Source organism: Natator depressus, chromosome 1 (genome assembly GCF_965152275.1).
Source record: "Natator depressus isolate rNatDep1 chromosome 1, rNatDep2.hap1, whole genome shotgun sequence".
Classification (NCBI taxonomy): Eukaryota; Metazoa; Chordata; order Testudines; family Cheloniidae; genus Natator; species Natator depressus.
Genome location: NC_134234.1, coordinates 44,763,936 through 45,052,293, shown reverse-complemented (window position 1 = coordinate 45,052,293; position 288,358 = coordinate 44,763,936). Strand labels below are relative to the sequence as shown.

Genomic DNA, 288,358 nt, shown 5'->3' with positions numbered 1-288,358 from the left:
CAATGACGTAACAGATTTCCTTAAGGAAATAAGCAATTGTTTGAGGGTTGAGGGTGTGCATTGAACAAGTTTCTCCTCTTTTGTCATTGAAACTCGTACCATCTTTCTGACCTTGGAGTGACCTCTCACAGACAATTGCTTGAGTCTGCATTCTGGTCAGCAGGTCTCCAACTGAGTCTTTCCAATATGATGACATGCACCTCATTGTAGTTCTGGCTATTGTAGCATTTGCATCTGAATGCAGAAGGTTTTCCTTCCCTCATCCAATCTCCTCCCCTCACAGTCACCTGAGGTCGTTCTCTGCTTATTTTGGTCTATAACCACTTTGTGACCTGGACACCATGGTGCACTGTAATACTTTGCAATAAAGGTGGCTACTGTTAAAATTACATCACTTGTGGCAAAGGATTCAACACCCACCTCCACACTCTGTCATCCTCCAGTGCTGCCCCCCACAACTCAAAGCCCACATCCCCCCCTTTTGCTGAATTATTTAAAACACAATTGGGCCAGTGGAGGAGGCAATGGGCATCCCCCAGATCTCTGCCCCCTCTCAATGTGACCTGCTCCCTCCTCACCTGCAGATTCCAGCCCTGTGGAAGGGTCTCTGTAATGTCTCATAGCTGAACTGCACCCTTCCCGCAACACCACCATCACCTTCTGCGTGACAAGCAAGATCCCCACATAAAACCTACACCTCTCCCCAGGCTTCAAAGCCTGAACTCCAGCCCAAGCCAGGAACGTCTACATGGCTATTTTTAGCACCACGGTGTGTGCCCCGGGAGCCCAAATCTGTAGACCTGGGCTTTGACACTCACGGCCATGGGGTAGATTCTTCCATGTAGACATACCCTAATAGGCCTTGTTTTAGGTGTGTCCCCTTAGCTGTATCTTACAACTATCTTAAACAAAGGATGTATTCCTACATCAGTGCGACTGAGGTTTTAAACCATCATAAGGTTTCATCCATCTAGTAACAAGTACTTTATGTTGCTGGGAGGCACCACATTTGATTCCAGAGTGTCTAATGGGCCTCTCTGGCAAGGAGAGAAATCAATGTTGTAGCACTAGTCTGTTCTTTCACAGCATCTCGGTGCGGATCAATCACTTCTCTGTCAGCGAGGCTACCTCCGCTTCTTTCCCTGTCCAGATGGCAAGGTGCAGTGCTTACAAGTTGTCACGTATTAGCTAGAGTATTATCTACATCTTTATGGACAACTATCCAACTCATACATTTTCCTTTTTCTGTTTTTTAGGGGTTGTTTTAAATGTTTCTCAGAAAAATAAATCATTCTCCATAGTCTCTATGGTTATTGTTAAAAATAATAAGTATTAATAATCACAATCATTTGGTATTGCATTGTGCTAGGAGCTATATGGACAAATACTGAGACACACTCCCTGCCCCACAGAACTTACTGTACATTATAAAGATGACCCAGTAAATAGGTCTGTCCCAAAGAGTAGATAAAGAATCCATGTCCCACAGAGCACTTCTGCAATCACCTTCTTTTCAGCCTCCCCCTGGCAGGACCCATCTCTTTTCTTAAGTTTGTGTAAATTTCCCCTCCCTACTCCCACTAGCGTGTTATACTTGGTTGTCAAATCAAAGTGAATCCCAGCCTGATAAGAGTAGATAACACGGTAATCAGGTTTTCTGCCCCTTTAGTAGAATGTTTGATTAAAATAATCTGCTCTTAATCTACACCATCATAGCACCTAATCACATCAGACACACTATCAGAGGCTCGTTCACCTGCACATCTACCAATGTGATATATGCCATCATGTGCCAGCAATGCTCCTCTGCCATGTACATTGGTCAAACTGGACAGTCTCTACGTAAAAGAATAAATGGACACAAATCAGATGTCAAGAATTATAACATCAAAAACCAGTTGGAGAACACTTCAATCTCTCTGGTCACTCGATTACAGACCTAAAAGTTGCAATTCTTCAACAAAAAAACTTCAAAAACAGACTCCAATGAGAGGCTGCTGAATTGGAATTAATTTGCAAACTGGATACAATTAATTTAGGCTTGAATAGAGACTGGGAGTGGATGGGTCATTACACGAAGTAAAACTATTTCCCCATGTTTATCCCCCCCCCTCCACCCCCCACTATTCCTCAGATGTTCTTGTCAACTGCTGGAAAGGGCCCACCTTGATTATCACTACAAAAGGTTCCACCGCCCACCCCGCTCTCTTGCTGGTAATAACTCACCTTAAGTAATCACTTTCTTGTTACAGTGTGTATGGTAACACCCATTGTTTCATTTTCTCTGTGTATATAGATCTCCCCACTGTATTTTCCACTGAATGCATCCGATGAAGTGAGCTGTAGCTCACGAAAGCTTATGCTCAAATAAATTTGTTAGTCTCTAAGGTGCCACAAGTCCTCCTTTTCTTTTTGCGAATACAGACTAACACGGCTGCTACTCTGAAATCTGCTCTTAGAATGTCATTGGCTAGGTTTCTTGACATACTCATTTGGCTATAATACAACAACTGCTGCTTCTCTTGTGCACTGCTGTCCTTACGGGCTGGAATCCTCAGGAGCAGGTCAGCCTGCCAGTTCTGCCAGAGACATATGTTACAAACACTTCCTTGAAAAGTGGGAGCCATCTGTTGAAAATATTTCTGCCTGGTAAAATATTCTAATTGTGTCTATAAGAAACAGGCAAAGTCAAACCTGTCCTGGTGCATGAAACAGCCTTATTTATGGCCAGAAATGTCGCATGGCCTTTGTGGGGTGTGAATGTAATGTTTCTGAAAAGTGCCTGATTGACGGGTCTGAGTATTTGAGCCAGAACAGGTCCAGCACACACTGCCCTGTCAATGTGCCTCAACACTGACCCTGAGGGATCAAGGGGTGAGGTTCAGACTCCAGGCTTATTCAAGTCTTTGACCCTTCTGCTGAGGCTGCCGGCAGGATTACCAATCCGTGCCAGTAATGGGGATGGAGACACTTGCCCAAAGAGAATTAGACTGAGGCTACTCAACTGTCATCAGATAGCAACACTTTCAGTCACTACTGACTTGAGCTGGATTTGAATTAGTAATGCCTACAGGGTAAGAGTTTGTATCACAGCATCAGTCAGCTAAGCTCTCCAGTCCCCTCAATTTGATTTTGTTCATTTCACTCTTGTAAGGCAGCAGTCACTGGGGTAGAGTGTCTATGGGTATGTCTACATTGCAAACAAAACATGTGCTCTTAACTTGGATTAGCTAACCCACTTTGGCTAACTGGGGTGAAAACAGCTGTGAAGACATGGCAACTCCGCTTTTAACTTGAGTTAGCACTCAAGTTCAACCCTAGGCTCCCCTATCAGCTTTAACTTGAGCCGCTAGCCTGAGTTAAAAGCCATGTTGCCGTCTTCGTTGCTATTTTAACCTAGCTTAGCTAACCAGAATTAAGAACACACTTTTTTTTTTTTGCAGGGTAAACATACCCTAAATGCAAAAGCAGAAAATTAAAGAATAATTTAAAATGTCAGAAGGGAGCATCTCCATGTTCTGCTTCACAGTTATCTTTTACAGAGAGGGCATGGATTGGGTTTCATCTGTGAATATGAGGATGCAGAAACTTCTTCCTCTGAGAGAAATTGTCTCACCATTGTGGGACAAACAATGCAAAAGGTTTGTCTTGCATTCTTTTCATGAACACTGTTAGTCCTGGGCTCACTTCAACCCTTCATAGGGTTCCACAGACTACAGCCCTCTTCTGAGAACACCCTGCTTCTGATGCTTCATCCATTCAGCCTGGTTCTTGACAGCTGTAATGTCCCCAATCTCCCAGTGTATATTGTATGGGGAGATGGCTTCTGACATAGCTTTGTCCATTTAGATTAATACCAGGGCTTTGAACCGGACCTGGAAATTAATGGAGAGCCAGTGGAGGGCATGGAACATTGCTGAAGATCGGTGTGTACCTGTCTATCCTGCCAAGAGATGATGTGACCATCTCTCTGCACACCAGGTAGACTAAATTGCAATAGTACAACTGAGAAGTGATGAAGGCATCTACCATTGTTGCCTTTTTGCTTTTGATTAATTAATTTAGTCTGACCAGCACTTGGTAGACAGAACTTATTTGGTGTGTGATTAATAAAAGGAAAGAGGATGGGAGGTTAGAGAATCTAATCACATAAAGCTCTCTTCTCAGGGGATGTCTGGCTAAAAGATCTTAGACAATGTCAGGCCAAGACAATGAATGAGAATTCTGTCAGTGTGTCATAAAACATTGGGTCCGTTGCTCATGTTACTCCTCCTCATGTCACCTGTAGTTGGACATACTGCAGTAACCAACATGACAATGCAGGGCAATATTGCAAGTGGTCACACTGAAACTGAAGGGTTTTTTTCCCACAGACCCCTCAGATGTAGGAGGAAGTTTCTTTTAGTTACCTAGCTACTTCTGAAACCAGAGATTTTGCCTTTAGCTGTTCTGAAAAACCTTGCAGCACCTAGGACAGAGATACGCAGAAAAAAACCAAAAGGAGTACTTGTGGCACCTTAGAGACTAACCAATTTATTTGAGCATAAGCTTTCGTGAGCTACAGCTCACTTCATCGGATGCATTCAGTGGAAAATACTGATGCATCCGATGAAGTGAGCTGTAGCTCACGAAAGCTCATGCTCAGATAAATTGGTTAGTCTCTAAGGTGCCACAAGTACTCCTTTTCTTTTTGCGAATACAGACTAACACGGCTGTTACTCTGAAACCTGTCAGAAAAAAAACAGCTAGAGAGAGGGGTTAAAAGATCATGAAAATAACCTCTCCAAATTTGCATAACAATGGCGGTGACAGTATTATAATGCTTTAGCTTGCATAAAACAATAGTTCATTTTAGCATTAAGGTTTTAAATAAGTAATAATTAATGATAATTTATAGTGAAAAATCCAAAATGGCCAGCAATGATTCTCTATTAGAAAACATCACAATGAAGGACTCAGACTAAGTTGACCAATAGTAGATAAGAAATAGGGGTCAAATAGAGTTCAACAGGCATGACTCAGTTTCCCCTCCAAAATGCCTGAAGGGTGGAGCTAGAAGGAGGGCTTATGCTAATAGCTAGAAAGAGGATCTAGACAGGATTAGGGTCCAGGCTGATAAATTCAAATTGATTGGCTGAGCCGGTATAATTAGGCAGGGAGGATCTATGCTAATTTCTGAGCATGGAAAAGCAACCAATCAGAGAAGGCCAGACACTGAATATAAGGCTGACAGCTAGCTGGTTGATGTGTGGGTGTGGAACCAAGCAGAGAAGATCAACCAGCAAGGAGACGAGAAGTAGCTACCTGAAGCAGCAGCCGCCACTGCACACAGCCACAGCCGCCACCACCCCCACCCCCACCGCCACCAAAGTTTCCAGAAGACAACAGCCACGGAAGCAGCAGACAGCACTGTGAGGCAGCGGTTGGAGGCAGCAGCTGCGGTGAGACAGCCTGGTCGACAGTCGCTCTTTTGTGTCCCGACAGAGCAGAAGGACCAAAAGACGGTTCAGAGGGAGTGTGAAGGAGTATGCCTGATTTTGTGTCTATTTTAAAAGACTGCCTGGGTGTGCTTGTAAATAAAGCGGGATGCCTGCTTCTCAGTGAGATCCACCCCACCCCATTCTGTGACGGTTTGAGCACCGCTCACAGAATGGTAATGTTAAATTGTACCATCTTTTCCATGTACAAATGTGTCCTCTTTTCAGAGAGAGGGAGAGGCTCCATCTGCTGTAATAAGAGCAGTATTATGTATCAGCATTGTAGTAGGGCTTGTATCCATATGTATGCAGGGTCTCTCTGTGCCTTAAGTATCACATTGTAACCGTTATATGATCTTTGTATGCTATGAGTTTTGTGTAGTTTGTGTCATTATTTTACTGCACTGCTTTAATGTATAATTTGTAAACAAGAGTTAATAATGTTCTAGTATATCTTATGTATTATAATGTATTCCCTCTTGCTTTATTGAATGCATTGTAACTGCTTCTTTCCTTTAAATAAATACTACTTTGTTTTTTGAAGAATTACTGCTTGAATATCAATCCTTTGAGCGGAGGGCTGCATCTGTGCCCTTCCATGGGTTAGTAGGATTAGCCTGCTCTGGGGAGTCCTCTGAGTTGGACACAAACCCCATGGTAAAACCCTGGCAATTCCTCTAGGGTGGGCCACCATCTTATTGCCCATTTGAGCAGAATAAATTGATGATCAATTTATAATTGTAGGCAAGCCAGTATTGGGGTGCCTTAGGTCCAAATTCTGGGGTAACACTTCTCTGGTCCCAGTACCCTAGTGTCTGAGTGCCCAGCACAGTAGTATCCTGCACTCCTGTGAGATAGGGAAGTATTATTATCCCATATTTTTACAGATGAGAAACTAAGGCACAGAGTAATGTGCCCACACAAAATCTATGACAGAGCTGGGAACTGAACCCAGATATCTTGGGTCCCAGAGCGCATCTTCTGATCCTCACAGCAGAGCAGTATTGCCCCCCCACCCAAGCATTTTCCTTGTTTTATTCCTCCTAAAAGACACCCAAACATGTGGAGATACGAACTGCCTGAGGTGAAAAATCCAAACTTGCCTGAATCACCCACAGTGTCTTAGCTCCCACAAGGGAATTCAAGTTCAGGTTCTCCCCCTCGCTCCCTGTGATCACTGGGGCTGGGGACACGTGACAGGGAGGGAGAACCATGCATTGTTTTCAGTCCCCTTTGGCAGTCCACATTCCACCCTCTTCAGCTAAAGGGATATGGAGGCCACAGGTGAGAGAAAATAAGGGGACCTCAGGAAAGGTCCCTTCCAAAAAGATTCACTTACTGTTTAAGACATCAAACCATCAGAAGCCTTTATTTATGACAGGCCCCACCTGTCTTTTTTATGGGATGGGCTTGTCGCTACAAGTCTCACCAGAACTCTCTCTCCCAGCTGTACATCTGATAAGCACTTTTGGTATCCTCTGAGCCTGTGCCCAGTAAAGTTAATTGCAACAGATGTGAAACAGCTGTCGTAGGGAATATGGCAACAGCCTTCATTCCTCTTTTAGGTGGCAACTCAACCGTTATTGATAAGGAATTGTCTGTCTTCTCCGTATGTTAGAGAGACTGTTGTAGCTGGTCTACAGTTAGATCTACCAACTCAGCTGGCTCCTATGGTGTGTGTGTGTGTGTGTGTATTGGGCCATAGGCCAGAAGCAGATTCAAAGAAATAAATGTAATCGTCCTAAGTAAACAGGAAGAAGATTAAGTGACATATCCTCAGCGGGTGTCAGTATCAATTCACTGTTGCTGCTTCTGCTGCATGGTTCTATGTCCAGAAGACTTCTTTCCACAATGCTGTCAAACAAGTGCCTGTATTGAGCAGTATATTTTAAAAATGCATTAAATAAAATATTTCAAGTCCCTCTTTTGTGCCACTTACTCATTCCTCGGGAGAGAGGGAGGGATTGCTGTGAGTTAGCTGAAAATATAACTGTACAGGCTGTCAACAACTCCACTGTTCCAGAATATACCAATCCCTAACATACTGAATCTCCATCAATGACACACTACACACTGTGCCAGCCGGTGTCATTTCATCAGCCAGAAGAACACGCTAAATCGTGTGACTTACTCATCTGCTACAACTTTTACAAACAGATTTCACACTGGTAGCTGAACCATCAAATGGGACTGCTGGAGAAGAAGGATGGCCTTCTGGTTCAGGCACTGAATGGGGACTCAGGGGATCTGGGTCCTGTTCCTGGCTCTGCCACAGAATTCCTTGGGTGGCCGTGGGCAAGTCACTTAATGTCTCTGTGTTTCTGTTCCTCACAGTAAAATTAGGATAATAAGCCACCATCTCTCTTGTCCCTTGTGTATTTAGACCAGGGATGGGCAAACTTTTTGGCCCGAGGGCCACATCGGGGTTGCAAAATGGTATGGAGGGTCGGGTAGGGAAGGCTGTGCCTCCCCAAACAGCCTGACCTCCACTCCCATCTGCCCCCTCCCACTTCCCGCCCCCTGACTGCCCCCTCAGAACCTCTAACCCATCTAACCCCCCCTGCTCCTTGTCTCCTGACCACCCCCTCCCAGGACCCCCTGCCCCTAACCGTCCACCCAGGACCCCACCCCCTATCCAACCCCCCCTGCTCCCTGTCCCCTGACTGCCCTGAGCCCTATCCACACCCCCACCCCGTGACAGGCTCCCCGACCCATCCAACCCTCCCCTTGCCCCTGACCGTCCCCTCCCAGGACCCCTGTCCCTAACTGCCCCCCCAGGACCCCACCCCCTATCCAACACCCCCGCTCCCTGTCTCCCCCCTCTTGGGACCCCCCAACCCCGCAGGCAGGTGCAAGCCATGCTGCCAGCATGGCTGTGGGGGAGGGAGAACAGTGGGGGAGGGGCCGGGGGTGAGCCTCCCCAGCCGGGAGCTCAGGGACCAGGCAGGACAGTCCCACAGGTCGGATGTGGGCCGCGGGCTGTAGTTTGCCCACTTCTGATTTAGACTGTCAGCTCTTCAGGCCAGGTCTCTTGTCATGTAAGTACGGTGCCTTTTGCAATGAGGCCATGGTCTCAGTTAAGGCTTCTAGGTGCTACTGTAATACAAATAATAAATAAGCAGCATACTTGGAGAATAAAATATTACTCAAGGTGCAGAAGAGCAGCAGAATCTTGTCCTGCGATTCTGTGACAAACCAAATGCCATTCTAAGGAAGTATTTCCTATAATTGCATGGCAGAATTACACTTGGGTTGATGAGCACGATTCAGTCATGAAATGTCCCTGGGCTAGTTTCCTTGATTCTTCTAAGGATGTTTCTAAGGAAATGGCTGGTAAAATTCACCTTCCCCTGTTCCAGAAATGGCACACACCTTGGACTCAGAATGTGTGTCGGGGAGGGAGGGGTAGAGCCGTGACTGAGGGAGAAGGCCAAAGCCATACATTATGAGCTCACTCCCACTCCGTGGGAGCAGGAGCAAAGCCCACATGCAGGTCCGTTTGCTTTACCATCACTGAATGGTCAAAGGGGAACATCACTATGTGGACATTTTTCAGGGCTCTTGTCTCCGGCTACCACAAGGTAAGCTCTCCCGGTGCTGGGTGTGGGGTTCTGTCACCTCAGGTTTTGGCTAGCATTGTGATGACCGAGGTGTTTATTCCCAGAAGGAGATTAAGAGACTGATGAGAGGGTCAGCTATCCATGATCAAAATGCTTTCACTGAGGGAAGAATTAATAACCTCTGCTGCTTTTATATTTCTGTAAGACTCGGTCAACTCCCGCGACATGATTGATGGTGTGAGTAAATCATTGGTGGCGCCGGTGCGGGGGCAGCTGCCTGTTAATGAAATGAAAAGACAAGAAGGAAGGTGTCTTGCCAGGGCTCATGACTCCCCTATCAGCACTGGAAAGTACGAGTGAGTGGCTTGTTTAGGGTGGTATATTTGCTGACAAAAGTCTATGCAAACAAGAGCCCTTGCGAGAACCTAAAGGGAACAGCTGCTCTGTATCTGGTAAAGGTAAGTGCAGTTTGCAGAGCAAACTCACTCTAATTTGGGCAAATACTGCTACAAGCTGTACCTGGAAAAGAAAACATGTTTACCGGGATGTTAACATGACTGGTATCGAGTATAGAGAAATGCCTGCCTCTGAGACCAGCTCCCTGAGGCAGCACTTCCGGCGTTGCTATTGAACGGAAATGGTGATTCTTGCTGGAAAAGAACCCCAGCACCCAGGAGTTGGAGGTGCTCGGCACGTGGCAGAATCCAGCTTTATGGGCCTGATCCTGCAATGAGTTCGGTGCCTAGCTTTTTCAAAAGTGACTTTGGAAGCCAAACGTGGGGCCCCTTAAATGGGCCTGATTCTCAGGGATGGGTGCTCAGCGCTTTCTGAAAATCGGGGCCCTCAAGTGTGTTTCAAACTGGGCACGAAAACATTGAGACGCCTCAGATCACTAGTCACTCTTGAAAATTGAGTCCCAAGTGGCATCAGAGAGGTGCTCAGGTGCTTGACATCAATTTTGGCAGAGAGCACCCAGCACCCCACAGGATCTGACCCACAGTGAGCAGCCAGCTATGTAGGTCCCTGGTTTTCCTTGCTGGAAGGCAGAATGAAAACATTGCAAAGCCTGGTGAGACAGCGCCACCATGTGGAGGCTAGTGAGGAGCCTGCCAGTTGCATTGCATTTATCAAAGCAGACAGAAAGCGGACGAAGCATGAGAGAGCTTGGCTGAGCTGTTTGAAAACTCTCAGGCTGATAAATGAAGTAACATAACAACAGAAACAGCAACTTGCTTTCTTCGCGCCTCTGGATTTCTCAGCGCACTCAACCTTTTCTGTGGGACTGGGACAGTCTTTATCTTTGTCTCTCATACAGCACTGAGCACAGTCTGCTAAACAAATCATATTCGTGTCTCGGCTTGCCCTCTTTTACTGGGCCAAATCCCTCCCAGCAAGCTACACCCCACGAAATAGAATGATCAGAGAAAAATGATCATGATTGCTGGAAGACGGTGTGCTCCTCTCTTTCCCCCCTCCTCACAGCTTTTGGTAGAGTGGTCACCCTGCTGCAGGGGTCTGAGTCCCCTCAGCACCGCAGCGGTCAGGAGGGCTGATGAGGTCCAGCCCTGTATCCTCCTCTCCTTTGCTTCTGGCAGAGCAAAGGAACTCTGCAGCCAGGTGGAGGGCCGTGTCATTATTCAGCAATGATGGGATTTTAATGTCATCTGTAGGATCAGGTTCATTTGAGTATTGTCTATTATCTATTCTACTTGGTAGAAATAACCAAAGGGAACTCAGCTCAACCTGGGGCATACAATTTGGAAACGAAGGCTGGATCTGCTGTACAGGTCTGAGAACAATGAATGCTCTGATTGTTTTTACTTTGTCTTTATTTTTTAAATACAACATCAAAATAACAATACATCCCACAGTGTTATTAAGGCATAATGATGGTTGCTCCCTTTCTCTCTCCCCACCTCCAGCACATGGCATCAAAGCTCTTGGAGGTTAGAGATTTTGTGCTGTCATCAATTTACTTACCAGGCATCGGTAGAGTGGAAAATGCCCCGAAAATCTTATTCCTCGATAGTGTTGCCATATGAATTGTTAGAAACATTGATGGCATTTTGTGATTGATGTAAACCAGGGACAATTACACCTCTTATTGTTTGCTTGTTTCTTTAATTGTTTCATATTGTTTCCCCAGGCAAAGTAAACATCTAAAACCTACAGGGCCAGGTCAAAAGGCTCCTGTTTTTACAAAGTAGAAGGAGGATGTGTCTTACAGTGTTAAACTAAAGCTGCAGTGTGGTCTTACTCCAAAAGCAAGCGAGCACCATTTCACCTGAAGACTCCTGTTTGTGAAGGAGGAACAGCGGACGGTGCTGACCACCTGGGCAGAGTGCAAAACTTCCACGCGTATTTAACTAACTGACTCTTTCTTTCTGCAGATGCCAGCTAAGGCCACTCATGCGGAAGAGTAATAACATCAGCTTTTTTAACTCCTATGGCTCAGGGAAGTGAGGGAGGGAGGGAGCAGAGTAGCCCTCTCATGAGTAGCCCTCTCCGGAACAGGGACAGATGTCTAAGGAATGTCAAAACTGTCCATCTGAAAGCAGTTCATGTGCTCAGCCTCTGTCTCCCCTCGTGGGCAGGTGGAGGTGGAGTCGGCTTACAGAGCTGTGAAAAACAGTTGCTTCTAAAATTTAGGCTGAAGCTGCAGCTCAGCTAATTTGTCACCTGGGCTGCCAATTTTTCACAAATAATGAACCTGAATGAGCTCAGCTCTTAGTCCAGACATTCTGGCCCCCAACACAGCTACAGGTGTTTAATTCCCAGGGATTGGAAATCTAGGGTCAAATCATCCCCTCTGCTCTGCAAACAGAGGGGACTCAGCTCTGGTGGCTCTGGCATGGGGGTGGATGGAAGAGGCAGGCGTCCCATCTCTGCAACATCTTGTCTTTTGCCCTTCACAAATGCACCATGAGCTGGTTGCTCTGCAGGTTTTCAGGGGAGGGTTTCCCTAGCACATCTCCCTCCCTTGACGTGTGGCCGTCCAGCCCTGTGAATGCTCCTTAAGAGTGTTCAGTGATGTTCCACATGGGGACCCTCTCCAAGGGCCTGACCCAAAGCAGATTGAAGTCCATGGAAAGATGCCTATTGACTTCAGTGGGCAGTGGATCAGGCTATGAGAAGGAGTTTCCTAAATCTAGAGTGCTTGGCCAATGTCAGCAGCAGCTCTTGCAGGAATTGTGCTGACAAGGATGGAGGGGGAATGCAGAGCAGACAGCTGTCTGTGAGAGGAGAGGTCCTTTCTGTCTCTTCCATACTCAGCTCCAAGCCCTCTTACATAAGGGGGCAGTTGTAAGGAAATTCCAGGAGATGAACCTTGTGGAGTTTTCTAGTCCCTCTAAATCCCTCCCATATGGGTCTCCCCAGGAGAGTATAATTTTACCTCTCAATGGGAAAGGTTTAGCCAAAAGAACTGGCATTCTGCCATACCTCAAATGCATCAAGAGCATGGATGAAACCAGAATTACCTCATGATAAATTGAGCTGGGCGTAATCTTGGCTATCTCCAAACTTGTTGTAGTAAGACTCCGGGGGCAAGAGGTGTGTTGATATTTCAAATCAATACTAGACTCTCAGGGACTCTTTTTTTTTTTTAAATGGTTTACAGAAAGGCTGGGCAAATACTATTAGCCAGCTCTGTGCTCATTAATAATTAAGCCGGACAATGTTGAGCGGCTTTCAATTGATTTTTAAAGGAAAAAATAGCAGAAAGTTTCATTAATGCAAGATACATAATTTTGGAGGGTTGACACTGGGATATGTAGCTCAAATCTTCACACATTGGTAGAGAACAGGAATCATGGTCAATTGATGGCTGCTCGGCAACCTACATGAGAGGAGTTGATGTTCACTTCCTATTAGGTACGTGTTCCCCGTCACTAATAAACCCCTCCACAACTGGCACTCTCATTGACCATGGTGGTAGAGAGGCTAAAGACAGAACAGGGATGGAGACTGAATTAACTACCCTCCCACGCAGAGGCAGAGAGCTGGGCCCTCCAAATGACTGCTCAGGCTCAGTGGGTAGGATGGTGGGGGAAGGTTGAAGGGCTGCTGTGTTGGTTGTGCCTATTGAGGAGTGAATAGAGAATGTCACTCCCAAGGCTCTTGATCTAGCCCCTTGTTGAAGCTCTAGAAATAAATATTAAAATTATTTATTCATATGTAGCTATGTTCAGAGATTCATAATGCTTTAAAACACTCACTCCCCTTTATAACATCTGTGTCATTGTCACCATTTCAGGGCCCAGACCTGCTCCCACTGAGCTCAGAAATCCCACTGACTTCAATGGGAGCAGGAGCAGGCCCTTACAGCCTGGGGTAACGAGAGGTTAAGTGACGTCTCCAAGGCCACAAAGAGAATGGGTTTCAGGAAGAGCTAAAATGAACTTGTAACCTCTCACGGGGATCATCCTGCATTTCCCACTGACAATAAATATCTGTTCCTTAGTGGGGCATTTCAGTGCTTCCCAGTTAACCTGTTCCCTTTTTTAAAAATAAACCTCATTGCTAATCATAAGAACATAAGAACAACCATACTGGGTCAGACCAAAGGTCCATCTAGCCTAGTATCCTGTCTTCTGACAATGGCCAATGCTAGGTGCCCTAGAGGGAATGAACAGACCAGGGCAATCATTAAGTGATCCATCCCCTGTCACCCATTCCCAGCTTCTGGCAAACAGAGGCTAGGGACACCATCCCTGTACATCCTGGCTAATAGCCATTGATGGACCTATCCCCCATGAACTTAGCTAGCTCTTTTTTGAACCCTGTTATAGTCTTGGCCTACACAAAAGCCTCTGGCAAGGAGTTCCACAGTTTGACTATGTGTTGTGTGAAGAAATACTTCCTTTTGTTTGTTTTAAATCTGCTGCCTATTAATTTCATTTGGTGACCCCTAGTTCATGTGTGCTGAGAAGGAGTAAATAACACTTCCTTATTCACTTTCTCCATTTTTCCATTTTCATCACATTTTTAAATGTTCATTCAAGTGTAATCCAAATGTTGAACCTTTTTTTGAATGTTTTGGACGTTTTGTATCTGGCGCAGAAGTGACATCTGCTGGTCGATTTTATTGTTTGTATGCAAAACCTGGCGCAGAAGTGACATCTGCTGGTCGATTTTATTGTTTGTATGCAAAACCTGGTGCAGAAGTGACTTCTGCTGGTTGATTTTATTATTTGTATGCAAAACTATTCAGATGTTCTACAGGAAAAAATAAATGGAGACTTCAAACCACTGCAAGACCTGAGGGTTTATCTGCCTTTCGTGAGATTCTGTAGAGAAAAGCACAGCAATTTAATTTCCTTAGTAGTAGTCAAAAATTCTGAAACACCTTGTAAAATCACCCCAAACCAATGGTTTCAAAAATACAGCATTTGTCTGCAGAGTCAAACCCTGCAACAGTTATCTTCTGTTTCCTTTTATGTTTCTATGGCTCCCAAATAAAACTGTGCCACAAAACACTAACAGAGTTTACTTCTCGTTTAATTATTCTTAGGTAATTGTCATTAAATTAGTAAATGTAAGTGTCTGTAATCATTAAGAGAATTTATTAACTCTGTCAAGATTCTTTTTCTAGCCTTTGACAGTGGCCAAGGTGCTGAGTCAAGACACAGTGATGTAAATGTAGAGTTGCTTCTTTGAGCTGAATGGAGCTTAGAACTCCAGATTTACATTGCTGTAACTAATGTCAGACTCTGGCTCTGTTTGCTTTACCAGAACATTCACATCCAAGCCAAAGCAATCCAACAAATGAAATGAGAACTGAAAGCTTTCATCAGCATACACCTGCGGATCTTAGTTGCAGTTTTTCTGTGTTTTTTTAAATTATTACTAAAATTATTTCTCTAAGAGGCTTTATTGCCTTTTGCAGAACATATGATGATGCCTAATGAAAGCCTAGCACTAGGTTACAAATCTTAACTGGCTTTATAGAACAGAATATAAATGGATCCAAGCAATAATAAGCAAGAAGGAAATGTTTGGGTTCTTTGTAAGAGGAAGGCTTTTGCTGTTGTGGACTACTGTATTCCTATAATCAGGCTTTGCAGAATACGGCTTGGATAAATCCTCAACGAACTCACTCTCTTCGTTTTTTTTTTAATTGCTCTTTGAAATGGGTAACATTTGCACTGCCACAGAGACGGGTAGGGATGTGGACGATTAGAGGGATGCAGAGTGGACTATTGCCCTTCTTTCCAAGGAAAGATCTAGAACTAGTTTTTATATATTAATTTGAAGATCATGAAGATATAGGGAGAGAACGCTGCAGTAAGTGTAACTGTCACAGGAAATAGTGCATCATTTCCTGGGAGAGAACGCTGCAGTAAGTGTAACTGTCACAGGAAACAGTGCATCATTTCCTGTGCAACTTGTAGTGGGGAACATTTTGAGTGAACATGTGGATGCAGATACCCAAGCAGAGACCTGCTGGAAGTCCCACAATATTAGGTATTTTACTTAAAGCCCCAGCTCCTGGAATCCTGTTGGTACATGAGAACTTCAGCCTTCTCTTTTTTTTTAAAGTAAGGGCATGTCTACACGACAGACTTAAGTCGACCTATGTTAGGTCAACTTACAGTCAGCACAGCCTACATTACTAGCCCTCATGGTTACAGAAAAAAAGCTTGAAAATGTGAACCCTAAAGGCTCAAGACCAGAAGACAAATAAAAAGAAAACATTTTGAAACCTTCTGAATTTTAAGCCAATCTCATGATTTTGGTGGGGTCTGACTTGTTTGGGAACACTTAGGGTTGGTGATACACGGTGTCAATCGGAAGAGCAGCACTGCATGTCTTCAGTGGAGCTATGCCAGTTTACATCAGCCGAGGAGCTGAACATCTGTGTGGCAGTTTCCATCACTTCCCTCCCCAGCAGTTTATTTTGCCTTTACAATTTCCATTATAAATGTTCTTACAGCTGAATATTCCCTGGTGAATAATAGGGCCTCCAAATACAACTCAGAACCTCTGCCTACTTGCTTGTCCTTAACAGTAAACTATTAGTACTGTAAACTTAACATGTACCAGGCACGGTGTATTTCAAATGTAATACACACACAGTGTGTTGGTTTTCTTCCATCTGAGCTGTAGAGCCAGGCAAAAATTTTACACCAAAAATGTGTTTTCCTAGGCACTGAAATGATGTGAATTTGGGTCAGAATGGGCTACTAGTTTTGAATATGGGGAATATGGAAATAGGTGGGTGGTTTTGAAAAAGCTGAAACCGTTCATTTCAGTCATGCCGAAACAACATGGTTTGACTTTTCCTTTTGAAACAGCGGTACGGTTTGAAATGTAGCTATTTTTTTAAAAAAAGGGGCCGAGAATACCAGAAAATGACCCAAAGTTAAATGAAAAGCTGAAAAAGTTCCGCTTGGGTTCAAACCCACCTGCAACTTATTTTCAGGTTTTTCAGTTTGGCCCCTGAAACTGAAAAAATCAAGTATTCGTTCCATTCTACTGAGCTGTTAGAGTGCTTGGGGTTGCAAAATATAAAGCAAGTTCCTTGCAGGTATGTAACTAGAGAAAGCATGTGGTAGTATCATCATTTGCGCAAACTGTTTATCCTGCAAGAGAGGATAGTTGAGTGACTTTACCATCTGGTTTTGAATACTTAGACTTTTTGAAATCCCATCCAGTTTACTGCGTGAGGGTCTTGTGGGTAAGACCTTAAGCAGTGAGTTGCCTTCCTTGGACGTTAAAGATCCTATAGGGCTTTTTAGAACAGGAGTTAACCCAGATCTTCTCGAGCAAAACTTTCCCTCTCCCAGTTGTTCAGTCATGGCCAATGGGCCTGTCTGGTTGACCCTCTCCATCTCAGAAGTGGCTGTAATTTAGTAGCACTGTATGTATATTGCTTTTAAAGCTTTTTGGAATTAAATGAGTAAATAAATGATTGCTATATTACAATAGAAGACCAATTATCTGAAAGCCTTTGGGGGACGCCACAACCATAAGGTAACTGGGGGATGTGACCTAATTTTAGGTTTGGGTGTAGTGATGTTCGGGTGATCAAGGTTGCTCTATATTTGATTTGTGCTTTCCTTCTAAGTATACTGTTTTCTCATAAGGGAGGCAATATTAGTGCTTTGAATATCATTACATTCTGAAGAGAAGATGTCTTTCTACTGAGTGTTAGGGGACTTGCAAATAGAAAAGTAACATTTGATGTCAACCTTAGCTCTTGATGTTTTTTAAAAATAAACTACACCTAGTGTGATTTAGAAGCCACAAGATGGAGCTAACAGTCAAAGGAAATAGCAAGGAGTTACAGTCATTGATAATTAGAAGTATTATTTTACATCAGACTATTTCCCAAGATCTCTTACGGGATCTTTTACAGCATAAATGCTTTCCTGTTAGAGAATTACACCCCCATGTTTTGCGATTGCTTAAAATCTAAAATTGGATTTGGGTGGGGAGTAGTTGTGGTGAAGAAGAGATTAATTAAAGAACTCTGTGGCATGGCAGAATATGCTGCCGAGCAACGTGGAAAGCTTCCTCAAGACAGTAGGTCAGGGATGGCTAAACTGCAGCTTTTGAGCCACATGCAGCCCCTGCAGTGTAGCAGTCTGGCTCCTGAGGTGAAGGCCCATGCTGCTTGTGCAGGGTGCACTGCTTTAGGGCCTGATCGCAAGCAAGTAGGGATGCAGAAGAAGCTTCCCCACCTTGTGTAGCTGTGCAAGGGCCTCCCACAATAGGAGACCGTGTCTTCTGGACAGTGCAGCAACTACTTGCTTCAGCTGCCTGAGGGAGCTAGACACTAACAAGGTGGAAGGAAGATCACCAAGCGAGGTTGGTGTGCAGGAGAACCCATCTGTGCCAGCCTGGTGCAACATGCGCCCCCATGTGCACAAGGCAGGCCTGACAGTTGGGTCTCATCAGGACAATCTCCCCAAGGGGCAATGCAGCTCCACATAGCCCCTTATGCATGGCTCTGCCATAAGTCCCATGGTCTAGCCCTTGACATATGGCATAGAATGGTTTGTTGTACCAGCGAGCTCTGTCTCCGCACTGCCAGGCACAGGAAAGGGGGAGGTATACACATCGCCAGATGCCATATACACTGTATTTGTGATGTCAGGGTACCTGTTGCCCCCTAACAAGTAAAGCCAAGCGTTCTGAGTGCTGGAGATATGCTCCAGCATCAACACTGCAACACAAACCAAGCGGCCTTCTTAAGGGATGGGCGATGGCCTCCATTGCCCACAGCCAATCAAAGTGGTGTCAAGTTCAGATCCCCAAATCCGGAGTGGCGGAGATGGGTGCTGCGAGGTATCCAGTGCAGTAATGCAACCGATCCCAGAGAAGCCAGCGGGAGCCCCAGGGAGAGTTTTCTTTTCTTTGTGAAGGGCAGGGCACCCTGGAATGGGTTCGCTCTGAGAGAGGGGCCTGAGCCTTGGAAAGTGTCACAGTTCCAGCGGTGTCCGATGAGCTCTGACTGGTCCTTGAAAATCTGGGGGAGATGGTGTAAATCTCATGCTGGGCCATACCCATATCCTCAGCAGCATAAGCAGCACGTGACACTTGCATTTGGGGAGGCTGGGCTGGAGAACAAAAGCTCCTTAGAAGTCGGAAGAGCCACCAGCGCCTGGATCAGGGTCCTGCCCCCATTCGGCTTCCTTCCCTGAGGCCTCACCCACTCTCCACCCTCACTCTGCCCCTCCGCCCGCTGCTTGCTCCTCTCTGCCTTTTTCCCCAACCCCCAACCCCCGCCTACTGCTCACTCCTCTCTGCCTCCTTCCTGGAACAGTGGGGACCAGGGGGCCATGGACCCATCACTTTTTTCTGCCTTAGGCGAGCGACGGGGGGCAGGGGGTGGAGAGGAGTGAGCGGCAGGCACGGGGGGGCCTTGGGGAGGAGATGGAGAGGAGCGGGCAGTGCATGAGGTGAGGCCTTGGGGGAAGAGGCAGTGTGGGGGTGGAAAGAGGGGGAGTGAGAGCAGGGTCTTGGGGGAAGAGGATGAGTGGGGTTGAGGTGGAGTGTGGGTAGGGCCATGGTCCAGGCACCAGTGTGCCCCCCAACTTCGAAGGAACTTTACTTCTTGTGCTCCAGTGCACCTACCGAGGGGAGACCAGTGCCACACCCTCGGCATTTCCCCCCTGCATGGCTGGCCTTTTTTGGGCAGGTTTAGCCTCCCCTAGCCTCTTATATGTGCCGCCATGCTCAGCAGGTCTCCAAGGTGAACAGCCTCTGGTAGTTAGAACAATGTAGGTAAGGAAAGTCAGCAAGCTGGATCCATAACTTTGGGATAAGGATTGTCTCTAAGGGCTGGGGCATGAATCAGGGCTGGACGAGGTGCCACCCACTCCTGGGGGTGGGGGGTAGCAAATCTGGATGCTAACTGGGCCTTTCCTGTGCATCACCCCAGTAGGGCCGACCTGTCTGAATAGCTATGGTGCAACCTCACAACTGAACAGTTCAGTCACCTGCTTCCATTTGTGCCTGTTGTGACCACAAATGAATAAGTACAGACACTGGAGATGGGCCCAGTACTAAGCGATAATAATATCTTTGCCTCTACAAGCAGAGGGTGGAAGACCTAGATGAGAGGCACTCAAACTTGGAGCTAAGGTTGTCAAAGGGTCTGAACTGGTTTCCTGGGGAGAGTGCCAAAATGTCTGGCTACTCCCTGGAGAGTTCTATCATTTACACACATGCATTCAGCAGGACAGCCGCCATTTTATCAAATTTTGGAAAAGAGAGCCAGCTTCCCAACATTTGAGAACCGTCTGCCTAGAACGGCTGAGCAAGACAAAAGTCCACCTCAGTCAGCACGATGTGATTGTGGTAGAGGCTCCAAGAGACAGCAACAGGGACTATTTCAAAGCAGAGCCTCATATTGTAATCCCTGTGATGACCTCATGTCCAAAACATGTGGCTGCTCCTGCAGAAAGTTTTAAAAGCTGTGATGTTTCAAGCGCTTATGTCTCAGGGAGCAATGGTGCAGCAAATGTTACTGATCCAAACAGACGCTTTCATATGAGTCCAATACTGGTGAGTGTCATTGCAAAGAGGCCTATGATGCAGGCATGTACCTCAGAAAGAAACAAGCCAGCTGAGCCAGTACAGTAGCCAGTCCGCATGCTGCCCCCCAGAGCATCCAGATTCAGGACATGAGCTCCATCCCTCACTTTTGGCACCAGAGCAAGCTGGGTTTTGCTGCAGTCATGGTACATGTGATCAAGTGCCGGCACTCACAATTTTCATCGAAAATGGATTCCCACATAAGCCAAAGACTGGTTCAGTTTTCCTGCGCCTGACCACAGCATACAATACGGTTTGGCACACAGGCCTTTAGGTGAAATTGTCTAGAACTGTGCCAAGTTGGTTAGTATGTGCAATGGCTCTGTTTTTGAGAAAGCACCATTTCTGTGTGCATATTGGTGATAGAACAAGTGCTTGGAGGCACCAGAAGAATGGCCTCCCGCAAGGATCAGTATTGCCTAAAATATTATTCAACTGATATTCGAATTACCTACCATATACCACGTCTCACAGATTTGTTTATACAGCCAACATATGCCTTGGCACTCAGTCACACTCCTCTGACATACTTGACAGTGTTTCGGAATGTAGATATGGCGGACGATTACTGTCATGGATAGCTCCTGATACCAAGTGTGAGACTGTGTCAAGTGTCTTCCACTTACATCATGCACAAGTGAGCAGACAGCTGAATATAGTTCTCAATGGTCAGTGAATAAAGCATGATTCACATCCAGTCTATCTAGGCATCAAGTTGGATAGAACTCTCAAATATCGTGACCATCTTACAAAGACAATGATTAAGGTCAAAATGCACAAGAACCTGCCCAGAAAACTGGCTTGAATGACATGGGGCACCAAAACACAAACATTATGCACTTCAGCCTTGGCAATCTGTTATTCGGTGGCAGAGTACTGCACTTCAGTCTGGTCTTGCTCGTCTCACATAAAGATGATCAACGTACAAATTAATTCCACCATGCATATTATTTCAGGCACACTTAAATTTACTCCTCTACTAAGGTTACTGGTTCTTTGCAATATTGCTCCAACCAGTGTTTGCAGAGAGGAATGTGTAGCAAAGCTCTTGAAGAAATTGCTTGATATGCCACACCTATCTTTAATTAAAGACTTGTTTAGTCCACCACATGGTCATCTGCCCTCATGGCACCCATTGTGGATAAGTTTACCGGGTGAGGGGTTTATGGTAGAGGATGCGTGGCAAGCTTCATGGTTCACAGAGAAAGTGACAAATAATTATCTTGTCTCGGACCCCACTCAACATCAACCTGGGTTTGATTTACTGCAAAGGCAATGGAGCCTTCAGAATCGGTTTCATACCAGATGCAGACTTTGTGCTGCAGCAGCATTCTGGTAATGTTTTAGAGACAGTTCACTATGTCATTGTGGGTAGCCACAAACCATGACACACATGACACACTGAGGACTGCAAAATGACAACTTCCTGGAGGTCTTCATGCCTTGAACATCATTGATAAGAACGCTGTGGCTTGGCTTGGCTTGACCAGATTGCATATGCCAAATAAATAACTTCTGGGCTAGCAGGGCTGGAAGGTTTATGGAAGCAGCTCTCTCAGCCCCTGAAAGAGAAGGGGCATCTTGGGTTGCTCTTTAATAAGAGGAACTCCAGTAACTGACTTGTGAAGCTTTGTCAAAGTGTTCTGGTGGAGCGGCATCCACCCTTACTCAGCTGGAAGGAGGAGTGCTCTGATACAGCAGGGGGTTGGACTAGATGACCTCCTGGGGTCCCTTCCAATCCTGATATTCTGTGATTCTATGATTCTATGATACTATGATACAGAGGGTTTGTTTGGTGGGGTTAGCAGAGTGGAAGGAGTGATCTTGAACAGCTGGAGCAGACAGGTCAGAGAAGGATTTTGCATTTGAGGGCAGAATTTGGCTGTTAAAATTACTGGTGTAGATTAAAATTAAAAGAAATCTAGATACTGGAGGACGCTGGAGCCAGGGTGAGCTGCTCTGTTCATCAGAAGGCTGGTTACCAGTTTTATCCTAGGGAACAATTATGGCTGCCATAGTGTGGTAGTGCAGGGTGCAGGAAGCCCCTTCACATCAATGAGAGGTAACCCTAACTTGGCTGTCACCGCTGGTGAGCACAAGGCGGCCAAGGGAGGCCACCCACGGCTGCCTGCTGTGCTCCTAGCTCTAGAAGTGAAAAGTGACTGGGCCAGTGAGGATCGGGCATTAGCTCTGGAACCTCTGCACAGACAAAAACTGATAGGAGAGCTCTGGGTGGTGGGGATTTACTACCTTCCTGAGCACGCAGAAAGCCCTGCTGCTCACTGCACTGCCCTGCCCCTCACCCATCACCTATTTGGCATAATGCTTTCCAAGGTCACTGTGCTTCCTAATACAACTGCTGCTTCTCCCCGTCCCCAAAGTGGCTTTGCTTTGTAAGAGGCACGTTTTAGCAGCTTACCTCACTGGGCCTCAGTTCTCTTCTCTCTAAAATGAGAGTGTGATGCTGGCAGACCAGTTGCCAGCTCATGCCAGTGTCCCCACATCTCAACTGAACATTGACGGATACGTAGCTAGAACCAGTCCGGCTCCCCTTTGTGTTAGTATTGGTAAAATAGGCATTTGTTATAAGAATGTGTTTAGTGGTTAGACATTATTGAATGCTTGTGAGTTGTTGCATGCACTAATCTCACTCATAACATCTGTATCCCATATTGGAGGGTAATATTTGAGCAGTTGTATTGTGAGCCTCTGTGACTGCAGATCACCAGACAAGAGAGAGACATTGACTAGCGTAAAGTGCTGGTCTCCAGCAGAAGATGTTATGTCCTGCCCACAAGGAAGTCCCATTGTCAGCCAGAGGTGATGCATGGGGCAGCACATGGAGGGTCAAGTGCCCCGCCCCAGATGGCCTGCCGGGGGCAGGGAGGGAAAGAGGCTCTATCCTTCTCTCCCCATGCCTCCCCCCCGGCACGTTTGCCGCTCTCCCAGGCAGCTGGACGGGGAGCGGGATGGAGTCACTTCTGCCTGAGAGAGCCTAGCTGAGAGGCAGCAGTGGCCCCCTCTCTGCCCGGGCTCAGCTGCCGGGGACAGGGGCCGAGCGAGCCAGAAACATGCTGGGGGAGAGGGGGCTCCAGCACACCCGGCCCCTGTCCCCGGCAGCGGGGTTGGCAGTGGGCTGCCCCGCACCCAGGCCCTGATGCTGGGGACGGGGGCCAAGTGAGCTGGAGCCCCCCCCTTTCCCCCTCCTCCGAATGCTCGGCCCCTGTCCCCAGCAGTCAAGCCCAGGCAGGGAGTGGACCGCCACTGCCTCCCAGCCAGGCTCTCAGGCAGAAGTGGCTCCCTCCTGCTCCCCGCTTGGCTGCCTGGGAGAGTTGCGAATGGGCCACGGGGAAGGCACAGGGAGGGAAGGACAGGTAACGTGGAGCGGGGAGAGCCCGGCAGCACAGGGTGGGGGATGTCACTGGACAGAAGAGACATGTGGGGTGGTCACGTGTCTCCCCTTTAGATTGTGACCCCCCTCCATTATGGGGAGGTATGAGCTGTCAGACGGACTAGCATGGAACATTAAAGAGGACCAAAGACTTTGTTTACTCTCCTCCCCACACATGAAGATGAATCATACAAGTGAATTCCTCCCATCAGTTGAGTTTGCAGCTCAGAGAAGAAGCGGGAGGGAATAAAAACCCCTGTCAAGGAGGAATGGGATCTCTATGCTGCTTGGACTCTGAGGGGCAGCATTTTCCAGACATAAGCAAGAAAACCCCAGTGCTTAGCCTGAGTTCGCCCTAAAGGACAGCTAGAGATTCTATTACCTTTTGAAACTTAAGATTGGAACCTCATTTGTGTGTTCTCCTGCTTTAACCTTGACAATAACTCTCTTGTTTCCTTTTCCTATATAATAAATCTTTAGATAGTTTACTATTGGATTGGCTCCAAGCATTGTCTTTGGTGTGAGATCTAAAGTGCAACTGACCTGGGGTAAGTGACTGGTCCTTTGGGACTAGGTGTAACCAGAATATTGCTGTGATCCTTTGTGTAAGGGATAAAGGTAAGCTTGCCTGGGTGGCAAGACAAATCGGTGTACTAGAGGGAACTGTCGGTGACTCCATGTTTAGGCTGATGTAGTACATCAGGAGTTTAAACACTTGGTTGGTGAAATCTAAGTATAGAACTCACAACCAATTTGGGGTTGTTGCCCTGCTTCTTTACAGTCTGCCTAGAAGTTGGCAGTCGCGCTCTTGAGCCACTGCATGACAGCTTGACGCAGGGTAGTTCTTTCTCCTGCCATATTGGGAGGGTTAGTTAATATTTGCACAGCATGGAAAAGATGAAAAGCACCATGGCACATAAAAGCTAAGTGTTATGATTTGAAACAAGCTTGCCCATACAAGGCCAGTATTTTACCAGAGCACTGAATGAACAGCTTGTGTTCTTACTGGCTGAGGGTCATTTTTCCCATTCTGTAAATAATGGTGCAGCAATCTAATTTGCTGACACAAATTTCCATTTGTTATAATTATCTTTTTAATTTGCTTTTGCTTTTCATTTTTTTCTCCTGCCCCAATCTTCTTCCTTATCTGATTGCATCAATTTTTTATAATCTCCTGCTTATTGCTCCCACTACTCAGCCCATCACTGCTGAACCATCCTGGTGTCTCATGACCCCTTTTCTCTGCTTGGAGTGAAGGATTTTAACGAAAGTGTTTCCCAGCTGTTCCTTAAATAGTTTCCACTTTTCTGCACTGCACTTGCTAACCTATTTTAGGATTCAGAGCCTTAGGGCATTTGGCATCCCCCACAGTTCGTTTTCACAAAAAGACAAAAGCAGTTGTGGCATTGCCTCTCGTTTTTCGGGGCTATTTCAACCCAAATGACAATGAGATCATTGTATTTTTGATGGCTTAATCCTACTTGCTTCATTGTGCTGGGGTTAATGTCTTGGGCCTGTGACTATTCAGTGAACTACAAAATCCAGATCTTGTGTTTCTTCTAAAATATGTTCTTCACCTGAGTTTTTGCACAGTCACCAAGTAAGCCTTTCATGGAGAATCTGGGTGTTGTAGAAAATAATGCTGGTGACCCATCTTTGCTCTGAATGGGTAGCGGATCGAGGCCCCAACATAGCATTTGTCCAGACTTTTCCTGTGCCTTTTGGAGTGGACGTAAAATCAAATCCTGACTGCATATGGTCATTAAAAATGCCATTAGCAATTTTGGCAAGGACTCTTGAGTTCCAGTGCAGAGATCATTATATTCTGTGAACAATCTGAATACCAATCTCCTGTTGGTTCATGTACTAATAACACACTGAAGACTTCACCAAGATGCACACATCTGCGGAGAATAAATCAAAATCTAGCTGTGTTCGGAGTTAAGGCAGAGTGTGACTTGCAGGAATTTTGTGTGTGCATTGTGATTATATGGTGAAAGTGCCAGGTGTTTATAGTGGAAGGGAAGATTCCCCCCGTCTCTCCCCCGTGTGTTTGGACAGTATGGTGTGTGGGTGGTAAACGTATGAATGAAAGTTTCTGCGGTTGGTGATTTCCTTGATTGTTAATGACTGCGTTGGCAGGATTTGCATTTGAGCAACTTTATCTGTAATTAAACAACCTTTTTTCCTTAGGTACAATTAATATGCAGCCAATTTCTTATATTCCTCTGTTGCTCTTCTCCTCTCCCCAGTAGTCTTAGAGTATATCTACACTACAGCAGCACAGCTATGATGCTGCAGCTGTGCTGTCCTAGCACCGTGTGTAGACACTTTCTACAGTGACTGAATGGGGTTTTCCATCCATGTAGTTAACCATCTCTTCAGGCAGCAGAAGAATTCTTCCACTGACCTAACTCCATCTACACTGGGGCAGGGGTGCTGGAACAATTTGTATAGTGGGGGTGCTGAAAGCCATGGAACCAAACTGTAAACCCTGGATATAATGGAAACCACTTCAAGCCAGGGGGTGCAGCAGCACCCGCAGCACCCTAGTACCAGCACCTATGCACCGGCAGTTAGGTCAGCCTCACCGTGTTGCACCGGGTGCCAAATTTTTCATAGCACAGAGCCGCATATTTAGGTCAATCTCATTTTTAAGTGTAGACCAGGTCTTAATTACCTAAAAGCCAGAACCTTTGTATTCACACCAACTTCTAATGCCTGCTTTCACCAGGGCCTGCTGTCAGTTCACAGCCTGAGATTTTGAAAGCTGCTGAATGGATTTGGACTCCCATTTCATCTTAAAATTAAATGGGAATTGGGAATCTATCTAAGTTACTTAACGTCTTGAAGGTACTAGATTGGCATAGTGTCTGAGCACGTCACAGTCTCTAATGTGTTCATCCTCACAGTGCCCTGTGAGGTAGGGAAGGGCTGTTATCTCCACTTCACAGATGGGGAATTTATGCACAGAGACACTAAGGGCCAGATTTTTAAACACAATTAAGGAGTTAGGTGCTGAGGCATTTTTGAAAATCCCACTAGACAGCTATCTGTGTCTTTAGGAGCCTAAATATGTTTAACAGTCTAGCCCTAACACACACAGGAAGTCTGTGGCAGAACAGGGAACCAAACCCAGGTTTCTGGAGTTCCAGGTTAGTGCTCCACTCACTGGATTATCCTTCTCCTCTAATTCCTTCCATTCCAATCCTGTAGCTGGCTTTGAAAATCCCACCTAGAATGGTTATTGTACACAAAGCATATGCTAAAAAATATTGTTTTATATCCCCTTTTATCGGTTTCCATAAAATATGTGAACCCATTTCCAGGCATCTCTGAGTGCCTTAGTGTTACGTCATCATCCCAGTGTGCATAAACGCCACATGCCCACTCTAATTTCTCTTGACTAAATTAACCATTATCTCAACAATAACTTTACTCTTTGCCCCTAAAAGATCAATTTGTTCTGTTGGATCAACCCTTAAATAAATGATGATCCATACATGTGTGGCATCCAGGAGAACATTTGTAACACCCAAAAGAGAGGCAATGTGGTCTAGACTGATCATAGTGTCTGAAGCCAGGAAAGCCTTCATTCTATGCCCAGCCCTCCTGCTGACTAACGCTGGGATCTTGAACACACCAACAAGGCCTCTCTTTTCAAACCTGGGTGTCAAAAGTTTGGCATCTAATTCCATCATTAGGCACCTAAATAAGTGACCTAACTTTCAAAGATGGGAGCTGCCAGTGCTCAGCACCAGAGGCAATCAGGCCTCCTACTTAAGTGTCTAAATATGGGAAGTGCAAAACTTTAAAATGGGGATAATACTTTTCCATACCCATCTCACACATGAGTGGTGAGGGTTAGAGAACATCTGTACAGCAATTTGAAGAAATGAAAGGCTAAGAAGCAATAGCGTTCTCCAAAGCAAACATCCTTTTCTGTCCTTCATAAGCACGTACTTGTTGACAAAAACCCCAAAAGAATTCTCTTGTGTAATGCAGATTTGTGGCATTGGCATTTGCACTAAAATGAAAGGCTTTGTGTGACAACAGGCCTACAGCAGGAAGATCAGCTGAAGAGAAAGAGGCCAACGTGAGCTATCAGGAAGGGTGTGAGGGACTAGAAAGCTCCAGGGTGTCACTCCTGTGCAAGAGCTTGTGGCTGGACTCTCTCATCCAAGACAGATGTGACTGGCCGTGGGACTTGGTCACCAAGTGCGCGGCCCTTCTGCCTCTCCTCATTTCTGACCGAGAGGACAGAGCTGTTGATTGTGTGTAGAGCACGTGGCTCCACTTTGGTCAGACCAGCTGCTGTGAGAGGAAACGGAGGTTCAGAAAGTCAGAGCATGTGGTGAGCTCAGGTAGATGAGAGAACAGGCACCATAGTATCCAGCATGACCTCTTCCTGACAGGTCTCTACTATACCATAACTCAGGCCATGCAGGACAAGACTGGGAAGGTAGTAGCTACGTAATAAATGACCCAGCATAGCTGTCTCCCTCCTGTCCAGGCTCAACAAGTCACAGAAAGAAAGGGCAACTATTTTAAATCTTTCCTAAACAAAATACACACTGACCCAAAAACAGTTATGCTCACTGTGCTTGGCACAGCTCCCTGAAAGTTCACCTGGCAAGAAGTATTTCTTATTCTGTATTAACTGCAAAATGGATTCCAGGGCTTTTTCCATTAGTCTACTAAGTGTAACCCTTCTGCCAGGTGGAGCTGTCAGCAACCAGGGCCTGGTTCAATATATAGGGGTTCCTTTTCAACAATACAACACAGAACCAGCTCAAGCCCCCACCCAGTAACCTGGGAAAATTACACGCCACCCCTGGATGCCTCTAAGAGGCAATACTTCCCCACTCACAAGCACAGAGTGTGAGTGTAGAAAAGAAACTTTTAATGAAAGGAGAGAAGTCACCCGACATTAATTAGGGAAAATGCTACAAGCAGGATTCATAATCATAAAACTGTGAGCAGGACACCCACCCCAGAGTATGTGGGGCTGTGTCTTCTGCCTCATGTTCTTGAGTTCTACAGCCAAAACTTCCTTTTCTGTGGCCCTCTCTGCTCCCTCACAGTGGTTGTCCTGTGTCAGTGAGGAACCAGGGTTCAGAGGTGCATCTGTGTGAGTTCACCTCCCACCCGAGGAAGAAGACACCTTGCGTGCGCCTCCATCTGAGTACTTGCTCTGGCTAGCCGCCCTGCCAGCCGCGGTTTCTCTCCATTGATCGCCCCGCTAGCCATGGTTCCTCTCCACAGGCCGCCCTGCCAGCTGCTCATTCCGCTCCTGAAGCTGACTGCTCGCCACTCCCACTGGCCGACTGTCAGTTACCATCTGCTTCCACCTTCCTCTCTGCTGTGACCGCTGTAGGTCAGCCTCTTAGTGATTTTTCAACTTTTAGCAGACTGGGCAGAAACGCTGACTCACCACAAGTGATTGCAGCTCTTATTTAAGCACTTAAAATAAAAAAAGGCTCCTAATAGAGCCTATTTAGCTCTATCTTTGAACAGTGTGGAGGAACAGATTAAACCAGACTAGGGACCCTTAGGGAGAGTCTATATCCCCTGACTAGGATATCTGTTCCCTCCCCTCTTACTTTCACAGGGATCTGGCATTCGAGCCCCTGCCTTAATGAGGTCCTTTCAGCTGAGAGTGACCCCCTCATTTGGGACAGGTTAAATACAGTTCTGCTCCCCTTTATTCATACAATAAAGACAGCAACATTGATAACAACATTTCACTACCCCTGCATTCAGTACTAAAGTGATTTGGAACCCCACACCTGCCAAAGTTGATCACTTGGAGCCATACTGCTCTATCTGCTGGATATCTACTCAGAATAGGTGTGTTCATGTAAATACAGTTTGCTCCTGAAGTCTCTCCTCCCTCCCACCTAGCTGTCAGGGGTGAGAGTTCATTCAGACCCTGCTTACATCTACCCTGCCTCTCCCCATGGTATATCAGCACCTAGGTGGTATTTCTGAGCATACAGGTCTCCAGTCACCTAATTGAAAAGTGACAGTTTGATCACTAGCCATTTAGGAACCTAACGTGAGAGTTTCCACCCACTGTTATATTTGATGATGAGGTTGGAGTCCAGGTGCCATTGCCTATTCCCAGAAATGTGATGGGCTGCATGATGAGTCCCTCTGAGCTAGGGTTTTGTCTCAGAATCAATGCCTCGAGATCCCAAATCCCCACATCCCGCCTGGCTGGTGAAGGAATCTTGTGATGAGCCATTACAATAGGAAAGACACCTGAAATTTTCTATTCTCTCTTGCTTGATCTCCCATGCTGGCCTGCCTCTCCTGCTGATGTCAGGTCCCAGTCTACATGCTGCATATGTAAGCATCCATTTACTCTGGTGTGAATGCCAATGCCACAAAGCTGCATCCATTGTGAAAACCCTCTTTTGTGTCAGCAGTGGTTTGTTTAGCCCAGAATAGAGAGAAATAGTGGACTCTTCCTCTGCTAGCTGAGGTGGTGGAGACTGCCCCTTTAATTTATTAGAAAGTGGCCTCTGCCATTTTTAATGTCAGAGAGCCAAATTCTGCTCTCAGCTACATTGGTGTAACCACATTGATTTAAATGGGCTTACTCCAAATTTACTGGTGTACTTGCGAGCAGCTTCTGGGCCAAAGTTCTAACATTTGTGACTCAAAGAAACATGTATGCACTTGAGTGCTGTTTATGGTTGAGACGGGGTCCCCAGGGTGCAGCCTGGGACTGTGAGACCACTGTGCCCCCTTAACTCCCTCCAGCATGGACTGTCTCTCACAGTGCCTTGCTAGTGACCAGCAGCTAACCCCTCCAGGAGCTGTTATCACTCAGTACAACCACATGTGGAGCCCCACAGCCAGCTAGGTTGCATGAATGCTCCCAGAGCCACTCATGAATCACACAGAGAAAGGCACCAGTCAAATCCCCCCAGCTTCCAGCACTGTACCTCAGGAATATACTGTCTTGCACTGCTCAAGACTGGCAGTGCAAATGTATTAATTGGTTCACTATTTCATCAATGGAAAGTGGACATACACTAGCCTTTGCAAACCTGAGCAGATTTGCCACACACTTCATACAAACTCACTGGTAAAGATAAACAGTAAAAGAAGTTTATTGACTACGAAAGATAGTTTTCAAATTATATTAAGTGATAGGCAAAAAGTCAGAGTTAGTTACCAAAAGAAATAAAATATAAGCACGCAGTCTAAACTCTCAACCCTATTAGACTGGGCAGCAACTAGACAAGCAGTTTTTCTCACCCCATTGGATATTGCAGTCCTTAATATACAGATTTCACCCTTGAAATTTGGGCCAGTCCCCTCAGTTGGAGTCTTCAGAGTGTCCTTGTTGCTTGCAGCATAGGTGGGTGAAGGGGAAAGGTGCAGCATGTGGCCACTGTGTCTGTTTTATACCCTCAGTCCGTGTGCTTGGGGAGCACAAGTCCAGGTATGCCTGGTGGGCATTGCTGAGTCCCCAGGCATGGCTGAGCAATTCCCCCGGTGTGGCCTCATGCAGGTGAGTCATTGAATTGTAGCTCCCTTGCTGGACACTGGCTGTTGATGGGTTGTTTGATGCCCCGCCCGGGCGTTGATTACTTTCCTTGCTGTTGCCTCTGGGGAGCTAATATCTGGCTGATTCCCCAACTTACAGCATGTTTTAGTGACCACCATACAACACAATTCTCATAACTTCACATGCATTAATGATACACATACATGGATAGAGAAATGACTTTCAGCAGATCATACCCTTTCCCCTGACACCTTACAAAGGCCTGCTTTATATGTAAGATCACAATTATATACAGATGAGGAATATGAGAGGGTTACAGGGTGCTCCCCCAAGGTATGTTACAACGGTCCATAACAATCCCAGACTGTGAAGCTCATCTGTGCCGGAGAGAGAGTTTTCTCAGGGACTGGCCCAAGACTGTAGAATGAGCTCCCCCAGGAACTAAGGCCCATCACTAATATCACCACTTTCTGCCCTGGGTGCAAGGAGCATTTCTTTGACCTGTCTTCTCTACCATAAACACATAGTAACGTGAGTGTGTGTATATACAGATATGTATATAACGTAAACAATCCTCAACATTCTCCTGCATGCACCTCTCCCCCGGGGACAGGCTGAGAAAAGAAACACATGACAAATACCTAGTCATGTTGCTTAATGCACTGCTGGAATGTGCTCATCGGTGATGAGCCGTGCTGAGAGTGGTATAAAAACTTAAACAGATTAGCACTGTTGTGACTTACATTTATCTTATTTTCTGAAAGGAGAAGGGGTATTGAGTAATTAAGGAGCATATGTAAACCAATAATTAGTCATATTAAGTGATCTCTGCAGGCCTCAGTCTCCAGCGTCCAACGCTAGAGGATAAAAGCCTCCTGGGAAACAAAAGTTCAATGTCCTTCTGCAGCAGGCAGACAAAACCTTGTGAAGTTATTTTAGAAAACTGAATAGCATCATACAAATATGTTTCCTTTATCTGAAAGTCAGGTCATAGCAGCCTGAACTACCAGAGGCTAGAATGGAAACAACATAAAAATAAATCCTTCCAAAATTTGCAATCATTACCACTTTTGGCATACTTAAATATAAACACCATCTGTGTTTATCATGAAATATGGTCGTAACTGGGACCTATTCTTCCAGTTATACAAATGTTTATGAAGTGTTACAGTAAGGGGCACATGGAATCCTTCCTCTGAAGCTGAACTGAGCTTAATTTATTTGCAAAACTGCCAGATGCTTATGTAGATGTGGCATGGTTTTGCCAGGAAAGGAATTACAAGGGATGAAAAACAAAGCCACTGATCTTGCTTTAATGGAAGCAAACCCAAAGATAAAAGGTACAGACTGAATTACTTCCCAAAATGAATTGCTCTGAAAAATGTACTTTCTGGTTTTTAAAATAAAAGTTACTCTTTTAAAATACAGCTGGAGGAAGAGACATGCCAGCAAAGTACCCAAATGCATTCTGCCCCTTTACATCCCTGGCTAGAAGGAAAAAGAGTTGGAGTCCTATTGTTCTTCTGCCTACATAGGTGTGGGTGGCAAGAACCCTGCATATTTGGATAGGGGGAGTGCAGGAGACTGTCATCTCCACTCCCCACAATTGATCCCAAGCCTTCTGCTTCCCCTGGGGAGGGGCTCTGGGAGTTTTGGTTTGTGCAGTACAGCAGGGAGTGGGCCAGAGGTGAGAGTACTTGCAGGCAGCTTTTTTTCTGTGAAATTATAAACCAACCTACACCATCACTCTAGACACCTGCAGGACTTTTGTGGGTAAGGGCATGTCTACACTATGAAATTAGGTCAATTTTATAGAAGTTGATCTTTAGCAACCGATTTTATACAGTCGATCGTGCGTGTCCCCACTAAGTGCATTATGTCTGCGGAGTGCGTCCTCAATACCGTGGCTAGCATCGACTCATAGAGTGGTGCACTGTGGGTAGCTATCCCACAATCCCGGCTGCCCATTGGAATTCTGGGTTAAGCTCCCAACGCCTGATGGGGCAAAAACCTTGTTGCAGATGGTTTTGGGTACATGTCGTCAGTGTCCCCTCCCTTCCTCCCTCCCTCAGTGCTGATTTTGGCAACTTTGAGTAGTCATACCCACTTTTCCTCTCTGCAGTCTGAACCACCACCCCTTCCCCAGCAGGGCAGCTTTTACACTAGATGTACTGTCAGGTTTCAGGAAATGGCTTGGGGAACCAAGAGTTTGTATATGGCTCTCCAGACAACGATATATGCATATGGCCCTGACTTCCATGGAACCCAAGGCCTACACTGATGTTGGGGAGACATATTTTTTTAAGGTGCAGAACCACTTGCTTCTTCCACACAGGAACAAGCCCCCATCCCCCTTCATTTCCAGAAAGAAAAAAAACAGAAGAAAACTGTGAGTGGAAACTCACACCATTTGCTGTCTGGTCTGTGGGACCAGCCCATCTAGTCTAGGAGATGATAGGGCCCTAGGTTTTCTTAACCTGAATCTATAGATCTAAGGCTCAGATCCACAAAGGTATTTCAGCTTCCAACTTCCATTGATTTCAGTGGAAGTTAGGAGCCTAAATACCTTTGTGGGTCTGGGCCTATATGCCTGTGTTTCCCCCATAGAATACAGAGTCCAGACAGTCTGTTTCCTTGTTCAAATTTAGATCTCACTGCATGCCAAGCAGTTGTAATCTACTGCATGGTTTTCTTCTTCAACAGAAAGAGCTGTTTAAATATTTTCATAAAATGTGAAGTATTTTTAGATTATAACAGTAATTAAAATGTAGCGATCTCTTTGACAGCCAGAGGTGAAAAGATGAAGAAATCCTAAATATATTACACCACCTAGACCTAACACCCTGGGACGGATTCTGATCTCAGTTGCAATGGTGTCAGTCTGGAGTTATTCCAATGACAACTGGCATTGCTGAGAGCAGAATTCAGCCCAATATCTTCCTGTAGCATACAAGGGAATTAAGCAGCCCTGTTTTGCAATAGAAATTTATTGAAACATATGAGGACATTTTAATTTAAAAAAAGCAAGTATAAGAGCCACAAAATTAAAGCTATTTCCCCAATTCAGATCAAGATTTTTATGCTTGGTAGAATCACAGAAGTTAGTGCTTCAAGAAATCTGTTAGATTATCCAATCCACCCACTACAAATGCAGGATTGTCCCATCCAGTACACTTTCTAGAGTTTTGTTCAATCCAGTTTTAAAACTTGTAGACAATTGGCACTGGAAGCCAATCTAAAATATCTCACTGATTAAAGGATTTTTCCAATATTCAGCCTAAATTTTCCTTTTATTAATTGTATACCATTCACCCCAGTTACACCTCCCATGTAGTATTCTAAGCAATATTTCTCTAGCTGTAGAGTTTACCCTCTTCAGATATTTGTAGACTGTTTTTCATATCTGCCCACATATTTCATTATCTTTTAGACAAGCTGTACTTACTTAGCTTTTTAAATTTTTCCTTATAAGTCAATCCCTCCAGCTATCTGATAATTTTGTTGATTTTTTTGGAACTTCCTCCAAGTTACATATCACTATTCTTCTAGTGGTGTTGTCAGACTTCCAGGAGCAGCTGCACCAGAGCTATGTAGGGCTTGATCTTGCAGGGTGCTGAGCAGTCTAACCCCAATCCAGTGCACGTGCTTAACTTTAAGGACATAATCAGTCCTATTTACTTCAATGGGACTTCTCAGGCACTTAGAGTTAAGCATGTAATCAAGTGCTTTGCTGGATCAGGCCCAGAATGTCAAGTACTTCACAGGATCAAGTGCATAGAAAAGAACTACTACTTCCCTCATCCATGACAAGATGTGTCTGCATATGCAACCCAAAATTGCATTGGCTTATTTTGCTGACATATTACATTGCAAATTCATGTCCAATTTGCAATCCACTCTCACCTCTAGGGCTCTCTCAGCATCCTTGCTTCCTAGGTTTCTCCTTTCCATTATGTTTGTTTGGATTACTTTCCCTCAAGAATTAGCTTGCCTTTTCCCAGTCTGAATCTCATTTTGTCATTTTCCACCCTGTTCAGAGCACCTACAAAAGAAACACTTAGTGCTAATGGGGGCTTGAGTGAGACTGGAGGTCTTTGCACAAGGACAAATTTCTCCCTAATTAATTAAAGGGGAAAAGATTCTCTCTGATTAATCCAAGAATTTTTGTGGGTGATCAGCAAACCAGATACTCTTAAACCTTTTGGTTGAGCAATTATACCAGAGGTCTCAAACACGCGGCCTGCAGGGTTATTTTCTGTGGCCTGCCAGCTCCCCACAGCCCCTCCATTTTCTGTGGGCCGGCCTGGCACGCACTGGGGGCAGGGCAGGCTCCCCGCCTGCCTGCCCTGCCCCCGCGCCGCTCCGGGAAGTGGCACAGGGGTCTGTGTGTTGCCCTGGCTGCGCCTCCAGGTACCTCCCCTGAAGCTCCCGTTGGCCGCGGTTCTCCGTTCCCAGCCAATGGGAGCTGTGGGGGGCGGTGCCTGGAGGCGCAGCCAGGGCAACACACATACCCCTGTGCCCCCCCCACCCAGGTTCTGGCTGTTTCCCGGAGCAACGCAGGGGCAGGGCAGGCAGGCAGGCAGGCAGGGAGCCTTCCCTGCCCCTGGTGCGTGCTGGGCCGGACCTGCCCCCGTAACCCCTCCTGCAGCCGAACACCCTGCCACACCCCGCACCCCTCCTGCACCCCCGGGGGCAGGGAAGGGGCGGAGTTGGGGTGGTGATTTCAGGAAAGGGGTTGGAATGGGGGCAGGGAAGGGGTGGGAAGAGGTGGGGCAGGGGCAGGGCCTCATGGAAGGGGTGGAGTGGGGGCGGGGCTGGGGCAGCGGTGATGCAGCCCTTGGGCCAATGTACTAGTCCTCTTGTGGCCCTCGTGGTCATTTGAGTTTGAGACCCCTGAATTATACTAAGATAATCAGTGAGTTATGAAAATACTTACATTTAAACTTTTTTATGAACTTTGTTCTCATTTATAGTCTGGCAACCTCCACTAAAGTCAAGGAGAGCTGCAAAAGGTGAGCACCTCTGAAAATGAGATCACTTTTAGTTGGGGGCTTAAATGTGGATTCAAGAGCCTAACTCTATGCACCTAGGTATAAACATTTTGATCTTGTTGCCAAATGAGACATGAAATGAGCTGAAGAGCTAACCGTCTCCAATTCCATTCTTCACACTGCACGGATAAGGCAGAGGGATGCTGGAAGCTGTTTGAAAGGTCAGGAGCTGAAAAGGCAAAGGCTGTGGCGAGATGGTGGGGGGAGAACAATAATAGTTTATTGAAGGCCCAAGAGAAAATACTGGCAGCTGTTGTGTTTGCCATATTTTTACCGAGAAAATTCTCAAGTCGCAATTCATTTATAGCGAGATCTGCACAGAAAGCAGGCAGGTGCTGGAAGTGTAAGGATAAGAGAGACAGAGAATGTCCCAAAGTTAGTTAATGGTAAGTCTATGTGGAGTTTTACAAATAAATTGGGTAGTTTTGAACTTGATCCTGAAATCCATGGGTGGTGTATGAAGAGGGGAGTGATGGGGTTGTTTTTCTTGCTATGATCATGGGATAGGCTGGGCTTTCAAGAGCAGTGCTTGCCTAGATTCTTTCCTGTGATCCTCCTTATGGGGCTGAAGTAGGAAGGGTAATGTGAGTATCATGCGATCCAGCATGTGTCCAAGGACAGGCTTGCTGGAGGATATTTAAGAAGCAACCAATTCTCACTATGGAATAGAGTTGACAGGAGTTGCAGTGTTCCTGGCTAGCCAAGGAACAGGGTCTGGGGAAGGACTAGTAGTGGTTAGTCCCTGCTGGGAAGGAGCGAGAGAGAGTCCTGTACTAGGAGATTGCTGAGCTGGGGGCATGGGGGTGTTTGCCAGGTGCTTCCCTGTGGAGAAGAAGGTAGGGATGGAGCCTGAAAAGGGCTTAGCGAAGGAGGCCTAAGAGGAGAAAGCTGTGTAATAAGTAGCCTGAGGAAGAACAAAGGAGGGTGAGTTTTTGTGTAAAGGTTACAGCTTTAGGCTCCCTGAGCTAAAGCCTGGAGTAGGGGGAGGGCACTACCAGGAGGGATGAGTTGTTACCCCTGCCAGAAGCAGAAGCAGGACTAGTGAGTTGAAGAGCCCAGAGAAGAAATGAGCCCAAAGGGGCTAAAATAATGTTTTGTTCAGGTACGCTCTTGTTTTGGCTGAAGGCCCCAACATGTCCTATAAGCCTTGGGAAGATCCAGCCAGCGACAGGAAAACTGAGGTGTGATGGTCTCCAGATGTACTACACGTGTCAGTAAGTGAGCATTAGTAGGAGAATGCAGACAGTGGAATTTGGAAAATATATACAGCCTTTCTTCATAGGTGCGGACACCATACCATACACCATATATATTAAGACCTTGCCACTTGAGGTTTTCTCTAGGAAAAATGCTGGAGAAACGACTACAAGGTAATCTTCTGGATTTTAATATTATTTATTATTGTATTACAAAGAAAATGAAATCTGACAGAGGTCCAACAATCAGTGTCTAAGGAGCTGCATTCATTTTACACTCTACTCATTGTTACTAATTTCACAGTAGAGTTGATTTAACCCAGTTCTTAAAACAAACTGGTGTTAAGACCTTTTGTGAGATGCTGGCTTTGTCTCAAAGCCATCCGCTACATATTTCTTCTAAACCATTTATGTAAGGCCAGGACAGCTCAGGATCTGTATCTAGTTCCTAGCAACTGCCAAAATGTTCTGCAGGATGTGCAACGTGTGACTTTACAACAGCTTTTTATATCAAAGGAAAAGCCGGAGGCTAAAACATTTGAGACGGTGGAGCCTCTGTCTCAGAAAAACTGCAATAAATCCATTCTGTACATAAACTGTGTCCGTGTGTTAAGACTGGAAAACTGATTTGTGTGAGGCAGAAAAGTTGTCTGTGAATCCAGATAGCACAGACTGATATTTCATTGTGTTACAGAAAACACTACTTGTTCCATTAAAATGCTTTTTCTGACTTGGTTCCTAGTGAATAATATCTACCCTTGCTGTACCATTACTACTCCCCACAACTAGTGGGGCATTGGACAGGTGCCTCTTGTTAAAACTTTGTCCCAAATGGAAGGTGGTGATGGTGCGGGATGAGTTCCCTGTCTCTGATGGAATTGCCCCATTTCAGGGCTTGACTAAATCATCCGTTCCATAGATCACTTGCCCCCAGCACTCACTCCAATTTTAAAATAACAAAAAATCAAACCCTCTGAAATGCACCTGATGGCAACTACCAAGTGTCTGGGGTATTATGTTTTTTCCTGAGATCAGTATATATCTATGTATCCCTTACCTAGGTCTTTATATGCCACTGTGAGGCTGGGAGACCAGTTGCCAGCTGATCCCGAGATCTCACTGAACATTGACAAATACACAGCTGGAAACCAGTCTGGCTTCGCTGTATGTTAGTGTTGGTAAGATAAATATTAGAGTTGTAAGAATGTGCTTGGTGTCTAAACCTTATGAACAGTGTAGGATGCTGCATGTATTGATTTCACTTATAACATCTGTAGCCCATGGTGTAAAGTTATATTGAGTGTTTGCACTGTAAACCTCTGTAATTGTGTAACTTACCAAACAGGAAAAGAAGCATTAATTAAGGTAAAGTGCTCATCCTTCACACAGGATGTCCCACTGAGGGCAAATGAGACATCATGTAGCATCAGAGAACCCAGACCTTGTTCACTGCATTCCAGGAAGGGGAGACCTGGGCATGAACTCATCCCATCAGCTTGGATTCTGGGGTGAAGCCAATAAAAATCCCTGACAAGCAGCAACTGGGATCTTTATGCTGTCTGGACTCTGAGGGGCAAAGATTCCTAAACATAATCAAGAGATCTTCATGTTGCTTGGCACGGGTCAGCCCTAAAAGGACATATAGAGCTCCTTATTTTACTTTTTATATCTAAGACTGTAACTCATTTGTGTGTGTATGTTTCCTGTTTTAACCTTGTAAATAACTCATTCTTTAGTTAATAAATCTTTAGTTAGTTTATTACAGGATTGGCTACAGGCATTGTCTTTAGTTTGAGATCTGAGTACAAATGACCTGGGGTAAGTGACAGGTCCTTTGGAACTGGGAGTAACCTGAATATTGTTGTGATTTTTGGTGTAAAATGACCATCTGTCACATAGTCTAGCTTCCCTGACTGGCAAGATAGACTGGAATGCCCAAGGGGACTGTCTGTGTCTCTATGGTAAGACTGTTATAGTGCTTTAGGAGTTCACACTTGTTACTGGGTTGGTGAAATATAATTATAGATCACACAACCCGTTTGGGATGTCTGCCCTGCTTTTTGACAGTCTGCCCTGAGGCTGGCATGCACAATGTCTGGAGTGGTTCATGACCGTAGCAGCCACATTACATGTATAACTTGGAATAGTGAATATGTTTGGGGAATCTCTTAATATACAGTTTGAAGAGAATCACTGTCAACATCTGCTAAATAAGTTATTTGTTGTGAGACATTTGCTTACTTATAGTAACAAGTACCTCACTTTTCACAAGGGAAAACTAAGGCTAAGGAACTTGCTAAAGGTCACAGAGGGAATTGGTGTCAGTATTACGATTAGAATTGTGGAGTGCCTGACTTCTAGCCTTGTGTAGTAACCACTAGATAACACTTCTTCTGTTTTCCCCAGTTGGTCATTGACTTCTGCTTCAGTGGTATTTTGTCTGTTGTGATGTGCTCTGGGTTTGAAGTCACTCTATAGTATCACTTCTTATGCACCAGTCACGCAAATGGGGAAAACCATGAGAAGAACATTGGTCTCCATGAGAGAGCACTGTGTGTGTGTCTTCTCTGGAACATGCTGCACTAACGCTGTCTTACAAAATGGCAGCTGTCTCTGCACACAGACCAGCCCTAAAGAAATGTAAAGGTACAATACAAAGAAAACAAAGCCATAATACAGCCACTAACTTCATATTTACATAGTGGGCTGTACAAGACGACCATAATAGTGGCAAGAGCATTTTGAGCCAAGTCCCTTGTCATGCATGGCAATCGTGTTATCCCAAATATGAAAAAGCATCCAAATAACACTGATTCTTTGTGGGGAGGGGGGATTGGTCTTAAAACCAACCAGAATGAGGCTCTTCTGAGTGCATAACTTGATATAGCAAAGAGTGTTGTCCCTACACAACATTTTGTGCTCTTGAACCAATATAAAGAGGACCTAATCCTCCAGGTATCTGCAGGTGAGACTCTCTTAACTAGAACACCATGCATGGAGGCCCTGCAGGATTGGACCCGCACACAGAGGGCAAATTGCCAATTTCATAATGTTTCTCCATTTGGTTAGGGAAATAAACGATAAAATATTCTTACTAACAAACAGGAGTAAACATAGCTCTTCATAAGCAGTCTGGTTTCCATGGTGATCAAATCAACTGCATTTGCTTGCACAGACTGTGCTGTGTGCAGCCACCTCTCTCAGGCATGGCAGAACAGAACCACCTTGACATCTGGGGACCAATTCAAGCACTTCTCACCCTGGAAACAGAAGTGAGTAATGCCATTTCAAGGAGCATTGTGGGAGCTTGCAGCAGGATAAGGAGGAGGGAAACAATTTGGGTTGCTGTTGCCAGAAAACAAGTCAGATCAGATTCTCTTCTCACCCTGGATTTATGGCCATGCAACTCCACTGACTTCTGTGGTGTTACTCCAGATCTCTACCTGTGAAATGGAAATCAGAATCTGACCACAATGTATTACTCATAGTTTGATCATTTTTATTACATTTGGCATCTGGACAGCTGCTGATCTAGACTCTGGCCCCTCTGTGAGCCCTCTCTGCCCTGCTGGTGCCACTGAGAGGTTGTTAAATTGCCCTGCCCACCAGCTGAGGGTTCCTCTCAATCCCTGATCCCATCCCCTTGCAGCCCTCCCAGCGTAGGGTGCATGGCAGGAAGAAGGGGGGGCATTTACAGGAGCATTGCTGTTCTCCAGGGATTAAGTCCTCCTCCCATAGGTCCTGTGCTGAGCACAACAAAGGGAAACGGTCCTCTGCTTCAGGAATCCTGCCACTCAAGTTGGGCTTTGTCAAGGCACAGTCGTATAACTACAATGGTGCAAGTGGTGCAGGCACACTAGGGCCCACAAGGTTATGGGGCCTAGCCAGAGCAGAATTTTGAGGTAGCACCTAGGAGACCAGAGATACCAGGGTGGGAGGAGCGAAGGCTGCCACCCCCTGTCTGGAGCTATAAGGGGATTGCCCACTCAACCGGTACAGTAGATAGGATCCACCTGTGTACCCCCGGCCTGGAGATGTAATCAGATTGTACATATGGATAACCCCCCAGGGGATAGAATGCAGGCAACAGGTGATCAGGGCAGGGGGCTGTCTGTGATGGTGCTGCAGGGGGTTGCTAGTTGTGGAGGGAACTCAGATCTACCTGCAGACGTGTATCCCCATTCGTGGCACCACCAGCCCGGCGGAAGTTGAGCTGTGCTGCAGTGAAGAGGGGGAGAGTGGCTGGGATTGGGGGGGCCCTCCAGCTAGGATGAGCCTGGGTATGAGCAGCCAGCAAGGAAGCGTGGAGAAAAGGGAGGAGGGTGGAATGCAGCACCAGGGGATGCGTGGGATATGGGGGAAGGCCCGAGAGATGGGAAATGCAGTCTCCCCTCAGAGACAGAGTGCAGGGTGAAAGTACTGGCCCCTTTGCTTGGGGCAAGAGAATGGAGGGGGTTAGACTGGGGGTTATGGAAGGGGGTTGGAATGGAGCAGGGGGAAAAGGGAAGATTGGAGCAGAGCTGGAGGGGATTCGGGTAGGGCATGTGGGAGCCTGAAACAGGACTGAGGGGATGGATGAGGGAAGTGGGAGAAGGAGTGAAGCTAAAAGGGCCTGGAGGGGTGATTGGATCAGAGAGCTATATCAGAACTTGAGGAGAGCAAAGGGTTCCACAGAAGGGAAGCTAGGGCTGGACTGGGGCTATGGGGGAGCAATGGGTCTGGATTTCAGAATCAGACTCTTAACCTATTCTTGCACCAGGGCCTTGTTACACCACTATCAAGGCAGGCTGGAGGGGACATGCTCAGAGCACATCTGGGGCCCTCTAAAGCAGAGCAGTAGGTACCTGTGTTTAGGTGCTTGCCGCTAATAGTAATGTATGCATCAACTGGCTGGAAGGCTGTAGAGGCCCCTATAAATATAGCTCATGCTCTTTTGAGAGCTTATCAACACCTTGCGCAAAGCAGGAAAGTATGATCCCTATTTACCTCTGGCAAATTGTGCTCATGCAGGGAGCCCTTGCTAAACAAGGAATTGAACGCATCTCTCCTGAGTGCCAGGCTGGAGGCCTAGCCACTAGATAATCCCTGCAATGCTGTGTAAGCGGAGTCAGAATGGGCTCTACCCTGACATCTGGTGGTGAGCTGGGAAAGAAGACTTCAGGGGTGATCTTATTTGCGTGGGCTTACCCACCCTGCCTAGCATGATGGGACTGCTTGCCCAAATGGTCACTTTGGCTGCTGTGTGATCCCCAGTCTCTTTGTTATTGGGGCAGGAGTAGTAAAGTGTTGTTATTCTGATTATGTGGATCAAGGACAGTAGAACTGTACTTGGCATTTTGTGATGGAGGGACTTGCCCTCAACTAAGTAGCACTCACTAGGCAAGGGACATGGGTTCCAAAAGCCAGTGAATGGAGAGAGGTTGGGGGATAGGTATTTGGTAGTGTGAGTCCCTCTGAGGGCATTAGACACCACCATGATGCCGCCGCCGCCGCCGCCGCCTCCTCTCTCCATAGTGTAATAACAGAGCTAATTTTGATTCTATTTGGGGTCTTGTTACATGCTGCAGAGCAGAAATCACTGATGCCTAGGTCTAAGCGTTATACCTACTCTGGGCTAGTGGTGAACCAGCACTGAGGCTCCCCTACTAACAGCTGAAATCACTAAAGAGCTAAAGTTACTAAGAGCTGAAATCACTGAGAGCTGTGTTAAGTGTGGGGGGCTGAAGACATATTGGTGAGTGGTTAGCAGGATGGCTGGTGGTGAAGAGTGGCTCATGGTGAAGACTGCAGCAGAACCCCACGGAGAGGTGGGGCAATCGGCCATTGATACGAGCAGTGGTGCATGTAAGGTGCCCCATACCTCCTCCCCTGTCCCCCTTCCACCCAGGCTGGGAGGTAAACTCTGCAAATGAACTTTTGAACTCTGGAGGGCCTGCACTGACCCGGGACAGAAACTGTGGTAGGGGTGACTTTTGGGTTGCTGGACTCAAGAACCAAAGGGAAAGGACACAATCTGCTTGGGGGTGGGTCTTCTGGTTCATGGTTTGTGTTTATGAACCCTAGTTGTGGTGTTTTCCCAATTTAATGCTAGTTGTTTATCTCATGTTATTAAATAATTTTGCTATACTGAGACTCTGTGCTTGCGAGAGGGGAAGTATTGCCTCTTTGAGGCGCTCAGGGGTGTGTGTGTAATTTTTCCAGGTCACTGGGTGGGGGCTCGAGCCAGTTTTGCATTGTATTGTTGAAAGGGAACCCCTTTGTACTGAACCTGGCCCTTGCTGCTGTCAACTCGACCTGGCAGAAGGGTTCCAGCTGAATGGGATTTCATCAAGAGGCTCCTTGTCCTCTCACTTCCCCTCATTGCCCTTAATCTTGGTCCTTTGACAGACCTCACTAAAATATCTGCTGAACACCTTTCGGGCCCAGACTCATGACAGTGCTTCTGTTACAGGAGGGAAGGGTTATTGGAGTGGAAAACAGGCTTGTCAAAACATCTGACATGAGGAAAAAATATCCCATGCAATGATTTGACAGGAGAAAGATTGCTCAGTGGTGGAAGCTCCTCAAGCTTAACTGGGTAGGAAGAACCTGCCCTGTTCGGAGTCAGATACCTTCCTCTGACTCTGAATTCACCTCCCTAAGTCAGTTATGCTTATGCACTCTCAGAGGTCGCTATCCTCTACTACTGCTCAGGTCTCTTCGTACGGTTTCATAATCACTCAGGAGGGAACTGGGCTTGTCAGAAGAAAAGAAATGGCATTACTTACTGCACCAGCACTCAGCTCAGTCTAAATGTGCTCAGGCTTCTGGTAACCTCTAGTTCACACTGGGCATGCTCAGAGATTTAGCATTGCATTGACAGTCCATTCTCATATCAACAGTGCCATTATCTAATCTGTGTAGACACTCCATTACTAGTAATTTCATACCTCTCCTCAGTTTTGTGGGAGTATTTTGTAGTTCCATAATGTTTGGGCATTTTAAAGTAGTTGTTACTTCAGTTTTTCAGTTATTTAGTTGCCCCAAGAGTTCCACCGCAGTCTATTGCTGCTTGGTAACCATCCCTCTGAGGGGTGAGCGGACATCCTTCCTTTGCATCCTTGCTCCATTGCCAGTTCCTCTTTACGGGCAGAAAGCTGCCCTAGTGGGTACTGCGTACAAAGTACTGAGGAGAAAAGCCTATGTTAATATTGGCTAAAGGCACAAGAAATGCACAGAAGGTATTAGAGCAAAAACCAAGAGCTCTGGCATTTTGATCTGTGGACCAGACCATTGTGCCATACTAGAACCCCTGCAAGACTCATCTCTGTCAAGAAAGGTCGGTTTGTTTCCCTTATATAGAACACCTGTGACATACACCACAGGTCAAATATTACATTTCATAGACATTCTTGCTGGACTTACTGCTGAACAGACCAACATAAAACTGACTTGAAGGTCACTGACTATTTAAATAGTCCTTCCTTGTTGTGAGTCAGGATATAATTTATTACTATACAAGAAAAAGAGCTGTAGCAGAAACATCAGTAAATAACTTCAGATTTTCCACCCAGTGGCTTCATTCTTGTTCTCAATCTTAACTGCTCCTGTCCTAAATGTAATCACACATAATTTGGTTTTAAAGCAATAGAAATCTACTGTAATGCATACAGGTTACTGGTCTTATTGTCATGCAGAAAATTCATTCACTCTGCCAACAATTCCATACTCGAGCTCATGACTCATAGCTTTGCGTAAAGGATTCTACAGTAAAACTTGTGAAACAGTTAAATGTTTATCAAGGATTTACTGTAAAAGATTTCTCAATGCTATTAGTCCGTATAAGGACTCTTTCCTCCATGGAGGCAAAAAGTTGATTGTGCCTTTGAATGGGGGTGTTACCTGGAGACTCAGAGTTATGTGCTTATTTTGTACAGACTGTGGACCAGATTCTGCTCTGTTGCACCATTAACTTCAAGTTGAGAATCTAGCCCACTACCTGTAGCTGTTAAATTCAGTCCCAACAATGCATACCTGAAGACAACAGCACTATTTCAATGGAAGGAATGAACCCCACCATTCATGGTACATAGCTCATGAGCTATACCAAATCAATCTGCCACCCCACCAAAAAAACAAAAAAACACCTGTAGATTTTTTTTTTAATTGCTTCTATCGGCAACTCTGGCCTTCCAGTACTAAATGAGTAATAAGTTGCATGATATAACCAAGAAAATGTGGGAAATCTAGCACCACATCTCTTATCTTATCAACATCTGGGATGAGCTGGCGGGAACTGGTGAGCCTCTAAAGCAGTGGTTCCCAAACTTGGGATGCCGCTTGTGCAGGGAAAGCCCCTGGCGGGCCGGGCCGGTTTGTTTACCTGCTGCGTCCGCAGGTTCGGCCGATCGCGGCTCCCGCTGGCTGTGGTTAGCAGATTTACTTGTAGAAATACTAATTTTACAAGTGCAACAATCATTTTTTTCTCAGCCCTGGCCTCCCGCCTGTCAGTAACCGATTTTGATAAAATTTGAAATGGAGCCAGTTTTTTCTTTTATAGAGGCCGCTCGTACTGTGAGGCCCTAACCTGTAGCTTCGTTAGTTTATACCTTAATCTATCACTGGGTTTGTCTACATTTAAAATGCTACAGCGGTGCCACTGCCATAACACCGCTGTTGTACTTCAGTATAGACACTACCTACACTGACAAGAGGGGTTCTCCCATGGGCGTAGGTAATCCGCCTCCCTGCGAGGCAGTAGGTAGGTCGATGGAAGAATTCCTCCATCACCCTAGTGCTGTCTTCACAGGGACTTAGGTAATTTTAACAAAGCTGCTCAGGGAGGTGGATTTTTCACACCCTTAACCAACATAGTTAAACTGACCTAATTTTCTGATGTATACCAGGCCTCAAACTCTATTAGGAGCATGCTCCCAGATGAGTTGGGGTATTGTTATGCTGGAAGGTGTTAATGGGTGCCATCAACCTGTTGTGTGATCTCTGCAATTGTCTATAGGTGCTTGAGGCTATAGGTGTGTTAAAGAACCACCAGAGGGTCTATGTATCCCAAAATGAAGATAGTTCTGGCCGCTGATACCTAGAACGTTTCCTGAACTTTTGGAATTTCTCAGATAGATACAGTGTTCAAAAGTTCTCATCATACAGGCAGACACACTAGGGTTGCCAACTTTCTAACGGCAAAAAACCGAACACCCTTGCCCTGCCCCCTGCCCAGAGGCCCCACCCCTTCTCTGAGGCCCCGCCCCACTCACTCCATCCCCCCTCCCTGTGTCACTCATTCTCCCCCACCCTCACTCACTTTCACTGGGCTGGTGCAGGGGATTGGGGTGTGGGAGGGAGGGAGGGAAGCTCCAGTTGGGGGTGCAGGGGTGCAGACTCCAGGGTGGGGCCAGAAATGAGGGGTTCATGGTACAGGAGAGGGCTCCAGTCTGGGTCAGGGGTGTGGGAGGGAGGGAGGGCTCTGGCTGGAGGTGCAGGCTCTGGGATAGGGATGCGGGGTTTGGGGTACAGGAGGGGGCTCTGGGCTGGAGCTGAGGGGTTCAGAGTGTGGGAGTGGGCTCAGGGCTGGGGCAGGGAATTGGGGTGCAGGAGTGGGCTAAGGGTTGGGAGTTTGGGTGTGAAGGTGGCTCAGGGCTGGGGCACGGGGTTGGGGTGTGGGCTCTGGGAGGGAGTTAGTGTGTGGAAGGGGGTTCCAGCCAGGGCTTGGAGTGCAGGATGGGGTTCAGGGTAGCCGGGCAGCGCTTACCTCAGGTGGCTTCCAGTTGGCAGCACAGTGGGGCTAAGATAGACTCCCTGCCTGCCCTTGCTCTGCGCGCTCCTGGAAGTGGCCACCATGTCTGGCTTGTAGGTGCAAGGGCAGCCAAGCGGCTCCACACCCACAGGCATTGCCCCCACAGCTCCCATTGGCCATGGTTCCTGGCCAATGGGAGCTGTGGAGCTGGTGCTCCAGCACATGGAGCTTTCCTGATTGCCCTTGCACCTAGAAGCCATAGGGACATGCTGGCCACTTCCGGGAGCTGCACAGAGCCAGGGCAGGCAGGGAGCCTGCCTTAGCCCTGCTGTACTGCTGCCGAATGGACTTTTAATGGCCTGGTCAGCAATGCTGATCGGAGCTGCTAGGGTCCCTTTTCGACTAGGCATCCCAGTCGAAAACTGGACGCCTGGCAACCCTAAGACACACAGAGACATGCTGTGAAGCTGAGTGTAAGGCCTTTGCAAGCTTGGCCAAAAAGAAAGTTTAAATGTTCACCTGTAAGAACCCCCCCATCCCTCTTTGCAAACAAAAGGTCTCAAGAATCTTTTATAATAGAAGGTGGGGGAGGGTTTGCTACCAGCCCTCGTTACCTGTTCCCCAGAGGGCAGATCTAAATTCTATCAATGCTGCCTGGGACTTTTTTTCCCCCAAATATGCAAAAAATTTGCAACCAAGATGTGAAGTTGTCCATGGATTTGTTACTATCTTAGGCCCTGACCCTGCAATCACTTGCACACATGCTTAACTGCATGGGTGTGTACATTCCGATTGATGTCAAAGGGACTACTCTCATAGTTAAAGTCAAGCATGTGCATGAGTATTTGCTAGATTGGGGGCCTCATCTCTTACTACTGTTGGCAGCCATAAAAGACCCCCAGTTTCATATTTACACAGTCAACGCTCCCACTAATGCTAATGGGAGTCTTGAATGAATAAAGAGTACAGGATCAAACCTCGGGAATTTTGGCTGCAGAAAGAATGATGAAATGGGCCTTGTCATAAATATAAAGGGAAGGGTAACCACCTTTCTGTCCACAGTGTTATGAAATCCCTCCTGGACAGAGGCAAAACCCTTTCACCTGTAAAGGGTTAAGAAGCTAAGATAACCTCGCTGGCACCTGACCAAAATGACCAATGAGGAGACAAGATACTTTCAAAGCTGGAGGGGGCAGGGGAACAAAGGGTCTCTCTGTCTGTGTGATGCTTTTGCCAGGAAAAGATCAGGAATGCAGCTCAGAACTCCTGTAAAAAGTTAGTAAGTAATCTAGCTAGAAATGCATTACATTTCCTTTTGTTTAATGGCTGGTAAAATAGCTGTGCTGAATGGAATGTATATTCCTGTTTTTGTGTCTTTTTGTAACTTAAGGTTTTGCCTAGGGGGATTCTCGATGTTTTGAATCTGATTACCTTGTAAGGTATTTACCATCCTGATTTTACAGAGGTGATTCTTTTACCTTTTCTTTAATTAAAATTCTTCTTTTAAGAACCTGATTGTTTTTTCATTGTTCTTAAGATCCAAGGGTTTGGGTCTGTGTTCACCTGTACAAATTGGTGAGGATTTTTGTCAAGCCTTCCCCAGGAAAGGGGGTGTAGGGTTTGGGGGGATATTTGGAGGGAAGATGTCTCCAAGTGGGCTCTTTCCCTGTTCTTTGTTTAACGCGCTTGGTGGTGGCAGCATAGGGTTCCAGGACAAGGCAAAGTTTGTACCTTGAGGAAGTTTTTAACCTAACCTGGTAAGAATAAGCTTAGGGGGTCTTTCATGCAGGTCCCCACATCTGTACCCTAGAGTTCAGAGTGGGGAAGGAACCTTGACAGGCCTTATTTTGGTATTTGTATTAAAAGCAATTAACATCACTGCAGAGATGCAACCCTCTTACCATTATATAGCTACCCCCAAAGGTTCAAAAATCATGTCAGGTCTTAAAAATCACAAGATTAGCTTAATAATCGAGAGACTTTAAATTAAACTTTGGGTTTTTATTTGTTTCTGGTTTTTGAGCCTTTCACTTTTTCAAGCTTCTCTTTGTAACTGTAAGGGCTAGAAACTACATTTTAAATGAAAGCTGAGACTTTTCATGAGACTTGAAATAGCATTGTAGGTTGGCAACACTCCTAGAATGTTCATCACTAGCCAGACTTCCCTTTGTGAGAGGTCTCTGTTAGTTTAGGAGCCCTGTGTTTTCTTGAGCAGTCAGCAATGGCTACACAAATATACCTTTATTACCACCACAGGAGCTATATTGTTCAATTTTTGTCAGCCAAAAAAAAAATCTTATCTTGATCTCCTTGCTTCTTATGGTGAGTAGCAGAGAGGAGTTTACATAAATCTCTATCTTTTCTCTTTCCTTCCAGGAAATCTTTCATTAAGGAGTTTGCTGCTGTTAATCATCTTTTTACTATAAAAACCTATCTGTTCAAACCCCAGGAGGTCTCCTCACCTCCAGCAATTGTTAAGCACTACGTAAGTAAACTATTCCTTCAATTCTTTGTAGCGTCAGTAACTTGCCAACTTGAGTGCATGCTTTTATTATATTTATAAAATTCACCTCACTACAGGAAGTGCTCTCTCCAAAAGCTGCTAACAATTACTACAATCTTCCTTTCATTCTATCCTTGTTTGGAAGCAGAATGTGGTATTCAAAACACTGTATCAAACCCAGAATCTGCCACTTTGCTAGGGATCTGCAGCAAGCTCTGAGCTTTATTTTTTAAAAAAGCAACACATGAGAGTGCTTGGAAAATGCAACTGTGTTTTTATAAACTGCTTTTCACCTTTGAGGATCTCTAAAAATAGTAAGTAACTAAACATCACCAAGGAATATGTTCTTTTCATAATGAGAGGTTCTGTATCACTGCTGTCTTCAGTTTAGTGGGCTGGGCCGGGCAAGGCTACTATTACCATGGGCTGTGACTGGGGCCAGCAGGAAATAGAGAGGTCTATTACTAGAGCTCCTGCGTGGTATCTCTTTGTTACAGGAGGTGCAGGAAGAGGCATTAATATTGTGTGTAGTCCATCTTGGTTTTAGTTTATTTTTTCCACAATGATCTCAGAACCGATCACTTGAAGTAACTGTGATTAGCTCCCCGCATATTTAGCCAAAGTCATTTATATTAAAGATTAAGAAAACCCCAACGTTGCCTAACAACGGGATGCATTGACAGTTTACCTGGAGCATTACAGCCGTATATAAAAGAGCAGATTGTAGCCAATCTCCTCTTTAACATGGTTTGTGGCCTATGGAAACCTCCATCCTTGTGTGGATTGCCTCATCTTGATCAGAGTGGCTTTCTTCTTGGAACAAGCTAGAGAACGAATAAGCCAGGTAATGAGTCAATGTGATTTTTTTTTTTCAAACCCATGTAGCCAGATTTGAGATGGAGAGAGCAGCCTGCTAGCAGCTCAGAGTTCTCTTATTGCTTGGGTAGCTAGAACTCCTTTGTTGGGTTATCCCCATTTTACAGCTGGGGAAGTGACTTGCCTAAGGTCAGCCTGCAGGCCAGAGCTGAGAATATAACCTCTGTCTCCCAAGTGTAGTGTTTTATCCACTAGAACACAATCTCAGAGACTTTTGCTAGAAAAATCTGGGCAAACATGCCTCCAACTCAGCTCCCCAAAGGAGGTATTTATAAGTGCAGGCAGAACCCGAACAGCTCAAGGATAGACTGCACCCTCCTACCATGCTACGCCACCCTGAATGGGCCCAACATATATAACAGTCTCACCTATTCTCTCTCCTACGTGCCTACTCTGACATAGGATGGTGGCTCAGAGGCATTTACCAAGGTGCCTCTTTTTACCTCAGGACAGGGCTCCACAGGCCTGAGACTAGAAACTCTTGCAGATATTTGGTCAATTCTCTCCTTACTTCCCTTCTGTTGACTCAACGTGGAGAAGTTATTGTACTGAAAATGCTGATCTTCTGATCCAAGCACCATGTAAGATATAAGTTCCCTTTCCACTGCTTCATGACATCAGAGGGAAACACAGGTGGCAGTCAGGGACGGCTGATTGCAAAAGCTAAATAATTTAATTTTGCTTTCTGCCTTGCTTATATTTAACACTGTCACATCTGAACAATTAATAAATACAATTAATCATTACCACCCCATTTCTCCAAGCTGGTTCTGAGATTTCTGAAACAATTGTGTGTATGAGGAGGGGGAGCAATTCATTATGTCCAGAACACAACTTCTGGGAATTTCAGCTATATTAAGCAAAACCTACCTTTGCTCAATCAAATTAGCCTAATTACATACATATGTATTGTCTGCTGTTCTATTATACCTAGTAAAAATCAAAAAGAGCTTGCGTTTCACTGTGAAACCAGCAGCTTTTGCATAAGAAATGTGCACAACTTGACATCAGACAAAGCTTGATACTCAATTATTCATTACAAATGTTGATAAGACTTGCTTATCCGTAGACTACCAGATTTAAAAAAAAAATCTTCAAGGGACATGCTTGAATTTGCACAGGCCTCTGCTTTATTTCTGTAGCCTTTCAGCTCAGGTGTGCTGTGCTGAGAATATTGACAACATGAGATTGTCAAGCTACAGTCAAATTCTTATGCATGTCCTTTCCTGTTTAAATGTTACTATGACTTCAGAGATCATCCTGCATCTGAATCATTTTGCTGCTGCGTGAAAATACATCAACACAAGAATCTGATGCTTAATATACGCCCATTAATGGGAAAGCAAACGTTACACTCATTGCTACGTGTTCAAAGGGCAACAGCAACAAAATAACGCATTCTGGTTTGGTAGATGTGGGAGCTCTCCAGAAGCTCTCAAGGCCTCTCTTAAAAGGCTGCAGCCTGTTCTCTCCTATGCCATGGCTTTTCATCACGTCCTCTGCTCTCCCTTCACGGTGCTAATGCTGCAGGGGGTGCTAGCATTGAGCAGGTGCTGTAGCTGGTCCTTGCTCTTGAGATAAAAGGGAAGGCTTCTTGCGTATCTAGCAGGCAACAGCCACCATCTGGCCCATCAGATGCACTATCTTTCTAGATTCGTATGAGAACAGCACTTTGATAGATACCTGAGTTATCTCTCGGCCAAATCCTACAAGGTGCTGAGCTCCCTTAACTTGGGAGAACAAAACAGTTCCTGGAAGGCACTCAGTGATTTGCAGAAGCTGACCTAATTAAAATAATTCTTGTGGGTTTGAAACTTTTTCTACAAGCACCAGCTGAGAAATGATTTTTTTAGAGAGAGAGATCTGGGCTCTGATATAAAGTGTCCGACCTGCACCTCTGATACTGTGCTGAGAGAAAATCATTTGATCTACAAAGACTGAGCCAGATGCTCCCAATGCAGAGAGGTTCAAAGGAATGGAAATTGCACCTGAAAGGGTACAGGTTCTACAAAGGAGGAAGAGAAGTGAACATGTTGCAAGCTTCTGTCCTGCCCATTGACTGGAAACTCCCTCCTCACTCCCGGAGTTGGAGTGCTGAAGAGCTGAGAGATACCTGTTAGGTATAACAGGAGCTGAGGCATGCTGCATGCTTCCTTTGGGGGCCTGTATATTTCCAAGCAGGAAGTTAATACTAACCCTTGCTTCTCAGGCCTGGCCTGCACTACAAAGTTAGGTCAACGTAAGCCACCTTGCGTCAACCGAGTAGTGCATATATCTACGCTTAAGCTTGTTTCCCACCGATGTGAACTCTCTATTATGTAACAGCACCTCCCCAAGCGGTGTCCAGCCACGGTTGATGTTGAGGTCGACACAGAGTGAATGTAGACGCTGCTTTACCTATATCAACCTTAACAGTCCTCCACCAGCTGTCCCACACGGACCACTCTGGTCAGAATAGTGAACTCCACTGCCCAAGGTCATGGAGACTGGAAGCCTCCTGCCCTTAAAAACTCAGCAAATTTTTGAAATGCCTTTTCCTGATTCTCCAGCATGGTGAGCCCACCCAGCAGCTCTCCATTGTTGTGTGCAACCACCCAGCAGACCATGCCAGCTACATGCTCCAGACGCGCTCTGGCTTGGAGTAGACAGGAGATATTGGATCTCCTGGGCCTGTGGGGAGAAGAGACTGCGCAGGCACAACTATGGAACAGCCATAGACGCCTGGACATCTAAGAGCAGATTGCTCAGGGAATGCAGGAGAAGGGGTACGATAGGGACCAGCAGCAGTGCCACGTGAAAGCCAAGGAATTGCGTCGGGCATATTAGGAGGCCAGGAAGGCCAACAGTCAATCCAATGCCAAGCCGCCAGGATGTCTGTTGAATCCTCCTGAGAGATCTTGATGAAACTTCCATGGAGATAATCTGCAATCTTCTCCTGAACATTTCTAGGGATGGCAGCCTTATTTCTTCCTCCACGATAGGACATTTCCCACACCAGTCAGTGATAATTTCGGCAGGCCCCACAGGCTAGCAGCATGCAGGCCTGAGTGGCTTCAGGACATCAGCACCAGCTGTGCTCTATGTGGCTTTGTTACCCTCAGGAGTGGGCTATCAGCTAAAATCACCACCGCCTGTGGAAAATGGTGCCAGAATTCAGTGCCATTGCTCTCTACTCAGAGATTCATGCAACCAAGCACTTTCCATCCTCATTTCCCTCACCCTCGCCGGGCCACACTCACAATGGCTGGTGCTGTGCACAAGCAATTCCAAGCAGAAAAGTCAATAAGCCTGTCTTGTTTAAAACTTTAGGGGAGCAAGGAAAGGGAGTTCTGAATCTTAACTTTCACTTTCCACTGTGACTGTACTGACAATGGTACCTCTGTGGGTTTTATCTGCAGCTGCTGCCATTGAAGACTTGAGCGGTTCCCCATCCACAACCGAGGGATGCAGATGCCAGAGGAAGAGAAAGAAGAGGACTCAGGATGATATGTTCATTCAGATCCTGCAAGGCAGTGCTGTATCAGACCATGAGCTAAGGGCCTGGAGCATGAAGAGGAGCCTGTAGAGAGGGAAAGAGCAGACAGGAGAAAGTCCCAGCAGGAAAAAGAGAGAGGGAGATGCACCAGGACATAATGGGGTTTCTCTGGCAGCAAACACAGATACTGCAGACTCTTGTGGACCTACAGGTTCAACAATCCCAAATTCACCTTCCCTTGCAGTCCACAGAGAACTCCAGTATAGCACTCACCTCCTCAACTTTCCATGTGGCACCAGGGGCTATATCCTTATCCCTACCCGTCCATAATGTGGGACATTAAAGACAAACACAGCTTCGCCTACATACACATCAACCGTGGCTCTCACAGGGCAATGTATCTAAAATGGATATGAATGTTCCTTCCTCTTCTTTACACTCTGTTCCACTCAGTTTGCTTTTAAGTTCCACAGAATTTTTTGATGTGTTTTTGTTAGTCAATAACACTGTTGTTTGGAAAATAATAGCTCCCACCCTGCATAATCCCTGGCGGTAGCGAAAGCGCCCACTTACTTGATATTGTACTCTGTGACACAACTCGTAGGATCAGTGACAAACACAGTATAATAATCATAAATGTACAGCAAGCACCACAGTGTTACTAGGTGCATTGTCAGTGTTATATTCATAGATGTGCACCAACACAGGCCCCCAAACTGCAGGACCAGGCAGAGCACAATACATTACAATGCATTACTGTGGCTTGCTGTTAAAGGCTCTTTCAAAGTCTCCCTGAGCTATGTAGTTCCATATTGAACTCTTCTGATAGCCCCCGTGTCTCATTGTTCAAACTCAGCAGACAAGCATTCCAGCGGAAACTTTTATGCCCTTGCTTCTCAGATATTATGCAAGACATGGCAGGCAGCTATAACCTTTGGGATATTTATCTCACTGAGGTCTAATTTTGTGAGAAAACAATGCCAACATCCCTTCAGCTTCCTGAGCCAGGGGACTAAGGGGAAGGCTAGATCCCCCAGGATCACTGTTGGCATTTCAACATCACAAACAGTAATCCACTGGTTGTGAAAGTCCCTGCTTGTAGATTTCTGAACAGTCCTGTGTTCTTAAAGGTGCAAATGACATGCACCTTCCCTGACCACTCAACACTGATGTTGATGAAGCATCTCCAGGGATCCACAAGCACCAGTGGCCGATTACCACACTGGCCCATGGGGCCTGTGCCCAGGGACCCCAGCCAATTTGGGGCCCTTGGAAAAATCTCCCCTTGCTGCAGCCCCAAGGCTGGAAGAGCTCTCGCTCCCTGCTGCAGCCTCAGGGTCGTGGCAGGGGCACAGAGCTTCTCCAGTCTCAGGGCCACAGCAGGGGAGTGGGCGGAAGAGGGGCGGGGCCACGTGGGAAGGGGTAGAATGGGGTGGGGCCACAGGCGGAAGGCATGGGGTGGAGCCACAGTTCCCATGCCGGGGCATCCCCACTTGCTCCAGCCCAGGGCCCCAGGAGTCCTTAATCCACCTCTGACCAGTGCTTGCAGTACCATAGAAAAGTAGCCCTTTTTGTTGATGTACTCTGTGGCAAGGTGGTCTGGTGCCAAAATAGAGATATGTGTGCTGTCTATTGCTCCACCACAGTTTGGGAACCCCACTGCTGCAAATCCATCCACTGTGTTGTGCCCATTGCTGAGTCAATCCTGCATAGCAGGAGACCATTAATGGCCCTGCACAATTGCATGACGACAGCACCCACAGTGGATTTTCCAACTCCACAATGATTTCCCACTGGCAGAAATCCAGCATTGAACATTTCCACAGTGAAATCACCACTTGCTTTTCCACTCTCAGTGCAGCTCTCATTCAGGTGTCCCTGCACTGGAGGGTTTGGTGAACACAGCACGCAGATCCAGGGATGTGGCCTTGCACATCCGAAACTTCTGCAGGAACTGCTCATCCTACCAAGCAGTGGCATTGGAACAGTTTGTATAGTGTGGGGTGCTGAAAGCCATTGAACCAAACTGTAAAGCCTCTATATGATGGAGTACTTGTGGCACCTTAGAGACTAACCAATTTATTTGAGCATAAGCTTTCGTGAGCTACAGCTCACTTCATCAGCAGCTCACGAAAGCTTATGCTCAAATAAATTGGTTAGTCTCTAAGGTGCCACAAGTACTCCTTTTCTTTTTGCGAATACAGACTAACACGGCTGTTACTCTGAAACCTCTATATGATGGAAACCACTTCAAGCTGTGGATGCTGCCACACCCCCCCAGCACCACTAGTTCCAGCAACCCAATCCCAAGCCTGCATTATGATGTGATCCCACCAGTCAGTGCTCATTTCTCATGCCCAGCAGTGTCACACTACCATTTGCAGCTGCTCTGTGAATGCCACCAACAACCTTGAATTGTTCTCGCTATGTCCCATAGCAATCTGCCCTCCAGGAAATCATCGTGTTCCCTGCAGCTCTTCTTGTGGCTCTGCAAATACCGGAGAATTGTGGGTCCTGTGCTTGCAATGCTCATAACAATAGAGCAGCGCTGGAACGCTCCTTGCATCTGTCAGGGGTGGTGGACAGCAACAAGTCCCATGTGGGTTCATGGGCTTTTCAAAAGAGGCATGAAAATTATGGGATAGAGATGGCATTAGGGGGTGGATAAAGCTGCATGATAGAACTTGACCCCTGCATGACTCGTTTTTGCCCTACCATGCATTGCCAAAAGATAGTGTGCTGGTAGGGTGACCAGATGTCCCGATTTTATAGGGACAGTCCCCGATTTTGGGGTCTTTTTCTTATATAGGCTCCTATTACCCCCCCATCCCCTGTCCCGATTTTTCACATTTGCTGTCTGGTCACCCTATGTGGTGGACAGTGATGAGTTGCACAGTGGCATACCTACCCATGATGTTTCCCACTGTGCACCTATGCAAGCACTCTCAGTGAGTACGCACAGCACCAATGCAAAGAGCTAAGTATGCACAACCACAAGCAATGCACTAACTGTGGTGGCTGGACGCCAATGTAACCTGCATCGGTAAAAGTTTGTAGTGCACATTGCCTCAGAGAGACTAGTGAGCAGCCTCAGTGAGGGAGCAGATGGCACTGCAGTCTGATTATTGTGTGAGCCAGGCTGATTTGATGAGGGTATGCAGAGAGAGAAGCTCTCTAGGCAGCTGCCCCAGTGTTTATAGTGTTGGAAACTGATGTCTCAACATCCTCAGGCTCCAAACTGTTGCAAGGTTACATCTTCTCTATTTGTCTGCAAAAACCTTTCCTTCCCTTGCACCAACAACAGCGAATTGCTATACAGCAATTTCAAATCCTAGGAAGATGAGGGGGTTTTCAGCAACATAACACACCTGTTATTGCTGTTAGTGCCTGATGATCTCTCCCTTATTGTGTGCTTTTGCCTAGTTATCTCCCAGCATTGAAGTCATCCCATTGTGCTTAGCAAGTATTAATTTTAAAATGAACCAATATCTGTTCTGAAGTATACCAAACAAGCAGGCTCCTGTCAAGCTACCCATAGGCCAACAGCATTCTCCTTAAAATGTTTCTACAGCGTTTTCAGTTACCTTTGGGCCCAATCATGCAATCCTTACTCAAGCAAAAATCCCAGTGACTTGCCCTCAGTGGGAGTCTTTGCCTGAATGAGGGGTATCAGTTTGAATCAGATTTTGTTTTCTTGACAGAAAGTGGCCTAGTGAGCGTTTGAATCACTTTATTTCCCACTATGGGAGGGGAGAATTTAGTCCCCCCTTCCCAGAGCTGTGCTGATTACCTGTACTTGATGGTATTGGCTCACAACCACGGCAGGGCGGGGAGGAGAGAAACCATTTCACACTCCATTTGAAACATGGGGAAAGGAATCAATTTTAATAACGGGAAAAGCTGCAATTAGCCTGTGAGGGAAATATTTCTGCTTCTAAGAATAAATTACCATTTATCAACAATGAGGACTAAAACTATTAAACAAACAGCATGGGACAGTTTCCTGGTAAAATATGTATATAATTTTAATGGAAGTTCTGGGCACAGATCTAGAGCATGATATGGCTTTCAGGGTCCCAATCCTGCAAACTGCTGCATGCAGACAGACCCTTCTGTCCATTAAGAGGTCACCAAAGTCGGTGGGGCTCTACCTCAGAGTGTCTGCCCCACAGAACAGCTTGCAGGTTTGGGTCTTTGTATCTGAGGCGTTCTCATATGAATTGCCACTTGCTGTCAAGAAATCAAACTCTGAATGGCAAACAAACAAATAGGTTTTTTTAAAAATCACAAATGAACCATCTATTGAGCTGTATAACATGCAAATTTCACTCTGAAGCTTTGCAGATGTCCAAGGAAATGTGTGCTTCATTTCTGACTGCACCCTGATTGGCCTTTTATGAATGTAATAAGAGAATATAATGGATTTATTCCAAATACCCACTGGCATAACAAGTCAGAATCTGGGTTTAGATATCTGATCCAGTTTTTTCTTGGACAACAGCATCGTATAGTGGGAAGCCACGTAAATGAATTACCCAGAAACCTTTTCCAATCAAAAAACTGTTTTGTTTTTGTTTTTTTTAAATACTGGGTGGGTGGTGATGGTGGCGTTAGCACAGAATTGTAAATAGTTTATCAGAAAAACAGGATGAGGTAGTATTTTGTGAACTCTGTTCTACCCCGCATCAGGTTTATCAGTGTGTCATTCTGAACTGCTACCTCCAGAAAATGTTACTTTTTAGAAGTACGTCAGCAGCACGGTTGAATCACTATCTTTGTATAGTCATTCCCCAAAGTATTGTTCTCTAGAAGTGACAAATGTGGAAATGACTTCAAACCCATGGGAGTAGTAGTAGTAACTGGATGTGAACCTGGTCCTGCCCTTACACTGGTGTAAATCAGAAGTAACACCGGGACTTGATTCCAAATATGCTTGCACTAACTTTAAATAAGGAGTGACTCCATCAAAAGTCAATGGAGTTACACATGTAAAACTGGCTTAAATTACAAAAGAATTAGATCCAGGTATTTTAGTACTGATGCCTTTCTATTTAGGTTCTAATATGCTATTTAGATTAATAATATTCTAGTACTGATGCTTTTCTAATAAGGTTCTGGCCTTATTTATGGTCCTTGTCTTGAGATTGTTACTGCAATAAAATGCATTTTGAACTCAATAGGAGTTTTGTGTGAATAAAGACAGAAGGACTAGTTTCCCACTGCCTTGCGCCTCTTGGGCATGCATCATTACTATTCTGAATTTTTAGCAATTTGCACAGGTGTGAATGATGACACACGATGCAAGGCAGTGGAGAACCAAGCGCTGGATAAGGATTGGATCCCTACATAAATGGAACTTTTTCTCAAAAAAGCTCCTGGCATATATTTAGGATACTGGAAGCCTTGAACTGAAATACTTAGAACAAGCTTATGACAACTGGTATTTTAAAATTCGGAGTCTTAAAAAGCATAATGGGATGATTTCAATACTGGGAGATAACTAAGCAAAATAGCTCAACAGGGGAGAGATCATAATGTAATAACAGTCATAATAGTGTGTGATGCTGCACAAAGTGCTGTTGCTGAAAATCCACTCATCTTATCCTTTGAAATTGCCTTGGTTTGGCTTAGTCATAGTGGTGGGAGGGAATGAGAGACAACTGTGTCTTCTTCCAATATAAGTCAATGGGCTTATTGATGAAGTGGGTTTTAGCCCATGAAAGCTTATGCCCAAATAAATTTGTTAGCCTATAAGGTGCCACAAGAAGCAACTTGTTTAGTTAAACTTTGTGAGGTGGTGGGTGGGGAAAGAATTTCACAAATCAAATGTAGTATACAACAGTGGGGTTCAGTTGTGTTTCCGAAACTAAAGTCAAAGGTCTTAAACAACAACAAAACTATTACTACAGCCTTTTCCTCTGAACTATATCTATCGTTGTAGTTTGTCTTTCATTGCACTAAAACTATTTACAAACACACAACAGTAGACACTTATAGTCTACTAGCAATAGATGCTTATAATATACCTTAATAAGGGACGTCCATTTTGGGGAAGTCTTTCATATGCACGTCATCAAGTGGCATTTATTTTTGTCAGGTTTTTTAGAGGGCCTTTCCATAGCTGCTAATTAACCAAAGGTATATGTGCCCAATTTGCAATCCTAGTTCAGGATTTCAATGAAGTGTCTGGGGGAGGCAGACTGCCATAGGGCCTGCTCCTGCTTCTTTTCAACTCAATTGAAGCTATTTCATCGCTTCAGTGGGAGCAGGAATAGATATCTAGCAAGTACTGAGGCCAAAGCCAGCCTTGATTTTTTTAATGTTCTCTGAATGCCCCTGTGACAGGTATGACAATTTCCTGGACAAACTTATTGAATTAAGCTTATTAGGAGTTCATTGTATTAAAAATGCAGATGTTTATGTACTATTGTATATAATGTCTCTGGGAGGTGGGAGCGAGGGGGTGGAGACGTGACTAAAGTAAACCCTGGGACGTGTTATGAGCTTCAGCAGGTTATTTGAAACAACGTGCCAGACAACAATGAATGTAGTTAAGTGGCAAGGAGCCTGGGGGCATCTTAAAGACTAACTGATTTATTTGGGCATAAGCTTTTGGGGGTAAAAAACCCACTTCTTCAGTCACTCCATGCATCTGAAGAAGTGGGTTTTTTACCCCCAAAAGCATATGCCTAAATAAATCTGTTAGTCTTTAAGGTGCCACCAGACTCCTTGTTGTTTTTGTGGATACAGACTAACACAGCTACCCCTCTGATACTGTAGTTAAGTAGGTTTCCTGGAAACAATCTTGGGGGAAGGTGTATGCAAACATACCCCCTCTATTATGCAAGAGCTCTGCTTTTTGAAGCCTCACCCTGAGGAGCGAACCATTGTCTGTTGGTTGCCTGTTACATGAGGACAAGATCAGAAGCCCAAACTGTGTAAAGGGGTGACTCACAGATGTGCTTGTTCTCACACAAGGCAGTGACCACACAAAACCCCCTTGATGGGTTTTGAAGGACAGACTCCTACCAGGATCCTTGCTGGAGTTGGAGTGATTTCAGGTAAGCTTATTAGCATGCATGGTTCTTGTTTTAATATGGTTTCTCTATAATGTTTGTGTCTTACGAATAAATGTGCTTGCTTAGGAAAAGCTGTGCAGTACCTTTATAACTGTAGGCAGTTACTGTTCACAGCCTCTGAGGGGGAAAAAAAGCAAAGCAGGTCTGCTTAGGCAGTCTGACTTGCTGGGGAATTCACACAGTGTAGACAGGGAACTGGGCAGCCTGAAAATACCCCAGTCAGAAGGGGACGGAAATGCATGTCTCTGCCTAAGAGAGCTGATGACTGGAGAACCAGAAGCCTGGGAGAGGGTGCCTGTGGTAGACCATAGAAGAGGAACAGTGGTGCAGTTGCTAAAGGGGTTGTGAGGAGTATATGTTGGATGAATTCAGCCCTGAGTAAAGGCTGCAGGATTTGGGCCCTGTGGGATTTTAAAAATGGCATTTCTTTGCAGAGCATCTCCTCTTATTTGGTGCTGCAGTCTATACACTACCCCAGATCTACATGTGCAATTCCCACTGATGTCAATAGGATTTCCATCTATAAATCAAAGCTAGTGTTGGGGGCGGAGGGGAAGGAAGCATATCGTTAAAATTGTGATAAGTCTGATGCCACAGCAGTGGCTGATATAGACAGAGAATTATGGATTTCATTGTAGCACCTGCAGAGGATAGGTTGTGAAAGTAAAATATTAGTAAAAATAGCAAGGAGAAGATGGGGGTGGGTGGGAGGGGGAGAAAAATAAAACCACCACCTGCATAACAATCTTTGGCCCCAGACACTGCTAGCTACAACTTCTATTGAAGCCTACCAGGAGTTAGGCCTGAGTGAGCATTTTATATAAATGGCTGGGAGAGCAAAGCTGTAGCTTGCCAAAATGGTGGCTTGCTTTAGCAGCATGTGCCATTAACTAAGACCATATTTCTTGTTATAGTGCCTCTTAAAAACAGTTATTACAACCATTCTGATATAGCATAGTTTACACTAGATAAGCTGTCACATAAATTCACTGCCTTGCCTTTGCATACCTATGAAAAAAGCCTTGAGAAAAACAAGTCATTCCTTTAAATGTAACCACTTCTCTATAAATAGAATGTATGTCAATCAATTCTGTTCAGTAGATCTACTGCTATACTACTCAAAGAGCAATATGACAGCAATGCCTCCCACTTGTGACCTTCACAGAACCTCCAAAACCAGCACTTTGGCCCACAGTGTCTTTCAAGGAAACATTCATCCCTGCTGAAAATACATGGAAGCCAATGGATCTACACAAAGGATTACTTTAGGGCAGACGATATACACCAGTGATCTCCTAGTGCAAGGTATGTGGTAATGCTTGTATAATATAATGCATATTGAGAACAGCACAGTATAACAAAAATGCCAAGAGGACTTGTTGCCACTCTACAGATGCTGGCAAAATAACTCATATCCTTGCACACACTCAGGTACCAACCTGTCGGCCATAAAGGAGGGAAGGTCTGCTAAGCGTTCTGTTAAAACAGGACTATTGCAACTGAAGAGTTTGATCATTTCACCTTTAATAATACTTTCTCCATATGTAAAGCTAGTCAGCCAAGGATCTCACAGCATTTGACAAAAGGTGTTACATTATCATCCCCATTTTACAGATAGGAGGCACAGACACAGCAACATAGCCTAGGTTAAACGGCAAGTCACTGTCCAAAACAGGACTAGAAACCACAGCTCCTGGCTCAATCCCTTTCTCTAACCACTAGCAAAATCCAGTTTGTTACAGCACAGTAGTTCTTACAAAACTAAACAAAAAATTGCATACTTCCACCCACCTGCACATCAGTGGCATGAGTACAAAAATAAATATTTTTTTTAAATTTACACTTTATAAAAAAAAAGTCCATTTAGTTGCACATGACTCAGTGTTGGTTTACTTGACTTTGGAAGTTAGTGCCTGTTTGAAACGTCTCTTTAGATCTTGCATGTTAGGAGACTTGGGTCGAGGGATGATGGACGATCTCCTTTTGTCTCCACAGCTGCTGTGGTGTAGTTTGCTAACTTCCCTGCAAAGATACTGAAAAACATCACAGACCCCGTGGTAGTTTTCACTAGTGGAGATTTCTAAAAACACACTGCCCAGTTCATTAGCCAGCTGCATCCCCTCATTAGTCTGTACCTGCCTCGCATGGAGGAGATCCCCTTTGTTTCCCACAATAAGGATGGGTATTTTAGAGTCTGGATGGACTTTGCGTATGTGCTGATACAGAGGACGAATAGACTGATAGCTACTGTAGTCTGTGATAGAATAGACCAAGAGAAAGCCCTCTGCCCACTTCACACATCTGGAAAGAGAGTCCAACACCTGTACAAAGCCTTCTTGCACCTGTAAAGGAATGATTGGAAGTTAGATAATGGAAAGATGAAGCTTAAATTGTACTATTTCCAAACAGATTAATAAAGCAACAAGACATCTGACCACACTGTACAACGTAAATGAACTTTATTCCTATTTATTAGGAGACAGGTCTGGCTATTTAAGGAATGGTTCAATTTTTGAGTCTTTACTAACTGAAAGAGCTTAACAGCTTAATGCAGGTTTAAAGAACACAATTGTGAAAACTAATGTTTCATCTTGAATCATTTTAAGATAAGTCAAATGATTTAGTCGCTGTACATTTAGCTTAGTCCTAGATAATATAAATCACTATAGCACACAACATTTTCGAGCAAGCTACTCTAGCATATTCAATAAATCTGCAGGGAAAAGTCTGGTTTTAATCATGTTCTACTAGCAGCCTGAGTACATCATCATGCACATTCTAGTAGGTCTTAAATTTAGTATTTTAAATAAAATTTAATTAAAAAAAGTCTGTTAATAAACTTTCAACATAAATAAGTTTGATATAAAATTGTATTCCAAACAGCCATTACAGATTATTTTGTACAGGCTTAAATCCATTCTATTTATGGAAATGTTGGCTAATGTACCTTTAATCACAGCTATTAGTCATAAAATAACTGTAGGCAGTGATGCATGAATGATACTAATAGTAGGAAAGAAAGACTGCATTTCTGATTTTCAGTGGAGTTTGGATCAAGTCCTCCATTACTAGTTCAGAAGCATTTCTGTACCTGAATACATCCTGGTGTGTCTTGGATCTGTATGGAAACTTGATCTCCTTCTACATGAACAAGTCTTGAATATAAGTTTCCTGAGAAATAAATAAAGGTAATGAAAACTGTTGCTTTGGGGCAGGGGGAATAAATTCTAAAGCAACATGGTAGCTAGTATGTAGATTCTGCAAACAGACATTTAAAAAAAAAAATCCTCACCTGTATTGGGTTCATAGTCTCCAATAAACCTCTTAGTTAGGAATCGAACAATCATAGCTGAAAAGAACCAGATGCTTTTATTAATAGCTGCATGGCAAAACACACTACAATCATGCTCCAGCTCCTCTTGCACTCCCAGGCGTGTACATCTACAGGTTTATCAGTGGAGATTAATGCATAAAGAGCTTTAAAAAAATTGTCATATTTGGATTGAAGGGGTGTACAGCTAGATCAAAGCCAGTCAAAGGAACAGGAATTGGACAATAGGCTTGGCCTGCCTGGCTACTGGAAAAACTCTGTGGCTGTGAAGGAATTCTCCAGCTCAGGCAGGAAGCATCCCTGACTTCGGCACTTCTCTCCGGACCAAGGGCCACGTCCACAAACAACCCAGAGAGACTCAGCCAACATCCCTCTGTTTTCAGGGATATTCCTTCCCTCAACCCCTCGGGATCTCTACGTGCGATGGAGCCCGGCTGTCTCTCGCTCCCCAGCCCCAGCTACGGCCCTCGACCGCGGCTCCCAGCCCCCCACCCCACGGCAGTGGCTCGCCCAGCGGAACTCACCGCTTTTGCCCACGCTGCCGGCCCCCAGCACCGCCAGTTTGATGTCCCGGCGCTGGAAGAAGTCCGAGGGGCACTCCAGGATGGGCGCGAGCAGGAAGTTAGTGGACATGGTCGGCGGGCGCATGGAAAGGGAGGGGTCGATCCGGGCTGGGAACAGCAGCGTGTGCCCCACAAACACCGGCGCCGCGGAGGGAGCCCCGCGGGCGGCAGGAGGGCAGCCGCGGCAGGAGGCAGAGGAGGACGAGGCGCTGCCAGCGGCTGCAGATGTTGCAGCTGCCCGAGCTGCCGCTGAAGCCCGAGCTTTTAAAGGGATCCCCGGCGACCGCTAGGAGCCGCCTCCTCCCCTCGCCGCCCAGCCCCGGCGCTGGGGAGGCTGAGCCCGGCGGCCGTCGCTGCGTACGCACAGGGCGGGGTGTGCGCACACAGCGCCCACGGCAGCCGCGGCCCTGCGCGCCTTCGGGCTCGGGCGGCGGCTGCCGCGGGGCCGCTGGTCACGGGGCTGGTGGTGACCCCTTGGCCCCGCCGGGGGAAGCGCGCCAGCGACAGGTGAACCCGCTAGAGCCCCGGTCCTGCAAACTCTCCTGGCAGCTTCACCGCCCGCCGCCCCCTGGCTGCCGGGGGCTGCTCCTGGGCGAGTGTGCAGGCGGGGGGTGTGAATGTACCTTTGCTTATGCTGCTAAAAAGACACCAGCGGGCGCTCAGAGCCCTCGGCGTGGAAGGCTGGAAATGACCTGGCAGGTCCTCAAGTCCAGGGCCGGATTAACTTTTTGTGGGCCTGGCGTCAAACATATTTGTGGGCCCGCAATTGGGGAAGTAGGGCATGTGATGGGGGGCGGTCTGCAGAGCGAGGGGCTGGTTGGGGGCAATGAGGTGAGGTGCAGCGCAGCGGGAGTGGCCCCCCTCAGCCCAGCACAAGGGCACTGTTTACAAACCCACAACTGTGAGACGCACAGTGGCCCACCTAGCCCATTACTGCCAGCCTGCCCCTTCCACACTGCCCCATGCCCTGCCCTTATGCCCAGCACCCCCTCACCCAGAGACTTCCCCCACAGATCCCTATGCCCAAGGCCCCCGGACCCGCTATGCCCAGCACCCCATGCCCAGAGACCCCTCCTGCTGACCTCCCACCACAACTGCACAGCACCCTGCACACCATACCCCCTGCCCCGCTCCCCCACCCACAGATCTCCTACTGTCCAGCACCCCCTTCACGGTCCCACCATCACAGCTGTACAGCGCCCCATATTCCTGAGGGAATTCTGCATCAAATTCTGTGCATAATATCTTAAATTATGCAATTTTTTTAACACAATAAATAAATGTGGAAGCTCCACCATGGTGGTGGGGAGCACAGGCCACTAGCTGCGTGGAGGTAGGAGAATACCCTGCAGCCTCCCCTGCCCCCTTGGGACAGGGACTTGGCAGTTAGGCTGAACCTGACACAGCACAAGGGCTATGCGTGCCACAGAAACACCTTGGGGCCCTGCTCCTTTTGCACCAGGCACACCAGATGTGGGCAGGAAGGCTCAGCCTGGCAGCAGGATCCAAGTGCAGAGAGACTTAGTGTGGGAGGATCCAGATGGGGGTCAGAGGGTTCTGTGTGGGGCAGTCTGGGTGCAGGCATCTCAGTGGGGGATCTGGATGCACAGGGAGGTTCCAGGTGCAGGGGCAATGGGAGTCTGCAGGGAGGACCAAGTGAAAGTGGTTGGAGCTCAGTGGGGGGTGGTCTGGGTACAGGGGAGGTGGGGCTCAGTAAGGAGGGTGTCTGGGGGTGGCTCATCAGAGTGGTACAGATGCAGGGGAGGTGGGGCTTGTCAGGGTGAGGGTTTGATGGGCCTGCTTAACAGGGGAGCCCCAGCTGCTGCCAAGGGGATCCACATGCTGGGCCCCCGCTTCCCCTATCTCCTTCTCTTCCCCATCCCATGCCCCTTCTCCACCGCTCCATCTCCTCCCTAGGCTTGGGGGGCAGGGGGAAAACCGCCCCCCAGCATGAGCCTGCAGAGCAGGCTGGGGCCAGGTCGCTCCATTTCCTGCCACCTGGTGATTGCAGGGCAGGCCTGACCCTGCACTCAGAGGGCGACGGGAAGTGGAGCGACCCGGCCCCAGCCCGCACCACTCTGCTTCTCTAACTCCCAGCCTTGGGACTGGGGGGCAGGGGGGAACCGCCCCCCAGCACTCACTGGCGGAATGGAGCGGTGAGTGCAGGGCACGCCCAACCCCTGCTGCAGTCGCCCAGGACATTGCTCAGAGGAAGGGGTGGAGTGGGGGCGGGCCTGGGGCGGAACAGGGGTGGGAAGAGGCGGGGCAGGGGCTTTGGGGAAGAGGCTGGGCGGGGGCGGAGCAGGGGTGCGGGCAGCTTTCCTGGCTGGCTCAGCCAGCCAGGGGATCAATCTGGCCAGGGCCCCTGCTGATTCTGGGCCTAGCGCCATGGCGCTCAAGTCCAGCCCCCTGCGCTGTGGCAGGACCAAGTAAACCTAGAGATCATCCCTGACGGGTGTTTGTCCAACCTGTTCTTAAAAAAGCTCAGATGCTGGGGACTCCATAACCTCCATTGGAAGCCTATTGCAGAGCTTAACTACACTATTAATTATTTTTCCTAATATCCACCCTAAATCTCTCTTGCTGCGGACTAAGCCAATTCCATCTTGTCCTGCCTTCAGGGGCTATGAAGAATAATTGATCACCTCCTCTAACAGCCCTGAACTTATTTGAAGGCTATCAGGTCCCCCTATCTCCTTTTCTCAAGACTAAACATGCCCATTTTTTAAACCTTTCCTGGTGGGTCAGGTTTTCTAAACCAATCATTTTTGTTGCTCTTCTGTGGACACTCCCTAAAGTGTGGCACCTGGAACTGGACACCATATTCCACCTGAGGCCTCACCAGTGCCAGGTAGAGCTAGACAATTACCTCCCATGCACCTTACCTACCACACTCCACATTCCCACGAGAATCGGGACAAGCGATGCAGGAAGTGCGGCTATGCCAACAAGACACTACCCCACGTCTTGTGTAGCTGCAAGCCCCATTCCAGAGCCTGGCAGCTGTGACACAACGCCATCCAAGATCGCCTGGGCAGAGCCATCCTGCCACCTGTGGGGAAGACAGCCATGAACTCCGCCATCCCGGGAACCAGCAGCCAACTGTGACCGGACATCATCATCACCAACGAGGACCAGAAGAAGATCATCATGGTGGACATCACAGTGCCCTTCGAAAACAGGACTCTGGCTTTCCACGATGCCCGATCTTGAAAACTGGAGAAATATGCCCCTCTGGCCGACACCCTGAGAGTTAGGGGCTATGAGCTCCAAACTCACGCGGTGATCATCGGAGTCCTGGGTGCATGGGACCCCGGTAATGAGCGAGTGCTGAGAGAATGTGGCGTTGGTCAACGCTACACTTGGCTAATGTGGCAACTCATGGTGTCAGACACCATCAGGTGGTCGAGGGACATCTACATAGAACACATTGTGACAGGTTGGATCACAGAAACCCCCTTGGGGCTGCCAGCTGATGTGCCGAGACTACTTCTGCCCCTGCTTTCCCTGCCCTCCTAGCTTGGGACTTCAGTGTCCTGCCTGGTTTGAGCCAGACCCGCTAGCCTGCTGCAAACTCAGACCCAGGTCTGAACCACGTCCCCTAACAGCTGTAGGCTTAATTGAAAGCAGCTTAAGAAGCGTTCCTGTCTTTAACACTCAGATGCTCAACTCCCAGTGGGGTCCAAACCCCAAATAAATCAGTTTTACCCTGTATAAAGCTTATACAGGGTAAATTCATAAATTGTTTGCCCTCTATAACACTGATAGAGATGTATGCACAGCTGTTTGCCCCCCCCCCCCAAGTATTAATACATACTCTGGGTTAATTAATAGTTAAAAAGTGATTTTATTAAATACAGAAAGTAGGATTTAAGTGGTTCCAAGTAGTAACAGACAGAACAAAGTGAATTACCAAGCAAAATAAAATAGAACATGCAAGTCTATGTCTAATACAGTAAGAAAACTGAATGCAAATAAAAACCTCACCCTCAGAGGAATTCCAGTAAGCTTCCTTTTACAGACTAGTCTCCTTCTAGTCTGGGTCCAGCAATCACTCACAACCCCTATAGTTACTGTCCTTTGTTCCAGTTTCTTTCAGGTATCCTTGGGAGTGGAGAGGCTATCTCTTGAGCCAGCTGAAGACAAAATGGAGGGGTCTCCCACGGGCTTAAATAGACTTTCTCATGTGGGTGGAGACCCCCTCCTCTCTCCTATGCAAAGTCCAGCTCCAAGATGGAGTTTTGGAGTCACCTGGGCAAGTCACATGTCCATGCATGACTCAGTTTTTACAGGCAGAAGCCATTGTTCACATGCTACCTTGAACGTCTTCATGTAGACTTCTTGTGTGGATTGGAGCCTTTCAAGATCCATTGTCTGTTAAATGCTTCTTGATTGGGCACTTAACTTGCAAATTCCTTTCCAAAGAAGCTGACTAAATGCCTTACTAAGGCTATTTAAAATCAAACATGTATACAGCCAATATTCATAACTTCGAATACAATAATGACACATGCATACAAATAGGATGAATAAATTCAGTAGACCATAACCTTTACAGAGATATGTTACATGGCATATGTAGCATAAAACATATTCCAGTTATGTCATATATACATTCATAAGCATATTTCCATATAGCCTTATGGGGTGCACCGTCACACACATCACTGGCCATTGGCAATACTAGGAGGGATGACCTGGGGTGCTGATGAGAAGCACAGTCAGGAAAGCAACTCAAATACTTTCCTGATGGACTGTCTTTTTTCTCTAAATGGACAACTTATCCTAAATTCTCAATTTCTGAGGCACAATCTTCACTCATTGATATATTTTGCTTTCCACCACCAACTCTGTGTATAACTTTTTTCATGAGTAATGTACCCGAATGCATGGAAGCTAGATATCTAAACTGTATTATTAAATTCATTCACCCAAATTTGGGTTATTGCTGATTATGCACTATGTGTATCTTATGACTTTAAAAACAAACTTTTTTATTTGTGGGTAATCTAAGCACTATAACCAGATGTACAGACACTCTTTTCTCAACCTATGTATTATGTAATTTTTTTAACATTAGCTTTAATAGCAATTTTAAATCTGTTTCTCTGGAGTCAGAGTCCTGCAGCTGACTGGCTGGCAAATTAGCCTCACCCACTGCACCTGGGAACAGACCTACACCTTAACTGGCTGATCCTCATAAAAGGAGGAGCAGACTATAGAAGAGGGGCTGTAATACCTGCTGGAGCAAATTCTGGGAAGAGCAGCTCTAAGAAACAGAAGGGAAAGTGGGGAAAGTCCTGTTATCACAAAAAAGGCTCTGAGGTAAGAGCTTGTGGGTTGATGAGCTTGTGGGGTGAGGGACAGACTTGGGAGAAAGGGATTTAACCTATACAGACTGTGATGAGGTTGTGAAGTGTTGATTCTGGTTTCTGTTATGAAGGTTTGAAATAAAACCCACAGCAATTAATCTGATTGGAAACTACCTTCCCTGGATTCTGTGAGAGGGCCCTGGGGTGGAGCTGGCTCTGTAGGCACTAGTCTGGGTCTAGCTCAGAATGATTTTAGCCTTTTTCACAACTGTATCACACTGTTGACCTCTATTCTGTGAGATCCACTATAACCCTCTGAACCTTTTCAGCAGTATTACCACCAAGCCAGTCATTCCCCATTTTGTTTTGTGCACTTGATTTTTTTGCTTCCTAAGTGAAGCACTTTATATTTGTCCTTATTGAATTTAATTTTATTGAATTCAGACCAAGTCTCCAATTTGTCAAGGTCATGTTGAATTCTAATCCTGTCCTCCGAAGTGCTTGCAACTCCTCCCAGCTTTGTGTCCTCTGCAAATTTTATAAGCACGCTCTTGACTCCATTATCCAAGTTACTATTGAAAATACTGAATAGTACTGACCCCTGGGGGATCCCAATAGATACACCCTCCCAGTTTAACAGTGAACCACTGATGATTACTCTCTTTGAATGCAGTTATGCACCCACCTTCTTGTAATTGTATGTATACCAGGGGTTCTCAACCTCTTTTTTTTTTTTTCCCTGAGGGGCCCCCCTCAACATGCTGTAAAAATGCCAGGGTGCAGGGCTGGAGGGGGGAACCCCTGGGTATTGGCATAGTTTGACTTCTATTCTGGGGGGGCTCAGGCCAGCTCCACCCAGCAGGGTCCAGGGAGGAAGTGCCATCTCCACCCCTGGCTCACCTCAGCAGGCCACCCAGCCTGTCTGGGGATGTGTGCTGGTGGCTACTTTCCAAGGGCTCTGCCAGCCCTGGCCTGGGTCCCCACCTGGGCAGCTCTGATCAGCTGCATGAGCAGTCAGAGAGGGCTGGGAGCTGAGGAGCAATTGCAACCCTGGCCATGAGCAGCAGATGGGGGAATACCATGGCTGCCCACTCCATGGCACCACCAGCCAGAGGAGCAGCTGCCCCTCGCTTCCTGACTCCGGCTTCCTGCTTAGGGTGGGGGCTGAGGGAGAGAAGGAGGTGGGAGAAGCGTGGAGCTGCCCCACTCTGGGTAAGGCACTACAGTTTGGGGGGCAACCCCCTTGTGCCCCCTCAGTTCTGCCCGTGGACTAGGGATTCTGCTGGGGCTTCAGCGCTGCCACTCCTGGCTTCAGCAAGCAGTGGGGAGGGGGAGCTCAGGGTTTCAGCCCTGTGCTGCTGGGTGGGGGGGGAGAAGAGGGGCGCTCGGGGTTTCAGCCCTGTGCCACTCCCAGCTTCAGCCCCACAGTGGGATGCTGGAGTTTGGGGTTTCAGCGTTGGGGCCTTGTGGCTCTCCTGAAAGGGCTCACAGACCCCCCCCAACCCCTCCCCTGGTTGAGAACTGCCAATCTAGACCGTATTTCCCTAGTTTGCTTATAAGAATGTAATGTAGGACAGTGTCAAAAGCCTTAATCTATTGTGATACATGTTTTATTTTAGTAATTGGGAGTAAATCATATACTTTATTTTTTCATATAAAGTTATAAACATAATTCATTTTGCTTTTCATTTATCATTGAGAAATACTCTTGTTTTCATACCCAGATATGTCATTCAATAACCAATATTGGAAATCCAGGCTCACATTAATTAAAGTTCATCTGGGAGGAATCTGAAAGTGCTTGGGGGGGGGAAAAAGCCAGGGGTTTAAAATAGACTTTTAAAAAGTGAGGCAAATATTAAAAATGAAATGCTTCTATTACTAGAAATAGATAACACAATTACTGTAGCACTCAAGTCCCAATCCTGCAAGCAATTGTGCACATCCTCATTTTTATTCATGTGAGGAGTTGCACTGGCTTCAATGAAATTACTTGTGCATGTTCTTATCTGCCAGCAGGTAAGAGTTTGCTGATCTGGGCCTTAAAGAATTCATAAAAGGGTGTGTGTGTGTATATATAATATATATAATTTTACCATTAAGGGATATGACACAAACCAGCAAAAGCTGACATGTAGAACTAAAATGCTAAAGGTTCTCTGTCAGAACATGACTTTTTAAAGTAGTAAATCGAAAAAATCAAGTTTGTGTCTTTGTTAACCACCTATAGGTTGTGTTTGATGCAACTATTGCAATACAAGAGAGGGATCAAAGTAAAACTTATCAACCCCCCTAGTTTCATTTGTGACAGTGACAAAGTTCAGGGCAACTGCATCTGTACTCCCCCTCTATGATCCACTGTCAGACTCCTGGCTCCCCAGCTGTCGGGTCTCCTGGGTGGAGACATGTTTCTCTTCCTCCTGACCAGAGTATTCCAGGTTGCACAGCTCCCTGCCTACACTGATATCCCAAGAAAATGAGTGCCTAAACAGGCCAGCATCTGTGCTTTGCTTTCTCTTTAGAGACCATAAACAGTGTAATTACCCATGGTTAAGGAACTACACAGCTCTTTCTAAGCAAGCACCTTTATTCTTAAGGTGAAAGCAGGGGAGCTGGAAAAATTTATATAATGGGCGTGAGGAGAGCCACTGAACCTAACTGTTAACCCTGTATATGATGGAAACCACTTCAAGCCAGCGGGTGGCAGCACCCCTAGTTCCAGCACCTATGGATGAAAGCATTAAAGAGAGAACCTATTAAACAATAAAGATTCTATAAGCTTACCAGAGATCACCCTGACTCCAGTAAAGGCTCTGGCTGGTGAATGGCCCTTCAAACACCACACAAAGGGTTTCCTGTGGTCACAAGTTCATAACTGTCTTGGCTCAGAACAAGCCCCTCCTCCTGCATGACTCTGAGAGTCCCTTCATTAGACAGTTTGGGTTTGTTTTTTTTCTGTCCTGCCTGCTGGTCACTTGTTACAATAGGTCCCCCTCTCAGGGTGAAGCTTTAAAAGGCTGAGTTCTTGCATAACCGGAGTAAGTGTGTTTGCAAATGCACCCCCAAGATTTCCTGGGAAACCTACTGTGATGAAAGGTGGATTTTCTGTAATGTCTTTGATTTGTATGTGTGCTTAAGCTTCCTGCTCTACTTAGCCATTTTCCAATCACTGAGTAACAATGCAAAATCTGCTTTTAGGGAACAACAAGAGACATGAGTTGGATCACATAGCTGTCTGGGGTGGAATGAATGGATCATTAAAGGACTGGCTGAAACTGACCCATATTAATGGAGAATCTGCAAAGACAATGGGAACCCCAGTAACCAAGACGTTCATACCTGGCAACCAACAATAGCTGAGAGAGGCAGGGAAGCAGAGCAAGGGCTCCAGCTCAAGAACAAAGGAGAAAGGTGTCAGGTGGCTGGAGAAAGGGTTGGCTTTTGGAAGAGACAGCAGCTCTCGCATGGGAGTGACAGAGATGAAGAGCCAGAGCCAGAAATAGATTCCATAGCAACTTGGCTGGCTAATTGCACTGGCTTGGCCAGAATAAAATACTGTATGTCTTAGCCTTTGTCTCTGTTTACCTAAAGACTTCCTGATGCTGTGTCCCAGTTGACACACACATCCTACTCTACTTTGAAAAGGCACCTTGGTGTCACTGAAAATACTTGCTGAGGAGCATTTTTGGTCCTTGAAGATTGTAGAAGTCTCTGACCAGGAGCCTACCTTAGCTGGACTTGCTGGGAAGAGGTCACTGTGTGAAGTAGGAGGGCTAGAGTTGAGAGGCTCAGGGCTTGTCTACACTACCAGCCGGATTGACGGCCAGCCATCGATCCAGTGGGGGTTGATTTATCGTGTCTAGTATAGATGCGATAAATCAACCGCCCATCACGCTAGCGTTGACTCCAGTATTTCACCTCAATGAGAAGCGCAAGGGGAATTGATGGGAGAGTGTTTCCTGTTGACACCCTGCAGTGAAGACACTGCAGTAAGTAGATCTAAGTACGTCAACTTCAGCTCTGTGAATAATGTAGCTGAAGTTGCGTAACTAGGATCGATTTCTCCCCCCACCCCGTAGTGTAGACCAGCCCTCAGTCTCCATATTGAGACCAAATGGCCTATCCTTAAGAGAGAGTGAAACCACTTGGGAAGGAGGGATGCCACACAAAGCTCTTCCTCTAAGGGACTATTTTAAAGCTGGAGCATAGTACAGATCCTGTGGATCTGTGACACCTTCTTAACTTGAAAAGTTCATTGTCTTGACCCACTGCTTCAAATAGTCCTTTGAAGCTCATGACACTTCCCATGGTTTTAGACGTTAAATACGATCCCACAATAATACATAGACATTTGCATTGTTAGTACAGTGAACTCCGAAAATTCAAGGTTTGTCTAAGTATCAAGTATAGGTCAGGAAATTGCCAGATCTGTCACAACCATATAGCCTTGTCACACAGTGTAAATCTTTCTTCTCTGTTCAAATGTCAGGTCAAGGCAAACAGATGAAATGCTATCTCAAGGCAAAGTATTTATGAATACTAATATTATAAAATTGGAGATTAGTCTAAGAGCCAGTTGGGATGTATACGTTCCCGGAGTTCAGGAGTGAGATGCAAGGTTTTGTTTCATGCTCCTCTGTCTCCATTATTATTTTATCTTTAGCCTTCCACTCATAGCCATATAAGTATATACTGTATTGCATATGTATGTATTAAAAAAAACAAGCTATGTAATAAACATTGACTCATTCCTTGATACTTTTGAATGAGATACCTTATGGAAGTATATTGAACTATAGTGCTTTGTTGAAATCACATTATAGAAACACCACACTGCATAACCAATTTACATTTTGTTGCAGAATGAGAGGAAAAAAAATTGTCTATTTCTCTCTTGCCAATACCATATCTTTGAGTTCTCTTCCCCTTGCTGGCTGTAGAAAATATGCCCATCTGTTTTGTAGAAAAGGGGACTGGAGGAATGACAAGAAGGTCTATAAAGACAGGCAAAGTGATACCCAACAAGACTCCCGCATTGAATGGCACTTTTATAGAAGTTGAGAGAGAAGCCTATTAACTCATCTAATCCTTCGCTCTGCCAGGGCAGGATTATTCTCTACATACTATATGTTCTCATCCTTTACCTGGGCTAGTTTTAAATGTCTTAAGTAATAGGGCTTTTATTGCTTTGCTTGGGAGACTTTCACAGTCTGTTCCACTGTTGGGAAGGTTATCTTTATTCAGGACTAATTTTCCCTTTCTTAACATCCCGTTACTCCTAGTTATTCCTCTTTGAAGTCAATAACTTTACTTGAATGGGTAATGACTTTGTGTGCAACTAAGGGTTTGCAAAAAGTCAGACCCTGACTAAGCCAGGCTAATGACCCACAATGTGGTGTGGAAAGTCAATTGGCGATAAAGCTAATACATATAAAAATTCAGTCACCCCATTACATCAGAAAATGCAGATGCTCTCAGTTAATTTTGCACTATTTAGATTATAAATTTCTTGGGGTGAGAGGAGGGTAGCACTGTAGCATTCTGTCTTGTACAATGCCAAGCATACTGTTGCCACTTAACAAAAATATAATAGACCTAGAGGTTGCAGTGATGACAATGTTACAAATGCAGTGGCAGTCAGACAAGATTAAGATTGCAGTTCTTGAACAAAGGGTTGTTTGACTCCCAGCAGTGAGTAGACAAACTGCCTTTTAATCTAACTAAAATATGCCAGGTACCCAATTGGATGGATCCCGAATAGAAGTAATTTTAAATTTAAACTAGTATGGGAAGTCTGATCAGTGTCAACTGAGTTGCATGGAGATTCTCGGAGAATGCCAGAGCATGAAGGGTGCATGAATTCATGTTTGCTCTCTGCCCTTTCTCTCCATCAGAGAGGTCACATGCACAGATGTGGAGGAGGCTTCAGAGGGGCCATGGCCACAGTCCTCAGGAATGGTGGGGAAACTTAATACCATTCAACCAGTGGAAAGTTGTCCCACAATCAATTACCAAAGCAGTGGAAGATTCCCCCTGTGTAGGAGAATGCTCAGGCACTGTAGGGTCAGGGCTGGGCAGCATTGCTGTTGTTGCACCCAGGAGCTGTTCTCTAACTACTACCCAAGGGATGCATGGTACCCCAAAGGGGCAGGGTGGGGAAGGGAGTTGGCAGATCCCTGGCTAGGTGTCCATGCACCAGCCAGCAGAATGTGTCTGCTGCACACTGATGAGGATTCTGCACCCCTTCAAGAGTATCTGTTTGTGTTCCTCCTGTACCCTGACAGCTCTGGGAGGCTTTGTGTGGCTATCAGGTTGCCTCCATTGTTCCACACTGCCCCCCAGTGCAGAGCCATTTCCTCAAGGCAGTGGTGGTCAATTATTTTTGGTCAAGGTCCAAATTTATTGGTCAAGGTCCCGATGCCAGAGAAAAATAACAATGATAAGTAAATAAGACTTCAGGGTCCATTCAAAAGCATCTGGCGGTTCAGATTTGGCCTGTGGTCCACCCATGATTACTGCTGCCTCAAGGTATAATCCAGTCCACTGTAATTAACATTGCACAAATTGGCACAAAGTTAAATTAGGCTGCCTAAGAAATACAATAGGGAATTGGGTACTTCAACTATTCAGCTATTTCCAAAGCAGCAGAATGATGGTCTCTCATTTTAATTTGAAATGTCATCAAAGCTTTACCGTCACCCAAGCAGACCTTTTTCTTTTGTACCAAGATTTCTGTTCTATTGCTAAAGCTTTTTAGGTTTTTTTCCAGTAATTCATGTCGTCGTCCACTTCTGTTGTCATATTCCATCTTGTCTTTGGCCTTGTAGCATTTGTTTGCACTATTTTTCTATAACCTTTTTGAAGTGTGCTATTTAAGGGTGCTCATTCAAAGTGCCCCTTGACAGAACATTATCAAAACGTGTCCATTCCATGCCTGATAAATAGGAGAGTTAACAAATTGCAGCCCCAGGACTTCGCGTCCCCTCACTTTATACCAAGCAGGGGTGTTTGTATTGCTGTGTTGAGCTAGTCATCCTGTCTCCGTTTCTATCTACAGAGGCAATCTGTGAAAGAGAAGTATCGCTGATCTCTTAGATAGCTTTACCTAGCCTGAACTGGAAACACCATGAGCTCTAAATGCCTGTCATGGCTGTTAAATGATACAGCAATAGTTCCCGAACTGTGGATTGTGGCCCACTGGAGGTCCATAGAAAGACAGCTGATTAGATTGCATGGACTTTTGTTTCCAGGTTCGGAGGTTTAAGAAGCTGAAAGTGAGGCTGTTGAACTCTTTTTATTATGGACTGCTGTCACTTAAGAATAGGGGAAACAGAAGTCCCCTCAGTGACTGGAGTCCTTGGGACTGGAGCTGCCAGCCACCTGCAGAAGAGGAATGGAATGTAGTTGTAGCTGTGTCAGTCCCAGTCCCCTTGCCTCTCAAGAGGAATGAGGCAGTCTGGCAGCATATACAAGGGAGCAGTATATCCAGGAAGGAGAGAGAGGAAACAAGAAGCAGGGGAGCATGTGCAAGAGGGATACAATTATTGCAAGATTAAGGCTTGAGTGACAACAGACTTAGCCATTGCAAGTATTTGCAAGCTGTGTCAGGATGAGCAAGGTTGCTGCACTCCAGCACAAGGGTAAGCACAGGCTGGGGCGGGGGGGAGGCAAGGTTAAACCTTAGACATAGTCATCTTCACTGAGCAAAAACATGTGTTAACTCCGTTACGTGTCTTCTCCCTTCTCAATATCATGAGGTACAAAAGGAGCAGAATATGGGGGAATAGTCAAATCAGAGAGCAGAATATGGGGGAATAGTCAAATCAGTGAGCGGTTATGGGTTTAAATGCTATTCTCAGATTGCAAATGAGGTTTTTAGTTCGGCATGCCCATCATTGGCTGTGTACGGGGAGACTTGGGCAAACCAGTGAAGTGCCGGGTAACAGCTGTACTCCTACTATTAGCCTGCACTAACTTTATGGCCACGCTGCAGCACTCTGCAAAATCAGGTTGTCCTCCACTGTCCTGCTTATCACTTTAGTTCATATATTTCTTTAACTTCGTGTTATAGTGGATTCCTACAGGCAAAAAGCCATCTTTCCTTTTGCCCATATTTTAGGTTCACACAACTACACCATTACCTGACTTCAGCTCCCATTGGTCACAAACATACCTTCATTATAGAGAAGAAAATTCCATACACATAACAAGACTGACATGAACAGAGACACAAGATTGCATACTTCCTGAAGTATGTTGCTGCTTTTAATGGACTCCACTTAAAGCACAACAGCATGCTCAAGGTATTTTTGTATATAGAAAAAGAAAGCTCTCGTGCAAACCTTAGCCTCTTTTGACTTAGCAGAAATGGTCCGTTTACAATCGTAGCTTTTAAGGCTCCGCATCTACATAGATCTGAGTATATTCTGGGGGTTCTGGGTCTGAATTTTAAGGGCTACCTTTCATGTTCAGTTCAGAATCTATCAAAACAATCTATTACTGTAACAATTGTAAGTGAAGATAATTGTCAGTATTTATTTTTCTTCCTTTCAAAATTTATTCTTCCTTGTGTTCCACCTCTGGAGTGACTACAAAACCCTGCCAATTGGCCTTCTCCCTAGTCATGGGCCAATATCATCTTAAATCTACTGCTGTCCTGACTCTTAATTTTTAAATGTACTTAATAGTATTGTCAAAATGATTTAAGCAAGTTGTGTTCTCTTCACATTGTTTAGTGAACACTGTACTATTTTGTACCAAATGAACAGGTGCAATATGCTGCTTAAGAATTGTGTCCCTTATGCTAAAATGAAAACAATAACCTGATATCCCTTATCAATTTTCAGAGGGCAATGATTCCCAAACTGTGGTACCACTATTCCAGATGCTTGGTTTCCCTTCCTTGTCTCCATCTATTAAACTGCTTAAATGGAAAAGTAAACTAGGAAAGTATTTCACATACTATTTAGCAGTTGTGGCTTTTTTTTTTAAATGTAATCACTGCAGTTGCCTTGGGACTATTTGGTCCCCAAAAGGAGATGATGGAAATGTGCAAATGGGAAGGGAGACATGTGATCTGCACTTCTTTTTTCTTTAGAAAAGAAGGGCTTTACCCCACCTTACTGATTTGTATTTTATTTTGTCTGTTTCATTTATCGAAGGACATGATGCTTATGGGACCTATCGGAGGCGAGCTGGAGCTGGCACTGGTCTGGAAAGCTAGTTACTACTAGCACCACAGGTACAATAAGCCGGTTCTGTTGCAATACTAGGATATCTCACAAGACTGAAGGACACACGGTGGAAAAGGATGATCAACTTGATCATACATAGAAATTTGGCACATGTAGAAAACAGTCTTCTGACCACTGCAGCTTGGGTAATAGCCAAACTTCCTGGGTTGGGGATGTTCAGATCCATAGGTTTGATTCGTCCTATTAGTTAGGGACCAGCACTATCACAGAGAAAACTACATAGTCATATGATTGACAGATATACTTTGTAGGTTAATATTTGGCTAACAAGTTGTCCATTATACTGCTAAAGCTATGTAACCTACTAGCAAAAGCTTAAAGGTATGTGTACATTTTGTTCGTTCTTTCACAATTAGGGACAGGGGTTCTCAAACTTCATTGCACTGTGATCCCCTTCTGACAATAAAAATTAGTACATGACCCCAGAATGGGGGACTGAAGCCTAAAACCAGAACCAGAGGTGGGGATAAAGCTGAAGCCCAAGGGCTTCAGCCCCAGGCAGCAGGCCTGTAACCTGAGTCCCAACATGCAGGGCTGAAATCCTCAGGCTTTGGCCCTAGGCTACAGCACGTCTAAGCCAGCCCTGGTGACCCCATTAAAATGGGGTCTGGACCCAGTTTGAGAACTGCTGCACTAGGTCTATCACTGTATTTTGAGCCAAGTGACTTGTACTCAGTGGATGGAGACATGTGGCAGAGGAAAAGAAGAATGATAGAGAGGAAAGGGTGCATGGATAGGAAGAATAGGTAAGAGGGCAGATGGGTTGGGGGCAATGGTGGATGAGCAGTAGAAATGGAGGAGCAAGGATAGAAGAAGAATGGTGGATAGAAATGAGAATTTGAACAAAGCGAAACAAAGGCAGAAGCTGAGCTGGTGGAGGTTAGAGGAAGAGTACTGTATGAATAGGGGAAGCAAGGCTGTGAAGGGTGTGGGTAAAGGCACTGACAAGATATGGAAGGATGCAAGCAGGTGAAATTTGGGTGTGGGAACAAAAGGATTGAAGGTGAGCTGTTCCAGAGGCCAATTCAATTCTTCAGAAACTTCATGTTTCTCTAACATTTTGCCTGTTAGGCACTGCTTCAGAGTGGGGATGATATGGCACTAGTTGTATAATTGTGATTCCTCTGTGCAACTCCTACAGTGCAAATCATGAAGATGGTGTGGAAGAAAGCAGGGCCATCACCATTTACCCCACAAGGAAATATGCTACTGCCCCTGGAGGGGTCAGGGTATATTGCCTGAACTAGAGAGCTTCAGGATAGAATTCCTCCAGCACTTCCCTTGAAGCAGTATAGATTTAATGTCAGTGCTGATCCCACAAGAAGCAGATGGCTAAAGGTGCTATTTTTAGTTGTATTTAAGGTGTCTACTACAGTAGCACAGCTGTGGCACTGCAGGTGTAGTACTATAGGGTAGATGCTTCCTACATCAATGCTATCAAAATAATTAATCCACTTCTCTAACTACAAAGAATTCTTCCATCAACCCAATTGTCTAAACACAAGTGGTTAGTGTGACCAACTGATCTAACTACCTCACCCAGCATGAAATCTTTCACTGCCAAATGATATAGCTAGATCAATGTAATTTAGGTGTAGACCAGACCTTAAGAGTACAAGTATTTGACTCAAAGGAAGCTTTAGTAATGGGTGAATTAGGCTGCAAGTAGTAGAACTGTGTTATCACACTTGTAAGGTATGTAAGAGCACAAGGAAAAGGGGGAGTATAAGGTAGCTGATTTTAGGTATCAAAATTGAAAGCTGGCTTGCAGGTGAAAATTGGAGGCTGGTTATTTTGGAAGATTTTTTTTTTGGTGCAAGGCCTATTTCCTATACAAACTTCATTTCAATTTCACTAGCTCCTGGGGACCTTATGTATATAGGAATCTTCAGTGCTGTGGATCTGACAAGCATAGAAAGGAAATTCTATTCCTATGCCTTAGTATATCTGAATACCATATACTATCTTCCTTGAGAACATTCTGAAGGCCACTAAAGCAAGGACTCTGGAACACCTAAGTTTGAGCAAAGACCTCACAGAACTTAAGGCTTACAGGAGGCATCTGCTCTTGGAGAGCATCTCACCTTTTGTGTATGCATACAGCTTTGTTTTACAAACCTTGTCCTGAGAATTAATGTTGAAACACTTAGCAGTTTACACACAACAACAGATTAAGATGTCCATAACAGTCAGCTAACTACACCTAAACTGGCTTCTATCTAGTAAGACTCATACAGCTGAGAGTCATTAAGATAACAATCAAATAAGACCTGAAGCTGTTTTTCAGAATTAAACTAAAGATTGTAGTATGATATTAAATACTACTTGCTGTTTGACAGTGCCTAATAAGGCAACATGAGAGTGCCATCAAAGGTGAATAATCCTTGGTAAGGATAGTGGTCACTAATTCAGACTAACAGGCCCCTGATTCTCTTCCCCTGCCACTTTGTATTTTTAGTAAAAGTGAGGGACATGTCATAGGCTTCCAGGAATTTGTGTGCTTGCAACCCAACTTATTAAAAATACCTGTGACAATCTTAATCACTGGCATACACAAAGCATAGTGGTTAAGGTACACCTGTTTAACAGTACAACTGATATACAGAATTTTTCCTTCATTACCCAAAACTGATCTATAATCCAAAAAGTGTAATTTAACGAAGGAAGATCAATCATCCAAAGCATATGTTCTGGAAGCAATCAACCATCACTCACATTTTGTCTTAAAGAGACAGCTTTATTTTTAAGTTTCCCTATGCCATGAATTCATAGGGAATTGGCTCCAGCAGCTCTGGCTCTTTGCCATTGGTTCTCACAAAGTGTGCTTCCCTGGGTGGAGCAGGCTGTAAGCAAAAAAAGCAATAACCATTAATATGACAAACTCAAAGTAAACCTGACTTACATTTTTTAGAATGTTTAGTTTGCAGTTACATTAGCAATGTGTAAACCAATTCTATCATGTGTAATGTAAAGTTTCTTTTCATATGATTCTATTAAGCTAAATGTATTTCCAATCTGACTGCTTTAACGAAAATATTTTCAGTGCTACTGAGTAGTTATAGAAGGGGCTCCCCCCCTTGTAGTGAGAGGGAGTAGTCAAGTCAACAGAATTCTTTTGTCAACCTACTGGGCATTAAGTCACCTTAACTACATCACTCAAGGGGTTATGGATTTTTCATACCTCAGAGCAGTGGTCCAACACTGTGCCCGTAGGCACCATGGTGCCTGCTGGGGCATTTGTGTGCCCACCTACTGACGAGAGCGCTTCCACCAGACAACCTGCCACCGGAATGCCGCTGCTTCTTGGCGGCATTTCGGCAGCTGGTCGTCTAGTGCCCACCGCACTCTTCTGGGAACATGAATATGCTATTGCAACAGAGAGGTTGGGGACCACTGCCTCAGAGCAATGCAGCTGGGTTAACCTAACTTTTTCCAGTACAGATCTACCTTAAACAAATATTCAGTGTTTATCTACTCTTTTTCCCACTTAGGCCTGTCTAGTATAGGCACAAACCATTAGTAGTTTGTCCCCCTCCTTCACTAGTGTCTGAGGAACATCAACGCTTATTTACATGGTCAAGCAGTTTGAGTCTTAAATGTCATAGGTGTATGATTAGTTCAGTTAAACAATACCTGGCGTTTCAGTTCAAACCAAGTGCCTTTTTCCTTTGCTTCCTTTTTCTTCCTTTCATTTTCTGTCACACGCTGCAGGAAGCTGTCTCTGCTCTTAGAATGCTTAATATGCTCAATACGCACATTAATTCTCTTGGCGAGAATCTTGCCCCTGAGGGAAGAAGCCTATTTTGAATTTATTGTAATTATAAAAATGTGTAAGACAAATACTGAAGCTCATTTTAAAAAGTCCCAGAAGCATGACTACATAGCATTTTTCTTAAAAGGGCTGTTGCTCAAAACACACGGAACTGTAGTCAGATTTTTATCAGTTTCTACAACAGGGTGTCGAGTAGCAGCCATGTTAGTCTGTATCCACAAAAACAGGAGTACTTGTCGCACCTTAGACTAACTTATTTGAGCATAAGCTTTCGTGGGCTACAGCCCACTTCATTGGATGCGTAGAATGGAACATAGATACACACACACACACACACACACACAATATGAAAAGGTGGAGGAAGAGGCTAAGATGAGCTATTTTCAGGAAGGAAAAAAAATTTTGTAGTGATCAAGATGGCCCAATTAGACAGTTGACAAGGTGTGAGGATACTTAACATGAAGAAATAACTCAACCATATTCTAATACCTCAAGACTAATACTCTTGAAGACTAATGATTCTCTCCTCTGTAATACAGGGACAAACAGTTGTATCATCTACCACTGTTGTAGTTCAATCCACACAGTCAGTAGGTCCAGGGATAAGTAAGCGCTGTACCTTATTTTACTGACTCTGCTATATTATGCCCAGTTGAGTAAAATTAAGACAACATAATGACCTTTAAAACAAATTTAGTATAAATATGCTAGCTTGCTGAACTCTTCATAATCTTTAACAGTCCAGTGTTTCCCCTGACAGGATCCAAGCCAAACAATCATTGTTTGCTTGGGTTTTAAAAGGACTTATTTTACCCCAACTGAATGACCAAGACGACAAGAAATGTCTACTTGGCAAAGTGAAAGAGGGGGTGTCACTACAGTTTACTTTCAAAATCAAGTTTCACCCAGAGGAAAGTTTAAAAAACACTTACTTAACCTGTTTGTTTACAATAATGCCAACAGCATGCTGAGTAATGTTAAATACCCTTCCAGTCTTGCCATGGTAACACTTGTGGGGCATACCTTGTTGAACAGTACCCATGCCCTGTTAAAAACATACAAGAGTAAGACCATTAAAATAAAGTGAAGCCATTCTACTCTCAGCTTTAATGTGGAGAATAGAGTATAAATCTGATTCTTAATGTTATGGATATCTTGGAAGATGTTTACAGGTTTGCTTTGAGCTACTGAAATCATCACAAGATATCTGAAATCTATTAAACTTCTCTGACAATCCTGGCTTGCTTTCAGTGCCGGTGAAATGATTTGCTCATTTTGTTATTACCAAAGCAATCGCACGAGACAGTCATCATCAAGCTCCAGAATGTCAAGAAGCTTAGACTTTGCACCCTTAGCTTTCTAAAAAGGCAAATCTTCTCAAAAGTTTGTATACTGGAAGATAAAAGTAGAATTCTTCTATGGAGAAATTCAATATCCAATGCAAAAGATAATTTAAATTAACACTACAGTTGACTTTTGGAGCACAAGTTCAGAACTGAAATAGTCACACTGCACCTATTATAGATGCAATCAAGTACATCCCTTAGTTTATTTCCCAGATTTTAAAACATTCACTGCTTCCATCTCTGTGCATATACTTTTAATATATAGACTCCCGAAGCAACTCTACCTGTATCTAGGATTGTAGGTAGGAGCTAAAATGGATCTGCTTTGCACCATACCCTAGAAGTAAAATTTTGGCTCTGTTAGGCCAATAGAGAGATGCAGACTGAGTTATTACTGCTATTTGTATATCAGTAACATCCAGGGGAGCCTGCAAACATGAACCTGGGTCCATTGTGTCAGGCGCTGTACAAAAGAGTAAAGTCTTCTCCTGAAGATGTCCAGCTTCCAGACATCAATTCCCAGTGAACATGCAGGATGGAAGAGACAGCTGTTACAGCAACCAAAACAGTCCCTTAATTAATGTTTACATTCTCAGCCATGTTTTTAAAATATATACTACATTACTGTTTTGGCACTGAATTTGTTTTATTTTGTTTTAAGACTATCTTATTTCATCTTTGAATTATGTTATGCTATTAGATACCTTGATGTCCACAATATCACCCTTCTTGTAGATTCGCATATAGGTGGCCAGAGGGACAACTCCTGGGGGGAGGAAAATACAAAGTTGTTTCATAAGAGAATCATTTTTACTAAAAGTGGTATTTCTCAAACTCATCTGAAAAAGCTTAGGTGACTAGAAATGGAAAAGTCAGCCATCTTGTCACATTTAAAAAAATGCACTTTAAGACACTACAGCTAATTCAAGTTTGGTTTTAACCTGATCAGTGTAGAAGTTACAAGATATTACACAGTAAGATTCCCGCCCCACCCCCATTGTTAGCTGGGTAATTGGTGTTGCCATTGCCTTTTGGTAAGAGCAGTTTGAACTTGTTGATTTAATTATATAGTTTTAAGCCAGTACTCCCAATACATATAACTTTCTCACTTCCCCCTTCAAAGTAATTCTTATCCTATCTTTACTAAAAATGACAAGTATTGTAACCTATTTTCAAGCAGTCAAAAGATAAGGTAATCAAAATTTGAAGTACAAGATAAAAAGGCAGCTACCCCATGGGGGAAAAAAAGTTTATCCGATAAAAGCAGTGGCTATGACAGTATTTTGTTCTGCATTTTTAGTTGTCTCCTTAAGAACGTTCTTAGTACAATGTTGATGAGAAATGGTTAACGCAATGCTTGAATGTCTTTTTAAAATTGGCTAAACTCATTATTGCTATGAATGCAGATATCCCTAACACAAGCTGTACTTACCATGTTTGCGAAATGGCCTCGAGAACATATAACGTGTCCCTCTCCTTTTCCCCTTTGTGTTTGTCATTTTGGCAAACAGCTATTAAAAAAAGAGACAACTCAGATTATCCTCATGTATTTGGCCCCCCCCCCCCAGTGCTATTCAGGTCTTGCAGCATGCTTAGATCTAGTGTTGTTCATAGAATATCAGGGTTGGAAGGGACCTCAGGAGGTCATCTAGTCCAACTCCCTGCTCAAAGCAGGACCGATCGCCAACTAAATCATCCCACTGTTTTCAGACTATACTCCAAATTACTGAAACCCCTGACAAAATCCTGCGTGTTGCTTAATACTTCCAATAGAGCTTTATAAAAGTTACTAGGGGGAAAAAAGTGACAGCTTTGTCTAGATGAACTAGATATTTTAAACTAAGCACAACGGTTGCAGAGGGAGGTATATTCGCTATCCGATCATTTAGAGACACTTCACCAGTGCAGACAGGCAGCTTGCCCTGGCGTCACATTCACAGTTGAATGAAGTGGACGTACAGGTACGTGGCCCCTTGGCAGACCTACTAGGACACAGGCGGGAGACCTGCGCGCCCCCTGCACGAGAACGGGGCGGCTGAACAGCGGCCGCTGGAGGAGGCAGGGCTCGCTCCCTGGCCCCAGCCCGCCCTCCAGCCCAGCCCCGCAGGCAGCTCCCCCACCCCAACCCGTGCAGCCACCCCCCGACCCCCTTTCAGGCCTGTGCAGCGGCCTCCCCTGTCCCCCGCCAACTCGCCCCTGGGCCTGTGCAGCCGCCTCCCTTCTCTGTCCCGGCTCGGGCTGGCACGTGCAGCGGCCTCCCGGGCCCATGCAGCCACCCTCCCCGCCCTGCTGCCGCCTCCCAGGCCCAGCCCGGCCCCCATCCGCTGCCCTCCCCGCCACCCAGCGGTACCGCAGCCGCGGAGTTCCCTACCCGGTGTTATCGCAGCGTGACAAGAGCACTACCTCTCACACATACCTACAAAATGGCGGCTCAGGCCGAAAGGAAGAAGGCGGCGCCTCCCGGGCTCTCTTAATGGGGGACCTCAGGGGCTGCCCGCGCATTGCCTGACTATAAAGCAATCGAGGGAGGGGGATAGGGGCAGGACAACAATAGCGGCTAGGAATTCACTGTGTGACATACTGGCCCTGCAGCGCCCGATGGGGGGCTGCGCCATCCATTACAAACAGGCACATGTATGGACAGCCCGGGAAGTGGGCTTAGGAGGGCCACGTGACGTGGCGGAGCGGGTGGGGGTGCTAGTCTTAGTCCATCGTCTGTCTCGGGGGCGGGGCGAGCTTGTTCTGTCGCTGCTGGACTCTGGGCGTTCTAGCGCCCGTGGGAGAAAACAGCGGCCTGGTGTCGCCCTGTGTGGACTGTTCGTTATTAGTCTGTGGGTTGAAAGTCAGGGCAGGCGCTGCGCTCTGTGCACCGTGTCAGGGTGGCTCCAGTGAAGCCTGCGAGTTCTGTCAGCCCGCGGAAAAGCCTCGATGTAAATAATCAATTTTAATCAACTTTTCCGTTCATATTTCGGATCTTTAAAGTGTATTCTCATTAGTTGATATAACCATGAAAATGTATTGATTTACAACTCAATAGCGCCTTTACATGGGGTCTGGTATGTCGTTTTGTTAGCTAGAAGGGTACACTTGATGCATTTAAGTAATCGTAGAGCTTAATAGTTTGTTGTTAATTGTATTTTTTTAGTATGTTAGAGAATGGTAAAGGATATTGTTTATTTACTAGATAATTAACTTTTTGCTCAGGAGTTGTGTCAAGCTGCGTTAGGGTGGTAACTGAATTTAATTAAATACACAAAACAGCATGTAAAACTCATGTTCATTTTAAAAAAAAGCAACCTTAAATGTTTTGGATAAAGGTCTCTTATCAAGACATGTTTAATATTTACAGGTAAAAGATTTATTAAACAGAGGGATTAACTGTAGTCAGAAGGATTATTTCAGGTTAGCCTGGGAAAATTTTCAAATATGCCAAAGTGAAAGTGACTGGCATTTAAGTTTGCACTTGCCTATGGGCTTGTCTATGCTACTGCAGTGCTTCTTGCTTCAGTGTAGACATTCACTACAGCAATGGGAGGAGTTCTCCCATCAGAGCTAATCTGCCTCTCCAAGAGGTAATAGGTAGGTCAGAAGAAGAATTTTGTCAACCTAATGCTATCTACACCAGAAGTGAGATCAAGTTTAACTATGTTGTGTATTTTTCAACTTCTGAGCAACATAGCTGGGTTGACTTAACTTGTGAATGTAGATCCTGGCCTAAATCTTGCAAATGAGACAGTCTGCTAAACTATTAAGCTGTCCTTCAAACTTTAAAAACTAGTAGATTTCATCCTCTCTGTCCGTGTTTTTATCATAGACTGGAAGAGTAAGGGTATGTCTACACTATGAAATTAGGTTGATCTTATAGAAGTCAATTTTTAGAAATCGATTTTATACAGTCTATTGTGTATGTCCCCACTAAGCGCATTAAGTTGGTGGAGTGCGTCCTCAATACCATGGCTAGCATCAACTCAGAGCGTTGCACTGTGGGAAGCTATCCCACAGTTCCCCCCAGTCTCTACTGCCCATTGGAATTTTGGGTTAAGCTCCCAATGCCTGATGGGGCAAAAACATTACCATGGGTGGTTTTGGCAGTCTCCCCTGTTGGCAGTCTCCCCTCCCTTCCTCCCTCCGTGAAAGCAACTGCAGACTATCATTTTGTGCCTTTTTTCCTGGCTTACCTGTGCAGATGCCATAGCATGGAGCCTGCTCAGCTCACCGCTGCTGTTGCGAGCATTGTAAACACCTCATGCATTATACTGCAGTATGTGCAGTACCTGGCTAAAAGACGACAGCACGAGGAAGATTGTGAGGAAAACGTGGACACAGATGTTCCTGAAAGCATAGGATGGGGCAACTGGGTCATCATGGTGGCAGTGGGGCTGGTTGATATAGTGGAACGCTGATTCTGGGACCCGCAAACAAGCACAGACTGGTGGGACCACATAGTCTTGCAGGTATGGGATGATTTCCAGTGGCTGTGAAACTTTTGTATGTGTAAAGCTACTTTCCTGGAACTCTGTGAGTTGCTTTCCCCTGCCCTGAAGCACAGGAATATGAAGATGAGTTGCCCTGACAGTTGAGAAGCGAGTGGTGGTAGCCCTGTGGAACTTTGCAACACCTGACTGCTACCGGTCAGTCGGGAATCAATTTGGAGTGGGCAAATCTACTGTGGCGATTGCTGTGTTTCAAGTAGCCAATGCAATCATTGATGTTCTGTATCAAGGGTAGTGACTCTGGGAAGTGTGCAGGTCATAGTGGATGGCTTTGCTGCAATGGGTTTCCTTAACTGTGGTGGGGTGATAGATGGAACACACATCCCTATCTTGGCACTGGACCACCTTGCCAACCAGTACATAAACCGCAAGGGGTACTTCTCAATGGTGGTGCTGCAAGCACTGGTGGATCACAGGGGATGTTTCACCACCATCAACGTGGGATGGCTGGGAAAGGTGCATGATGCTCACATCTTTAGGAACTCTGGGCTGTTTGAGCAGCTGCAAGAAGGGACTTACTTCCCCGACTAGAAAATTACCGTTGGGGATGTTGAAATGCCAGTAGTTATCCTTGGGGACCCAGCCTACCCCTTGCTCCCATGACTCATGAAGCCTTACACAGGCACCCTGGACAGCAGTAAGGAGCAGTTGAACTATAGGCTGAGCAAGTGCAGAAGGGTGATAGAATGTGCCTTGGATGTTTAAAAGCTCGCTTGCGCTGTTTGCTGACTAGGTTAGACTTCAGCACAACCAATATTCCCATTGTTGTTACTGCTTGCTATGTGCTCCATAATGAGAGAGAATAAAGGGGAAGATGTTTTTGGCATTCAGCTATGCCCTATCAGTGGAGGAGGACTGCATGAGCTCAGAAAACGTGTCATCGTGAGTGCTTTTTTTTTTTTTTTTTTTTTTTGCCTTATCTGCAATAACCTCGGACAGAGAGGATAGGGGGAGTATAGAAACATTTGCACCTGCAGGGGGATAAAAAGGAATAAAATTTAAGATGATACATTTGAGAACAAAAGGGAAACTTTCAGTGAATCAAGCAATTCACAGCGGACAGCACATGTGCTTTAGGTACAAGATCACATTTTGTCTTTTATATTGAGCGCCTGCTGGTATGGTGACATCACACACAGCTGGGCAACAGAATTCAGTGTTGTTTTTTTTTTTTAATTGAAACAGAAAAAAATTTTATTGTGACAATTACAAGAATTATCAAGAACCAAATCAAAGTATGCAACAAAACAACGCAAACAGAAGGTATAACACAGCAGCTTTCAGGAGGGAGAAGTGTTCAGGCTAGCCTGGGCCCAGAGCGGGGGGCTTGGTCTTCCACCCTCCTGACCTGGTGGCCTAGAGCGGGGGGGCTTCCTCGACACTCGTGGTCTTCCACCCCCTCAAGTTACCTAGTGCCGCGCCCAGTGTCACCGATTATCCCCCCCCGAGAGTGCCCGGCAAGATGGGCACGGCTGTGGGGTGGGCAGTTTGGGGCTGGGGGGGTAGACACCCACGTATTATAGGGCCCTCCTAGCAAAGGGTTAGACGGAGGGAACCGGATGGGGTCACCGAGCAGAGAACCCCGGACAGCGCCCACCGTTCTTCAAAGGTGTCAAGGGAGTCGGTGGTCGCCGCCCAAAGAAACTCCGCCCGGATACGTGAATGTACTGAGGATAGGAAAAAGGCCCTACAATCGCAGGACGTTTCATGAGCCAACCTCCTCTCTCTGGTTTTATAAATGGCTGTTTTTGCCAAAGCTAGGAGGAGGTTAACCAGGAGATCCCGCGACTTTGTGGGGCCATGGATGGGGAGTGTATAGATAAAGAGGTGGGGAGAAAAATGAAGCCAAAAGCGCAACAGAATATTTGTGAGGAGCCGAAAAAGGGGCTGTAATCTGGTACACTCTAAATAGACGTGTGCCAGGGTTTCCCTCACATTACAAAAAGGGCAAGTATCCGGGATGGAAGTAAACCGTGTCAAAAACACGCCCGTGCTCACAGCTCCGTGAAGGAGCCGCCAACTGATGTCTCCGACGGGCCTCGGGACCAAGGTGGAATACGAGCTGGCCCATCGAGGTTGCTCACCCTCCAAAGGTGGCAGGAGGTCCCGCCACTTTGTGTCGGGGCGGGACACCAGGGTGTGGGCGTGAAGGGTGTGAAGCGTGAGTGTATACAAATATTTCCGTGATGCAAGTTGAAAACTGACCGGTTGCAGTTCATGCAGCCGGCTCGCAGTGAAAGGGTGAGGGGTTTGTCGGGATCGGCAGGGTACGGGCCCAATGGAAAGGTCCGGCGGGCCCGGGGTAGAGGATGGGCGTGGTGCGCCCTCGCGCAAGGCTCGGTTGACATAAGCCCGAGCTGCAGGGGTCAAGGCGGCCTTCACCTCCTGAAGTACGCGCCGGGGAGTACGGGGGCTGGAGAGCCCCATGCGCCGAGCGAGCATCAGGGGATCCAGCCAGTCTCTCCGGTCATAGTCCAGGAGGTCTCCGACCTTCGTGACTTCTGCCAAGACCAACCTCTGGCGCACCGAGCGGGACTCCGCCACCTGCACACGGAGTTGGGGGTTGTGTAGCAGGGGCTCCGTGAGGAGATCTGCTCCCGCGGTGGCCGCCACGGACCTGGTCGTTAGAAACAGTTTCCAGGTCCGGAGGAGGTCCTGGTAGAAGACCGGCAGCCCGGAGAGGTCTCGCGGAAAACCTCTCGAACAAAGGTAAAAGAGCTGCCGGTCGTATCGGAGCCCCTGGAAGCGGCGCAGGAAGGCGTGCGCCAGTATGCTCCACGTCGAACTACCTGCACTGTAAAGGAGCCTCTGCAGGGCCTGGAGGCGGAAAACGTGGACCTGAGTGTATAGACACTTCAGGCCCTGTCCTCCTTCCTTCAGGGGTAAATGAAGAACTCCAACAGGGGCCCAGTGCATTCCCGACCAACAGAATTCAGTTTCCAAGCAGCCATGGTGAGCCAAAGGGTACGCTGGTTTGGCTTCTAACGCCTTAATAACAGGTGGGAATGTTTTCAAACTGCAGCGTCCTTCTTTCCCATAGTAAGCAATGCTGGTTGGGTTTGCCATTTAAAAGGAGAGGCTGTGGTTTTCGGGTGGATGTGCAGCACACGCCTCCCACCCCCAGTCTGCATGGCTATTTGGGATAATCCCTTCACCCCTCCCCCTGCCACGTGGCTATGGTATGATCCCTTTTAGCCAAGCACAAACAGCCCAGCATGAATGGGGTCCTTTTACTGTTCCCTTGCAAAAATTCCCCTATTTCAAGCAGATGACTGAATGATATCACTCCCCTGAGGCTAACACAGAAAGATAAAGATCAAATGTTGCTTGAATGCAACCAAAACCCAGGACCATTTGCTGCTATGCTTTGTGCTGCAATGATTCCAGACTACTTGCTAGGCGTTGTAAAGTGGGGAATGAAATAAGGCAGCCCTCACCAGAAACCTTCTGCAAAGGCTTTTGCAGTAGAGCTTCATGGAGATGTCCCTGGCGGATTCCCGCTCCATCCCCAGACACATTAACAGACTTTTCCAGTAGCTGTACTGGCTGTGAATGCATCCCAAGTCTTCAGGGCAAGTCATAAAATATCAGGGTTGGAAGGGACCTTAGGAGGTCATCTCGTCCAACCCCCTGCTCAAAGCAGGGCCAGTTTCCAGTGTTTGCCCCAGATCCCTAAATGGGCCCCTCAAGGATTGAACACTCAACCCTGGGTTTAGCAGGCCAATGCTGAAACCACTGTGCTGTCCCTCCCCCCGAACATTAAACTCTGTTGCTTTTAAACCCTGTACTGTAGTTACAAATATGCACTCACTAGAGGTGCCTTCTCTGCCTTCAGGGTCGGGGATCCCGCCTTGGGAGGGTATTGGCTCCAGGGTGATGAAAAGGTCCTGGCTGCCGGGGAGAACGGCTTCACTGCTTGCCTGCTGTGCATTCTCCTCCTCCTCATCCACAAAATCCTCCTCCATGTTGCAGGAGACTCCCCCCTTGCAGGTGTCCATGGACAGTGGTGGGGTAGTGATAGGGTCCCCCCCAGAATGCCATGCAGCTGATCATAGAAGTGGCATGTGTGGGGCTCTGACCTAGAGTGACCGTTTGCCTCCTTTATCTTTTGGTAGGCTTGCCTGAGCTCCTTGACTTTCATGTGGCACTGCTGTGTGTCCCTGGTGTAGCCTCTCTCCACCATGCCCTGTGAGATTGACATATATTAGCATTTCTTCTTTTTGATCAGAGTTCTGCCTGCACAGATTCTTCTCCCCATACAGCAGTCAGATCCAGTGTCTCCCGTTTGTTCCATGCTGGAGCTTGTTTGCAATTCTGGAGGGGACTGCATGGTCACCTGTGCTGCTGAGCTTGCCACGCTGACCAAACAGGAAATTAAATTCAGAAGTTCCTGGGGCTTTTCCTGTGTACAAATTTAACTTTAGGCAGGAAAGCGTTCTTTCTTCAGTGTCTCCTGAAGTGCTTTTCTGATTTAAACAGCTTCAACAAGTAGCAGTAGCAATCTCCCCAAAAGTTTGTCCGAAGCTATAAAAAGGAGGTTTCATTATATTTAGCATATCTTCTATGTTTCTCTTTAGTCCAGTGTTGAATACTTTGGCTCATAGGTAGACTCCGTGGCTTGAGCACCCATGGGGGGGGGGAAATAGTGGGTGCTTGGCATCTACTGGCAGCCCTGTTGATCAGTTCTTCCTCCTCCCTCCTAGCGCCTCCTACCCGCCAGTAATCAGCTGTTCAGTGGCGTGTAGGAGGCATGGGTGGGGAGGGGGAGGAAGAAGCATAGCAAGGGCAGGGTGCTCAGGGGAGGGGATGGAGCAGGTATGGGAAGAGGCAGGGCTGGGCTTTGGGGGAAGGGGTGGAGTGGGGGTGAGGCTGGGAGTGAAGCAGGGGTCAAGCACCCCCAGGGAAATCAGAAAGTTGGTGTGTCTGCTTTGGCTATGATAGTTCCATCTACAGGCTGTCCTTGATTTTACGATGTTTGACTTACAACATTTCTGAATTGACACACTGATTTGACTTATGACAGTTGGTTTACACTTTACAATGCTTGGTCCCACAATGGAGTGGATTGCGGTTCTGAGTTACGACTTACAATGCAATTTTCAGGAACCAATTGTGTTGTAAGTCTGAGGACTGCCTGTATTTTATCAGATCAGGCCAGTCAACTGCTGAATTCCATTGTACATCTTGAGGAAGAATTAGTCTGGATCCTCCTGCTCTCTTCAGTGAAGCTGAAGCAAAGTGATTGTTATGGCAGCATTTTGCAATTTCAACATTTTCCTTTATCCCTGGGGTTGCACTTAAGTCTTTGGTTAAAACATTCATCAAATGAGTACTTACCCATATGTTGTAAGTTTCAGGTTCCCCTTCATCTCTTTGTTGCACTGTTCACATTTGGCGTATGTTCCTATTTTTACCAATAGATATAGGAGTTTCTTGAAAACATTCCCAAATAAGGTCTTTCTTACAACCTGTAGCCTGGCTCCCCCCCAGCCACAATTCCCAGGTGTTGAAATCAGCATTAGTGACTACACTCTGAAAAGTGTTCTCTTCTTCCCACAGTGTCCTGCTTTGACATCAGTGTCGCTCCTTTCTGGTTGCACACTCCTTCTCCCTTGTTACATAACTGTCATTGCTAGTCTCAGAAAAACAAAAGAACTAACAGTCCAAGACTTCTGGTCATGTCACCCACATGACTTTTTTTCCACTGCAGTAGTTTGTTTGGAGACAGAGGGAGGCAGCTGAGGAATTAGTGGATTTCTGTTTGAATCTCTGTTTGTGTTTATATACACACACAAGGAGACAGAGCAAGGCCATTTACTTTAAGTTCCTGGAAGCAAGGGCTGGTAGATACTGTGCAGATCAGTGTTTTTCTATGATCTGGGAGAGTAAGTTTCCATGGTGGGTGGAGCCAAAAATATTCATAATTTGAGGACTGAGCCAATCAAAGCTCAGGTAGGGAGAAGTTATAAAATAGGAGTATGAGACCTCCCAGGTGGTTCAGTGGGTGATCCTGATGAGATGTGATGCTGTTTCCTGGAGTCCGAGGCCAGGTCCCAATGCCTATGATGACATTGCCAGTCTGTTGCTTCCAGTAGCTAGGGTAACCACCTTTGTTAGATGGAAGTAAGGGAAAACCACATGAAAAATAAGGGACAATGCTTTATTTTAAGGGAAACACCATTTCCCTTAGCATATCATGTATTTCCTCTCCAGTGTACATTTCTACTGCCCTCAAGTATTAAATGGAAGTTTGATACTTATGTTTAAATGCTCTTATCAGTCTTAATACATGTCAATACATCTTAAAATGACGGACAGGTGGTCCCTCTGAGGGACAAATCAATAAAATAAGGGATGGGTGGCCTCTCTATCAGTAGCACAACCCTTGGGTCCTCCACAGGATCAAGCCCTTAATACAGTAAAATGTCCTATTCTGCCATATTTATAAACCTTGACAAATTCTGAATTCCTTACCCTTCCAAGTGAAACAAAACTAGGAGTGTCCGTAATAAGGGAAGGAAAGGAGGGGATTGGAGTGAGGCCAATTATCAATGGGGGGCTGTGCCTCCCCAAACAGCCTGGCATGCCCGCCCACACTCTATCCCCAGGCCCACTCGGAGTCTTGCAGTTCCCAGTGCTCTGCCCTGGCTGATTGCAATAAAAAATATTCAGAAGTCCAACAGTAAAAATGTAATTGATAAATACAACAAAATAATATACTAGTTACATTTTGATCACAACATTTTGACGTTCATAAGTAATGCCCTGGGCGGCCGCCTGGCGCACCGGGGCTCGGAGCAATGCGCCCATGCTGCCTGGGCGCCCAGCACTCTGGGAGTGGTCACCTGGTGTATTGGGGGTGCTGTGACTGCACCGCTGGGGATGCTGCAACTGTGCCGCCCGGGGCTGGGGGCCAAGGTGGGGCTGCTCTGGGCTCCTGCGGTGAAGGGGGGTTAGGTGGGAGGGCAGGGGAGCAGCTTCAGGCACAAGGGGAGGAGCTAGGGGTTAGCCTCCCCAACGGCTGGGTCACCGGCCACCCATGCCCCTACTCATTTTTATTGCCCTTTTCTGAACCTTTTCCAATTCCAATATATATTTTTTTGAGATGGGGTGACCACATCTGCACACAGTGCTCAAGATGTGGCATGCCATAGATTTATACAGAGGCAATAGAATATTTTCTGTCTTATTATCTATCCCTTTTTAATTATTCCCAACATTCTTTTTTGACTGTCGCTGCACATTGAGTGGATGTTTTCAGAGAACTATCCACAATGACTCCAAGATCTCTTTAAGTGGTAACAGCTAATTTAGACCCCATCATTTTATATGCATAGTTGGGATTGTTTTCTAATGTGCATTACTTTGCATTTATTGACAGTGAATTTTATCTGCCATTTTGTAGACCAGTCACCCAGTTTGTGAGATCCCTTTGTAGCTCTTTTCAGTCTGCTTTGGGCTTAACTATCTTAAGTAGTTTTGTATCATCAGTAAAATTTGCCACCTCACTGTTTACCCCTTTTTCCAAATTATTTATGAATACGTTGAAGAATACTGGTCCCAGTACAGACCTATGCGGGACACCACTATTTACCTCTCTCCATTCTGTAAATGGACTGTGACATTTACACCCCTAGGGTCAGGGCAGCACAGCCTAGCAGCCAGAGTCCATAGAGCCACCCTTAGGTGCAGGGCAGCATGGCCTAGCAGCCAAAGCCTATGGGGGTGGGGCACCTACCAAAGGGTGTGGCAGCCCCAGTACAGGGGCTCAGGGCCTCCCAACTCCAGCAGGTCCCAAATCAGGGCCCTAGTAGTGGCATAGCAACTAGCTACTGACTCAGCAGGGGGGTCCTACCAGAACACGCTGAGGTTTCCCAGGTGGGACATACCACTTGGTCACCCTCCCTGCGTCACTTTCTACCACAGTCTGTGTTGGGGTCTCCCTTGAGACTTCAGATTCTCCATGGTCAGCTGGGCCAGTCACCTCCTATGGCTCCTCCAGTCACCAGAGTTCAAGCAGGCCCAGGAAGGTTTAGATCCCTGGCATAGTCAGGGGCTGTAGCTAGCCCTCTGCAGGCACTTCCCAGACAGGTCCTTCCCCTACAGCCTCTAGCCCAGAATGAGCTGGGCTTCCTCCTTTTATACTGCTAGAGCATCTGGAGCATGCCTAGTCCCGCCGGGGACGTGGGACTTCTGCTGCCAATAATATGGGCTTAACCCTGTCTGGGCTAGTGCGGCGTAAGCAGACTCTGTCACACTGACCATTTATTCCTACCCTTTGTTTTCAGTCTTTTAATCAGTTACCAATCCATGAGAGGACCTTCCCTCTTATCCTATGACAGCTTATTTTGCTTACTTTGCAATCACAGAATCAAGCTTGCGTGGGGAGCAAGATAGATCCAAATGTCCAAGGGGGCTGTCTGTGACTCCATGGTAAGATCGTTCTAGAGCTTTAGCAGTTCACACTTGTTACTGGTTTGGTAAAATCTAATTATAGATCATACAGCCCGTTTGGGGTTTCTCCCTTGCTTTTTGACAGTCTGCCCTGAGATTGGCACTCTTGTTTGTAAACCACTCCAAACAGCGTGACACCCACTTTCAGGCTTCTAGCTCCCTAGCAGTTTCTCGGGTGGAGACCCATGTGTCTCTCCCTCCTGGCCAGGGTATCTCCAGGCTAAACAGTTCTAACAACAGAGTGATTGCCGACAGTTGTAAGTTACCAAACACCACTTCCTATAAAATCCTATTTTAGTCTGAAGGAAAAAGCACTACAGAGAAAACATTTAAAACAACAAAAGAATCTACACGCATGCTAATAAGCATACCAGAGATCACTCAGCCCTAACATGGGCTCTGGTAGGAGCAGTCCTTCATAACCCCACCCTGTAGGTCTGCTTGTGGTTTCAGGATCATCAGCTTCCTCTCAGAACAAGCACACACATGGCATGTTTAGTCCACCCTTTATATAGTTCAGGGGCCTTTGATCTGGAATTTCCAGGAGCAGGTAATTAGGAGACAATGGGTCTCTTCCCAGGATATAACTTCAAAAGGCCTCCCAAGTATCTCCTAGTTGCTCTTGCTGAAGTTGAATGTCTTGCTCACCTTGCACCAGAGGTTAATCAGAATTCTGTTGTGTTCCTCTAGATGCAGGACGACTTCTTAGTGCTGGCCATATTAATACATGTGAGGGTTAACTGTGATTCTAGTTGAGCAGTCTCTATGGACATGAAGGGGTAAATGCTAAGCAGCCGCATTTGAACCAGGAAGTTGCTTCTAGTTCCTGGGAAGCGAGTGGGAAGTTTTGGGATGGAAGGACTGGGAACCAAATCCCAGGAAATTGTGATACAATATTGCTGCACTTGCCAGTCCTGAATCTGGCAACCCAAACTTGAGCTGCGGCCATGTTGCAAAATGCCTGGGCTTTCACCTGCATCATATAAGAACGTAAACATAAGAATGGCCATACTGGGTCAGACCAATGGTCCATGTAGCCCAATATCCTGTCTTCCAACAGTGGCTAATGTCAGGTGCTTCAGAGGGAATGAACAGAACAGGCAATCATTGAATGATCCATCCCCTATTATCCACTCCCAGCTTCTTGGCAGTCAGAGGCTAGGGACACCCAGAGCATGGGGTTAGATCCTTGACCATCTTGGCTAACAACCGTTGATAGACCTATCCTCTTTGAATTTATCTAGTTCTTTTTTGAACCCCGTTATACTTTTGGCCTTCACAACATCCCCTGGCAATGAGTTCCACAGGTTGACTGTGCATTGTTTAAAAAAGTACTTCCTTTTGTTTGTTTTAAACCTGCTACCTATTAATTTCACGGGGTAACCCCTGGTTCTTGTGTTATGTGAAGGAATAAATAACACTCCCTTATTCACTCTCTCCACATCGTTCACGATTTTATATACCTCTATCATATCCCCTTTTAGTCGTCTCTTTTCCAAGCTGAAAAGTCCCAGTCTTTTTAAACTCTCTTCATATGGACACTGTTCCATATCCTTAATTATTTTTGTTGCCCTTTTCTGTACCTTTTCCAATTATGATGTATCTTTTTTGAGATGGGATGACCTGAACTGCACACAGGATTCAAGATGTGAGTGTACCATGGATTTATATAGCGGCATTATGGTATTTTCTGTTTTATCTATCCGTTTCCTAATGGTTCCTAACATTCTGTTAGCTTTTTTCAGAGAACTATCCACAATGACTCCAATATCTCTTTCCTGAGTGGTAACAGCTAATTAGGCCCCATTATTTTGTATGTGTAGTTGTGATTATGTTTTCCAGTGTGCATTACTCTGCAGTCACAGTGGCTCTGACCCACACCCTACCAGGGTTTGCAGACCTGAGTCCAGAGGGAGTCCTGACCAAATCAAATTAACTTCTGTGTGGACAGCTGGGAGGGCTTGGACTTAAACCTGAATCAGAGCCTGGGCTTAATGTGCTATGCAGACATACGCTTGCAGTCCAGAGTCTCACCTTCCAAAATGAAGGGTGACTTTTGGTCTCTGAAGCTATACCCAGTATTGACAACTTGAATTATTAAAAGATCATAAACCAGATTTCAAAATATCATAAGATTGGCTTTACACTACTTATATCTAAAAATACATTGAGTTCTTTTTATTTGTCTTCTAGTTTTTTTTAAACTTTAGGGTGTGCTCAGACTACGTTTTCAAGCTTTGGACTGCAACAATGTGATCTAGAAACTTATTTTTAAAAATGAATGAAAGATTAAATTCTCAAATAATAATCACTTGTATCTAGTAACTGGGGCCTTAAGTAAAATATCAGTTATCAGAAGACGTGCGATAAAACAGTGAGAATTGGCCGCACTGTGACATGCCACTTCTTTTCACTACGAGAGAGAGAGAAGTAATAATGGTGGATTAAAAAGAAGTAAAAGTGAAAATTAATAAAGGACAGTGATCTGTCCCTTGATCCCTGTGCGCCTCAGTTTTTCTGTCTGTGAAATGGGGATGATAATGCTCGCTTACCTCACTGGCAGTTGTAATTGATTAATTCATCAGTGCTTACAAAGTGCTGTGAAATCCTTTAATGGAAGGCATTCTAAGTAATGTAAATGTTAATACTATGACATTTCTGTCCCAAATCCTGAAGTCCTTACACCACATTCTCATTAACAGTGTTGCCAATCGCAAGCCTTTAGAAATCAAGAGTCCGGTCACTAGAAACCATGAGATTGGCTTAAAAATCATGTGATTTTTTTTTTAAATAATATGTGGGTTCTTTTTATTTGTTTTCTAGTGTCATTGCCTTCAGGGTTCACATTTTCAAGCTTTTCTCAGCAACCAGGAGGGCTAGAAGCATATTTGTTTTTTTAATTAAAGTGGAGATTCTCAAATAATTCTAAGAATTAAACTGGAGGCTTGAAGAAAAGCAACAGACATTGAGACTGGCAAGAAAATCATGAGAGCTGGCATCACGACTTAGGTCTAAATAAGGACTCAATAAAACCTAAGCAAGAATTTCAAGATTTGCCCCTTCTCTCACACATGAGCCCTGAGTGTCAGCAACACTGTTCTCAGTGAATTTACTCCTTAGTGGTAAGTTCATAGTTATTATCAGACATGTATGTGGCTTTTTAAAAAAACAAAATTATAAGTATAACCAGATAGGGCTATTAAACTAGCTGGCTATCTGCAAGCTCATTGGGGAGGCTACTAATTTTCCAGGGTAGAAATCTTTCAAGAGTGATTCAAAATGATTTTACTTTTTTGTTGACAACAAAGACAGCAGTGTTTAAGAACTGATTGCCACTGCACATGAACAATAGCTTTACAGTCAGCAAAAGAACAAAATGTGGCTAACAGTGACATAGGTTTCAATCACAGCAAAAGTAATAAACCAAACATTAGCACCATGTGAGACATATCAGAAATCAATGGTAAGCATTTTTTAATTACTTTACTTGTGTAAGCAGAGTCATGATGAGCTCTACCCTGACATCTGGTGGTGAGTCGTGGTGGGTTATGGAAAAGCACTTTAGGGGCTGATCTCATTTGCATAGGCACACCCACCCTGCCTAGATGGTCACTTTGGCTTCTGTAGGAGCCCCAGTTACTGTTATTGGGGCAGGAAGAATAAACTGTTATCCTGATTATGTGAATTAAGGACAGTGGAACTGTACTTGGCCTTTTGTTATGATGGAGGGACTCACCATCAACTAAGCAGTACTCGCTAGGTAAGGGACATGGGTTCCAAAACCCAGTGAATTGAGGACAGGTGTTAATACTTGGTGGTATGGGTCCCTGATGAGGGCCCTACGTGCCAATTGCACTCTCTCCATGGTGGAATATCAGAGCTAGTTTTGATTCCACTACGAGTCTAGTTACAGGTTGCTGAGCTGAATTCACTTTGGGCCCATGGTGTACCAGCACTGAGGCTCCTCTACTACAAGCTGAAATCACTAAAGAGCTGAAATTATTGACTGTTGTGTTAAGTAGTGGGGGGCCTGAAGATATATTGTGGAGCAGTTCGTGGGACGGCTGGTGGAGTGGAGCCCCACGGAGTGGTTGGGCAGTCGGCTTTGGACCATGTAAGGTGCCCGTTAACCCACACCCATTTCCACCCAGGTTGGGAGGTAAAACTCTGCAGATAAACTTTTGAAATCTGGGGCTGCACTGACTAGGGACAGAGACTTTTGGGACTTTGGGTGACTTTTAGGTTGCTGGACTCAAGAACGAAAGGGAAAGGACACGGCCCAATTTGCTTGGGGTGGGTTTTGGCTCATGGGTTGTGTTATGATGATGGCCCATTTAGACAGTTGACAACTGGGCCATCTTGATTATCACTACAAAAGTTTTTTTTTCTCCTGCTCATTTGAAACTGAGTAGCCTCTTACAGTTTGTATGGCAACTTCCACCTTCTGTGTGTGTGTGTGTGTGTATGTATATGTATATGTATATATATATATATATATATATATATATATTCATTCTTATTATAGGTTCCATTTTGTGCATGCAGTGAAGTGGGCTGTAGCCCACAAAAGCTTATGCTTTAATAAATTCGTTTGTCTCTAAGGTTCCACAAGTACTCCTGTTCTTTTTGCAGACACAGACTAACACGGCTGCTACTCTGAAACCTATCTTTTCATCATGATATACATTCTTATATGCATACATTGACTCCCTCAAGAAATATGATCTCCTTCGCATCCAGCTCTCCATCTTCTTTAAGCTGTCTAAAGACAAAAAGCAGTAATGATTTAAAAATCTATTGTTGTTAACTCCAAATTCCTATTTTCATTTTTTATTGGACATATTTTCTCTTTAGTCTTTTGTCTGCTGCTGATATATTTGACAAAAAATTGTTAGCTGAAATACTCTTTGCAGTTCAATATTCAGTAACCTTTTTCTCCCCAATTTTTTTTTTTTTGATATTGGGATATCAAAAGTTTTATTCTTTACCAGTTGCATACATGACAAGATGCACAGCATCACTTATGCTCTAAAAGTAAAACGATCAACGTATTCCCCTATGCCTTCTCTACAACTGAACAGCAAGTTCAAATATTAACATGCCAACCATTATGTCCTGGTTCTCTTCCCCTCTGAGTCACAAATCACCAGTTTGCTTCTTTGGTTTCTATGCTCTCCAGTTCTTACTGCAGATCCTTCCCCTTGTAGTGTATGTGGCAATGCATTTTGGAATCTGGTCATCCAAGAAGACTTCACTTTCTTAGATGCTATGCAGAGCTGAAATTTGCACTTCCAAACCATATATCTTCTCCATTATGTCCACCAGCTTGCACTTCATGCACCAGGATTTTCTTTTTTTTTCCCCCTTCTCCAGAAAGGAAAATATACCACTTCCAAGGCAGGTAACAGAGGGTGTTCCTTTCATATCTGCTGTGTGGCGTAGAGCCATACCTAAATTAAAAGAACCACACTCTCTCTACAAGCTTCATCTGAAACTCCCCAGTTTGCCTGCTCAGATCACTTGGCAACTGACTTATATACTTAGGCCTGGTCTACAGTACGCGGTTATTTCGGAATTAGCCGAGTTACCTCGAAATAAAACTGGTTCCGTCCACACAACCAAACCAGTTTTTTCGATTTAAAGGGCTCTTTACTCCGATTTCTGTATGCCACCTTGGCAAGTAGAGTAGTGCTAAAATCGAGATCGCAGTTCCAGGTTACAGGTACTGTGGACGCAATTTGACAAATGCTCCCTTGTGACCGCTCTGGACAACACTCTGAACTCTGATGCACTAGCCAGGTAGGCAGTAAAAGCTCTGGGAACTTTTGAATTTCCTGTTTGATCACCATCAGCCCAGGTGACCAACAGCACAGTCCACCATAAAAGGCGACCATGCAGAGTCCACCATCTCAAGAGACCACGCAGTCCCGGATTCGCAGACGAGCTCCAGCATGGTCTGAATGGGAGGTACTGGATCTCATTGCATGTTGGGGAGATGAATCTGTTATGGCAGAACTACGTTCCAAAAGAAGGAACGCAAATACGTACAGTGCAGTACCATACAAAAACCAAGGCGCTCAGGCAAGCGTACCAAAAAGCCAGGGAGGCGAACGGGAGCTCTGGGTCACAGCCCCATACATGCCGCTTCTACCGGGAGCTGCATGCAATTATGGGGGGTGACAACACCACTACCCCACCACTGTCCGTGGACACCTGCAAGGGGGGAGTAGCACAGAGCGAGGAGGATGAGTTTTTGGAGGACGAAGAGGAGGAGGAGGACAGCGCACAGGCGGCAAGTGGGGAATCTGTTTCCCCGCCTAGCCAGGAACTATTCTTAATGCTGGAGCCAATAGTCTCCCCCTACTCCCAAACCATGCTTCTAGACCATGACCCTGGAGAAGGCACTTCTGGTGAGTGAGAGCTTGATCGGAGCCACGTGGTGGGGGGGAAGCCCAGCCGCGCTGGGCTGTTTGCGTTTAGTTTAAAGGGCTCATCCCTGCTCAGGGCCTCATCGGAGCCCCGTGGTGGGGGTGTGTGAAGCGATCATCCCCGAGAGCCCGCAGGCTGCCTGCAAGCTGAATTCTGTTGCCTGGCCACATGTGGCAGGCATGTCAGTATAAAAGGCAAAATGAGACCTTGTGCAGAAAGAACATGTGCTGTGTACTATGAATTGCCTGTTTCACTGAGAAACAGTATCGCCTCTGTTCTCTAAAATGTATCTTTTAAAATACTACCCCCCCCCTTTTTCTCCTCCCACAGCAGGTGCAAATGTTTCAACGCTGCCCCTATCTACTCTGTCCCAGAGGCTGGTCCAGATAAGACAGAAAAAACGAACTTGGGACAACATGTTTGCCGAGCTCATGCAGTCCTCCCGCACTGATAGGGCCCAGTTGAATGCGTGGAGGCAAACAATTGTGGAGTTGCGTAAAGCGTTACATGAATACAAAGAGAGGAGGGATGTGCACGATGAGAGCAGGCACGATGCTATGGTCAGGCTCATGGGGGAGCTCCGCTGTATGGTGGATCTAATGCAGGAAAGGCAGCACGATCACAGACTGCTGCTGCAGCCCATGAATAACCACCCTCTCTCCTCCCCAAATTCCATAGCCTCCTCACCCAGACGCCCAAGAACGGGGCGGGGGGAGGAGGGAAGGCTACGGGGCCCCACACAGTCAACCCCTGAGGACTGCACAAGCAGCAGAAAGCTGGCATATCCTAAATTTTCATTTGCTTCCTGGACTTGTCCTTCCCTCCTCCTCCACCCCCATAACCCAATACCGCCCCCCCGCCGTCTAGCTTCTGATTTCTCTAATGTTTTGTGCAACAAATAATAACGGTTTTTAAATAATTGTGACATATATAATGAAAAGAAATATATAGGGGGCGAGTAACTTTAAGAGAAACAAATACAACTCTCACACCGTACCCTGGCCAGTCATGAAACTGGCTTTCAAAGCTTCTCAGATGTGCAGTGCACCCTGCTGCGCTCTTCTAATCACCCTATTGTCTGGCTGTGTGAAACCGTCCGCCAGGCGAGTTGCCTCAACCTCCCACCCCGCCATAAATGTCTCCCCCTTACTCTCACAGATATTGTGCTGCACATAACAAGCAGCAATTTTATTATTTTATTATTTATTATTTTATTACAATTGGAATATTGGTTGTGCTGAGATCTAACCGAGTCAGTAAACTGCGCCAGCGCACTTTTAAACGTCCAAATGCACATTCTACCACCATTCTGCACTTGCTCAGCCTATAGTTGAACTGCTCCTTACTACTGTCCAGGCTGCCTGTGTACGGCTTCATGAGCCATGGCATTAAGGGGTAGGCTGGGTCCCCGAGGATAACTATAGGCATTTCAACATCCCCAACAGTAATTTTCTGGTCTGGGAAGTAAGTTCCTTCCTGCAGCTGCTCAAACAGACCAGAGTTCCTGAAGATGCGAGCGTCATGCACCTTTCCCAGCCATCCCACGTTGATGTCGGTAAACGTCCCTTGTGATCCACCAGCGCTTGCAGCACCATGGAAAAGTACCCCTTGCGGTTTATGTACTGGCTGCCCCGGTGTTCCGGGGCCAAGATAGGGATACTCGTTCCATCTATCGCCCCGCCGCAGTTAGAAAACCCCAGCACATTAAAGCTATCCACAATGGTCTGCACGTTTCCCAAAGTCACTACCCTTGATAGCAGCTGGTCAATGATTGCGTTGGCTATTTGCAGCACAGCAGCCCCCACCGTAGATTTGCCCACTCCAAACTGATTCCCGACTGACTGGTAGCTGTTGGGTGTTACAAGCTTCCACAGGGCTATGGCCACTCGCTTCTCAACTGTGAGGGCTGCTCTCATGTTGGTGTCTTTGCGTTTCAGGGCAGGGGACAGCAAGTCACAAAGTTCCATGAAAGTGGCCCTATGCATACGAAAGTTTCTCAGCCACTGGGAATCATCCCATACCCACAACACTATGCGGTCCCACCAGTCTGTGCTTGTTTCCCGGGCCCAGAATCGGCATTCCACGGCATGAACCTGGCCCAACAGCACCATGATCTCCCAGTTGTCACATGCCATGCCGTCTGTGTCCATGTCCTCATCCGTATAGTAATCATGCTGTCGTCACTTCCTCGCCCGGTTTTACAGGTACTGCACATACTGCTGGATAATGCGTGAGGTATTTACAATGGTCAAAACTGCAGCAGAGATCTGATCGGGCTCCATGGCTATGGTGCCTGCACGGGTAATCCTGGAAAAAGGGCTCAAAACGTAGGATAGCAGAGTGGCAGTGGAAGCTGTGCTGTTCGGTTCATGATAACCGAACAACGGCTGAAAAATGGTTGTCTTCTGTGGCTTTCACAGAGGTGGGAGCCCAGGACAGACAACATGGAGAAGCTCGGAAGCGTGGCAATAGCGGGAGAGCAGAGTTGGCGATGGAAGCTGTGCTGCTCGGTTCACGATGGCTGAGCAGAGTTGGCAGCAGAAGCGTTCGATGAGGAAGAGAGAGAGTAGATAGCAGAGATTACATAGGAAGATGAGAGGAAATGAGAGGTGGATTCATAGTAGCAGGAGAGGAGCGGTGCACCGTCTGCTGAAAGCAGTAGGGCGTCTGCACGCCAAAAAGGTGCAAAACGATTGTCTTCCTTAGCTTTCTGACAACACACACCTAGAAACACCCGCAAGAATGTTTTTGCCCCACCATGCACTGGGAGCTTAACCCAGAATTCCAATGGGCGGCGGGGACTGCGGGAACTGTGGGATAGCTACCAACAGTGCACCGCTCCAACTTTCGATGCTAGCTTTGGTACTGTGGATGCAATCCGCCGAATTCACGCGCTTTAGTGGGGACACAGAAGACCGAATGTATAAAATAGAATAATTTCGTACTGTAGACGTACCCTAAATCTCAGTGTTCAGATCCACCCCTTCGCTAACAAAGAGGGATTAATCACTTAGACTTGAAACACTGGGTTAAAGCCACGCCTTCCTCACAGAGACATGAACAAGCAGACGTTGCCTGGCCTATTTAGTGGCTCAAACCCCCAGCCACAGGCGCTGCCTTTTGTTTTTCCCGGTGGATGCTCCACCCCAAGGCCCAGCTCCCACTCCGTCTCTTTCCCTGGAGCCCTGCCCTCATTCTGCCTCTTCCTGCCTCCGCTCTGGCCCCTCCCCTCAGGGCCCCCCCAACCAGCCCAATGCTCCACCCTCTCCCGCAAGGCCCCACCGCTTGCTCCTCTGCATCCCCTCCCCGAAGACCCCTCTGCCCACCCCCAGCACCTCCTGCCAGCCATTTTCTGATCAGTGTCCAGCCCGGGGCCCACAGAACAGCTGATCAGTGGCCAGCCCTGGAACTTGGAACCACTGTGGCTGTGGGTTTTAAGCACCCCCTATTTTTTTATTGTGGGTGTTTGAGCCCTGGACCACCCACAGAGTTGGCGCCTATGCCCACCACATGGAAACATGAACAAGAAGATCTCTTTGCCTGGCTTGTATAGTGGCTCAAACCCCCAGCCACATGGAAACAAACAAACAAACAAACAGACAGACCAAACACACGCTATCACTTTATTTGTAAGCACTGCATCTGCTTCTGTACTCTCTGAAATGGTCCTGTTCACTTAATAAGCGTCAATGGGGTTATGTGGTTGTAACTGAAAGTATAATTTGACTCATTATCTCTTCATTATGGTATTGCAGAAAAGCATCATGTTTGATGCAGCAGTTGTCAGATCTCAAACAAATTAGTGCCTGAGAATGTATAGTTAAAATAATTAGGAAAATATATGTGAGTGTAACCCTTGTGCCAGGTGGAGTCAGCAGCAACCAGGGCCCGATTCAATATGTAGGAGTTCCTTTTCAACAATACAACACAGAACCGGTCCAAGCCCCCACACCGTAACCTGGGAAAATTACACACTGCCCCTGGGCACCTCTGAGAGGCAATACTTCCCCACTTGCAAGCAGTCTGAGTGTAGAAAAGAAACTTTTAATGAAAGGAGAGAAGTCACCCGCTATTAATTAGGGAAAATGCCACAAGCAGGAGTCATAATCATAAAACTATGAGCAGGTCACCCACCCCAGAGTGCGTGGGGCAGTGCCTTCTGCCTCATGTTCTTGAGTTCTACAACCAAAAATTCCTTTACTGTTCCCCCCTCTGCTCCCTCATCACACCCAACTCACAGTGGCTGTCCTTGGTCAGTGAGGACCCAGGGTTCAGAGGTGCATCTGTGTGAGTTCACCTCCCATCCGGTGAAGAAGGCACCTTGCTTGCTCTGCCATCTGAGCAGTTTCTCTGGTTGGCCACCCCGCCAGCCGTGGTTCCTCTCTGCTGGCCACTCCGCCAGCTGCTGTTCCTCGCCACCCGGCTGCCCCGCCAGCTGACGGCTTGCCACTTTCGCCAGCCGGCTATCCGTCAGTTACCTTTGGCTGCCACCTGCCTCTCTGCTGTAACCTCTGCAGATCAGCCTCTTAGTGATTTTTAAGCTCTCAGCAGGCTGGCTAGAAACACTGCCCCACTACAAGTGATTTCAGCTGTTATTGAGTACTTGAAATAACATAAGACTCCTAATGAAGCCTATTTAGCTCTATCTTTTGAAAAGTGGGGAGGAACAGGTTAAAGCAGACCACCTTTAGGGACAGTCCACACCTCCTAACTGGGACACCTATCCCTACCTCTCTTACTTTCACAGGGCATTCAAGCCCCTGGCTTAACAAGGTTCTTTCAGCTGAGGGTGACCCCCTCATTTGGGATAGGTTAAGCACAGTTCTACTCCCCTTTATTCATACAATAAAGACAACATTGATGATAACATTTCACTACCCTACATTCAGTACTAAAGTGATTTGTAACCGAACACCAGCCAAAGTTGATCACTTTGAGCAACAGAGCTCTATCTGCTGGATATCTTGGCAGAATAGGTGTGTTCATGTAAATACAATTTGCTTCTGAAGTCTCTTTCCCCCCCCAACTAGCTGTCATAGGAGAGTTCATTCAGACCCTGCTTACATGAGGACAACCTGCTTCAGGCCTTGCACATGACCCACCACAAATCACCATCGAGGGTCCGACTTTGGAGACAGTTGAGCACTTTAGCTACCTCGGTAGCCAACTTTCTCAAAATGCAAAAATCGACAGTGAGATCCAGCACAGGATCCAGTGTGCAAGTGCTTCCTTTGGGAAATTGCTCTGATGCATTTTCACAGATCGTGACCTATGGCAGGACACCAAGATACAGGTCTAAAAGACAGTTGTTTTTCCTAAACGCCTCTATGGATGTGAAACCTGGGTGACCTATTGACAGCACCTCAAAAGTTTGGAGAGGTATCACCAACAATGCCTCCGGAAGCTCCTTTGCACCAAGTGGTAAAATCACATCACTAACACCAGCATCCTTGCTGTAGCCAATGTCACCGGCATTGAAGCAATGATCCTCATGCACCAGCCTTGCTGGGCCAGACATTGTGTGCAGATGCCAGACTCTTGCGTCCCAAAACAGGTCCTCTACTCTCAGCTCACCCCGGTCAGAGATCCTGTGGTGGAAAGAGGAAATGCTCCAAAGACACAATGAAAGTGTATCTTAAGTAAACTGATGTGGACATCACAAACTGGGAAGAGCAAGCCACCAACCGACCCCAGTGGTGCCATATCCTCCATAGGGCAGTAGCCTGCTTCAAGAAGAAGTGCCTTGCCCTCGAAGCTGAAAAGAGAGGAGGAAGGAAAAAGAAATAACTTTCTCCCAGCAGGTCGCTGGCCTACCACAAAATGTCCGTATCTACTGTGGGCGGATTTGGGGTTCCAGGATGGGACTCCTGAGTCATCTCAGGACCCATATGTAAATCCGTGGTAGAGATCATCCTCGAATCGAGGGATCACCAATCAATCACATGAGGACAGAAAAACAGGGAAGTTCCTTTTTAACTGTTTATCGTTTGAGAATTACCTTAAATAAATGCTTCAGGTAGTATAAGAGTCTGTAAAAATCCATTAACTGATATCATTTCTTTCAATCATCAAATAACCTAAGGTTTCAGAGTAGCAGCCATGTTATTCTGTATCCGTAAAAAGAAAAGGAGTCCTTGTGGCACCTAAGAGACCAACAAATTTATTAGCGCATAAGCTTTCGTGAGCTACAGCTCACTTCAGCTGTAGCTCATGAAAGCTTATGTGCTAATAAATTTGTTACTCTCTAAGGTGCCACAAGTACTCCTTTTTCTTTTTACAAATAACCTAACTATGTATACCCTGGTTCACAATGGGATAAGATAAAGTAGAGCAATTACAGGATTCAAAGAGGGTTATTGAGGATAGTGAGATGACATTTCTTAAATGCCACCTGAGAACTCTTAAACAAGAGATGGAGTAACAAGTTTTTAACAATAGGACTCTTATAGATTCCAAAATATAAGAAAGAAGGAAGGCTCTTCTATATCCTTCTATATCTTTATCTTCTATAAACAAAGAGACTACACTAAAAAAATCTCTGCTAAAATCTCATCTAGTTTTTCTTTATTTGGCAAAGGATCTGGTTATTTTCCCCCTGCTCCTATAACTACTGTAAATATTTATAAACTAATTTTCTTCTCCTTCAGGTGTTGAGATTATGGAGATAAAACTGACTTAAAATTGTACTTGAATGACTCCTGATAAATTAGGAGCTAGGTACAGAGTTGCTGCCTTTAGATTAATCCCACTGTACTATATATAAAATAACATAAAAACACTATTCTTGGTATCAGTTAAAGTAGATTTACCTATAATATACTTAACACAGAACCTAAAAAGCAAAGAAATTAAAATTTAAGGAAACCAACAGTATATACCATCTGTTCCTCCACCCAAGGACACACACCTGACTAATAGCACAATGAGCATACAACAAAAATGCACCTCGACCTGTGCCTATGTCTTCACTGCCAAAAGAGGTGTGTTTTTACAGTGAGATACTAATGCACATTAGTTATCTTGCTGTAAAATCCTAGTGGAGACAAGGCTTTCTATATTTTACTGTAATGTGGGTAGATGAGGTCAACCACGGTTGGAAGGTATAGTGTTGACCTTGCCTAGCGGTCAAAACTTGTCTTCAGTGGGCAGGGCATGTTGTTAGAATGATGAAAGACAGACGAGCTAAGTGTCTTTTGGACAGACATCCTATTGATGCTTGACCTTGTGGTTGACCCAGGAGAAGATGGAGGGATAATACTGAGCAAGGCCTAAGAGGTCTTAATGTGAATTACGATCAGTGCGAAAAATATGCTCTTGACAGAAGGAGGTGAGGGAAAATTGTGAGAATGGGCGAGGACCTGTATGATCTATAGAGCAGGGAGGAGAACATAAGAACAGCCATACTGGATCAGACCAAAGATCCATCTAGCCCAGTATTCTGTCTTCTGACAGTGGCTAATGCCAGGTGCTTCAGAGGGAATGAACAGAACAGGTAATCATCAAATCATCCATCAAGTAGTTAATATTATGGAGTGCTTGCAACTCCAAAATTAAGGTTGCAACAAATAGTTCTATTATAATGCTCATTTTGAACATACACCTCTGCCCTCCAATTTTTAGTTGAAAGAGCTATTGAGCTGCATTTTTTTGGGTCTAATGTTAGTGTTAAGTAGGATTTTTCTAATGACCTTCAGAAGTGAAGAATCACAATTGTTTATATAGTAAAGACTCAAAAATCTATGGTTTTCACAGTGGGAAAAAAAAAGCCCTTATGAGTTTTGGCCACTTGTTTCTAAACACTGTTTATTTATGTATTTATTATTATTTATTAAAATGTGCTCAGCACTTTCCATATGTGTAGGAAGAGACAGTCACTGCCTCAGAGACATTGTAATCTAAAAGGACAAAGGATGGAGGAAAGGGAGTCTCATATAAAGTGATTAAGATGAATGGACACAGGTCTTGTTAGTTCTAGTTCTAGATCTGTTGTTTGAAAAATATATATGTATAAACTGACCACTCTGATAATCCCTATCCCTTCAGCAGCTGCAGGTTTAGCCTGTCTCTTCCTGGAACAGGCTCTGCCGTTGAGTCAGGGGTATGCCTCCCCACCTTAAAAAACATAATAAAAAAAACTCATTAAAAATCCCTTCTCCCCTTATCTTTTCATCATCCCAACAATCAATCAGTTCCCTCAGCATGACTCATTTAACTCTCTCTAAGTGGTCTTGGTGCCACCAGAAGGAACAGAACACCACACCAAGGAGGTGTATGGGTTACATACTTCCCCTAGCTGAGGAAGTGTGTCCCAAGCTTCAGTCTTCCTAGTTGAAATCCCATACAAACACCCACTTGTAACACCGGTCGGCGGGCAGGATCAAACCAGGGCCCTCGGGAGCTTAGTGCATGAGCCTCTACTCATGTGGTAAAAGCTAACTGGCTGTTAGCTAAGGCTGTAGAGCAGACTCATTTTATCTCTCTCTCTCTAAGTGGTCTCAGTGCCACTAGATGGGACAGAACATCACACCCAGGAGGTGTGTGTGTTACACTTAGGGTGACCAGAGAGTAAGTATGAAAAATCGGGATGGGGTGGGCGGGTAATAGGAGCCTATATAAGAAAAAGACCCAAAAATCGGGACTGTCCCTATAAAATCAGGGCATCTGGTCACCCTAGTTACACTATGCTGGTGTAACCCCATCCATGTCAATGGTGTTACAGCTGTTTAAAGCTGAAGTAGAACAGTGGCAAATCTAGGGTGACCGGACGTCCCGATATTGAGCAGTTTGTCCCGTGTCCCGACCAAAGTACGGTCGGGACGCCATTTGTCCCGATATTTTGTTTCGGGTGCATTTTTTTTCTTTTCCCCTCCCTTAGGCGGCGATGATGGGCAGGGGGCATGCCTTTTTCATTGTTACACTGACCCGGCACGTCTGGGTCTTCGGTGGCACTTTGACGGCGGGCCCTTCAGTTGCTGACGGATTTCAGCAGTGGGTACTTCCTTCTTCCGTGGCAAGATTTATTTCCCACTGCCGAACGTGCCGGGTGAGTGTCAGGTGAAAAGGTGCTCCCCTTGCGGCAGTCCCAATATTTTGTATTTAGCATCTGGTCACCCTAGGCAAATCAGGCTCCTTTTTGTGAATGGTACCACAATGTTTTACCAGTTCTGGAGCTTTGCAAGTGTTGAATAGTGGCAGGGCAGGGCCTGACTGCACGCACGCTGGGGTATTGTTCTCAACGCCCTGGCTCCTGGACTCTGGGGTTTGCCCACCACTCTCCCCTGTATGGAGAATTAAGTTTCTGACCCCCCACAAGCAACGGGAAGAGGCAGCAAACAGCAAGAGCCCGCCACTGGTCAGGCTCCACGGGACCCTGCTTTGTGGCCGCTGGGGGGAGGGCCTGACTTCGGCCAGGTGCGGCAGGTTACTGCCGCAATGTGCTGCGCTGCCACCCTGCAGGTGAGGCCCGTCCCCTCTAGGCGCGGGTGGTGGAGGGGCCCCAGGCCGGCAGGGCTCCAGGTGGCGGGGGCAGCCGGGCTGGTGGGGAGGGGGCTGAACGGCACAGTAGAGCTAGCGCCCGGAGAGAGCCAATGTGGGGCGGCGCTACAGCCCGGTGCTGGGAGCCGCTTAGAGTGGGCGGTGCAAAGGCCCGAGAGGAAGCAGAGGGCAGCTGTGCGGCGGCGCTAGGGCCCAGAGGGAGCCGGCGTGAGGCGGGGTGGGCTCGCGGTCTGTGCCCGCGCGCGGGGCGGGGAGGAGGAGGGTTTCGCGCTCTAGACTCTGCCTCTCGGAGCCGCGCGCCCGGCGGTTGGGGCGGCGGGTCTGGCGCGCGGGGTACGTGTCCCGCTGCAGCGGCTGGTGGGGGCTGCCCCCTCCCCGGCTCGGCACTGTGAGTGGGCGGAAGATGGCGCTGGGCGGATGGAAATCCTAATGACGGTCTCCAAAATCGCCTCTATCTGTACCATGGTGAGGGGGGGGCCGGCCGGGCACCCGCGGGGCCTGTGGGGGAGGGAGGTGATCTAAGGGGGCCGGGTATGAGGGGAAGCCTCCTGGCGGGGCGGGCTTGAGGGGGCGGGTCCGGGGGTGGCTGGGCATGCTGCGGGGGGGTTGGGGTGTGAGCGAGGCACTGAGTCGAGGGTGGGTTTGGAATCGGGACGGAAGGCGGCGCTTGCGCAACCTGCAGCATCGCGCGTGGGGCGGGTGCTGGGAAAGGGCGTGAGGGGGGCGCTTCCTTCCCTTGCAAACAGGTGACACGGGTTATGTTGGGTTCGAAAACCAAGCTCCTCGGAGCCGTGCTTCCTCTCCGCCTGGGTTTTGTGCGGCTCCCGTAGAAGAGCGTGCCGCTCGCCGTGGGAGGGAGCGAGGGTGGGAATCAAAAACTGGGTGTAGTTAATCGGCTTTAGAGAATGCAGTACTGAGGGAAGCGCTAATGGCAGTGGGGGGTGGGGAAGCGTAATATGGACATAAGGTGAAACTTGGTTTAAATAACTACACAGGAAACTAGGAATCATTAGTTAACCAGTAAAGTCTTTATCAAAATTGTATTGGAAATCTTGCAGATGCTTTAAAATATTTGCTCAAGCTGGTTTTTACTGAGTATAGGATTTCTAGAAATCTTGATCCCCCCGCCCCCAACTCCACATCATTTTTTGTCAGTAGTAGTTAGTACATAATGCCTCACTAATGTTATGTGGGCATGGCTGTCATGTCACAGTGGCAATCTGGTGCACTCTTGGTTACCCTTAAAAGCTGCATTAGCAGCCAGTGTAGTTAGTCTTGTACAGTATGGTACACATACTGGTATGTAGTCTGAAAGGTTTGCATCGGTCCAAGTCCTGATTGGAACACACCTGTCAGTGTTTATTTTTAATTGAACTTCATCCTTAATTATTTGTGAAGAAAGAGTTATGACCACACTAATTGGTGTAATAGAACTTTTCTGTCTCTAATTTAAAAAAATTGGGAATTTAGTGCTCTTTGAGAGTGCTGAACTTTGAGACCAAGCTATCCTCTAACCTGTAGAAATAGCCTCTCCTCACAGATGAGGCACGTTGGCAGACCATTGTAGGGAATCTTGCATTCCACTTCTCTGTAAAACTGTACTATGAATGAAGGAGGTATCTACACACCTTTTGATAGCACAAAAATGTGAATTTAGAGACTGCAGAAGTGGGGAGAGACCTATTGGATCATTCCCTACAGTACTTTCTCTAGGCTTTTTTCTCTGCCTAGTTATAAACTTCTCAAGCAGTGGGGCTTCCTCCACTTCCTGATCTACAGACTGTTCTGCAGTTTTTAGGAATTTCTGTATTGTCTGAATATATCAAGCAAAAGTTTCAAAGGAGGCCCAAACACTTCTAAATGAATAACTTTCTATAGCATGCCAGCTAAAATTGCCAGTAACGTTGCTAGTCTACTGTAGTGACATGTTTGTGGTATGAGAGAGCACCCAAAGTGCTTTCAGGTAAGCTACTGAATAGTCATCAGGTATGGGTTGGATTTGAACAAGTGACTTAGGAGAGGACTCTACATTCTGTGTTGTCACCTAAGCCATTTTGTTTCAGTTAAATCTCTTTTGTGATGAACTAAAATATGTCTATATATAACGAAGACATTTTTACATCAGGTACTTATTATGGTCAGTCTTATGGTGTATTAACTCATGATGTGCTCTGGGATAAAGCCATTATAAAATTTAAAATGAATTTCAAAATGTCTGTGCTTTACTAGGATCTTGGGATAGGACAGCTAGATGAAGATACCCGTTTTAAAGCTGCAGTGTTTAAATTTAATACGTAATCTAGGATCTTATTTACAATCATAGTGTAAATTAATGCACACATTATGCTGAAGCTGGTCCCAACAGTATAGTTATCATGCTGAGATAAAAGTTCTTAGTTTAAGTGGTGTTTTAAATATTTGTTTTGTTAAAAAAAAAATTAAAAGTATTCAAAATTTACGTTTACAACTTGACTCTCTCATGGTGGCTTGATGAAAATTGGGTTGGTACAGAGAGAATAAGGGATAAAGGAGTTAAGGAGAGCTGGCTGTTTCTCAGTGGGACAGTAGTGAAGGCATAATTTCAAACTATTCTGATGCGGAGGTAAGATAGGAGGAATAGGAAGGCTCTCTCAGGAGCTCTTTAATGACCTGAAAATCAAAAAGAAATCCCACAAAAAGTGGAAATGTGGACAAATGGCTCAGGAGTACAGAACATTAGCACAAGCATGTAGGGACAAAATCCAAAAATGTAAGGGCACAAAATGAGTTACACCTAGCAAAGGACATAAAAGGCAGTAAGAGGTTCCTTAAATACATTAGGATTGAAAGAAAGATAAAGGAAAGTGTAGGTACTCTACTTCCTGGAGAAGACACACTAATAACTATGACAGCAAGAAGGCTGAGGTGTTTAGTGCCTATTTTGCCAAGCTCAGTAATCTTCACTAGAAAATTAATGGTGACTGGATGCTCAGCACAATATTAACAAGGGGAAAGGAGCACATTCCAAAATAGGGAAAAACTAGTTTAAATAATGTTTAGATAAGTTAGGTATATTCAAGTCAGCAGGGCCTTATGAAATTCACTTGAGTACTTAAGGAGCTAGCCAAAGCAATCTTGGAACTGTTAGTGATTATCTTTGAGAACTCAGAGGACAGGTGAGGTCCCAGAGGACTGGAAAAGGGCAAACCTACTACCTTTCTTTAAAAAGGGGGACAAAGAGGACCTGGGCAATCATAAATCAGTCAACTTAACTTCAGTACCTGGAAAGATACCGGAATAAATATTCAATTTGTAAGCACCTAGAGGATAATAGGATTATAAGGAATAGTCAGTATGGATTTGTCAAGAACAGGGTCACAAACCTAGTGGATGGGGGAAAGCAATAGACATGATATATCTTGATTTTTAGTAAGGCTTTTGACACAGTTCCACATGACGTTCTCATAAGCAGACTAGGGAAATCTGGTTTAGATGACATTACTATAAGGTGGGTGCACAACTGGTTGAAAGATCGTACTCAAAGAGTAGTTATCAATGGTTCGTTGTCTAACTGGGAGGGCTTATCTAAGGGGTTCCAACAGGGGTCATCCCTGAGTGTTCTACTGTGATGCTTCCCAAAGGCATCCAGAGTTGTGAGGCACCTCACTTCCACCTGCCCTTAGCATGAGGAAGTCTTGTCTGTGCCTGCTGTGGATCAGCTCCCTGACTCCAACATCCTCTAGCAACATGAGCACTAACTTCCAGGCCTCGGCAGGCCTTGCTTTGTCTGTGAAGGTTAACGATAGGCACACCAAGCATCCCTCTTGAGCACCCAGCCCCTGGTCCACCGAACACTCACAGAAGTCTCAGATTTGCTGCTCTCAGAGGAATAGTACACAAAAATTTACTAGTTTTAATTCAGGATTGCCATTTTTCTTAACAAACACTTAAACTTATTCTTGTTTTCACTATAAATATATCTATTACCAAAGAACAGAGATTTAGATGATAGAAAGTAAGAATATTGGAAACAAATGATTACATATAAAACAAAATCATAACAGTCTTTCTAGAGCTGAAATTTAACTCTCAAAACATTCCTATCTCCAGCAAGATTGCTTATTTTAAGTCCTTTCCTCAGCATTTTCAACCAGGATGGCTGAGATCCCCCTTTCATAAAATGAAACCTGCTGGCACTTGTCTTTGTAGATTGAAGGATGCCAGGGTATCTCTCTGCATCCCAGATAGACCAGACCAGATCTTTTATCTTCACCTGAAAACAGCGTCTCTTCGCCGCTGCCCCTTGCTGTTTACCTCTTCCTGTTAGTTTCCTTTTGAAGTCTCTGCAAGCTCTTCATTAGCATTTGACTTAGTATGCTAATAGATTTCTATAATAAGAAACACAATACACAATGGTCCGCCGGGGAGATAAGTGTCTTCCACTTTCTGTCTGGACAAGTTTGTCTCAAGTCATCCAAAAGTAGCATGCCCTGTCTTTACAAGGCCTACAGAATATAATTTTCAGCATATATTCAGAACTTCTTGCACATTTTCCATACTTGCATATCATAAGAGACCTTACGTGACCCCTTTTGGTGAACCCAAGGGATTCCATTTCACATGTATTTTCTGAAAAAGTCCTTTGAAGTTCTTAATGCTTCCCAGAGATTGCATTAGTCACATCTCCTAGAGAAATTACATACAGTTCCAAAATAGCACATAAACAATGACATTTTTAATTCAATTGACTCCTGAAATCCTTAGTTCAATAAGGTTAACTTAATTCCATAAAATTTGTGTAGGGTATTGCAGGATATTGTGTTATCTGTCACAGTAATTAATGCTGTATTTGCAGTCATGCAGCCAAATGGCTTTGGGAGTCAGCTACTACGCTGCTGAGCCAATTTGGGTAGAGGAGGAGGAGGAAACTGAGCAACTACCTGTGGATGAACTTTTCCTGGGGCAGCTTCACTTGGAGGAGCACCATGTCTGGGCTTGAGAAACAAATTGAGTGGTGTGAAAGGATAGTGCTGCAGACCTGGGATGACCAATAGTTGTGATAGAATTTCAGGATATAGGCCACTTTACCAGAGATCTGTATGGTACTGACCCCTGAGCTGCTGCAGTAGAGTATGAACATGAGAGTTCCTCTTACCATGGATATGTTTGTGGCCATCACCATCTCGAAGCTAACTATCTCCCAGTTGGTCAGTAGCTAATCAGTTTGGTGCTGTTGCAGCTGTTGTCATGGAGATGTTCAGTGCATTAAAGTGTTGATCCCCCAGGTGATAACACTTGGTAGTGCACAGGAGATTATTGATGGATTTGCATGGTTGGGGTTCCTGAATTATATTGGGGCGATTGATGAGACCCTTGTGCATATTCTTTTGCCTCCCACACCAGAGTTCATAAACAGGAATGGGTATATCTGAATGGTGCGTCAGATATGGTTGATGAATGGTTGATCACCGTGGAAGGTTTGCCAATATTGATTTGAGGTGATCTGGAAAGATCCATGTTGCTAGGATCTTTAGAAACTCAGAACTGTTTTCTTTAATGAAAACGTGTCCTGCCAGGACTACTTTGGATGTTAATGATGGTATGATTCCCATGGTCCTTCTGGGAGACCTAGATTGCCCTTGGCTTCCCTGGTGTATGAAGCCATTAACTGGACATTTGGATAGAGAAAGGGGCTGTTCAACTATATCCTGAGTAGCTGGAGAATAACAGTGGAATGTGTATTCAGAAGGCTGAAAGGGATATGCTGGTGTCTGATAACAAGGCTGGAGTCTGATGAACAATATCTGCCTAATGGGATAACTTTTTCAATGGGAGAGAGCCTCACTGATTGGCAGAGGTGCAGAGACTTTCAGAACATTGTGAACAGCCAGAGCGGCTGCCTCTGAACACTACAGCAAATGATTAACGCTATATGGTCAGGGATGCCTTGTGCTTTACTTTGAGGCTAGGAGATGAAGTTGTTAATGCCTTTTTTTGTTGGTCTTAACTAAAAAGGTTGTGTGTGACCATATGCTTAACACATATAATATTAGCAACAAGGGGAAGGAACATAGGCTAGAATAGGGAAAGAACAGGTTAAAGAATATTTAGCTAAGTTAGGGGATATCTACGCTGCAATGTAAGCCAAGGGTCTTTTGGATTTGGGTCCGGAGACTTGGTGTTTATAAGTCTGCACTTGAGTATCCACACTGATTAATGACTTTGGGTTTACAATTTTTGGACCTGGGTCTCACACCTGCTCTCCCACATCCACTCTGCACTATGCAGACCTGGGTCAAACCAGCATATATCCCAGACTTCCTAGCTCCCTCTGTAGCTGTAGCTGCTCTAGTCCTTGGTTCCTGGTGCATTGTGGGAAAACTTGACTATCCATCCTTCAGAACCATATTGGAAGTTGTTTCAGCCCACCAACACATTCAGCCAAGCCATCTTTTGGGTCTTCATGCTCTCAGCAACCAGAGCCAACAACATAGATGAGGCACCATTTGAAGAACTTGTTCTGCTTGTTCTTTTGTTCCCATTTCAGGAAATGGGCAGAGCATCCATGAGATGCTGGTGGATGTTTTGATGGCATTTTCTGACCTACTGAAGGCACCTCTCAGCGGAGGAGGAGAATGAGATGCTAACTGGCTAATGCTGCTCACAACTCTCAGTATAGCTGCTGATGTCCTCTGTGTAGACCAGTGCTTCCTGAGCAGGATCACAAGTACAGACTGGTGGGATCGTATCGTCATGTGGACCTGGGATGATCAGCAGTGGCTCCAGAAGTTTTGCATGAAGAAAGTGATGTTTCTGGAGCTTTGGGAGCAGCTTTTCACGAACCTCCAATGTGAGAGAGGGCGGCCATGCTGGTCCAGAAGCTGGTTGTATAACCATCTGGAAGCTGGGTACTTCTGACTTCTACAAGTCCACTGCTAACCAGTTCAGTGTTGGCAATTTGAGTGGGATGGTTGTGGTGGTGGAGGTTTCAGAGGCAATGAGGCATGTGATTTAGTCAAAGCTGGCAAGCATAAAAAATATCCTTGCCGTAATTGCTGGTTTTGAGAGAATGGGGTTTCCCAACTGCACTGGGGCCATGATGATATTTGTGCCCAAAGCTTGTCCTCCCTCGAGGAGCACCAGAGTACATAAACCACAGAGGCTACTACTCCATTGCTGTGCTGGCCCTTGTCAACCACAGAGGCTGATTCATGGATGCCAACATGGACTGCTAGAAAAGTGCATGATGACAGACTTTTCAGCTGATTGGTAGTTTTCCTTCATGGACATACTGGGATGCTATTCTCATCAAATGACATTGTCATAAATGGAGTAACTGTCCCCACTTTTATTCTAGGAGACCCCACCCTTGTGTTATGAGATTGTACCTGATTTCAGAAGCCCTGGCAAAGGAAGATTTAATTACACTCTCAATAGGTACAGAATGGTGGCTGAATGCGCATTTGGCCAATTAAAATCTTGCTGGTGCTGTTTACAGAACCGTTTGGATGTAAGTGTTACAATGCTGTCTGCATTATTGTGGCTTGCTGTGCTCTTCACAATGTTTTACTGCATCATGACAGCACGATCCTGCCCTGCCAGGCTCCTGCTTGATTGTGGTTGGCCTGCAGGGGTAGAAGTAGAAGGGCCTGAAAATAGAAATGAAACAGTACACTGTCTCAGTATTTCAGAAGAGTTTTATTATATCATCAGCAGAAATTTCTTTAGGATCTCAAGGCCAAAACATGATATTTTGTATAATTTTGTGCTTCAGTATATCTGAGACCAACAGTTTTTTAGTTTCTAAATGCTGCTTTTACACCACTTAGAGTTAAGCACCACTTCAGAGCGTAAAGCCTTCACACATAATGGTAAGGTGAAATTTACAAAATTCATTTAGTGATATATTGTTAAAAATTGCAGTCCACTTTAGCCTTAGGGGGTGAGTGCCACTTTCTATAGTTTGCTACCTATGGTTTTATTATCCTTTTAGGCGTTTGGGAGGACATAACAATTTGGGAGATTCCTGAATGGCAAAGGGATATTCTGTTCCAAGTTACTGATGGCAAGCCAGATGTGTGTTGAGTTCCTACTATCATACCATTTTAGGACTTAATCACATTAGCCACGCCATCAGGGGCTTGTTCACCTGCACATCTACCAAAGTGATATATGCCATCATGTGCCAGCAATGCCCCTCTGCCATGTACATTGGCGAAACTGGACAGTCCCTACGCAAAGGAATAAATGGACACAAATCTGACATCAGGAATCATAACATTCAAAAACTGGTAGGAGAACACTTCAACCTCTCTGGCCACTCAGTAAAAGATTTAAGGGTGGCAATTTTGCAACAGAAAAGCTTCAAAAACAGACTCCAACGCGAAACTGCTGAGCTTGGATTAATATGCAAACTAGATACCATTAACTTGGGTTTGGATAGAGACTGGGAGTGGTTGGGTCATTGCACATATTGAATCTGTTTCCCCAAGTTAAATATCCTCACACCTTCTTGTCAACTGTCTAAATGGGCCATCTTGATTATCCCTACAAAAGTTTTTTTCTCCTGCAGATAATCGCTCATCTTAACTAATTAGCCTCTCATAGTTTGTATGGCAATTTCCAACTTATCTGTATGTGTATATATATATCTTCTTACTATATGTTCCATTCTATGCATCCAGTGAAGTGGGCTGTAGCCCACGAAAGCTTATGCTCTAATAAATTTGTTAGTCTCTAAGGTGCCACAAGTACTGCTGTTCTTACTACAGGAAAAGTTTGCAGCTATCTGCACCTGGGGAAATCAGCAGGATGCAGCGCTAGTTTCCACAGGGATTATTGTCTCCCTATAGGCTGCTGAAAGCTCTCTGCATTCATGTGTTACCTTTGTGCAGCTGTGGTTTACAATATAAACTGCATGGACTACATTTGTTTATCAATAATAGACATGAAAGTGGAAACTTGTCAGGCTCCAGTGCTACTTTTCTCTTCTGTTTCTGCTGCTGGTTTCGTGGTGGGCTGCTCCTCTGGGGGTCATCAAACCGCTCTTCTGAGTATGGATGCAGAAGTGCTTGTAGGTGCTCTGGTGGCAAAGCCTCCTCAGGGACTGGTGTGATCACCAGAGTCACTTCACTAGCATGATTTGGCAACTGCTGGTCCCCTACCCGCTTCCCCCCACCCCAGTGCTGTCTTACATTAGAAGTTAGAAGGTTGCCATCCCTTCTTATACATTTTATATTTTATATTATGTTATAAACCACTGGTGGCCCAGTGCTTTGTCACAGTTCCCGGCGCTTGGTCAAAGCCCTCTTAAAAGAGACAGGATAATGAGGAGTTCCCAGAGGTGTGGTTCTCATCTCTGGCTTTCTGATAGTCCATCTTGAGCTGCTTGATCCACTCTCTGCATTGGTCATTAGTCTGTTGAATCCCCAACACTGACAGCTTCTCGGATTATTCTTGGTGCACATTGTCATTTCTGGCACTCTTACTGAAGTCAAACATCTTCCTCACCTCGCACTAGAGATTTACCAGTATCTGATTCTGTCTTGTGACCAGGTAGCAGCGCTCTTGGCAAAGGACAACTACTCACTGGCTATAACTAACACAGGAGACCGTTCACTCTGTTTCCAGTTTAGCAGTCAGAATAAAATGGAAAGGTTAAGTACTAAATAGCTGTACTTGAACCAGGGGCATTGCTTTCTTTACCTGGGAGTTGATTGGCTACTCTTGGGATAGAAAAGTCAAGAAACACAGGCCCATAGGTTTGTGGGATAACATTCGTGAACTTTCAGGACACGAGTCTAGGGATCCAAATTCAAGTTGCACCCACGCTGCAAAACGATAGAGTTTTTTACCTAAGTCAGAGTGGCTCTGAGGCTTGGACCCAACCTGTTTGGATTCTAGAGTCTGGGTGATGAGGGCTTACTGATCTGAATCAGGCAGACTTTTTGTGCAGACAGAAGGGGGATTTGGGCTTAAAAGGAGTCTGAGCCTCAGCTTACATTGCAGTGTAGACGTACCCTGAGGTGTATTCAAATCAGCAGGGCTTGATGAAGTCACACCAGAGGACTTGGGGAACCATTAGCGATTATCTTTGAGAACTCATAGAAGCTGGGTGACGTCTCAGAGGACTGGAGAAGGGCAAACACACCTATAAATGGCAAAAAACCTCATTAACACAGAGTTAAGGTTACCTGGTGGTAGCTCATGCCCTTCCAGAACAGTGTGTTCAGCAAAACTCAAATTTCTGAAAACCAGAAGTATGGAGGTAAGGTGTATACACACACAATCTTAATTCTGCTTCCTGGAGCTGACAGTAGCCACTGGAAATTATCTGCATGTGCTCTAGCTGCTTTCAGGGTTTTAGGGTAGATTTACTGAATCATGGAATCAATAGGTGGGGCAGGTTGGTAGTGTGTGTATTTTGTGATACAAGGGCATCTTGGTCAGAATTCCTGTGTGTGATCAAAGGAAAGAGGTGCATGTGTACCTTGAAGTTCCAGTCTGGATCGTTTTGATACATAATTGCATAGGTTGTGTCAGTAGCAGGGCACTGGGGTCTTCTTGCTATGAGTGTTGTCAGTGGTGAGGTGCAATATGAGGCACCCTGTGGATTTAATTATGGGTAGGGGGAAAGTATAAGTTTAGGCTGTATCCTGTGTGTAAGTATTGAAGGGGTTGTAAAAGGGTATGAAATGGTTGTTAAATGTACAGGTGTAGTACTCTGTCTGGGAAGTAGGCTCAGTGTTTGAGTGTAGGGCAGGTGTAGGTAGCATCTGTCCATTACTTAACTCTGCGTTAATAAAGCTTAATTTCTTCTTCTTTTTTAAACAGGAAGATAAATGTTGGTAGCAGTTATGGCGATTTAGATCGATGTAGTTCTCATCTAGATTTGTAGTTGATATGTAACTGTGGCTAGGTAATAAGCAAAAGACCTAGTTCATAAGAACATAAGAGCGGCCATACTAGGTCAGACCAAAGGTCCATCTAGCCCAATATCATGTCTTCCGACAATGGCCAGTGCCAGGTTCCCCAGAGGGAATGAACAGAACAGGTAATCATCAAGTGATCCATTCCCTGTCACTCATTCCCAGCTTCTGGCAAACAGAGGCTAGGGACACCATCCCTGCCCATCCTGCCTAATAGCCATTGATGGACCTATCCTCCATAACTTGTCTAGTTCCTTTTTGAACCCTGTTACGCTCTTGGCTTTTACAACATCCTCTGGCAAAGAGTTCCACAGGTTGACTGTGCGTTGTGTGACGAAATACTTTCTTTTATTTTTTTTAAACCTGCTGCCTGTTAGTTTCATTTGGTGACCCCTAGTTTGTGTGTTATCACAGGGAGTAAATGACACTTGCTTATTTACTTGCTCCACACCAAGCGTGATTTTATAGACCTCTATCATATCGCCCCTTAGTCAGCTCTTTTCCAAGCTGAAAAGTCCCAGTCTTATTTATCTCTCCTCATACAGAAGCTGTTCCATACCCCTAATAATTTTTGTTGCCCTTTTCTGAACCTTTTCCAATTCCATTATATCTTTTTTGAGACGGGGAGACCACATTTGCACGCTGTATTCAAGATGTGGGTGTATCATTCGTACAGAGACATCTCTTAGGGGAGGATCTATTAATGGAGATTCTCTATGTCCTAGTGAGGAGAGGATGGTAGATGATAAAATACAGGTAGGATCTGATGAGAAACAGTAAAATGAAAAAAGTCCCATTCAATTACATCATGTAATGGGAGACTGCTAAAAAGTGATGAGTTTTTAAAGTGCTTCTATACCAATGCTAGAAGTCTAAATAATAAGATGGGTGAACTAGAGTGCCTCTTATTAAATGAGGATATTGATACAATAGGCATCACAGAAACTTGGTGGAATGAGGATAATCAATGGGACACAGTAATGTCAGGGTACAAAATATATCGGAAGGACAGAACAGGTCATGCTGATGGGGGAGTGGCACTGTATGTGAAAGAAAGCGTAGAATCAAATAAATACTTAAAAAATCTTAAATGAACCAAACTGTACCATAGAATCTCTATGGATAGTAATTCCAAGCTCTAATAATAAGAATATAGCAGTAGGGATATATTACCAACCACCTGACGAGGATGGTGATCGTGTCTGTGAAATGCTCAAGGAGATTAGAGAGGCTATTAAAATAAAAAACTCAGTAATAATGGGGGATTTCAACTATCCCCATATTGACTGGGTACATGTCACCTCAGGATGGGAAGCAGAGATAAAGTTTCTTGACATCTTAAATGGCTGCTTCTTGGAGCAGCTAGTCCTGGAACCCACAAGAGGAGAGGCAATTCTTGATTTAGTCCTAAGTGGAGCACAGGATCTGGTCCAAGAGGTGAATATAGCTGGACCGCTTGGTAATACTGACCATAATATAATTAAATTTAACATCCCTGTGGTGGGGAAAACACCTCAACAGCCCAACACTAGCATTTAATTTCGGAAAGGGGGACTACACAAAAATGAGGAAGATAGTGAAACAGAAATTAAAAGGTACAGCTCAAAAGTGAAATCCATGCAAGCTGCATGGAAACTTTTTAAAGACTTCATAATAGAGGCTCAACTTAAATGTATATCCCAAATTAAAAAAACAGAGATCCAAAGAAGTGCTACTGTGGCTAAACAACAAAGTAAAAGAAGCAGTGAGAGGCAAAAAGGCATTCTTTAAAAAGAAGTTAAATCCTAGCAAGGAAAATAGGAAGGAGCATAAACTCTGGCAAATAAAGTGTAAAAATATAATTAGGAAGGCCAAAAAAGAATTTGAAGAACAGCTAGCCAAAGATCAAAAAGTAATAGCAATTTTTTTTTTTAAGTACATCAGAAGCAGAAAGCTTGCTAAACAACCAGTGGAGATGCTAAAGGAGCACTCCAGGATGATAAGGCCATTGCAGAGAAACTAAATGAATTCTTTGCCTCGGTCTTCGTGGCTGAGGATGTGAGGGAGAGTCCCAAACCTGAGCCATTCTTTTTAGGTGACAAATCTGAGGAACTGTCCCAGATTGAGGTGTCATTAGAGGAGGTTTTAGAAGTAATAAGTCACCAGGACCAGATGGTATTCACCCAAGAGTTCTGAAGGAACTTACGTGAAATTGCAGAACTACTAACTGTAACCTATCATTTAAATCAGCTTCTGTACTAAATGATGGGAGGATAGCTAATGTGATGCCAATTTTTAAAAAGGGCTCCAGAGATGATCCCGGCAATTACAGGCCGGTAAGCCTGACTTCAGTACCGGGCAAACTGGTTGAAACTATAGTAAAGAACAAAACTGTCATACACATAGATTAACACAATTTGTTAGGGAAGAGTCAACATGGTTTTTGTAAAAGGAAATCATGCCTCACCAATCTGCTAGATTTCTTTGATGTGGTCAACAAGCATGTGGACAAGGGGGATCCAGTAGATATAGTGTACTTAGATTTTCCAAAAGGCTTTGACAGGGTTCCTCACCAAAGCAAAGTAAGCTGTCATCAGATAAGAGGGAAGGTCCTCTCATGGATTGGTAACTTGTTAAAAGATCAGAAACAAAGGGTAGGAATAAATGGTCAGTTTTCAGAATGGAGAGCGGTAAATAGTGGTGTTCCCCAGGGGTCTGAATTCAGCCTATTCATAAATGATATGGAAAAGGGGTAAACAGTGAGGTGGCAAAATTTGCAGATGATACAAAACTACTCAAATAGTTAAGTCCCAGGCTGACTGCGAAGAGAGACAAAAGTATCTCTCAAAACAAGGTGACTGGGCAACAAAATGGCAGATGAAATTCAGTGTTGATAAATGTAAAGTAATACACATTAGAAAACACAAGTCCAGCTATACATATAAAATGATGGGGTCTAAATTAGCTGTTACCACTCAAGAAAAAGATCTTGGAGTCATTGTGGATAGTTCCCGGAAATCATCCACTCAATGTGCAGCAGCAGTCAAAAAAGCCAACAGAATATTAGGCATCATTAAGAAAGGGATAGATAGCAAGACAGAAAGTGTCATATTGCCTCTATATAAATCCATGGTACACCCACATCTTGAATACTGCGTGCAGATGTGGTCGCCCCATCTCAAAAAATATTGGAATTGGAAAAGGTTCAGAAAAGGGCAACAAAAATGATTAGGGGTATGGAAGGCCTTCCTTATGAGGAGAGAATAATAAGACTAGGACTTTTCAACTTGGAAGAGAGCCGACTAAGGGGGGATATGATAGAGGTCTATAAAATCATGACTGGTGTGGAGAAAGTGAATAAGGAAGTGTTATTTACTCCTTCTCATAACACAAGAACTAGGGGTCACCAAATGAAATTAATAATCAGCAAGTTTAAAACAAATAAAAGGAAGTATTTCTTCACACAACTTCCAGTCTGTGGAAGTCTTTGTCAGAGGATGTTGTGAAGGCCAAGAGTATAACAGGGTTCAAAAAAGAGCTAGATAAGTTAATGGAGGATAGGTCCATCAATGGCATTAGGCAGGATGGGCAGGGATGGTGTCCCTAGCCTCTGTTTGCCAGAAGCTGGGAATGAGTGACAGGGAATGGATCACTTGATGATTACCTGTTCTGTTCATTCCCTCTGGGGCACCTGACATAGGCCTTTGTCAGAAGACAGGATACAGGGCTAGATGGACCTTTGGTCTGACCTAGTATGGCCGTTCTTATGTTCTTCTTATCTCCATTTTACATATGGGAAACTGAGGCACAGAGGCGATGTGGCTTGCCCAAGATCATCCAGGCCAGTCTAGTGGTATTTCCACTAAGCTACACAGTTGCTATATGATTTCTGAGTGCTTCTCCTGTGTCCTGTACATTTTGTTATAGTGGAATGGGGATAATGGTCATGCTTTGAAATGTTTGCAATGTGTAGTTACTAACAAGGCAGGTGAGAGAGGCTCGGAGACGTGAGAACATCTCAGTGAGATGAGTGTAGCCTGTAATAATAGCTCTAAACATATGAACTGCTCCATTTATATCCATGAGTGTTCCCATCCTCTCTACCCAATACTGGAGAGGCTGTGATATGCGCCAAGCATGTTTGTTCTCAACCCCTCACCCCAGCATCAGCAATGTGTTCTTGGTGCATGCTCCGAGCATGCCTGTTCTAAGCTCCCCACCCAGAGGGGCAGGGCTTTCCCAGATCCTGACTTATATGTGAGGGGGTAGTGAGATGGGTCCTGAAGCCATTAGAGGGACAAGACATCCCAACATCCCAGCTTACATGAGTGGTGGCAGGAAGGGGGTGGGGGAAAATCGAACCCCTGAGTTTCTGTCCCTCACCCAGGAGGGCAGGGAGTGAGGCTCAGATACATTTGGAGGGCAGGGACCCCCAAATCCCAGCTCACATGAAGGGGTGGGGAGAGGGGCTCAGACCCTCCCCAGAAAGGCAAGCCTTTCCAGATCACTTGGAGAAGGGGGGGATTACATCCCTGTAGATGGGCTGGGGGCTCCTGTATTGTAGCACACTCAGACGGGGAATGTAGAGCTGACAGGCACTCCTATCCCTATTCTTTCCCAGTCCCCCTGTCACTCACCCCCATATTCCCTTCCCAGTGCACCCCTGCTCCGCCAGTAGCCTCCATCCCCTAGCCTCCCTCCCCCAGGTCCTCTCCCCTTATTCCCACCTACTTTCACCCTAATCATCCTGCCCTCCGAGCAAGCATTTGCTTGTGTAGTTTTTCTTTTCAAAAAGTAGTTTCAGTGCCTTCTGAAATTTTTGTTGTACTTTGATTACATTTCCCCAGAATGAAAAAAAAACCTTTTACAGAGCCAGATCACAGTAATATTATCCCTTCTTTCAGTTTCAGATTTCTGCCCTATTTTGGATTCATACTCTCAGTGCCTGTGGTGGTGGTCAGATTTGATGACTGTAACATACCATCAGAGCCACACAGGTTCTGTGATGTAGAGAGAGTTTTTCAGATTGTTAGCTGCTCTTTCTACCTGTGCACAGTGTAATCCATTTGATGTGTGAGCAGTAGAACTGCTTGGAGTGGGCCCATCTGGAGAAGCAAACTCTTTCTTTTTTTAAATCACATTCCAATTAGATTTCCCCTGAAGGGCTGGTGGGTGCCATACACTCTGTTGGGGTAACCCTTGGGCTTCAGAGATCCTGATGTGATGATCTGAGTACTAGTTTGATCTCTGTGTGCCAGGATAGGTCAACTTTAAGAAACAACTCTCCCAAAAAGAGAGTTTATCCAAGTGGCCCCAAATTTGGATCACTGACCCTACACTGAACCCACATGAGGTGCACAGATTTCAAGGCAATCTGAGTAACTTTAAGGATTTTAGAGCACTTGGAACAGTCAAGCTTTAAACAGGAAGCTGGTCTTAACTGTAAGTATAGCTAAGGTGACCAGACAGCAAGTGCGAAAAATCGGGACAGGGGGTGGGGGTGGGGGTGTAATAGGAGCCTATATAAGAAAAAGACCCAAAAATCGGGACTGTCCCTATAAAATCAGGACATCTGGTCACCCTAAGTATAGCAGAGCTCTGCAATAATCTTTAAAGCAGGAAAAAAGGAAGACTCAGGCCATTAAAGCACAATCATCATAACTTCATTACCCAGAAAGATACTGAAACAAATTATTAAATTGTAAGCACCTAGAGCAGAGGTTCTCAAACTGGCAGTCGGGACTTCTTGGGGATCGCGAGGTTATTACATGGGGGGCCGTGAGCTGTCAGCCTCCACCCCAAATCGTGCTTTGCATCCAGTATTTATAATGGCGTTAAATACATAAAAAAGTGTTTTTAATTTGTAAGGGGGTTGCACTCAGAGGCTTGCTATGTGAAAGGGGTCACCAATACAAAAATTTGAGAACCACTGACCTAGAGGATAAGTAATAGCCAAAATAGGTTTGTTTAGCATGATTTGTTCTTAAAGCCAACTTCCTTTGTTGACAGGGGAAGTGGTGTATTGGAGGTGAGGGAAGCAGTAGGGTGACAGTCCAATAGAAAAGTGTGCCAGATAAAAACATCACCAAAACATCTAAATAAGCAACATCATTATATTCTGTCCTTATTTTACGAAGTTTGCAGCAGTTCCAGCCTTTACTGCTTCATATTGTACCGTAACATCTTCCACATGTTAGTGCTGAAATGGCTGTCATTAGGCCAAGATGATATAACTTTATAGAAAACCAACTTGAAGATTGCAGAATTCTAGTGTTAATATTAATATTAATAAAACAAACAAGCCTCTCTGCTCCTTGTAGATGATCTCCATTCCCTAACTTCTGTAAAATGTAATCCTGGTATAATAGTACATTCCAGGCATTTCATTCCTGGAGATCATTATTTCTGAAATCGTTACAAATCATGTGGCCTGAGGTCCGTTGCTTTGCAATACTAGATGCGCATGCAAATGTTGCTCAGAAAAGAACTAATGCCTTATTGTTTTGGTGTGCTTTATTTATAGTTATGCAAAAATACTTGTAACTTTTGCAGGTCAGTAAATATCATACTAAAAGTGAAGTAACCAGAACATACACAGAAATAAAAACATCTTTTAGGGGATTGTAAAATGATTTAACGTAATCCTGTCTGTCTTGGTGCAAGAGAGGTTAGGTGAGGCAATATTTTGGAAGTTTTAAAAATATGAATGGGGTGTAGTCTGAGGAACACTTGCTAGATGTTCTGCCTTCTTTAAGAGCTGTATGGAAAAAAAAAAGTTCCATTCTGGAGGTGTCATCCAGAAAAACACCAACAATTAAAATGGCTACTTTTTTCTGTATTGCTGACTAATTAGGACTAGCTAAGCATACTCAGTTAGTTCTTTCTCTGATCATTGCCAAGATTTTAATTGCCATGTATAATGACTGGGCTGGGTTATAAAAACCACCCCCTGGGAAGGAGGCAGGACAGACGCCTAATCCATTGTTCTGCAGATTTACAGTCAGATTAATTTTTTGCATATCTTTGCCTTTCTTCACCTGACTAGGGCGTAACTGTTGTTACAGAGTCTAGGAAATCCAGAGCATTTATGTCCTGAAAGCTGTGCATGCTTGTTTTGGCTGGATCAGCCCCATGTTATGGAGTGCCTAGGAATAAGTACCAAATCCTGACCAAACCTGTTGTTTGTTTGTTTGGTTATTTATTTTGATGGCTCAGAAAGTTCAAACTCAGTCAGACATGCTTTTCTGGTATTTTCAATTTGTTTGGTTTAAAATTGCCTTAAACAATTACTTAATTTTGGTAGAATAAATGTGCACTGTGGAATATAGGCAGCTAATTCCAAGCATATAGTCCTCCACGTTAATACATGCTACTTCAAAAGCAATTGAGCACCTGTTTTTGTTTTTAAACAAGTGACTGTTGTTCATATTGGACATTTGGGACAGATTTGCAGAACGGTGGGTATGTATTTGCATGCCTCATTTGTGCATACACTACCAGTTAGATGTGTAACTGGCCATTTGTGTGTGCAGTTATTCACATTGACCATTGCAGATCTGGCCTTGTATCCTGGTAGAAATTGCCATTTAATTAATTTTTCCTTCTTTAGTTACACTACATGTCTACACTGTGGACGTAGATAGAACTATAAATAGATAGAACCATAGAACCTATGAATATTAAGATTGCATTGTTTTATTTTCCAGGGCGCCAATGCCTCAGCTTTAGAGAAAGAGATTGGTCCGGAACAGTTTCCAGTCAATGAGCACTATTTTGGTTTAGTTAACGTAAGTTTCAATTAATAATTTGATTGCTTTGAAATACTAAGTGATAGAACTGAGGTGGAGCAAATTGTGTACAACACTAATATAATGTCAATGGAAAGAAATTATTGAAATCTGACTTGCTGTAAACTTAATGTTAAAAGTTAAGAATCTCATAAAGGTACAGTATATATATATATGTTAGAATAAATATAGAACTATTTCTCATGTTTCTTGCGTTTTACTCCTCTGTAAACTTTTACTTCTTTAGATTACTATACTTTAAAGCAGAAAAGTACATAGCATGTTGTGGTGGTTATCACAGTCTATATAAATAATTACATACAAAAAACTTTAACACATGGTTGCAGTGTTAAAGCACTCAGAAGTGTGGAAATGCCAGAATAAAGGTTGCAGTTTTTGTTGAAACTTTCAAAATATGTTCAGCCCAAAAAAGAGAGCCAGACTGGAAAATTTCAGCATATTCTATTCAATAATAAAATTTAATTACATAACTGACAGTTGGCAAATTGTGAAAACTGCATCTCATTAGAAGAACTCTGTAGCACTGCCTGAAGTGATATAAGAGTTTTTAAATTTTGTTTCTTGTTGATGAGGGTATTGTAAAGACAAACAGTAATATAATATAGCACCTTCACTTCGGATGGACCAGAGCGCCAAATGCTGCTCCTTTCTGCATGAGCTGCAGGAATCCACCACACAGCTGTTCTAAGCTGGTGGCAGAATCTCAGATTGGAAAAGAAGCATATTTAAATGAAAGCACAATCAATTATGTTTAAATATATGCCCTCCAAAGAAGCAAAGGGGGAAAAAATAATACATTGAAATGCTTCTGATCGTTCCAAATGGAATTGCTACCATCTTGGAAACATTCTGTGTGAGACTAAAAAGAAAAGGAGTACTTGTGGCACCTTAGAGACTAACCAATTTATTTGAGCATAAGCTTTCGTGATCTACAGCTGTAGCTCACGAAAGCTTATGCTCAAATAAATTGGTTAGTCTCTAAGGTGCCACAAGTACTCCTTTTCTTTTTGCGAATACAGACTAACACGGCTGTTACTCTGAAACCTGTGTGAGACTAAGCGTTGCTGCAGTTTTAAAACTGTTGGTCTGACAACGGGGTAGGTGAGAGAGATTTGGGGGAGAGCATTTAAATCACAGAGATCTGAAAACATAGCGGGTATTTTTAGTTCTCTAGTTGCAACTGAACAGATTAGAGATATTTTAAAATCATTGTGGGTTTCAGAATATACAGTAGTAAAAAAAGATGAATAAACATAGGCCACAATGCTTTGTTTCTTAAAGAAATAAGTTTATTTTTAATTGCTGTTAAAAGGAATTGCTACTGTAGTGTAATCTTCTGCCTCTTGTTAGGATATGTTCCATAGATATGATACACTTTAAGAAAGTGAGTCTGACAGTAGGGCCCTACCAAATTCACGATCCTTTTTGTTCAATTTCACAGCCTCAGGGTTTTAAAATTGTTCAACTTCACATTTTCACATGTTTACATCTGAAATTTCACGGTATTGTCCTGACCCAAAAGAGGGTCATGGGGGTTGCAAAGCTGTTGTTGGGGGATTGCCACCCTCACTTCTGTGCTGCCTTCAGAGGTAGGCTCTGAAGGCAGCAGCTGTGGAGCTTCCTGTGGCTGGGGAAGTTTCCTGGAGGTGGAGATGGGTCTGATCTCCCCTGTGCTGCTGGGCGTGCCGCAGCTGGGGATTCTTAGCTGCTAGTCTGGGCCAGGCTGGGGGGGGCCAGGACTACTACTTCCCCTGCATGGCTGCTTGGGAGGGAAATCATACCCACCTCTGGGTACCTCCCCTGACTGCAGGAAGCTCTACAGCTGCACTGCCTTCAGAGCTGGGCTTATTCAGCTGTGGCGCTTCCTGCAACTGGAGAAGATACCTGGAGGTGGTTCTGATCCCCCCCCCCCGCCCCACCGAGAGTGGCTGTGCAGGGGAAGAAGCCTCCACCTCCAGGAACCTTCCCCAGCTGCAGGAAGCGCTGTGGCTGCTACCTTTAGAGCCCAGCTCTGAGGGCAGCGCAGGCATGGAGCTTTCTGCAGCCATGAGAGGTACCTGGAGGTGGGTCTGATCTCCCCCTCATGAGGGACTGTGCAGGGGAAGAGGAAGTCCTGTTCTTCTCCAGCCTGGTAGACTAGCAGTTGGAGCCCACTGAATGGTAGGAGCCCCTGGCTGGCCACCCCTCTCTCTGCCCCTTCCTCTTTCCTCCAATAGCTACATTTCATGAAGGAGGTCTGATTTCATGGCCTGTGACATGTCTTTTTACGGCCATGAGTTTAGTAGGGCCCTATTCATAGGCCAACAAGAATGCCTGCTGATTAAATGTAATCTAGTTGTGTTCAGACCATGCATAAGTTTAAATCACCATTTTTCCTATTTCATGTAGAAGGATGAAACAGTTTCCTTTCAGCTTGGTATTAGTTTAGTTGGGAAATAATGAAACACAATTATAGTGAAGTATTGGTGCTAGCTTGTAGAACTGACAACACAATCTTACATTTGTAAACTTCTTTCCTTCAAAGTTCTCAAAAATATTCTCATCTTTATCTCAGGGGTACCATTGTATTGACAAATAGAACTGTTTCATAGTCTTTATTCTGCTTCTCTGCACAGAAAGGGTTTGTTATGTCATTGCTTGTTTACCAATAGCTCAGAATTGATTGCGTTGTGATGACCCAGTTATTTTTCATACATGCAACACTCAATAACCTTAACTTGTGTCCAGAAGTTTTGGTTAATATGTCATGATTACAGGGCCAGCTGCACCTCTGTCCCCTTTCTTGTCTCTCTGAATGCAGTCCGTCAAGTTGCTTTTGACTAATGGCTTTTCTACCTTTACCTATTTTGGGGTGGAATTCTGCAGTTCTTCAGAGACCTGGGCTGTATAGTATAATGTCTAAGGATGGTCGAGTTATACTTGGTCCTGCTTTAGCATGTGGGGGATGAACTAGATGAGGTCCCTTTTGAGGTCCCTTTCAGATGTACATTTCTATGATTCTGTATGTACCAACTAATCTTACCCAGCATGTCTGACTGAATTTGGGAATCTGTGGTTCTTCATTTCAGGAGTCTGTGACCAGTGGTATCTGGTGATAAAACAGTCCTCTTAAAACAAAAATATTGTTTATTTTGCAATGGGAGCAAAGGATCTAGAGAAAAAAGATTTTAAAATGACAGTCTACGTGCATACTGAATGCATACTGCCTCTGATGGTAACCTGGGCAGGCCTGACTTCAGTGGGTCCTGTCTCAATCAGGTTTTTCCAAACAACTCTTTCCTCTCTCTCTCGAGTGTTTCTGATTAAACCGGCCACAGTTCTTTTGTGCTGTGGTATACATGGGCCTTTTCCTCTCCTGACATTGTCTTGTAACAACCCACGAGTGTTTGTGGCTCATTTAGTCCCCCATCAGACTCGGAGGCTTTGGTCATCATAGGACCTCACTCTCCATATAAATATCAAAGAAGTCTGGGCCCATTCATTTGGCTTGTATGGCATTCTTCTTTAAAGCAAAGACTTTCCAAGGAAGTTAGCCACGTAGCATCCATGCTGTCAGATGGAGGAGTAGCTGTTGTCCTGGGAGACCACATCCACATTTCTCAGGAACATCATAGGGATTCGGACTGATAGGATTAGTAGAGACAAAAACGAGTGTTGGTGAGACCGTGCTGGGGCTTTTAGTATGATGTGAGCACCATTTTGTTTGATCTTGGACAAGACCTTGGGCAGGAGCAGAACTGGAGGGAAGGCAGATAGCAGATGTTTTGACCAGTTCAGGGGGAAAGTATCTCACAGCGACCCCAGGCTATGTCTCACCACAGAACAAAAAAGCTGGCTCTATGCCAACAGGAGAGCTCTCCTGTGGCATAATAAAACCACCTCTGTGAGCAGCAGAAGCTATGTCGGTGGGAGAAACTTTCCTGCCAACATAGTCCTGTCCACACTTGCACTTTTGTCAGTGTAACTTATGTTGCTCAGGAGGGGGGTGGTTTATTCACACCCCTGTGCAACGTAAGTTATGCCGACATAAGCTGTAGTGTAGACATAGCCTTAGTGCCTCCGCTGCTACTCATAGGTTTGCCAAATACGAGCAAGTTGAGACTAATGGTATGACTACACTACAGTTGCTACCGTGACACAATTATGGCGCTGTAGCATAGCTGCTTCCTACATCGACAGAGGGGAGTTTTCCATCAATGTAGTTAATTCACGTCTCCAAGAGGTAGTAGCGAGGTCAATGGAAGAATTCTTCCATTGATCTGCACAGGGGGTTAGGTCAACCTAACTATATCGCACAAGGCGTGAAACTTTTCACAGCCCTGAGCAATGTAGCTAGAATGATCAAATTTTTAAGTGTAGACCTGGCCTAAGACTAGTTAGTTTCATTGCTGATATTCAGAACTCTGTGATGAACAATAAAACTGTAAATAATTTTCATGGTTCTGTCTGAGGAAATCTTGATAGTCTTCATCCAGTAAAGTTTTTCATAATATCTTGGCTAAACTTTTTCTTAGTTTTAGATTCCTGATATCATCTGAGGGCTTGTCTACTTTTGGAACTCTACAGTGGCACAGCTGCCGAGTTGCACCGCTGTAGCGCTTCAGTGTAGATGTTACCTATGCTGATAGGAGGGGTTCTCCCTTTGACATAAGTAATCCACCTCACTGAAAGGCAGTAGCTAGGGCAACGGAAGAATTATTGTATCAACCTAGCACTGTCTACATGGGGACTTAGGTCATCTTAACTGTGTTGCTCAGGGGTGTGGATTTTTCATACCCGTGAGGGACGTAGCTGTATGACTTAACTCTTTAGTGTATATCTGGCCTTAGATGAAACAGTTCCATACCTTCATTTAAGTTGTTACTTTGAAGGTATTACTAGCATATGGTGATCTTTTTCAGACTAGATAAACTTAGTGTGCTCTGTTTCAGAGTGGTAGCTGTGTTAGTCTTTATCAGCAAAAACAACGAGGAGTACTTGTGGCACCTTAGAGACTAACAAATTTATTTGGGCATAAGCTTTCGTGGGCTAAAACCCACTTCATCAGATGCATGGAGTGGAAAATACAGTAGGCCGATATATATACACAGTACATGAAAAGATGGGAGTTGCTTTACCAAGTGGGCAATCTAATCCATATATCACTTTGTTATCCTGTTTATAGTTTCTTAGCATCTCCCAAAAATGGGAGGTCAAACTTACAGCCAGTAGCATAGGTATGGTCTTATTGTCTTTCTTCTCTACCTGTACGTGTGGTTCCCCAAATGTGGTGGTCTTTGTAAACAACACAGCTGCATAGTGAGGTCCTAGTTCATAACTGGCATTCCTAGGTGCTATGATAATACAAAAATAATATGAATAATTAACATTTAGCTTGCTACTTACAGTTGTCTCCTTGTCTCTCAAAATGGATTGGAGAGAGACTCTGAAAAACTGAGAGTCAGTCTGCTTTTATTTCCTTCCATAAATGTATAATTTTACATTAATTTATATTGAATTTCATCTCTTTCAGTTTGGCCCAGAGCTTTAATGTCACTCTGCATTTCGGTTCTCTGTCCTTTTACATGTTTTACTCTCCCAATTAATATGTCACCAGTCTGTATGCTTTTTCGATCTGAAAATTTTGAAACCTTTTATCTACAACTTTGTTGCCCTGATTTCTGTAGGAAATTTTGAAAGGCATATTTGAAATTCACTGATTAATTAAAAATGTTAATTTTATATTTAAACAAAAATTCAGTTGTCTTGGATATTCTTGATTATAATGTGATCAGTATATTTCATGTAATATTAAAAACTTTGAGCTATTGCAAGCAGCCTTTCCTGGAGAATAATCTTGGGGGCGGAAATTGGGTTTGGTTTTGTTTTCATTTTTTTAAATGGGCTGTGTTCATCCTGATTACCTATATTCTAAATTGTAGGAGCTGTGACTCTTTAAAGCATTTAGCAATAGATATGTATTCTATTAATAATTGTACTTGAAATCAACTGAAAATCTGGAAACCAGATGTCTGTCTTTGGTCTCCAATTTTCTGACTGCATTGTATATGGTGGTTTTGTTGGTCATGCAGTCCCAAAGGTGAGCTGCCAAAGGCAGTCACTTTCCCCATACTCCCAAAGCAATGACTAAGGAACTTTTAGACCATTCTGGGTTGAGAACATGGTCTCAACTTGTCCCTAGATAACTGTTTGTATTAGTGGCTTTATCATATAGTACATCCCTATAGTTTGAAACCAGCTACTAACATGCCCTAATACATAACATTTTCATGAATTACTTTGATAATGGAGTGGAGAATATGTTTATAAAATTTGTAGATGACATGAAGCTGAGAGGGATCACAAGCACTTCAGAGAACAGGATTAGAATTCCAAAGAACCTTGATAAATTGAAGAATTTGTCTGAAATAAACAAGATGAAATTCAATAAAAAGGTGCAAAGTATTCAAATGCACAAATACAAAATGGGGAATAGCTGGCTAGGCAGTAGCACTGCAGAAAAGGATCTAGGGATTATAGTGGATCACAAATAGAATGAGAGTCATCAGTATGATGCCATTGCAAAAAAAAAAAAAAAAAGGCTAATAATCTGTGATCTATTAGCAGGAGTATTGTATGTAAGACATGGGAGGTAATTGTTGTGCTGTACTTGGCACTGGTAAGACCTCAGCTGGAATAGTGTATCCAGTTTTGGGTACCACACTTTAGGAAAGAGGTGAACTAACTGAAAAGAGTCCAGAGGAGAGCAACAAAAATGATAAAAGGTTTAGAAAGCATGACCTATGAGAAAAGATTAAAAAAATAGAGTATATTTATTCTTTAGGAAAAAGGAGGTAGGTGGGGGTTGCTGATAAGTCTTCAGTTATGGTAAGGGCTGTTATAATGACGATGATCAATTGTTCTCTATGTCCACAGAAGGTAGGACAAGAAGTTTCTGGCTTAATGTGCAGCAAAGGAGGTTTAGGTTAGATATTAGAAAAGCCTTTCTTATGACTACTTCCAGTTACTTCCAGTTAACTACTGGAATAGGTTGCCGAGACAGTTTGTGGAATCCTTCTCACTAGAGGTTTTTAAGAGCATGTTAGACAATGCCTATCGGGGTAGTCTTAGGGTATGTCTACACTACGAAATTAGGTTGAATTTATAGAAGTCGGTTTTTTAGAAATAGCTTTTACATAGTCGATTGTGTGTGTCCCCACACAAAATGCTCTAAGTGCATTAAGTGCGTTAACTTGGCGGAGTGCTTCCACAGTACCGAGGCTAGCGTCAACTTCCAGAGTGTTGCACTGTGGGTAGCTATCCCACAGTTCCCGCAGTCTCCGCTGCCCATTGGAATTCTGGGTTGAGATCCCAATGCCTGATGGGGCAAAAAACATTGTTGCAGGTGGTTCTGGGTACATGTCATCAGGCCCTCCCTCCCTTTGTGAAAGCAACGGCAGACAATGGTTTCGCGCCTTTTTTTCCTGAGTTACTTGTGCAGACGCCATACCACGGCAAGCATGGAGCCCGCTCAACTCACTGTCACCGTATGTCTCCTGGGTGCTGGCAGACGCGGTACTGCATTGCTACACAGCAGCAGCAACCCATTGCCTTGTGGCAGCAGACGGTGCAATAGGCCTGAAAACCATCCTCATCATGTCCAAGGTGCTCCTGGCCGCCTCGGTAAGGTCGGTCAGGAGCGCCTGGGCAGATACGGGTGCAGGGAGGAGTGACTCGACCAGGTCATTCTCTGTAGTCCAACAGGCAGTCCTATTGTACCATCTTGTGGTGAGCAGGCAGGAGATGTGGATGGCTAGCAGTCCTATTGCACCATCTTCTGCCGAGCAGCCAGGAGATGTGGATGGCTTGCAGTCCTTCTGCACCGTCTGCTGCCAGCCAAAGATGTAAAAGATAGAGTGGATCAAAACAAGAAATAGACCAGATTTGTTTTGTATTCATTTGCTCCTCCCTTCCTCCGTGAAGTCCTGCTTGAAATACCAGAGGGAGGGATAGCTTATTGGGTTGAGCATTGGCCTGCTAAACCCAGGGTTTTGAGTTCAATCCTTGAGGGGGCCATTCTGTGTGACAGTTGTTTTTGTTTCTCCTTGATGTAAAGCCACCCCCTTTGTTGATTTTAATTCCCTGTAAGCCAACCCTGTAAGCCATGTCGTCAGTCGCCCTTCCCTCCGTCAGAGCAACGGCAGACAATCGTTCCGTGCCTTTTTTTCTGTGCAGACGCCATACCACGGCAAGCATGGAGCCCGCTCAGATCACTTTGGCAATTAGGAACACATTAAACACCACGCACATTATCCAGCTGTATATGCAGCACCAGAACCTGGCAAAGCGAAACCGGGCGAGTAGGCGATGGTAGTGCGGTGACGAGAGTGATGAGGACATGGACACAGACTTCTCTTAAAGCACAGGCCCTGGCAATGTGGGCATCATGGTGCTAATGGGGCAGGTTCATGCGGTGGAACGCCGATTCTGGACCCGGGAAACAAGCACAGACTGGTGGGACTGCATAGTGTTGCAGGTCTGGGACGATTCCCAGTGGCTGCGAAACTTTCGCATGCATAAGGACACTTCCATGGAACTTTGTGACTTGTTTTCCCTTGCGCTGAAGCACATGAATACCAAGATGAGAGCAGCCCTCACAGTTGAGAAGCGAGTGGCAATAGCCCTGTGGAAGCTTGCAACGCCAGACAGCTACTGGTAAGTTGGGAATCAATTTGGAGTGGGCAAATCTACTGTGGGGGCTGCTGTGATGCAAGTAGCCAACGCAATCAAAGATCTGCTGATATCAAGGGTAGTGACCCTGGGAAATGTGCAGATCATAGTGGATGGCTTTGCTGCAATGGGATTCCCTAACTGTGGTGGGGCCATAGACGGAACCCGTATCCCTATCTTGGCACCGGAGCACCAAGCCGGCGAGTACATAAACTGCAAGGGGTCCTTTTCAATAGTGCTGCAAGCACTGGTGGATCACAAGGGACATTTCACCAACATCAACCTGGGATGGCCGGGAAAGGTACATGACGCTCGCATCTTCAGGAACTCTGGTGTGTTTCAAAAGCTGCAGGACGGGACTTTATTCCCAGACCAGAAAATAACCGTTGGGGATGTTGAACTGCCTATAGTTATCCTTGGGGACCCAGCCTACCCCTTAATGCCATGGCTCATGAAGCCGTACGCAGGCAGCCTGGACAGTAGTCAGGAGCTGTTCAACTACAGGCTGAGCAAGTGCAGAATGGTGGTAGAATGTGCATTTGGACGTTTAAAAGCGCCCTGCTGCAGTTTACTGACTCAGTTAGACCTCAGCGAAACCAATATTCCCACTGTTATTACTGCTTGCTGTGTGCTCCACAATATCTGTGAGAGTAAGGGGGAGACGTTTATGGCGGGGTGGGAGGTTGAGGCAAATCGCCTGGCTGCTGGTTACGTGCAGCCAGACACCAGGGTGGTTAGAAGAGCACAGGAGGGCGTGGTGCGCATCAGAGAAGCTTTGAAAACCAGTTTCATGACTGGCCAGGCTACGGTGTGAAAGTTCTGTTTGTTTCTCCTTGATGAAACCCCCCGCCCCTTGGTTCACTCTACTTCCCTGTAAGCTAACCACCGTCCCCTCGTCCCTTCGATCACTGCTTGCAGAGGCAATAAAGTCATTGTTGTTTCACATTCATGCATTCTTTATTAATTCATCACACAAATAGGGGGATAACTACCAAGGTAGCCCAGGAGGGGTGGTGGAGGAGAGGAGCGCCAGGAAGGGTGGTGGAGGAGGGAAGGACAAGGCCACACAGCACCTTAAAAGTTTAAAACTTATTGAATGTCAGCCTTCTGTTGCTTGGGCAATCCTCTGGGGTGGAGTGGCTGGGTGGCCGGAGGCCCCCCCACTGCATTCTTGGGTGTCTGGGTGAGGAGGCTATGGAATTTGGGGAGGAGGGCGGTTGGTTACACAGGGGCTGTAGCAGCGGTCTGTGCTCCAGCTGCCTTTTCTGCAGCTCAACTATATGCTGGAGCATATTAGTTTGATCCTCCAGCAGCGTCAGCATTGAGTCCTGGCTCCTCTCATCATGCTGCCGCCACCTTTCAGCTTCAGCTCTCTCTTCAGCCCGCCACCTCTCCTCCCGGTCATTTTGTGCTTTCCTGCACTCTGACATTTTCTGCCTCCACGCATTTGTCTGTGCTCTGTCAGTGTGGGAGGACAGCATGAGCTCAGAGAACATTTCATCATGAGTGCTTTTTTTTTTTTTTTGCCTTCTAGTCTTCACTAGCCTCTGGGAAGGGGAAGATCCTGCGATCCTTGAAACACATGCAGCTGGTGGAGGAAAAAAAAGGGACAGTGGTATTTAAAAAGACACATTTTCTAGAACAGTGGGTACACTTTTTCACGGTAAACCTTGCTGTTAACATTACATACATAGCACATGTGCTTTCGTTCCAAGGTCACATTTTGCCTCCCCACACCACGTGGCTAGCCACTCCCCCCTCCCCGTGGCTAAGAGCGGGGTACATTTCTGTTCAGCCACAGGCAAACAGCCCAGCAGGAACAGGCACCTCTGAATGTCCCCTTAAGAAAAGCACCCTATTTCAACCAGGTGATCATGAATGATATCACTCTCCTGAGGATAACACGGAGAGATAAAGAACGGATGTTGTTTAAATGCCAACAACCATACACTGCAAAGCTTTGTTCTACAATGATTCCAGAGTACGTGCTACTGGCCTGGTGTGGTAAAGTGTCCTACCATGGTGGACGGAATAAGGCTGCCCTCCCCAGAAACCTTTTGCAAAGGCTGTGGGAGTACATTCAGGAGAGCTGCAAATGCCAGGGCAAATTAATCATTAAACATGCTTGCTTTTAAACCATGTATAGTATTTTAAAAGGTACACTCACTAGAGGTCCCTTCTCTGCCTGGCGGGTCCAGGAGGCAGCCTTGGGTGGGTTCGGGGGGTACTGGCTCCAGGTCCAGGGTGAGAAACAGTTCCTGGCTGTCGGGAAAACCAGTTTCTCCGCTTGCTTGCTGTGAGCTATCTACAACTTCTTCATCATCATCATCTTCTTCCTCTCCCCAAAACCTGCTTCCGTGTTGCCTCCATCTCCATTGAAGGAGTCAAAGAACACAGCTGGGGTAGTGGTGGCCGAACCCCCTAAAATGGCATGCAGCTCGTCATAGAAGCGGCATGTTTTGGGCTCTGACCCAGAGCGGCCGTTCGCGTCTCTGGTTTTCTGGTAGGCTTGCCTCAGCTCCTTAAGTTTCACGCGGCGCTGCTTCTGGTCCCTGTTATGGCCTCTGTCCTTCATGCCCTGGGAGATTTTGACAAAGGTTTTGGCATTTCGAAAACTGGAACGGAGTTCTGATAGCACGGATTCCTCTCCCCATACAGCGATCAGATCCCGTACCTCCTGTTCGGTCCATGCTGGAGCTCTTTTGCGATTCTGGGACTCCATCATGGTCACCTCTGCTGATGAGCTCTGCACTCACCTGCAGCTTGCCACACTGGCCAAACAGGAAATGGAAATTCAAAAGTTGGCGGGCCTTTTCCTGTCTACCTGGCCAGTGCATTTGAGTTGAGAGTGATGTCCAGAGCGGTCACAAAGGAGCACTCTGGGATAGCTCCCGGAGCCCAATACTGTCTATTTGCGTCCACAGTACCCCAAATTCGACCTGGCAAGGCCGAGTTCAGCGCTAATCCCCTTGTCGGGGGTGGAGTAAGGAAATCGATTTTAAGAGCCCTTTAAGTCGAAAAAAAGGGCTTCGTCATGTGGACGGGTGCAGAGTTAAATCGATTTAACGCTGCTAAATTCGACCTCAACTCCTAGTGTAGACCAGGGCTTAGGTATTCATGGTCCTGCTTCAGCTCAGGAGGATGAACTTGAGGACCTTTCCAGCCCTACATTTCTATGATTCTACAATTTATATGATGAAAATAGCATTTTGCGTTTTTAAAATGCTGTACAAATATTGACTACATTTCACAGAATCCATGTGTGGCAGATATATGATGTTCCCTTTTTACAGATGGGGAGACTTGCCCAAGACCATGCATTTTTCTTGAAGACCACCTACCTGTACCATGAAGAATTTCAGCTATAAACACGACATTACACTCTGTTCTTCATTGTACTGAGTGGTGTTTTGACTGATATATGTGGCAGAGAATCTCATTTTTTCAGTTTACTCTTTATACTGTGTTGTATACATTTTTGGCACTAGGTAAATACTGAGCACTTATTGAATACTTTACAGTTCTACAGCACTGTAAAGCATTGATAACACATACATACCCCAGTTATTACAAACAGGAAAACACAATCTAGTATCAGTTAAAAATATCTGGAGTGCTCCCCATTATTTATGTTGCCACCTGAGATTCTTTACTGTCTGAAAATCAACAAGAAATGCCTTCCAGAAAATTTGCCCTTGCTTGTGCATTTATATTTAGTTTTGTTTTTTTTAACCTTGCATCACTGTAGAAGTACAATACAAGGTAATATTTTTTTTTTTCTTATTTTATAGTTTGGGAACACATGCTACTGCAATTCAGTTCTTCAGGCACTTTATTTTTGTCGACCATTTCGAGAAAAAGTCCTAGCATACAAGAGTCAACCCAGAAAAAAAGAGACCCTCCTTACATGCTTAGCTGATCTCTTCCACAGCATAGCTACACAGAAGAAAAAAGTTGGAGTAATACCTCCGAAGAAGTTTATAACAAGATTACGAAAAGAAAATGGTACCTTCTTAATTTTTCTTTTATTCTGTGTATACTAATTACATCAATTGTGATTTAATACTGAAATTGAAAGGTTGACTTTTTTTTTTATATGTAAAATATATTTGCTAAGTACAACAGGAACGCTTGATGCTGTAAAAGACAGAAAAGACGACACACATGCTGAATAAGTTCTCACAACACATTTTTTTTGCTGGCCTCAGAGTGCGGCCACCAACTCTTGCTGGTGGCCGCTATGACATTTTTTCCCTAAAATACTTAATTAACTTTAGGAAAAACAAATAAATATGCACATATACATGTCCAAATCATAGTACCGTATATACTCGTTCATAAGCCGAATATTTTTGGGAAGCTGTGTTCTTTGACCACTTTCTGCAGCTCCCATTGGCTGGGAACGGCAAACCGTGGCCACTGGGAGCTGAGGAGCTCTGTGCCTGTGAATGCTCCAGGTAAACAAAACGTCTCGACCCGCCAGTAGCTTACCCTGACGGGCCAGGAGCCAAAGTTTGCCAACCCCTGAAATATAGGGTCGGCTTATGAAAGGGTCATACAGTTCTTACTATTTTTACGTCTCCATCTTGGGGGGTCGGCCTATAAACAAACGGGCTAATGAGCGAGTATATACGGTAATTTATGTAGGTTTGTTTTTTTGCAGACTCAATACTAAAAATAATGTACAGTTGTGTCTATTCTTTACTGGACCTAAACAGAATAGAAACACAAATAAGGTGTTTTGCATGTTGTTGTTTTGCTGTTTTGGTTGTTCTTGTTTTTTAGATTTGATAGCTTATAAATCTGCTTCTGTGAAAAGAGATATTCGTATGCTTGTTAATATCACTTTTCACAGCAGCAGACTGGTTAGCTAGCTGGGAGGAGTGAAAAGTGATATTAACAAACATACAAATATCGCTTTTCACAGCAGACTTACTCAGCCCTGTCAAGCCAGGGGACAAATTAAACCTTGGATGGTGAGGTGGAAAGGGAGGCAGTGTGCAGGGGCTCTGGAACAATTTTTATAGTGGTCGTGCTGAGAACCATTGAAATCCTGTATATGATGGAAACCCTTCAAGCCAGGGGGTGCGGCGGGGGAGTGGTGAGCCGGAAACCCTTCAAGCCAGGGGGTGCGGCAGGGGAGTGGTGAGCCCGAAGCCCTGTGATAAGGGGTTGGAGCCTGCCCACACCAACCCAGGGCTAAAGCTGGAAGCCTGAGCCCCACCACCCCCAGGAAGGTGGAGAACTCTCAACCTCTGTCTGCTCCTCCGGCAGTTGTGGATCCTGAGAGGGTCAGGGCCCAACCCCTCCTGGCAGCCCCAGAGGAGGGGCCGCTGCTTTGCCCCTCCCCCCATCACTGCCCAGAAGCCTGTGGCCACAGGAAAAGCCCTGGTGGCCACATTTGAGAAATACTTTGGCCTTCTTGAGGCAATGTCTTCCGCACCCCCCCCCCCCACCCCCTTCCCCCGTCTCATACAGAACTGAGCCCAGGCAGTGCTTAGCAAATATTGGAGGCAGTGTGGAATTTGTAGATTTTTGTCAAAAATCGCTGTTTTAAAGCTTTTGTTCTTGTTATTTGTCTCACATCTGTATTTGTTTCTGTAGTATAGTGGTTATCATGTTTGGCTAACACACAAAAGGGCCCTGCTTCGAAACTGGGCAGAGGCACAGTTTCTTTTGCCAGAAGCTGGGAATGGGTGACAGGATGGATCACTTGATGATTACCTGTTCTGTTCATTCCCTCTGAAGCATCTGGCGTTGGTCACTGTCGGAAGACAGGATACTGGGCTAGATGGACCTTTGGTTGGACCCAGAATGGCCATTCTTTTGTCTTAGTTCATATGTTAAAATCAAATCTGAAACTTTCTGTTGTTCCAGATGTTAGTGCTTATTAGTAAGAATATTACTAATTAAATGAAATAATTAAAAGTGTGAAATGAGCCCTGAAGGTCTGTCTTTCCATGTTAAGGCTTTGACTGGAAAATTATAGCTTAAATTTAGTTCAGTTCATGTTTATATAACACTTCGGACTTAACATTTCTATTTAGGATTAATATACTAAAAATTAGTAACACTTCCAGTAATTATCCTAATGCCATGGACACGCCTAATTTCAGATATTTAACACTTCCTATTTGGCATTTGTAATGCTTGTTGATTAGGATGGTTCATGAAATAATTCTGTGTAGTAAAATATAATTAAATCCTTTAATAGATCTGCTACTTGATTTGGAGGAAATATAAAATAATGCTGGTAAATTGTACATTTTATTTAAATTAATTAAATAAATTAAAAACTTCCGTGCTTGGTTTACACAAGTTAAATATGGCAACACTTTCATATAGTAGAAATTTTCATACCTGTATAATCCATCCTGGGTCATATTTCCAAATGTTTTTCACGTATTCAAATATTATGAAGATGCATAATAAAGACAAACTACTCTAGGATAGCATAACAATTTATTTCTAGCCTTGAGTGAATTTACTGCTCATGAATAAGATGCTAGATTTTTCAGACCTGGAAGATGATCTGTTTATCAATAGAGCAGTTTATAGCATAGGTAGTAGTGTTGTGCAAGCTTTCTCACACCAATGAGTCTTAAATCTGAAGAAGGGTGACTGTTTTTAGAGGTGAGAGAATAGTTCAATCTCCATGCCATTTAGCTCTTGGCAATTCTGCTGAGACTGCCATCAAAGGTGATAACTATAATGGTATTTTAAGTGTACATATCACAAAACACCATCATCTCACTCATCAACTTTATCACATCAACTTTAATCACTGCTGACTTTGGGATTTATTCAAATGGGGATTTAGAAGTAAAAAAGACTCTATATTCCATGGGAGGTGCCTGCTGGGGCTCGGGGCTTCAGCCCAGCGCCTGCTGAAGCCCCGACAGGCACGCCCCGGTTCTCGAACTTCTGAAGATTGTTGTATGCAGCTCAGCGGTTCAGTAAGTTTGGCCATCCCTGGTATAGACTTACAGGAGACAATTGCTGAATTGCCAGGTGGCTGATTATGTACACTGAAGTATTAACTACTCTGATGAATTAACTTTTTTAAAAAGTACATCCATCAATAACTTTCTTGATAGCTACAATGGAGAATTCTTTATAAAAATATGTCTCCTAGGAATAGTAGATTTATGTTTGTATTGATATACAGTACATGAAAGAGGATACACACAAAGAAAAACCCAGTCTGGATTCTACTCTCATTAAGTAAGACCAATCGCTCATGAGGAGTTTTATATCCTCACAGCTCTCATATCAAGACTCTTTCTGTGCTCAGAATCTCTTACCTCTATATCATTTCTAGACTCTATTGCATTAAAATACATATTGTACAGTATATGGTAATGAGAAGTTTAAAACCTGACATGCTTCAAGTTTGCAGTTTCTCATTAACCAAGTGGAAGTGTTCTATTTCCTTTTGTTCCAATCACTCCTAATCCTTGAATTAAATAATGGCAAGGTCATCTGTGGGATTAGATCCACTGTGCTTAATATCAGACTGTTGATTGGACATGCACTACAGTGGAATCTGGATGCAATACTGCTAAGAACCTCTGAGACAAGCCTTTTACCTTCAGGGGACTTGAAATACTTGTTATGCCACCTCATTAAAATATTCAATTAAATAGAGACATTTTGGCTGGTTTGATCTGGGATCTAGTTTATTTTCAACTCTCAAAAGTATAGTTGTGTCTTGTCCTGGAAGCTGCTTGGTTTGTTGATGATCTGTGACACTTTTTACTTTAGACCCTCTTAGTGATCTAGAATCAAACTAGCAATTTTTCCCTATTCCAAATGTTGTTGTTGTTTTTTTTCTTTTCAGACTCCCTAAAATAGGCTAGCCAAATTTCCATGTATCTCCAAATATACTCTCCTAAGATGTAGGCTTGATTGTAGTAGCACCATATTAAACTGATGACACATTTTTGTTCGTCTTTCTATTTATGGTACCATTCCTTCACTTATGGGCTAACATTTGCTCTATATTCTTGGACTAAGAACAAGTTGCAACTTGTAATTTTTTAGGTAGAAACACAATTTCTGCTATGTAACCAATATATAGAGCCCCATTGGAGGAATTGCATGATTAGTTATGCAGGCATAGAATATTTTTGATTTGATAATTAAGGTGAATGTGCAATTCCTTTGAGTCAACTACTGCTCAAAAAGGGAGAACAGATTTGGTGATTGGCTGTCACTGCTCCTGTCCACTTTGAGTCTTGGGCTAAGTCCTTTTAGCCATATGTAGACAAGGGACCTGCGGCTACCACCATTTTTAAAATGGCTTTTAATAGTTAAATGATATTCATTAAAAATACTGACATCTGTAGGGGCCTTGTTTATTATTGTGTTTTCATTATTGCTAGCATTTATGGAGTCGCACTTGTGATAGTAATTAAAAACAAAAACCTTGCACTTTTGTAGACTTGGCCTTTGAGGCCATAGTGGTCATATTCTTCCTCTGATGAAGGTAGAATCAGGAAAGGTTTCTCTGTTCAAAGCTGTGTGTCTGCTTTGACTGAACCAACCTATGCATAAGCCTGTTGTTTAAGGTTTTCTTTTGAGCCTGTTCACGCTGTAAGTAGTTTCGAAGCACATGGGATAAAAAGACTGTTCTTATATACCACTGCACTTTCTCATCCCCAGACGTAAAGTTTGTGGAATATAGGTTTTATGGGTAATGTTATAGAAGTACTTACAGTCATGCATGATTCTTGACATAGACCAATGTCGACTTTTGCCTAACGTCTTAGGACATGTTTGAATGTAAATGGTGGCATTGAACTATATTATTTGGCAGGGGTTCTCAAACTGAGGGTCGGGACCCCTCAGGGGGTCCTGAGGTTATTACATGGGGGGGTCGCGAGCTGTCAACCTCCATCCCAAACCCTGCTTTGCCTCCAGCATTTATAATGGTGTTAAATGTACAGTAACTCCTGACTTAATGTCCTCCCGCTTAATGTTGTTTCAAAGTTACGTCGCTGCTCAATTAGGAAATGTGCTCGTTTAAAGTTGTGCAATGCTCCCTTATAACTTCGTTTGGCTGCCTGCTCTGTACACTGCATGTAAGATTTTGTGGAAGAGCAGCAACTTTACAAGGGAGCATTGAGCAAGTTCCTTTTCTCCGCCTCCTCCCGCTCCCTCCCAGCTCTTCCCCCACCGCCAGACAGCTGTTTGGCAGTGCTTAGGACTTTCTGGGAGGGAGGGGGAGGAGCGAGGAAGCGCAGTGCCTGTGTAGGGTAAGCCAGGGGCACTTCCCAACCACAGTACAGCACAGTACTGTACAATATATATATAATGCCTTTTGTCTGCCCCCCCAAAATTTCCTTGGAACCTAACCCCCTGCATTTACATTAAATCTTATGGGAAAATTGGATTTGTTTAACGTCGTTTCACTTAAAGTTGCATTTTTCAGGAACATAACTACAACGTTAAGTGAGGAGTTACTGTATAAAAATGGTTTTTAATTTATAAGGGGGGATCGCACTCAGAGACTTGCTATGTGAAAAGGGTCAACAGTAAAAAAGTTTGAGAGCTACTGTTATATGGTGTCCTCTTCTTTAGATTGTGCTCTGCCATCATTTAATGTAATTTTACTTTATTTGTGTTTGTAACAAGTACATATGGGTGGGGGGTGGAAATTTTGAGAAAGCATCCTAATCAATATTTTCCTATATTTCAAGGCATTGTATTGAACTTAATGCCTTTTCCATAAGTACACTTTTCTCTTTCCCATACATGTTTACATCATAAAATTCATCTTAGAATCCCTTCTTATCTGTATTATTTATCCAAATATATATACAGTACCTTGTTCTGCCAAAATTTTTTAATTTGATTGCTTTCACTGTTTTTTTTTTTTTAAGGTTAAAATTGATTGCATATGTCTATGAAATAAGTTCTGCTAATGCCATATTTTTGACTTATATTTTGAAAGTTTTACATTCATTGGACTTTTTATTCTAAATTTTAATTAGTTATTTTATTTTATCTTCATGTTTTAGAGCTCTTTGACAACTACATGCAGCAGGATGCGCATGAGTTCTTAAACTATCTTTTAAACACAATTGCTGATATTTTACAAGAAGAGAGAAAACAGGAAAAACAAAATGGCCGTCTACCTAATGGCAGTATTGACAACGAAAACAATAACAGCACACCAGACCCAACCTGGGTTCATGAGATCTTTCAGGGAACATTAACTAATGAAACCAGATGTCTTACTTGTGAAACTGTAAGTCTGTATTTGTTTTATAGAAGAAATTCTTATTTAATACTTTCAGGAATCCATTTTTCTTTGTAATTTAAATATGCAGTTCAAATTATTTTAATTTTTTTTACTCTGTTAGTTTCAAGATTCATGCAGATGGTAAGTGTATTAGACTAATTGGTTTATTTTTGTAAGCTTTAAATGTGACTATCTGTATGTTCTACTAAATATTAGTGAGTGATGAAATTTTTTTTTAAATGAGTGATCACTGAATGAGGTATTGGTCAGTGAGAGTACTGAGCAAACTGTTGCATGAAAAATCTGCATTTGGATTTTTGAATTGTGCCCTCCATAATCAGCTAGAGAATTTAGATAATGTTTTAAAAACAAGGATTAAAAGTTTGGAAGGGCCTGACTATAGATAGTTATATGTAAATCCACCTTTTTTGTTTTCGTTGTTAATCCTTTTCTTCTAATAGTAAACTATTACAGCTAACCTGCTTCAGATTTAGATTTAAAACATTGCTATAATTCAACATGCACATTTATGTTCTATAATTAAGTATATCTTCCCAGGTGAGCTTGATCAGTTTTTAATTTGCCAAATTTGCTTAACAGTGCTAAAATCAGTATGGCAGAATTCCATTGTGCCTTTCGTTGTCAAAATTGGCCCATTTTTCCTCATTTATTTAGATAGCCAAGTCTTGAATATAGAGAGATGTTTCTCCACAGGATACTATCAAGTGCTGTTTCTCCACAGGATACTATTCCAGCTCTGGTCTAGAGGATCAGCTCAAGTCTAAAATAAGTCCCTACTTAAAATAAGATATTAGGATGATGACTGTAAAATATATAACTTAAACATTGCATCTGGATAGATGATCAAGTCAGGTGCATTAGTTTAAATGTCTTAACCATTCAATAGCTGATGGGAGGGCATTATGCCAGACCATGATGGAACCGGGCAGCCCTTGCTGATGCATGCAGCCTACTAATATGTGGCCTACATCTTCTAACTGGCCACAGCAACAACGTGGGGGAGTTACAAAGGCCCCATTTTGACACTTTTTTTAGGGCATCCGGAACTGTAACTCACTGTCACCCTTCTGCTTTAGCAAAAGATACATTTTTGGTACTACACTCTGTGTACACATTTTTGGTGCTCTCTGCAACCGCAGTCTGTTAGCCAGCCAAACAAACTCCTTCTCACTCTATCAGTCCTAACTTTTCTCTGCAGGTTAACCCTTGATGTACTTTAGTTCCCTGACTGTCCAGAAGCATCTCTGTGCAGCATCCAGCCACTGGATGCCCGTGTTTCTAAAGAGACGGAATATATACCAGCCTGTTGGCTTAGCTGAGGATCCACACCTCACTTAACAGCACTGAGATGAATTTATAGTAAAACAGGAGTAAGTTTTATTCGTAAAAAACAGATTAAAGTGATTCTAAGCAGAGATAACAGAAAATGGTTACAAATAAAACAATAATATAATCACGCTTTCTAGTGACTAAAACTTAACAGCTTACAATCCTTGTCCAAGGCAGTTTTCTCACCTACAGCCAGTTTTAACATCACCAACCCTATGTAGTTGGGGATCCACCGTTCATGGAATGTAAAGAACGCTGACTTCTTTCCTCCTCTCCTCCCCCAGTGATGAAAACAAAATGCCCTTTTGCTTCTCCTTACATTTCCCAAAGTTCATTGTCTCAAGAGTCAGGATGACCTGTGATGTATCTTCTGGTGTGCTGACGACTTATCCTCCTGATAACGGACGTTAACCTCTGATGTAAAGGAACTGCCCAATGTCTCTGGCATCACCATGCTCAATTTACATTAGACACACATGTAAATAGGTAAATCAACATTCCTTTGTCTAGGAGAAATTTGTTTATCAACTCTGCCCTCAAAACACATTTTAGGAACATATTTCTGGCACACGTACAACTCTTTACACGCCATGTGTACATACATCATGCAATGATATTAATGACAGATGTGTCACCAGTTTTCAGCTTTCATTTGATACTTCACACAGTACTCTTTACAGATAAATGATAGCAATATGTTAGGTGGAGTGAGTTTGTCAGGTCTGATAGGAGTTACAAAATAGTGGGTCTCTGCCAGTTGGCATGGAGAGGCTCTTAAGGTCAGACCACTTATAGTCATGGTCAGCACATCTGATCATTCTATAAGTGTTTGAGCTTTACCCAAAAATGGCATGGAATGTCAAAACTAGGGGCTGGACTGTTGGATCTGTCACAAGATAGGCACTGTCAATGTTGGAAGCTTGCTCTTGCCAGCTACAGTCCCACTTGGAGGTGATATCAAGGTTCCTTAGGGAAACTGAGCTGAGATGATGGCTCAGTGGATTAAACTAATCTGTAAGCGGGGATAGATGTGGCCTGTTTTGCTCCTTAAGGAGCAGATTCTGCAAGGTGACGATGTTGCACAGGACCAGCAGCCAGGCCAAGTTGATCATTCTCTTGGTACTAGGGCTGTCAAGCAATTAAAAAAATTAATCGCGCAATTAAGTAATAATAGACTACCATTTATTTAAATATTTTTGGATGTTTTCTACATTTTCAAATATATTGATTTTAATTACAACACAGAATACAAAGTGTACAGTGCTCACTTAATAATTATTTTTTATTACAAGTATTTGCCCTGTAAAAAAAAACAAAAGAAATAGTATTTTTCAATTCACCTAATACAAGTATTGTAGTGTAATCTCTTAATCATGAAAGTTGAACTTACAAATGTAGAATTATGTACAAAATAATGCATTCAAAAATAAAACAATGTAAAATTTTAGAACCTGCAAGTCCACTCAGTCCTACTTCTGGTTTAGCCAATAGCTCAAACAAGTTTGTTTACATTTGCAGGAGATAATGTTGCCCGCTTCTTGTTTATAATGTCACCTGAAAGTGAGAACAGGCATTCTCATGGCACTGTTGTAGCCGGCGTCGCAAGATATTTATGTGCTAGATGCGCTAAAGATTCATATGTCCCTTCATGCTTCAGCCACCATTCCAGAAGACACGTGTCCTTGCTGATGACGGATTCTGCTCGATAACAATGCAAACCAGTGAGAACTGATGCATGTTCATTTTCATTATCTGCGTCAGATGCCACCAGCAAAAGGTTAATTTTCTTCTTTGGTGGTTCGGATTCTGTAGTTTCCACATCGGAGTGTTGTTCTTTTAAGACTTTTGAAAGCATGCTCCACACCTCATCCCTCTCAGATTTTGGAAGGCTCTTCAGATTCTTAAATCTTGGGTCAAATGCTGTAGCTATCTTTAGAAATCTCACATTGGTACCTTCTTTGCGTTTTGTCAAATCTGCAGTGAAAGTGTTCTTAAAATGAATAACATGCTGGGTCATCATCTGAGGCTGCTATAACATGAAATATATGGCAGAACGTGGGTAAAATAGAGCAAAAGTCATACAATTCTCCCCTGAGGAGTTCAGTCACAAATTTAATTAATGCATTATTTTTTTAACGAGCGTCATCAGCATGGAAGCATGTCCTCTGGAATGGTGGCAGAAGCATGAAGGGGCATGTGAATATTTAGCATATCTGAGATGTAAAGACGTTGCAATGCCAGCAACAAAAGTGCCGTGCAAATTGCCTGTTCTCACTTTATGGTGACATTGTAAATAAGACAGAGGACAGCATTATCTCCTATAAATGTAAACAAACTCGTTTGTCTTAGTGATTTGGCTGCACAGGAAGTAGGACTGAGTGGTCTTGTAGGCTCTGAAGTTTTACATGGTTTTGTTTTTGAGAGCAGTTATGTAACAAAAAAAAAAAATCTACATTTGTAAATTGCACTTTCACAACAAAGAGATTGCACTACAGTACTTGTATGAGGTTTATCATTTTTATAGTGAAAATATGTATAATAAAAATAATATACGCTTTGATTTCAGTTACGACACAGACTACAATCTATATGAAAATGTAGAAAAACATCCAAAATATTTAATTAATTTCAATTGGTATTCTATTTAACAGTGCAATTAAAACTGCGATTAGTTGCGATTAATTTTTTGTGAGTTAATTGCGTGAGTTAACTGCAATTAATTGACATCCCTACTTGGTACCTGTTGTTATGTGCCTGACTTCATTAAGCTGAGTGTCTACTAGTCCCAACCCACAATTTGAAACCGCTGTCCTAGACACACACTTTGGTCGTGGGCCAGAGTGTCTATATTCAGGAAGATGTTGAGTTGTTTATTGGCTTTTGTGTAGTACAAATGGAAGGTGATTGTGAGGAAGTAGAATGGCTGCTCTTAAGCAAAGATTAGTTTTCTGGGACCAGCTACGCTGTAACAAAACCATTATCTGTATATTTCCTTCAATAGAGATTTTATCAGGATTTTGGCTTGGAAGGTGGGGATGTTGGTAGTATGTGCTCATGTTACAAATTTGCTGCTCTTTGAAAATAAGAGTAATATTAATTGATTCTTGGATCATACAGAATTTCCCATAAGATATAAGGGAAGGGTGATGGCAAACCCGCAAATAGTCTCAATTCAGTGAATATGGTTGAGTGAAGATAGTTTAAAGTTTTCTGATTAATACTTGAAATAGTTAAAAGATGTGGGGGAAATTTCAGGAAAAGGAAGAAGAATGGTCTTGTGATTAAGACATTAGGCTAATGTTCCAGAGTTTAGGTTTCAATTCCTGGATCTTCCACAAATTCCCAGTGTGACTTTTGGCAAGTCCTTTATCTCTTCTGTGCCTTGGTTCCACTTCTGTAAAATGGGGATAATACTTTCCTTCCTCAGAAGGAGTATTATAAGAATAAATTCATTAATGTTTTTAAAGTACTTGGACACTAGGGTGATGAGGGCAGAATGAGAAGAAGTATGGTCCAGTTATTAGTGTGCTAGGCTGGGATTGGGGAGGACGAAATTCAAATCCCTGCTGCATCACAGACTTTCTGTATGACATTGGGCAAGTCACTTAGTGTTTCCATTCCTCAATTTCCCATCTCTAAAATAGGGATAAAAGTATTTTCTTATGTCACAAGGGTATTGTGAGGATAAAAATATTCTTCTTTGAGTAGTGTCCCTATGGGTGTTCCATTGTAGGTACCGTGCTCCCTGCTGAAGAGCTTTGGTAGCAGTGCCGGTAGGCCCACCCATGTGCTGTCTGTCCTCGTGCCCTGCCAAGAGGCTAGCCAGCACACAGGCTAACTGCCTTCAGTTCCTTCTCAATTGTCCCTGGCTGGAGACTGAGCTATTCACAGTGCATTACGACCATTCCTTTTGTTCTGCATTTCTGTAGTTAGTTGGTCTCCTAGTATGTAGTTGTAGTTCTTTCCTTTTTATCTTATCTTTTCTGCCTGAAAAAAAAAAAATTCCCACCTTTTTTCTTTGGGGACCCTTCCCCTAACAGGGTATGCCCAGTTCACCGGTTCAAGAAGTGCCTTTCTTGTATGCAACAGGGATAGCCTCTTTCCAAACACTCTCAGAGCATATGCTGCCTTGGGGGAAGGTCACATTCAACAAAAGTGTGGTCTGTACCAGCAACTCAGGCCCAGGTCTCGCAAGGATAGGGAGCTGAGACAGACGATCATTTTAATGGAGGTGGCCCTCCAGCCCTCTCTGGACCCATGCAACAAGTCACCTGGCAGACATGAGTCTTCCCCACAATCTTCAACATCTAAAGACTGTGGATTGAAGAAACCAGGCGCTGACCCCTCTCATAAATCATCAAAAAAGAGAGCAGGAAGTCCCCACAGTGAGCCCTGAGATAGCTGCAAACAATCTCTGACATGCTCAGTATCCTTGGTACCATCAGCACCAAGACAATCCCAACCCGGTACCCACTGCTCACAGATTTCAACGGCAGTAGGTACTGTTGGCAAGCCTATGGTTTCAATGGGCTCAGGCACCAAGTCAACAGCACTGAGGGACAAGGACAGGAGTAAGCACTCCACTAAGAAGGCACTGCTGGTGTGCAGTTCTCCATCGGTACCATCATCGACACCCCATCCCACACCAGAACGATCGGTGCGAGCAAGATCTCCGTCCTCCCTGGTACTGACAGTGGCACCGAGTTGGTCAGTACTGCCAGCATTCCGGCACTCAAGGGACCTCCGTGTATCAGACATTGCAGAGTCTCCTCTTCTTGGTACCGGGATTTCCATACCGAGTCTTCATTTGGCATGGGAGTTTTCCTCGCTGCCCTATCACGCTCCCCCACTCTCTAGTGCAGGCTTGGATAGCAAACCAGAGGAGGCGGTATCACAGTACTCATCTCAAGCTCCGTATGGTGCCCGATATCAACCAGGCCACTGAGCATACCCTCAGCTGGCCCCACCACCACCATCATGGTATGGCTAACCATGGGCACCACCACAATCACTACAGCCATACTGAGACCCTTGGACTGCTTATCACCGCCATGCTTCTCAGGCTTTAAGCCCCACCCAAGAATCCTTGAGATGCACCCCTTCCACTGCGGCGTCCAGAGCTTCATAACTTCCAGAAGGAATCAGGAAGGAACCATAGGGCGGTGTTGAGGAAGAGGTGACCTTGAGGACTGTCATAACCATACAGCTAAGGGTAGCCTAGAATTCCTCCTTACCTGTAAGGGGTTAAGAAGCTCAAATAACCTGGTTGGCACTTGACCAAAAGGACCAGTGGGGAAAGAAGATACTTTCAAATCGGCGGGGGTGGGGAGGGAGCAAAGATTTTGTTGGTGTGTTCTCTGGGGAAAGCAGAGAAGCATCAGGTCAAAAAACTCCTTCTCCTACAAACCATCCTGTACAAGTCTCTGATATTACAAAAAGAGTAAGTAAATAAGGCAAGGCGCGTTAGATTACCTTTTGTTTTCCACTTGTGAATTTTCCCTTTGCTAGAGGGAGGTTTATCCCGTTTTTTTGTAACTTTAATGTTTTGCCTAGAGGGGAATCCTCTGTGTTTTGAATCTGTTTACCTTGTAAAGTATTTACCATCCTGATTTTACAGAGGTGATTCTTTTACCTTTTCTTTAAATAAAATTCTTCTTTTAAGAACCTGATTGATTTTTCATTGTTCTTAAGATCCAAGGGTTTGGGTCTGTGTTATCCTCACCAATTGGTACAGGTGATTATTCTCAAGCCTTCCCCGGGAAAGGAGGTGTAGGGCTTTGGGGAATATTTTGGAGGAATAGGACTCCAAGTGGTCCTTTTCCTGGTTCTTTGTCTAAATCACTTGGTGGTGGCAGGATACTGTTCAAGGACAAGGCGGAATTTCTGCCTTGGGAAAGTTTTTAACCTAAGCTGGTAAAAATAAGCTTAGGGGGTCTTTCATGCAGGTCCCCACATCTGTACCCCAGAGTTCAGAGTGGGGAAGGAACCCTGACAAGGACCATATCCTTCTCCTCCCCGGATGAGGCTGTCATGCCTCCCCCACCATCTCTGGCTGATGATTTTCACCTCTTCCAGGACCTAGCAAAGAGAGTGACAGATACTCTCCAAATACCACTAGAAGAAGTCAAGGACACCCATCATCGATTCTGACCTATTCCATTCATCCTCAAAAATTGATTAGTGAGACTGTTCTGGACCCCACAAAAACCATTTGGCAAACCCCAGTATCAGTGACACCTACCTGCAAGTAGGTGGACAAAAAATATTATGTCCTAGTGAGAGAGACTGAATTCCTCTTCTCCCACCCTCCACGCATCTCCACCATGGTGGATGCAGTTAATTCCCGTGGCCACCAACACCAGATGAGGTCTATTCCCTACGATAGGTCCAAACGCTTCCAGTCCCTTTTTGGGAGGAAAGCATACTCCTCGGCCATGCTTCTGTTTTGAATTGCCAGTTACCAAGCCCTGATGGCAAATTACGACTATGTAAACTATTCAGAACAACAATTTTATTTAACAGTTGCCTGAGTCTCACTGTGACCAATTTAAAGTCATTATCCAAGAGAGACAGTTAGTGGCCAAGACAACACTACAGTCTGCCCCTGACATAGCACAAGGTCCATCTCCACAGTGGCGGTTATGTGATGTCCATCATGGTTACATCTGTCAGCTTTTCCGAAGGAGGTACAGTCGACCGTTGAAGATCTTCCCTTTTGATGGTTGCCTCTCTTCACACCCTGAAGGATTCTAGGGCAACTCTTTGTTTGTTGGACATCTACACGCCAGGACAAAAGAGGAAATTTAGTTCGCAGCCTCAGCTCAAACCACACCTCCCAATATCCAGCTCAGTGCTACTACGAGCCACAGAGAAAGGAAAAATAAGTTCTCAAGGTGTAAACCATCTGGCCCACAGTCTTCCTCATTCCAGCTGTCAATTTCAAGCACCAATTTTGAGGTGTTGGTTGAGGCTTCGATAGACCACTCCCCCCAACTGCTACAGGTGACCACTTTGGCCACTAGACATTTGGCCACTGGCTAGCAATGTTCTGCAGCACCTGGGAATGCATAACATTTGGATCAATGGGTCTTAGAGATCATTTGCAATGGGTACTCTATTCATTTTACCTCCCTGACCCCTCCACAACAGCCTTCCCCATGCCTCTTTAGGGATCCTTCTCACAAGAGTTTACTACGACAAGAGGTAGATCATCTCCTCAAGTTAGGAGCCATAGAACCAGTACTTCACCATCTACGAGGCAAAGGGTTCTACTCTCACTATTTCCTAATACCCATCAGGAAGGGTGGTTGGAGACCCGTACTAGACCTCAGAGCTCTCAACAAGTTTGTCAAAGCTCAAATTCATGATGGTCACTCTCTAGCAATGATCATTCCAGCACTGAAACAGGGAGACTTTTTTCGACTCTTGACATTCAGGATTCCTACTTTCATATCTCAATCCTACCCTCTCATAGATGATTTATCAGATTCATCCTAGGACAAGACGCAGGCACCAATGTTGCAATGTGCTGTGGGGTGCTCGATCCCTGGCTCTGCCCCAGATCCAGCCCCCACTCCACCCCTTCTCCCAAATGCCCGTTCCCTCCCTGTTCCGCCCCCTTCCTTGAGCATGCTGCACCCTCACTCCTCCCCCAAAGCCTCCCACATGCCGTGATACAGCTGATCGCAGTGGACGGGAGGCGCTGCGGTGGAAGAGGGGAGCTGATAAGAAGTTGCCGGTGGGTGTTCAGCACCCACCACTTTTTCCCCGTGGGTGCTCATGGGACAAGACCACTACCAATACACGTTACTCCCCTTCAGACTATCATCTGCCCCGAGAATATTCTCCAAGGTTCTCTCAGTAGTGGCTGTCCACTTAAGTCTCCCAAGGGATCATGATTTACCCCTCTCTGGACGATTGCCTCCTCAGAGCCCTGACTCCCCACCCCTTCATGGGACCTAAACCTGGTACTGAAAGGACTGACCAGGTCTCCCTTCAGACCCATGGCCAGCTGTTCACTTACAGTAACTCCTCACTTAAAGTCATCCTGGTTAATGTTGTTTCGTTGTTACGTTGCTGATCAATTAGGGAACATGCTCGTTTAAAGTTGTGGAGGTCTCCCTTATAACGTCGTTTGGCAGTCGCCTGCTTTGTCCACTGCTTATAGGAAGAGCAGCCCATTGCAGCTAGCTGGTGGGGTCTTGTAACCAGGGTGGACCGGCAGCCCCCCTAACAGCTCCCCGTTCCACTAAGTTCCCCGTGCGGCAGCTGCCCAGCAGGCTATCAACTGCCGGCAGTTCAGCTGTCCCTCCCCCCGCTGCTATGTGCTGCTCCTGCGCTCTGCCTTGGAGCTGCTCGCCAGAGCCTCCTTTTTGCTGTGCAGGGGGTGGGCGGAAGAGGGAGGCTAAAGTCAGGGTGTCCCGCTTACCCCATCTTCCATAGAGCAGAGGGGACACATGACAGGGCTCAGGACAGAGGGCGCTTCCTGGCAGCAGCTGCCATCTCAGCTTGCTGATTAACTTAAAAAGGCAATGTACTTAGAGTGGGGTCAGCGTACTGAAAGGAGCAATGCACATCTTTCTCTCACACACAGGGTGTGTGTCTCTGTCTGCTATGTTGTCTCCCCTCCCTCCATTTGTGCTGCCTTGTAGAGTGTGAGGCTACATGAACAAAAATGAGTTAACCCTTGAGGGCTCAGCCAAGTGCTAGTTCATCATTTAGCAGTAAGGCATCCCACCCTCTGACTTCACCACCTCAACCAAGCTTCACAATCATCATCGCTGTGTTCCAGTATTAAATTGTTTATTTAAAACTTATACTCTGTGTGTGTGTGTAATATATATATATATATATATATATATATATATATATATAAAAAAATATGTTTCCCTGGAACCTAACCCCCCATTTACATTGATTCTTATGGGGAAATTGGATTCGCTTAACATCGTTTCGCTTAAAGTTGCATTTTTCAGGAACATAACTACAACTTTAAGCGAGGAGTTACTGTACATACCTATCAGTGAAAACAGCCTTCCTGATAGCAATCATCTCCGCTTCGAGAATAGGGGAAATAGTGGCCCTAATGACACATCCTCCCTACACGGTATTCTTTCAGAACAAGGTTACTCTCGGACTACATCAAAACTTCATTCCTAAGGTAATCTCCCGGTTTCACATGAACTAATTGATTCACTTTCCAGTCTTCTACCCAAGCCTCACCAAGACAACAGAGAGGGTATATTACAAACTCGAGATGTCAGGAGAGCCTAGCCTTCTACCGTCTACTTTTTAAGAAATCCCTATGTTTTTCCTCTCCATTGTGGAAAGTTCAAAGGGCTCAGCAATATCAGCCCAGAGACTCTCCAAGTGGGTCTCAAACTGCATTAAACAATGTTACCAAGTTCACAATATGACACCTCCAAACTGTTTGGTACATGCTCCACAAGATCAATCTCCTCTTCTGTTGCCTTCTTCAACAATGTCCTTATCTCAGTGATCTGTAGACCGGTGACTTGGGCGTCAGTCCATGCCTTCACAGAACATTTTGCAATCACTGGGGACTCCCCATCCAATGATATTTTCAGCTCCACAGTTGTGAGATCTGTAACTGACCCAACTCCAAAGCCCCAGCCCTCCAGCAGGGATACTGCTCATGAGTGGCCTACAGTGGAGCACCCTTAGGGACGCTATTCGAAGAAGTTACTCACCTTGTGCAGTAACAATGGTTCTTTGAGATGTGTCCCCCTATAGGTGCTCCACAACTTACCCTCCTCCCCTCCACCTCAGAGTTCTTGTCAATGACTTTGGTAGAGAAGGAACTGAGGGGGATTAGCCTGCCTACAGTGGCTAGCCTCGTGGCGGGGCACAAGGACAAACAGTGCATGTGTGGGCTTAACGGACACTACTGTCAAAGTTCTATGATCAGCAGTGCAGGGATGCAAGCTCACCCACAGTGGAGCACCCATGGGGACACATCTCAAAGAGTCATCATTACTTGCACAAGGTGAGTACTTTCTTCTTAGATTGTTAGGCACTCAAATAAGTACCATGCATAGATATATAGGGGACTATGCAAGTAGAAGGGAATGCGTAGAGGTAAAAAATGTGTGGTGGGAGACTCACGTTTTTAGGGCTCTGGATAAAACTTAATTATAGCTGGAGAATAATGCTAACATACAATGCCTTTTTGGGCAGCAGAGGGGGATCCCTGGGTTGTAGCATAATCCTAGTCATATCCCTGACTTTTTAGGGTGTTTTGCCTTCTTTCTTTTAAAGGAAGTTATTGATCCACAAGTACATCTTCCAGCTCAATTAACTGAGATGTACCACATGATTTTCAGCAGTTATATACTATATAATGTGGGTAATAAGAGATGTTGAATTCACTTCTGGGTATTAGAACTAATTTTTTCCCCCATGTTTTCTTTCTGGTAAAAAGATAGCTTTGCCAAAAGCAAAATTTATTTATTTTAATGTAGTATTCAAGAGTTTGTCTTTTGGTTATTGGGATGGGCAGATCTGTTTTAAATTTGTCTGATTTGGGCAGCATTTTGGGAACAAAACTGAAAACAATATTTTTAGACTTTGCTGAGCTGTTAATTTCTCATTGGCATGATAGAACTTTGAGAGAGACAAGAGAGGTGAGGTAATATCTTTTATTGGACCAATTTCTGTTGGTGGAAGGTACAAGTTTTTGCGCTACTGTGCTAGACACTGTACACACATAAGTGACTGCCCCTCCCGAAAGAACTAACAGTTCAAACAAACACCACGGTGCTCGAGAACAGAAGTATTTTGCAGATGGGGAAGTGAGGCACAGAGAAATCAAGTGACTTGCCCCAAGTCACACAGCAATTCAGTGGCAGAGCCAAGAACTGAAGCCAAGTATCAAAAGACTCAGTCCACTACCTTAACCACAAGACCATCCTTTCTCTTAAAACAACCTTTCATTGTTTAACTGAAAAAAATCTGCTTTTAGCTTGAGGTATGGAAACTACTCCATTGATTTTGGCTCACTTCTCGACTCCAGTGTTCTCGGAATACATGTTCCACTCCATTCCAGACCCCAACATGTGATGCCAGAATGGCAGCTGGTATCAGTATCCCTATGGTATTCCTCTCCATCCTCATGTAAAAGTAGTTGTTGAAACACGGTACTATTAACAACAGGGTGCTCACACTGGATCTGAGCTTCACAACTTCAGAGTCACAAGAGAACTATGACAGACACCCACTCTGGACTGTGCCTTGAGGGGTCCTTTGAGAGGACTGAGCCCAGACAGAACATCGGGTGTCTCCAAGGTATCTCACTACTCTTATATGAAAGAGTACCCCACTATGCCTTCTGGTACCTTGTACTGTACCAAGGCCCTGCACCAAGGAGGTATGAGATCCCACAATGGTAGTATTGGGGCCTGGAAGATCTGTGAAACTACTGCCCAGTAAGGTCTCTTGTCTAACAAGAGGATAAAGGAGATCCAGGGTTCTGAGAGAAAAGGAAGAGCTTCGTCAGCCTCCTGAAGACATGCAATTATAGCAGCATAAGGAAGAAGAGAAGAGTACCAGGAGCGGAAGGATTCTATACTAGTGACCTTACCCTCCTCTTCCCCAGACAAGGCGGTGATTCCAGCTTCACCACCACATCCTGATTACACAAAGACCTTCCAGGACTTACTTAAGAGGGTGACAGTCGCTACAAATCCCCATGGAAGAGGTCCAGAAAGCACCACACAAACTGCTGGATATCTTGCATAGCATGAGTCTGAGTTGTGCTCCCTATTAAGACCCTCTAAACTAGCAGCACACTTTGGGAGATGCTTACCGTGATCCCACTAGTATACCTATGGGCTGAAAACAGGCATTTTGTACCTGTGAAAGGGTCAGAGTACCTATTCTTTCTCCCTCCTCCCAACTTGTTGGTAGTGTCATTGGCCACCAAGCATAACAGACAGAGACAAACCAGGACTACGCCACATAAGAAAGAAGTAGAGAGTCTTGACCTCTTTCGGAAAAAGGCGCATCCTTGGTTTCCCTGCAGTTTTGTGTGTCAAACTGCCAAGCATTGATGGCCAAGTATGATTTTACCATCTACCACAGGGACACTTGTCCTTTACTTCACAGCTATAGCCATTGGAAATTGGTGTTTTGGCAGGACCTTCAAAAGCACACACCAACTGTCCCTCCATATCTACACATCCCCTCTGGTTTTACCCCTCCCTTTGAAGGCTAACTTTCCCATTACCTATCTGCCTGGACAGAATTCACAATGGAAAGCTGGGTAGTAGAGGATATCTCCGTAGGATACACCAGCAGTCTGCTTCCTTCCCCAACCTCCATCTGTTTTCTGGGACACTTTTCATGAGAGGAGGCTTCTGTAAGAGGTAGAGTTGCTTTTTGAACTGAGGGCACTGGAACTAGTGCCTTCGACAGCAAGGAGAAAGGGGTTTTACTTGGGGTACTTCCTTATCCCCCAAAAGGCAGGAGGATGGAAACCCATTCTCAGGGAATTGAACAAATTAATACACCACCAAAAGTTCAGAGTGGTGACCCTGCCATCAATTATCCCATCTCTTTACAGCCCTCATTTTCAAAGATGCCTATTTTCACATGGACATTCATTGGGCACCCAGGGAATTCCTGAGATTTGTGGCCAGCCAAAAGTGGTACAGGGTTCTCATCTTTGTACTCTTGACAGTGCTGAAAGTGTTGATCAAAGTGCTGTCAGTAGTAGCGGCTCACTTTCATCAATGAAGGAGTGACAGTTTATCCTTACTTAAATGATTTGGCTCCTAAAGGGACAGTCTTGCCAGGAAACACAAGAAGCAACCACCAAGCTTCTACGTTATCTGATAGGTTGGGTTTTAAAATTAACCTGGAGATGTCTACCCTGTAAACCTCACAATTGATAGAATTTATCAGAGCAAGGCTGGATGCTGTTACAACCAGGGCATACGTACTACACGACCACTTCCTCTCCATCATCTGACTAGTTCAGTGAAGCTAGACAAGTCCCGGGGCATCCACATGGTCCTGCGTGGCGCTATTGGGTCATACGGACACAAGTACTTATCCTGTTTGCAAAACTTTATCTCTGATGTCTGCAAGCCTGGTTGTGGACTGTTTACACTCTGGGCAAACACAGTCTCGACTTGTTAGTCCTGATTCCCAAAAGGGTCTTAACCTCCCGTAGTTGGTGGGAGGACAGAGGAAAAGTATGTGTGGTAGTGCCGTTCAACTCCCCACTTTCAGCAAAGACTATAACCACAGATGCACACCTTTTAGGTTGGGGAACACGCTTGGAGGGACAGGTTGGTTGAGTTGTATGGTCTTCTCAGGAATCTGTGCTTCACATCAATGTGTTGGAGCTAAGAGCAGCTGGACTAGCCTACGAACAATTCTCCCTCATATCTGTGGCCAGTTAATCTGGGTGTTATTGGATGTGATGGCAGCCTATTGCATCAACAAGCAAGGAGGAGCACACTCCTCAGTTTTGTGTGGATCCATTGCCCTTGGAACTATAGCATTCCCATGTATATTACCCTGACTGCTGTCCACCTGCCAGGAATCCAAAACATTTTGGTAGATTCTATAAGCAGACATTTCTCCACAGAACTTGAATGGGACCATCATGACCCAACTTTGTGGGAGGTGTTATGGGTGTGGGATCTTGCATCCACAGATCTCTTCATGTCCCATGTAAACAAGTGCCAGGTGATCTGAGAGATGTTTTTCTCATGTAATGGTCAGGAGCCCTGAAATACGCGTTCCCCTCCAAATTACCTTATTATTTTAGGTGTTGAAGAAAATCAGAATGCACAAGGTGCAAGTCACCCTCATAGCATCAGGTTGGGGCCATCATTTCTGGTACCCTATTCTTTTGCAACTGTCCTCCTGACCTCCTCACTGCCGTCCCCCTGGGTATTAACCCAGGGCAAAGGACGGACTTACCAACCCAAATCAGCCATGCTTCACCTGAGGGGATGGTATTTGGTTGGATGTCAGTGTTAGAAAAGGCCTGTTTAGCTGATGTACAGGCTATTCTGAGCAGCAGTAGAAAGGGACTATACTGGGAAATGTTACAAATCAAAATGGAGAAGATTTGCATTTTGTTGTTTTAATAGACAAGGAATTTCCTCCTTTTGAGCAAAGAATCCATGAGTACTGAACTACCTCTTCTACTTAAAAATCTTCAGGGCTGTCATTTGGGTCTCTCACGATACACCTGGTGGCCATCTGTGCTTGTCATCCGCTAGTAGACACGTAGGCTATACTGGTGACAGCGTGCTGTATATGTGTAGCTACATGCACAAGTAAAAGCAGGCTGCATCCACACTGTAGTGTATAGCTACGTGCGTCAGTGAAAGACTCTCTAGCAAGGGAGAGGTAGCAGGGAAAGTCTCCAGCAGTGTCCCCACTGCCTCCTTGCTTCCCGAGTGTTTCCCTGCGGTGGGGACGAGCTTTGGCAGCTCTCTGTGATGGGGAAAAGCTCTATCAATGAGGAGGCAGCAGGAAACTATACTGCTAAAAATAGCAGTGTAAACATGGGAGCCACTGTTTCAGCATGTAAAAGGCTGAAAAGGGTGCGTATCTTAAGGGTTCAGGGCTGTCTTTGTATGCCAAAGTAGTGCAGTACCATCTACATTGCTATTTATACCCATGCTAGGGAGGTATAGTGTATGTATTCTACATGCCGCCGTGAAGAGTGTGCAGCATAGATGTACACTTACTCTGTATTTTCCCACCCAGTCACTGCCCACTTCCTGAAAGGTGTAATTCTAGACTTCCCTCCGGTGGCAAAACGTGTACCAGCCTGGGACTTGAACCTTGTTTTATCAGCCCTTACTAAGTCACTGTTCAAGCCCCAGGAATCCTGCTCTCTACTACATATCTCCATGAAGGTAGCATTTTTGGTCACTATCATGTCAGAGTCTAAGAGCTAGGGAGTGCTCATGGCTTATACCTCCTTCCCTCTTCTACTTCCACCCCTTCCTGATACAGTTCTCCACTAGGCCAAGGTATCCATAAGACTACATCTGAAATTCATTCCTAAGGTGGTGTCAGATTTTCACATGAACTAAAGTATCCAGCTACCATTTTTAATAGTAAACCTCTTTCTAGCAGGGAAGAGGTGGCATGGCACTTACTGGATGTGTGTAGGGCTCTTACCTTTTACCTGCAAAGGATGAAATTACTTCAAATGTCGTAGACTAGGGATCTCAAACTCAAATCACCATAAGGGCCACATGAGGACATTGGCCCAAGAGCCACATCACTGACACCTTTTCATACAAAGATACAAAAGCCCCCAGCTCTGCGTCCGGCCTCGCCCCGCCCCACCCCAGCCCAGCCTCTTCCAACCCCTTCCCCAGAGTCCCCACCCCAACTCCACTCCCCTCCCTGCCCCAATTCCAGCCCCTTCCCCAAATCCCCACCCCAGCCCCGCCTCTTCTCCACCTTCTCTCCTGAGCATGCCTCATCCCTGCTCCTCCCTCCCGGAAAGCCCCAAGAGCTGCCAAACAACTGTTTGGCAGCATGAAGCGCTGGGAGGTAGGCAGAGGAGCGGGGATGTGGTGCACTCGGAGGTGCAGGGGGTGAGAGGAGCTATGGCGGGCGGCAGGAAATAACTCCGTGGGCTGCATACGTGTTTGAGACCCATGGTCTAGTGTACTGCCTGCCCTCATTCCCCACTGCCTGGTTTCCCCCTACCAGGGACTGACGGTAGTGAAGGAACTAAGTTGCTGGTGGTCTGGCAGCCTCCTTTATCCCCTAAATGCAGAGTGCAAGGAGAGTGGTGGCACATGCATATGGATCAGGCAGACAGTGCTAAGGAAAAATCTCCAGTCCTGGGTGTATGGAGCACATGTGCAACCCAGAAGTGCACTACACAAAGGGACAGCACATCTTGAACTGAAGTTACTACATGGTGAGTAACCTATCCTTATGGAAGGTGTACCACCTCAGAGTCATGGACATCTAGGCCAGTATGCCTTGGCCGATCCAATGGGTTTGAAGGAGGAATACATCTATTAGATAATTCCCTTCACACTCCTTTGTCGCTTCACTATTATTCACATGTGCTTCAGTGTGGGTTAGGGTTCTCATCTACATCTCCACATACTTCAAGGTTTCTTGATTCTGCAGGAGATGAGGCAGCCTGATACTATCCCTCCTCTTGTCCCAGCCAGAATACACGTAGCATTGGACGTGAGCTTCTTGGGATAGGGAGCACACAAGGATGCCTTCTCAGCACAGCACAAAAACACCTAATGTAATTGGGTTAGCATTTCTTGGTGTTCAGAAGGTTAATTCAAGGAAAATACACCCTCATAAAGTGAGGCGCACACACAGCAATAGTTGCATTCTTGAATCAGCAGTATGACATGAAAAAACCTACTCTGCTTAGGGAGTCTGCCTCTTTTGCAGTTCTGCTTTCAGTAGGGCCGTATTTAATCTGGGTCACCTTAAATGCACAGTGAACTTGCTGATCTGATAAAGTTTCTTCCAGGGGAGTGGTCAATAAAGGCAGAGATATTCCAGCAAATCCTTAAGAAATGGTGTATCTCCATTGTTGACCTGTTGGCAATATATTTCCATGACAAACTCTCTCCTTTTTTTAAATGTATCTGGACATAGAAACACTAGCTAAAGGAATGCTTTACTGTTCCAAGGAATTTTCCTTGGCTCATACATTTCCTCCCTTCCTGGTCATATTAATAATAATATTATTTTGTATTACTGTAGCACTTAAGAGCCCTAGTCATGGAGCAGCACCGCATTGTGCTAGGTGTTGTACAAACACAGAACAAAAAAAACTGTTTTTGCCCCAAAGAGATTAGAGTCTAAGTATAAGACAAGAGACAACAGATGAATACAGACACACAGATCTGGGAGTACAAGAAAACAGTGAGACAGTATTGGTCAGCATGATAGGCAGTTGATTGTCTTAAAGAGCACTAGTCATCCTGTGACTCCTTTAATCCTAATTTCCCCAGACTGGCCAAGGGAAGGTGTTGCCTAGACCTGCTGATGCTTTCCCAAGGGGTATAAATCCCTTTGCCCTCATGCTGAAACCATCTTGGGCCCAGTAATGCCTAAAACCCAAGTGTATTAAATCTCTTGCATTGGTCCACAAAAGGGCACTCCTGAAGTGGTAAAGCATCTCCAGGTGCCCTGACCGTAAGAACGGCCATACTGGGTCAGACCAAAGGTTCATCTAGCCCAGTATCCTGTCTTCCGACAGTGGCCAATGCCTGGTGCTTCAGAGGGAATGAACAGAACAGGTAATCATCAAGTGAGCCATTCCCTATCGCTCATTCCCAGCTTCTGGCAGACAGAGGATAGGGTCACCATCCCTGCCAATTCTGGCTAATAGCCATTGATGGACCTATCCTCCATGAATTTATCTAGTTCTTTTTCGAACCCTGTGATAGTCTTGGCCTTCGCAATATCCTCTGGCAAAGAGTTACACAGATTGACTGTGTGTTGTGTGAAGAAATACTTCCTTTTGTTTGTTTTAAACCTGCTGCCAATTAATTTCCCTAGTTCCTGTGTTATGAGAAGGAGTAAATAATACTTCCTTATTTACCATGCTGCACCCACAAAAAAGAGAGAATGAAAGAGGTACAATGAGGTGAAGGTGGCACTTTCCACATGATACAGGATAAGCCTTTTTTTAGAAAGAGAAGAATCAGAATCCCCCCATCTTAGATTTTCTACAGAAGATTTTCCACTGAAGGCCCCTATACATAAAAGGCTCTGCACTTCAGAATCTTCAGCAGTCTTGCAGCGGTGGTGTACAGTGGAATCTTCTCTGCCTTTCAGATAGCCCCTCACTGGTTCTATGGCAACTGTACTTAGTCCCCTTAGGGTTGTGCAAACTTCCCTTCAAGATTTTCCATTTGGTAGATTTGTGGTTCTGCCTTCTGACATTAGTTCTGGATAGCAATCAGGTTGGCCAAGAAAATTAGAATTCCTGTACTTCCCTTTAGTCCTCCGTATTTGCTATTCCCTAGTGACAAGATGATCTTCAACACTTACCTTAGTTTTTGCCAAAATCCCTGTCTCCCTTTCACCTAACCACGGTACCACTTTCCAAGCTTCTGTCCTGATCCTAAATCAGGAAGGGAAAAGTCTACCACACCTTAGATTTCAAAAGGACTTAAGTATGTAGGTACTTAAATTAGGAAGATTGAGGTGAATGCATCCTCTTTTCTTCTCGTTCAAGGATAAGATCTAGTATCTAGCAGTGGAAATTGTCAGTAATGGTGAGGTTAATCACTACAATCAATTTTGGTTATAATTTATTGCAGATTTATTTTAACGATCAGTCTTTTTTTTCCTGCAGATAAGCAGCAAAGATGAAGATTTTTTAGACCTTTCTGTTGATGTAGAGCAAAATACATCAATTACTCACTGCTTAAGGTACATGCACAAACAAATGCTTATACATTTTAGTCTTTCATCTGTCACTATGTTAACTAATAATAAATTGATGAAGATGAAAATGGAGGAAGTAAAGCAAAATAGCTCAGGTTAATTTGATAGTCCAAATGTTTATTTTACATGCTTATTGTCCCTGTTTATTTAAAATGAGACATGTAAACGTATGATGTAAAACGGTGTGATTTTTGTTTTGTTTAAAAATCAGTACATATTTCAAAATCAAGGAGTAGTTTCTTCTACATCTTGCATTTTCCTTTCTGTTATATTCAGGGGTTTCAGCAATACAGAAACTCTGTGCAGTGAATACAAATATTACTGTGAAGAATGTCGCAGTAAACAGGAAGCACATAAAAGGTATAGTGTACTTAGAAAATATGTATTTCCATTTTTGGAACTTGTTAATGATTTTTTTCAAAAGGTGCGAAAATGATGGCATACTGATGACATTATGGGATAGAGATAGTTGCACCCTGAGAAGCTCACCCCTTGCTCCCAGTCACCCCCGCATGACTTGTTTCTGCACCACCATGCATTGCCAAAACTTTCCAAAAGGCAATGTGCCAGATGGTGGTAGGTTGTACACTGGGGTGTCTGCCCATGGCGTACTGCAGATACACACCTCAGTTATGGGGACCAGTGATATTCTTGCCATATCTTCTAGTTGCTCCCTCAACCAACCAGTGTCACTTCCCTTTTATCAGGGATGAGTTTCAACATCAAGCATAACTGCTGATAAAGATGAGATAGAGTGCTAGAGAGACTGCTGTCAAGATTGGTGAGGCGTTTCTGAAAAGTGGTCATGTCAGTTTATCACAAAAATTTTGTTTTGATTCTTTTAAAGTGTGGTTTATTAAGTTAGCTCTTTAGAATACAGACCATGAAAGTGGGGCCTCACAATCCTAAAATTATGAGCTTTCATAGTATTTGTTTCCCCCAAAAAGCTTGATTTGTGTGAACTGACATTTTTCCTTGCAGAGAAAGACCGTTTGTGGCTACCTTGTCTATCTGGTTTTGTGTGTCCTGTATATATTTTGGTTGTCAAAAGATTGCTTTTAAGGATAATTTCTGTGGCTGCAGTCTCAAGAACTACCCTAATTATTTGTGCATGTTTCAGTAAGAAATAGAATACTTAAGACAGCAAGATCTTCGGAGAAGTTTGTGTTCAAGATACTATGTCTGACGATCAGTCTTAACTGTATCTGAACATGGTTAAGATAAGAAAAGAGCACTTGTTTAAGTTAAGACAACTGAGAGTTTGGATATTCCTGAAGTGGTCCAATATCTGGCCAAGTTAAGAGTAGATTATGGAGGTCAAATAACTATTTGGTTTCTTGTCTCTCCATAAAGGACACTTGTAATTTTATGGAGATTAGGAAAGCAGAATCATGAGGATGCTGAATGGTTTTTAATTTGAAGAAGACTGGGCTCACAAAGTTAAGACTGAATTTTTAATTTTATTTCCTGAATTTGATATGGACTTGGCAAAAATGCTAAACATCCACCCTGATCCGTAATACTAAAAACTGTTTTAGCCTTAATTATAAGATTATTTATTGGGGTGCAACATACATTTGTCACAGATTCTTTTTCAGGCAGCTACTAAAAAATGAAAGTTAGTGAAGCTCACACAGAAACTTTAGCTTTAGTTAATACAGACAACTGTAACTGAAATAATAAAAAAAACCATTATACAGAAGTATAAGACCAGTACAATGTGCTTTGTACATACTTTCAGCTTTATAGAGACCATTGGAAACAAAGATAGAAGGAATAATAAGTGGAGCCCATCAGAAGGGATTCTGATTTAGGCATCTTGAGGACCCAGTGAACCCAAAAATAGGGAACCAGAGCAATGTTCCCTCTAATTTTTTCCATCTATGTGCGGAATGAATTTTATGTGCACCAGTATTGAGGTAATGTGCGGATGTGTGCCATCAGTAGAAACAAAAAAACCTAGGTATATATTTTTTTTAAAGTTACCATAGGGGTAATTACACAAGCCAAGCCAGGACAGGATAGGCATTTTAGAACTCACTACTCAAAGAATTAAATTTAAGCATAAGAGAGAAATAAAATTATGAAATGCATAGACCGACCAAACAACTAAAATAACAGCACTTTGAAAGAATAAAATTACAGAGATTATATGTGCATTGCAGGAAGTACCAAGAAGTAACAACAACAACACAAGTATGTGTTGGGAGGTGAGTGTGAAAGAGACACTGTGTGCGTGTGCTGCTGGGGAAGTCTATGAGAGACCATGTGCTGTGTCTTTAAGGTACTTATCAGAAAGCTCAGAGCAGCAGCTGCCAACAGCTCTTCTGCTCCTGAAGCCTGTCCCCCCTCCCCAGCTCTGCGGAGATGGAGTACGTGGGGAGGGGGAGAGAGAGAGAGAGTGTGCTGGCTGCTGGGGCAGTCTGAGAGACCATGCACTGTCTCTTTAAGGCACTCACACCAGAAGGTTCAGACCACAGCAGCTGAGCTCTCCTGCTCCTGAGCCCTGTCCTCTCTCCCCTGCTCTGCAGAGATGGGGTACATGGGAGAGGGGATAGGGGGACACCCTGACATTAGCGTCCCCCTGCCCCGTCGCTCTGCACAGCAAGCAGGAGGATCCCAGGAGCAGCTGGCCAGGGGCTCCAAGGCAGAGGGCAGGAGCAACATGGCTGCAGAGCAGTGGGGAGAGGGGCACCTGAACACATACCGCTATGTGCAGCTCTGCTAATCACGTGCACGACACTTGGGTTGCTCCTGGGCGGCCACACAAGTGCACAGCTTAGAACCAGAACCAGAGCCTTTTATATCCCACTTTTTGTAACCTGTTGGATATCTAACCACACTGACCACCTTATGTGACCATAACAAGATTGATACCGGTCTATTATCCATGCGTAGCCTTTTGGGTGTCCCTAGCCAAGCCCCTAATTATTAATATTAATTAACTGCATCACACATTTCTTAATGATTCTTATACATAAATACAGTTTAACTGCCTAGTTATTGTATAGCAGCCAGATCGCTAAAGCCTCCCCGCAAACTCCATTCTTACATAACTGCTGTGTGCTGTCCTCTTGTGGATACTTCTGTGTCTTTTCAGAACGAGTGCAGAATTTATGACCTGGGTTATTTCTTGGGCCCAGCAGATTTTAGCCTAATAACCCAATTATGTGTGCTCTCCTACTTGCTTTTACAGCTTTCATAACTTCCATTAAACATGCTTACCAAAGGAATCATAGCCCAAAGATTGTGAAGCCTCCAAGATCAAGTCAAGGTCAACAGTCAACACTTTCCATATCTTTGCCCTGATTAACTTTTGAGGTTGTTTGAAATTATACAGTTTATTTTTGATCCATGTGCTGCTTTTGAATTCTATGATGGGCTGAATTTTAGGGAGAGCTGAGACCCTTCATGTCTTTGCACAAGAGGAGGAGGCAGGATATTTTTGTTGTACTGAGTTTGTGTTGTACTTTTATGTAGTGGTGTATTAACTGCACTTTTAGATAGGTATATTAGTTGCTGTGGTGTTGCTGTAGAATGTTCCACTTGGGGGAGGATATATCTGAGGATGGAAGTTTGGAGATGCTACTTACTATCATGTACATCTTTTGGAGTGTTTTCCGAAACTATTCATGCCTTTTTTTAATGTAGCTTCATTCTAATGTTCTGATATACATCAGAGACTTAGAGGTGATTCAGACTTTTTCCTTTTATTTTATTCCAAATTCAAAATGTTCACTGAGTAGGGTTGCAGAAAGCATTAGGTGTTTCTCCGGTACTTTTAATTTATTTTTTTTAAGTGCTGGCACAACAGGAATTTAGTATTGTGGTGCACTGGTTCTCAACCGGGGTACACATATCCCTGGGGTACACAGTGGTCTTCCAGGGGATACATGAGCTCCTCTAGATATATGCCTAGTTTTACAACAGGCTACTTAAAAAGCACTAGCGAAGTTAGTACAAACTAAAATTTCATACAGACAGTGACTTGTTTATACTGCTCTATATACTATACATTGAAATATAAGTACATTTATATTCTAATTGATTTATTTTATAATTTGATGGTAAAAATTAGAAAGTAAGCAATTATTCAGTAATAATGTGCTGTGTTACTTTTGTATTTTTGTGTCTAATTTTGTAAGCAAGTAGTTTTTTAATTGAGGTGAAACCTGGGTGTACACAAGACAAATCAGACTGCTGAAAGAGGTACAGTAGTCTGGAAAGGTTGAAAGCCACTGTTGTGGTGCACAAAGGCTGTCTTCCTAAAGTTGTCTCTTTGTAGTCCTGGGTAGCTTTTTGTTTTTTATTGATTTAGCTGTATTGCAATAATGGCAAGAGGCACCAATAATGTCAAGAGGCACCAATTGAGGGTCGTGACTCATTGTGCTGGTGCTGTACTAATAAGTAAGGCTATGATTTAGTTATAGGTATTTTTAGTAAAAATCATGGACAGGTCACTGGCAATAAACAAAAATCAATGGTCCGTGACCTGTCCAGACTTGTACTATAAATACCCCTGACTAAATCTTAGTTGGGAGGCCGCGGGGCAGGGAGCCACTGCTCAAGCGTGGAGTGGGGTGGGGACCCGGGGCCAGCAGCACCAGCTGTCAGGGGCTGCCGATCAGTGCCTGCTCCGGCCGCCCCCAGGGCTGCCCCACCTGCTGCTGCTCCGGCCACCCTGGGACTGCTGCTCAGGTGGTCTCCGGGCCAGTTGCACTGGCCACTGTTCAGGTGGTCCCTGGGGCCACTCCAGTAGCAGCCAGTGTGGCTGGCTGCAGAGCTGCTCCAGCAGTGGCCAGTGTGGCTGTCCCCGGGCCACCTAAGCAGCTGGCCCCGGGGTCAGCCACAATGGCCGCTGCAGAAGTCATGGAGGTCGCGGAAAGTCATGGAATCTGTGACTTCTGCGACCTCCGTGACAGACACGGAGCCCTACTAATAAGCAATAAAAAGACAATTCCTGCCTTAAAGAGTTTATAGCATAGGTTATGACAAGACGCAGTTGATGGATGAGATAGACAAATGGATGTTTGTGGGGAGGGAGAGGATGAGGTGAGTTAAGTGAGTAAATTTACTGTACATTAAGCAGAACTGTTAGCTCACCACCAGGCTTTCTGTGGTCAGCTGATAAAGTTTTGTAGTCACTGCAAATTATTTGAGATTCTGGCCTGAATGGCTCAAACACGGTAAGGGGGTTATTGAACACACTGGTGAATCTAGGATTGTATTTTCCATCTGCTGCTGCCTTGTTTTTTGTCCTCCAAAGTAACAGGCAGATCATGCTATCATGGCACTCTCTGGAGTACGGTGTTGACTTGTTTGGGTGGGGTTACATCAGTTAAATAGCAGTATATTGACATTTGTGTCCCTTGCAGACACAAAACTAATTTTTACATATATACATTATTTTTTTTGAAAAATAAGCCATATATTTTAAAATGAAAACATTTAGCTTGACTCCCTCTACCTTAAGGATAACTCTGTGTTCCAGTTGGATTCCACAGTAGTTCTAAAACAAATTGGTCTGTGCGTAGAAGTATCACAAAAGAGTTGGGTTTTGCTTTTAGGGACCTAAACAAGAAGGATGAGGGAAAGTGTATTTAGATTCACTTCTGTGCTGCATGTCCCTTTTACTTATGTTGTTTGGGGCATAAGGCACATAAGCTTTTATTTAACATCTTTTTCAAACACACATTTGCAGTTCTCTTTTAGGGTTAATCCCCATGTGTAACTTACTGCAGTTGTCCATAACTTGTTTTATTGTTTAGGTGTTGCAGCATTAAGACATGCTGAAGAAAAGATGACTGATCACGTAGTTTTAATAGAGAAAATTCAGGAAACTGACAAGCTGAGCATCTTTAATACTTAAGTGTATTTTAATAGTATTCAAAAGACTGTTTTTTTCATTTCTGACAATGTCAACCTAAAATTTTGAAATCTTGGAATCTGAGATATGATATATATTTCATTTTATCATTTCAGGATGAAAGTAAAAAAACTGCCTATGATTCTAGCTCTCCATCTGAAGAGATTTAAATACATGGATCAGCTACATCGATATACAAAACTCTCTTATAGAGTAGTGTTTCCTTTAGAACTTAGACTTTTTAACACTTCGGGAGATGCCACCAATCCTGACAGAATGTACGACCTTGTTGCTGTCGTAGTTCATTGTGGGAGGTAATAAGAAGTTTGTCACATTGGGGTTCTTGTATGACATTATTAACATTGTGACAGAAATCCAGTATCACTTAATTTAAGTAATCTCTAAAGTGTTTTAAGAAAGTATGTAACACAGAAGGAAACATTGCAGAATGTATTTGACCTTGTTAAGTAAGTTCTTCAACAAAAGATACCTTCAGATTGTAACAGAATTTTTCCTAGAACAGTTTTGTACAGTTTTTTAAATAGGCTGATTTGATCTCTTCTCCCTGCTTCTAAAGCTTTCAAGTTCAAAGTATTATGTCAGTTGATGGACGTTTAAGAAATATATTCTATTCTTAAAGTTTGTGCACCTGTGTTCTAATTTTACTTTTCAAGCATAGGAGCCCCAAATGGAACACCGATCACAAATCTACCATAAGATTGCCTCCTGTGGTTGGAGGTTGGGGTGCCATTATTCAGTAAAGGCAGTGCTGCTCCTGCTTTATTAATCTGCTTAAGTGGTTAATGGGACCTGCCAGTTTTTAGCTGGCTCTGAGGGAGTGTGCTGTTTTGTTGATAGAATAATGTAACAAAATCCTGGTGGACCTTTTTGTCTGCAAATATCAACTCAGTGACCTCTAGATGTCCCCTTCCCCAGAGCTTTCATCTCATGAGTCAGTGTGATTTACAGATGATTTGCAGTAGACAAATGAGAAAGGAGACTGTTAGAGTATTCATAGTTCAAATTCAGTTCCAAGCCTGCCTGTTTGAGATGCAAGACATTTTTTCAGAGTAGCAGCCATGTTAGTCTGTATTCGCAAAAAGAAAAGGAGTACTTGTGGCACCTTAGAGACATGTTTTAACATCTTCTGCTGTGTCTGCTCAGAAGGTAAAGAATGTTTTTGTCTCTGCCTTAATCTACAAGGTATTGCACAGTGGAACTGTTGTAGGTGGCCTGCATTGTATTGAATGGTCAAGTTGTTGCTATGAGGAGTTTTCATATTGCTTTGTGGATAAAATTACTCATCTTAACCAACTCTGTCTACTTTCAAAGCAATTTCTTATGAGAACAGGCACACGCAATCGTCTCTGCTTGAGTTTGTGTGCCTCATTGAGGTCCTGGCTGTGCTAGGGTGCTTCAGGTTACACATTTTGAGTTGAACCTTTGTCCATCCTGGCTGGTCAAGTCCATGACCTTCTGTTGCCTCACATAAAATTTGGGACAGCATTATAGATAAGAGACAGATCAATAATACTGATGGAACGACTCTTCCAAGTTCCCCTATTGTCATGGGTTTTGAATATTCTTCAAAGTTACGTTTTTGGTATGAAACTTCTTGGTATTGGTCTCACCCAGAATCCAATCTGGTGTGGAAAGTTTGATTCCCCCCCCCCCCCCCCCCACACCCCATTCAACCGCCACCCCCTTTTTTTAAAATAAAAAATGTTCTATATTTTTTTCCCTAGTTCTGTCAATAAAGCCTTAGCATGAAAGTCTCTCATTTATGTTGTCATATTTTGTCCTACTTATTCCTCATTTAATCCTCTGTTTAGTATAATATTTGGCGTCGTGATGACTAATGTCCTGTTTTCATGTAAATGTCCTTGGTAACATAAAGGGGAATGAATATACAAATAGAAATACAAATAATCAGCTTAATTTTTACTAAATGTTTTTTCTTGTGGAAAAAAGCAGCTCTTTAATAAAATAGACATTCATAATGTTAATGTTCTGTGTTTTGTTTTGTTTTTTTAATATAGTGGCCCTAATCGAGGACATTATATTGCAATAGTGAAGAGTCATGATTTTTGGTTGCTCTTTGATGATGATATTGTAGAGGTAAGTGTTGCTGTAACCCTGGTGTTTTTACTCCTTCTAAACAAAAGTCCCGTCCCGTCCCGTCCCCCCCCCCCAGCCCCTGCCATCCCAACACCCCATTTATGATCACTTAAAGATTAAAAGGAATAGTGTGCTGATACTTTGAAGAAATATCTTCAGCTACATTTCCTTTCTCTCCTAAACTAGATAGATTCAATCCTTGTTCTTTGAGTACAGTCATGTTTAGATATTTATTGGAGGAGGATAAAGTAGAGCTGTTTGTTCAAAATGTATATCTTTTTGGATCACTTTCCAGAGGAATTGCTTTTTACCAAAAGAAGAAAAATCTGTGCTAGGGAGACTAATAGTCATAGCTTAGATAGAGGTAACTCTGCCCGAAGGAGTTGCTAAGTTTTCATGGCTATCCTCCATGGCAGTCTTCTCTGCAATATCAACCTTATGGGTAGATTAGAGTCTTTCAGAGAAGTACCTGAGACTCTGCAACTCTGAATCAAGCATGATGATTAATGGCAGATCTTTTTCTGCCTTTGCCACCTGTGACCTTCACCTTTTCCTGGCAGGGAGGGAAAACTCTCTAAAACAAAACCACTCTTCCCATATGAGAGATGCCAGGGCCAAAGTGGAGGTCACATAACATTGGAAAGTATGGTCATATATCCCTCTGTAGTGAGTCTGCTTAACTAAACCTTTGATGAGGCCAGGTGGGACAGCCAATCCTTCTATTATTTGTTTTCCTTCTCTCCCATCACCCCTTGATCTAAACTCCATTACCCTGGTTGTTAGTGCCAGGTAGTAGTAGGGCCTGCTTGTCCAAGTTTTCTTTAAGGAGACTAAGATTCCCCACTGTCTTCTCTAATCCCTACCTTGACTTATTATAGAGATCATACAGCTTTCTTCATTGGAGGCTTTTGGGAGATGGTTCTTTGAAGGATGCTGCTTTCCCCTTTCCCAAGCCCTGTGTGGAACCAGCTTGTGAAGCTTTTGGGACCATCTCTCTCTGTACTGTTATGTCACCAAAGGGCTCTCTCTAGTTCATATAAAGAAAGAGAAACTCCTGTACCAGAGCATAATTTTTTTGCCACAAGATTTTAATACACTGTGTAAGTGGAGTCTTCAGTCTTGGATTTACTGTGGAGTGATTCTTAGAATCAAAAGGCTCATAGGAAGAGATGTTAAGTCATAAGTGAATCCTTCTGTTTCCTTTTCCATAAGGAAAGTGAAGGAAATTGAATCATGGAAGAATCCAGATTCTGACACTGCACTCTCAAAAGCGATGCAACCTCCAGTGCAATGCACTGATTCTGCTAGGAAACAGTTTGACAGTATTCTTCTTGTCAGTGAAGAAGTAAACCCTTCCAAAGGCTAGCATAATGTTCCAGAAATAGTAGCATGACAGGAAACTGGAGACCAACTTGAGATGCAGCGAGGACTTGAAAACCATGTGCATGTCATCAGCTGACTCTGCCATATTCTTGTAGTCTTAAGTGCTTGGGCATTTGTTTTCAAACCCTCAGCTGCTGAAGTATCAGTGTGTTCCAGGCAGATGATAAAGGCCTGCATGAATCTTTGCTTGTTTTCCTACTTTTTTTACAATTCCTTTTTGGATAAGGTCATCCTGCTTCTCTCTTCTGGTCATTAATGTCACTGGAGGATCCTGTGGCAAAAGACATGGCAGGTAGAGAGGTAGATAAAATGGATGCTTACTACTACTTTCTTTAAGGGCAAGAAACTTTTTGGACAAGCATTACTCCAAGCCCTTTAGGGATGCCAGAGTTGACATACTGGATCAGAGCCATGGTCCAACTAGTCCAGTACCCTGTCCTTGACTGTGGCCATTACCAGATGCTTCAGAGAAAGGTGCAAGAAATCCCACAGTAGAAAGATATAGAGTCACTTGCCCCTCAGGAAGGTTTAATCCTAATCCCTAATAGTTGGAGATTGGTTTAATGTTGAAGTATGAGGTTTTATTTCCTTTCCAATAATCTTTTTGTTAGTGTTAACTCCAGTAATTCTGGATATTATTGTTATCCATATAAACTCTTTAAATCCTGCTAAATCCTTGGCCTCAATAACATCCTATGTAAATGAGTTCCACAGTCGAATTAAATGGGTGGAAAAAGTCTTTTCTGTCATCAGTTTTGACTTTGCCACCTTTTAGTTTCATTGGACAGTCCCTTATTCTTGCATTGTGAGGCAGAGACAACAGAAGCTCCTAATGTCCGTTCTCTATTCTGTTCATACAACAAAAATGATTAAGGATACGAATCTGCTTCTGTGTGAGGAGAGATTAAAAAGACTGGAACATTTCAGCTTGGAAAAGAGACTACTGAAAGGGGAATGTGATAAAAATCTATAAAATTGTGAATGGTGTGGAGAAAGTGAATAAGGAAGTGTTATTTACTCCTTCACATAGCACAAGCACCAGGAGTCATCCAGTGAAATTATTAGACAGCAGGTTTAAATGACAAAAGGAAGTACTTTTTCACACAACCTGTGGTACTTGTTCCCAGAGGATGTTGTGAAGGCCAAAACTATTATGGGGTTCAAAAAAGAATTAGATAGGTCCATCAATGGCTATTAGCCAGGATGGGCAGGGATGGTGTCCCTAGCCTCTGATAGCTGGGAGTGGATGGCCGGGGATGGATCACTTCATGGTTGCCTGTTCTGTTCATTCCCTCTGAAGCAATTGGCACTGGCCACTATCGGAAGACAGGATATTGGGCTAGGTGGACCATCGGTCTGACCCAGTATGGCCATTCTTATGTTTTGTATGCTTCTATCACGTCTCCTCTTATTTTGTCTCCTTTCTTTTCTAAGGTAAACTGTCCCAGTCTTTTGTCTCTTATAGGAGTTTTCTTGTGCACCTAAATAATTCTTGTCAGCCTTCTGAACTCCCTCTAATTTTACAATATCCTTTTTTTGAGATGGTATAACTTGTATTGCATATAGTATTGCATATGAGGCCATTGTGTTGATTTATGTAGTTTTATGACTTCATTATTCTCCTTATGCACCCTATCATCTTGATTGCTTTTTCTTTAACCATAGCTACACTCAATAGAGGTCTTAATTGAACTGCCCACAATGATGCCCAAGTCACTTCCTTGAGTTCATAGAGTTCATTTAGAACCTACAAGGTGTATTAGGAGTACATATTTTTCTCTACAATGTGCAAGAACTGCATAATGAAAAAGAACGTTTTGCCTGAGATACCAAGAGGTTAGTCTTCCCTTTCAGTTGCCGGAACCAATCAGGCTACTGAAGACTTCTTCCTGGGGGGGGGTCAAAGATGATTGATGGGTGGTGTCAGTTGTCCTGACAGGATAGTCAGTGGATTTTAAGATACTGCCACAGAGTTAAAGGTTCACTCTCCCACTAGTAAAGTGGATGGTGCTAGGACAGGCCTTGCAACCTCTCAAATGTCAATGTATCTCACTAGAACCTGAGCGAGAATGCTCTTCAGGAATTTACTAGAGTTTGCATTCCCAAAGAAGGCTGGCTGATACTAGATCTTAAGTAGCTATATTTGGTGCTTCAAGATGGAAATGATCCAATTAGTCATCACATCAGTGGAGGCAAAAGATTAGATTAAATCTAATTGATCTGAGGAAAAGAGTGCTTATTTCCACATTCCTGCTGTATGAAATATATCTGTGGCTTGTTCTGAATCAAGAGTTCTTTTATTGCCTTTAATTTGGCTTCAGTTTCTGTTGTGTTCCCCAAAATCATCATGATGGTGGTAGCATCTGGCAGCTCTTTGCATCCTGCTCTATATCACAAACTAGAGGCTCTTCTTGCAATTTAAGTGTCTATCGTCCTAGTAGCTCATAATTTTTTAAAGAGCCAGGTGCCCTTTTCTCCTCTTAATGCTCATCCCCCATCTCTGTCTAAGTGGGTCTACTTTATTACATTCTGATTAGTCCAACTTATAAGTTCAGTGCTGATTGTAAGTTCTTATACGTGCATAGCCCATGGTGAGTTTTGGCCCCTCATCAGAAAAGATCTTTATATCCTTTATATCCCCTTGTCAGGAAATATCTTTACCATTATAAATCACCTTTCTGTGTGAGGAACCTATCAGATGATGATGAAGTTGTATTCATGTTTAGTCCATTTGTTGGTATTAGATGTTCAAGTTACTTAAATTAGACAGAAGATGGGCTGCTGTGGAGGAAAGAAGATTTGGAAGTAAAAAAAAAAAAACCTAAAAGCCTTATAACCCTTCTATAACGTAGGTTATCTGGAGAAAGGTAATTAGCAGATGAGACCAAAATATTTTGTCATTGTTTCACAAAGTGTAATTTAATAGAATATACATTTGTCATTGTAGATTTTTTTCCTTTACAATTAATGTTTGTATTTTGTTTTCTGTAGAAAATAGATGCACAAGCTATTGAAGAATTCTATGGGTTGACATCAGACATTTCAAAGAACTCTGAGTCTGGTTACATTCTCTTCTATCAGTCTCGGGATTGAATAGGAACTGTGGTGAAGAGAGATTTTATGCCTCGTTTCTTCTCTGGCTATGATGGAATGGAGCAAGCACTGATTTAAAAAATGGAATGCAGGGAGCTCCAGGGACAGTAGCGCAGTTTGCACACAACAAAGGAAAGTTTGGATTTTTTTTTTTTTAACCCTTCATATCAAGTTCATTTTATTTACTCAGGTATCATGCTGACTACACAATTCTTCTACAACTGCAAAGAGAAGAGAGAGATACCCGCCACTCTTGTAGGAGCAACCTTCCAACAGTGAACACATTTTCTCTTTTTAAAGTCCTGAGTCAGGGCCCCTTAAAATCAATGGAAAGACTCCCATTGACTTCACTGGGGTTTGGTTCAAGGCTAATTGCAACAATCTGGCAGTACAATAGAAGCAATATAAATCTGGTATTTTATACTGATTTCTTATTTGAAAAGACAGAGAATTCTTTGTGCAGTAATTTGCCTGTGTTCAATTATGAAAGAATATGGTGGACAGGTTTTTTGGGTTTTTTTTTTTCCTGGGTTCTTTAATATATAAATAACAAATATACTTGGGACAACACAGTTGCCTTCTTGACCGTAATAGATTAACAGAAAATATAAACTAGTGTCAAGGAGGCCAAGTATGTTTTGCTTCTCTGAAGAAGCTTACATTATAGTAATATATACCTATGCTGTCGGGAACAATCAGTAAAAATTATGGCTTTTAATCTCTCTATGGAGAAAGATGGGGTGGTTAATAATAGTTTATTTTTATTTATGAATTACTATAACTACTAGGGTCCTATGTATTGTCTTTGAGCATAACAAATCTTGAACATAATTTTATATATATATATTTGAATTAGATTTACTTGTTCCATTTAATTGGGTTTTTTTAGGAAAGACAGATTCTAAATAAAATGCATAAAATGTCTTTTACCCCTTCTGTTTTACCAATTTTGTATTCTCTCTTTCAGGAGGAACTGGTATCTGGCTCAATGTCTTTCATATTTTAATTTAATAATTAAACAATGAATCTGTTTTTACTCTGATGAAAAAGCCAAGCCGTAAAATGTTTCCTGTAGCTGTCTGAATGATGATTGTAAGAATGCTTACTATAGTGAAATGCTGGTGGTGTACTCCAATCCTTACTGTTCTTTATTCATTAAGGGTCCATACTCTAAATAATTTGTTAGAAAAACCTGGATCAAAATAAACAGTTTTCAGAATATCATTCCCTTCTCAGAAAATTGATCCATTCAGACTCCCAAGAGCCTGGGTGACTTTCTAAAAACTCTCTAAATATGAAATGAAGTTGATAATAAATGAAATAATCTAGGAATGTAAAAGGTGTTCAGTGTTTTGAGATTTTTTTCAAGTCATATGAGGTGAATTTTCTGAAATTAAAGTTTACCTTGCTTTGGGTTTATGAAACAGCATTAAGATTTAAATAATAGCACCACCAAGTAATAGATGTAATAAGAAATATGTGAAATGTTTTGATTTGATACTTTTCCATGCATTAGTTTGTCGTCTGACAGTGGCTGAATGTAATTTCTGGAAAATGATGGAATACATATTTCAGATTATGGCTATCAGGTCTTGGATGTCCTTGTCATCCCATTTCAGATAGTGATTTTTACTTTACTGTAATTTTCTAAGGTTATTTTATTGCTACTGTTGAAACCTTTAAAAAGAATGTCTTCTGTCTGCTGCTATAACTAATATATTTACTTACCTGTATTTTTATCTCAGGAAAAGACTTCACCTATTCATTCAGTTGAACAAATCTTGAACAGGGTCACTAAGTAAATTGGGCTATTTAACATATATGAAAGAAAATTCTTGTCGTATTATAACAGATTGCTTTTATAAATGCAAGGTTTCTGAAACTTTGGTTTGGTTAAAATTCTTTTGTATAAATTATGTAGCTTGGCTAAACTATCAGCATTGCAAAGAAAAGCATCACAAATATTTTGGGAGAGACATAAAAAATATAATGGATTGGATATTTTTAAGGGCTTATACCAAATTATTTTAGAACCTAAATCTGTTTTTCCAGGTTTCAGTGGGAAAAGAGTGAGGGGTGAATCAGTTGGACCATAGTACATGCCAGAAAGATGAAGTCCCTTGCATTAAATGTACAGCTTTGTAAAACCATTGTCGCATTAGTTTTTGTTAACTGATAAAAGTTTGCTCAGTCATTTTACAGTTTTAAAAAATGTATGTAGTTAAAAGCCAAGCTGAGTTGCTAAACATATTTTATACAGTAACAAAATTTAAAGCATTTTTGTTTCACTGGTAGCCACAGGATATTTTGCTTTACTCCTGCAACATATTTTTATAAAATGGTGATTTATTTTGGATAGGGTTTTTTGAGATAGTGGTTCCAAATGATACATTTAATTTCACTTCTAGTGCAACTGAAAAATATAAGTAAATTCTTGGTAAAATTGATACCAGAAACTACAGGCAGAGGAAATACAAAATGTAACTGACCAATATAAAAAGCATTAGAGGATTATCTCTTGATTGTAATTGCAATGGGGAGTGTGAGAAGAATCTTCACTTGTAAATGATGGAAATGATTTCTGTGTAACTATGTAAATGTTAATTGGGATGACAGGTCCCCTATTTTGTATATTGGAGCAAAAATGTCTATTAAATAATAAAATATGTTCTCTGAAGGTAAGTACTGTATTCTTTGTATATCCCTACTGTTGAGTCACATGGCCTCTGGTGCTTTTGTAATGTTCTCAAAACTTGTAAAAATGTCTAGAATTTCCTGCTTTAAGTGACAGGTCCTACTTGCCTTTCAGACCTGCGCACAGCTGCCAGATATGCAAGCAGGTATGTGTATGTAATGAAGTTGTGTGTGTGCTTGTGTATATTGAGAGTGTATGTGTATTTGTCAAAAAAAAGAAAAGGGGGGGAAAGAAGAGAGAGAAAAAAATATTACTGCTTGGTGTCAGTCGTCCTTTTATCCCATAAGGGGTGCTGTACCCTCCTCGACCTTGAAATAAAGCTTTCAAGCTTCAGGGTTTAAAATAGCACCTCAAGCCCACCAATACAGAGATGCCAAATATGTTACCTATAAATTTGTCTAATTTAACCAAAGGATAACAAGGTTTTGGCCTGCCCTAAAGGGATTGCCAGGGTGTTACGCACGGACTTGTCTCTTAACCACAGAGGGCTCCCCAGAGCAAGTTAGTCTTGCTAAAGTGGCACAACAAAATAAGACACACTGCATAAGATATCTAATACATACAGGAAATGCAGTAGTTTCAATATAATATGCATATAAAGAGCCAATATACACAAAGGCTTTTAGTCTGTGCTACAATCTAACCCCATACTTAATACATTGTGGCATAGGCCATCTCTATATACACATATGAGAAACCGTCATCATTTTCACGGACTAATATAAAACATTTACTTTAACACTAACATTAACACTTAAAACTAAACATTTAACATCCTGTAAGCATTGGCCAAGCAGTTGTAGAACGGGTAGGGGAGATCTCACTCAAGATGCAAGATCCAGCTTTATTTACAGAGAGACCCATACACTCTTAAATAGGTAGAAAAGAAGATCAGACTTACACTTCTGTTCGAATTCCCTCTGTACCGTCTAATTTGGTCCTTCTGATCTGTCTGATCTCTGGAGTGTTGCTTGCACAGCTGCGGTCTCTTTGAGCTGCAGATGTAGTGGCCATTGCTGCTGGCAAGGTAGCTGAGGTGTCTCACTACTCCTGTTCTTCTAGAAACCCCCAAAACCCACTATAGTCTCAGCCTGATAAACTAGTTGCTCTCTCAAGGTCAGCTCCTCTCAGCCAATCTGCTTCTAGCTTTCTAGCTCCTCCCCTGATGTCATACCTATTTTTAGACGGATGCCATCTTGGGTAAAAGCTCCACCCTGCACCCCAACCCCCTGCCCCAGGCTCAGTCCGGAGCCCCCTCCCACACCAAACCCCTTGGCCCCAGCCCAGAACTCAGACCCTCTCCTGTATCCCAACCCCCTGCCTGGTGAAAGTGAGTGAGGGTGGGGGAGAATGAGCGACGGAGGGATAGAGTGAGTGGGGCGGGGCCTCGGAGAAGGGGCGGGGCGGGGCAAGGGTGTTTGTGTTTGTGTGATTAGAGCAGGGATCGGCAACCTTTGGCATGCGGCCCATCAGGGAAATCCGCTGGCAGGCCGGGACGGTTTGTTTACCTGCAGTGTCCACAGGTTCAGCCGATCGCAGCTCCCACTGGCTGCGGTTTGCTGTTCCAGGCCAATGGGGGCTGCGGGAAGCGGCATGGGCCGAGGTATGTGCTGCCCGAACCTCTGGATGCTGCAGGTAAACAAACTGTCCCGGCCTGCCAGCGGATTTCCCTGACGGGCTGGGTGCCAAAGGATGCCAATCCCTGGATTAGACAGTTGGCAACCCTAGTACACCACTATTTACCACTCTCCATTCTGAATACTGACCATTTATTCCTACCCTTTGTTTCCGATCTTTTAACAAGTTACCAATCCATGAGGACCTTCCCTCTTACCCCATGACAGCTTAGTTTGCTTAAGAGCCTTTGGTGAGGGATGTTGTCAAAGGCTTTCTGAAAATCTAAGTACACTATATCCACTGGAATCCCCCTTGTCCACGTGCTTGTTGACCCCCTCAAAGAATTCTAGTAGATTGGTGAGGCATGATTTCCCTTTACAAAAACCATGTTGACTCTTCCCCCAACAAATTATGTTCAGCTGTGTGACAAGGTGACAATTCCCATCAATTTCACGGCTTGCCTTGCAGGGGGGGACAAACCTGGAACAGATGTGTGCTTGAATCCCTTTCAGTTCACTGACACCTGATGCAACCGTAATCCCAGATACATCTTTCTTAGACTGGAGAGCCTACAGGGCAGTCATACGGCACAAAGCACGCGATGTGTTTGGGAGGCCAGGATGCACATTAATCTCAAAATTATGGGCAGTCCAACTGGCTTGCAATGCATTCCTCCCACATTAATACCGTCCCAACATGTCCATGTAATGTCAGACAACATGACGACTATCTTCTGTATGGACCTGGTGTATATGGAACAACAATCTTGGCAACAAACATTTCAGGTGCACAAAACACTCTGGTGGACAGTCTCAGCAGATTGTGTGGGAGATGCACAATTCAATCCCAAACAAAATCTTCACTCAGTATTCTTGAGACCTTTTTGTCTCTCAGACGAACAAGAAGTTCAATCTACACTACTCTAGAGCAACTGTAGGTCAGGGCTCCCAGGTCAATGTCCTTCAGCTAGCCTGGACAGACCACCTGAGGTATGCTTTCCCTCCCATTCTATTAGTAGCACGGGTTCTACAAAAGATTTGTCATGAACGAACATAAGTCATTCTCATTGCACTCACCTGGCCCAGAGAGTTCTGGTTTTCAGACCTCCTACAAATGTCAACTTGTCCTCCATCAACATCCAACCATTCCTGGATCTGCTAACTGAGGAGAACAGTGAGATCAGATATCCTAGCCAGTTTCTTCTTTACCTCACAGACTGCCATTTGGATGGACATCAGATCTAGAGTGTTCCTCTCCAGAGACCATTCAAACTGTTCTCAGTCACAAGCAGAAAAGACTCCATCAGAATATGCTATCTAGCTAAATGGAGACATTTCTCTACTGGGCACAAAAGAAAACAGTTGTATTCCCCAAAATAGCAGGTATTCCTGCCTTTGTAGACTACCTCCTCACCCTCAAGATGTCAGGCCCTTCTGTTAGCTCGTCATGAGTCCACTTAGCAGCTATCAGTGCATTCCGCCCTCCAACAGAGGACTCTTGTGTTTTTACTCACCTAGGAACTACCATATTCTTAAAGGGTGTGACAAGGATGTTCACACCAGTAATTAAGCCAACACCACAATGGGATCTCAGTCTTGTGCTTTCAGTACTTACCAGACTTTCCTTTGAGCTTCTGCCCATGTACTCAATGTCCCACCTGACTATGAAGGTCTCCTTCCTTATTGCCATCACATCAGCCAGAAGCCAGAATTTGGAGCACTCATGGCCACACACTACATTTCTCAAAGAGAAGTTTTTCCTTCATCTCTGTTCAAAACTCATTCCTGAGAATATTTCTGAGTTTCACAAAAATCAATGTATTCACTTACCAGCTGTGTTCCCTCTAAGCTGCATGGTCACCCAAGAGTCAATCAAGGGCTGTGCACTTGATTAGCAGAGCTGCACAAATCCAGCAACGTGTTCAGGTGCCCCTCCCCCCACTGCTCTGCAGCCACATTGCTCCTGCTTTCTGCCTTGGAGCCCCTGACCAGCTGCTCCCGGAACTCTCCCGCTTGCTGTGCAGAGCAGCAGGGGAAGGGCAATGATGTCAGGGTGTCCCCTTCCCCCTGCCTCCTTCCCACCAATATACCCCATCTCCGCGGAGCGGGAGGTGGGGGGACAGGGCTCAGGAGCAGTATGGAGCTGCTGACAAATGCTGCAGTGTGAACGAGCCGTCTGATGAGTGCTGCTGTGCTTAAAGGGACAATGTGCAGTCTCTCAGACTTCCCCAGGAGCCAGCACACACACGCACACTCTCTGTCTCACATACATACATACATACATACATACACATACACAGTCTCTGTGTCACACTCACCTCCCAAGACATACTTATGGTGTTTTTACTTGGTACTTCCTGCAATGCACATATATTCTCTGTAATTTAATTCTTTTAAACTGCTATTATTTTAGTTGTTTGGTCTATATATTTCATAATTTTATTTTTCTCATGTTTAAATTTAATTCTTTGAGTAGTGAGTTCTAAAATGCTTAACCTGTCCTGGCTGGTGTAATTATCCCTGTGGTAACTTTTCAAAAATATATATCTAGGTTTTTTGTTTCTACTAGTGGTGCACATCTGCACGTTACCGCAATATGGTGCACATAAAATTCATTCTGCACATGGGTGGAAAAAATTAGAGGGAATTTATCAGTATTTTTTCCAAAAACTCATGCCTCCAGCAAGGAGAGACGGTTTCATTTCCTCAACTTCAGATGCGGTCTGGTGTTCTACTTGCAAAGAATGAAACCGATTATGAAAATGCCTAGATTATTTGTTGCCATAACAGAGTGATCACTGGGACAAGCTTTATCTGCTCAAAGACTCTAAGTGGACCTCTACTGTATTACCCTTTGCTATCACTAAGCGCATCTCCCTCTGCTTGAAGGGGTGTGGGCCAATTCCACTAGAGCACAGGCAAACTTAGTATCTTCGTTTCAAGAAGTACTTACATTGAACATTTTTAGGGCAGCAACCTGGAGTTCCATCCATACCTTTATGAAGCATTACAGTTTAGTCCAAGCCTCTTCTACAGACACAGCTGTTGGAATAGCAGTTACAGACAACTGCACCACCTGCATCCTCACACCCTCCTCCTCTTTGAATACTGTTTATCAGTTGCCCATATGTGGAATACACATAGGCCTTGTCTACACTTACAATGGCATGTAGAGTATAGGCACTATGTGCATACCTACCTGCGGCAGTAAAAAGCAGCTGCATTCAGACTTTTCACTGTGGTGTGTAGTTACACATTGTAGAATCATGGAAGATTAGGGTTGGAAGAGAGCTTAGGAGGTCATCTAGTCCAACTCCCTGCTCAAAGCAGGGCCAACCCCAACAAAATCATGGCAGTGAAAGGCTCCGGTAGGAGGGGGCTGCCAGAGTCTTTTACTGCTGCCAGAGCCTTTCACTACAGTGAGGAAAGGCTCTGGCAGGGGGGAGGCAGTAGGACACTACACTGCTAAAAATAGCAGTTTAGATTGGGAGGCACTACTTGAGCATATAGGGTTTAGGTGAAAGGCACTCTAATTGCCTAAGCCATACCTCATCATCTACACCACTGTTTATACCCATGTTAGCTGGCAATGCAGTGTCTATTCACGTTGTCATAAGTGTAGACATAGCTATAGGGACCAGCACTTGAAGAAGAAATGGAGGTTACTTACCTGTAACTGGAGGTTCTTTGAGATGTGTGGTCCCTATATGTATTCTACGACCTGCCCTCCTTCCTCTCTGCTTCAGATCACATTTGGATTTGTGGTAGAGAAGGAACTGGAGAGGCATCAGTCTACCCTTTGTACTAAGCACAAGGCGCATGAGGATGCAGGTGCGCACCATTGGACGCTACTTGCAAATTCTTTGAAGAACCTCCAGTTACAGGTAAGTAATCTCCATATCCACCACAGCACCCCAAAACATGTCAGAACTTGTATCCAAATAAATTCTTAAATATGATCAGGTTTGCTTGGAGCCATCCCCACAGTTTTGAAATGTGCTCCAGCTAAATCTCTGCAGTAGATTGCAGAATGATTACTTGCTGTGTATTACAGGAGAGCCTCACTTTTTAAGTGCCAGCACAGTGTAGCCTGACTTTCCTTCTAATGGCTTGTGGTTGCTGCCCACATAAGGGGTTCCTAGAACTCTGGAGAGGTTAAGAGCATTATCTATCTTGTTTGTTCACAGAACTATTGATGTCAATAGGGAGTCTTAAAGACAGAGCCTGGTGAAAAAAATACAGATCTTAGTAACATTCTTATGTTATGCTATAGGCCATGTAACCCAAGAGGGGGGATCTGCGTAGCATACTAACTTCAGAGAATAATTACAGGTAAGTAATTTGCCAATTATTGGTTAACATTAAAACTGTTATTCTAAATTATAAAATGTTGCACTTTTGATATAGATTTATAGGTGTTTGGCAGGTATATTTAAGGGCTTGCTTGAAAGAGTCTCTTATATTAAGATTTCCTGTTCTAAAGAAATAAAATATGGACAAAACACTCTAGGGATTTATTGTGCATTTATAAAATATTTGTACGGGTCTGGCTTTTGCTTTTTTATTTTGCTATTTAAAATATATATACACAAAACTAAGAGTAATAAAATATCTACATAAAAATAGACTTCCAGTTTCTTACTCTAACAAAATTACAAAAGTCAACTGGAAATATGTCTAAATGCACCTTGAAAAAAACGAACAAAACCTCCTTAAATTATTCAAATATCAGTCAGATGATATGTAACCATTTTTAGGTTAATCAGGTCTGAGGGTATGTCTACACTATTAAATTAGGTCGAATTTATAGAAGTCGGTTTTGTAGAAAGCATTTTTATACAGTCGATTGTGTGTGTCCCCACACAAATGCTCTAAGTGCATGTAGTCGGCGGAGTGTGTCCACAGTACTGAGGCAACCGTCGACTTCCGGAGCATTGCACTGTGGGTAGCTATCCCACAGTTCCCACAGTATCCGCCGCCCATTTGAATTCTGGGTAGAAATCCCAGTGCCTGATGGGGCTAAAACATTGTCGCGGGTGGTTCTGGGTACATATCGTCAGGCCCCCCTTCCCTCCCTCATTCCATGAAAGCAAGGGCAGACAATCATTTTGCGCCTTTTTTCTTGAGTTACCTGTGCAGACGCCATACCACAGTAAGCATGGAGCCCGCTCAGCTAACCATCACCGTATGTCTCCTGGGTGCTGGCAGACGCAGTACTGCATTGCTACACAGCAGCAACTTATTGCCTTTTGGCAGCAGACAGTGCAGTATGACTGGGTGCTCTTTTAACCGACCTCGATGAGGTCAGGGGCGCCTGGGCAAACATGGGATGACTCAGCCAGGTCATTTCCCTTTTAAGTTTCGTCTCATGGCAATTGAGTCCTACCAGCAGTGCACTGTCTTTAATCAGCAGCCAGCAGAAGATGATGGGCAGCAGTCATACTGCACCTTCTTCTGCCGAGCACCCAGGAGCTGACGATGGTTAGCGGTCGTACTGCATAGTCTGCTGCCAGCAAGATGTATAAAGGTAGATGAAGTGGATCAAAACAAGAAATAGACCAGATTTGTGTTGTATTCATTTTCTCCTCCCTCCCTCTGTGAAATCAACGGCCTGCTAAACCCAGCTTTGAGTTCTATCCTTGAGGGGGCCATTCAGTTTCTCGCAAAGCCACCCCCTTTGTTGATTTTAATTCCCAACCCTGTAAGCCATGTTGTTAGTCGCCCCTCCCACCGTCAGGGTAACAGCAGACAATCGTTCCGCGCCTTTTTTCTGTTCAGACGCCATACCATGGCAAGCATGGAGCCCGCTCAGATCACTTTGGCAATTAGGAGCACATTAAACACCACACACATTATCCAGCAGTATATGGAGCACCAGAACCTGGCAAAGCGAAACCGGGCGAGTAGGTGACGTCAGCGCAGTGACGAGAGTGATGAGGACATGGACACAGACTTCTCTCAAAGCACGGGCCCTGGCAATGTGGGCATCATGGTGCTAATGGGGCAGGTTCATGCCTTGGAATGCCGATTCTGGGCTCGGGAAACAAGCACAGACTGCTGGGACTGCATAGTGTTGCAGGTCTGGGACGATTCCCAGTGGCTGCGAAACTTTCACATGCGTAAGGAACTTTGTGACTTGCTTTCCCCTGCGCTGAGACGCATGAATACCAAGATGAGAGCAGCCCTCACAGTTGAAATGCGAGTGGCAATAGCCCTGTGGAAGCTTGCAATGCCAGACAGCTACCGGTCAGTCGGGAATCAATTTGGAGTGGGCAAATCTACTGTGTAGGCTGCTGTGATGCAAGTAGCCAACGCAGTCAGAGATCTGCTGATATCAAGGGTAGTGACCCTGGGAAATGTGCAGGTCAGAGGGAATCCCATTGCAGCAAAGCCATCCACTAACCGTGGTGGGGCAATAGACGGAACCCATATCCCTATCTTGGCACCGGAGCACCAAGCTGACGAGTACATAAACTGCAAGGGGTACTTTTCAATAGTGCTGCAAGCACTGGTGGATCACAAGGGACGTTTCAGCATCATCAATCTGGGATGGCCGGGAAAGGTACATGACACTCGCATCTTCAGGAACTCTGGTCTGTTTCAAAAGCTGCAGGAAGGGACTTTATTCCCAGACCAGAAAATAATCATTGGGGATGTTGAAATGCCTATAGTTATCCTTGGGGACCCAGCCTACCCCTTAATGCCATGGCTCATGAAGCCGTACGCAGGCAGCCTGGACAATAGTCAGGAGCTGTTCAACTATAGGCTGAGCAAGTGCAGAATGGTGGTAGAATGTGCATTTGGATGTTTAAAAGTGCGCTGGCGCAGTTTACTGACTCGGTTAGACCTCAGCTAAACCAGTATTCCCACTGTTATTACTGCTTGCTGTGCACTCCACAATATCTGTGAGAGCAAGGGGGAGACGTTCATGGCGAGGTGGGAGGTTGAGGCAAATCGCCTGGCTGCTGGTTACGTGCAGCCAGACACCAGGGCGGTTAGAAGAGCACAGGAGGGCGTGGTGCGCATCAGAGAAGCTTTGAAAACCAGTTTCATGACTGGCCAGGCTACAGTGTGAAAGTTCTGTTTGTTTCTCCTTGATGAAATCCCCCGCCCCTTGGTTCACTCTACTTCCCTGTAAGCTAACCACCCTCCCTTCCTCCCTTCAATCACTGCTTGCAGAGGCAATAAAGTCATTGTTGCTTCACATATATGCATTCTTTATTAATTCATCACACAAATAGGGGGATAACTACCAAGGTAGCCCAGGAGGGGCGGTGGAGGAGAGGAGCGCCAGGAGGGGTGGTGGAGGAGGGAAGGACAAGGCCACACAGCACTTTAAAAGTTTAAAACTTATTGAATGCCAGCCTTCTGTTGCTTGGGCAACCCTCTGGGGTGGAGTGGCTGAGTGGCCGGAGGCCCCCCCACCGTCTTCTTGGGTGTCTGGGTGAGGAGGCTATGGAATTTGGGGAGGAGGGCGGTTGGTTACACAGGGGCTGTAGCGGCGGTCTGCGCTCCTGCTGCCTTTCCTGCAGCTCAACCATACGCTGGAGCATATTAGTTTGATCCTCCAGCAGCCTCAGCATTGAATCCTGCCACCTCTCATCATGCTGCCGCCACCTTTCAGCTTCAGCCCTCTCTTCAGCCTGCCACTTACTCTCTTCAGCCTGCCACCTCTCCTCCCGGTCATATTGTGCTTTCCTGCACTCTGACATTTTCTGCCTCCATGCATTCGTCTGTGCTCTGTCAGTGTGGGAGGACAGCATGAGCTCAGAGAACATTTCATCGCGAGTGCATTTTTTTCACCGTCTGATCTTCGCTAGCCTCTATGAAGGAGAAGATCCTGTGATCCTTGAAACACATGCAGCTGCTGGAGGAAAAAAAAGGGACAGTGGTATTTAAAAAGACACATTTTCTAGAACAATGGGTACACTCTTTCACGGTAAACTTTGCTGTTAACATTACATACATAGCACATGTGCTTTCATTCCAAGGTCACATTTTGCCTCCCCCCAGCGTGTGGCTAGCCCCTCCCCTCTCCCCGTGGCTAACAGCGGGGAACATTTCTGTTCAGCCACAGGCAAACAGCTCAGCAGGAATGGGCACCTCTGAATGTCCCCTGAAGAAAAGCACCCTATTTCAACCAGGTGACCATGAATGATATCACTTTCCTGAGGATAACACAGGGAGATAAAGAACGGATGTTGTTTAAATGCCAGCAAACATACACTGCAATGCTTTGTTGTACAATGATTCCAGAGTACGTGCTACTGGCCTGGAGTGGTAAAGTGTCCTACCATGGTGGATGGAATAAGGCTGCCCTCCCCAGAAACCTTTTGCAAAGGCTGTGGGAGTACATCCAGGAGAGCCGCGAATGCCAGGGCAAATTAATCATTAAATATGCTTGCTTTTATACCATGTATAGTATTTTAAAAGGTACACTCACCAGAGGTCCCTTCTCTGCCTGGCGGGTCCGGGAGGCAGCCTTGGGTGGGTTCGGGGGGTACTGGCTCCAGGTCCAGGGTGAGAAACAGTTCCTGGCTGTCGGGAAAACCGGTTTCTCCACTTGCTTGCTGTGAGCTATCTACAACCTCATCATCATGATCTTCCTCGTCCCCAAAACCTGCTTCTGTGTTGCCTCCATCTCCATTGAAGGAGTCAAAGAACACGGCTGGGGTAGTGGTGGCTGAACCCCCTAAAATGGCATGCAGCTCATCATAGAAGCGGCATGTTTTGGGCTCTGACCCAGAGTGGCCGTTTGCCTCTCTGGTTTTCTGGTAGGCTTGCCTCAGCTCCTTAAGTTTCACGTGGCACTGCTTCGGGTCCCTGTTATGGCCTCTGTCCTTCATGCCCTGGGAAATTTTGACACGTTTTGGCATTTCGAAAATTGGAACATAGTTCTGATAACACGGATTCCTCTCCCCATACAGCGATCAGATCCCGTACCTCCCGTTCGTTCCATGCTGGAGCCCTTTTGCGATTCTGGGACTCCATCATGGTCATCTCTGCTGATGAGCTCTGCATGGTCACCTGCAGCTTGCCGCGCAGGCCAAACAGGAAATGGAAATTCAAAAGTTGGCGGGCCTTTTCCTGTCTATCTGGCCAGTGCATCTGAGTTGAGAGTGCTGTCCGGAGCGGTCACAATGGAGCACTCTGGGTTAGCTCCTGTAGCCCAGTACTGTCTAATTGCGTCCACAGTACCCCAAATTCGACCTGGCAAGGCCGATTTCAGCGCTAATCCCTTTGTCGGGGGTGGAGTAAGGAAATCAATTTTAAGAGCCCTTTAAGTTGAAAAAAAGGGCTTCGTCGTGTGGACGGGTGCAGGGTTAAATCGATTTAACGCTGCTAAATTCGACCTCAACTCCTAGTGTAGACCAGGGCTAAGTAACTGGCCATAGTTAGTAACAGATGTTTTTTTCATTTTTGTAATTTTCTGTTACTTTTAACAAAATGGATGCTGTATAATACCTCTATGTTTGGAAGCTGTTTTATTTCAGGAAACAAAGAATAATTGAATGGGGGTGGAGGCAGTGTATATGTACACATCACTTAAGCTTTCCATTAATTTCTCTTTTGTTTGGTGAATTTGATGAAAAATTGTGGCTTCCATACTTCTGTCCTACTCGCTTTCTTCATTGTAGGGTCCTATGTGGAAAGTAATATACATTTGACTAAAAAATAGTTCATGAAAAATTAAGCAGAGCCTGGGAAGGGGAGGTTACTCACCTGTAACTAGAAGTTCTTTGGGATGTGTGGTCCCTATCTGTATTCCACTGAGGGTTATATAAAAACCCAGAAGTCAGTGGATGAGTAAAGACAAAGTACCCTTCCTCTGGAGGGTGGAATAGCAGTCATGTGCACTGATAGCAGCCATGTGCACCTTGACTGAGCTGAGAGCGAGGCCAGACATCTTCAGAGAGAGGAGATAGTCCAGAATAAGAGGGATGTCCACATCCTCAGGGCAAGACTCCTGCACTGGGACCAAGAAGTGAAATGCTTCCACTTGGCCCCATAGGAGCATCTCCTGGACTCCTGGCTACTCAAGAGAATGCCCTGCACTGTTGATGAACTTTAACAAAGATGCCCATCCAAAAACCAAGCTCAGAGGTGAAGAGTCCGGGGATTGGGATGCCAGATCTGTCTGCCATTTTGTGTGAGCAGTTCCAGGAGAGGCAGGAGCAGGGGAAACCAAAACTTTCAAGGCCAGAAGGGGGCAATCAGAATGACCATTGCTCAAGCCTGCCTGAACTTCTGCAGGAATTGTGGCAGGAGCAGTACGGGAGGAAAGGTATAATTGAACTGATCCAACCAGTGAAGGACTAGCGCATCGCCCTGGGAAAGGACGCCAAGACCACCCCTGGAGTAGTACTCTGTGCACTTGCTGTTGGCCTGGAAGGTTACTGTAGTGCCATGAAGCTCCCTTTCATGATCAGTCACAAACTTTCTGCTGAGGAAGTCTGTGATTATGTGACTATTTGAATTCTGGGAAGGTACGCCGCTGACAACAGGATCTTCTGGGTGATCCACCAATCCCAAAGGCAAATCACCTCTGTACAGAGCATGGGAGACCTCGAGCCCACCTGCCTGTTGATGTAGTAGATGGTGGTAGTGTTGTCCACCATGATGAGGACATGATGTATCTGGACTTGGTACTGTGATGAGAGCCCCAAGAGACATCTCTACCCACCCTAGTGCTTCCACAGCATAGTGCAGCCATTGACTTTAACAGCCTGTGAGCAATTTCCATTACAGCGTTGTTGCTGCAGCAGGGTAGTGTAGAAATGCAATACAAGAATTACTATACCTGTGCACTGTCCTCATTTTTAGGCGGTATATTTGGATCCAGCAGTGAAGGAGATACAGCTATGTTTAAATCAGCTCCCCCTTATCTGTGGTGCCTTTGTTTCTGTTTGTTGCCAGAATAACCAACAGAAGTGAGGCTGTGCACTGAACACAGTGTGCTCAACCACTTAGAGGGACAGGACACTACATTAGGGATCTAATGTTGATCCTGGGAGCCCTGCCCAAACCCTGAGAGAACTCACTGGGCAAAGCAGAGGTGTTGTCAGTATTAATATTTATATAAATATTGACTGCATACCAGAAGGTGCTCGCCACTGTGCCTTGGCATGGTATTAGCTCAACCTCTGTGCACCCTGTCTGTGAGGTGGAACATAGGTCTGATGTTGATGCCACTCTTCTCCTTAAAGAAATTATTCCTACTGATATTTTGAATTGCCATGTATCTATTAGATATGACAAGTCGGGGGGCGGGGGGAGGGGAAAGTTGGCCCTTCTAGTAACATTAGGGTTGTGCTTAATGCATTCTTTAAACCATAGATAGCACCAGCAGCAAACTACATCTAAAAAAATTGAAGCTGGTGCTAATAAAGTTTATTGGGTCCCGACAGATAATACTTAGTCCTGCCATGAGTGTAGGGGACTCAACTAGATGACCTCTCGAGGTCCCCAGTTCTATGATTCTATGGTACAGGCACTAAACTCTAACTGAGGCCATTTCAGTTGATGATTGCTCTTTGTACCCATAAATTATTGCTTAATATCACCAATCTCTCACTGTGCTTCCTCTATCAGAGTACTAGACCCCAGTGCACTGATACAATGTATTCCAGAAGAGGAGGGAGCTGAGGTAACACGTCTTGACTATTGCATGGCCCCAGCAGGCTCAAAGGGTATGTCTTCACTACCCGCCGGATCGGTGAGCAGCGGTCGATCCAGCGGGGATCGATTTATTGCGCCTAGTCTAGACACGATAAATCGACCCCCGACTGCTGTCCTGTCAACTGTTCTCCAGCGCCGTGAGAGGCGCAGTCAGAGTCGACGGGGGAGCGGCAGCAGTCGACTCTGTCACCGCAGTGGAGACACCACGGTAAGTCGATCTAAGTACATAACTGCATAACTTAGATCGATTCCCTCCCCACTATCCCCCCAGTGTAGACCAGGGCTAAGTAATGACAGCTAAAGCCCAACACCTTGATTTCAAAGAGACCTTTAACCAGTGTTCCTCTCCATTTGTTATCCTGTTGATCAATGCATAAGAGAACGCTAGTATTACTATAACAAAGGAGTCCCAGTTAATGCACAAATACTGTCAGCAAAACATTTCTGGGGCAGAGGCTGATGGTCCAGCTGAAAAGGAGAAATGGGTCTTGGATTTTTGCATAGAAGTGTTTGGCTCTTAAGAGGAACAGCAGTAAGGTATTAAAGTGTTGCAATGCAAGGGCAATTTCAACTTCTATTAGCAAACTATACTGCACAAATAATTAATATATAGTTTCTTAATTATAGTAAGCATAATTAGCAACTATGACAGCCCCAGAAGACCTGAGGAAGAGGTCTGCGTAGCTCAACAGCTTGTCTCTTTCACCAACAGAAGTTGGTCCAATAGAAGATATTACCTCATCTATCTTGTCTCTCGAAAACCTCAGAAAGTCAGAGAGTTGTTGGGTGAGCTGTTCATAACATTAACCAACCGTCCCCCAGGCAAAATTGCTAAATGCACAAATACCATGCCACAAGAAGAAACCTTAAGGATCAAAGCAGAGCAATGAATGAGTGCAATATAAAGAATGGCATATTCACTGATGGAGAATATGCATTGAATGATGGTATCAGTGGCACTTGCTGCACACCAATGGAATGGAAGAAAAACAGGCATAAGCTTTTATCTCATTTCTACTTTAGATGGTACAAAACTACTTTACAGCATGAATAATGGAATCAAAACAACTAGACAGAAATGCAACAGCTTTTTATATGCATTCGCATATATTTAGGCCAAATTCAAACAGGAGTGCAACTCATCTGACTTCAGTGGAGCTATTGGCATGCATGCTTCATTCAGGGATGACAGACAACTGTCTAAGTTCATGGCAGCTTTTCTTCGCAACTGATTTACCTTCTGAGATTCATAATAACCCTAGTGCCATGGGATTGGGTTATTCAGAACTCTGTTCTGGAAATCATTCCCCACCTCGCTGTAGTAAAGCCCAAATTTTTCGTTCTTCACGGGTCTTTGTAAGCCAATTGTTTTCTCAGACACTTTCTCTTTCCTGGAAAGAATTTCCAAATTTGAGATTGAATTGTGCGGTGAGAGTGACTTAATATCTATATCCTGAAAATGATAGTTATCAAGAACATGTTTTCTCCCAAAATCTTCAGTGAGAAAAAAAACATTCAATTTCTTTTGATGCATTTTAATTTGTGATTTTTTTTTAATGCAGTGGCATTAACATTAGGATAGTCCATTGCTGGAGCATCTGGGCACATGAACACAAGTTAACAGTACAGATTGCCCACACCGGAGAGCACAAAAGGCTCCTCAATTTCATAGGCTTCCCATTATTTCTGGAAAATTTGAGCAGTCTTCTCTTTCTAAAAATAAAACTAGCTGGGATATTGAAAGCTGAGGCCTGGGCTACACTAGTGGGCGGGGGGCGGAGGGCGGGGGGCAAGGGGGTTTCGAACTAAGATACACAACTTCAGCTATGCTATTCACGTAGCTGAAGTCGAAGTATCTTAGTTCGACTTACCTGGCCGTCCTCAGGGTGGTGAGTCGACCGCGGTGGCTCCCCCATCGACTCCGCTTACTCCTCCTGCCGAGGTGGAGTACAGGCGTCAATTCAGGGATTGATTTATTGCATCTAGATGAGAAAAAATGAGGATTATAAAAATTTACCACATTTGGCTAAAACCTGTCTTTTGGTAGCTCACATTCTCAATTTTGGAAATTCAGCCCTTTTGGGAGACAGCACATTATTCATTGAAGCATAAAATTATCAAGTCACTGTATTTATATCTAGATTCTTCTAGATGGTCCCTATTGTATTCCACTAAGGGTTATATGCATGTGCCATGCGTCCAGAGCCAGAGCTTTTGAAAGTAGTAGCGTCCCTTGGTCTGTGCATCCTCCCTTGTCTTGCCTCATGGTTTTGTCCAAGGTGATAAAGAGTGGGGCGGACCAACTGTGCCCTCAGTTCCTTCTCACCACCTCACGGCCTCTTCATTTCTCTCATCTCTTGTGATGCACGTCTACAGACTGAGAAAAAAATATTTTTATTCCTGTACACAGTTAATGTTTTTGTAGTCGTTTTAGTGTAAGTAGTAGTTTTTAGGATTTTAAGGACTTTGGGGTGCCGTTTTCACTAGCCAACCACCCTCCCACTACCCAGGCCTGGATATTGGATTATGCTGAAGATGCCAGGGTTCAAGATCTGCATTTCCTGCCCTCACAAGTTCTTGGTCAGTGACGAGCACTAACACTGCCTTTACGGCTTGTGGGGGGAAGATACGTCACATCTAGGTTCAGTATCTGTCTCTCCTTTGCCGCCCGTACACAGGAAGGCTGGGCTCTCTGCCTCAGGAAGCACGTCATGGAGGTTGCCATGAGGCTACAGTCGGATCCAGACTGGGGAACCAACCTCCCACCCCCCATATATCAGCCTGAGCAATCTAGGAACATGTGTCCTACTGCAGAGCTCCAGTCTAGTTCTGCTAATACCAGCGCTATGGACCACATGTTGGGGCTTAGCTGTGAGGCAAGGAAGCATGCACATAAGCATGGCAATAAGTCTTCCTCCAAGGAGGACACTGCACCATCCACGAGTTCCAGCCATGGAGAGGCAGTGAGTTCCAAGGCTCACAAGCATGACAAAAGACTGCACAGACCGTTGGTCCCATCCGCCAAACCTCGTATTTCTTCCAGACTAGCACCGCCGAGGTCTAGGGAACCTTCGGTTCCACAGCAATCGTCCGCTCTGACTCCGGTTCCAGCTGAAGAGCATGTGCCACTGATGCTGGGGAGACTTGGGTCAGCCTCTGAACGGCATGAACTGTTTGCTTTAGCTGAAGAGAGGTTGTCTTGCCCTCTGGTGCCATTGCCTCCTCAGAGTGCATGCCCACATGATGGACTTGCGTCCTTTGGGCCATATTCCTGCCCGCTTCTGGGAGCCTTCTACAGTTCCATCAGTTCTGACAGCACTGCCATTTGAACCAGCTTCTGATTTCTTGGATTTGGACAGGGATCAAGGCCCAGCCCTCCCATACCTCCAGTGTGAGTACCCCAATCCCCCACTGGCTCCCATTTACCCAGCATCGGGGCCCTTGGTACCCAGCTCCGTGGCGTCCTCCTCAACATCCGATGGAACCACTGGGATAGGTATACTGGGGTGTGGGAGGAGTCAAAGACACTAGGGCATCCAGGGAAGAAGAGGAGAATTGCTCCAGATCCAGCGGTACCATTGGAGTTGGGTTCAGTGGTGTGTCATCTAATGGCATATCTGAACACCTGCTGGATGACTGTTGGAGTGGGAGAGAAAAGAGATCCCTCACAGGAAGAGTGGGAAGGTTCTGACAGTGGGTACTGCGGCCATGAACCCCAGTACAGCTATCCCAGTGGTTCCATCGGATGTTGAGGAGGACGCCGCAGTACCCACTGTCAGAACCTTCCCACTCTTCCTGTGAGGGATCTCTTTTCTCTCCCACTCCAACAGTCATCCAGCAGGTGTTCAGATATGCCATTAGATGACACACCACTGAACCCAACTCCAATGGTACCGCTGGATCTGGAGCAATTCTCCTCTTCTTCCCTGGATGCCCTAGTGTCTTTGACTCCTCCCACACCCCAGTATAGCTATCCCAGTGGTTCCATCGGATGTTGAGGAGGACGCCACGGAGCTGGGTACCAAGGGCCCCGATGCTGGGTAAATGGGAGCCAGTGGGGGATTGGGGTACTCACACTGGAGGTATGGGAGGGCTGGGCCTTGATCCCTGTCCAAATCCAAGAAATCAGAAGCTGGTTCAAATGGCAGTGCTGTCAGAACTGATGGAACTGTAGAAGGCTCCCAGAAGCGGGCAGGAATATGGCCCAAAGGACGCAAGTCCATCATGTGGGCATGCACTCTGAGGAGGCAATGGCACCAGAGGGCAAGACAACCTCTCTTCAGCTAAAGCAAACAGTTCATGCCGTTCAGAGGCTGACCCAAGTCTCCCCAGCATCAGTGGCACATGCTCTTCAGCTGGAACCGGAGTCAGAGCGGACGATTGCTGTGGAACCGAAGGTTCCCTAGACCTCGGCGGTGCTAGTCTGGAAGAAATACGAGGTTTGGCGGATGGGACCAACGGTCTGTGCAGTCTTTTGTCATGCTTGTGAGCCTTGGAACTCACTGCCTCTCCATGGCTGGAACTCGTGGATGGTGCAGTGTCCTCCTTGGAGGAAGACTTATTGCCATGCTTATGTGCATGCTTCCTTGCCTCACAGCTAAGCCCCAACATGTGGTCCATAGCGCTGGTATTAGCAGAACTAGACTGGAGCTCTGCAGTAGGACACATGTTCCTAGATTGCTCAGGCTGATATATGGGGGGTGGGAGGTTGGTTCCCCAGTCTGGATCCGACTGTAGCCTCATGGCAACCTCCATGACGTGCTTCCTGAGGCAGAGAGCCCAGCCTTCCTGTGTACGGGCGGCAAAGGAGAGACAGATACTGAACCTAGATGTGACGTATCTTCCCCCCACAAGCCGTAAAGGCAGTGTTAGTGCTCGTCACTGACCAAGAACTTGTGAGGGCAGGAAATGCAGATCTTGAACCCTGGCATCTTCAGCATAATCCAATATCCAGGCCTGGGTAGTGGGAGGGTGGTTGGCTAGTGAAAACGGCACCCCAAAGTCCTTAAAATCCTAAAAACTACTACTTACACTAAAACGACTACAAAAACATTAACTGTGTACAGGAATAAAAATATTTTTTTCTCAGTCTGTAGACGTGCATCACAAGAGATGAGAGAAATGAAGAGGCCGTGAGGTGGTGAGAAGGAACTGAGGGCACAGTTGGTCCGCCCCACTCTTTATCACCTTGGACAAAACCATGAGGCAAGACAAGGGAGGATGCACAGACCAAGGGACGCTACTACTTTCAAAAGCTCTGGCTCTGGACGCATGGCACATGCATATAACCCTTAGTGGAATACAATAGGGACCATCTAGAAGAATCTAGATATAAATACAGTGACTTGATAATTTTATGCTTCAATGAATAATGTGCTGTCTCCCAAAAGGGCTGAATTTCCAAAATTGAGAATGTGAGCTACCAAAAGACAGGTTTTAGCCAAATGTGGTAAATTTTTATAATCCTCATTTTTTCTCATCTAGATGCAATAAATCAATCCCTGAATTGACGCCTGTACTCCACCTCGGCAGGAGGAGTAAGCGGAGTCGATGGGGGAGCCACCGCGGTCGACTCACCACCCTGAGGACGGCCAGGTAAGTCGAACTAAGATACTTCGACTTCAGCTACGTGAATAGCATAGCTGAAGTTGTGTATCTTAGTTCGAAACCCCCTTGCCCCCCGCCCTCCGCCCCCCGCCCACTAGTGTAGCCCAGGCCTCAGCTTTCAATATCCCAGCTAGTTTTATTTTTAGAAAGAGAAGACTGCTCAAATTTTCCAGAAATAATGGGAAGCCTATGAAATTGAGGAGCCTTTTGTGCTCTCCGGTGTGGGCAATCTGTACTGTTAACTTGTGTTCATGTGCCCAGATGCTCCAGCAATGGACTATCCTAATGTTAATGCCACTGCATTAAAAAAAAATCACAAATTAAAATGCATCAAAAGAAATTGAATGTTTTTTTTCTCACTGAAGATTTTGGGAGAAAACATGTTCTTGATAACTATCATTTTCAGGATATAGATATTAAGTCACTCTCACCGCACAATTCAATCTCAAATTTGGAAATTCTTTCCAGGAAAGAGAAAGTGTCTGAGAAAACAATTGGCTTACAAAGACCCGTGAAGAACGAAAAATTTGGGCTTTACTACAGCGAGGTGGGGAATGATTTCCAGAACAGAGTTCTGAATAACCCAATCCCATGGCACTAGGGTTATTATGAATCTCAGAAGGTAAATCAGTTGCGAAGAAAAGCTGCCATGAACTTAGACAGTTGTCTGTCATCCCTGAATGAAGCATGCATGCCAATAGCTCCACTGAAGTCAGATGAGTTGCACTCCTGTTTGAATTTGGCCTAAATATATGCGAATGCATATAAAAAGCTGTTGCATTTCTGTCTAGTTGTTTTGATTCCATTATTCATGCTGTAAAGTAGTTTTGTACCATCTAAAGTAGAAATGAGATAAAAGCTTATGCCTGTTTTTCTTCCATTCCATTGGTGTGCAGCAAGTGCCACTGATACCATCATTCAATGCATATTCTCCATCAGTGAATATGCCATTCTTTATATTGCACTCATTCATTGCTCTGCTTTGATCCTTAAGGTTTCTTCTTGTGGCATGGTATTTGTGCATTTAGCAATTTTGCCTGGGGGACGGTTGGTTAATGTTATGAACAGCTCACCCAACAACTCTCTGACTTTCTGAGGTTTTCGAGAGACAAGATAGATGAGGTAATATCTTCTATTGGACCAACTTCTGTTGGTGAAAGAGACAAGCTGTTGAGCTACGCAGACCTCTTCCTCAGGTCTTCTGGGGCTGTCATAGTTGCTAATTATGCTTACTATAATTAAGAAACTATATATTAATTATTTGTGCAGTATAGTTTGCTAATAGAAGTTGAAATTGCCCTTGCATTGCAACACTTTAATACCTTACTGCTGTTCCTCTTAAGAGCCAAACACTTCTATGCAAAAATCCAAGACCCATTTCTCCTTTTCAGCTGGACCATCAGCCTCTGCCCCAGAAATGTTTTGCTGACAGTATTTGTGCATTAACTGGGACTCCTTTGTTATAGTAATACTAGCGTTCTCTTATGCATTGATCAACAGGATAACAAATGGAGAGGAACACTGGTTAAAGGTCTCTTTGAAATCAAGGTGTTGGGCTTTAGCTGTCATTACTTAGCCCTGGTCTACACTGGGGGGATAGTGGGGAGGGAATCGATCTAAGTTATGCAGTTATGTACTTAGATCGACTTACCGTGGTGTCTCCACTGCGGTGACAGAGTCGACTGCTGCCGCTCCCCCGTCGACTCTGACTGCGCCTCTCATGGCGCTGGAGAACAGTTGACAGGACAGCAGTCGGGGGTCGATTTATCGTGTCTAGACTAGGCGCAATAAATCGATCCCCGCTGGATCGACCGCTGCTCACCGATCCGGCGGGTAGTGAAGACATACCCTTTGAGCCTGCTGGGGCCATGCAATAGTCAAGACGTGTTACCTCAGCTCCCTCCTCTTCTGGAATACATTGTATCAGTGCACTGGGGTCTAGTACTCTGATAGAGGAAGCACAGTGAGAGATTGGTGATATTAAGCAATAATTTATGGGTACAAAGAGCAATCATCAACTGAAATGGCCTCAGTTAGAGTTTAGTGCCTGTACCATAGAATCATAGAACTGGGGACCTCGAGAGGTCATCTAGTTGAGTCCCCTACACTCATGGCAGGACTAAGTATTATCTGTCGGGACCCAATAAACTTTATTAGCACCAGCTTCAATTTTTTTAGATGTAGTTTGCTGCTGGTGCTATCTATGGTTTAAAGAATGCATTAAGCACAACCCTAATGTTACTAGAAGGGCCAACTTTCCCCTCCCCCCGCCCCCCGACTTGTCATATCTAATAGATACATGGCAATTCAAAATATCAGTAGGAATAATTTCTTTAAGGAGAAGAGTGGCATCAACATCAGACCTACGTTCCACCTCACAGACAGGGTGCACAGAGGTTGAGCTAATACCATGCCAAGGCACAGTGGCGAGCACCTTCTGGTATGCAGTCAATATTTATATAAATATTAATACTGACAACACCTCTGCTTTGCCCAGTGAGTTCTCTCAGGGTTTGGGCAGGGCTCCCAGGATCAACATTAGATCCCTAATGTAGTGTCCTGTCCCTCTAAGTGGTTGAGCACACTGTGTTCAGTGCACAGCCTCACTTCTGTTGGTTATTCTGGCAACAAACAGAAACAAAGGCACCACAGATAAGGGGGAGCTGATTTAAACATAGCTGTATCTCCTTCACTGCTGGATCCAAATATACCGCCTAAAAATGAGGACAGTGCACAGGTATAGTAATTCTTGTATTGCATTTCTACACTACCCTGCTGCAGCAACAACGCTGTAATGGAAATTGCTCACAGGCTGTTAAAGTCAATGGCTGCACTATGCTGTGGAAGCACTAGGGTGGGTAGAGATGTCTCTTGGGGCTCTCATCACAGTACCAAGTCCAGATACATAACAGAGAGAGAGAGCCTTAATTCCACAGCCTGGTCAATACATAATTAGCAATAAAAACAGTATTTGGCTAATTTAAAAACAAAAAACAAAACCAAACACTCACCCAAACTGGTCACTTGAAAGTCTAAAAAAAAAAAAATAATCAGGAGGACTTGTGGCACCTTAATGACTAACGAATTCATTAGAGCATAAGCTTTCGTGGGCTACAGCCCACTTCATCGGATGCATAGAATGGAACATATAGTAAGAAGAAATACGTATACATACAGAGAAGGTGGAAGCTGCCATACACCTGTGAGAGGCTGATTAGTTAAGATGAGCTATTTTTTTTAATTATTATTTTTATTAGTTTTTTTTCTCCTGCTGATAATATCCCTGCTCTCTGCCTAAAACCCCAATAAAGGAACTGGAGCACAAATCAGCATCTTTCCCTTCCAGGTGGTGGTTGGGGGACAGAGCTCTTGAATCTCTATGGAAGGGCAGGAAATTGTGTCACAGTTGGGTCCCATGTGGGACATTATTAGTGTATGGCTAAAGACATTGGGCCAAATTTATCCTGGGTGTAACTGCACTTGTGTTTTCCATCTGTCTTCTGAATCTTCTCCACTTCCCATGCCCCTGATTGAACAATCTCCATAAAGCATATTTAAAGTATCAAACGCTAGCAATATATACCTGTAAGAGAGTCTGTCCCCTTAAAAATAGTACAGGCCAGGGGTCAGTCAACACCTGTTCTGTGATATGTCCTTTTTGAGTCCTGGGACTCTGAAGAGTGGATGAAGACCTAGGAAAGGCAGAGCTAGGTGGTGGGAGAGAGGAAGGTAGCTCTGAGGGGACTATTAAAGGCTTGGGGAAACCCCAGTCTCCTGTTTCTTTAAGGGCCTGGACCCAGGAGCCTTGTAGAGTGGGTGGGGTAGGGCTCCCCTCTCAGCAAATTGGGACAAACTCTGTGCCTTCCCTCAGAACAAAGGGGACAGTGGCAGGAGATGGTCTGTCTGCTGAAGCTCCTAGCCTGACGGTGAAATAGCTAACTGGGGGAAAGAACCAGCTGAAAAAGCTCGCTGTCTTACAGCTGGCCTTAGGGTTGCCAGGCATCCATTTTTCGACCGGAACACCTGGTCAAAAAGGGACCCTGGTGGCTCTGGTTGGAACCGCCGACTGGGCTGTTAAAAGTCCAGTTGGTGGCACAGCGGGAACCCAGAGCTCAGCTGGAAGCGGCCGCCAGGTCCTTGCAGCTCCTAGGTCCATAGGTGGCCAGGAAGGCTCTGCGTGCTGCCCCTGCCCCTAGTGCTGGCTCCACAGCTCCCATTGGCCAGGAACCGCGACCAATGGGGGCTGCAGGCGTGAGGGCAGCATGTGGAGCCTCCCTCACAGCCCATGTGTCTAGGGGCTGCAGGGACCTGGCAGCTACTTCCTGGGAGCCGTGGGAAGTGGTGCCGGGACCCTCCTCCCTGAACTCTCTCCTACACCCCAACCCCTGCCCCAGCCCAGAGTCCCTTCCTGCACTCAAACTCCTTCCCAGAGCCCACACACCCCCAACACCCCAACCCCAGCCTTGAGCCCCTCATCCCCAGTCCCACCCCAAAGCCTGCACCCCCAGCTGGAGTCCTGACCCCCCCCCCTCGCACCGCTGCCCCAGCCCTGAACCCTTATTTCTGGCCCCACCCAGAGCCTGCACCCCAACCCCCTAGCCCCACCCCAGAGCCCATACCCCACAGCCGGAGCCATCACCCACCTCCCGCACCTCTGCCCCAGCCTGGTGAAAGTGAGTGAGGGTGGGGGAGAGCAAGCGACAGAGGATGGAGTGAGCAGGGGTGGGGCCTCCGAAGGGGTGGGGCAGTGGCAGGGCCTCAGGGAAGGGGCGGAGCAGGGGGCAGGGCAGGTGTGTTCAGTTTTGTGCAATTAGTAAATTGGCAACTCTAGCTGGCCTAAATTACAACTCCAGCTCCAAGGTGGAGAGCTCAGGGCTGGAGCAGACTCCAGTGAAGAAAAAAAGTCCAGTCAGGTAGGGCTGGGAAGGATGAAATTTGGACTCCGAGGACTTTATTTTGATTAGAGCAGTTGGTTGTTAAATCAGGGTATTATTGAAAGAGAAAAGCCTATGAGGAACTCTGAAGGCATTCAAGAAGGCCTGAGCTGCAATGTCTATACTGCTATTTTTATTTTAAGGAAGCTTGAGCCCTGCTCGTGCATCGATCAATCTGGGCTGGAAGGCTCACTCCCAGCTGCAGTGTAGACATAACCTGACAGAAATGGTGGATGGAAGGATTTAGTTCCATGTGATACTCCTGATTTCCAGTCCAGTACCCTATAGGTGGAGCTTTAAGCAGAGTAAACATTTCTACATTATTGTGAATAGCTGCTTTGGAGAATTCATAGATTCATAGATAGTAAGGTCAGAAGGGACCATTATGATCATCTAGTCTGACCTCCTGCACAATGCAGGCCACAGAATTTCACCCACCCACTCCTGTGAATTTCTGAGCTCTTCTAACTTTGTATAGACTCTCCAAAACCACCCACGTCATCTGCAGTCTAAACCCACCAATGTCGATAATTCAGAAAAGTTCAAAAGCTGACAAAACAGGATAACATCTATTCAAACACAAACCTGTGTTAGTGTGGCACTAAAAATGATTAATTCCATTAATCCAAAACCCTAACATGAAGGTCAAGAACAACACCATACAAAAGGTGGGAGAGAAGTTCAATGTCTCTCTTAGTGAGTTGTTTAAAATGCTGATAACTTTTAACATTCAATGGAATCATATAAAACTTCCATGAAAACTCACATTGGACTGGGAGTTCTGGAGGCTTGAGGAAAATTTAATTTTCCTTATAAATTCAAGGGAACAAGTTTCAACTTTGGTTGCTTTTGTCAAATCAGTCTTAACTATGGAGTAGTGACCAGTGCATCCATTATAATCACACTCATACTATATAAGAAAGTGTGTGTGTGTGTGAGATATATATATATTTAAAATTCCTGGGAATATATTTTTAGGAGTGAATTAAGAATGTTAGGAGAAATGTGCCTGTTTTGATATTATTTATTTATTCTATTTATTATTATTATTTATTATGTTTTCCTTGGTAAATATATGGTACCTGAGATACAAAGGTCCCACTTTCCATTATATGTAAATGACAACATTTTGCCTAAATAAAAAACAAAATATTTTCAGAAACTCTGTGTGAGTGTGTGTGTGAGAGAGAGAAAATCAAACATATTAATCATTTACTGTGATGACTGGTAAAGTATAGTTTTGAACCATAAAATGGTTAAGTAACTTCTACAGTAAAACACACTTTGGGTATAGTATGTAAATATTTTCCTTTTCCAATCTGTAGATCCTCTGCTCATTTGCAGAGACAGCTGCAAGAATAAAAACCAGTCCTAGTGATTTGTTACAGGATTAGAACTGGTAATTGAAGACAAATGCTTGCCACTGGCCACAGTGTATATACTCACTGTTATATAAACTGTGAAACAATGATGAATGTTGTCATTCCATATAACGCAACAGTGAGGCAAATCAAGCCCTTATGAGACAAAACAGATGAATCCAAAATGATGATTACATGAAAAGGCACAGCACCATTTACTGTAGGAGGTGAACTGTGAGCAAATTATAAAACTTTCAAGTAATGAAAACTAAACAATCTAAACTGCAGTTTTAGGATGTCTCTGTGACTTTTGCATATGTATATATGGCTGGATATGTTACATTACACAATATTCAAATAGGATTTAAACCAGTTCTCCGAAGACTGGGATTTGCAAGATGAGGTGATTTAGAGTTGCATATAATTTCTTACTAGATATCTGATCAGTAGCCAAAATCTCACTAATGGCTATTTCTACTTCAGGGACGTTTTGTTTTTGTTTGAGGAAGCAAGTGCAATAAAGGGGAAAAGTAATTAAGTTCATGCAAGAGATCTAAGCTTTGAAAATAAGATGATACAAGCTGCTCTGGGGGAGGAGGAAATCTAATTCTGCTTGAAACATTGTCATTCTGTGTCAAAAATTAAATCCATCAATTTGCGTGGGCAAACATTAGCACTGCAAGAAGCAGCTTTGAAGAAGTTCCAGCTGGCTTCGTAGGTGGCCCGCCGTATGCTGAATAACACTGGTCATTGCAAACATATTACCCCATTGCTCTCTACACTGGCTTCCTGTAGAATACTGGAATGAGTCCAAGGAACTGATCTTGAACTTCAAAGCCCATAACAGAATGCACTCAAGGTCTGTCCCTTTGTGCCTGGAACAGGGGACACCGCTTTGCTAAGAGGTCCTACATCTCTTATTCATATTACATGAGTACTTCTAGGCCCCAGCTGAGATCAGGGCCCATTGTGCGAACAGGCCCCGAACTGAAGAGCTTCCACTCTAAACAGCTACAAGGATGGAAAGGAGAAATGAAGGTCACACAGCAGGGAAGTGATACTGCTAGGAACTGAAGCAAGATCTCCTGACTCTCATGCTAGGTCTCTATTTGCTAGATCAGGGTTTCTCAATCCATGGGTTGGGACCCAAATTTGAGGTGTCAGACTGATTCAAAGGGTTGCAAGGCAGCTCCTGGGACTTGTCCCACTAGGCAGGTTGGGCTTGCCTGCCTCAGACAGCCCAGCTGAGTCTAAGGGACAGGGTCCCAGCTGGGAAATATTTCTGACATCTAAACCTCGTGTTTTCGGTGCCTAGAGTGAAGCCAGTGACAGATAGCTCAGACTGACCAGGTTCCAAACCTCAGTGATGCTCTTACCCTGTAAGCAGGGAAGGTCTGTTTTCTACTAAAATCAATAGCAGGAAAGGTGAAAAACTCCAACGAGGCTCTGCCCTAGTGCTCAGGTGAGTGAACAATATCCTCTCTTAAGTCCTCCTAAGAGATACCTTGAGATAAAGACTTGCTGCAACCAGGCCACAGGGATCCCCTGCCCTGCATGGCTGATGTCAGGAGGTCTGTGAGGTCACTGCCTCCACAGCATCTTTGCCCAATAGGCTGAGGTCTTTGCCAACGACCTCTGTGAAGTCACTGCCACACCCACCTCTCCCCTGGAGGACTGATGTCCTGGCCCTAGCCAGCCCCTTCGGAGGTTTGAGCAGCTCTTCCTCTATCACCTCGCTCACTCACTGTTGACTCTGGGGATCAAGCAGGCTACAGAGGTGGCTTGCCAGGACACATTTTCATAGTCATAGATTCCAAAGCCAGAAGGGACCATTAGCTCATCTAATCCAGCCTCCCATATAACACAGGCCATTACATTTCGCCCAAGGACCTCATTAGACCTTTTTGCCACAGCATCACACTGGGAGCTCATGTTGAATTAGATGTCCACTATGACCCCCTAAATCTCATTTGGATTCACGGCTTCCTAGGACACAGTCCCATTTGCTGGAGATACAGCCTGCATGCCTTGTTCCTAAATGCCTCATTTTGCATTTAACTATTGCAAAACCCATTTTATTAGCATGGGCCCAGCTTACCAACAGCTCTAGCTCACTCTGTATGACTGCCCTGTCCTCACTATGATTTACCACTCCACTCATTCTTGCGTCAGCTGTAAATTTTATCAGTGGTGCTTTTATATTTACTTCCAGATACTGGTGAAAATGTTGAACAAAAGGTAGTTGTTGAGCGTTTGTTCAACCCCACAGGCACCACAAATGTGTGGGCCCCTGCAGACCAGGAACAGGCCTGTCAGCCCTGCTTTCACATGGAGTCAAAACACATGGAGAAGTTAGAAAAAAACAACAGCTTCTGTCCAGAAGATTGACGTGTAACATGATTGAGTCGTGAGTCTATATCATAATGCACATGGCCAATGGGACTGAATTAAGGTTGTACATTCTGGCATTTCCTGACTTCTGAGCGCTTAACTTTGCAACCTTAATGTTCTTTTAATGTAATTTTTTGCATGGAGTTGCCTAGGTATTAAGAAAAAACAAACTTTAAAAAAGCAGAAATTTCATGATGTGGCATCATATTGACACCTATGGGCACAGGCGCTATCTTTGTCCTTTCCCGGTGGGTGCTCGACCCCTGCTCTGCCCCAAGCCCTGCCCCCACTCCACCCCTTCCTCCAAGCCCCCACCCCGCCCCACCTCTTTCCACCCTATTCTACCCCCCCCCCCAGCGCACCCCACCCTCGCGTCTCCTCCTTCCCCCAGCGCCTCCCACATACTGCTAAACAGCTGATACAGAGCGGGCAGGAGATGCTGGAAGGGAGAGGGATGGGGCGGCATTGATTGGCAGGTCAGCCAGCAGGTGGGAGGCACTGCAGGGTAGGGGAGGAGCTGATCGGTGGGGCTGCCGGTGGGTGTTGAGCACCGACCATTTTTTTTCCTGTGGGTGCTCCAGCCCCCGACCACCCACAGAGCCAGCGCCTATGCCTACATGGGCCATCAGCAGAGTTGAAACCTTTGGATTCACCACATCCCCGCCCCCCCCTCGCCAACTGGACCTAGTGGAGTAACTGATAGCAGTAGTAGGTTGTCATCCTCTTTGTGGACCAGCATTAGGGGAGGATGAGATACACTTTGCCAGTGGGTTTCACAGCTATTTGCTGACAGCAGAGGAATAGTGAGACTCAGGAATCTTAGATTCCCTTCCCAGTGCTGGAGGGGAGTGTGCTTTGATGGGCAGGCTCTTCTGCTTTGTCCCCATTCCACTCCTGTCTCTTCATCCCAGCCCCAGTCTTCTTGACCAGCTAGTCCTAATCTTCCTCTCCAGGCTCACTGCCTGACCCCCAATCTCCCTCCCTTTCCCAGTCACCTCTCATTCCCACATCCAGTCCCAGCCTCCTTGTCTACCTAGTGCCCTCCACCCAGCTCCTCATGCAATCTGTCTCTCCTTGCCCATCCACTACCCACTGGCTCCCAGTCTCCTTCCCCAGGTTCCCCTTCCAATCTCAGTCTGTCCCCATCCCCAACTCTTTGCCCCAGTCTTCTCCCCTCCCTGTCTCTTCACATCTCACACTTCTTATCCCAAACCCAATCTCCTTGCCCACTGAGCACTAGTCTTACCTTTCTGGACTACTAGTTCTAGTTTATCCCCCACTCCCAGCCTCCACCCAACCTGTCACAGCTCTTCACTCCCATCTCCTCATCCAACCTGTCTCTCTCCCCCACCCTGGCCTTTGGACCCAATCTCCCTCCCTAGACTCGTCCTCCATTTTGAGTGTCTCCCACCCACCTAGGCCTCTTTGCCCAGCCAGTCCCATATCTCCCCTGGCCCCATGTCTTCTTTCCTTCTCTCCCTCCACAACCACTCAATTGGTTCACAGTCCCAGTCAGGCCCCCCTCAACTCCCAGTCTCTATCCCCACTGAAACTCCTAGTCCCAAATTCTCTTCCACCCCAGTCTCCAGTCCCACTTTCTGCCCATCTCCATCTCTCCCTGACCCAAGCCCTTGCCCCAACCTATGCTCCCTGACATTCACTTGTCCAGCTCTTGTCCTCTCTGCTTTCATATACGGCAGCTTTCTCCTCCATATTGCATGGGCCCAGCAGGAGGGTCACTGAGGAAAGAGAGTCTCCCAGCTCTCAAGTCAGTGCCTGTACTGGTGTGGCCCACTGAAACCTGGAGATGCAGTTGCTGGGAAACTCTTCCTCTGCTCTGGGCAGGAGCACACCCAGTCAAGACAGAATCTTTGGGAAATTTAACTGCTAAAAATCTGCATCTCTACTGAGCACGTGCAATGTGATTTTTTTCAAAGGCTCATAATTTGGGCAGATTTTCACAGGGATGGCAAAAGGTACATGCCTAACACAGCAGCCATGCCCTCTCCCTAAAGTTTGAAAAAGCTATAAGCAACAGACAACAGGGTCTTATAATGGGAAGCATCCGCCAATAATAATAGGCAGTGCTGCCAACCCCACCTGCAACAGAATCTACAGTTTTGCTATGGGAGGATTGCAATGGGGTGTTAGGATTTACTGAGAGATCTTTTGGAAGAGTAAAAGTACTGTGCCTAATCTGGTGTTAACTTTTCCAGTACCCAAATCCCTAGCATCCATTGCTAGAGTGTGGTAAAAAGAAAAGGAGTACTTGTGGCACCTTGGAGACTAACCAATTTATTTGAGCATAAGCTTTCGTGAGCTGCAGCTCACTTCATCGGATGCATACTGTGGAAAGTGTAGAAGATCTTTTTATACACACAAAGCATGAAAAAATACCTCCCCCCACCCCACTCTCCTGCTGGTAATAGCTTATCTAAAGTGATCACTCTCCTTACAATGTGTATGATAATCAAGTTGGGCCATTTCCAGCACAAATCCAGGGTTTAACAAGAATGTCTGGGGGGGGGGCAACTTGATTATCATACAAATTGTAAGGAGAGTGATCACTTTAGATAAGCTATTACCAGCAGGAGAGTGGGGTGGGGGGAGGTATTTTTTCATGCTTTGTGGGTATAAAAAGATCTTCTACACTTTCCACAGTATGCATCCGATGAAGTGAGCTGTAGCTCACGAAAGCTTATGCTCAAATAAATTGGTTAGTCTCTAAGGTGCCACAAGTACTCCTGTTCTTTTTGCAAACACAGACTAACACGGCTGCTACTCTGAAACCTGTAGAGTGTGGTAGTTTCACAGGCTCATTCTCTATTTTTTCTCTTACTTGCACAATGTGGTGTAGCCCTCGCTGGGGCGTTGTCCTGAATCAAAGGCCTAATCTAAAGTCCAATGAAATCACAGGAGACTTTCCATCAGGCCTTGTCTCTTGCCCTAATTTCTTATTTTAAAGTTTGGTCTCATTTTCATCCCTGGAAACCCCTGTCTCCTATACAATAGCACCATTGCATCAAATGCAGACTGCTTGTCTTCATTTTTAAGACACGTCCTGGCCTTGCTGTACTCTGCCTTTAATCTCTTATGGGCAGTCAGACCTTCAGCCCCTGCTCCTGCTCCTGCTCTGACAACAATGCCAGCTTCATTATTTTTTCCAACCAAAAAGCTATGGATCTTTCTTCCATGCCTCCCCTTATGTATCATAGAATCATAGAATATCAGGGTTGGAAGGGACCTCAGGAGGTCATCTAGTCCAACCCCCTGCTCAAAGCAGGACCAATCCTCAATTAAATCATCCCAGCCAGGGCTTTGTCAAGCCTGACCTTAAAAACTTCTAAGGAAGGAGATTCTACCACCTCCCTAGGTAACGCATTCCAGTGTTTCACCACCCTCCTAGTGAAAAAGTTTTTCCTAATATCCAACCTAAACCTCCCCCACTGCAACTTGAGACCATTACTCCTTGTCCTGTCCTCTTCTACCACTGAGAATAGTCTAGAACCATTCTCTCTGGGACCACCTCTCAGGTAGTTGAAAGCAGCTATCAAATCCCCCCTCATTCTTCTCTTCCGCAGACTAAACAATCCCAGTTCCCTCAGCCTCTCCTCATAAGTCATGTGTTCCAGACCCCTAATCATTTTTGTTGCCCTTCGCTGGACTCTCTCCAATTTATCCACATCCTTCTTGTAGTGTGGGGCCCAAAACTGGACACAGTACTCCAGATGAGGCCTCACCAATGTCGAATAGAGGGGAACGATCACATCCCTCGATCTGTTCGCTATGCCCCTACTTATACATCCCAAAATGCCATTGGCCTTCTTGGCAACAAGGGCACACTGCTGACTCATATCCAGCTTCTTGTCCACTGTCACCCCTAGGTCCTTTTCCGCAGAACTGCTGTCTAGCCATTCGGTCCCTAGTCTGTAACGGTGCATTGGGTTCTTCCGTCCTAAGTGCAGGACCCTGCACTTATCCTTATTGAACCTCATCAGATTTCTTTTGGCCCAATCCTCCAATTTGTCTAGGTCCCTCTGTATCCTAACCCTGCCCTCCAGCGTATCTACCACTCCTCCCAGTTTAGTATCATCCGCAAATTTGCTGAGAGTGGAATCCCCACCATCCTCCAGATCATTTATGAAGATATTGAACAAAACCGGCCCCAGGACCGACCCCTGGGGCACTCCACTTGACACCGGCTGCCAACTAGACATGGAGCCATTGATCACTACCCGTTGAGCCCAACAATCTAGCCAACTTTCTACCCACCTTATAGTGCATTCATCCAGCCCATACTTCTTTAACTTGCTGACAAGAATACTGTGGGAGACCGTGTCAAAAGCTTTGCTAAAGTCAAGAAACAATACATCCACTGCTTTCCCTTCATCCACAGAACCAGTAATCTCATCATAGAAGGCGATTAGATTAGTCAGGCATGACCTTCCCTTGGTGAATCCATGCTGACTGTTCCTGATCACTTTCCTCTCATGTAAGTGCTTCAGGATTGATTCTTTGAGGACCTGCTCCATGATTTTTCCGGGGACTGAGGTGAGGCTGACTGGCCTGTAGTTCCCAGGATCCTCCTCCTTCCCTTTTTTAAAGATGGGCACTACATTAGCCTTTTTCCAGTCATCTGGGACTTCCCCCATTCGCCATGAGTTTTCAAAGATAATGGCCAATGGCTCTGCAATCACAGCCGCCAATTCCTTTAGCACTCTCGGATGCAACTCGTCCGGCCCCATGGACTTGTGCACGTCCAGCTTTTCTAAATAGTCCCTAACCACCTCTTTCTCCACAGAGGGCTGGCCATCTACTCCCCATGCTGTGATGCCCAGTGCAGCAGTCTGGGAGCTGACCTTGTTAGTGAAGACAGAGGCAAAAAAAGCATGGAGTACATTAGCTTTTTCCACATCCTCTGTCACTAGGTTGCCTCCCTCATTCAATAAGGGGCCCACACTTTCCTTGGCTTTCTTCTTGTTGCCAACATACCTGAAGAAACCCTTCTTGTTACTCTTGACATCTCTTGCTAGCTGCAGCTCCAGGTGCGATTTGGCCCTCCTGATTTCATTCCTACATGCCCGAGCAATATTTTTATACTCTTCCCTGGTCATATGTCCAACCTTCCACTTCTTGTAAGCTTCTTTTTTATGTTTAAGATCCGCTAGGATTTCACCGTTAAGCCAAGCTGGTCGCCTGCCATATTTACTATTCTTTCGACTCATCGGGATGGTTTGTCCCTGTAACCTCAACAGGGATTCCTTGAAATACAGCCAGCTCTCCTGGACTCCTTTCCCCTTCATGTTAGTCCCCCAGGGGATCCTACCCATCCGTTCCCTGAGGGAGTCGAAGTCTGCTTTCCTGAAGTCCAGGGTCCGTATCCTGCTGCTTACCTTTCTTCCCTGTGTCAGGATCCTGAACTCAACCAACTCATGGTCACTGCCTCCCAGATTCCCATCCACTTTTGCTTCCCCCACTAATTCTTCCCAGTTTGTGAGCAGCAGGTCAAGAAAAGCTCCCCCCCCAGTTGGCTCCTCTAGCACTTGCACCAGGAAATTGTCCCCTACGCTTTCCAAAAACTTCCTGGATTGTCTATGCACCGCTGTATTGCTCTTCCAGCAGATATCAGGAAAATTAAAGTCACCCATGAGAACCAGGGCGTGCGATCTAGTAGCTTCTGCGAGTTGCCGGAAGAAAGCCTCATCCACCTCATCCCCCTGGTCCGGTGGTCTATAGCAGACTCCCACCACTACATCACTCTTGTTGCTCACACTTCTAAACTTAATCCAGAGACACTCAGGTTTTTCTGCAGTTTTGTACCGGAGCTCTGAGCAGTCATACTGCTCCCTTACATACAGTGCTACTCCCCCACCTTTTCTGCTCTGCCTGTCCTTCCTGAACAGTTTATAACCATCCATGACAGTACTCCAGTCATGTGAGTTATCCCACCAAGTCTCTGTTATTCCAATCACATCATAATTCCTTGACATCACCAGGACCTCCAGTTCTCCCTGCTTGTTTCCAAGGCTTTGTGCATTCGTATATAAGCATTTGAGATAACCTGCTGATCACCCCTCATTCTAAGTATGAGGCAGGAGCCCTCCCCTCACAGACATTCCTGCCTGTGCTTCCTCCCGGTATCCCGCTTTCCCACTTACCTCAGGGCTTTGGTCTCCTTCCCCCGGGTGAACCTAGTTTAAAGCCCTCCTCACTAGATTAGCCAGCCTGCTCGCAAAGATGCTCTTCCCTCTCTTCGTAAGGTGGAGCCCATCTCTGCCCAGTATTCCTCCTTCATGGAACACCATCCCATGGTCAAAGAATCCAAAGCCTTCTCTCCGACACCACCTGCATAGCCATTCGTTGACTTCCACGATTCGACGGTCCCTACCCAGGCCTTTTCCTTCCACGGGGAGGATGGACGAGAACACCACTTGCGCCTCAAACTCCTTTATCCTTCTTCCCAGAGCCACGTAGTCCACAGTGATCTGCTCAAGGTCATTCTTGGCAGTATCATTGGTGCCCACATGGAGAAGCAGGAAGGGGTAGCGATCTGAGGGCTTGATGAGTCTCAGCAGTCTCTCCATCACATTGCAAATCTTAGCCCCTGGCAAGCAGCAGACTTCTCGGTTTTCCCGGTCAGGGCGGCAGATAGATGACTCAGTCCCCCGGAGGAGAGAGTCCCCGACCACCACCACCCGCCTCCTTCTCTTGGGAGTGGTGGTCGTGGAACCCCCAATCTCAGGACAGTGCATCTCATGCCTTCCAACCAGCGGAGTCTCCTTCTGCTTTCTCCTCCCAGACGTATCATCTGGTCTACTCTCTGCAATGGTACCTGTGGAGAGAACATGAAAACGGTTACTTATCTGTGTCTGCGTTGCTGGAACACGGACATTCCCCCTTCTTCTTCTGGAGGTCACATGTTGCCAAGCTTCTTCACTGGCCTCTTGGCTCCGCTGTGCAACCTGCTCTAAATCTTTAGAGCTTTGTGCCCGTAGAAGCATATCCTGACTTTTGTCCAGAAAATCCTCAGATTCTCGTATGCAACGCAGGGTCGTTATCTGTTGCTCCAGACCTTCAATCTTCTCTTCCAATATGGAGACCAGCTTGCACTTTGTACAGACAAAGTTGCTTCTGTCCTGTGGAAGAAAGACAAACATGGCACATCCAGTGCAGGTCACAACAGCCGAACCCCCCCTTCCATATCACCTTCCTACTATGAGCTTCCTCAGAGAAGTTGGCAAGATGTAAGCCTCACTGGGCTCACTCTAGGCGAACTCCCAGGCAAACTCCTGCTGTGTGCTGCTCTGCTGTTCCCCGCTGCTCAGCTGGTTCGCCGCCGCTCAGCTGGTTCGCGAAGCTCTGGCTATTTTTAAACAGCCAGGCTTCCCTGAAACAAACAGACAGACAGCCCCAATGCCTGCCCCCTGCAGGCTAACAGGAAGGAGCTCCCTGTTTCAAATGAATAAATGAATAGTCTGCAAAACCATCTCATTGTCCTTTTTCAAATCCCCCCTTAAACCTCACCTCTGCTGTGGTGCCCATAAAACATTTGACGGTGTCTAGGAAACAGGTGTGCTCTGATTGCTGCTCATTACACTGATTTTCGCTCTCTTGTATACTCACATCTGTTCATTGTATACCCCATTGGTAATTATCCTTATCCCATAGACAGTTTGCTTGGCTCTGCCCTGCCCAGGGGCTGTGGACCGACTGTTTGCTCTTCCCTGTCCAGAGAGTTGAAGCCCTCTGTGACACCCTGGCACCCCAATATTCACCACTGTCATGTAATTAGGGTATGTTTTGTACAAAGTCTGCCTTGTGAGGTATCATTCTTAAAGTCTTGATCACTAGACACTAATAGTGGATTGTATGTGTTATTGTTGTGTATGAAGAAGTGTGGCTATGTATGTTTTTACTGAAACTTGTTGTGAGGTTGAAAACACCCACAAGCAGCCTTTCAGGTACACCAGGAAAAAGGCCAAACAATGTTAATGGCTCATTGAGGAAATGCACACAAGCACAAGGATTACCCCAGGAACTATGTACCATAGAAACCTCTCAGAGATAGCACTACACAATGGGGACTGTTTGACCTAGGTCACAGCGAAAGCTTTCCAGTGAGTAGGAAGAAACTATAAGAGGGAGAAAATGACATCACAGGGGGAAATCTCAACTCTCCCAGCAATAACACCCCTGGATACACCTGAGGAATAAAGACTGAACGGGGGGACTTGAATGTCTGAGGCTAATGGGATTTCTAGCCTGCGTATGAAAACCTGGGAAACCCAAGCTGCAAAGCCAAGGCAGCTTGTGCCGTAAGAATCTGCCAGCCTGTTTATCACTCAGGGTGAGAATTTGCTAATTCATATCCTACCTATCTAGTGTGTTATGCTCAGTTTGTGGTTTTGTGTATTTACTAGATAATCTGCTATCACTTATAAGTACTTAAAATCTATTCTTTTATAGTTAATAAACTTATTTTATGTTTTAATCCAAACCAGTGTGTGTTTGACTAAGGTGTCTGGGGAAAATCTCAACTTGGTTACCACAAGTGTGCATGGTCCTCTTCACATTGAGGGAGAGGTGGACCAGGTGTTAAACCAATATACTGGCCAGATTTGACCAGGGCAGGATGGTACTGCTCTGGGGGTCCTTGGCTGGGAGGCTGGTGGTTACAAAGCCTGCATGTGACTGCAGCTGGGTGTGTCCCTACCTGTGTAAATGCTGGTGAAAGTGCAAGTTTGGAGGGCTTTGCAACTGGTTATAGCAGCACAGTGTGAGAGGGAGCCCAGGCTGGTGGGTCAGAGGGCTCAGTGGTACCCCAGTTCCAGGTAGCACCCCAGGGTGAACCCATCACACCCCCAATGGCTTTTGCTTGTCCTTTGCCAGGAGGCTCAGGGCCATAGACTGTGTGCTTTGCTCTGCCCCACCCCGCCCATGTGCTGTGGACTGCGTGTTTGCTCTGCCCCACCCAGAGGTCAGAACCCCCCCCCCCATTAATATTGCCTGCCCCAGCCAGGAGGCTCAAGGCCCATAGACTGTTTGCTTTGCCCTGCCCCACCCAGGGGCTACGGACTGAGAGCCCTCGTTATTGCAATTGCCTGATCCAACAGGGAGTCCGGACGATAGTGTGATGGGGTGTACCAACCTCGCATTGGGACAATGAGGGTGGCCCCGCTCAACACACAGGGGCTGCTGTGACAGGGTCTCATAATTGTTGCCAGATTCCAAGGTGCATCCTTTTGCGAGTGATGGGGATAGTCATTTTTCCTTTTTTTTTAATTCTACTTAGTTTTATATTCTCTTATTCCTCTCTCTTGGGTTTTCTACGAAATTAGGTCGATATTAAAGAAGTCGCTTTTTAGAAATCGATTTTATTCAGTCGATTGCATATGTCCACACTAAGCGCATTAAGTCGGCAGAATGCGTCCTCCCTACCGTGGCTAGCATCGACTTACGGAGCGGTGCACTGTGGGTAGCTATCCCACAGTTCCCGAAGTCTCCTCCATCCATTGGAATTCTGGCTTAAGCTCCCTATGCCTGATGGGGCAAAAACATTGTCGCAGGTGGTTTTGGGTACGTGTCGTCAGTCGCCCCTCCCTCCATGAAAGCAATGGCAGACGATCGTTTTGCTCCCTTTTTCCACGCAGATGCCATACCACGGCAAGCATGCAGCCCGCTCAGCTCAGCTCACCAACACTGCCACTGTTGTGTCCTGGGTGCTGCTGGCAGCAGACAGTGCAGTAGGTCTGCTAACCATCATCATCCACCGCTTCCGCTGCAGTTCTGCTCTGCTGCTATTGTATCAATAGCGAATTTCTCCATGTTGTCTGTCATGGGCTCCTGGGTACGTGTGTTCGTCCTCAGGCGATGTGTGTGGTGCTAACTATCGTCCTCCACCGCTTCTGCTGCAACTCTGCTCTCCTGCTCTCATGAATCCACCTCGCAGGTCCTCTCGTTGGTCTCTATAAATATCTATTCTCATGGCATCCGTCGTCAGCCACTGCTTCTGCTGCAACTCTGCTCTCCTGCAGACACCATACCATGGCAAGCATGGAGCCCGCTCAGATCACTGCGGCAGTTATGAGCATTGTAAACACCTTGCGCGTTATCCTGCAGTATGTGCAGAACCAGAACCTGCAAAAGCAGGAGAGGAGGTGACAGCAGCGTGGTGACGAGCGTGATGAGTACATGGATATAGACTTCTCTCAAAGCATGGGCCCCGCAAGTCGGAAATCCTGGTTGCAATGGGGCAGGCTCATGCCGTGGAACGCTGATTCTGGGCCTGGGAAACAAGCACAGACTGGTGTGACCGCATAATGTTGCGGGTCTGGGATGATTCCCAGTGGCTGCGAAACTTTCGCATGCATAAGGGCACTTTCATGGAATTTTGTGACTTGCTTTCCCCTGTCCTGAAGCGCAAGAATACTGAGATGAGAGCAGCCCTCACAGTTCACAAGCAAGTGGCAATAGCCTTCCAGAAGCTTGCAATGCCAGACAGCTACCAGTCCATCGGGAATCAATTTTGAGTGGGCAAATCTACTGTGGGAGGCCGCTGTGATCCAAGTAGCCAACGCAATCACTGAGCTGCTGCTATCAAGGGTAGTGACTCTGGGAAATGTGCAGGTCATAGTGGATGGCTTTGCTGCAATGGGATTCCCTAACTGTGGTGGGGCCATAGACGGAACCCATATCCCTATCTTGGGACCGGACCACCTTGGCAGTCAGTACATAAACCGCAAGGGGTACTTTTCAGTGGTTCTGCAAGCACTGGTGGATCACAAGGGAAGTTTCACCGACATCAACGTGGGATGGCCAGGAAAGGTACATGACGCTCACACCTTCAGGAACTCTGGTCTGTTTGAACAGCTGCAGGAAGGGACTTATTTCTCAGACCAGAAAATAACTGTTTGAAATGCCTATAGTTATCCTTGGGGACCCAGCCTACCCCTTAATGCCATGGCTCATGAAGCCATACATAGGCACCCTTGACAGTAGTCAGGAGCTGTTCAACTATAGGCTGAGCAAGTGCAGAATGGTGGCAGAATGTGCATTTGGATGTTTAAAAGTGCCCTGGCGCAGTTTACTAACTCCATTAGACCTCAGCGAAACCAATATTCCCATTGTTATTACTACTTGCTGTGTGCTCCACAATATCTGTGAGAATAAGGGGGAAACGTTTATGGTGGGCTGGGAGGTTGAGGCAAATCGCCTGGTGTCCGATTTTGAGCAGCCAGACACCAGGGCGATTAGAAGAGCACAGCAGGGCACACTGTGCATCAGAGAAGCTTTGAAAACCAGTTTCATGACTGGCCAGGCTATGGTGTGACAGTTCTGTTTGTTTCTCCTTGATGAAAACCCACCCCCTTGGTTCAGTCTACTTCCCTGTAAGCCAACCGCCCTCTCCCCTTCAATCACCGCTTGCAGAGGCAATAAAGTCATTGTTGTTTCAAATTCATGCATTCTTTATTAATTCATCACACGAATAGGGGGATAACTGCCAAGGTAGCCCGGGAGGGGTGGGGGAGGAGGGAAGCACCAGGTGGGGTAGTGGATGAGGGGAGGAGGGAAGGACAAGGCCACATTGCACTTCAGAACTTATTGAATGCCAGCCTGCTGTTGCTTGGGCAATCCTCTGGGGTGGAGTGGTAGGGTGCCCGGAGCCCCCGCCCCTCACGTTCTTGGGCGTGTGGGTGAGGAAGCTATGGAACTTCGGGAGGAGTGCAGGCAGTTATACAGGGGCTGCAGCAGTGGTCTGTGCTCCTACTGCCTTTCTTGCAGCTCCACCAGACGCCGGAGCATATCAGCTTGATCCTCCAGTAGCCTCACCATTGCATCCTGCCTCTTCTCATCATGCTGTCGCCACCTCTCCTCTTGCTCGTCCCTCCTGTCCTCGCGTTCATTTCCTGCTTTCCTGGACTCTGCCATTGTTTGCCTCCACGCAGTCTGCTGAGCTCTTTCAGTGCGGGAGGATTGCATAAGCTCAGAGAACATTTCATCGCGAGTGTGTTTTTTTCACCTTCTTGTCTGTGCTAGCCTCTGGGACGGACATGATAGGGGGAGTGTTGAAACATTTGCAGCTGTGGGAGGGAAAAAAGGGAGAGTAGTATTTAAAAAGACACATTTTTAGAGAACAATGGGTAGACTCTTTCATGGTGAACCAAGCTGTTAACATTACATAGCACGTGTACTTTCAGTACAAGGTCACATTTGCCTCTTACATTGAGGGCCTGCCGGTTTGGTGTGAGAGATCACACACGTAGGGCCGGGCAACAGAATTCGGCTTGCAGGCATCCACGGGAAACCACAGTCTTTCGGCTTCTTCAACCTTCATAACATGTGGGAATGGTTTCAAACAGCAGCGCCCTCATTTCCCATACCAAGCACCCGTTGGGTTGGCCATTTAAAAGGAGGGGCTGTACTGGCTGCGAATGCATCCCAAGTCTTCAGGGCAAATTAATCATTAAACATGCTTGCTTTTAAACCATGTATTATATTTACAAAGGTACACTCACCAGGGGTGCCTTCTCTGGCTTCATGGTCCAGGATCCCCCTTGGGAGGGTTGGAACGGTATTGGCTCCAGGGTGATATACAGTTCCTGGCTGTCAGGGAGAATGGTTTCTCCACTTGCCTGCTGTGTGCTATCCTCCTCCTCCTCATCATCTTCCTCGTCCCCAGAATCCTCATGCCTGTTGGGTGAGACTCCCCCCTTGCAGGTGTCCACAGACAGGGGTTACGTAGTAGTAGGGGCGCTCCTTAGAATTGCATACAGCTCATCACAGAAGCGGCACGTCTGGGGCTCTGACCTGGAGTGGTCGTTTGCCTCTTTGGTTTTTTGGTAGGCTTGCCTGAGCTCCTTAATTTTCATGCAGCACTGCTCTGGGTCCCTGTTGTAGCCTCTGTCCATCATTACCTTGGAGATTTTGGCAACTATATTGGTATTTAGTCTTTTGGAACGGAGTTCTGATAGCACAGATTCGTCTCCCCATACAGCGATCAGATCCCGTACCTCCCGTTCGGTCCATGCTGGAGCTCTTTTGCGATTCTGGGACTGCATGGTCACCTGTGCTGGTGAGCTCGCCACGCCGGCCAAACAGGAAATTAAATTCAAAAGTTCCTGGGGCTTTTCCTCTGTACCTGACTAGTGCATCTGAGTTGAAAGTGCTGTCCAGAGCAGTTATAATGGAGCACTCTGGGATAGCTCTCAGAGGCCCATACCATCAAATTGCATCCACACTATCCCAAATTTGACCCAGTGATGTTGATTTCAGTGCTAATCCCCTCATTGGGGAGTAAATAAATAGATTTTAAGAGCCCTTTAAGTCGACAAAAATGGCTTCGTCGTGTGGACGGGTGCAGGATTAAATTGATCTAACGCTGCTAAATTCGACCTAAGCTTGTAGTGTAGACCAGGGCTGAGTAAGCAATTGCCATTTTATTTTTTGTCTTTGTGACCTAAAAGCAGGTTTTCCTGGCTTGTGTAATTACGCAATGCTGGTAGAAGCCTTGGGACTCCCAAAGCATTCATAAACAAACCCCTCCACGCTCACTGAACCGGTCCCTCTGGTTACCTTTCCAGGCTTCAAAAAAACTGACAAGTTCCAGGTGTTCCATATAGTAGAAGCCTGTTATTTTATTCCGGAGAGTTTATGAGAGCAGCTTGCAGAGACATTCACGTCTGCTATTTCATAGTGTCACTGGTAAAATATGCCAGATGCAAGGCAAGTCAACATGAAAAAGGAGAGAGAACACAAACATTGTTAGTTACAATATCCTTGACATTTATTGATGTTGTATTGTTCCTGGGTTTAATAGCAAGCTAGCCTGTCTGTTCTTCTCGCCCCTTTCCCAACGATACGGAGTGCTTATTAATGTGCCGTTTCTTGCATAATAAAAAGGATATGACAAACCCAAGGAATTTCTATTTGTCTGACTGCAAATAATGAAACTGCTCAAGGCTGGATCCCGGAAAACCAACGCTTTTGTGTTACTGTGGATAGTGAATTGTTAAGATCCAGACAATAACCCAGTTTTACAAGTTGGTTTTGCTAATGAAGAGCGATGGAATTCTTCCTAATCACTGCCTGATAGGAGATTGTTTGCACGATGGAAAGGCCTAGCTGAGCCTTAAGTAAGGGACGTATAGTTGCCAGCTAACAAGCCAGCTGCCTTTCTAGCCCACTGCTACTAATGCTCCTTAGAGAACACTAATTGTGGAGGCAGCTGCACCCCCACTCCTTGTGAGAACAAAATGTCAGCTCTCAGCCCAGAGCTGGGAAGGTGAATTGTGGGTGATGAAGAGAAGGAAACCAATGCAAAACCCTCAGCATCAAACTCTTGGGAAAGTCCAGAAGGGTTTTTTATAAACATGGTTTTAATTTTCTACAAAATGAGATGAGGTAGTAATAACATGTAATGAGAAGAGAAGCAATTACAGCACAGTGCTAGTTAAGCACTAAAAATCTTAATGCATTTGCCCACACCTTCCAATTAAGGAATCATTCAAAATGTGATACGCTTCCCCTGATAAATAAATAAAATGACAGTTGTTTGTAATTGAAAATTACAGCAAAGTCCATTTGTTGTAACCTGTTGTAAAGCTAAGCACAGTCTCTGGTGAAATCAGGACAGACTGCTTTCGCTCTGATAGCAAATTTTTCTTGTTGGCTTTTTTGTTGTTTCTTTTGTTTTTACAAACAGTTACTGAAAAATGACAAAAAGAAAAGGAGTACTTGTGGCACCTTAGAGACTAACAAATTTATTTGCGCATAAGCTTTCATGATGCAGCCGATGAAGTGAGCTGTAGCTCACGAAAGCTTATGCTCAAATAAATTTGTTAATCTCTAAGGTGCCACAAGTACTCCTTTTCTTTTTGTGAATACAGACTAACACAACTGCTACTCTGAAACCTGAAAAATGACACTCATTATTTCCCCACAGTAGATGACACGAGCATTGTTTCCTTGTTGGATGTATTCCATTCCTACTCTGCACGCGGCTGGGTTGGTTGGGAAATCAACTCATGAGCTGTAATTTATCGTTCCAGCTGGTGCCTGTACAGAACTACTGTAGGGATGTGCTAATTACCTGGTATTAATTCAAACAGAGACCAGCACAGCACGCTTTTTGACTTGCAAGTAGTATGAGGATGTTATTGGGTTTTTGAGTCTAGAAAGAAAAAAAGCTTCTTTGCATTTCCATGTGTGTAATGCTTCATGTCCTGGTTACACAACTCTTAATAGAAGTCAGATGAGACATCGCCACACATTGAGCAGATTTACAGTAAGGGTACATTTAAAGAAATAAGGCAATATAAGCTCCATTTACATAGTGCCTTCCATGCAGGGTTTCCTAATATTCTTTGCAATCCATTAATTAAACAAAACAAAAACCAAAACAGACTACTGAGTTGAACAGCCCAAAGAGATTTTGGATCAGATCTTGAGCTGTGATAAAGTGCTATAACTCCACTGAAATAACTGAATGAAGCTATGCTGGGGATTATACACCAGCTGAGGATTTGGCCTCTGGGTCCTAAAAAGTCTCCTCTCTAACCAGGACCACAGAAGGAGGGACTCCCATAAATGATGGGCACACTGATGATTGGCATAAATGTTCTTGGGAAAGGCTTACAGAGTCATCTAGTCCAGGGTGTCTGAATCTTTTCAGGTTGAGGACCCATTATTTGAAGGCAACCCCCCAGTTGTCTTTTGTGACCCCTTTAGGGGTTGTGACCCACAGGTTGATAAATACTGATTTGTCCTGGTCCCAGCAATAGCAGATTGTTCCCTGTAATGTATTTTGTAGTGCTTTGGCCAGGGTGATATTAAAAGGGTCAAATGGTGTATCCTCTCTGCAAAAATAATCACATAATCTATTAGATCTTGCCTTGAAAAAGCTTTGAAAACACACCTTTTTCTTAATCATATCCTGTTTCTCCTAGTTTTCTGCTTCTAAATTTCCTCCGGGGTGTTTCCACCTCACATAGCCTTGTGGACAATTATGGTTGCTCTTTTGTCAATCGTTAACCAAGATACAGTCAGCCTTTCCACCCTCTTGATTGTTTTTATTGCTCTTCTCAAGTTCTGCTAATTAGTTTACATCTTTCTGGTACATGAACACAAGTGAAAACAAGAATCTTAGTTTAATCTCACCAGGGGTCATATCGATGAGTTACTATCTCCCTGCCCAGCTACAATGATGCCTGCTGTACACTGCCCCAAATTACTTTAACTGTCTTTTGCTTCATATCACAAAACATTTCCAAATTTGCCATTCATGCCCTTAGCGTCACTGCTCATCAAGGCTGGCCCTTCTATTAACTATCTATTTTCCCTGGACACAAGGGCTCACTTTGTAAATGCTGAATCCTCTTTTATTCCCTGCCCACATTTAATCTGCTTGTCTCTAGTGGGGTGCCCAGTGCCTCCCAAATAGATTTGATCAGTGGGTGGCATTATCATGTATTTACCCGCATCTTCCAGATCATTTTATGACGCTATTAAATAGGACCAGACCCATTGGTAATATCAGTAATTTCAGCCTCCTACTGAATTAAATGGACCAACTTCATACATCGCCATTTATCTTTACCCTTTATTTATGGTCCTTCCTTCAGCCAGCTTTTGAGTCCTTAAGACTATTTTTAAAAGGCACCAAAAGACTTATGCCAGTGGTCCTCGTTGCTCAGACCTGTACATATGGTTATAAAACAGAGGTCCTCAATTTGTGGGGTGCAGAGAAACGTTGGGGGGGGGAGGCTGGGGGCCTGGTCCTGCCCCCACAGGGGATGGGGAGGGAGAGCCACCCAGGTCCACTTCCAGCCTCAGCCCCCAGGCCAAGGTGCCACTCCCACCCCCAGCCATGGCCCCAGCCTCAGTGTCCTTACCCCGTCCTCATCCCCCCCACCCCCCCGAGCCATGGCCCCACTCCTGGCCCCAGATCGGGGCACAGACCCCTGGCACAGACAGGTGTAAAGGGGGCACTGTTATAAAAGAAGGAGGCACCAATAATATTTGTGAGATGTTTTGTATATGTGTGATGGTGATAACCATGGGCCAGATCCTCAGTCTGATAAGACTGCTCTGCACTGTCCTGATGGCACAAAATGGTCTTTAAACTGCCCTAAGTAAGCCACTGGGGATCCCCTCGGCACAGCGAGATCCTCGGGTAATTTAAAGCTGGTGTAGGGGGCTCTATGCCAACCCCTCTTGGCCATCTGGTGCAGAAGGCATGGCCGGAGCACATGTCAGGCTGGTTATCCCCACCTGCTGCATCAGGTCTGTAGGGGCTGTTGTAGGCTGCCTTAAATTATTAATTGTGGGCTGAACCAACCTCTCACAGCCCTAGGAAGCAAAGGAGTGCAGGTGGCTTAAAGGCACTCTTCAGTTGTGCTGAACAGAGCTCTGCTGCGGCTATATTTTTAGATGGGAGTTTGTTAGACAGTCATCTAGCATATAAAGTCACATTTCCTGTTTTGAAGATAAATGTATACATACACAATGCCCACAAAATATTACAGCTACAGTCAAGTATAAAAGTTCAATATGCTCTCACTTAATTTTAAGAGCTGATGATGAAGAAATGGAAAGGATGCTGTGACTGAGTCCATGACTGCCTTTCCATTTGGTGTTGTGTATTTATCACCCACAGTTTCGCAAACTGTCTGCTTCATTGAGGTAGGCAATTGCTGGGATTTCCCGTTGTAAATTCCTTCTTGTCATGTTTTGAGGATGCCTCTCGAGATGATCTACAGCAGCAGGTTTGGTAACCCTGTGTTTACCTCAGCTTTCAGGTGAACGTCTGACTAATAAAAACCAAACGGCAAACAATTCATAGGCTCACTGCCATTGGCTGAGTGGGGGAGGAGGGAGGCTAGTAGTTCAATCTAAATTGTAAACATTAGAAGCAATTAGTGATCCTTCATTATCATCAAAGTGTCTGATGATGTGTGTCAGTGAAGTTATTTTTTCTCTCTTCTTTGAATATAACATAATGCACAATGCAAGAAGCCTGGGAATCAAGCAAGAAGAATTGGAAGTCCTGGCAGTGAAGGAACTATGATGTGACTGGAATAACAGAGACTTGGTGGGGTAACTCACATGACTGGAGCACTGTCATGGATGGGTATAAACTGTTCAGGAAGAACAGACGGGGGAGAACAGGTGGAGGAGTTGTACTGTAAGTAAGAAAGCAACATGATTGCTCAGAGCTCCAGTTTGAAACTGGAGAAAAGCCTGTTGAGAGTCTTTGGGTTAAGTTTAGAGGCACGAGCAACAAGGGTGATGTCGTGGTGGGTGTGTGCTACAGACCACCAGACCAGGAGGATGAGGTAGACAAGGCTGTCTTAGGACAACTAATAGAAGTTTCCAGATCACAGGCCCTGGTTCTCATGGGGGACTTCAATCACCCTGACATCTGCTGGGAGAACAATTCAGCAGTGCACAGACAATCCAGGAAGTTTTGGAAAATGTTGGGGACAACTCCCTGGTGCAAGTGTTGGAGGAACCAAACAGGGGGTGTGCTCCTCTTGACCTGCTGCTCACAAACAGGGAAGAATTGGTAGGGGAAGTAGAAGTGGGTGGCAACCTGGGCAGCAGTGACCATGAGATGGTCGAGTTCAGGATCCTGACAAAAGGAAGAAAGGAGAGCAGCAGAATACGGACCCTGGACTTCAGAAAAGCAGACTTTGACTCCCTCAGGGAACTGATGGGAAAGATCCCCTGGGAGGCTGATATGAGGGGGAAAGGAGTCCAGGAGAGCTGTCTGTATTTTAAAGAAGCCTTATTGAGGGCACAGGAACAAACCATGCTGATGCGCAGAAAGAATAGCACATATGGCAGGCGACCAGCCTGGCTTAACAGAGAAATCTTTGGTGAGCTTAAACACAAAAAGGAAGCTTACAAGAAGTGAAAACTTGGACTGATGACTAGGGAGGAGTATAAAAATATTGCTCGAGCATGTAGCGGGTGTAATTAGGAAGGCCAAAGCACAATTGGAGTTGCAGCTACAGAGCGATGTGAAGGGTAACAAGACGGGTTTCTACAGTATGTTAGCAACAAGAAGGTCAGGGACAGTGTAGGATCCTTACTGAATGGGGGAGGCAACCTAGTTACAGATGTGGAAAAAGCTGAAGTACTCAATGCTTTTTTTGCCTCGGTCTTCACAGACTAGGTCAGCTCCCAGACTGCTGCACTGGGCAGCACAGCATGGGGAGGAGGTGACCAGCCCTCCCTGGAGAAAGAAGTGGTTCGGGACTATTTAGAAAAGCTGGAGGAGCACAAGTCCATGGGGCCGGATGCACTGCATCCGAGAGTGCTAAAGGAGTTGACGGATGTGATTGCAGAGCCATTGGCCATTATCTTTGAAAACTCATGGTGATCGGGGGAGGTCCCGGACAACTGGAAAAAGGCAAATATAGTGCCCATCTTTAAAAAAGGAAAGAAGGAGAATCTGGGAAACTACAGACTGGTCAGCCTCACCTCAGTCACTGGAAAAATCATGGAGCAGGTCCTCAAGGAATCCATTTTGAAGCACTTGGAGAGAGGGAGGTGATCAGGAACAGTCAATATGGATTCACCAGAGGCAAGCCATGCATGACTACCCTGATTGCCTTCTATGATGAGATAACTGGTTCTTTGGATATGGGGAAAGCGGTGGACATGATTTACCTTTACTTTAGCAAAGCTTTTGGTACGGTCTCTCACAGTATTCTTGCCAGCAAGTTAAAGAAGTATGTATTGGATGAATGGACTATAAGGTGGATAGAAAGCTGGCTAGATCGTTTGGCTCAACAAGTAGTGATCAATGGCTCAATGTCTAGTTGGCAGCTGATATCAAGTGGAGTACCCAGGGGTCAGTCCTAGGGCTGGTTTTGTTCAACATCTTCATCAATGATCTAGATGATGGGATGGATTGCACCCTCAGCAAGTTTGTGGATGACACTAAGCTGGGGGGAGAGGTAGATATGCTGGAGGGTAGGGATAGGGTCCACAGTGACCTAGACAAGTTGGAAGATTGGGCCAAAAGAAATCTGATGAGATTCAACAAGGATAAGTGCAGAGTCCTGCACTTAGGATGGAGGAATCCCATGCACTGCTACAGGCTGGGGACTGACTGGCTAAGTGGCAGTTCTGCAGAAAAGGACCTGGGGATTACAGTGGACGAGAAGCTGGATATGAGTCAGCAGTGTGCTCTCGTTGCTAAGAAGGCCAATGGCATATTGGGCTGTATTAGAAGGAGCATTGCCAGCAGATCAAGGGAAGTGATTATTCCCTTCTGTTCAGCACTGGTGAGGCCATATCTGCTGTGTTGCATTTGGTTCCCCCCCCCTTTCTTCCCGACTACAGAAAGGATGTGGAAAAATCCAGCGGAGGGCAACAAAAATGATTAGGGGGCTGGGGCACATGACTTATAAGGAGAAGAAGAGTGAGGGGGCATTTGATAGCAGCCTTCAGCTAACTGAAGGGGGGGTTCCAAAGAGGATGGAGCTAGGCTGTTCTCAGTGGTGGCAGATGACAGAACAAGGAGCAATGGTTTCAAGTTGCAGTGTGGGAGGTCTAGGCTGGGTATTAGGAAAAACTATTTTACTAGGAGGGTGGTGAAGCACTAGGGAGGTGGTGGAATCTCCATCTTTAGAGGTTTTTAAGGCCCAGCTTGACAAAGCCTTGGCTGGGATAATTTAGTTGGGTTGGTCCTGTTTTGAGCAGGGGGTTGGACTAGACGACTTCCTGAGGTCTCTTCCAACCCTAATCTTCTATGATTCTATGATCATATTTGAAGACTATTATCAGGTTCCCCCTCAGTCTTCTTTTATCAAGACTAAACATACAAAGTTTTTGTTAACCTTTCTTCACGTTTTCTAAACCTTTTATCATTTTTGTTGCTCTCCTCTGGACTCTACAATTTGTCTACCTGATCACATCTTTCCTAAAGTGTAGTGCCCAGAATTGGACACAGTACTCCACCTGGGGACTCAAGTGCCAAGTAGAGCATGGTAATTACCTCCCTTGTCTTATATATGACTAGGGCCCTACCAAATTGACCAACCATGAAATCTGATCTTTTGTGTATTTTTATCCTATACTATACAGATTTCACAGGGGAGACCAGCGTTTCTCAAACTGGGGTCCCAAAAGTGTTGCAGGGGGGTTGCAAGGTTATTGTAGGGGGGTTGTGGTATTGCCACCCTTACTTCTGCACTGCCTTCAGATTTGGGTGGCTAGAGAATGGTGGCTGGTGGCCGGACATCCAGCTCTGAAGGCAGAACCCTAGCAGCAGCAGTGCAGAAGTAAGGTTGTCAATACCATAGAATGCCACCATTCTGCATTGCTGCTTTCAGAGCTGGGCGGCTAGAGAGTGGCAAGGGCCCCGCTCTGAAGGCAGCAGCGCAGAAGTAAGGGTGGCAATATCGCAACCTCCCTACAATAACCTTTTGACCCCCTCTCCAAAACCTCCTTTTGGGTCGGGCCCCCACAGTTACAACACTTTAAATCTGAAATTTCACACATCTGAAATCATTACATTTATTACTTTAAAAATTCCATGAATGTGAAAATGACCAAAATAGACCGTGAATTTGGTAGGGTCCTACATATGACACTCCTATTAATACACCCCAGAATTATATTAGCCTTTTTTGCAATCTTCACATTGCTGACTCGTATTCAATTCTACTCTAACCCCCCAGATCTTTTTCAGCACCACTGCTACCTAACTAGTTATTCCCCATTTTGTATTAGTACATTTGATCATTTCTTCCTTTCTTCCTTCCTTTGCACTGATCTGTATTGAATTTCATCTGGTTGAATTCAGACCAATTCTCAATTTGTCAAGGTTGTTCTGAATTCTAATTGCGGCCTCCAAAGTGCTTGCCCTCCCCCCTCCAGCTTGATTTCATTGCAAATTTTGTAAACATACAGTCCACTACATTATTTAAGTCATTAATGAAATTATTGAATAGTACAGACCCTGAGGAACTCCACTAGATACATCCTCCCAGTTTGACAGCAAACCAGATAACTACTCTTTGAGTACAGTCTTTCAACCAGTTGTGCATCAACCTTGTAGTAATTTGATCTAGAACACATTTCCCTAGCTTGCTTATGAGAATGTCTGTGGGACTGTGTCAAAAGTCTTTCTAAAAATCAAGATATCTCATGTCTACTGCTTCTCCTCCTACCCACTAGGGTAGTAAAACCTGTCAAAGAAGGAAATTAGATTGGTTTTGGCATGATTTGTTCTTGACATATCAGTGCTGGCTATTACGTATTACCACCCCATCTATCCTCTAAGTGCTTATAAACTGATCGTTTAATAATGTGTTGTGGTATTTATCTTGGTATCAAAGTCAGTCTGACAGGGCTATAATTCCTCAGGTCCTCTTTGTTCCCCCTTTTAAAGATATGTACTATGTTTTCACTTCTCTGGTCCTCTAGGACCTCACCCGTCCTCTCTGGGTTCTTGAAAATAATTGCTGATGGTTCTCAGATTGCTTCAGTTAGAGTCTCAAGTACTGTAGGTTGCATTTCACCCGAGACTGCCAACTTGAATACATCTAATCTAAATATTCTTCAACCTATAACCTAGGCTTATATTCCTTCCCCCTTGTTAATGTTAATTGTGTGATGTATCTGGTCACAATTAACTTTTTTTAGAGAAGACGTAGCAAAGTATGTATTAAACACCTCAGTCTTTTTACTGTCATCCATTATTAGCTCTTCTTCCTTGCTAAGTAGGGGATCTGCATTTTCCTTCAGATTTCTCTTGCTCCTAATGTATTTAAAGAACCTCTTCTTATTGTTATGTCCCTAGCCTTTCTAATTTTGTCCCTACATGTTTGTGCTATTCTTTTGTGCCCCTCAGCAATTTCTCCATGTTTCCACTTTTTGTAGGATTCCTTTTTGATCTTCAGGTCATTAAAGAGCATTTGATTGAGCCATATTGGCCTCTTACTATTCTTCCGGTCTTTCCTTCACATTGGGATAGTTTGCTGTTGTGTCTTTAATATTGTCTCTCTGAGAACTCCCTGTTCTCCTGAACACTCTTTTCCCTTAGATTTTTCTTCCCATAAGACCTTCCCTACTAGTTCTCCGAGTTTGTTTAAAATCCACCTTTTTGAAGTTCTTTGTCCTCATTCTGCCATTCTCACTCCTTCCTTTCCTTAGAATCATGAAATCTAATCATTTCATGATCACTTTTCTCCAAATTGCCTTCACCCTTCACATTTGCTACCAATTTCTCCCTGTGGGTCAGAATTAAGTCTAAAATGGCTGTTCCACTAGTTATTTTCTCCACCTTCTGATGCAAAAAGCTGTCCCCAGTACATTCCAAGAACTTATTGGACATTTTGTGTATTACCTTTCAAACAGATGTCTGGGTAGTTCAACTCCTTCATTAGTACCAGGTCTTGTATTTTGCATATTTCTGTTAGTTGTTGTAGAAATGCCTCATCCCCCTCCTCCTCCTGATTTGGTGGTCTATAGTAGATCCCTACAGTCATGTCACTCCTGTTTTTCCTCTTTTATCTTCACCCAGAGACTTCCAACTGCTCTGACCTCACCTTCTTCTGGACCTCAGAACAAGTATATATAGTCTTGATGTGTAATGCAACACCTCCTCCCTTTCTCCCCCATCCCCCGCCTGTCCTTTCTGAGCAAGTTAGACCCCTCTGGCCCAATATTCCAGGAATAAAACGTATCCCATCAAGTCTTAGTGATGCCAAGTCAGTCAATGTATCTCATACTTCCAGTTCTTCCTGTTTATTTCCCATACTCCTTGCATTTGTGTACAGACATCTAAAATGTTGACCAGATTCTCCCACTGTTTTCCCTCTTGTTGCTTCAGTGACCCTATTGTAATTTTCCATTCACCCCAGACCTCAATATCTAGCCCTCTGCTAAGGTCACTTTTTTTTTATACCTCCCTGTGGGTTTTTGTCACCAGCTCCCTTTGAATCCAGTTTAAAGCCCTCCTCTCTAGTTTGGCAAGTCGGTGTCCAAAGATGCTCTTTCCTTCCTTGGTCAGGTGGATTTGCATCTCTTCCCAGCACTCCTCCTTCCCAGAACAGCATCTCATAGTCAAGGAAGCCAAAGGCCTCACATCAACACCATCTGTGCTGCCATGCGTTTATCTCTAGGATTTATATGTCCCTGCCCTGGGCCCTTACCCTTAACTGTAAGGATGGACAAGAACACAACCTGTGCTCCTGACTCCTTCACCCTCAGTCCCAGAACCCTGTAGTCACTGCTGATTTGCTCAGGGTGAAACCTGGCAGTATCATTAGTGCCCATGTGGATGAATAGTTTGAGGGTAGTGGTCAAGGGGATGGATGAGACTTGGAAACCTTTCCACAGTGTCTCAGATCTGGGCAGGTACCACACCTCCTAGCAGATCAGGTCAGGTCAGCAGATGGATGCCTCTATCTCCCATAGGAGGGAGTCCCTGATCACTACCACCTTATATCTCCTCCTCTTGGGTGTGGTGGCCATAAGCCTCTTCTTTTGGGGGTGAGGGATCTGAGCAGCACTTACCTCAGGGGGCTCCCTAGAAGTCATGGTATCCCCCTCCCTTAGCTCCTAGGCGGAGGTGTGGCCAGGCAACTCTGAGCGCTGCCTCCACCTGCAGGTACCGCCCCTGCAGCTCCCATTGGCTGTGGTTCCTGGCCAATGGGAGCTGTGGAGCCAGTGCTTGGGGTGGAGGCAGAGCACAGAGCTGCCTGGCTGCGCCTCTGCTTAGGAGCTGAGAGAGAGACATGGCACCACTTCTGGGGAGGCGCAGAGCCAGGCAGGGAGCCTGCCAGCCCCACCTCCCCCTCAGCACCAGCAGGGGTCCCAGGGCCGCAAGCCCAGCACCCGTGGTGCTCCCCAAAGCTACCCTCCAAGCACCCATGGCACCCCCAGGCGGCCTCCCCACCTGCAAGATTTAGGCATGGATATATAGTACAAGTCAAGGATAGGTCATGGGCTGCAAAAAAAATTCACGGCCTGTGACCTGTCCATGACTTTTACTAAAAATACCCATGACTAAAACGTAGCCTTACTTATAAGCCAGTGGCCTGAGTGGGCTCTCTGCTGCCATCTATTGAGCAACTGGAGGAAAAGACCTCATGAGCCCATCTTATTTGCATAGATTCACCTGCTTTGCCAAGGTGATCAATTTTGGATGTTTTTGGTTAAAATTCATTTAAATATTCAGTGCAGGTGTAATGAAATGCTGCTATCATCCTTACTGTGTACCGAGAGGGCAGCAGAACTGTGTCAAATTGGGAAGTCACCATAACATGAAACTCACTCGCTAAGGTTGGGGTTGTGATCGAAACCCAAGTGAAAGTTAGAGAGCTGTAGCCAATGATTTTATTTTATCATTCATTTATTGTGCAAGGTTAGGATTATAGACATACAAGATTGATCAGTAGTTAGAAGGGATAAATATGTATTAGGTATCTGAGTAAGTAGGGCTGAAAGACAAGGTCTACAGGTTAAGGCCTGTAAGATTTTAGCTTAACCATTTTAGGCTTTAGAGTTAAGAAATACCTGACATAAGCAAATGATCAAAGAATAACCTGATGCCATAAGATTACAGGAAAAGATGTGACAAGAGATAGCATTGAGAAATATTAGCTGTAAGATTAATTTTAATTGTAGATTACAAAAGTGCTCTAAAGCACATTTTTTCTAACATATGCCTTAACCACAGGATACAGGTTGTGCATCAACGGTAATGAGAATAAAAGGAGCTATACACAACCTATAGAAAATGGGATACATCAATATTCTTGGGGAACACAATACAAATAAAGAAAAAGAGGATTGACACTTTCACGCATATGCGCAGGATATGAGGTACAGTCGGACTCACATTATAAAAGAAGGTGTCCAGATTGGCAAAATTGAGCTTCCTACAGGACAGCTCCAGCAGGAACCATCCCTCTACTGATGAGCAATCCATGAGAGACCCACCCTAACACTATCTAGGAGGATGTGAGTATGACCGTAGCTATAAATTTGTGCATGGATATATTTAGGATTTATATACGCTTGGATATTCATAACTTTGCTGTTAACTATAATAAAATTGATAAAAGATATTAGACATTGTTCTTGTGATTGTATGTGTTACTTTCCTTGGTCTTCAAGTGTTCTAGATCTGAAACTAGTGGCAGAGGTAACTCTTTTGAGCTTGAGACTGTAACCACGAGCTGAATCCACAGTGGTGAAATACAACATCACTAAGTTCACTGTAAAAAAAATACAAGGCTATGAAATACAGATGATAAGATGGATGTTTCTATCTGGTGGTGAGAATGCTGTTTAAGGGTCTTAGATGGTATTTAGCCTTCCCTTCTAATATTTAAAAATAGCACTGATTAGACTCAACAGAGAAGCCTTATCTCTTTTCAGTAATCACTGGAGCTGAATGACAGGTTTCAGAGTAGCAGCCATGTTAGTCTGTATTCGCAAAAAGAAAAGGAGGACTTGTGGCACCTTAGAGACTAACAAATTTATTTGAGCATAAGCTTTCGTGAGCATAAGCTCCAGCTCTCTTGATCGGATGCATGCAGTGGAAAATACAGTAGGGGGATTTTATATACACAGAGAACATGAAACAATGGGCGTTACCATACACACTGTAATGAGAGAAAAAAAACCTGCTCGTAATAGCTCACCTTACCTGATCACTCTTGTTACAGTGTGTATGGTAACACCCATTGTTTCATGTTGTCTGTGTATATAAAATCCCCCTACTGTATTTTCCGCTGCATGCATCCGATGAAGTGAGCTGGAGCTCACGAAAGCTTATGCTCAAATAAATTTGTTAGTCTCTAAGGTGCCACAAGTCCTCCTCGTTCTTTTTACTAGAGCTGAAATCACTGATAAACTGTTCTAGACTTGGAGTGAAGACAATGCAGTGGTGAAGAAGAAAGCAGTGGCAGTGAAGTTCTCTACTATTCAGTGACATCTCTCCAGCTGCAATCACTAGGAACTAATCTAGGTGATACTTCAGAACATGACATCACGGCTAAAGGCAGCATAATGAGACAGCAGCAGAGATGCCCCCTACCCAGCAAATCCTAGAGCTGTGATTACTAATAGCTGGGCTCAGTGGTCATGGCATTGTAGGACTGGACCAAGGATACAGCAGAGCAGAGGTGGTGGTGGTGGAGGTATTACTCCTCCCACTATCCTGAGGGGCTGGAGGTGAAGCCACTTGAATGCACCCCTGGCTCAGACAACAAACCCTGAATGAGGTGCAGAAAACAGAAACGGGGAGTGGCATACTGAAGGGATGTTTGGCTATTGGACTTTCACACTGCAATGTGGGAAACTGAGGCAAAGTGGGAAACTGTTCACGATACTATGGGATGGGTGGTTTCCTTATTAGTTGCAGACTTTTGAGTCACTGTTTATGTGTGCCAATAAATGCTGTGTTCCCTCTCCCTTTAATAATTTTTTTTATTATTGCTAACAATATATAGCCAAATGGACTACATTTATAATTCGTTATTAAAAATAACCAAGCTTAGCAAAATTTATTGCCTAAAGACAAAGCAGAACAATATGAAAAGGAGACCTACATATTCTCCCTTTAGGGAGAAATTAATCTTGCAGCATGTTCACTTTACACAGAAGGTGTGCATTGAAATACACCCTCACACCTACCTACATTTATACGATAGCTGAAATCACTCTGAACATCACGCAAGACTAAAATTTACCAGTCAGCCTTTTAACGTGTTTTTCTGCTGCCATGGTGTACCTCTCCTTCTCTCTCTTTTTGGATACTACATTCCAAACCAGTTGGGCATATAGATATATCCCGACTTGTGCTAGGCCACTCCTTGCACATATCTTGTTTTTGACAGGCTTCCTGTTTTCTATTTTCTAATGCCAAAGCTGACTTCAGCTTTGCAAAGGGCTGTGGGATACCTGATGTGGGTGAACAGAATTGTGGGACGAGCATAATACATTCAGTTAACATAACTTCCCACCAATTATATATAATGTATATCATATTAATAATGTGTGCATAATACCTATTTATGAAGTCCTCTGCATTCTTTGGATGAAAGGCACTATAGCTCTGCAAAGTATTATAATCACTATTATAAGAATATGCAACAAATAAACAAAAATAAAATAAAGAATAATAATAATTAATAATAAACCTGCCAGGTAGAGAGTAAGATATTGAAACTAACTCTTACCCAACGGCGAAACAGCCCACAGAGGTCAAATGCTGGCCTCTTGAACAGCAGTAATACCAATAATTGATACAGATAAACTGCACTTGTGCTAAAAGAGCCAGATTTTTTTAAGGTATTTAAGTGCCTAAAGATGCAGATAGGCACCTAACTCCCCTATACTAGTTTTGACTAGTAGAAAACCCAACATGTTCACAGAGTTGGGGCACTGACTCATTATGTTCATTTCATGGAGAAAGAAAATGTGAAGCAAAACATTTGATAGGGTGGAAAAGGGCAAAACCTCTGCCAGTGGCTGGACTCTTTCTGTCATACACAGATGCTCTAAGACCACTTTCAAATTTTCTAATTACAAATATCCCACGATCTATGTAGCAATTTGCATAATATTCAGGGAACAGCTTAGCACTGAGGATCTGATTTAAAAATTAGTTGAGTACATCCTCTTTCTTCAACAAGCTGCAAAATACCTGCTCGCACAAACAAGATCAACTAGAAAGTGGAGTTTTTGTACACTCAAGTGTTATTTTCATATACTTTAATAACCGTTACAGCAGTCTCTGCATCCTTTCTTTGAAAATTCCAGCTAGTATTTCTTCCCTACCCATTGGTAACAGCTTGAAGCATTTATAATGAGAAGAGATGGAATCCAAGCACTCCTGCATGCATTTCATTAGTAAAGAGGACATCTTATCCCTGTGTAAGCTGGGTCATATTAAGGAGCACTCAAACCAGTACACTCAAGAATGCCTTACAGGAACTACTGCAAGATAGCATTTTGGTACATTTGTTATACAAGTTTATATAGAAATTACACACAACCTTAAAATAATGTTAAGGTTCAATGTCAAGCACTCAAAAGTTAGGAAATGCCAGAATGAAGGCTACCTAATCTAGTAGCCCCACTGGCTCCTAATTCTGGTCTCTTTGCCCAGCCGTTCCCAGTTCTCCCCCTGCATCCCAGCTCCTAATCAGAACCGTCTCCCCTTGCCCCTGTTCACCCCACTATTTCCTAGTTCCAGGTTTTGATCTCAGTTCCTACACCCCCGGTTTCCCTCACCAGCTGACAGTCCCAATCTCCTTGCCCAAACAATGCCAGTCTCTTTGACCAATCAGTCACAGCTTCGCCTCCACCTACCCCTGGTTTACAGTCCCAGCCTCCTCTCCGCTTTCCTTGCTCTCAGTCCCAGCCTCCTTACTGAACCAGTTCAAGTCTACCCCATCTTCCAGTGTCAGTCTTCCCTCATCTTCCAATCCCGCTCCCCCACCAACTCCCAGTCACAGTGGTGCACATGAATTTATAAACTGTTTAGTTAGTGATTTGCTACTCCAGGACAGAATAATCCCTCACAATTTAGGAGTCTGTGGTAGTACACCCACAACTTTTAGTTTGATTATATAGTGTTTTATGTTAGCAATGTAAACGATAATGTGTGTGTTTATATTTGCAAAGCTTTTTAAAGTATCATGGAGGAATGTGACATCCTGGTCCTTTAAATCAGTGGCTCTCAACTTTTTTGGGCTCAGGACCCATTTGTAAATGTTTATGGCCTATCATGACCCAGTAAATAGTCTGGGGGGAAGATCTTGCCCCCCCAGGACAGTTGGGTCCTGATTGGCACTCATCCCACAGTGGTGGCTCCTATGGCTCTTATACTAGAGGGCTGGCTGGGCTTGGCTCTCCGCACCAGGCATTGCAAGATCTGGGGTTGCAACGCCGCTCAGGATTGGTCCTGCCCCTCCAACAGGACCAAATTTGTGAGAGTGGAGTTGTGACCTGGCTCATGGGGTTGCAGTAACACACAAATTTGGTCTACCCAGACTCCCATCATCATGAAAGTTGGGCCAAATCCTGAGTGGTGTTGGGATCCCAGAGGTTGCATGCCTGGAGCAGGGAGGCAAGCCTAGCCAGCCCTGTGGAACAGGAACCACAAGAGCTACCACACGACCCTTTGAAACATTCTGGCCACCCAATTTTAGGTCATAGAATCATAGAATATCAGGGTTGGAAGGGACCTCAGGAGGTCATCTAGTCCAACCCCCTGCTCAAAGCAGGACCAATCCCCAACTAAATCATCCCAGCCAGGGCTTTGTCAAGCCTGACCTTAAAAATATCTAAGGAAGGAGATTCCACCACCTCCCTAGGTAACGCATTCCAGTGCTTCACCACCCTCCTAGTGAAAAAGTTTTTCCTAAATCCAACCTAAACCTCCCCCACTGCAACTTGAGACCATTACTCCTTCTTCTGTCATCAGCTACCACTGAGAACAGTCCCCATCCACAGGTTGAGAAACCCTACTTTAAATGTTTGAGCATTCAACCCTTCCCAGTGAAAAGCTTCAGTTTCATGTTGGTTTCAGCTTTGCAGCTAAAACAATAGAAGCTTCCACAGCAGCAAGCTGCGCTTAAATAAGTTTCTCTGCATCTCTATCCTCTCCTCTGTTAGGGTCAGCTCTAACAGTAGAAACACTTACTCCCACCCCCTATGACACTTCATTACTCCTGCATTCAAGACAAAAGTGAATTTTAACCCAAACCAGCCAAAATTGATCCCTTTGGCAAACAGGTCTGTTTGCTCCTCACCTAGGCAAAGTAGGTGTGTCTATGCAAACGTGGTCTGCTCCTGAAGCCTTTTTCTCCAGTTCCCCAGTAGATGGCAGGGGAGAGCTCATTCAGACTCTGCTTACATTCACATGATTCGTTATTTTTATTAAGCCAATCCTCTTAATCAGTAAATCTAAATTAAGCTTTAAAAACAAGCAGCAAAATCTGTGACATTTTACGTACTAAACCAAAGACAATGCCTCTTGTAGAAAATGATTCTTCACATTAGCGTCAGCTTGAGAGAGAAAACATGACTGATTTCTGCCAGTTTTAGTCACACTGAAAGTTTGTTCAGAAATATTAGCTAGAAATACTGTACTTCCAGATTGAATTTAAAAAGCAAGATGTCACCTGTCACAGTTTCAGGATAATTGCACCTTTCACCCCCTCCATGGTCCATTGCAGGGGTTCCCAGTCAGGTCTCAATTGTCCAGCTATCACCTGTCTCTGTGCAGGGACCCTTGTCCTACATCTTTCTGATGCGAGGGCCAGGGAAGTGGGGACGTAAAGCTGAGCAATTCCCTGCCTTACTCTGTGATGTCCCCAGCAAGCCAGTCTGCCTAAAGGGGCCAGCATGTGTGCTTTTTGTGATGACCAAGATACTGCCAGCAGTAACAAGTTACCTCACAGTTCTGTCTAAGAAAGCACATTTGTAAGATAAAAGCCTTACAGAGAAAACATGACAAAGCACCTATACACATGCTGAAAGCTTACCCGGGGTCACCCATCAAACTTATGAGGATTTAGTAAGCCAAAATCTTTCCAATCCTTCCTGGACAGAAGGGCCTGTCCATTTGCTGGATCAGAAAGAAGGCCCTGAGTCAGTTTAAACACATCCTTTTTATTCCCAAAGCCCTTTCTTTTTCTATTGGTCTCTGGAATCCCAGTTTGAACCAGTACATGTGAATCTCCACAGGGAGTGGCTCTGTGGAGATATTTACAACCTGAGTGATTTACCTTAATCACCCCCTGCTGTTCTTAGTTCCTGGCAGAGCAGTGATAACCCCCCCCCCCAGATCTGCATACGGACCCTGGTCCATGGTAATACATAAACCATTCATACACAAGTTTAAAAAGCAAGAAGTTGCCATTATTTAAAGCCCCCTCTGACTGAGAGCCCACTAATGTGTCAGTTTTTCTTGCTTGCATTTAAGATTAAAGATATGCAAAGCGGGCAAGCAACACCAGTAAGAATTACAAAAGTGGAAACTTAGGCTGAATATCAGCAAAAGTGTCCTGGCAGGAAGATGGATTAGACTGTGGATTAGTTTTGCGAGGGAAGTGATGTAAGTGAAACCACTTGGGACTTTTAAAACCTAACTCAACAAAACAGTAGAAAACATGCTGTAGGAACAATTCTGCATTGGCAGGGAGATAGGCCTTTTCCTCCTCCAGCTTCTTTGATTCTTGGAGAGAAATCAGCTCTGGCTAGGGCCCTGATAATAAAAATTGGTGTCTCATCATTGCCTACCCTACAGCCACTGGCCTGGAAAATAAAGGCTTTACCAAAGAAACTGTTTGGGCACAAAGTTGATAGAATAGTTTAGAGCATTAAATGTTTGTTTAAGAAGTTGGGAGGGGGCCAGGATATGAATCCCCGTCCTCCATGACGTTCCCGCCTCCTCCCCCATCCCAGCCCTGTACACTTCCAAGCGTTGTCAGCAGCTGTCTTTAGCTGATGCCTTTGGTCATAAGTCTCCTTCCTTTCCCTCTTTCCCCAATTTTCTCCTACTCCCCTGCCAAAACCCTCTCACTCTGTCCACTTCCCCAAACACTCATTGCCCTCCTTCCCCAGTCTCGTCTACCTCTCCTCAAACCTGGTCATTCTCTTCTCTCATCCTTCCCTGTCAAATCTACTAGACTCTCCTATCTCTCTCTGAAGCCTCCTCCCTCCCCCAGTCTCTTCTCACTATCCTAACATCTCATCTATTCTCTTGCAGTTATCTTTCTTCCCTTCTGCTACTCTGCCTTCCTCATCCAAATCCCTTTCACTCCATTCTATCCAGCAAATGCCTTAGTTTTCCATCCTCTCCTGCAGTCTGTCCTCTTTCCCTCACAACCTCCCTCTGTCCTAAGTCTCTCCTACCTCCCTTCAAAGACTGTTGTAGTCTATTCTCTCTGGCCCCAACCTTTCCAGTCTCATTATATTTTCCCCATGAAATAGTTACAAAAGAAAGAACTACTAGTGCCCGAGTACCAAAGCAGTTACCCCAGACCAGTGTTTCCCAAACTTGGGACACTGCTTGCTCAGGGAAAGCCCCTGCCGCGTCCACAGGTTCAGCTGATCGCAGCTCCCACTGGCCGCGGTTCGCTGTGCCTGGCCAATGGAGGCTGTGCAAAGCGGCAGCCAGTATGCCCCTCGGTCCACGCCACTTCCCGCAGCCCCCATTGGCCGGGCACAGCAAACCGCAGCCAGTGGGAGCCGCGATCGGCCGAACCTGCGGATGCGGCAGGTAAACAAACTGGCCAGGCCCGCCAGGGGCTTTCCCTGCACAAGCGGTGTCCCAAGTTTGGAAAACACTGCCCCAGACGATTAGATTTCACACAGAAAATGGCTGACCACCTGCCAAGGTAACAGCTATCCACATCAACTTCCTATAGCAGTATCGGAGTACTTCCGCAGGAACTCAGCGGGGATTGGTCTCCCTAGCTGGTTCAGCGACTTCCCTTCATACCATTGTCTTTGCCTATGTGTAGCCTTTATGGGCACGTTCATGCTGACTCTGGTAGTTTCCTTCTCTGCATGCTGAATTCCCAAGTGGGGTTCCAGTTGGAATGAGGTGCCAGGGAGGCTGTGGAGAGCCCAAAGCCAGTGTGGAGGCACAGGATGGAGACTGTGCCTCTGCAGGTTACCTGAAATTCTCTGGGTTTGGGTATGACATTCCTGCCATTTCTGAGGGAGGCTGGGGGGGAAGGCTGTCAGACCGCATGTCCACAAGGTAGAATGCCTTGGAAACGGCCACCTGTGGAGTTTCTAAATCTCCTGTGTGGGAGCAGTCTGTGCAGGGGACAATAGGGATTGGTAGCACGGGTACATAAGTTACAGCTGATGACAGCCATTCTGCTGTAACTGCAGGCCGAGGACAGAGCTAACCATGTGGACTTCCCTCCTCAAGTACAGTTGCAGTTGTCATTGCTGTTGACCTCAGTCAGCAAGCAACATCTATTCATCTAGCAAGGAAGTTTAAAGTACCATCAAATGTAATGATACTACAGACTGAACCAGGAGCTAAATGCATGAGTCTTGAACTAAAGAGCCAGGCTCTGTAGCCAGGGCCTCTCACAGAGCCATGTCCTCTCTAGATCGGACACAGAGAGGTAGATGTAACACAGGCTAACCAGTGGGTTAGACAAACATCATGGTTGTGAGCATTTGGCAACAGCTCTCCCCCAACATTCATACAGCAGTCCAACTCAGGGCTGCCAAATGCCACGCATCTCACGTGACAGTCACACACTTGCCAGGCCCCATCATGTCTGCCCACAATGAAGCCTAAATTCCATGCATGTGGCTCAGGTCTGGGCAGAAACCGTAGTTCTCCCTACTTGTGCCTAGAGGCTGCCATGGAGACCGGGTTAAGGCAGCCTGCTTGTCTCTCCTTAGCTGCTCCCCCTGCTGGGTCTGAGCAGAGAAGGAGCAGTTGCCAGCAACAGCAAGAGGTGGCACTGAGGTGGCAATGTGGCTGCCGGTCAGGACGGAGGCTGAGGGGGCTGAATACTAGCCCCAGGCCAGGCTCACATCGCCTGACCCCAGGATGGAACCCGGCCCCATGCAATGAGATCCCAGACCACCCAGCTTGCCCCTGGGAACCAGTGAGACCTCCTGGCCCAACCCCAGATCCCCAGCCCCAAGAGAGGATGCAGACCCACCCTACGAGGCCCCCCAGCAAGACCTCAGGCAGTGTCCCTGCCTCCCAGCCAGACCCCTGTCCCCCAGACCCAGTCACGTCCCAGTTCCCTGTCGTCTACCAGGGACACAACCAGAATTTTACTAAGGAGAGGACTCATATCAAGCATTCCGTCAAGGGCTCCTGTGCACCATGGCCTCCAGCCCCTCTGGGTCCTGTCCTCGCTCCCTCCCCATCCTGCGCCATGCGTGTGCAAGTTTACAGGAAATGACATGCAGAGGCAGAAACATAGATCTCCCCAATATTTCCATTGTGGGGGCACTAGCCCCCAACACTACCTTGGATCTGGCAGCCCTCAGCATGTCTGAGCTTGGCATAGCATAGACAGCAGCCCCATCTGCCAGAGTGTGGGGCAAGAGGTCTCCCCTGGTGCCCCAAGACCAATTGCAGCTGCCATGCATCCCGCCCAGGCAGCCAGGGCCTCAGCTGCCAGGCTCCGGAGCCATAGCTGGCACAGGCAGAAGAGAGCAGCTGGAAATGGCATCCCGTCAGCATGTCTGAGCCTGGTAGCGCACAGGGCTGGCCACCAGGATGCAGGCAAGAGGTCTCCCCTGGGGTCCCCAAAGGGGTTGGCCACCAACATACCCCCAAAATACCGGACAGTCCAGTACTTGTGCTAATAGTGCTGCCCTGCCCTCACCAGCGTGACCTCAAGCACTCCAGCAGGGATGGGGCGGCACGCTCTTCACAACGGTGTGCCCAGCTGATACCAGTCAAAACCACACCCAGTTTTGTTTCAGTGCTGGATGGGGACAAACCTTAGAAAAGCAGGACTGGCCAGCTTAAAACCAGACAAATGGCTTGCCTAGCCTCAAGTCTGGCTGCAGTGAGCCCGTCCCACCCGGGCAGGCAAGGCCCAAGCCGCCCAACCCCAGGAATGATGGCTTTGGGGCTTCCCCTCCTCTGGGGAAGGCGGAGTGGGGTGTCAGACTGGCTCCCTGTGCCCTGCATAGCTTGGGAGCTCCTGGGGCGTGGGAGCCCCAGGGCCATGATTCCTGGAATTGGGTGGCTCAGGCCCTGGCTGCACGGGTGAGGTGAAGGCTGGAGGGACCTGCAGCGACTATACCCAGATTCAGGGCCCCATGGGGGAACCCCTGGCCTGCACCCTGGCTGCCAGTTCCCCTCCCTGTGTACAGCTGGGCTTGTACGTGCCAAGGGGCCATGACTTCCAGCTGCTGCCTCTGTCATCTATGGCCAAGGGGGAGAGCTGCATTCCCGTCCTCCCTCTCTTTGCGCCCTTGCCCTTCACAGAGACCCCAGCAGCCAGTGACCAGCTACCAGTGCCCTAGGCAGACAGCACCTGCCCTCCTACCCTAGAGCTCAGAGACATCCCAGCACCAGCTACCACCTAGGCAGCACTTAGACAACCTATCCCTCCCAGCTTACCACAGACGCCCCCAGCACACCAGCACCACACGCCTTCCAGCAATCCTGGACACCTGCCAGCAGTCTCCCCCGTGTACCCCATCATCCCTAATCTGCTTCCCACCTCCTCAGCCACCTAGCTACCAAGATCTGTGCACCTCCCTTCACTGTTGGTAACAACATATTGACCCTAAACTTCCATTTATGGTCATATGCAAATCATTGGAAAACACACAAAGTAGATCATTAAATAATTTTCATAAGACATCAAATTTGGAGCTGCACAAAACTTGCCTGTTATGGGCCCCATCTGCAGTCCTTTCGCAGGCAAAGCTCCGATTAACTTCAAGGGAGTTTTGCCTGCATAGGAACCTCATTAATTTCTGCTCCATGCTTTCACACTGGAAAGTGGGGAATAGCATGTGGGCAGAGGAGCCAGTTGCTGAATGGCTCCTAAAGGAGCTCTGGTTCTATGAGGAAATGAAGCCAAGTAGCGTTATATATGTAGACCTGTTGTGACTTGCTCAGAATGTGTTTGTCTTTCTCCCAGAGAACAGACGTGACTTCATCTGTATGAAGTGAAAGCTGGTCTACATATTGGAAGAAAAGGTTAGAGGACTAGAGAACCAAGTATCAACCCTGCATTGCATCAGAGAAAATGAAGATTTTTCTGGATAGAAGTCAGTGTTTGGTTCTGGAAGCAAAACGCGCTGAAGAATTAGAGAGTGCAGAGCAGAGCAGGGAAGAATATTGGCAGCATGTGACTTTCAGAGGAAGAAAGAGGAGAACCTATGTACCCCCAATGCAGATAGAGGAGCACAACCATTTTCAGGCTCTCTGCACAGGTACTACTGCAGAGAAGGATTTGGAAGAGCCCTCTGAGGGAAGGTATCAGGAGACCCCATCGGCTGGAAGGCATGGGATGCATTGTCCTAGGGATGGGGGTTCCATGACCACCACTCCCAAGAGGAGGAGATGGGTGGTGGTGGCCAGGGACTCCTTACTACAGGGGACAGAGTCATCCATCTGCTGACCAGACCGGGAGACCACCACTACAGAAGGGATGTGGACAAATTGGAGAGAGTCCAGCAGAGGGCAACAAAAATGATCAGGGGGCTGGGGTATATGACTTACAAGAAGAGGCTGAAGGAACTGGGGTTATTTAGTCTTCAGAAGAGAAGACTGAGGGGGGATTTGATAGCAGCCTTCAACTACCTGAACGGGGGTTCCAAAGAGGATGGAGCTAGGCTTTTCTCAGTGGTGGCAGATGACAGAACAAGAAGCAATGGTCTCAAGTTGCAGTGGGGAAGGTCTAGGTTGGATATTAGGAAACACTATTTCACTAGGAGGGTGGTGAAGCACTGGAATGGGTTACCTAGGGAGGTGGTGGAATCTCCATCCTTAGAGGTTTTTAAGGCCCAGCTTGACAAAGCCTTGGCTGGGATGATTTAGTTGGTATTGGTCCTGCTTTGAGCAGGGGATTGGACTAGATGACCTCCTGAGGTCTCTTCCAGCCCTAATATCTATGATTCTATGGAGCTGGTGAATTATAAGGAGATGCTGGGATCCATAAGGGTTGGAAACCTTGCCACTCTTGCCTTCCCCTGGAGTTCAAACCCCACCAACTCAAGAGAAAAATTTGTTTAAAATTTCAGATATTTAAAGTCAAGTTTCTCTGAGTTTTTCTCCTCCTGCAGCTTTGCTTGTTAGAAGACAGTTGGCCTGTCAGTAGCATGTAAGCAGTGTTCTGACCATACAGCTGACAGTTATTGGAAAACCAGCCTTGAACAACTTTTCTTATATCTCAAAGAAAATATATAGGACAACATTCAGCATCCACTTATACCGGTGCCACTGCATTTACATCAATGTATTTACATTCTGGAATAAAAGTGACTGTATTCCACAATAGAGTGTCCACATGGGAAGTGATACTGGCATAGCTATAGAGATCTAATTATTCAGCGATAGCTATGCTGGTCAATTTCCCCATGTAGACAAGCCCTGAGGGTGAAATTCACCCATTTTCAAAGGGCCAGCACAAAGTCTATGCATGACTTAAGTCCCACTTAAGCCCTATGCTGTGGACTTACGTGTTGCAAAGGCCTCATGCTGGTCCTCTGTGTGGGAGTGAGTCTCATCATTTGTTAATTTGTTTCTAATTCAGTACTGCCAGCCCCAACTGTTCAAAACTCACCAGCCCAGTCCCCTATATCATATACTTAAAAATGATGAGGGTTTTTTTTGGGGGGGTAGGGATGGGGGAGAAGGGAGAAACGTGGGTGAGGGTGAGTCTTTGCTTTCTGCTTGTGTGTGTGGTAGAAGAACTTTGCTTTCAGGTTTTTGAGACTTTAAGGCAAATTTGCTTCATGTTCTCATGATTCTCTTTGCAATCCTGAGGGCTAGACACATTCTTTTTAAAATGAACACCAAGATTCTCATGGAACGTGCTGATTGCAGTAGCTGGGGAAGAAAAAACACTTAAGAATCACGAGTCTCATATTAAAATCATGAGAGTTGGTAACACTGGATATTCTTGCTTTATGCATGTGTATCTACAATCACTCTTACTTGGGCTCTTCCCCACCTTTCACAGTAAAATAACTGACATCAAAGAATCTGAATCACCTTGATTTTGAATAAAAATGCTTCTCATCAAGATTTTTTTAAAAACTGTACCCTTATCCTATGAGCTGGAGTGCAGGCAAGGCCCATTGTCCAGGAGTTTCTGGGCTGTGTCACGTTCCCCTGATAGTATCCAGAGATGGTGGTAAAATACTGGAACTTTTTACAAGTCAATATTTAAAAGATCTTCCCTTTTAAAAATTTCCTTTAACCTCTCTTCAAAGCTCCACATTTGTTTCTTGATGTATATTACTTGCCTTGTGAAAATGAAATCTGATCCAGTGAGCACGTTGAGAAATAGGCTGAAATTCTAAGAGATCTGGATGACACTGTAAACTAATAGGACTAATAGCACTGTCCTCTCACACCAGTGTAAATCAGTTTTAAAACCAGTGTAGACATAGGGTGACCAGATAGCAAGTGTGAAAAAACGGGACAGTGGGCGAGGGGTAATAGGTGTCTATATAAGAAAAAGCCACAAATATCAGGACTGTCCCTATAAAATCGGGAAATCTGGTCACCCTATGTAGACAAGAGGCAAATCAGGCCATGAGCCTTTTATAGCTATTCTGTTACTCCTCATCTAAACATTTTTGTTTAGATTTCACAAAAATAAAATAGCACAGAAAGTGACTTTGTATCTACTTGCTATATTAAATTAAAGGAGCCAAATTCAGCTCTTGTCTTACCTTTTCTACCCAGAAAAGTTGTACTACTTTAATGATACCAGCATAGTTAAAGCGGTACAACCCCCTATTGTGTGGACACAGTTATATCAGGAAGGAGAATAAGCTATCCTTATATAAGGCACCTTTATCTGGGTATAAAACTGCATTTACACGAGAGTGTGTGTAGTGGTATAACTATTTTGGTAAAAAAAACCCCAAAAGCCCACACCTATAAGCAAAAGAGCAATACTAATACAAAATCTGTGTGGAGACCAGTCCTTAATTACATAGGTGCAACTGCCATTGTAATTGACAGGTTATATCTGTGGAACTCAGAGAATAATTTGTCCCCAGCACATCTTTAGACTTCATTTATTAAATGACAGTAACTCCTCACTTAAAGTCGTCCCAGTTAACGTTGTTTCGTTGTTACGTTGCTGATCAATTAGGGAACATGCTCGTTTAAAGTTGTGCAATGCTCCCTTATAACCTTGTTTGGCAGCTGCCTGCTTTGTCCACTGCTTGCAGAAAGAGCAGCCCGTTGCAGCTAGCTGGTGGGGGCTTGGAACCAGGGTGGGCCGGCAGCCCCCCATCAGCTCCCCACTCCCCTAAATTCCCTGTGCAGCAGCCGCCCAGCAGGCTATCAATTGATGGAAGTTCAGCTGTCCTTCCCCCAACAGGCGCCAACTTTTGTTGGCGCCGGTGGGTGCTTGCGCACCCCTGCCCCGATTCCACCCCCTCCCTGCCCCTATTGGACCCCTCTCCAAATCCGCAGCCCAGCCCCACCTTTTCCCACAGCACTCCGTGTTCCTCCTCCTCCCCCGTCCCTCCCAGTGCTTGCTGCGTGAAAGAGGTGTTTCGCGGCGCAAGCACTGGGAGGGAGGGGGGAGAAGCATGACACGGTGGTGTGCTCAGAGGAGGAGGTGGAGGCGGAATGGAGGCGGAGGTGAGCTGGGGTGGGGGGTGGGTTGGGGAGCTGCCGGTGGGTGCAAAGCACCCACCAATTTTTCCCCGTGGGTGCTCCAGCCCCAGAGCACCCATGGAGTCAGCGCTTATGGCTCCCCCCACTGCCATGTGCTGCTCCTGCCCTCTGCCTTGGAGCTGCTCCTGGGAGCCTCCTGCTTGCTGTGGGGGGGAGGAGGAAGGGGGGCTGATAGGCAGGCTGCCAATACAGTGTGAGGCTACATTAACAACAATGTGTTAACCCTTGAGGGCTCAGCCAAGTGCTAGTTCATCATTTAGCAGTAAGGCATTCCCTGGGAAATATCCCACCCTCTTCCACCCTCTGACTCCACCAGCTCAATCAAGCTTCACAATCATCATTGCTGTGTACAGTATTAAATTGCTTGTTTAAAACTTATACTGTGTGTGTGTATATATATATTAGTTTTTGTCTGGTGAAAAAAATTTCCCTGGAACCTAACCCCCCCATTTACATTAATTCTTATCGGGAAATTGGATTCGCTTAACATCGTTTCACTTAAAGTCACATTTTCCAGGAATATAAGTACAACATTAAGCGAGGAGTTACTGTACAAGAAGTCTTTGCTGCTTTACATTGACAGGAATATGAAATGAAAGCGCAGTTATGTTTTCGCTTGTCTCTCTATCCTCCTACCCCCAGCACAAGTAAACAAATGACCAAAGAAGAAGCTGTGACAAGTAATTTATATTCATTATCAAATATGTCCACTAATGAATATAACAATTAAGATTATGAGTCTATTTAGTTAGTGGTCTGACAAATATAGCAGAAAGCAATGAGAACTCCCCAAAGAGGGAGAAATTTCCCTCCCTGATCCCCCGCAATGTGGAGGGCCAAGGATGCAAGTTCCTACGGATCAATTAAAATAATTAAGTTCTCAAATAATCATTGATCCTTGCCTGCACCTTTGCCCTGTAGTGAATTTTGCCCCAATTCATTATACTTACAGTATTGACAGGACAATTAGATTGCTCAGGTTTTGTAAATTGCAGAATTTTTTCAGCCATTTTAATACTCATACAAGTATTTAATCTTAGAGTTTTGCTCATAGATTTATCTAAACATGCAATATCTTTGCTTCCTCATTACCAGCATCTTGGCATTCTCAGTGCAGAAAATGGTGTTCTGATGGTCTCATATTGCCATCTAGTGGATTATGAAGTCAGTTACTAATACAAGTTTAAAACTGACGCTTAGGCCTTGTTTATATGCAAAATTGCACGTCTGGCTAAAATTGATTAAAAAACTGATTTCACTGCCAGTGGAAAACTGCTGTATGGATATGCTTAAATTGACTTGACGCATATTAATTTATCTTAAATCAATTTCTTGCCAAATTAAGCTAAATCAACATAAACCAGGTTTAAAATCAATTTAAAAGTTCTGGAGAGGGGTTGATAAATACACCTGGTTTAAAAAACACACCTTTAATTAAACTGGTGAAACTTTGTGTTTAGACAGCCCTTATTTCCAGAAGTTTTGCACACCCCTTACTAGAAATGTTCAAAATGTTTTGAAACTGAAGCAAAACTTTGACTTCCTTTCTACTTTCACAACTAAAAATGTACTGTAACATTTTACATTTCAATTTCAGGCAGTCTTGATTTGACACAGCTGGCATGGGACCCATGAGGAATGTGTAAGTTGCTCAGTCTGGTTGCTGCTAAAGAGGTCACCTTGTTTTTATTATTTATTTGTTAGGCACTGACCATGTACTCAGCATACAAGGCACAAATAAAGAGTGCATGGCCAAGGATCTTACAAGCTACTGGCCAGGCAGTGACCAGACTCATCACACAAACCACTAACACAGCTGACCCTTATCAGCACCGGGTGCCTGCAATCTCAAATGAGAAGCTAAGAACTAATGGGCATGGAGATTCAACAGTCTGTTTGCTGCTACAGAATAACTCCCCCAGGTCAAGGCTGAGACATGTTCAGATGGGAACTCACACTGCCACTGTCCACAATGGGCCCGTTCTATAGTAAATACAGGCCTTCAGACTCAAGGCTTGTTAGGTATGGCATGGACTGGTTCAGTGCAAGTTTCTCCAAGTGGTCTCCTGGGGTGAGAGAGTAGTTGGTCTTCCTGCCCACTGAAGTCCTGACTCCTCTGTTGTGACAGTGGTTTGTGTGATGTGGACACCTCCACACTAAGGTCTTGGACTTGAAATGAGCTCACTTCACCTCGGTCACTGAGTAGTCATTAGATGGTAGCAAGTTTAGGGCCTGATCCAAATCCCACTGAAGTCAATGGGAGTTTTCCCATTGACTTCATTAGACCTTGGATCAGCCTACTGTCACTACTGTACTAAAGCAGACCTGAACTGGTGACCCAGACATGAAAAGTCTAATATCCCATTACCAGTCCTACCAGCTATGAAATTCCCCTCTGTCTTCAAGCTGAAAAATGCCTTACAAAACCAAAATATATGAGCATTTTCCATGCAAATAACTCTCCCTCAATAAGCATTAGTTTTAGTTTGGTGATTGAAGCAATTAGCCTAATGCAGACAATCTAGCCCAGCTGGTATAGCTCTATTGAAGTCAATAGAGAGAGTCCAGGAGAGATTCTGGCCCAATACATTTAGCACCCAATCCTGTGAAAGGCTAAACACTTCTTGGGAGGTGATGTGCCCCCTCAAATTCTACGTGTGGGGGAAGGCTCAGTACTCAGCACTTCACAGGATCAGGTCCTATGTCTTTTATTCAGCACATCTTTAAATGGAAATTAATTAAATTGACTGCTGTCAAAAGCAGTCACAACTCCACTGAAGCAGAGCTGTAACCCTGCCTACAACAATGAGGAATTTAATTGATTATTGAGATTACTGTAACTGACTACACTCTAGTTAAATGTAATATGCACTTTCCCTGAAATCATAGGTGCTGGAACTAGGGGTGCTGGGGGTGCTGCAACATCCCCTGACTTGAAGTAGTTTCCATCATATATAGGGTTTACAGTTTAGTTCAATGGCTCTCAGGACCCCCACTTATAACCATTGTTCCAGCACCCCGCCTGAAATCTTATAAAATTGCAGTTTGATGGAAGGCAAGTAAAGCAGACTGAGGGTCAAACTAAGATTTTACACAAAGGGGTCAGGAGACCTGGATTCTAGTGTTGGCTCTGCCATTGGACTAGGTATGTCTCAGTTTCCCCATCTGCAAAACAGGAGTTATGAGACCTCCTTTCTAAAGCACTTTGAGGGCTGAAGAAGAAACGTATTATATACTCCATTGACCGCACTGGAATTGTGCTCACCAGGTCTGGATTTGACTCTGCATCAATGAATCCCAAACTAGTCGAAGTCCTGTAGTAAGGGAAATAGCAAGCAGAGGAATCTCTCTAACCTGGAGGCATGTAAACTGAAAGTAGGTAGTGAGCCACCTCCGTGAGGTCACCTGAAGTACATGCCGCTAAATTGTTTGCTAATGTAAACTCCCCTTCATCTGTATGTACAACATATAAATATGCCATTTTAAAAATTATGAGCTTTTTATTGGCACTTGCAGAATGAGATATTGAACCGCCGAAGTGCTTATTCATTTCTGTTTATCTGATCGTTGTAATGTTTTCAAACTGCCAGTTGAAGGTAAGAGATAAACTATAGCCAGACTCAGACTGAAAGGCGCCTGTGACGAAGTTACGTTTTTTTCATTTTAGGATGATATATTATTTATTGACCCCCTACGGGGTCGCCCGGAAATACTTCATGCAGAGAATCGAAAGGGAAGAGTAAATATTTAAGTAAAAGGCACAGGAGATCTAATTTTGCCAGTTTGATTATTATTTTCTTTTTATAGCTGTGTAGATGCAATAATCACCCTTACAACTGATGGTTCTCGATATCAGTAGAAAAAGAAATTCCCCTGTGCAATGCTCTTTTGTTTGGGTTCACACTGTTTTATTATAATTGCATTGTACAGCTGTAAAGACAGTAGTACAAATATACATAAAAATCTTCCAAAACCATAAGACAGACCACAAATTACTTGGAAAAAAGTTGCACTGTTTTGCTTGTGTAAAAAGGTTTGCAAATATTCGTAAGTGAGTTGGATGGCACTGGAGACTGAAGCCCTCTGTCCACCTGTGGAACAGGGACAGAGCATGTAGTAGCCACCGCGGTGCAGCTCCCCAGGCTGCCCTGTCAATGTCCCTAACTTGATCTGGTGGGACCACTCGGTGAGACGCTAGTTCAGTCTTCAAGCCTAATCCATCTTTGGACTCTCTGCTGAGATGGCCAACAAGCACACTCGTTGTGTTGGCGGTTTTAAAAATCCCACCGAGAATTGGAATGAGACACCATCAATGAGGTCACTTACAATAATAAAATAATAATCAAATAAATAATAATAAATAATAATGATTAATTAATAATTCCATTCAGGTAATACATTCATTGGTAATTAAGGTTGCAGGGCCTTCTGCTCTCTGTACTCTTCCAGAATGTCAGACTTCAAAACACTAAACTTAAACACTGAAATCCCAGATAAACATGTCCACTAAAAGAACTTTAGCACTACAACAACTTAAGGAAACCAGGAAATACATAGTTAAGGTGATGCTTCCCACACAACATACCTAGACAACCTTAATCTGCCCCTGTAGGGAGGCCATGAGGATCTCACAAAATCAGAATACTTTAGCTTTCCACAACACATATTGCATTATTATGTGTCCAACACAACTCTTGTCAGATGCTCTGTGACACCCAGATGTCCAAGTATCATTGATCATTGCACACAGAGCTACTCTGGTCCTCTGTGCTGGCATCCCAAAATGGACATCATTAGTTCATTCCACATAGGTCTCAGGTGGTAATGAATTTGGTTACTAACAAACTGGAAAGTGGACAGAACGTGAACAAGGCCTAGGAGACACTGTGGGCTTTGCTATTGTCAATCTATTTTACATGGAAGGTGTTCAGACACCATTTTGTTGGGCAGCCAGTAAAAACCTTTAGATAAGGATGTTAAGCATCAAGTAGAATGTTGAGTTATAGTCTTTTTGGAATATATTCAATGTTAGTTCTAACGTCACACTGTGGCTGTTGTAAAGGAAGAAGTAACAATAGTTAGCAACACCCAAACCCATCTCCTCTGCTCCATTTTTAATGCCAAAATGTTTGTCCATACTTTAGTTATCTCCCACCTATATTTCTGCTACCATGTCTCTCTGGCCTTCCCGCCTCTCACCTCATACCCTTCCAGTCTATCCAAATTGCCACTATTAAATTCATCTTCCTTTCCTACCACTCTGACCATGTCCCACACCACTTTCCACTTCACTAGCTCCGCATCTCCTTCTGCATCAAATTCAGTTGTCACCTCCTCATATTCAAGAGTCTGCAGAGCTCTGCCCCTGCATGCACCTCATCTGTTGTTTCCCACAACTTCCCCAGTCAAGGATTGAATTCAACTTTTCCTCCACTACAGGCCTCCTTTATATCCTTCTCCCTCAAAAGCTTCTTTGCTTTGTCATATGCTGACCCCAGTACCTGGAATGTCTCCCCTGACCCTATATGCCACAAAATCTCCTATCCTTCAAATCCCTCGTCTCTCCAGTGACCCACACTCCCACAGCAACTCATGCAACAAGATCTGTGGATGGGGGGAAGCAGTAGTCGTGGTATATTTTGACTTTAGTGAAGCTTTTGACACTGTCTCACATGACCTTCTCATAAACAAACTAGGGAAATGCATCCTAGATAGAGCTACTATAAGGTGGGTGCAAAACTGGTTGGACAACCATTCCCAGAGAGTAGTTATCTGTGGTTCACAGTCATGCTGGAAGGGCATAACGAGTGGGGTCCCGCAGGGATCAGTTCTGGGTTCAGTTCTGTTCAATATCTTCATCAATGATTTAGATAATGGCATAGAGAGTACACTTACAAAGTTTGTGGACGATACGAAACTGGAAAGGGTTGCAAGTTGTCATAAATATAAAGGGAAGGGTAAACCCCTTTAAAATCCCTCCTGGCCAGAGGAAAAATCCTCTTACCTGCAAAGGGTTAAGAAGCTAAAGGTAACCTCACTGGCACCTGACCAAAATGACCAATGAGGAGACAAGATACTTTCAAAAGCTGGGAGGAGGGAGAAAAACAAAGGGTCTGTGTCTGTCTGTATGATGTTTTGGCCGGGGACAGAACAGGAATGGAGTCTTAGAACTTAGTAAGTAATCTAGCTAGGTATGTGTTAGATTATGATTTCTTTAAATGGCTGAGAAAATAGCTGTGCTGAATAGAATGAATATTCCTGTCTGTGTGTCTTTTTTGTAACTTAAGGTTTTGCCTAGAGGGAGTCTCTATGTCTTGAATCTAATTACCCTGTAAGGTATCTACCATCCTGATTTTACAGAGGTGATTCCTTTACTTCTATTAAAAGTCTTCTTGTAAGAAAACTGAATGCTTTTTCATTGTTCTAAGATCCAAGGGTTTGGGTCTGTGGTCACCTATGCAAATTGGTGAGGATTTTTACCAAACCTTCCCCAGGAAGTGGGTGCAAGGGTTGGGAGGATTTTGGGGGGAAAGACGTGTCCAAACTACGTTTCCCAGTAAACTCAGATAAAGTTTGGTGGTGGCAGTGGAAATCCAAGGGTAAAATAATTTTGTACCTTGGGGAAGTTTTAACCTAAGCTGGTAAAAGTAAGCTTAGGAGGTTTTCATGCAGGTCCCCACATCTGTACCCTAGAGTTCAAAGTGGGGAAGGAACCTTGACACAAGTGCTTTGGAGGACAGGATTGAAATTCAAAATGATCTGGACATACTGGAAAAATGGTCTGAGGTAAGCAGGATGAAATTCAATAAGGATAAATGCAAAGTACTCCACGTAGGAAGGAACAATCAGTTGCACACATACAAAATGGGAAATGACTATCTTGGAAGAGATCTGGGGGTCATAGTGAACCATAAGCTAAATATGAGTCAACAGTGTGACACTGTTGCAAAAAAAGCGAACAACATTCTGGGATGTATTAGCCAGAGTGTTGTAAGTAAGACACGAGAAGTAATTTTTCTGTTCTACTCTGCGCTGATTAGCCCTCAACTGGAGTATTGTGTCCAGTTCTGGGTGCCACATTTCAGGAAAGATGCGGGCAAATTGGAGAAAGTCCAGAGAAGAGCAACACAAATGATTCAAGGTCTAGAAAACATGATCTATGAGGGAAGATTGAAAAAATTGGGTTTGTTTAATCTGGAAAAGAGAAGACAGAGGGGATGTAATAAGTTTTCAAATACATAAAAGTTTTCAAGTACCTAAGTTACAAGGAAGAGGGAGAAAAATTGTTCTTCCTAACCTCTGAGGATAGGACAAGAAGCAATGGGCTTAAATTGCAGCAAGGGAGGTTTAGGTTGGACATTAGGAAAAACTTCCTGTCAGGGTGGTTAAGCACTGGAATAAATTGCCTAGGGAGGTTGTGGAATCTCCATCATTGGGGATTTTTAAGAGCAGGTTAGACTGTCAGGAATGGTCTAGATAATATAGTCCTGCCATGAGTGCAGTGGACTGGACTAGATGTCCTCTCGAGGTCCCTTCCAGTGCTATGATTCTATATCTACATTTGTTTTTAAAAGTTGCAAACACTAAAAGGAAATTAACATGATGCCCTGCACCTGGCAAGAACAAGCATCCACATAACTTTATGTTGCATACAATTCCCTCCTTCCCTTTTGTCTAATGTCCTCTCCCTGCTTCACATCAAGTTGTATCCCAACGCACCATAGATTGTAAGCTTCCAGGAGCAGAAAGCTACTCACAACAGCTTCAGTGATGAACCTCAGGGGACTGCAGCCCTTCCTGGAGATGGGAGCAAATCCCAGGAAGGCCAGAGGGCAGCACGGCAGGCAGAGAACAGGCCAGGCCAGTTCCTGCCTTCCTCTAGGCTCCCCAGAAAGCTGCCCCAGGTCACATGATCTAGATCATAATATGAATTCATAAATGTCAAATATTACTACTTAATTGAAAGGAAAAGGGAGGCTCCTCCATGAGTATGAGGCAGCCAGAAAGAGCCAGGAAGCTGAATGTGGACGATTGGGTGGACCCCAGGGCAACCGGGGAGAGGTAGGAATAAGAGAAGAGAGATAGGTGGGGTCAGAATTGTGCAAAATCTTGAAGGTGAAGATGAGAAGCTTAAACTAGATACAGAAGAGGAGTGCAAACCAGCATGTAGGGATTCAAGATTTCAAAAGCTGTTTGTTGCATAGCTGCTTTCTGGAGGCTCTGGGATACATTATTATTATTATTTAGTATTTGTGTCCAGTAGCATCCACAGCATAGTAGGCATTAAACAAACACAAGAGAAGGAGGGGTCCCTGAGAGAATATTGCTCTTGGTCTTTTTCTTGCACACAAATTAATTAAAAAACACACTGGTAAAAGAGAACATTTATCACTTCTTTTCTGCACCATTATTATCAGCGTTACATATGTGCGAATGTGGCTTTAATTGTCTTTATTAAGGAAAGACGCTGCCAGAAGAAGCCTTCTCTCTATCCATCCTGCAAGTCTTTTGATGCATTAACATCTACCAAGCCAGACGGACATGGCATTTCTAAGGCACTTGTCTATTTGGTATCATTATCTTCCTATCGAAGCTCTGATAAGTTAATAGACAACTTCTCTGCATTATCAGGATTTCCTGAGTCTACAGCAAGTTTGAAGCATTAAAACCAGCGGGTGTTGAGTTCTCTGAGTGCCAGAAAGACATTTGACAAATTTCTTCACTAAAGAAAACCCCTTGGCTTTTCCACATGTATCTGAGACCTGTACAAACAAGATACCTGTGTACCTCATAGGGTTATTCCAGTTCGCAGCACTGAACATAGATAAATACAAAGATCTCAAAATGGCAAAGAGAATTTAACCAAACTTTCCATAAGCAATCCCCATGTATGAAAAACATCAGAATAGTATTTTCCCCCAGAAGTCTAAGTGCCTGCGAGTAGAAGCTAACAAGAAAAAAAAGAGTCTCTTCAACCATAACAACAACATAATTTGGACAATGCTATAGTAATTGTAATGCAGTTTGGCTACCAGCTTCACTTTCATTTAGGTGTGTCTATATTATCAAATCTCCCAGGGAGCCTGATTGTCAACACAATTTAGTCTTGCAGTGTAGTCAGGAATGAACTGTGTTTCCAAACCATGTTATGGTTTTGAATTGTAGCCAGGCACCCTGGGAACCTGTTTAAAGCATGATTGAATCATGTCTACACTGCATGTCTGGTGTGTGGGTCCCTAATGATGTGTGTTAATGATGTGTGTTGGGGGCTGTTGTCATAAACAAAGTTGTCCAACATGACAGTAACTACAGTGTGGACAGAACTTTGTCTGAATATGAATCAAGTGAAGCACCAGGACACCCTTTTGCTTTAGAAGGCCTCAGGTATATATCCATCCTTGTGTAAATCAGATAGTTTCTTCTTTTAGTAGAAGGAAGAAAAGGTGGAAAGTGTTTGGTCTAACTAGGTAAAAGCAAATTTTAGGAATATGGGCTCTGGTTCTCCTGTGCCTTACTCATTTGCAGGTGAGCAAAGTGGGTATAAAAGGGCACCACTCTGACATGGCAACTAGCTCTTTACACTCATTTTGCAGAGATGTAGATAGCTACACAAGGTGCAAGGCAGCATGGAATCAGGCCCACGGCCTTTAGATTACTTTTAAAATGACTGGTAAGAGTAACTAGATTCCATTCCTGGGCAGGGATTGCATGAAACCTCCATTTTGTGATTTTTCCCTATGCCAATCAGAGGTAAAATATATTATGCAGAAAATTATTCAAAAGGAATTACACTGGAATGTGACATTAAATCAACTACTTATCAGCGACAAATAGACTCCAGATTGGACTGATGTTTTTGCCACAATGTTATGGGCTGGAACTCAACACCCGGACAATAATGGTTTACAAACCCCCAGTATACCAGAATGGCATATTCCTATAACCAAATACAGTGGAGATTTCAATGGAGTTGTGCCTGCCTATTCCAGGGCTGGATTTGACTAGGGTTGCCAGGTGTCTGGTTTTCGACCAGAACGCCCTGTCAAAAAGGAACATTGGCGGCTCCAATCAGCATCGCTGACCGGGCCGTGAAAAGTCTGGTTGGCAGCACAGTGGAGCTAAGGCTGCTCGCCTGCCGTGGGTCTGTGCGGCTCCTGGAAGTAGCAGCACGTCTCCCCTCCACGCGCTGCCCCCACTCCAAGTGCCAGCTCCGCAGTTCCCATTGGCCAGGAACTGCAGCCAATGGGAGCTGCAGGGGCAGAGCCTGTTGATGGGGCAGTGCCTAGAGCTGCCTGGCTGTGCTTCGGCATAGGAGCCAGAGGGGGGACATGCCGCTGCTTCCGGGAGCTGCGTGGAGCCTGCACCACTGACCTGCTCCCACACCCCAACCCCCTTTCCAACCCCTGAGCCCCCTCCCATCCTCCGAACCCCTCGGTCCCAGCCAAGGGCATCGGCCTGCACCCCAAACTCATCCCCATCCCCACACTAGAGACCACACCCTCACCCGGAGCCCTCCCCCCCATGCCCCAATCCCGTGCCCCAGCTCTGATCTCCCTTCTGCCCTCTGAACCCCTCAGTCCCAGCCCGGAGCACCCTCCTGCACCCCAAACCCTTCATCCCCAGCCCCACCCCAGAGTTTGTATGCCCAGCTGGAGCCCCCCCGCACCCTAATCCCCTGATCCATCCCAGAGCCCCCTCCCACACTGCAAACCCCTCAGCCATAGTCCGGAGCCCCCTTCTGCACCCCAAATCCCTCATCCCCAGCCCCACACCAGAGCCCGCACCCCCAGCCAGAGCCCTCAACCTCCCCTGCACCCCAAGCCCCTGCCCCAGCACCGAGCCCCCTCCTGCATCCTGAACCCCTCATTTCTGGCCCCACCCTGGAACCCACCCCCACACCCAGAGCTCTTTACCCCCTCCCACACCCCAGCCCCCTGCCTCAGCCCGTAGTCCCCTCCCATACTCCAAACCCCTTGGCTCCACCCCCCCAGCCAGGAGCCCCCTCCAGCACCCCAAACTGCTCATCCTTGGCCCCACCCTGGAGCCCTCCCCCGCAACCCCGTGCCCCAGCCTGGTGAAAATGAGCGAGTGAGTGAGAGTGGGAAGAGCAACCGATGGAGGGAGGGGAGAATGGAGGGAGGAGGCTGGGGCTCGGAGAAGAGGAGGGGTGGGGCAAGGGTGTTCGGTTTTGTAAGAGTAGAAAGTTGGCAATCCTAGATTTGACCCTTCCACACTAAATCTAAATGAATTTGCATGGTAACATGAACAATTTAAACATACTGACACCATTTGATTTGTTGTTTATAAATATCAGAATATGTTTTATGCCATTTAAAAAAAAAGAGAGATCTGGTTTCTGTTTGTCTCAGCAAGGCCCTGTCTACACTAATGTAACAAAAGAGTTTAAAAGTCATGCTTAAGCCCATTTTAAACACAGTTACTATGCCAGATGTGGCTCTAGTTGAGGCCGCTTACTTGAACCTCATGCTGATGGCTATTTCTGTTATGACACCACCCCACTTTTAGAGATCCCATTTGTGTCGAAGGTCAGCTGGCAAGCCGTCATTGGCTAGTGGAATTTATTCCCCTTGCCAGCTGATTCATCCCTCCCTTCCCTCCATTAAATAACCTTTATTCTTTCCAAGATCTTTTAAAACATAAAAGATTTTTGTCTTTTATCGAATTCCTTCTCCTCTGCACGCTCTTTGCTGTCAAACAACTTTCCTTTATGGGGAGTAATTATGCTTTGTTTTTATTGTTTTATGTGTTTTTATTATATATGATTGCACTGTTTTACTGTGTTTGTTGGGTAGCATCCTGAGTGCCCAGGCAAGGGGCAGCTTTGGTAATACAATTATAATTTTTATTACATAATAAAAGCTGAAACTAGAAAAAGCGGCCAAGTTGGAATGGAAACACATCAGTTTGATGGCTGGGATATTTGGGAGCGCTTGTGAAACTAAAATAATAATGGGATTATTGATCGTTTGCTACAGTCGGAAAGGACATTAGATATTAAGGAAAACAGGGACGAATGCAAATAATACACTAATGCTGAAGTGCTCCAACTGATTTTACAGAATCAGAACAGTTTCCTATCACACAACACCAAGTGTCACTGAAGATACGCGAGAACCAATGATTGATCATTTGACCTTCAAATCTGTCTATGACAGCGCTAGCATGCCCCTCAGTGTAGCATCTGGGTGCTGTACTCTAGCTAACTTTCAGACAAAATTTGAATGAGAAAAAAATAGATGCAAAAGAATGACAGATAGGCATCAATGAGGCACAACGGCTCAGAGGCCAGAAAGCTTGCACCTTCTGTTAAATGCCTTGGACGCTGGTGACGTCTTCTTCTCTTAGAGCCAAATCCTGCCCTTGGTATTCTGCAGGGTGGACTATGCCCAGAGCTGTGCAGCCCAGTTTATAACATGCTATCTGGTGGTGGTTAGAGTATATAAGGAAAACCAAAGAGCGTCAGAAATACTACTCGTCTCCAAAAAAGGATAGTAATGGGGATGACTGTATTCTTCAGCTCAAAAAGAAATGGTGGTTCCTCTAACATCTCATCCACACTGCTGGAACAGCCTACCTATGGTCAGTATGTCCTATGAGTTAAGCCTCAAGAACGCAGTTGGTGCTGCACAAGACACGTAATACAGCCAGTCTACAAAGAAGGCAATCCCAAAGCAGACAGGATGTAGTGAGACACACAGAAGTAGGAATGGCTAGGGTCTATTTTGGTTGTTGTCTGTTTGAACATTATTATTATTATCACCATTATTATGGAGTCCCATGGGCACCAAGGAAGAAGTGATCTTTAGCAGGGCAGAGTAATGGTATGACTAGAACTGAAGGGGCATCCCATGTGGAGGAGCCTGGGGGAGAAAAAGCCATGTAGGCAATTAAGCAGGCTAACGGGACACTGTGGTTGCCATCACTGATGGAAGGAGGGAGTGGGGGTGATGCAATAAGAAACTAGATCAAAGATTTCACAAGCCAGAGGAGGGTTATGTAGGATCTGAAAGAAAGAATCTAAACCTGATTGGGTGGACAAGGGGGAACAAGTGCAAGGACTAAGGTGGTCACATAGATGAGAAAGAGGATTTAAGTGGGTGCATTTTGAATAGATTGGAGGGAGACAACTTGGGTACAGGGAAGATCAGAGGGGAGATTAGTGTATGGACAAGAGTTTTAGCTGCTAGGTCAGCAATGATAGATTGAATCATTTAATTATCGTGAAGGAAGTACCAGGAGATGTGTGGAGAAAAGGAGATGGAGCTGATTCTCAGGTTATAAGTGTGGTCCCTAGGAACCATACACCAGCTGGGATAGCCAGTGTATTCTGGACACTCTTCACCTAGTCTCTCCTCATGCTGCCCCCTAGATTTCAGGGAGGGAGATGCAGGAGCAAGTTCTATGCCTGCTGGGGACTCCTTATTGGGGGACTTGCAGGAAAATTCCACTACCTTTGCACCACTTGAGCAGCTCAAAGGGAGCAGAGCCATACAGAGAATCTGCCCCAGCAAATCAATTGCCAGTTGTTCGTGTTTAGCAAAAACCCTAGCATATTCAGTTAGTGAAATAAGGAGCCCGTCTACCTTGTCAGTTTCCTTAGTTATATTTACAGTAGCCTAGATGGTAACAGAGAACCACAAAAGAAAGGAAAAATGGGAACACATTAGAATGGATTAATTAAGGTGGAAGGTGTAGATCTGGGATAGGCAGCCCATGGCACGCGTGCCAAAGGCAGCACACGAGCTGATTTTCAGTGTCACTCACACTGCCCGGGTTCTGGCCACCGGTCTGGGGGGACTCTGCATTTTAATTTAATTTTAAATGAAGCTTCTAAACATTTTAAAAACCTTATTTACTTTACATACAACAATAGTTTAGTTATCTATTATAGACCTATGGAAAGAGACCATCTAAAAACGTTAAAATGTATTACTGGCAAGCAAAACCTTAAATTAGAGTGAATAAATGAAGACTCAGCACACCACTTCTGAAAGGTTGCCGACCCCTGGTGTAGATTAAGCTGAGTACACCTGTTCAGAGCATTCCAAAGCCACAAAGCTTGAGGCCACTGACAATCAGAATGGGCTAAATATCAGTCAAACTATGGGAAATGAGAATTTGGAAATATACATTCAAATCTATAATAGAAGAAAGTGATGAAAGCAAATCAGGTCCTTGGTGAAGCTGAAGCAGAGAAACCCAGCAGAAAACCCACATGGAATACAACAGCCATGTAAAAATCTTCTCTGTATTACACCGTCCGGAAGAGTGACAAGTGACTGCTATTTAAAAAAAGTTTGTGTGTTTCACAACAGTTTAGGAAAATAAAGTCCTAACCAACTATCCAGCATCAGACTCCATCAAAGCAGCAGGGCATCTGTTAAACTATTTCCTCTTGATGATTCAAGAGGGGTGGGGAACTAGACATGTCCTCAGAATGACAAATCACGCGTTTATTAAGGCAGCCATGAACTGGACACCAGAGAGGATACATTACAGTCAATATGCATTAAACAGCTAAGCTCCTATACAGCACTCTGGAAGCTCTAAAAATGTGTAACGAAATTTAAAGAGCCTGTGTTGTCATTTTGCAAATATGTACAACGAATATTAAACAACTGCCCAAGTTCCCAGTGAAAACAATTTCCTCCTCTAAAGTAGATCACTGAGGTAGATGCAGCTATGTAACTGAAAAGAAATACTGCCACTCTTTTTTTTGCATACTGCATCTTTAACATTAGTCTCCCTATGTGCTGTAGGGCCAGCCATGAAGCAACTGCCATTGTGTTTCACTCCAAATGCAGTATGTTACAAAACTAGTCACTGTTTTTGCTCTCTCCTGGTGACTTTATATTTGTTCTTTGTTGCCATCCTTACCATCAAATAAAAGCCATCTAGACTGAAAAATAGATGCTTGGCTATTTGTACATTGACTACACAACAGTTGTGACTTAAAAAATTAAGCATTGCTGCTTTGCACATTTATTTCCAAGTGGCAAAAGAAGAGACTAAACAATACACACAAGCTATGGACTGTGGAGAGAGAGCACAAGCACATTGGTAGTAGCTGGCTTGAAGGATAAAATTGCAGATCAAGTTGCCTCAAAATCAGAAAATAACAGTTTGCACTCTTGCCCTCATCCAAACCTTCAGAAGCATTTATAAACTACTTTAGTTAAGCCTAACACCTCATGAGGTACCATAGGTAAATATTCTGGTTACATAGATAAAAGTTCACAAGTGATTGAAATGAGATGATTCAGTAGTTCTCATAGCTTCTTCACAGAGGTCAATATGAATGTCTAGAACAATGGAAGTCTAGACCAACGTTCACCAATCAGAGCACATACCCAAATGGGTGTGTTCTGCTTGATTTCAGTGACTTATGTGAAAGCTATTAGCATTTATACAGCATTCTACATCTTCAAGGCGCTATGCACATATTAACTAATTAATGTAAATAATCCACAGTAGAACTGGTTTGATATTTATCTTGCCAGAGATAAATGCAGTAATAGATTTTTTAAAAACTAATTTCAGTGATACACTTTTGAAATCTGTTGATATAAAGATGTTTCCAGACATTTGTGCTAAAGATAATGAGCAAATGAATGTAATACATACATTATATTGGACTTTTTGTGGCTTGATTTCCCTTTCACGTTTACACCAGTGTAACTACACTGACTTCAGTGAAGCTACTCCTGATTTACTCCTGGTAAGTGGTTTTTAATAAACACCAAAATATATGGTCTCTTAAGGAAAATATTAATCTTGACTTTTGTCCCTTTTTGGCCTGTGATTCCAAATGAACACTTAGTTTCTGTAAGGAAAATGTGATACCAAAGTTGAGACCTATTTCCTTTATGTTTCCTTCTTGCTGAAGCTAAAAGTGAGTTAGGAGACTGGATGGTGGTCTTTTACAGTGACTGTTGGTCCACTCCTGCAAATCTTCACTTATATGAGTAGGCCCTACTCACACGAGTAGCCCTATTGACATCATAGAGCTTCTCAAGTGAGTAAAGGCTTGCAGGCTCAAGCTCAATACTCTTTAAACTGACACAAATACTGTAATAGCCAACCTTCATTTCTGAGGAGGAAGTAAAGCAGCATGGTTGGTGGGAAGGTCAGGGAATGTTATCCACTTCTTACTCAGTTTCACATTTTACGTTTCACTAAGTCTGTTTTTCTATTGACATTGGCTTGGAATGGAGGAAGCTCATGCAAGGCTCATATCACAAATCGAAATCCTGACGGAGACAGGAAAGAGTCGCGGATCATAATGAGCCTGATCCTGCATTCCTTCCTTGCGAACCCCAAATTCCTCACTCATTTCAGTAGTTGTTTTAGATGCACGGGGAATGCAGGATTGAGCTTAATGGTTGCTTAAGTCTGGTCATATGTGTGTGGTCTTATCTTGCAAATAACCTTAACACTGTACTTGGGTAATTCTAAATATAATAGGTAGAAATCATTCTGGCGATTAAACTGAGAAATAGTTCTGAACCCATGGTGGTGTCTCTGGACAGCCACATGTATTGACTTCGAGAGCAAATGGAAAATCAGAGAGATAGGAATGGAATTCCAGTGTCTCTCCCCCACCCTTTTCTTTACCATTTAGAGTTTAGGCTGTGGATTTAGCCCAGAGAGAGAGAGTGACAATAGATTCTGTTAATGTTTCAAGTCTTTCTGAAAAATGTTGGTCTTGATAGTTATCCATATAAAAATGTGAAAACTAAATCTAATGTTAATTTGCACATTTATATACTAAATAGGCAGCCAGGCTATTTAGATAATAGCACAGTTTGAACATTTTTAAAGTGCAATTTGCTGTAAATATAAAGCATTATTGTGTGATTCATAAATGGCACAAAAACTAGGTAATTACTACCTAGAATATTTGTTAAGTTTTTAAAAATACAATAAATGAAAATGAACAGGGATGATATTTTTTCTTTAAAATTCACATAATCATTTCATTCCTTACTGTTCTTATCTCACCTGGGCGATTATTAACACAGACAGGTTGCCTGTCAGCTTTAGTGAGTGTATAATCTTAGGGATATTGGTGCATGGCACCAGTGGATAACGTTTTTTGGACTAAATTCTAGTCTCAATTACAAGGGCATAAATCTAAAGAAAATCCAGTGGAGTCAACAAGAGTTATTCTCGATTTATACCATTGTAACTGAGATCAGCATTTGGCCCTAGGTATTTTTATACATTAATAACTGATGGTGATTTGGGGACCTTGTGTTATGGTTCATTCCCGTTTCTGTAGTTTGTTTATATCTACTATTACAGAACAGGCACAGAAAAGTTAGTCCCTAAACTCTGTTACATGAAATGTTCCACAATTAGTCAGGCTTTGCCCTACAAAAGCTTTCTGTGCTTGAGATAGGATGGGAAAACTCTCTCATTATTGCCAAGGAAAAAAAAGAAAAGAAAAAAAAACACCCCAACCAGGGACTTGTGTCACCACCCTGTTAATCATTACTGTAGCAGATCTGTATTTTTTGAGATCTCTGACCTGTTTTGCAGCCCTGAAAGGTTTATTGCAGTCAGTGCAGCCTTGGCTGGTGTTTGGATTGCGTGCTGATAGACAGCCAATTGGCTGTAGTTCAGAACTCCGTGATATGGAACATTATGGACTGCTCATTTGTACTCCTCCAAATTCTTGGGAAACTGGTGAAACTCATGCTTCTAGTAACCTACTGAGAGTGGGTAACAGGGGGATCTGGGGTCAGGAGGAAGAAACCTTCAGAATTTTTCTTTGGTAATAATACAATCAAATGGTTGTTAGCACAAACATAGATTCATCGATGAAGAGCATTCAGTTGAAGTGACATGGTGCAAGGAATGTCTGTTTCACTCTTTAATGGCCTAAAGCAATGTATGAAGCCAAATATACACAGTAGAATTGTGTCTGGCACCATACGCGGGATACATAGGCACCAGAATCTATCCTCACCCTCAACCCTCCTTCCTCCACATTAAAATCCTCAGTAGTCTGACACCTGATTCATACGCAAAACAGAACTCAAATTGCAGCTAAATACAAGCCAAATATGATCCATATATGCGGAAAGGCAGTTTTGTCTTTTCATTTAGCCGGAAAATTGTAGGAGGCCTCAGAGTGGTAGGCTGCACAGGTCTTGCAGACCTGAGGGAGGAAGAAAAGACCTTTTTGGGGCTCTTGTCTCAGCCTGTTTGGCTCCTACAGGCTCCAGGGAAACAGGGGGATTTCCTTGAAGCTGTCTGGTAGTCTAACAGGGTCTTGCAGACCTGAATTTAAGTGCTTTCCAGTCCCTACCTAACTGACTGTAAAATAATTTCTCATAAGGGGAACCCTCTCCAACTACCCTATTCCATCATTCCAACCAATATATAGCTTGCTGACTCAAGTCCAATGATGGTAGGTCTGGTGGTTGACTATCCAGGCAGGCATTGACTTCAACTCCCATGAAGCCTCTCATGAAGGTTGCTACTTCGTGGCAACAAATGTTTAAGGAAGTGTTAGGAATTAAGAATAAGTGAAGAAATAGTGTAGCTAGCTGCCGCGTATAGCTCCCCACGCTACTGAAGTGGGTGACCTTGTAGAGATTTATAGAATCTCCTCTCTGCAATACATCCCCATAAGAGAATTAATGGAGAAGACAGCTCTTTCTTTCCTCAAGCCATTGCTGAGAACTTCTAAGAACTGTCCTCTTCTCTACAGCCTCTAAAGATGGGCACTGGAGTTCACATGGGGTGAACGCTCTACATACGAGGAACCTTCTTGTTATCAAAATGAATTCATAGATATCTAGATTTCAAAGTCAGATGGGACCATTTCGATAATTAGGTTTGACATCCTGAATAACACTGGCCACAGATTTCATCATGTGACTAATCAGTGTTCAGTTCACTTTGGGCAATTTTTAAAAAAATATTTGGAAAGCTGGTGGTGTAGCTTCAACCCAAGGAAAGGGATTCCTCTCAGCTGTAAGTGTCAAAATGTCAGGATCCAGTGAGTTATGACAGTAGCACAAATATGAGGAGTTATGACACCAGTAACAAAGTGCTGTCATGGACTCAAACCCAACACTAGAAGCAGGGCCTGATGTGGTATCTAACAAAACCTTTCAGCTAGATTACACTGACTTAAGTCTTTTTTCAGGTTATGAAGACCTCAAAACCCACAACCAGTGGGGGGGCTCGTAGACAGCACAAACAGGTACAAGGCTGGATAGCAACCCCCAACCCAACTCTAGTTCACCCAGTTTGACAATAACTGATTGATGGACTTTTCCCAAAGTCATTCACCGGTCAGGCAATCAGCAAAAATGGGAGATGCAGGCACTCTCAGGTCTGTCTAGGCTGACCCTCAAGCCCTGTGCTGCCAAACACCCTGCGCTACTATGTGATGCAAAACCCAGCACAAATGGCTCAAATACTCACAACTGGCAACACATTAAAATATATTTACAGATTCAAGCCCAAATAGTCTGAAAAGTGATTGTGTTAACCAAAGGTTTTCCTGGTACTACTTGAAGGTACAGGGCTCTGAGCATCTCCACAATATACTCAAGTTCAGGTACTGAATCTCCCATGAGTCACATGAGAGGTCGCCTGATATGGAAGAGCTCTGCACAGTGGACTTGAGTCGTTTTTGAAGCTTGGTGTCTTTGGGGTAGGCAGCACAGGAGGGGGATAGTAACAAGAAGCTACTAAGCACTAATTCAAGCAAGTGGAGAAGTGTCATATCAAAATCACCACTCAGAGGAATGCTCTGCTGACTATAAACAGAGGCCATCTAGAAATGTTTATATATTATGTCTTACCTAGGATTTATGGTTCTCTCTCTGACACTGTAGTGAGGCATCAGTTGACACTATCAGCCATGATCATCATGACGCTAGTCTCATGATTCTCACCTCTACTAGATGCAATGGGCCTAAAAGCTGTCCGAGACGACCCAAACACATGGGACGTTACTGCTGCCATTAGATCAGGATGGCAGCAGGCCTGCTGGGCTGTGGTTAGTGCCATCCAGAATAGCAGAACAGAAAAAGCCAGAGAAGAGTGAACGAGGAATGCAAACTGTGGCCAGAATGTATGAAACAAACGGACTCATATGTTGGCTACGATAGGAGAGTCTGATAACAGAGACAATGGATGAAATCCTGGCTCCATTGACATCAATGGGAGTTTTTCTATTGACTTCAGTGGGGCCAGGATTTCAACCATTGAATGAGCAAGTCCTCAGCCAGTTCAAGTTCCTGTCTCACTTAAATATTTCTGCCATTCCTACTGGTTCCTGTGGGATGATTAGACCATGGGCCTGGGGGCTGCTGGATGAACAGTTAACATCTGCGCATCTGAAAGAATATAAGACATAGGGAATGAAATACTGACTCCAGTGACGTCAATGGTAAAACTCCCATTGACATTGGCGGCTGTGATTGCAGAGCCCTTGGCCATTATCTTTGAAAACTCGTGGCGAACGGGGGAAGTCCCGGATGACTGGAAAAAGGCTAATGTAGTGCCAATCTTTAAAAAAGGGAAGAAGGAGGATCCTGGGAACTACAGGCCAGTCAGCCTCACCTCAGTCCCTGGAAAAATCATGGAGCAGGTCCTCAAAGAATCAATCCTGAAGCACTTACATGAGAGGAAAGTGATCAGGAACAGTCAGCATGGATTCACCAAGGGAAGGTCATGCCTGACTAATCTAATCGCCTTTTATGATGAGATTACTGGTTCTGTGGATGAAGGGAAAGCAGTGGATGTATTGTTTCTTGACTTTAGCAAAGCTTTTGACACGGTCTCCCACAGTATTCTTGTCAGCAAGTTAAGGAAGTATGGGCTAGATGAATGCACTATAAGGTGGGTAGAAAGCTGGCTAGATTGTCGGGCTCAACGGGTAGTGATAAATGGCTCCATGTCTAGTTGGCAGCCGGTGTCAAGTGGAGTGCCCCAGGGGTCGGTCCTGGGGCCGGTTTTGTTCAATATCTTCATAAATGATCTGGAGGATGGTGTGGATTGCACTCTCAGCAAATTTGCAGATGATACTAAACTGGGAGGAGTGGTAGATACGCTGGAGGGGAGGGATAGGATACAGAAGGACCTAGACAAATTGGAGGATTGGGCCAAAAGAAATCTGATGAGGTTCAATAAGGATAAGTGCAGGGTCCTGCACTTAGGATGGAAGAATCCAATGCACCGCTACAGACTAGGGACCGAATGGCTAGGCAGCAGTTCTGCGGAAAAGGACCTAGGGGTGACAGTGGACGAGAAGCTGGATATGAGTCAGCAGTGTGCCCTTGTTGCCAAGAAGGCCAATGGCATTTTGGGATGTATAAGTAGGGGCATAGCGAGCAGATCGAGGGACGTGATCGTTCCCCTCTATTCGACACTGGTGAGGCATCATCTGGAGTACTGTGTCCAGTTTTGGGCCCCACACTACAAGAAGGATGTGGATAAATTGGAGAGAGTCCAGCGAAGGGCAACAAAAATGATTAGGGGTCTAGAGCACATGACTTATGAGGAGAGGCTGAGGGAGCTGGGATTGTTTAGTCTGCAGAAGAGAAGAATGAGGGGGGATTTGATAGCTGCTTTCAACTACCTGAAAGGGGGTTCCAAAGAGGATGGCTCTAGACTGTTCTCAATGGTAGCAGATGACAGAACGAGGAGTAATGGTCTCAAGTTGCAATGGGGGAGGTTTAGATTGGATATTAGGAAAAACTTTTTCACTAAGAGGGTGGTGAAACACTGGAATGCGTTACCTAGGGAGGTGGTAGAATCTCCTTCCTTAGAGGTTTTTAAGGTCAGGCTTGACAAAGCCCTGGCTGGGATGATTTAACTGGGAATTGGTCCTGCTTCGAGCAGGGGGTTGGACTAGATGACCTTCTGGGGTCCCTTCCAACCCTGATATTCTATGATTCTATGATTCTATGACTTCAATAGGGGCCGGACTTGACCCAAGGAGTTCTATCTTTGTTTCCAAGCATCTGGCCCATTGCACTAAAGTACCAGGTACACCAGCACCACCACAATCAAAATTCAGAAATGAGAATTTTCATGCAGAAATGTTTTTTAGAGCTTCAGTGTCTACATGATAGTGGAATTTCAATCTTTCAGATGCTTCTCTGCCTCAGACGTTCAGATCCCTACATTTTTATGAAAGTCATAATACTGCAGGGTGTGAAACCATGAAACCAACTGATGAAAATACATCCATACATTTTTGTGAAAATGTTTTCACAAGTTTTAATTCACCATATATTGGCATCAAGAAAGAAGTAAATTAAACAAATTAGTAAAAATGACTGATGTCAAAAAGCTGAAACACCCTAAAAATGAAGGGCCAGATTGTATCCTTCTAGCTCTACACAGGAAGAGTCATCCATGGATCTACTTCTTCATGAGATGAGGGCAAGGCAAAGGTGCGTACTACATAGCCCCACACTTGTCCTGTGGATCGTACCCAAGAAAGCTATTACAGCCCCAACCTATGTTATGCTTTCCATGCAGCGACCTGGAGATCCTGGAGGTTGCAACCACTGGGGGTGTCCCTGTTAGCACACCTCCAAAGGAGTCACACTGCCAAGGAGCCAGGAGTGGGTCACTGTGGGTCAGAGTCCTGAAAAACAATAGGGATCCTCCAAGTTTTGGGGTTGACCCTGCACTCTTTCCCATGATAAGGCAAGCTCCCCACCCACTGCTGATGAGCCAGTGACGGGTGAATCTCCGTGAAGGAATTTTTCCAAAGATTTGCTGCCCAACGGTTCCCTCCAACATTTTTTAAATGTGAAATGTGACAATCTATCTCCATGATTTTTAAAAGTTGATGCTTGATTTCAAATCATTCACCTGTCTTTGGGCCTGTGGGGTAGAGGAACATCATCACCCAACATGTCCACTCCCAGCTAGTCTATGCAAGGAGCTTCCAATTAATTATAGCTTTGGATTTTCTATCTCTCCACCCCCCACCCCGCATCTCTGTCAAGAATTTCTCTACATACTTGTTATATAATTAACAATTATTACTTTTGTGTATATATTCACAAATATTCCCTAATGAACTAATCATAGATTAAGAACGAAATATTGGGAAAGGATGAACCTAGCAGCCTCTCAAGGCTGGCAGGTGTAAAATGTGACCATCTATTTACAACAGCTATGCAGTAATTTGCTTGTGTTTTTTTGTTTGCTTGTTTTAAACAAATGGCCTCAAACAATTTAAACAAATTGCAAAATGCAATGCTAGGAACCCTGCACCTGGTCACCCGACAACAACAAACCTGTACACGTGACAGACAAACAATTGCCATAAGAATATATTTTCAAGCGTCCAAAGTCTTATTTCTTTTAGTGAGGTAGCAAATGTCTAATTTTAAACAATCCTCAAAATACCAAATAATTGGAAAGTCGAATTGTGGACAGAGCAAGAAATGTGAATACGTGGAACTTTTAAAAGCAATATTTTCTTTTCACTGAGTTAATATAAGGGATGGTGGAGCCTCTTGATAGCAGCTCCTAATGACACTGTGAGGAAGGACAGAACGGATCAAGGACAGACGCTTTTTTATTCTCCTTTATACAGCATTAAACAACAATAAAGCATAAGCCTGATTTTTAAAAAAATCTTTTGCCGGTCAGCTTGAAACTCAGGGGCCAAAGCCTGGAGTCCCAGCTCAGGAGCAAATTTGTATACCCTTGATCACAGGAAGTCCTTCCTCTACCTTGCTCTGTGAGTTGCCCCATCGACTTCAGGTATCAGAATCTGGCCCTCAGCTCTTACTCAGGCAAACTCCCTGTAGGATTTGGCACAGGGATCCATCCTAACAGGTCCCAAAGCAGAACAGGGGCTCTATTGTGGACAGTGCTAAACTTTCATAGGCCTGGGGACATGACATCTACAGCTGGTGTAAATCAACAACGAAGCACTAAAGTCAAGGGCTCTTTGCCAGTTTACACATGCGGGGGATGTGTGTGTCAGGAAGGTAGAATTCGTGTGTTTTCAGGAGGGTTTTCAAGGAGGGAAAAGCACATTTGGCAGCCAGCCAGCCACATCAGAGATGATTCCAATCATTGGGGAGCAGAACGCATTATTCAGAAATTGGTGTGTATACTGAGCATATAGCAAAGAGCGTGAAAAATAGAAGAGAGCTCTGAAGTGAGAGGATGAAGAGGAGTGCTGGGCATGAATGAGGGAGGAGGAGGAATTAGATCAGAGAGGAAGGGTGGGCAGGATTATGTGGGGCCTTGAAGATGAGGAAGAGGAGCTTAAATTTGAGGAGGAAAGTCACAAGAAGCCAGTGGAGAGATCTGAGAGCAACAGAAAAGGAGGTGGATTTTAGCAACAGGATTTTGTATGGATTGGAGGGGGAGAGATGACAGGAGGAGACAAGGGTACAGTAAGGAAAGCAAGAGAAGGGCTTTGGCAGAGTCTCTCCTGCTCTCATTTTGATGTAGCACATAAATGCTTATTTACTCAGTGATTTAATTCATTTAAAATTGCCCGGACACAATGTTGCAATGGGGGAGATTTAGGTTGGATATTAGGAAAAACTTTTTCACTAGGAGGGTGGTGAAACACTGGAATGCGTTACCTAGGGAGGTGGTGGAATCTCCTTCCTTAGAAGTTTTTAAGGTCAGGCTTGACAAAGCCCTGGCTGGGATGATTTAATTGGAGATCAGTCCTGCTTTGAGCAGGGGGTTGGACTAGATGACCTCCTGAGGTCCTTTCCGACCCTGATATTCTATGATTCTATGAAAGTGCCCATTCGAGCTTCATTGCTAAATCGCAATCAAGGATCCACTTCTGGTCCTGTTGAAGTCTACGAGACTTCACTGGAAGCAGCAGCACTCCTCATGACTATAATTACAGCACCATCCGTGTTGGCATTATTCAGACGGAGATTCACACTAGCTTTTGTACCAAGAGGTGAAAATTTGGGGAGCCCACACAGCGCTTGCACACTGCACCCTGCTGAGCCCAACTCTCCCAAGGCTCTTTGCGCAGCCCAGACAATGTTTCTTTGGGGGAGGGGCCAATGGATGAACTGTTGTGCACATCCAGTAGCCATTGACCACTGTGGAACGGAAGGGCTCCAGATTTGGAAGGCTGCTCAAGATGGGAGTCTGAGTAGCAGCTATAATGCAGTTCAGTGACCATTCCGTGGCATTGTGAGGAGTCATGGCGTTTAAGGCCAGAAAGGATCATCTAAGTCTGACCTCCTGCATATCACAGGCCACCTCTACCACCCAGCACCAACCCCACACACTAAGCCCAACAACTAAAATTAGATCAAAGTATTACAGCCAACAGGAGATCAAATGATTACATGCCACAGGCAGAGAATAGGCGACACCGAGGTGCACCAATGCTCAAGTCCCTCCCCAGGCCAGGGATATGATTATGAGAGATCTACGCAGATAATCCTGGCAACTGACCTGCACCCACAGGCTGCAGAGGATGGAGAAAACCTCCCCAAGGTCACTGCCAATCTGACTTAGGGGAAAAACTGCTTCCTGACCCCACATATGGCAATCAGTTAGACCCTGAGCATGTGAGCAAGAACCAGCCAGCCAAGCACTTGCGGGAGAGAATGCTCAGTGCTTTCCCTATCCATGGAGATCCCTAGACTCCAACCCAGTTTGCCTCATAAATGCACAAGGTTTTGAAAACATGCCCTGCTCAGTATGCCCCATATCCTGTGAACCGGCACACGCTCTGTTCTGAGATGCACTGCCTGTATACTCATGGGTGGCACATAATATAACAAGCCCATGTCCTGTACCTCCACCGTAGTGCAGCAAGCACAGGACTAAAGCACATCACACAAGTAGGACACACTATAGAAAACTGAATTAGTGCCTTTATTACCATCAGCCATAACAAAGTATTCTACTGATAAAAACACATCTAAAGAAGGTCATCTTTCCATCCACCTGCTCCTTGTAAGTGCTTCCCCATCCCTGCCTCACTACTGCTAAGAACTTATTATTAGTGTCTTTAATGGCTTGACACAAAATTGAACTAAAATATAGACAAAGTGCAATTATACAAGACAACTGCTAGCCATCGTAACAGATAAATGATGCAATCGGAATAATATAACTGCCTTATCTCACAGAGATTACACAATGAAATCGATCCACATCTGTAAATGCATATTTATTTATACTAATACTCATTCAGCACACATTGCTAATAACAATTTTTTACTACGGTAAAAACTACACTTAAAGATTTTAGGCTGGTTTACCATAGTGGATTTCAGGGCATACGGTCTAATTGTAATTATTCATATAGTATTGCTACAGATAGTGCACCAGATCCTCAAGTCCCAGTAGGCTGAGCCCAGCATAAGACTGATGTGGGGTAGGGGCCATCTGCTTCTCAGATTTGAGGGCTGCTTTCATTTGTTCTCAGCTTCCCATGGATCTCCAGGAATGTTTTAGCAACTGGCTATTGCTATGGCATAAGCACAGCCCAGTTACAGCCAATTTTCCTCAGACACACCCAGACCACAAGGGCAAAAACAGGGGTGGATGTTTCCGGGGGCTCCGCTGAAGCATGAGGACAGCCCAGGAGAAAGGGTGAAGGTGCTTGTTTAAAACTTTAACAAACAGGCTGGCATCACTGGCAGAATGGAGGCAGAAGCCAATATCCAAATGGCGAATAAGAGATTGTAGGGTGGCTGTGTATCATGAAGGGACTGAAATGCAGAGAGGAGGAGTTTACATTTGATGCAATGATTGCGGAGGAGCCGGTGAAGGGATGCAAAGAGAGGGGTGATGTCGCTGAAGCAATGATCCAGGAAATTATTTTTGCAGCAGTTGCAGGGCAGGGGTTGTGGTAATCAACACGCAAGATGATGGGAGCCTGGAGGAGAGATTTAGCTGTGCGGATGGATAGGAAAGGCTGTATATTAGTGATGCTGTGCCGGAAGAAGCAGCAGGATTTAGAAATGGCCTGGATGTGAAGATCTAGAGAAAGGGCTGAGTCAAAGATAATGCCCAGATTATGGGCCTAGCAAGAGGCAGGATGGTGGTGTTTGTCCGTGGTGACTCAGAAAAGAAGGAGTGGGAAGGACTTGCGGGGGAGAGGCGGGGAGAGAGATCAGAGCTCTGTTTTGGCCATGTTGAGGTTAAGATGTCTGTGTAGTATACTCTGAAAAAAGCACTGAAAGAGACCCCTTTTGAGGGCTACAAACTCTCTTAGGTGTTTGAAGGGGAGGATGAATTTCACATTTCAGCATAAAATTATAAAATCCTTCCCTTCAAAATATCCAGAAAAACCCTAGAACATTCCTGCTACAGATCTTGGTAAAATTTCCCAGTTCTTCACCTTTCCTGGGCAGCAGTGCACCACATCACCTTTACCTAACACACCCACAAGAGGATTAATAAATACTCTTCTATTTCCATAGCCAGCGGCTTTCTTGAATTTCGTTCATACTTTTTAAATCAGATGCCATGTCTCTTCCCAGAAGAGGCCTCTTTGATGATAATGAACTTGATTCATCACTCAGTTTCTCCAGTGCGAGTCCATTGATTTCAATGGAGTTACGCCTTCAGAAAGCAAGGAGTCAGGCAGTGCTGAATTAAGATTCACATCAGCCATTGAAGGCAGGTAAACATCATTCTCCTTAGCGTTCATATGGGGTAGCAGAGGCACAAACCAAGGCAGACACTTGTCCAAAGTTATATAACTAGTAAGTGGCAGAGCTGGGAAGAGAAGCCAAGTTTCTTGCCTCCCAGTCCTGTGCCTTTAGCCTTTAGACCAAGCTCCTTTCCCCCCCAAATCAAAAAACCCCTCACAATATTAAATAAAACTAAAACTAAAGGAAAACATTACACTAAACTGAGTTCACTTTCTTCTTCTGCATTCTAGACCCAGTTCTACAGTCCTATCTGTTTAATGGCAGCAAATTACTTTCTCTTTTAGTTTGTAGTTAGATTCGTATTGAATTTATCTTCCTGCCACCCACTTCTCTCTGGTATCTGATCCATGCAGTGAAATTGGAAAGGTGAATACAGTAAACAGGTGCATTCCAAGCTAATTCAGTAATCACAGGGGTTGGTGAAAAGTCTCTGCTTGCAAATTTTATGGCAGTGTGAAACTGATGGGCTGTGTTTGCTATTTAAACAGAGGAACCTTGGAGTCACAGGAAGATCCTTTTCTGAGAAGCTGCTGACTCCTGAGATCTAGCGTCCTGTTCCTTATCAGGCCTGTTTATTACGGGTTTCATAAATGTTTTATGAGGCTCTGGTGACTGCATTGCGGAGTAGGGGTGGTGGCAGCTGCCTCCAACTTTCCTGCATTATTGACAAAGGATCAAAGAACAGATTTACCACCCTGATAAGATTTGGTGGATAAGAATCCCGCACTGACTTTTTGCCTGCTTCCTGCACTGACAAACACACTGCAGAACTTATTGACAGAGTAATTCTCCTATTGGGCTAATTCCTGAAATCCTTATCTGAGCAAAACTCCCATTGACTTCACCATCCATTCTCAGGCCTATGGGAGATTCCCTGGAAAGGGTAATACATCTTGGGGCTGTTTTATCTTTTGGGGTGGGGGCAGTCTCTCCATGATAGAAATCCCCCTTTAAGAGGGGTCCCCAGACAGCCATGTGTTGGTAGCACTAGAGTCATACTGCTAGGCAGAGGAAGTTGTCTGGGGCCAGAGTTGCTGTGAACACATGCTATCTCCTATGGATGGCCCTGGTTTCTGACTGATCCAAGCTTTGGGAGTGGTATCCAACATCTAATCTGCAGGAGGACAAGCCCCAGTTCCCCACCCCAACAATGTAAGAAAATCCCCACATGAGAAACATCCCCTTTAGTCACTACAAGAGAATGAAGGCAATCCAGCTGAGTCAGACTTCAGCATGCAGACTACAGTAACAGAAAGATTAATAGAAAGAAAACAGACTGCAAGGCAGGACGGTAGGATGTTTAAAGCACAACTTGGAGTCAAGAGTTTCTGACCCCATCTCTACTATCGACTCCCTGAGTTTCTTTGGGCAACTTCCTTAACTTTTCTATGCCCCATTTCCCCCATCTGGGGGTAAAAATGAAATTCTCTACTTTATAGGGCTGCTGTGGGAAGGGTTTCATTGACAGCTGACCAGCGTTTTGAGATTCCCCAAGTGGAAGAGGTTGTTGGAGCAACAATCATTATTAGTCAAGCTTTGCTGATTTGGTATCCACAGCAGTTCCATATTGGAACCCTCGCATTTCATTGATCTACTGAATGCTCCACAAAGAAATCGGCTTCATGAGCAGAATGAGTCCCCCCCACTCCAGCTGTCACCTTATGTGCTTTAATAAGACTACCAAGAGCTGAAAGCCCATGCTGTTTCAGGGGTATAATTCATAAAGTGATGTGTGTAAAAAAAAGCTAAAAAAGGCTGAGAACTTAAAAACTGGATGGTAACAGACCGCAAATCCCAGTGATGATTGAACCCGGTGATATTCTAAACAAAAAGAGCGCTGAGGCACACTTTAACTGCTTCCACCATTTCACAAGAACTCAGACATTTTAGACTTCAGAGTGGCATCCTGGAACCTTATATACCTACTGTTTTTGGAATCGCCTTCAAGGGAATTTTGTCTGCAGAGAATTTGGCCCAAAACATTGAGGGTAGTTCACACTGTTATCCCCAATCAAGGTCTTGTGAAGTAAAGAATTGGAAAAGGTAGCTTAAGTTTCAGTAAAAACTTCCTGAGAGTGAGCTGGATTAGGCTGTAGAATATCTACCAAGAGAAATGCTGGAAAGCCTGCAGTGTGGAGAATTTAATATTACCCCAAAGCACTCGTAAATATACAGTAGGGGATGAATCTGGAGATGAATCAGATATTTTAGGATTTTTTCCATCACTAGCTTCTAGATTTGATTTTATACTATTAACCAAATTGCAGAATTAATTTAAAAATCAAATTAAAGTCAAACATACACACACAAAAATAAATATAAAGCTTAGAAAAAAAGACTTACATCGGACCTTTAAAATGGTCTGTGTATATTTCTTAGTTATGGAAGACAACAATATATGACAAGCTTAACAACAGAGCAGTAGTGCAAAGCCTCTGACAATTTTCAGAAAAATCAACTTCTTCAGCCCAAGCTATACTTTCTTTTAGCTCAGTTTGAAGTTATTCTGTTTTGGGGACAGGAGATGAGAAGCTAGTTTTTTATTTTTGGAACAAATTGATCAAGATTTAAAACTGCCCCAATTGTGAGCAATTCACATTTACTTGAGGTGCTAAACTTCAAAAATTCTGCCCAGTAAAGGACTACAGCTAGTCTTGAAGTGTCCACTTTCCTGAGAGCTGTTGTCTGATTCAGAGACTTCTGCATTATCTTCAGTCATTTAAAAATGTAGAAATAAAACCTTCACGGAAAATGGTTAAACATTTTCTCGCCTCTGCTATGAGTATAATTATGCTGGGAATGATCACATTTTTAGGAGTCAATGTTGGTAAACATCAATTTCACTGTACACACACACAAACCAATTAAAAATATTTTCATTGATGATAATCAGAATTTACAGACAGACAAAGAAAGAAAAATGCTGATTGAGACCTTATTAGAATTTGATTTAAGGATCTTTGCTTTGTATACTTTAACATGTGATCTTCACTATTTGTGTTTTAATGGTTATAAAGCTTTAACTTTTTGAATCTGAACAATTACTGTCAAATTATTGTCTGACAACCCTGTCCTCCACCCCCAATTTCCTGCAAGTGTGGAAATTTAAATGGATAAAAATAGAAAAAAATGTTTTAACATAAACATTGATCTTTTCCATCAAAATTATATAAAAAAAAATTAAATTCTGCTAAGCCTAGGCATGAGTCTGCTTCCTATAGCCTTGAGCTTTGTGGAACAGGAGGGTATAGTGGCTGTAAACCATGCTACCGAGTCAGGGGTGTTTTACACCCTTTTTGCACAAGTATAATTAACTACACAACGACAGGTTTCAGAGTAACAGCCGTGTTAGTCTGTATTCGCAAAAAGAAAAGGAGTACTTGTGGCACCTTAGAGACTAACCAATTTATTTGAGCATAAGCTTTCGTGAGCTACAGCTCACTTCATCGGATGTGAGCTGTAGCTCACGAAAGCTTATGCTCAAATAAATTGGTTAGTCTCTAAGGTGCCACAAGTACTCCTTTTCTTTTAACTACACAACGTGGCAAGTATAAATCAGTGAAGTCAGCGGAGTTGCACTGGGGTAATTAAAAGATGAATCAGGCCCACTGTTTGGTGTGTGCTAACAACACTAAGCGACAGATACCCATAGCATCATTATTCCTGGTAAGCATGGCTTTTTATAGCAAGTGCAGCAAGGTGGATGTGGATCTTTATCTCCTCTAAACTTGCTTTCTAAACATTATCAACTCAGATTGCTGTCCACAAATTCTAGTCCCAAATCTGAGAGTAATAGGGTTTTACAATGCTGTAAAAAATGATATTCACTGGTTCTGGGATTGTCTAGACTACCATTTACACCACTCTTTTATCAATATTGCCATAATTTGACACTTCTGAATGGAGGAGGATTGTAAAGCACTTGCAGACCCTGTAAAACATGTTAAATGGAGATTAGTCTTACTGCTTAGTTTAAGCCTAGTAAAAGATAATTAAATTGACTGATGTAGTTGTAAATCTCACTTTTATCAAATCCTCTCTCTCTTTGTCCTTACGATTTTACGGCATCATTAATGTTGTAGTGACAATATCATTAATCTCCTCGCCTTGCTCACCGCAGAATGAGAGGAAACTAGAAGTCATAAAAACAATCTATTCTTTTCTTATTGGTGTTTCTGTCTTCTTGCCTCTAATGAAAATGTGAAGCGCAGTTCCCACATTAGAAGCTGTGACTTAACTGAGAATGCGCTTGTGCTGATGGGTTGATCTTTCTGATGATCCGAAGAAAATCGGTTTGATCAGGCCTTTTATTGAGGAAAAAATAAATAATTCTTCAGTGTCTTCAGGCTCTATGGGTCTGATCCTGTTCCCCACAAAAATCCGTTCAGCACCTCACAAGAGACGATTTCCTGGAAGCTCTGGCTCAAACGGATGAGGTAATGTTGACTAGTTGTTCCAGCAGTAGACTGGGAGACAGGACTCCTGGGTTCCAGTCTGAGCTCACCCACAGACTCAGACACGCTCACTCATTGACTTATAGTGTAGCCTTGGGCAAGTCCCTTTTCCTCAGTTTCTCCATGAGTAAAATCAGCTTAACATTTACCCACCACAAAACGGGTACAGCAAGGGTCAGTTAATGAAGGTGTGTGAAGCACTTGAGACCTGGAAGTGACAAGTGCTCTTTAGGCACAATGTATTATTATTTTAAATGATCATTTCCAGGGTCACTCTAACGAATCCTTAAACTGAGTTAAGTCCCCTGTGCCCTGGCTGCATGCAGTTCAGACTCTGGTGAAAGAAGAGCTCTTATCTCAGGGAAGTTAGACAGAAAGATTAGGGCGAAACTTACCCCATGGGCATGCTAACGGATAATACTTCATTGTGAGGGTTTGATGTTTTCCTCAGAAGCATCTGATTCTGGCCACTGTCATAGTGGAGGTTGGGAGCAAAGCAGTTAAAGTCATTTCTCCCCCTCTTCCCCCCCCCTTCCTGGTTCTTCTCTGATTGGGGCAGCTCTGGGGAAGATCAAGCCCTGGGGAGCACTCACACGTGGTGTTGAAAACCCCAAGCATACCAAAAAAAATCATAGGATTGGCTTAACAATGATGAGATTTTAAAATAGATTGGGGACTCTTTTTATCCACCCACTGGTTTCGGCACCTTTAAGGTGCCCTTGGGTCACATTTTCAGGCTTTCCTCTGCAGCTACGAGGGCCACCAAACCTGCTTTGCTAAATGAAAGCGGGGAGTCCCGCACCATCACAGGCCCCCTAGAGCTGGGGCTTTAAGCAAAACACCCACTGGTTTGTTGTGTGACCCTCAACAAAGGCGCAGGAGTTGGCAACGCTGCCCATGGACACTCCTTTTCGGTTGACTTGGGAGGGGAGGGGTGAAAATCAGACTGCTGGTGGCAACCCTGGTTTCTCTCCTTCATGGTGAATATCAAGCAAGAGGGCCATGCCGATGGGTCTCCTGGGAGAAAGGAGCACCTGTAGGTGTGATTTTCCCCGCTAAGGGCACGTGGGTAAGGCCGATCTGTACGAGTCTGAGGGCTGTAGTGTTGGACGTTGTTACACCTCTGACTTCAGCATGGAAGTGAAAAACTGGCAGCTTTAGTGGGTGTGATGGTTAAAAAAAATCTTCATAAGATGAACCCCAATTACTGGCACACCCCATTCACTGTGTCTTGGGTAAAGCCTGGGATGGAGGCTTTTAGGTTGTCTTTACTTCTTTTGAGGTATCTCTGCGCCACATCAGTTACAGCTGTTTTCAGACCTCACCCAGAACGGTTTCGTCCCTCCTTTCTCTATGTGTTGCTCCCTCTGTGTAATTATTTCTCACAGTGCAGCCTCCATCTCCCAAAGGTTACTTTTCTGAAACCTGCTATTATCCCACACAGGGTTATTTACCACCCTAAGCTTTAGCTGGGGACAGAAGGTCATGCACCTTAGATTGAGCGAGGGACATAGGACCATGTCCCTTAGCTTTAGCTGTCAGATAATGGGCTTTCAGATAAGTGAAGTTCAGATAATGAAGCTGTCTGGCTTTGCCAAGGTCAGCTGGCTCAGCAGGGCCTTAGCCACATCGCCCTGTGTCTTGCCTGAGGCACTTTAACTTGGGCCCAGTGCGAACAGCACTTCGGTTAAGTTACCATAGCTGAAGTCATACTGGGTCCTGCTGAACAAACCAGCTACTGAAGAAGCCTGATGAACAAGGCAAATGACTGCCTGTAATTGAGGGAACCAGCCAGCTGGCTGTGAAATCTGCAGTCAGGATATTCTCCTGGCCAGCTTCTTTGCTTGTCCAAATCTGCCTGGGTGTCGAGGAGGTTATAGGATTCAAGATGTCTCTTGAGAATTTTAGATAGTTGGGGTTCTATTGTATTTAACTGAAGCCAAAGGGATCAATCAGGTGTGGAAAGGGGTGGACCCTTTGTCTGTTTGGGATAAACATTGTGTGAGCGTTGTTTTGGGGTCCATAATCCAGTGTGTATATGGCAATCGAACATAAATGCAGTGCTTTCATATGTGGCAACTACAGCTTTGCTCCAATATTTCTTTTCTTAAATAAGGACTAGCAAGTTTGAAAGTCCAAAGATAAGAAGCCTTCTCAGCACAAATACATACAGAAGCATAAAGTTCGTTCGGAGGGCACTCCTTCTAGCAAGTGCTGCTTACCTTTTGAACTTTCAGATAGCTGGTACGAAGAAAATAGGGAGTTTCCTCCGACTCGTTTCAGAATGCCAGGGTGCAAGAGTCGTCTTTGTGAAGAGGGCCAGCCATGACCTATGCACTACTGT

At 44.8% G+C, this 288,358-nt stretch overlaps 3 protein-coding genes and 2 non-coding genes across 10 annotated transcripts; 1 reads left to right on the top strand and 4 right to left on the bottom strand.

The window, feature by feature from the left end:
- Nucleotides 1–62,424: 62,424 nt before the first annotated feature.
- RASL11A (RAS like family 11 member A) lies at nucleotides 62,425–65,162 on the bottom strand. Its single transcript, XM_074943509.1, has 4 exons — nucleotides 64,759–65,162; nucleotides 64,196–64,252; nucleotides 63,995–64,074; nucleotides 62,425–63,245 (listed from the first exon to the last, which is right to left on the bottom strand). Exons 1-4 carry the CDS (start codon nucleotides 64,880–64,882, stop codon nucleotides 62,793–62,795), a joined length of 714 nt encoding a protein of 237 aa, XP_074799610.1. The 5' UTR covers nucleotides 64,883–65,162; the 3' UTR covers nucleotides 62,425–62,792.
- A 16,917-nt stretch (nucleotides 65,163–82,079) lies between these two features.
- Nucleotides 82,080–86,972, bottom strand: RPL21 (ribosomal protein L21). Of its 2 annotated transcripts, none has more exons than XM_074943525.1 (6): nucleotides 86,898–86,972; nucleotides 85,914–85,992; nucleotides 85,186–85,247; nucleotides 84,068–84,180; nucleotides 82,997–83,147; nucleotides 82,080–82,206 (listed from the first exon to the last, which is right to left on the bottom strand). In XM_074943525.1, exons 2-6 carry the CDS (start codon nucleotides 85,978–85,980, stop codon nucleotides 82,117–82,119), a joined length of 483 nt encoding a protein of 160 aa, XP_074799626.1. In that variant the 5' UTR covers nucleotides 85,981–85,992; nucleotides 86,898–86,972; the 3' UTR covers nucleotides 82,080–82,116. The 2 variants fall into 2 exon arrangements, with proteins under 2 accessions (XP_074799626.1, XP_074799632.1); XM_074943531.1 differs by having other exon boundaries at nucleotides 86,853–86,927.
- On the bottom strand, nucleotides 83,878–84,006 carry LOC141981095 (small nucleolar RNA SNORA27). The gene has a single exon (XR_012637652.1). It is a non-coding gene; the product is annotated as a small nucleolar RNA SNORA27 (small nucleolar RNA).
- On the bottom strand, nucleotides 84,378–84,454 carry LOC141981149 (small nucleolar RNA SNORD102). Its single transcript, XR_012637691.1, has one exon. It is a non-coding gene; the product is annotated as a small nucleolar RNA SNORD102 (small nucleolar RNA).
- Nucleotides 86,973–87,190: 218 nt separating the features above from the next.
- Nucleotides 87,191–186,531, top strand: USP12 (ubiquitin specific peptidase 12). Of its 5 annotated transcripts, none has more exons than XM_074958784.1 (9): nucleotides 113,610–113,817; nucleotides 131,945–132,025; nucleotides 144,547–144,760; nucleotides 150,778–151,007; nucleotides 170,698–170,774; nucleotides 171,066–171,149; nucleotides 176,772–176,933; nucleotides 178,695–178,773; nucleotides 183,148–186,531. In XM_074958784.1, exons 1-9 carry the CDS (start codon nucleotides 113,770–113,772, stop codon nucleotides 183,247–183,249), a joined length of 1,077 nt encoding a protein of 358 aa, XP_074814885.1. In that variant the 5' UTR covers nucleotides 113,610–113,769; the 3' UTR covers nucleotides 183,250–186,531. The 5 variants fall into 5 exon arrangements, with proteins under 5 accessions (XP_074814915.1, XP_074814885.1, XP_074814875.1 ...); XM_074958774.1 differs by having other exon boundaries at nucleotides 176,772–176,969; XM_074958814.1 differs by lacking the exons at nucleotides 113,610–113,817; nucleotides 144,547–144,760 and adding an exon at nucleotides 87,191–87,411 and having other exon boundaries at nucleotides 176,772–176,969.
- Nucleotides 186,532–288,358: the final 101,827 nt, after the last annotated feature.

What these genes read in the sequence shown, in the direction of transcription:
- RASL11A (XM_074943509.1), bottom strand. Translation starts at nt 64,882, where the DNA reads ATGCGCCCGCCGACCATGTCCACTAACTTCCTGCTCGCGCCCATCCTG. An exon ending in AGACTATGAACCCAATACAG is followed by an intron (nt 64,075 to 64,195) that starts GTGAGGATTTTT and finishes TTTATTTCTCAG; the next exon opens with GAAACTTATATTCAAGACTT. An exon ending in ACACACCAGGATGTATTCAG is followed by an intron (nt 63,246 to 63,994) that starts GTACAGAAATGC and finishes ATTCCTTTACAG; the next exon opens with GTGCAAGAAGGCTTTGTACA.
- RPL21 (XM_074943525.1), bottom strand. Translation starts at nt 85,980, where the DNA reads ATGACAAACACAAAGGGGAAAAGGAGAGGGACACGTTATATGTTCTCG. An exon ending in GTGATATTGTGGACATCAAG is followed by an intron (nt 84,181 to 85,185) that starts GTATCTAATAGC and finishes TGTTTTTAACAG; the next exon opens with GGCATGGGTACTGTTCAACA. An exon ending in ATTGTAAACAAACAGGTTAA is followed by an intron (nt 83,148 to 84,067) that starts GTAAGTGTTTTT and finishes TTCTTCCCTCAG; the next exon opens with GGGCAAGATTCTCGCCAAGA.
- USP12 (XM_074958774.1), top strand. Translation starts at nt 113,770, where the DNA reads ATGGAAATCCTAATGACGGTCTCCAAAATCGCCTCTATCTGTACCATG. An exon ending in TCGCCTCTATCTGTACCATG is followed by an intron (nt 113,818 to 131,944) that starts GTGAGGGGGGGG and finishes TTTATTTTCCAG; the next exon opens with GGCGCCAATGCCTCAGCTTT. An exon ending in AAGATTACGAAAAGAAAATG is followed by an intron (nt 144,761 to 150,777) that starts GTACCTTCTTAA and finishes TTCATGTTTTAG; the next exon opens with AGCTCTTTGACAACTACATG.